The 246,530-nt window shown below is 40.6% G+C and overlaps 4 protein-coding genes across 7 annotated transcripts; 3 read left to right on the plus strand and 1 right to left on the minus strand.

Moving 5' to 3' along the window:
- Positions 1-18,841: 18,841 nt before the first annotated feature.
- On the plus strand, positions 18,842-135,338 carry daam2 (dishevelled associated activator of morphogenesis 2). 3 transcript variants are annotated; one of them, XM_073467186.1, is made up of 27 exons: positions 18,842-18,961; positions 19,042-19,111; positions 63,421-63,705; positions 75,624-75,713; positions 85,664-85,738; positions 93,284-93,378; positions 105,089-105,422; positions 106,013-106,123; positions 106,772-106,875; positions 107,213-107,279; positions 107,416-107,533; positions 107,981-108,119; positions 110,584-110,642; positions 110,864-111,048; positions 112,232-112,537; positions 112,919-113,026; positions 114,604-114,633; positions 119,275-119,381; positions 121,799-121,883; positions 122,293-122,399; positions 123,346-123,434; positions 125,571-125,739; positions 126,114-126,221; positions 126,533-126,593; positions 127,044-127,175; positions 133,093-133,263; positions 133,642-135,338. In XM_073467186.1, exons 3-27 carry the CDS (start codon positions 63,538-63,540, stop codon positions 133,852-133,854), a joined length of 3,231 nt encoding a protein of 1,076 aa, XP_073323287.1. In that variant the 5' UTR covers positions 18,842-18,961; positions 19,042-19,111; positions 63,421-63,537; the 3' UTR covers positions 133,855-135,338. The 3 variants fall into 3 exon arrangements, with proteins under 3 accessions (XP_073323287.1, XP_073323286.1, XP_073323288.1); XM_073467185.1 differs by lacking the exon at positions 19,042-19,111; XM_073467187.1 differs by lacking the exon at positions 19,042-19,111 and having other exon boundaries at positions 112,235-112,537.
- Positions 135,339-142,912: 7,574 nt separating this feature from the next.
- LOC140996714 (NLR family CARD domain-containing protein 3-like) lies at positions 142,913-165,166 on the plus strand. The gene is made up of 4 exons (XM_073467191.1): positions 142,913-143,043; positions 145,003-145,122; positions 146,954-147,180; positions 163,311-165,166. The coding sequence occupies exons 1-4, from the start codon at positions 142,913-142,915 to the stop codon at positions 165,164-165,166; spliced, it is 2,334 nt and encodes a 777-aa protein (XP_073323292.1).
- A 3,418-nt stretch (positions 165,167-168,584) lies between these two features.
- On the plus strand, positions 168,585-187,440 carry LOC140995675 (NACHT, LRR and PYD domains-containing protein 12-like). Its single transcript, XM_073465753.1, has 7 exons — positions 168,585-168,671; positions 172,404-172,523; positions 175,622-175,708; positions 179,841-179,926; positions 180,028-180,201; positions 180,945-181,118; positions 187,431-187,440. Exons 1-7 carry the CDS (start codon positions 168,585-168,587, stop codon positions 187,438-187,440), a joined length of 738 nt encoding a protein of 245 aa, XP_073321854.1.
- A 10,649-nt stretch (positions 187,441-198,089) lies between these two features.
- Positions 198,090-213,521, minus strand: mocs1 (molybdenum cofactor synthesis 1). Of its 2 annotated transcripts, none has more exons than XM_073465628.1 (11): positions 213,262-213,517; positions 212,239-212,350; positions 210,858-211,025; positions 207,857-208,021; positions 206,951-207,012; positions 206,045-206,156; positions 203,247-203,359; positions 202,826-202,936; positions 202,588-202,708; positions 201,507-201,554; positions 198,090-201,212 (listed from the first exon to the last, which is right to left on the minus strand). In XM_073465628.1, exons 1-11 carry the CDS (start codon positions 213,463-213,465, stop codon positions 200,092-200,094), a joined length of 2,337 nt encoding a protein of 778 aa, XP_073321729.1. In that variant the 5' UTR covers positions 213,466-213,517; the 3' UTR covers positions 198,090-200,091. The 2 variants fall into 2 exon arrangements, with proteins under 2 accessions (XP_073321729.1, XP_073321730.1); XM_073465629.1 differs by having other exon boundaries at positions 201,122-201,212; positions 201,492-201,554; positions 213,262-213,521.
- Positions 213,522-246,530: the final 33,009 nt, after the last annotated feature.

Genomic DNA, 246,530 nt, shown 5'->3' on the forward strand with positions numbered 1-246,530 from the left:
AAACTGTTTACCATTAAGGCCATGGCAACAAATAGCAGAAATTTTAAACAAATATGTAGATTATATCACATGATATCATGATAGAGCCTTTGCATACAAAATGCAACCTTTTCAAAATGTGCCATGAGTTCCGAGAAGGAAGCAGCCACGTCCACTTTCTACAAAACAATTATACAGTGCAGTTAAATCTGTTTCCTTGACAGAAAAGTGCATGCAGTAAACACCAACCGAGGGCTGGACTGGGCTTGTTAGGGAGCTGTGAACTCTTTTTTTTTAATATCCTGTTTTGGTCCGTGAGTTGTCTTTAGCTTTAGCTGACATAGCTGTGGTTTCACCCCAGAAGAGGCGACCAACTGTACTGCATGAGTCCGACACACGGAAACAGACTTCAAATCTTCTTGCAACACATTCTTTCACACAAAATAAGTCACAAAAACACTCTGTATTTAATCTTCAAAAGCTTTGCCTGCATGCATGCAAACCAATAGAATTCTCTCCTTTGGCAAAGTGATGTCATTTACTATTATTTCCCAGGTTTATATCAATGAGTTCCCATAATCATTTTTCACTGTTTCATTTTTCCTCCTGTGTTGGGTTCACAGGGAAATCAGGTGACAATTAAAAGTATGTAAGTGTCACAATGAAATTGTCACCATGGATGATAATCACACATACTGACAAGTGCAGGCATGCGTGTACGCAGTCACATTCACACAAGTACATGCTTCATCAACTCTGAAATGACTGAGGTACAGTAAAGACTGTTTTGATACATAGAAAGATTGAGGCTACTTGCTTCAACTGAGTTCATTTCAAAACTTGTGTAACCTTAAAGGCAAAAACAACTTGTGCTGCAGCAGCAAAGAAAAACCAGTTTTTTCAGTCATCTTTGCCAGCATTCAACACCTTTGTCTCCAAGCACTGACCTGGCAGTTAATCAAAAAGGTGTGCTCAGTGTCAGAGAATTTTAGCCTTGCTGGGAGTGTGTGTAACACTGTCCTGACAGACTTTTTGGTTTGGTTTGTGGTTGCAATTCTGTTTGGATGTTTGCAAGATGACTTTGTACCAACTTCAATGCATTTACAATTCCAACAGGATCAAATGTGTGTCATGCAGTGAGGATAAAATCAAAAATCACCCAAAACAGAGGAGCAGACAGTTGTTCCTGTAAATATACACATGATCTTGAACTATCATGTTGCCATCACATCACCCTTGAATAACATCAGACTTCTCATTTGAAAAGCCTTGGACTACATTAAAAACAGATTATAAGAATATTTCCTCTTTTTCAGGGGAAGAGTTGTCTCTATAGTTTCAGTCCTTGTTAGAAAATCCAGCCCCATTAGATAAATGCACACAAGAAGATCACACGTCTACAGTACTTGCCACTGCTTGCTTACAGCGCAAGAGTAGTCTGACAACCAAACACAAGCAGCACACAAGCAATCTGTGGGAGTATTTTCTCTGTGTCTCTGCGAGTGATTATTTACATGCATGCATGGGTATGTACTGTAAATGTGAACATTATTTGTGAGTGCACACACCCAGTCCACCAAGCTGTAAACACTGTACCCTCCACAGCTCCTGGCTAATCAATCCCTTACGAAGGCATCTTGGCTTTCCTTTCCAAAAGAGTGTTTTAGATTTGGCCAGGCCATTATTACAGACTAGGGGGGAAGATGATGCTTCAGTTAAGTAGTTGCCTCTCAGTGGCTTAATGGTTGAGGTTAGATAGATTCCATAGGATGATGTGTTGCTCCGTGACTGTGTGTGTTTGTGTATGTGTGTGTGTTTTCCCAGTTCTGTCTAAGGGTGTCCACAGAGGCTTAGTGGTAGAATGCCAAGATCTCCTTTAACCACAGGCACAATTAGAGACAAGCTTCTGCTACTATGGTACCTTGCTTATACTGTATGCCACTCAGTGTCACCACACATATGTTAAATATGAATACACACGTATACATATGCAGTGGTGTACAGAAAATCATGTTCTGAACACTGAGTACATGGTGACCATGTTTACTGCCAAAACACGATCAAATACAGACGTACCACCAAAAAGATTTAGCATAACCACGCCTTCAGCCATACTGAGTACCTTAGCTATTTGGGAGATCCTTAGAAGTTACATGTGCATCCACCACATTTACACAGCTATATTGAGTCAGCCTGGGAAAAGGTTAGTGCATTTGTAAAGTGGTTGGGTGCTCAAGCCAGAGAAGGAATGATGCTCAGAGAGTTAAATTCAGAGTGAATAACTGTTCTGGTAGCTGTGGTGACAAGAGGTCAGCCCATGCACCGACCTTTACATGTAAGTTCTCGTGTAGGGTTCATATATCCTATTTTTACCATGTCACCACTGCTCTTAAAATGTTTAACATAGAGGAAGCAATAACTTCTTCAGTTCCAGTGCCCACACTTACCAATATTGTGTCTGTATGGACTGCAAGTGTGTGGAGCATTTTCAGATCTCACCAATAACAGTCACGTGCCTGAATAGATCTTTCCAACATTTCATTTTTTACATAAAGAGCAAATTACTGGTGAACTGTGAGTAGAATTTAATTCACTTTTCAGTTTAATAATGGTATTTAATTCTTCTTTAATTCTTTATTTTACTGATTGGGTCGGTAATGTTTTCAGAAATAAAAAGGTTCAGATTTTTAAATGCTTACGACTTCTGATCAGTGAGTAGAACTCTTTTCTGCTGCAATAATACATTTTGTGGGGGCTCTTTGCAGTTCAACAGTTCAGTTCAAGAAAATATGTTGTCTATTTACAACATGATATATAAGAAGCAACTTGTATTTATTCACTCTCCTTTGAGCCCTGTTTTGGTCTCCACCTTATGTGGGAAATATTTGTCTTTTTAACAGCTAGCAGCTCCACTACGTTCACCAGCTAGTGTGTCTGCCTGCCGTTTGGTGTTAGGCAGGTGTATCTGAACCTTTCACTGCCTGATGAGAGATGTAAGCTCTTGCTGAAAGACATTAATTGAATTGTAGAGCTGAGGGGAACTGCACAGAGTTGATGAAAATTCTTTGTTGCTTTATCACTACAAGGGTTTCTGTTGACATTATACAAAAATTTACATATTACATAAATACATATATTTAAGTAGCCTATATCTTTTAGTGTAATTTCAATTATGGCCAGGAGCAGCCCTAACCAAAGTGCTGAGCGTCTCAGGTGGTCACAAGCACTCCAGTCCATGCTTTTTAAATGTGGGGTTGCAGCAGCTCTCCTGCCTTCCCCTCCAGTGCGCAGTTTTCTGGTCAGTAGCTGTGTCCAAGGGAATTCTTTAGGGCTTTGGCTATGTGTTGTTCTCTGAGGCTTCTGCCCTCTGTTATGCTTGCTAGGCCAAGGCATATCAGACTTCAGTCTGCATTCTTGAAATACTGTATATGGATCTCCGAGACCAGCAATATTGCCGGACGGATTTAGGGATGAGCAAGAAGTCATGGACGGAGTGACATTTAGCATATTTCGATCTGTGGGAAAAAAGTCAAGGAAATATGAAACTGAGTAGTATATGCTTTTGGATTATTTGTTTAGGAATGTGTGCTTTGTTTTTGCTCTGCATTCTAAATGAGTTTTGTTTCATTGCAGACAGAATATGATGCAATCTCCGCATGAGGCAATCTGAATGTAAAATACAATCCAGAGTAGGTTTATTTGTTGTTTGACAAAATTCCTTAACATGAAAGTGCCTTTGCTTACAAAAATGCAAAAAATGCTTAAAGTAACAGTTCAAATGAAAATCCAGTCATTATCTCCTAGCCTCATGTCAATGAAAAGTCGGTGAAGTTTCGTAGGTCACAAAACATTTCTGGAGCTTCACAGCAAAACAGTGTTGTAGCATTCTGAAGTAGCTGAGGCCTTGTTTTAAAACCTAAAAAAACAACAACTGGGAAATAAAAGAAATAATTAAAAAGACTTTATACAGCTCATCCGGTGTACTCCAAGTGACTAGAAAGCCCCAAGATTTCAAGTTGATTTTGAGACACTATATATACCCTGGACACACGGTCATGTTCGTGCACCCATTTCATTCAGGGTGAATGTGGATTTGTTTTCAAATGTAAAAAAGAAAGAAAAAAAAAGAAAGAAAGAAGCTATAAAATGGCTTCATACACTTCATCTGACGTAATCAAAGTTTCTGGAAGCAATGAGATCCCAAACTGAGTTGAAAAGACGTTATTTACACACTCAACAAGCGGTCAAGTGCCCATTTTAGACAGGGTACTTGCTTACTTGTTTTTAGCTTAGCAGCTACAGTGAATATTTTGGCTTTAAAAAGTGTAAATAACATATTTTCCAATCAATTTGGGATCTTGGGGCTTCCAGAGACTTGGATTATGCTGAACGAGCAAGTCCATATCTACTTCAATTGTTGAGGAGAGTGCTGCAAAGCTGGTTTGCTGTGAAGCTCCAGAAATGTCTTGTGTACTGGGAAACTTCACCCGACTTTCTATCATCATGGGGCAGAGTAAATCATGACGGAAATTTCATTTTTGGGTCAAGAATTCCTTTAAACTTATTCTTATTTAAATGTCACAATATTACCAAAATTCAATAAGAAAAGAGTACAATTCCACACAGCATTTCATTCAGTATCTTTGCTTTGCACTATGCAGTGACTAATGCAGCATGTTCCTTGTTCTTGAGGATTATCTTGAGTTATATTTTCCTGCTGTCAGAAAATATAATTTTTCTCATAACTCTCTTTGTAGGCCTCCTCATAACAGCTTGATAAATACTCATCAAAGTGCTTTAAGAATTATTGCCGGCATATGTAACTGATCTATTTGCCTGGAAAATATGATGCATACCTTCTCCTTTTATAGCAACTCTCATGCTTGGCATTTTTAGCCAGGGGGAATTTTAAGGCCATTGTTGCATAATGGACATGTCCAACATTTTGCTGATTGCAGCCCAGTAAATCTCTCTTGTGTCTTACGTTAGACTGTTGGAATTCCTCTTGAGAAATCTGTGTAAATAACCTCTAAACGTTTTTTAAATAATTATTTTCTTCATTCTCAACTCAACTCATTGACATTTGTGTACAAGATTTTTGTGAAGTTATGTTCATGTAAAGGCTGTAATTCACTTACAAGTATGAATACAACACAACATTTTGGCTGTCCTATAGCTTTTCATACACCTTATGTATATGCTTGTCATGTGACTCTCACTCCCCCCTGTCCATTCCTTCCAGCCGCACCATCTCTTCACCCCAGCTGCATGTGGTCAGGAGTTTGGACATTGGGCAGCGTCATGGCTAGGCAGTCCTGCTGGCCTGGCGGTGCTTGACGGTGGGGAGAGTGGGTGGATTAGACCCCTCCCTCCACGGGTCTGAAAGGCCTGGAGCTCAGAACGCAGAGCTAACCACTCTCACTGCACAGTATAAATAGAAGTAACTTGGGTTTGAGCAAGCCCACATCTTCGCTTCTTAACTGTCAAAGCAAACAGGAGAGGCAAGAGCACAAAGGACAGAAAACAACAAACAAAATGTGTGTGATGAAAACATATAATGTTATTGAGAAGTGGAATTTCCTTGTGAACTTTTGAAGTAAGCAGGAAAAGAAGGATAGGGAGTACAGGGATGGAGAGAAAATTAATGCATATGAAATGAGAGACAGGGCTGAAAGAGCACTGGAGGATTATTTGCAGCTGGAATGACAAATTCACTCGCTAAAGGAACTGTAATATATTGGAAATACTGGCAGAATCTCCACAGTAAATCCACTTTTTTCCACCTTTTCCAAGCGATGACCAAGCAGAGCCAGCAACCTTCTGTCCAAATCCACTTCCTAACACAAGCCAAGTCCAGGTGATGGTTCAGCACACACACAGTGTTATGTAAGAATAGCGGGAATGCTTTCTGGCTAATGAGCTGAGGGGGAATTTGACATGAGAGCCCCTGCAGGTCCGCAGAATTCCTGCTGCTGTGGAGGATTCTAGCGTCCAAATTCCTCTCCTCCACAATGTGGTAGAGTTACAATGAAATGCCTAGTGGTGCTGAACTCTTCTGCTTTGAAGTCCTATTCAGGACTGTGTGCGTTGGGCCACTGTTGTTGCATGCTATTCCTCATTCAATAAACTGTGTTATGTCACTGTTACCGCTGGCAAACCCCGTGCTGTGTCACACCAGAGGTGGCTGATCCGTGCCCACAGCGATTAGCCAAAAGATTTCTGTTGTTTAAAAAAGTGCAGGAAAAACCATTAAGTGGTCTTAATTGCTTTACAATGCATAAATCCCTTACGAAAAAGGGTGAGGGCTAAGTCAAGTAAACTTAAGTACAGTTAATATCAATGTACGAGTCGTGTACTTGTGTACTACTTCAGTATTGCTTGGGACTAAATTGGCCCAATTTTCGGTATAAGAAAGTACACTTCTGAGTATACTTTAAGTGTAAAATTAGCTAACTTTGAGAACATAACTAGTTTACATCAAAGTTTTATTTTGTAATGCAACTATAGTGTGAACTATACTGTAAGTGAACTTTTAAAATTTTAGGTTATGTTTGGGGGGCTTTTAGCCTTTATTGTGATAGTGCAGCCAGGAGAGTCAGACAGGAAAGGACAGAGAGACAGAGGAGGACATTTTGCAAAGTGTCACAGTTTACACAAAAGGACACAAATGCATACACACAGGCAGGCAGGTTAAAAAAACCAAAACTGAGCTTTAATGAGCTGATGCCCAAACTCCAAAGTGCGACTAAAACTGGCAACAAAAAGGCAGGCAAAGGAAGATACCAAAGAAATACAAAAACTACGAGGAACAAATAAGGAACACAGGGAACATATGAGGACTGGGGAGCAGGCACAGGAGCACAGGAGATGAAAACAGATGAACCAATTAAAGCTGCAAGCAGCGATGAACGGGCCCTCGCAGGCCACGCGGGTCGGGGCGTGCTGCTGTCGAGGCGTGCTCCTTACCCGGACCCATTGCCCCGTTATTGTGCGTGCATGTCTTAACTGATAGCCAAAAACGGTATAGTGTTGATAATAGCGCCACCTGCTGGTGATTTTTGGTGTGTGAGTTACAGATGCCAGTCTATACCACCCCAATCAGTTTCATATCCATAAGTGTTATGGTGTGGGCACAGTGCCAATTATAAAATGAAATTGCCACCAGAGCGCCACCTATTGTCAGATCGGTAACACCTTCGTCAGCTGTCCTCAGGAAGCCATTGGCAATCAGTGTACCAAGTTTTGTGTTAATCCGACCAACCAATGTCGAGATATAAAATACTTCAATTTAAATAGCGCCACCTAGTGGTCATGGGCCAAGATTTTGCACAGAGCCTTAGGGGCTCATGGGGAAGTACTATCCTGAGTTTCACGTCATTTGGACACACCAATGTGGAGATATGCAACACTTCCTGTTTTGACCCGAATCCACAGGAAGTTGTTATTTAATAACTTGAGTATTCTTTGGCATATCAAAATTCTTTTAATAACTTTTTGTCAGAAGGGTCCACAGATGCTGTGTGCAAAGTTTTGTGCAAATTGGTGAAATTGCCTGGGAGGAGTTCGAAAAAGTAGGTTTGCGACATTTGGCGAATTTGCCAATAGAGTTCTGGCGAGAAAGTGGGCGTGGCCTACATCACACAGTCCAGCTGAATTCAGGGAACACGTAGATATAAGGTTTAATAATGTGCACCATATTATGTGGGAGTTATTAGGCAAAAACGGTTTGTGTTGATGATAGCGCCCCCTGTTGGTCATTTTTGGTGTGTGAGTTACAGGGGCCGGTCTATACCACCCCTGTCAATTTCATATCCATAAGTGTTATGGTGTGGGCACAGTGCCAAATATAAAAAGAAACTGCCACCAATGCGCCACCTAGTGTCAGATCGGTAACCCCTTTGTCAGCTATCCTCAGGAGGCCATTGGCAATGAGTGTACCAAGTTTTGTATTAATCCGACCAACCGATGTTGAGATATAAAATAGTTCAATTTAAAGAGCGCCACCTAGTGGTCATCAACCAAAATTTAGCACAGAGCCTTAGGGCCTCATGAGGAAGTAGGATCCTGAGGTTGACGTCATTTGGACAAACCAATGTGGAGATATGCAACACTTCCTGTTTGGAACGAAATCTGCAGGAACTTGTTATTTAATAACTTGAGTATTTCTTGGAATATCAAAATTCTTTTAATAACTTTTTGTCAGGAGGGTCCACAGATGCTGTGTGCAAAGTTTGGTGTAAATTGGTGAAATTGCCTGGGAGGAGTTCGAAAAAGTAGGTTTGCGACATTTCGCGAGCTAGTGAAAAAAAACGCCAGGCAGAAATGGGCGTGGCCTATATCAGGAGATTCAGCACAATTCACTGAACGCGTGGATATAAGGTTTTTGAAGGTGCGACAAAGTATGTGGGAGTTATTAGCCAAAACGTACTTTCCTTGATAATAGCGCCACCTACTGGTGCACGTTCACAACAACAACAGATTATAAAATTTTTCGCCAAGCCTAATGACTTTGCCAAATAAAATCGACTTTTCATTCACATTCAGGCAGTGAAAAATGCGATCATTTTGGACGAAGGAATAAAATAATAATAATAATAATAATAATAATAATAATAATAATAATAATAATAATAATCATTCGAAAAACAATAGGGACCTCGCAGGTTCCCTGCTCGGGCCCTAATAAAGAGTGAAGGAACGTGTCCACATGATGTGTAGTTTTCACGACTCCCATTAATTGCCTATGTAGAGAGCTGTGTGATGAATTCTGGTAGCAGCACATTGTGTTTCGATAGATGGGTGTCGCGATGCCTGCTCTTAATATGCATAAAGTTGAATTCTAGCTATTCTATGCAAATCAGTGGTGTCCAGTCGACGTGATGTCTTTGGAAAATCCTGAAAAACTATTTTTAAAAAACCCAATGCTCATGCTTAATTCTCGCCTAAAAAGTCTTCAGAAATACCTTTTGCCGATTTTCTAAGAAAAAGTTTCTAAACGAGCCACCATGTTGGTCCAGTTTGAAATCCTGGAGCAGCAGCCCAAAAGTGGTATTAGTCCAATTGGGTGTAGCCGGTGAGTGTTTGCACAGTTGTCAGTGGTGTAGCTTGTTTTGGTCGCCCTTGTGGACACCTACCATGAGAGAGCAGCACAGACTTAAATACATAGAGAGTGATTAACTAATGAGGCACAAAAAAGGGCTAGAAAACAGAGAAAAAGAGGAAGTGGATTGTAAAACATGATCATCATCAGCATAAAGCAGGAAATCACAAAACCAAACCATGACACAGAGGACCACAGGCTGGAATCAAACCTAGGCTGCTGCTAAGGAATCTGCTTCCATACATGGAGCACATGCTCTACCATATGAGCTATCATGGTGCCCCATACATCATACATAGACTTCTATTTATATATTATCTTTTTGAATACTGGAAATATACCTTTAACTTTACCTGAAGTAGACTTGAAGTAACAGTAACTGTTGTATACAGTGCCAGTGGACTACTAATATTAAAATTCACATGACAGGATGAAGAACATATTCCAATCCAAAATATAAGAAAATAACAACGATAACTTGAATCGACCTCCCAGTTCAAAACAAAAAAACAACAGACACACCGTATGAATAGAGACATAGGGTTAGAAACTTTTTGTTAAAAGCAAGAATACTATAATTACACCTAAAATTATACTTTTCTTAAGTATATCTCGATCAAGTACAAGTATAAGCCAAATATACTTTGTATTCTGTATACCTGTCAGTATAAAGTATATGTAAGAATAACTTTGTTAAGTATATTTCTGATAAGTACATAAGAAGTAAACTGAAAGCATTCTATCTTATTTTTAGTTTAAGAGGTATACTTATAGCACACTTGAATGAGCGTATCTTTTGTAAGGGAATGTGTTCTGTTAAAAAATTATGCATTAACCATTATGCATTAAATTATGCATCAACCATGCATTATTTACCACTTTATAGCATAATGCTAGAAATACAAACAGTGTGACTACAGCAGACTTGAATGTACAGTATTTGTCTAGAAGCTGGCACAAACAGGAATAGGAACAGTTTATTGAGGATATTTCGACAGCAGCAATGGGTTTGTGTATTGATTTGTAGCTTTGTGTCACTTTCAATTAGGCCATACTGAAGAGATGAGAGCATGTGTGTGTGTGTGTGAGGGCACTGCTTTATATTGTTTTGTTTTTTTCTACTAGCCAGAGGCCGATGCAAATTCCATTGCTTCTCTAGTTGTGTTTGAAAAATTGATATTTCTGCCAACATCAGTGACCATAGTGGCTTTCCAATGAAATGCTTTTAAACTCACACACACAAGCAAATACACACGAGAGATAGAGAGAAAGAGAAATGTAGGGAGACTTTGATGACAGCCAGGATATGAAAGGAGATGTATCACACAAGGCAGAAATAGGACAGAGAGGCATCTTATTGATTCTCTAATTTTATATTATAATCATCAAAGCCCATGTAGGGAAGGGAGGAAAAAGGAGAATGATGGAGGCAGGAAGGGCCAGAGTGGGAGGGGAAACACATATAGATGACTTTGCATTGTTCTCGGGTGAAAGCTCATGTAGAAGTTTTGTTGGACGTGTAATTGAACTTCACTCTCTCTTTCTGTCTTTTACACAGAGTGGATGAGAAAATAGATTCTATATGAATGCGCACGTGTGTGTGTGTGTATGTATGTGCGTGTGTCAAAGGAAAGTAGACAAAAAGCAGCAGAGCATGCAGTTTGATGGACAATAGAGAGTTTCTGTGTTGTGATAGAGAGCCAACCAGGTCAGCTGTTCAGAGCATGTCAATGGAGGAGAAACAGGAAGCTTGCACACTACTGTGTGATAGTGGTTTTCAGGTATTCACTTTTTTCAAATTGTAGCCATGTGTCTTCTGTAGGATCACAAAAACACTACCTTCCAAATGAAAAACATATACAGTGTTGTTTGTCATTTTGAATCATTTTGTGTTATAAGACCATTCTGTTCGTGTGCATGTTTATAGCATGTATTCATTAATCTCTGCTGTTTTGCTAAGCCCAGTTGCCAGAATAAATGTTGGCATTTTAAATTTCTGCAAACCACAGATATGTTGGATTTGTACATTTAATTTGTATCATCTTAATATTTTAACATTACATGTCATATTGCACTCACAATGCATGTACAATACTGACAATCACGTCAAGATCAGATGTAATTTTTCAACATATCCATGGTTTGCAGAAATGTACATTGTTAACATTCATTCTGGTGATTGGGTTGGTTTTACCATGCTGATGGCTAACTGTTGTTAGCTGTTTTGTCATAGCTTACATTGAAATTATGGGGGATGCAAAATAATGTGCACCTGTCATATGCCTCTCAGTGGTTTGGTCCACTATACCAAACCCACACCCACACACGTCAGTGCAAGTGTCTGTGGAGCAGTCTCGGGGAGTGTGTCGGTGGTGGTGGTTGACCTCCAGTAAGTAGCTACTTTGAAAAAGTTAACTCAAAATGAAAGATGTGTCTGATATTTTCATTTACATCTACCACTCACAGGTTTGCCTTTTGTTTGGTCCTGTACCTCATGGTTGAACCTTGTGTGTCAACATGGCCATAATATTGGTACTAATCAAGTCTTTTGCCATGCTGGTATTTATCTTTCAATTATTCAGTGCAGTGTAATCGTGGTCATCAGCATTTCCTCTATATACATTTTATATAACAGCTCTTTTGGTACCCTTGTACACAAGCTATCCTTTCAGCTGGACATAAGGAGAACTACTAGAACTACATCTGGCTACAGCATTCAGAAATGACTAATACCAGAATACATATTTTCGCAAAATAAAGTTGCGACAGGTTTTAATATTTGTTGGCCACCCACACACTATAACATGTGGCATTTTAACACATTTCAATCTTTATTCTGGAATGATCAACTCCGCATGTCTATCTTTGTGATTGTATATTTTTACTTCAATCCTGAGGTCAAACCTCTGAAGATAACTGGCTTGAACTCTACTGTGAATAAATATGGCCGGGAATATTCTAATTTAGCTGTAAATTTCTACTTGGAATATGTGCAGTCATTTCCCACACAGTGATGCCCTTTGGTTTCCATCAGCACTCACAAAGCTGAGTGGACACACTTACTGGGGTAATTTTCACCACTTGCATTGAAAGTTTCAGCCATTTATTCAGTTGGCTTGTTACTCAGGCAATTTGGGGTAAGTGCCCCTGGTCAAGGGCACCAAGTCATTTACACTGAACAAAAATATAAACACAACACTTTTGTTTTTGCTCCCATTTTTCATGAGCTGAACTCAAAGATCTAAAACATTTTCTATATACACAAAAGACCATTTCTGTCAAATATTGTTCACAAATCTGTCTAAATCTGTGTTAGTGAGCACTTCTCCTTTGCCGAGATAATCCATCCCACCTCACAGGTGTGGCATATCAAGATGCTGATTAGACAGCATGAATATTGCACAGGTGTGCCTTAGGCTGGCCACAATAAAAGACCACTCTAAAATGTGCAGTTTTGCTTTATTGGGGGTATCTGGGGGGGGGGGGGGGGTCAGAAAACCAGTCAGTATCTGGTGTGACCACCATTTGCCTCACGCAGTGCAACACATCTCCTTCGCATAGAGTTGATAAGGTTGTTGATTGTGGCCTGTGGAATGTTGGTCCACTCCTCTTCAATGGCTGTGCGAAGTTGCTGGATATTGGCAGGAACTGGAACACGCTGTTGTATACGCCGATCCAGAGCATCCCAAACATGCTCAATGGGTGACATGTCCGGTGAGTATGCTGGCCATGCAAGAACTGGGATGTTTTCAGCTTCCAGGAATTGTGTACAGATCCTTGCAACATGGGGCCATGCATTATCATGCTGCAACATGAGGTGATGGTCGTGGATGAATGGCAAAACAATGGGCCTCAGGATCTCGTCACGGTATCTCTGTCCATTCAAAATGCCATCAATAAAATGCACCTGTGTTCGTTGTCCATAACATACGCCTGCCCATACCATGACCCCACCGCCACCATGGGCCACTCGATCCACAACGTTGACATCAGCAAACCGCTCACCCACACACGCTGTCTGCCATCTGCCCTGAACAGTGAAAACCGGGATTCATCCGTGAAGAGAACACCTCTCCAACGTGCCGACGGCATCGAATGTGAGCATTTGCCCACTCAAGTCGGTTACGATGACGAACTGCAGTCAGATCGAGACCCCGGTGAGGACAACGAGCATGCAGATGAGCTTCCCTAAGACGGTTTCTGACAGATTGTGCAGAAATTCTTTGGTTATGCAAACCGATTTTTGCAGCAGCTGTCCGGGTGGCTGGTCTCAGACGATCTTGGAGGTGAACATGCTGGATGTGGAGGTCCTGGGCTGGTGTGTGGTTACACCTGGTCTGCGGTTGTGAGGCCGGTTGGATGTACTGCCAAATTGTCTGAAACGCCTTTGGAGACGGCTTATGGTAGAGAAATGAACATTCAATTCACGGGCAACAGCTCTGGTGGACATTCCTGCAGTCAGCATGCCAATTGCATGCTCCCTCAAAACTTGCGACATCTGTATCATTGTGCTGTGTGATAAAACTGAACATTTCAGAGTGGCCTTTTATTGTGGCCAGCCTAAGGCACACCTGTGCAATATTCATGCTGTCTAATCAGCATCTTGATATGCCACACCTGTGAGGTGGGATGGATTATCTCGGCAAAGGAGAAGTGCTCACTAACACAGATTCAGACAGATTTGTGAACAATATTTGACAGAAATGGTCTTTTGTGTATATAGAAAATGTTTTAGATCTTTGAGTTCAGCTCATGAAAAATGGGAGCAAAAACAAAAGTGTTGTGTTTATATTTTTGTTCAGTGTAATTCCAGGAGGTAGACCTGATAAGCAACGCCATAGCTAGAGACCCACAAAGTTATGCAGTTGCACCCCATAGTGTGAATGGAAATTCATCGTGAAGGTGCTGTTAGGCTTGCGCACCATGGCAACGGTGTTTATTTTTTACCTTGATTCAGATACCTATTGACTTAAGGACCTATTGACTAACCTGAATACTTTAAACATGATGAAATTATTTTGTGATACCACTCTTAAAAGTGGACGCACTGAACAATAACCCTTAAACAGGCAGGACAAACAACATTATTACTCATTTGCACCTAAGTTAAACATTTCCACACATATTTTTTTATATTTTGGATATTTTGGATGTTATGAGTCATATCTCACAGAATATATTGTCCTATAAAAGTGTGAACATTAGATGAAGAGAATGGATACATAATACAGCCGTTACTACGTTTACTACTGCTACTACTACAGTTATTACTACATTACTAGCCTTTACTGTACCTCTATTATAGCCATTACTGCTAATACTACTACTACCACTACTTGAAAATAACTAAATAGATAACTACTTAACACCTAGTAAGCAGTACATTACTGCGATGATTTCTGATCAGGCTGAATAAATGATTACAGATAACCTGGTCTCATTGAAAACCTTCAATCATGTTCCTGATACAGTTTGTACCTCCAGGTTCACGTTGCATGTTAAGTTGTGGAACTCAGTTACAGATTTAAAGGAAAGAATGCAGTGGTCAAAAAGAAAGCAGCAGAAGCTGAAACAGCCTGACTTAAAGTCCCTTGAATCAGTCCAATTCCAAAAACACTGGATCCTACACTTTCTATAACGCTCAATAGTATTGTTCATTTGGCCTTCCATGCCTGGTAAAAACCTACGTCCCCTACCTCTAAGATTGTAACATTGGTTTTCTGTTTGAAAAAGTCTCTTTTTATCCCAAATTTGAGACACCCTCGATGACATCACTGTGACATCATTAGGGTTATTTTCTCAAACTTTGGAAAACACCCTTCAGTGCCACAGAGGACATTGTACTTTTAGACAACCAAACTGACATTCATGTATAAAATTAGTGGGGTTGTCCTGGATGTTTTTACGTTTTAAATAACATACCCATAATTGCTATTCCTGAATATTCTTTATCCACTTTTGAGGGGTCATATTATATAGATAGTTTGATATTTTAGCAATATTTTGTGAATGTATATGTGTGAATACAATACAGTACATACAGTACAGCACTATTTCTGTTCTGCCAGACACCCCTGAGACCCAGAGGTGTGGAGTGGACCTTTTCACATCTGCAGCCCCATCAAATCAAGAATGTCGACAAACAACCTGGCTCCTGTCTGATAGACGCTCAGAGAATCCTCCTGTAACTGCATCTGTTAGTCTTGGCTTTCTGTGTCGGACGTGACCAGGGATATAAAAGCTATATGATTGCACATTATTTGAATGGTTCGAGGTGTGCTTGATTTTTGCTGGACACTCCAGCAGTCTTAGAAGTGGGCCTTTCTCTTTGTGAGATTCTGAAGTCCAGCAGTCCTCTTGTCTTCCAAACTTTTAATGAATTCCAAATAGAGTTTGCCTCAGCCTGTTCCCCACTAGTGTCTCTGAGGTCGGTGTAAAACCTGGAATAACTATCTCTGAGCCTTGGACAGATATGCACTGTGTTCACTGGAAAAATACTTAATTTGTGCTGGCATCACTAAAGACACTGTTCACTACAGGTTTATTATATACGTAATATCATACGTCATATATTTGTGTTACAAACAATAGAATGGTTAGCATAAGTCTGAGCTGACTGCTGGCATCAACTTAAGTAAATCTTGTCCCACATTGTGTGTGCGGGTGTCTGTGTGTGTCCATATGTCGCCAAGGCTAATTTACTGACTCAGTTTTGGAGGTCTGGCTAAAAGGCTGAGGTTAAAGTTACTGACAGAGTGTCATTATCTGACATGAATCTAACTCTTAAAAACCCCTGGTTTTCTCCCAGGGGCTGACTTGCTCGATGCCACTGGATAATGTCATCTGGCTTTGACAGGCCTGGCCGCTGAGCTCCTGGACAGTTCTTTTTAGTCCTGAAAGTGAAGACACATACTCATCATCTGACAAACATGGTACTTACAGTCAGTGACACAATAATTTCTGACCAGAAGGTGACCAGAAACGTGGTGGCTTGGGTATGATATAAACAGCCTGCCAGCCCCATCCCAAACCCCCTGGCTCAGGTCTTTTTAAATTTAATTTAATTTCTCTTAAATTTTTATGTTTTGACAAGGTTTCTGGAGAGTTGCCTGTACTAGAGATAATTCGAGGAAAATCCCAGGTTGACCCACCTTTCGGCCAAATGACTACAAAATAATCCTCATCTGTTCTGTGGATGGCTCAGTGCTGCTGCAGATTTGAAAGCCTGGTCTGCACCTGGACTGGCCTCTTGTGAGACATAGCCTCATCTGTTTTCCAAACTTATGGAGGTTGTTGGCTGGATCTTGGCCAGAAGATTTTTGCAACCTAGGAAGCTATCTTTACATAATAAAGTTTTTCAGGATTTTTTATTTGAATGAAAGTATAATGACCACAAATTACCAACCTTAACTGCTACACTATTCTGTATGTGCTAAGAGCTTTGGAAACTGTTTTGTACTAATAGCATGAAGGAATTTAAGGAATCCCAAACAATGCAGGTAGCAGCTGTGTTTCTGCTTTCATTTTGACACCATATAAAATTGCTTGCTAGAAACCCTTTACTTCTTTCAACTGCTCTTCAAATGACATGAAAAGCAAAGCATGACAAACATCATTCCTCTCTCACCTTGGAGATGGTTTTAACTGTCTGACCATTCTGCCAATTTGCTATGTGTGGCAGTAAACTAAAATAGCATATCTGTCATTAACCTGCTGAACATTAAGAACTTCCCTTGTACCATGTGTTAGCTTCTTTGATCCAATTGCCTATTTACAGGGTTACTCCAGTGATTAGGTATTGCACTTCCATAAAGTTGGTGTACTCACAAGAGACTGATTTTAAGGACAGTCAAAATCGAAGCAGCAGAGATTAAGATATGCTGACTTTTCCTCTAATATTGGTCAAACTCTAAAAACACTCTATCCTACATTTCCCATAAGGCAACTGAGTACAACATCATCAGGGTTACAGCAGTTTGTCTAAACTTTAGAAAGCTTCCTCTGGGGCCACTGAGGACATTATACAACTGTTTTCCCAGGTTAAAGTAATAGTCCTTAAGACGAGTAAGTTGATGATGTGTAAAACTGGTGGAGTGCTCCTTTAGCTTTTTCTGCGTTGCCAACTTAGGTTGTTGTTGCTTGCTATTGAAGTAAATTATGAAGTGATACTCTTTATGTGTTGACAGAAAACATGACTCAACAACTTTTATCAGCAGCGTCAGTCAGAATTCCGTGGCACTGAGTTGCTGAGTCCCCATTACATTCATTAAGTTTGATTGTGAAGAGTTCAGTTCAGGCCACAAAACTCACTTCTGTGACACTCTGACAGTCTTGTTTACGGACCTTCAGCAAACCAATTTCTTGCAGAGGAATGATCTCACACACTGTGCCCTACAACCTCACAACAGGGCTCATTTCAGTCTCAAACACATGAAATTAGTGTTGATGTCCATGTTTGAGCCCAGGTCAAAGTGGATGCCCAGAATTTGCAATTAATGGAGGATTATAGGCTGTGAGGAGATCAAAACACAACCAGTCATACTGTTTCTTCATATTTCAGAGGATTAAATGCTTGGCAGCTGCAGCAGCAGGACCTTTATTTTTGGGAAACTTTATTGTACCTTACTTCATTTGAAAACATGAAATCTGCAGTACATTTTATCCTGTTCAAAACTAACTTCAGTTTGTTTGGATCAATTATATTCACTATCGATTATCTGCCAATTATTTTCACAATTAAAGGATAAAGTTCACACAAAAATTTTAATTAAGTAATTAGTTCCTCTCCTGTGTATTTACACACTCAACAAGCGGTCGAGTGCCCACATCAGACAGGGTACTTCCAGCTACACCGAAGATTTCACCATTGCATGTTTTTTGAGGGGGTTGTTTATTAATGTTCTAAAACAGGTTCCCATCTACTTCAGTTGTTAAGGAGAATACTGCAACACCGTTTTGCTGTTAAGCTCCAGAAATGTTTTGTTGACTGAAAATCTTTCCAGGAATGGGGTTGAGTGGATAATAAATACATTTTCATTTTCGGGTGAACTTTTCCTTTAATTGATTAATTGTTTAGCCTAGACATAAACTGTCAAAAAATTGTGAAAAATGCTTGTCACTATTTCCCAGAGCCCAAAATGACATCTTCAGATTACTTCTTTTGTCCAACCTACAGTCCAAAACTCAAAGACTTATCATTTACTATCATAAATGACAAAGAAAAGCAGCAAATCATCACATTTAAGAAGCAGGAACCAGCAAATATTTGACATTTTTGCACAAAAAATTACTGTTAAAACAGTTAATTTTCTTTTGATTGACTACTAGATTAATCAACAAATCATTGCGGCTCTAGTTTGTAGTCACACAAATTACAGTTGCTATATTCATTTATGGCTGTAGTAGGATTTGTGGTTATTATTTCACGTACTGGCATTCTGCTATGGGCCTATCACTTTTACAAAAACTGTAACATTTCTATAGCTGTTTTCCTTCGGGAGCATTTAAATGCAGTGCAGTAACATGTTATTGGCTGCTTGGTTATTTATTGGTATCAATGACACCATGACCAAGATAATTCACTATTAATGAAATGTAATGGGCTTCAAATCCTCATTTCCAATACACACACACACACACACACACACACACAGAGTGCGGTAGCTTTAAGAGGGGAGGCGTGGTGCTGCTGTTTTGACCGACTTGTCAATCCCTTCACTCGCCACTATCATTCATGAACAGCCCCTCCAGCCAGCACAGGACATCGGCTCTCTATTTATTCAACCCGCCGAAGGACTCGATTTGGTCATATTTGCTTGGTGACAGCGACAAGGGATTATTATTTTTCGGACAGTGACTGTTTCTTCGTAACGAAGCTGGAAGGTAAGTTTACGATTTTACTGTAAATCGAGCTGAATTGACGGTACCTTGTGATGGTGCTCACTCCCTGGTTCCCCCTTCAGCAACCGTGGAAGCAAAGGGAGCCATCGGCTGCAAATTCTTACACTTCTTATGGGAAACGACATGATGGAGGTACTGTTATATATTGTTAGCTGCGTTGGTTGATTTTGCATATTTAGTGAAGATAGAAGGTGTAAAATGGAAACGTGTTTTGACTGGCTGCTGTTTTTCCGTTTATCATGCCAATTAAGATCCAGCACCTGATTTGAAGCCTTCCAGTTCGCTGGTTACATTAATATTAAAGGGGAAAATGATAAATGGCTTAATATCACCCGTTTCCAATTCCAATGTAACACTTTACTGACTGCACATAGATGCATATTGGTTAATTTATATGCAATTCTACGCATGACTGCCTGCTTCTATTGGTTATTTTTCAGTGGATATGACGTATGGTGACAATATGATCATTTTCGGTTATTAATAGAGTTATGTGATATAATGATGGACTGCATTCAGCCTTTGCATGATGCGCAATGCATTTGACCCCGATATTAGGCGGCTGTATGTTCACTGGGCTAAACGGACAGACATGTAGTTTCTGTGAGCATCCAAAGAGGGCGCTGCTCTGTCACCACATTGCCCACCTCAATCATACTGTAAAAAATGTCTGTTCATAACAAGGCATCATCTGAAGTGATTAGTCTTACTATTAGATTTTGCTTAAATCAACTAAAAGATTTCATCATTTCTGATTGAGCTCCTCCCTACTTTTCCATTTTTATGTTTGTTTTTTCTCCAAAGAAATTTAAATGTCAATATCTTGATAAAAGGCAGTAAGATTCTTACGAACTTGACATTGTATTCATGAAAATTATTAAATCAAATTAACCAGGATGAGGGGAATTATATCACCTCTTTGGATGGTATTTTCTTGTTAGCAGAAAACTGTGACTTTCAGACTGAATGTCAGATTAAATTCCTTGTCATGATTGACTCTTCTTGCAGTGGGCAGCTGTTCCTATTCTCTTGAGCTAAATTTGGCTGCACCAACTTTTCAGGTTGTGTTTTCCAACCAGACATCAGAATGTCAAAATATTTGTTCCTGTAACATAAAACAGGTGGCTCTAAATTTTAGAAGTGAATCGAGACAGTGCTGATCATCTCTCACATCGGTTTCTGAATAGTTGCTTTGTACCAAATTAACAGGAAAACAAAGGCAAATACTTTTCACACTTTGGAGCATACGGAAACTCACACTGCTAGTCAGTCTATGGGATTGATAGGCACCAAGAGCTATTTTATCTTGCTGAACATCTGGCAGAGATGCAGCATCGGATCCTCTTGGTCAGTTGTTGAGGCTTTACAAGCACAGCGCCATGCTAAGCACAAAATATCCCCTCCTCCTCAGCCACCAAACTTTTCCTAAGGAGTACTTAGTATCTGCTACATTCCTCTTAGTGGATTAAAATTGCACTGCTTACGAGTGTCAAGTAAACCACAGTTATCCCTAACTGTTTTTGGCCAGTTCAGAGAAATAGAAAAAAGAGGGGAAAAAATAAAAATGATGATTATGGGTGAAAAGATTGAAATGGATTAAGACATTTAAAATTACATTTTAATCATGCTTACCCATTGGGAGTTAATGGCTTGCGGGATTTGTCCATGTAAGGCAGCTGAAGGAATTCTCAACAATGTGTAATGTACATACTTTGCAGACATCAATAGGTTACCCACTGATGCCCACAGACTTGTTTTAATGGATGTCAGCACTGGATGGATTTATTGAAAAGCCCTGCACTATAGCAGGGCTGCAATCCATTGAGCTTTTAATACACTTTAAGCTTTTTCACAGGTTCAGCACCAAATTATGTCAGATCACACATATAAAACAGGAATATTTGGCTGTTTACTCTCTAGTCAGACTAGAGCAGCTGTTCCAGCAATTTGGCTGGAGTATTTTTAGGTCCACTGTTTGGATTATTGTGCATATCCTTGTCCAACTACCTGTGTGTTTTCAGGAGGGAGGCAGGGAAGAAAAATAGTTCTGACATCCAAGAGTAACAAGGCCACTGGGCTGAGGTGTTCTGCTTCTGGCTGTGCCCATGCTGACAGAGCTTTTGGTTGTGTTTCTGTGGCGGAAGGATGACTGAAAGCCTTGCTCAGCTCAGGGTGGCTGTGTCTGTGATACCAGGTATTGGCCACACGGGGCTGTGGTGTGCGTATCTGCCCAGTCTAAACTATGGAAAAAAAGGCGGCTATGCAGCAGGGGAAATACAGGGCCATTGTTCCCAACCAGCCGCTGAGGCTGAGGCGTACGCACTTCCACCAGGGCCAGATGTTTTGGTTGGCAATTGACTGTGCCAACTGGAGCTGTAAGGTGAGAGTCTGGTGTGGTGGGCAGGATATGGCAGAAGCTGAGGCAAGGCAGACTTTTTCTTCTGTATCCCTAACTATGGGTGTCAAGAATCCACGATCGATTCGACTTTTGACTTTAAGGTCATGATTCGATTTGATTTTTGATTGAACTATTTTGTTTCAGCATTGACAGCTATTCATTTCTCATTTACATTTTCAGATTCTTCTTTTAGAAGATAAGTGTATGTTATATCAACAGCTTAGCTTTACTTGAGTGACTTCTACCCTTAACTCACATTTACAGTATAAGATATTGTGCCAGTTTCTACTCCTGCCCACTCTTCTGTTAGCGTGGTGGTCAGGGAGCTTACTGTACCTGTGAAGAGCTTCTGGCACAGAGCAAAAGAGTCTGGGAGTAATTAGCTGTGAGGGTATAATCCTATACCAGACACAACGTCTGTTAAAAGTGTGCCCCCCCCTTCTCTTCCCAAACAAGTGGTTATGACCCCAACAAAGTCCCACCTCTCCTACTTTACTACTACCTCCATTTATGAGTACATGTGAAAATAGTGAAACTGGTATGGTTAGCAGATTTGTTTTTGCAGCAGGAGGGCGACCATACTCTCACACCATGAGTCATACTCACATAGGCCTGCACAAGGAGTGTCAAATCTCTGAAGAGAAGGGTTTAAAATTGACTGCTTTTTTATTTTTGTTGCAAGCTGTCAGGGACAAATTGTATACATGCACAGAAGCAGCCTAAAAACTGCGCAAAAATGGTTAAAGACACATCTAACAAAGAAGCTGCTCTGTTGTCTGGTGGTACGGCAGCGGTTGCTTCTGTATCACTTGCCAGACAGCAGCAGGGTGAACAAACTGTTGCTGGGGTGGGTGTTGTCTTTTAGTATCCTTTGAGCTCTGTGCAGACATCTCACTTCACCGATATTACTGATACTCAGTAGATTGGTACCAATGATGTTCAGGGGCGTTTTAATCATCTGCTGTAGCTCCTTGTGCACAAACCATTGCAGTTTGTGATGTTTCCCGTCAGAATGCTTTATATTGCTCCTCTGTTTTATTGGGAATGCTAGATTATTTACAGATGTTGACACATTTATTTGAAGTCAAAATATTTTTTAAAGAGAAATAGTAAAAGATTCTTCAGCTTTTCTTTTACCTCAAGGAATAGCCTGATCTCAACTTTTGTAGAGTGGGTCCAATGGGACTGTGTATGCAGGGTTTGCTGATGGGTGGTTGCAACAGGGTGTGGTCTATTTCTCCCATACAGCAGTGAGGCTGTCTTCTGTTGTGAAGAGTCTGATTCAGAGAAGAATTGTAGCATGGCAAGACAGCCCCGGAATGTAAGACAACCTTGCTATCAGATTGGGGTTACCCAACTGTGGAGTAGTGCTATGATATGATCTTAATATACATTTACTGGCACCTCACCTCAACAATCTGTATATTTCCATCCTTCTTGCATCTCAGTCTGGTTATTGTGGTGTATATGTGAAGCTATTGACTCAGAATCTAATTACCCTAATTGCTTGGAAAAAACAACATCCATGGGTCATGTGTCATACCTCTTGGTTGAAGGAGGAAACCTCTTGTTCAATGGGAACTATTAAACAAAACAGTGCAGGACACTTTGTGTTCTTCTGCCACCCCTCCTTCTCCTTTTTCCTCCTCCTCAATCTGTTCCTGTAGTCTAATTTCCTGTCGGTATCATCACACACACCCACACACTCTCCAAATGTAAAATAAATGGGTTACACAATGATATGGTTAATTAAAATATCATAACCCCAGATATTTTATTATAGGAAAGACACCTCAAGTTCTGTTTTCGCAGTTCTACACAATGCGTCATTGTTAGCCAGGCTTTTATGCACTCTCACCACAGTAGTGTTTTTGGAAACAGTAGCTTGCTGCCTTGACTACCTGATTAGACTTGCCTGTTTCCACCACTGGTATAAATTAGAGGCAATTAAAGTCTTTGTTTCACCATGCATTTTTCTGATTCTACGGAGGGGAGCTTGAGGCCACAGTAAAGATGGACTTTCACATTAAGTGTGCCTGATGGCAGGATGATTGGTTCTTCAATCATATCAGAACTAAACACACAGGGAGCAGGTGCTCATGTAAGATTGTCTCTTTAATGTCTTGAAGAATTATTTCTCCATCACTGGGAATTATTTAGCACTGGGGTAATGGAGGTTGAGAATACCCTAATATGTCTTTACTTCCTGACAGCTCCCTGCCCCCTACCTCTCCATCCTTTGTCCCAGCCTCGGTCCCCTTCACCCTCTACCCCCCTTCACCCCCTAGACAACTAACTCAATGTAATGGTTGTTTCGGTCCCCTGTCTTAATGTAGTCACAGGCAATTAGCTCCCATCAAAATACGCTGCTGGATGGAGGGTTGAGACTCAGGCATCCAAACTCCCTTGCTCCTGCCCCTTACCCTTGGCTAATATTACCCCGAGCTACTGAGAAAGGGCCAGATAGGTTTAGTCAGTAGATGGAAGGGATAAAAAGCAGGAGGGGTCCACTTGGGACCTGTGCATGTGCTACCTCGCTGAGCACAAAGCAGCTCTTTCACTTGGGATCTTGAGCACATATGGAAACGTTTACTAAACCTCCAGTGCGTCAGTCCCCTGTATTCTTTCGGCTGCAGGTTTCTTCTCACCTCCGCAGCTCAGATTCACTTTGCTTCTGAAATTAGCTTGAAACGCTGCACCTGGAGATGATCCTACATTCGCCCTTTCTCCTTGGTACTCCTCAAAACCTGAATCTAACAGTACCACACTACTTTGAGGTCTACTCATTTAAAGTTCCTTTAAACCAAATTTTCTTTCAGTTTCTTAGATGTTCTGTTTTGACCTTTTGGTCTGTATCCAGTAGACATAACTGACCACTGTGATTTTGTTTTTTGATCCACTAAAGACCACTAACATTCATCGACTTAAGACCATGCCTGTATTCACATGTGCACAGTTAATATTACACTTAATTCATTGGTACTTTCACCATGGGACATGGCATTCATTTCTGGCTTTGTTGAATTATTTCAGTTAAGGTTGACCCATGTGAATTCAAGGTCCACATTTAGTAGTGTTTGCTTGCCTTTTCTTAAATGAACTACTATCCACACAAAATTATAGAAACGCTATTTTAACAGTAACACAATGCCAGCGTGACATCATCTCCAAAGATCGGCCTCTAAACTACACAGCTGGGTGTAGATAATGGAGCCGCTTGGATGTTTATTTTTTCCCCTTCTGCATTCCAGCTTCTTATTTATAATGGCTATGATATCCCGCTCATGGGGTTACTTCTATAAAAGGAAGTTGGAAGACTTTTGCCGACCCACTCAAATAGGAGGCTTGCATGCCACATTTTCTCAAGATGTAACCATTAGATTTTCAGGAGAAAGACATCAATCACACGGCAAAGAATGGTGAGTTTGGCTTGGGTCAAATACAGTGGGAGACATGACTGAAAACTTGACTGAGAGCACTGAAAGAGTCAAAACACAAAGCTATCATCTCCCTCAGTCGGCTATCAGAGGTATCAGAGGTCAAACCTATGTTTTTGTTGAGAATATACTCCACACATGGTTAACTGTGGTGAAAGGTGACCTATGACACATGACATGGTCCAACTGCCAAGCTGGCCCTCAAGGAAATGGATTGTGTTTACAAAGAGCTTGTCATTATGTGCTTTAGATGAAATTATCTTGACATGTTGGGTTGGGTAGCTAATGGCATTCAGTATCTATTTGGGATCATGTGGCTTTGTTTTCCCTAAAACCAAGTTCAGCCAGCTCCTCTTTAATCTGAGAATTTCCTCTACTTGCAAATTAAGTAGATTGGGTCACCATTAGCAAACTGACAACAAATCATTTGGCCTGGATTGTCTGCCCTTGAGTTCTTTTTAACATGCACTGTTGTTTTCCCAGGATCAATTCAGCCCTAAATTAGCCTAAACTCCTCAACACTAACAATCCAGATGTCCTCAGTGGCCTGACACTCGTCATTTAATGCCTAGCAGATGGTATTTGTAGCAATGGATTGTGCTGAAAACAGATTACCTTAATGAGGTCATTTTCCAATGAACTGTGTGGGTTTGGCCAAATTATCTGGTAGAGGCCCAAACCAGGCCTCTAAGGTTCCAAGATTTACTTAAGGTTACTTACAGGTTAAACAGGCCTGGAAGAATGTAGAGTCCTTGCTTGGACCACTGAATATCCTTCACAGTACAGTGTTTGTCAATCGAGTGTATTCACTGTGAGGGGCCTCTGTACAAGAGATACGACATAGGATGTACTTCTTTGGGCTGTGTTATTGTAACTATCAGATCTTCCTCCTCTTTCCCTCCCTCCCTCCATCTCCTTTCTTGACAAGGGTCCTTTTCGCTGCCCTGTGCAGCTCTGTTTGTGTGTTTGATTGTGGGAAAGTTTCTTGACTGTCCGTGAGAGTCCCCCGCTCTCTGGACTGGCTTTTCCCTTGGGGTCCTTCAGGCTCGGAGAGGCTGAGCCCCACCATTGCTCTGAGGCCCCTCTCCTCCCAGCAACCCCTTGTGGTAGCAATGGTAGTAAAATTCCCTTGCCTGGTCTTCTTAGTCCCAAACACTTGTCTGAGCTGTTTGTGTGTCCCTTATAGCCAAGCTCGACAACACAGTTTATCTTTTCAGAATGGGGAGAGCTTTCAGGCTTTTCAGCACAGTGATAAAAAAGCCTGGCAAAAAGCACTCTCTACCAATAACTCATTTCAGACGGGGGGCTGAGATCAAGACATGGATATGTGACACAGAGTTATGAGAATAGGCCAGGTTCTGGTGGGTTTACTTTGGCTACCCTTGAGGAATATGTCTCCAAAGCTGGATATTGAATATGAGAGAGGTCAAATTTATAGCTTTGTGTTTACAGTTCTGTTAATGAGACTAGTTCTGGTTCATGCACAGTATGTGTCATTTGACAGAGGGGATTACCTTGTTTGTGGCTTTGGATATATAGATTCTGAGTTCCAGTTTTCCTTTTCATTCTCAAGTTGTACAGTAAGGTACCCCTCGTTTTTGAGTGCCCCCGTTGCCCCTCAGACCAGGGTTGTTGTTAAAAAGATAAAGGTAGTGGTTGAAATTAGACAACCCTTCAAGATGCTCAAACGTTGTCAGTTGTCATCGATTTAATTTATATAAACAGATGCGACTGGACTTGTCCAATATGCCGTCTTCAGCTTTGGTGATTTTTCTTGCTTTACCATGGTAATTGTGGTATTCACAATGCCATTTGTTATTTGTCTGATTGAGATAAAAAAGAATGGACGCTACCAATTCGTTCACAACTTCACGTTATCAATCAAGTTATTGAATAAAAAAGAACACAACAACGTTGCATAGCCACTAGCGGTGCCTTATAGACTAACATTAGCAACCCGGGCTCCTACTCTGCCAGTGTGCATTGATATTAGAGGAGCGGTACCAAGTGCAGCAACTTCACTGTTGGACTGGACTATCCATTCACACTGGTTCGGTTCGCCAATACTGCGCCTCTGATACTACCTCGGGAGGCGCACCAGAGGCGCAGCGAAATTTCACCCCCCGCCGCATCTGAGACTTTCACACAGAGGCGGATGCGGAGAATTGGCGCAGGATCCCCGCATGCAAACGCCAGTGTGAATGGGGCTACTGAGACATCGGCAAACTAAGTAGTGATACGCTTGTAAAGAAAAGGGCCATAATACATTGAAACAACAGAGAGTTCTCAAAACCCTCGGTTTGAAGTGTACCCTTTAACAAACCTCCATTTAGAGGGCCACGTAGCCCTAATAATACCCCTCTATTCCAACAAAAATCAGGACACCCTACTCCTGAGATGTGAAGGCACAAAACACAGGGGTAGGGCGTTGTGACGTTGCAAGTTTTTTAAACTCCACTATGACTTGCTTGTATCTGACCTTCATACTGACCAACAAAATAGCCTGTAATTCTTTCCTAAAGATAAAACAGGCTGCTGGATAAGCAAGCCTCCCACCTCCATTCTCAATTTAATTTACACAGCTATAATTCACTTTACTGGTGTGACAAATGTGTTTTATCAAAGTGGTCTCTCTTTTCTCATCTAATATATTGTAGTATTCTTATTCTGTCCTCACCTGCAGGGTTAGAAATCTATACAACCATAAATAGTTTGATCTGAAGAATACAAAAAATGGTCTGAACAATACATTATCAGAAAAATCCTGCCTGGTGATCTCACTTTATTTAAAACCAAAGCCCATTACTAGACAGTAAAACATTTTATAAGCTCAACACCCTCATAATTCTTGCTAAGACCACTGGATTGCTAAATTTGGCCTCTATATCTTCCCATGCATTTTTCTCCCATCTTGTAATGACTTTATGGAGCAGTTCAAACTAGCTCGTGAGTAGAATAGAAAGCTGTGACAGGCACTTTTACTGTGTTCTTCAGGCCCTCTCCCAGCTTGTAATGCATCATCTGAGCTAACTGCCATCTTATTGCGTTTGAGTTTTGAGATGGATGGGCGAATGCAGCTAAGGATCCAGGAATGATAACAGATGGTTCTGTCTTTTTGCTATCGTGTAACTCAAACAGACAAACACCAGTGAACAGTGGACCTGAGCCATAGATCCTTCATCCCTGGTAAGTTCTTTTCAAAAAGTCTTTTTTGCCAAGTGACAAACCGCGTGGTTGGCAACAACTAAAGCATTCAGAGACCGTATGAATAGGGGTCTGTCTCAGGAGAGGCTTGTTGAAATGGGGCCTTTGGCTTTTATCCCTCTGGAGAGGCAGACTGATCTCGCACAGGTTTTGCGCTGGCAGTGCACTTCAAATGGACTGTTGAAAGGCAAGGCGTTTATTTGTGCTGAATTGTAAACTGTGTCCTTTTCCCAGATTTAGCATCTGTGGGTGTTCCCCCCTAGCACTACCAGACCATTCTTTCTACTCTTTACTGCTGCAATTCTTACATTCGCCTGTAATGATACCCCTGACTCTCCCTCTTGACCTTCGGTTGATGCTTTCCCTGTGTACCTTTAATTATCAAGAAGTTCTTCTTCTCATTAGAGCATGGTTACCTGACCGAAACCCAGGACCCATTGGGACCTGTCAGGACCCTAGAGAGAGAGGGGATGACATGCAGCAAAGGGCCTCGATCCCTGGGTCGCTGCAGCAAGGACACAGCCTCTGCACATGGGGCGCACACTCTACCAACTGAGCTACTACCAACTGCCCTCTTTACTCTGATCACATCTCTGTATTCAGGGTAGACAGGCAAGCTGCAACCATGGTAATAACTGCATGACAGGGTAACACAAAGCCTCAGTTCTGCAGATGGAGTGGAGATGAGGAGGGAAGCCTGTTAGAACTGTTGTCTTCCTCCTCTGATATACACATATCATCATCAGACCCTGGTGGTAAATATCCCATGTGGACATCACGTGACCCCCTCAGAGCTATTCTCGTGATACTGGGATACTGGCCCCCCTCGTATCCTACTCCTATTCCTCCTGCATCGTGCAGCAGCCTCTCAGAGCAGTGTGCTGTTTTTTTCCCCCCTCATTTGTACAAACTAGGAGACTATCTGCCATCAGCATTCAGGAAGTGTGGGGGTAAACAAACGACAGGAGCCAGCGGGGGAAACTCAAATGACCCAGCCATGTCCTAGCAACCGTGAAGAGCAGGTTATTTTTGGTGTTTTCTGTATCCATGTGCATTGTGATTATAAGGTGTTGTTTATATTTGTTTGTGTCGTTTGTGCGCTTCTGATTACAAGGGTTGATAAAATGAAGCAGCTTCCTTTCATTTTAAACATCATCACTGGCTGTGCCATATAGTCTGTGATTCAAGGTATTTCCAGTCCTGCCATTGACTAGTAATTTCGAGTGTATTCACTCCCATGCATGCATTTCTTTGTGACTGTGGTTGTGTAGCTCTCTTCACACTCCCTTCAAATATTGCTGTTGGCAGTGGCTGATGTGACCAGTTTTCCAGTTACTAGTGTGTAGTCAAAGGATAAGGGTTTGTGTTTCAAACAGAAGTGTCAAGAGAGAGACAAAGGCCGTGCTGCATATGTGTATTTGTGCATATGTGTGTTGAAAGGTCCATCTTGTCAGCAATGGAGTGATGGAGAGATTACCCGTAAGACATTACTGTGTGTGCAAAACCCTCTGACTGTTTTCCACACAGAAATTAGCCGGCATTAAAGCTACTGGAGGCTGATACAATACATTGTCTCTGTCTGTCTCTTTGGATTTCTACCTCTCTCAATTCAATTCAGTTACAATTCAATGAGCTTTATTGGCATTAAAAGGCTGTGTTTATGTTGTACTGTCACGCAGTTCAACCTTACCTCCATCTCTTTACCCCCCTACCTTCACATTGTCCAGCAGCTGCAGGGATTAGCTGTGCCATGTAGCGTGAGGACCCTGAAAGATATTGTGATCATCAAAGAGGGAGAGAAAGAGGTGAATTGGGTGGGGGGTCAGCAAAGTTGGCAGTGATGCTACTGGACTGTAACCATGTCCTTGACCACATCTACTGTGATTGATGCTAGCAGTGGGGATTGGATTAGAGGTATTAGGCAGACAGACTAGACCCTTGGTGCAGACCTTAATGCCGCTGTATCAACCCATACACATGTCCCTGTCAACCCCACCCCCACCCCATCATGCTGCACTGAAAAACGAAATCCCTTTAATGCACGCTTAACTCTGGCTATTTCAACAGTACAGAGATCAGCTTTAATATGGCAGGAATATGGATCTGATTTATTTATTTATTTATTAAACGACTAAAATACTGCTGGAATAATGACTTAGAACTAATTAGTCGGTGGGAATTATATTACATTTTCTGTAACTTTATCATAAGGTGACATTAATTAACATTGTTAATGCAGTAATACATTAATGAACAGTTAATTAACAGTTAACTAATGTGTCCAGTAATTATTTACTAATGGTGGTCATGTTAAGTAACATATACATTTATATATAATATTTACATACATCCATACATATTTAATAGTGTATAAACTTTCTATTTTCATTAGTTAATACAGTGATAAGCATTAAGTAAAACATGTCTATTATTAACATTTACCAATATTAATTAATGCATATTAATTAAGGTATTAACTAGAATGTGGTTGATAAAGATGGTAATGTAGTTACTTATAAGTTAACAACTAAGTAATTTTATTAAGAGAAAGCCGTTTTTTAAATGTTTATTTAAGGGTAATGATTGTCCACTTACATTTCCATCCTAATGATTTATCTCATTAATTTAATGTAAACATTCCTCAACTTGAGGCCTCACCAGTAAATCATTGTGTATGTTATATTGTATAAGAAGTATTTAACTGTACTTAATAAATTCATAAGGATACTGAATAACCATTATTTAAACATATCATAATATGTATTTGAACCTTTAATTTAACCCTAAATAAATATTACTTTATCCTTATTTTTGTATTGATTAATTGTTAGTAATTGTTTATCACTGTATTAACTATTGTTAATTAATGTACCCTTATAGTAAAGTATTTCCAGATTTTCTAGCAGTGTACTTGCCTAAACAACAATATGGTATTACCATTATCGTAAGTATGTTTAACTATTAAATAATGGTTAAATCAATCAATCAATCAATCAAACTTTATTTGTAGAGCGCTTTTCATACATGCTAATGTAGCTCAAAGTGCTTTACAGAAATTAAAAACAGCAGCAGCAACAATTAAAAAAAAAAAACAGCCCCCCCCCACACACACACACGCGCGCACACACACACACACACACACACACACACACACACACACACACACACACACACACACACACACACAAACACACACATACACAGCCACACCCAGCTACTTAAAACCCAACAGGAAAAAATAAAAAGGGAGTAATAATAAATAACTAAATAGTGATAAATATGATAAAATGTGATAAAAATGAATACCTTAGTTAACATGAACACATTTGTAAATGTAATACTAGACACTTTAATTAACTGTAAGTTAATGCTTATTACTGCATTACGTAATATTAATTAATGTACCCTTATTGTAAATAGCCCAGATTTGTTTTAGCAAAACGCTTGCCTAAACAACAATATGGTATTGCCATTATTGTAAATGGTGTGTTATACAGTGACAACATGATGTACTGATTGTTATAGCTTAAAGTTCAAAGATTAAAGCAGGATGATATTTAATATCTTCTTTCTTATCTGGATCAGTTTTCTTAAATGTTTTTTTCAAGAACTCCTCAAAATCTGTTTCTAAAATCACCTTGCCTCCTTCCCTCTCTCACTTTTTCCCTTCCTGTATCTAAACAACTGGTGCTGGGCCCTCATTCGCTGCCAGGTTACCTTGACCACAGGTTACAGTATATAAACGAGGTGATGCTTGGGGAAAGCAGCGCAGCAAGGCAGGAAATCTTGTGCATTCTTATCTCTTGGCCCGTGGATGGTGCTCCTGTGGTCCTTGGTAGGGAGCAGGAGCCACATAAGCCATATTTTTAGATCTGGCCCATTTTTCACCTTTTAAGCTGGAAAAATGAAATCTTTGTAGTCCTGACAATGCCACTTTCTTTGGAAGTATTGGCAAGGAAATGAAAAGGAAGCAAAGGATTAATGGTTTGTAGAAAACACAAAAAGGAGCAGTGATGATACGGATACACTGAAATGTGATACATTTCTAAGAATTTTCCATTCATCACCTGCAAAAATCAAAGGTCTGGTAATGTTGTCCTGCACTCTCAATATATATGCATGCATATTGTACATTCTTGTAGAGCACACATGAATGAATGTACTCTCACACACCCTAAACATCATTACCTTGCCCTTCCTGACATTTTATTCAAGAGCTTGCGGAAGAGGAATCGGATCTGCTGATCAGAGGCCTGCCGTTTTGGCTGGTGAAACAGAATGAAGGGAAGAAGCCCTGCTGTGATTCATTTGTGCTTGCATACATTTGAACTCACACACATAGACACAAGCTTGCTTAGAGCACAGCTGATACGGTATTAAAACAGATGCTGATCACTAATCTGTCTCGGGCTTTTGGCTACTGGTCAGTGGTGTGCAGTTCATTTCCCAGATGTCTTCCTTTTTTTATTAGAATCCACTTCTTCTTAAAAACTTCAAATGTAATGGTATGTCATTTGTCATTACTTTTACTGTAGTGTATTTTTAGCTGTGTTATTCAGGTTTGGATGGACAGTTGCAGACACCTCTCCAGCTTGGCTTGGATCTTTTTTTCACTGTCGCTCCAGTAAAACTAAAACACTAGGCCAAAGCTGAGTAAGCCATTTTGGCTCCCCTAAGGAACAGTGCTACTCAAATAGGAGGCTGTTGACAGTGGGAGAGCATGATGGTGCTGAAGGAACCCTTTTCCCCATTTATTGATCAGTTTCCTTCTTCCATTCATCTCAGTCTCAAAAATCAATGCTCATGATTATTGAAATGTCCGCTTTGCGAAGTTGTGAAGTTATGAAGCTAGGTCACTGAGTTCTATTGGATATCACGCCCTCCGTCTAAGAGGGCAGCCATGTTAACAGTCTGTGTGCACCACAGCACAGACTGTAGTGGTCATAATAATGACCGCAATAATGCCAGTTCTCACTACAGTCCTAGGTGAATGAAATGGCAGACTCATTGTTCTACAAAGGAAACCAAGATGCAGGGAGAGGAAAAGCTGCGGGGGAAAAAAATGCTGACACACATTTTTTTTTTTCAGCGTGCAATGGGACAACAGTTTGAGGCCCAACCAAACCATTTAACTTAGATAGCATCTAATGGGAACAATATGTGTTGATCGTAAACTGCAGAGCAGATGTGATTAACTCAGAATTGTACTACAGGGGTCAAGGCTTTTGTTCGGAGCAGGTTTTCATCCTGTAGGGGCCAGCGAATGGACAAATGCTCATTGTGTGACAACTTTTCTACACTTTACAACCTACAGAAGCATTTCTGCAATGTGGTGCATTTTTGAAGCATGGCTAAGGAAACATCTGCACTAAATTTAAATTAATACACTATATAGTGATTAAATGATACCTATAGTTTTGGCTATAATCTTGTTCACTGGATGCTATACATGCCCCAGTCATAATGACCCTGACGATACAATGAAAGGTCATATTCTTGAGTACTGACTGGTAGTGACTCAAGTCATTTGGTTTCAAATCAGTGGATTAAGTCAAGTCCTCAATTAAGGCAAGTGCAGTCCCCATTCGAGTGACCCCTTGCAGTCTTACCTGCAATATCTGGCCATTATAAAGATGAAAGACAAGGTATGAGTACCTGTCTTGGCCAGTTTATCCTAACTGTTCATAAAGTCTGATAAGAAATTGAATTTGTATTATGAATAATGATATCCAGTGAAATAAATGTAATCAAACAAAAAACAAACAACTTTATAAATGCTAATTTATTTCTGTTGACCTCATGTTCTCAATCAAAAAATATTCCCTCCCATCACTTTCAAACAGTGAAACACTGAAAGCCAGATCCCCAAACCCCCCCCAAACTAAAAATCTAAAATGAAAACATAAAATGAACACAATTAAATCATTACAGTCAGTGTGTCTCAAATCAAGTCAAGTCACAAGTCTTTAAATTCCATGTCCAAGTCAAGTCTCAAGTAATTAAGTTGCAAGTAGTAAACTACTCACACTCAAGTCGACTTTGTTACAATGATATCACTGTTGGTAACCAGGTATTTGTGTCTGTGTGTGAATGTTTGATTGAATTATAGTTTTGAGGACGGACCAAACAAGAATCAAACAAGAACGAGGAATTATTTTGTGACCTTCGAGAGCTTAAACTGAGTACATTTTGGTACTCCTTAAACCAGTAGTAACAGAATTTTTGGCCACTTGGGTTGAGCGGAAATATGCTGGCATCGCAGCCAGCGCATGCTCGAAATGAAGTAGTTTGTACGACCTGCTGTTTGACCACATCTGAAGTTTTTATAGCTGTTCTGAATGGTCACACTCAAAAGTAAGGCGAAAAACCTGCTGTCACAGGGAGGGGTAAGATGCAGCGAGGGGATGGTGCATAATTTTTGAATTGTCCCAACCTCAGAGGCCTTCATGGTATTCCTCTCAGTTGTTTTTATGTGAAAAGTGGAAGAGAAATTCAAATCTGCCCTGACCACCTGACCATTCACTGCATGAACCGGGCATGTTTGTTTGATTGTTCAAAACTGCCAAGAGTGAAAAGAACAGGGGTAAGGGGGTTTCTAGACACCGCTTGACAATCCAACAAGCACTTATGTGTAGACATCATGAACCCATTAGTTTTTCAAAGGGCAGCTAGGATCAGCTTCAGACAAGAATGTAATCAACTGAATGTCCTCATCAGTGAAGGAATACAAACTGGTGTATATGTTTGTCAGAGCAAAGTGGTCAGATTCCAGCTGCATTGCAGTCACATGCATTATGGGTGTGTTTGTGTACACTTTTAGCAGCAGAAAAAGAACAAGCATGCAGGGCTTACCTGTCAGTGTGTGCCATTGAGAGGCCAGATGGATTTCAGCACGTGGTGCTTGGCGTGTGTCTGCCACTCCAGGAGGCTGCCCTGGGCTCAGCTGGCTTTAATCAACAGCATCATTTACCCTTCTTGCGGGTAATCGGTGCACAATGGGCCCCCTCAGTAGTGCTCCCCTCCACCTCTGCTCCCCCTACGCCCCTACTCACAGCATGGTGCTCTATGTATTTACATTGTCTCTCTTGCACACACAACTGACACTGTATGTGTTCTCCCCCACTTTGTTCAGTCCAACTAGAGGAACATGTTGCTCTGACACATATTGGCACAATGGATCTGGTATCCTGACTCTGGCTAAATCTACTAATGTAGATACTCAATCCAGAACCTAGATGAGTAAATAGTATGAATTAGTATAATATTGATATACACTACTCAAAATTAGTTAGGGATACTGGGATATGGGTGCATATATGCAGGTGCATGGATATGCAATCAATGTCAAATCAAATGCATTGCATTATTTTTGGGGACCAAAAATGTTCACAAAACACAAAATAAAAATTTGGATATGTCACAGAATAAGAAATAAACATCTAATTTTAAGAAGTGTTTTATTAATAATAATGCTAGTATATTGATCATAATTTCATATGGCAGTATACTATATAGTATACTGCTAATTCCAGCTTGACACTACAGTAGTTAAGCACTACACAGCCAACATTTAAAGTTCTTGTAGGTTTTTTTCCTACATTTAAACCTTGGGCAAGAAAATGGCCTACAATGTTGCTGAGTCTCTAATTTCCAAACGCTATTCACTAACTTGTCAATAATTATAACTACTCATGCATAGCAGAGTTTAACATTTTGAAAATGTATTGTTGCACCTGAACCTTTTTTAATGTCCAGCATTATCCAGGCTGTGATGGGTCAGTTCACGAAAAGTGACATTGACAAGCTCAAGCTCAGGATGTTTCGATAAAAGGCACCTGATATAGCCAGTCAGCCAAACCAAAACCAAAAACGCTTATCATAGCCTTCTGTCTTACTGCTTCAGCTGCAAACCCTTGATCAACAGTTGAATTGGTATTGCTTTGCTAAAAGGGCTACTTTCAACTATCCATTCTCTTTTGGACCATCCATTCAGGGTTGCATCCAGTGACTCGTTGTTTACTACTGCTTGCTTAAAGTAACGTTAATGATACCAATATTCAGCTGTTCTTGTCCTAATGGCATTATCAGGGGGAGAGTGCTTCATGGCTGTGCTTCATTGACCCGCGACCAGGCCAAGAAAGATTTTTTGGCTTTTACTTCTCCTTGCTCAATGTCACGAAGGCAGTAGTTAGCTACGTTAATGACTGTTTGGCTTGCTAGCTAAGGTTGCAAGGCAACATTCGTGATAGTTGAAAGTGTTGAATGTCACTCTTCACACAATGAGTGTATAGTGCATTTACATTACCCAACAGATGTCTCTGGTGAGCTTTCCAACCATTGAAGCTATGTCTTTAAACTGAGCTGCCCCACTGTACAGTAGTTAAAAAAAGTTCTTTAAAATAGGCTACATTTAAAAAAATCCCCTGATGCATGGACCCATTTGAGGATCAATGCTCATTTGAGGGCTGAGTGCTACTTATCAGCCAAAGCAGATGTTTGGTCCCTGAAACTATTTGTTTTAAGGACCCTTAACCACAGTTTGTTCCTCTCAAAAACTGAAAGAATGTGTTGACCCAACGGACAACGGCATCATCCATGTGACGTACCAAATAAAGTCACTGAAGAAACTGCCTAGCAACTTTTAGGAAGCCCCTTCTCAACTGGGGGACAGGATGTGGCAAAGGGCCCCTTAACTAATGGGGATAGTAAATCAGTGTAATAACATGTCTGACCCTTCCCAGAATATAAAAGGCAGCTGGACAGACAAACTCTCTGTATGGTTGGATGGAACATGAGGCACGTGTGCTCGATGTTGAGGGGGTCAAAGGTCAACTGTTCTTTGGCCTGGCTAGATAACTACAGAGATGCAGTATATTGCATGGTTGTAGAGGAAATCCTTTAAGATTTGGTGCATTTTTGGGTGGACAGTGTTTTCTAAATCTCATGGATCTATTAGTCTTATTATTCCTTTTTTCCCCTTCTCAGTTAAAAATGGTACGTGTTTCCTTCAACATTAAGAGTTGATAACCATTTGATTTGTGTTGGAATGGATACTGACACAGAAGAGACAGCCATGACCTGCTGTATAAAGATAAACAGGAAGTGTTTGTTATTATTCTGTAATCTCTGGAGAGCTCATAAGACGGATTCAGAGCAATACAGTGCAGTGCAACACCCAGCTAGGTCATCATTCATAGCGTTACATCTACTAACAGAAAGAGAAAGAGGGGGATTAAGAAGAAATGAGCAAAAAATGGCACCCTGTCATTTATTTTCAGCACTGTTGCTAAGAGTAAACTGTGGGTTCAGCTGGGTTGCTTGGCCCCATTATGGTCAAGCCAGACCAAAGGGTTTGTGAATAAAATTGGTGGGCTATTTTTATGAAATCCACTTCCTCTGGTTTGTGATAAAATCTTTTGAGAGAGGTTTTTTTTGTCACAGTGGCCTTAAAGGTTTGGTCAGTTCTTGCTTTTGCTGTCTCAGCATTATGCTAATTCGTAATAACAAGTGTGTCTGGTTTACTTTGCCCATTTCTGTGCATTATGACACTAGCTAATCATCATAGCTAGTTGGCTCAGCCTGTCATTAGCTAACTAAAATTTGCTTTACATGTTTTTTGTTTGTTTGATGCTGTAATCTGCAATTTCAGCTGAGGTGAGCAACAAAAATATGCCCCAATCACTGGTGCCCCCACCCTAAGGTAACATGACCTTGGATGTTGAGACAGCACCGTCTGCATCCAATGGTGCCACAGTGTTTAAAGTGTTTGCCACCCATGACAAGTGGTCAAAGGTCAAGACAAAGGGCATAAGTTCATGGACGCACCTGTTCACAGGGGGCCTTCTTTAGCAGAACAGATGACTCCCAGATGTTCTTATTTAGATACAATGACAGCCATGACCATGTGTGTGTGGTTTGACATTAGGACAGAGTGGGGATACCCACTTAGTGCAAATGCACTGTTTAGAATTGGACTAAACTTCCCATCACACTTTCCAGACATGCTCCACCATACATGGACATAGGGAATGGTTTTGGGGGACATAAAAGCCTTGATTTACATTATTTTGAATGGATTTTAAGAAGGGACATTCTTACACCTGGAAAAGCTCAGATGGAGGACTTAGTCTTGGGTTCAGTCCGTGGTCAGCAAAGAAGGAGGTCATTCTGAAAAGTCTCTCCTGAAATGATCGGTACTTTTGAACATTTTCTTTTGACTGGCAGGATAAGAAGCAGCAATAAATTGTAATGTCAGCCATACAGCTGAAGTTGCAGTCTGTGGAGGGAAGCCCCATGTTGCCAATATAATAGCGACTGGAATATATAAACCTTGCTTTTGAATGGAAGCATCTGGAAAAGGAGCAAGGCCCTTTCCTTTCGGTTTTGCCATCAGTCTTTTTTCCCATCAGTATTCTCTGTCTCCAGTCTCCCTTTTACAGTTCACACACCTGGATTCATTGTGGTAAGAAAAAAGAGCTACGAGAAGTGATGTTTTAGAGTATGGTTTTCATGTGGGCCCTTTGTACTTTGCATCACATATTTCTGAAACCTGAAGGTTATCATGGAAAATGATACATTGGTGCGTTTGAGAATGGCTGCACTCTGAGATTAAATTATTCTGACATTATTCAAAGTCTAATAATGATGGCCTTCATGCCCAAAGATCAAGGCATTACATCATTGGTTAACATGATGAAGCTGTCATGAGTCAGTCAGCGGAAAGCAGGACCATTGTCCAAACATGACAGCATTTAGCTGGCACATATCCAGGCAGACAGCAGAGGTACTGTGGGAGCAGGCAGTTGGGTGACCTCTGACCCTGCCCAGTCTGCCTCCAGGACAAAAGAGCCATTCAGATGCCCAGTACTTTTTGCAAAACACCCAAAAAGCAGTCAGCTCACAGTACAAATGACTGGTAATCGTGTTGAAATACCTGTTTTCTCTGTTATAATTGGTAAAAGCGATGGAAGAAGACCACATTTGTGTTTGCAGAGAAGAAAATGTAAAAGGTACACTTCACCCCAAAATCCAAAATACATATTTTTCCTTTTACCTATAATGTTATTTATCCATCTAGATATTGGCAATAGAGATGCCCACTAATGGAGCTAGATGGCACTCAGCTTGTTGTGCTCAAAGTGCCAAAAAAATACATTTGAAAAACATTAATGGCATCAACCTCTGTTGAACTGTAACATAAGCTAGCTTAGTTAGCGGGCCTCTCGTCCATGAGTAGATGCATGCTTCCTACCTTCCTCCTACATGAAACTGCTCACATCAAGGTCTGTGGATTATCTTGAGCAACTGGGTCATGATTTGCTTTGTTTGTTTTTCAAATGTATTTTTTGGCTCTTTGAGCACCACAAGCCGAGTGCCATCTAGTTCCATTATATTATTATAGAGAATGCAGACATGTCTATGGCTGATATCTCATCCTAGCAGTAGATAGTTAGCATTTATACAGGAGGGGTGTAAATAATACCGACAGGAAAGAATGTAACCATAAGAATGCAGTAACTACAATTAGATTTATGGTTTATGGCTTTACTGTCTTAAGGCTACTTTTCTGTGGAGGCTTTTGAAAGATGGATAGTATAGTGTTCCCCGACTATCATGATTTATAGCTAACATACAATTAGACCATGTATAAAAATGTGCCCTCATGTTTACGCAGTCAAGAGTTCAGCCTTTGTGCAGTGGCGGTATTTTTCTCACTGGCAATTTATAACCGTGCAGGCATGAAAGAAATGGTTGTGTGCAAAGTGCTGTCACAAGGAATTCCTCGCTTAAACAAAACAAACTTAAATGAGAGCTGCCTGGCCAAAAGAAACCCTAAATAATACATTAAGGAACAACATGTCGTAAAACATGACTGTTTGCCATGTTTGCTCTGGCAGCTGCCTGTTTGGAGGACTCTTGCTACTTCTCTACAGTGACAACCCTGGAAATACTGCTTCAGATGCCAATATCTGCACTTTTAAATGCTTCTTAACGCCTCTCCTCTAGCTGTTTCTTCGCCTGTTATCAAGTTTGACTGCTCCTGGATATGAGAGGTCTGAAGGAGACCTCACCTTTTGTCCAATTCTCCACCAAGTGCCAAGTTCCTTTTTACTGCCCCCCTTACTACATTTAGCTCTTGTTTTAGCCAGCCAGACAGTGACTATTCCTGCGCAGTTGTAATTTTGTTTGTGAAATTCACTGCCTGTAATGCTCAGTGAAGTATTTCATCTGCTTCCTCAGTGGGGTCAGGAGGGTTTATATCGCAGCTCAGCAAGCTTCACCCAGCAGATTGACAAGTGACTGGCAGGTTGTCTGGAGCTACGTATCATTTCACCACACACAGCTCTGCAAAGAGAAAGAGAAAGCACCCTACCTGAAGTGTCAGTCTCGCTAGACATACTCCGCAGCTAGTTTATCAGTCATGACATTTGCCGTCCAGTGTGATTTACTGTGGGTAAACACCAGCCTCACTTGTGTTTAAAGGAATATACCCACAGGGGCAGTGCAAGATCACTGAAGACAAATTTGAAGATGCCACAATCTGCTGTCATCTCCCTGCTACAGTGACAATATGGAGCTGCAGATGAAAGTGTGTAACCATAGGTGTAGTGCTGCTGGAGTGAACCAAAGCGCCGCTCCACCACTTTTTTGCTGTGAGGAAATAAAAAGTTCACAGTTTGCATCATCCGATTGAATGTTAAAATATTGAAGGGATGAATTGCTAAAACTACTTAGTTGTACGGCCTGTTTTGAACTAAGGTTGGCATCTTCTCATCAGCAAAGCTGAACAGCTCTTCATGCCCAACTTGTTACATTATGTGACATTATGTATATGTAACAAATATATGAATTTAATGTCATTCATTCTTTGTGCGAGGGCCGAGGGACTGCGTTTCACTCGACCTACACACTCAAAACAAATAACTAGGAGTTACAGCACCAGCAACTGTGTTTAGGACCTGAGCCAAACTATTAACCTATATTCATTTAAAACGTGACATGGCATGACTTATCCAGGCTTTGCGCACATAGCCAATTACAAGCTTCTGCTTTGGCATTTTCAATGGCAAAAATATTAAAAGTGGGACAATCATTATGACAAATGTTACATTGCACAGCAGCAGCTTTGAATAAACATTCAGCCTACCTGCTGCAGTTACCCTGTCTGGTGTCACCCACTCCAGAAGTGTCCTGTGCCAGGTTTTGTAGCAGCGCATATTTGTTTCTATCTGCTTGCAGCATAAGGGCTGTATGTACATATGAGGTGTGAAGAGCCAATTTTTTAAACTCATCTTGAAATTCAAACATGCAGGGGCAAAATCAGCCTTGGAGGGGACAATTACATGACATTTCCTCAAGAGCAATTCCTGAAGGGGACACCAAATGTAGAGCTGAAAGAGAAATGTGTCACCCTGCCAGCTAAGAATAACTACATTACTTTACACTGATATACTGGGGGTGGGGGGGTGGGGGTGTGTGTGTGTGTGTGTGTGTGTGTGTGTGTGTGGGGGGGGGGGATAACTTACATTTTTGGCGATCTTGTATGAATCCTGTCTAAACAATCATTAATATCTCTGAGGGAATCTGTCAACTGTCTTCGATAGCTGTCACGTCACGGTGCCCCTTGTGGGGTAGGCCTCCAGGATGAAGAAAACGGTTCATGTGGAATACCTCCTGTCTTTTATCAACACTGATCAAACAAATGTTGTTTATTTCACAAATTAGTGTCAACTTGAGTTTTCCCAACATATGATTGCGTTTGCTGTAATGCTACTGTGCGACACTTAAGAAGTTGTGGGACAGTTTTTTTTCCCTCCTGCGAGAATGATTATTAATGATTATCTTGAATCCGTGTTTAACACTGCTTGCTTCAGTGTGTGTGCACCTGATGCTTGTTGTTTTAATCGTTGAGCTGACATATTATGGTAAGAGCAAAGTTCCTCGTTTGTATGCTTTATTAATTAATTAATTGCACTTTTAAAAAAAAAATCTGTTCTAAATGAACCTTAAATGGATATTTTTCAAGTTTTAACTACTCTTATCAACATGGGAGTGGACAAATATGCTTGCTATATGCAAATGTATGTTTATTATTATTGCAACAATCCAAAACATATAAATAAATAGTGATATAGATATATGAAGGCTATGTTTTCATCAAGTTTGCAATTTTCTATAGCACATTACGTCCCTTGTCACATTCACAAATTGATGGCAGAGGCTGCCATGCAAGGTGCCTACTGCTCATCAGGAGCAATTTGGGGTTCAGTATCTTGCTCAAGGACACTTTGACATGCAGCTGGGGGAGCCGGGGATTTGTACCAGTGATCTTCCGATTACTAGACGACCCGCTCTACCTCCTGAGCTACAGCCTCCCCGCATCTTAGGTGCGCTCTCATACTTAAACAAATAGTGCTACACCCTTTGTGTAACGTGTTATTTTCTTTCTCTCTACAAAATGCATGCTACCCTAGACAAGTGAAAACAAACATAACCCACAAAAAAGAAAAGGAGAATAAATGGACATATGGGGGTGTTGGATTCCAGAGGGGACATGATGTTTATCACAAGCATGCCGAGCCCACTCCATTTGCATCAGTTAGCCGATGTAATTTACCAGACTGTGATGGATGATACAGGGGTATCAAAAGTGCACTTTACTGGACTTGAGCATGAGCTTGGCCTATTCCTTGTGGTATTCTCAGGGTTTCGTCCCTTGTCTTGGGGATAGAGATATTACCTGAGAGAGAGAGTTGATGTGATGCAAACCTCACTGTGATGCTGCATAGGAAAAGAAAGAAAGAGGTAGTAGGGAAGTGGACATCATGGAGATAAGATGGCTCTAAGAGATGGGCTTAATGGATGTGTCCTCAGGACACAGGAATGCACCCAGGCATTACTGCCAGCAGCTTGGTGTCATCTGTCTTCTGTCCCCCAAAATGAGAAATATTAATGTTATTTTGACTCACCTTTCTTCATTCTTTTGCATACCAGTGGCTCCAGTTTGCACAGTAAGTGCAGCAAGAACAGGTGGTGATTATTGTATGCATTTGGGCCCTGCTGTACAAGCTAGGCAAGTGTTTCTCAAAATTTTTCACATCAAGGACCCCAAAACTACCACAAACTAGACCACAGACCCCAATTTGGTAGGATTTTGTCTGAGGGTCCTCCATCTGATAAGAATTTTGCTTGATGTTTTATTACCTTCGTCAAGGAGGCTATGTTTTCTCCTGTGTTGGTTTGTTGGTTGGTTGGGTTTGTCAGCTGGATTACATGGATGGGACTTGATCTGATGAGCTTGAATTATGGTTTATGGGTGATTTCAAATTTGGAGTGATAAAGGCCTACAAGTTTGTTATTGGATTAGGATTGATTGAATTAAAGGGGACTGTATGTGCTCTACTGAGTACCATTCTAGTTACAGTAAGTGTTTGAAACCCATGACCAAGATAGTCATACATTCTGTCATTAAGTAATTAAGGATGGAATTATAATCTTTCATTAAAATTAAATCATTCCCTTTTTGATGGGGACCCACTGGACATGGACCCCACTGTGTGAACCACTTGGCTAGGCAACAAAGATTTTTCTTTTTTATTGAAGCAGAGAATTGATATACATAGCTGTTGTGTAAAATGCAGTTGTACTTTCTTTGCATCTAGTAATTGTCCAAAACATATTCAGTGTTGCGTCATATAGGCTAAATGCATCTTGCCCAAGTTGAACAATCAAAAAAAGATGTGAAAACTCCTACAATAACTGTCTTCTGATACCCGAGGAGTTTTATTATTACCCTTTAGGTTACAATCCTTTACCAAAATCTGGTCAGTAACCCTTTAGCTATATGCACATGGTGTAAGCAAGGCTTGATTCAATAGTCAAGCATTGATCAGATGAGCCGTCACCTTGCCCAACCTATGTAGCAGACGAGGAGTCTCGAGGAAGATAAGATCACTCAGTATGCAATCAATTCCCCTTTGACCCTTGTCTGCAAAGCAGTGGGCAGTAAAGGTAAACATGTGTGGCATCTAGAAATGTCAGAGGATTGGTATTGATCAGTCAGTCTTCTGTCAGTGATGTCTTGCTGATTGATGTGTAGACATTTTTCCAGATAAACTGACTGAGGACATAGTGTTTGGAATTCAAAACTAGTTAATGCTCAAATACTTAGTTGTTAATATGGTACTTGAAATATTGGACTTTCATTTATTTATTTATTTATTTTTTACTTTGCTGAATATCTCAGCTGATAATAGCTGTGTGGAGTCAGGGGCGCTGTCCATGACCTGTGACATTTTTCACGAAAATGTTTGTACTTGATGACCCCTCATATTATCACAGTTACATGCTTGAACTTTCATTTCACAGAACTGTCTGTGGTGTGGCCCTCCACCTGATCCAACACATTGCTTTTGGCTGCGCTAATGGTGTGAACTTGACAAGCTTAACAAGAATCAGGCATGCCGTCATACCTTCTTCTCAATGAACACTGATTGGACCTCAGGGAAAGCCTTTTCCTGTGTCTGTAACAGGGCTAATTCCTATCGGAGAATCCCATATTTGGTATCCTCTTTGTGTGTGCATGTGCTCATGTGGGCGTGTGTGTGCTTTTATGCATGTGTTGGCAATGACAAGACGCTACAGGAAAAGGGGTTTCCTTTGGGCGTTGTGCGAGATATCCCCCCATCCACAGCCTTGTTATTTGTCTTCTCAGTGAGTGAATGCATTAGGTGGAGTTGGGATTGTGGGCAGGAAGCATAGGCTGCCATCGGTCATTTCCTTTAATCTTGCCATCTCTCTTGCATAAAAAAATGCATTTATATTTAAAGAAAATCCATCACCTTCTCGCTGACATCCATATAGATGCTGTCATAAACTGAAGCTTAAATCCAGTGGGGGAGAGGAAGGGGGTGCGAGTGATCTAAAGACAGAGTGAGAGAGGGAGAGAGAGCAAGAGAGGGAGGGGGAGAAAGAGCGGGGACAATGTCAACAGCTCAGCTCCCAGCACAGTCAGCTGAAATTCAGAAGCTCGCAGAGAGCAGACAAAACGCAGCAGCTTCGACTGGGAAACATTGTCACACACAGCAAAGACATGGAATTTGTCCACAAAATGCAACTTCCAAATGGCAAAAAGGGGGATCTAAAGCCATAGGCTACAGGAATGCTTAAAAATGTTCTACACATTACTTAGTTGGAAGGCACTTTAATTTCCATTCCAAGTGATGCAACACAGGGACAATCCATCTGTAAGGGCACCCTTTCTGAAGTGGGTAAGTAGCAGATACTTGATCTTGACACTGATACCCGTAACCTTTCCCGGTCATTGTGAGTAATAGCTGCACCATAGTGCTGTTCACCCAGTTGGAGATTGCATATAAGACAGGCTACAGATGTTAAAGTGTAAACCTAGTTTGTCCATGCAGTGTGTCCTGCTGCTCAATCCAGCCAGAAAACAGACTACTGCAGCCAATAAAATAAACATGTCAGTAGGCTCAGCAGAAAGCTGAACAAGAAGAAAGCATGTGGGCAACAAGGGCTACTAATCCCACTAAGATGATAAAGTTTACAGTACTTTTTTCTTTTACTACTGTGGCTTTATAGGTCATAAACAGCAGCAAAAGCTGGGTTGTGAAATGTGCATCGTCTTGATATTTGGGCTCTTTCTACAGTGGTGTTGACAGCACCCCTTGCTTTACCCCCGTGCATGCTGGTGCATTACATGAGCAAGGCTTTTGGCATATTTTGGTAACCTTCAATTCAGGTTTTAGCTGAAACTGTTTGGAGTTTCATTTTCTTTGGAAAATGTTGCATGATTTCAAGGACAGATGGGGGTTTAGCATTATTGAGTGCTGGACGAGTAAGTCAAAAGAGATCTGATGTTTAGAACTGAACATAAATTCCAAGGAAATGTTTGGCATGTGAGGAATTAAGGGAGGATGGGACAGTGTCATATATAATGGGTACAGGCCTATTTTGGGATCCTAGACGTGGGCTGACCAACAACACAGTCATCAACAACACAGTCAACCCTTTGGTGTAAGTAGTTGCCTGGCCTCTCAACATTCCATATATGCTGCACATCTCCTCCCTTCCAACGTTTGAAACCAGCCTTCTTTTGCTTGGGATGTTGCTTTTTTATAGACAGTCCTTGTACTATTCCCTCAAGGGAAGCCAATACTCCATAGCAGCTCATAACAACATAAAACCAGTGCGGTTTTCACTTATTTGTTGCCTGTATACAGTCAGCGTGAGGTGACACAATAGTTGGCCTTCGGTGTGTCTGGGCCCTTAGCTGTGTCAAAAGAACAGTGATGAAGGTTCATGCAAGGTTCCAGCGTTCCAAATTTATACCTGTGAAATTGGTTTAGGATGCCTACGTTGGGTTTGTCCAAGGTCCGATGGCTTGTGGATGGACAACATTCCATACAGATACCTCAGCATTTGTGAACATTTAACTAGAGGTTGGGCTTTCAAATAGCTGACACAGGAGAAATATGAGCAATATGAAAAGCATAAGACAAACATTATTTGTGCAGCATTCAAAGTAATTTGTTCATTTACGTGGCTTGGGTTTGAAGGTTGATGAATCGGAGGTCATAGGGCCATGTGTGTTTTCTTTGATGTCTTTTTGCATTGTGAACAAGATAGTATCCATTTCCACCACATTAAAGGCTTACGCTCCAGTCTGCTGGAAATCCTCCCAGACTCATGTGCATGGGGGGCAAGCAGAGTGACATCACTAAAAGATTCAGTGTGTTGGGAGGGCTTTAACAAAAGTTGAGGACTCACATGAAGCATACACACACCCTCTGCTGCCATCAGCACTCTCAGGGCTTTTCATATTTTATCGACCATTACGGATGCATGAAGTGCTCTCTCAGGATTAGAGGGAGTACGAGGGAGAGTTAGTGAGTGACGGTCGGCCTTTTATCGCTTCAGCCCTGCTGCTGACTGGCAGCTCAACAGGCCTTAGAATAAGGACACAGAGAAAAAGATGAGTTCTGTAAAGCTGCTTAAATTCAACTATCTGATCTTTCTGATAGGATTATTATCATGTTGTATTTACAGTAGCACGGTTACGGACAAAACTCAGGGAGAATTTAGGAAGAAGGCTGCTGTTCATCTCCTTAGCTGGAAGTCCCCACACTGACTATGTGTCAGATGACACAATTGCATTTGTGCCAGTGACACACTTTCTGGGGCTTATGATGTGTAAGCATATCTCCTCTTTACAGTCCCTCAATTCAGTGGAGTGTTACTGCAGGCTATTTAAAAAAAATGCTAGTCACTTCATAGGGCTGTTCCTATCTGCGTTGCTATAACTGTCCCAGAGGAGCATTCCAGACATTATCCAGAAGTCCTCTGTCCTCTATACTGCAGCTGTTGACCTCTCACCCAGGCAAGATTAATAGCTTAACAATGAACTATATGGAGCGCCTAGGTCCACCCACTGACGTTGATTGACATGTTCAAACTTTGGCGAAAATGATGAGAAGCCAAATGACGGCAAGCTGTCTGTTAGAACTGCTTAGCTAACCAGTTAACCAGTTAACCAGCTAACCAATTCTTGCATGTATTGTTAGCATGTATGGAAACAAACTGGTGGATAGGGGTGATTTTGTTTTTTCTCTTACTGTCCAGAAGAGCAGGATCTTCTCAAGCCTCTGTATAATTAAAAGTGCACTGTACTGATGGCCTAGGCTAATTCCCTCAAAGAGACACGATTCTGGGGTGAGAACACAGGGTCTCTGGAAAGTCCAGCTTCTTTTCCCTCTTGATAGTCATGGTAACCAGCTCTGAGGTTGCACTTGTGCCAGTTTTTTTTTTTTTTAAATATACAATAACACATCTTTAGTTAGACCAAGAGCTTGTGACTCTGGCGTTCCTCCCACATGAAATAAGAAAATGATTTGACCCGGCAGGGTAGTGCTTTGGGGTTTGGGGGAAAGGGATGCCAAGTATTGGATTTCATTCCAAGCCCTGTTAATATGTGGGAATGTTGGGCCTGTGGAATGTGCCATGGCCGACTTTCTTCTCATTCCCAGTATTAATAGCGTAGTTATCCCAGTGATCCGGTCTATTTGGTGAGCGGATATGTGACTCGCAGAGATGTGCCCATTGGCCAGTAGAGAAATGGGTCAACAGTGGGTCTGTGATCTGGGTCTGTTAGTCTCCCTCCTATGATACAACCTTCTTCCTGAGCCAACATTAACATCTGTATTGTTACAGTCAACTGGTGGACTTCTCTTTTGCAACATGTGGATGACCTTCTGAGTACTATGCAAGCTGAATCCTTGAGAGAAAAGATGTCACTTGAGGTCAAACAAAAATGCAAAAATTAGAAAAAAGAAATTGAAAAGGTATCTCACAAAAAGGTTTCCTGTCTGGCCAAATGTGTGATTGATTTGTCAATAACTTCATCCAAATTGTTTGCTTGTGTTCAGGTTCTTATTTAAACTTTTGTTCATGCAACTTGTGTCTGTGGTTTGTGGGTACTATGAAGGGGTTTAACATGTTTATAATAATTTGCTTCAAACTGCAACTGTGTATGGCTGGGTGTGCCTCAGCTGCTGTATGGAGCTGCTACATTTCTTCTGGTCTAAGCAAAAAATCAATTAAAAAGCACAGTTGTAACAACCCCCTGGTACTTCATGTGGTCTGCACCATTATGAATGTTCCCCACATAGGAAATTATTTTTTTAATGAATCAAGCTAAATGGAACTGGTATTAATGACATCCCTAGAGGATTGGAAATATCTTCTCTCCCCTCCCATTTTTCCAGTGGTTTAGTTGAGGCATTTCCTCTTTATGGGTGAGGTGGGTTACTGTGCCTCATGGCCCCGTTAAAACCAACAGTGCTTATACGTTTGTTATGAATGAAGCTAAAAGCCATTAAGACCTCAGAGAATTCTCAAACATTTGCTGTGAAAGAGTTTGTGATGTGATATTGAAAGACTGCCACGTATAGGTGGTGTAGATCTGGCTTTTCAATGCTATTTAAACAAAGTGGATTGATTGGTAAGAATGAAACATATGGACAGTTTGAACAGCTTGTCCAGAATTGCACAGTTGTAGCAGTTGATTCCTCAGTGATTAAAAAGCATTCAACAACCATTGCAATTACTCTTAGTGGGATGATCTAGGCTTCATATTCAGATCAGTAACCACTGTGTAAACCTGGGGCGACTACATGTAATTACTTGTCCTCCAATTGACTGTCTGAAAAAAGTTTTCATTTGACTTGGAGACAGTCTGGAAATATTTAAGCAACAGTATTAACCACAAGCTATTAAAGTAATTAATAATAATTGTGGTCAATTTAAATGTAGAGACTTTTTTTCCTCATGTTATGCACAGTACTATCTCTATATTGTATGGCAGCCCCATGGAACCGACTCAGCCACACCTCCCTTAACTTTGTTCTGCTGCTATTGTTAAAGATGTTACTGTATATACAGTGACTAGAAATGTGAGGCGCTTCTCATGTGCCTGAAGTCCATTGTCATTTTGCTTTAGAAATATCACTATGAGGTTTTCCAGTGCATGTTTTGCCACTGACTCATACAGTCTTGCCCCAGACTTTGTCCTGGCGACACTGTCTGAAGGCATGGCTCCAGATCCAACAGCTGAATAGATTTTCAGCTGTCTCATCCTTGCAGTTTCCCCTATCTGATTGCAGGGCAGAAAGGAAGCGATTGAGAGAAAACGTAAGCAAAGAATGAGGGAGGTTAGGAGGAATGGTAGAGAAGAATGGGAGGGTAAAGAAAAGGGTGGGTTTCTGATCTTCTGATTCTGGGTTCTTTTCCTGGCAGATGCACGTAGGCATAAGAGCACAGACAGCCCTTATCAGTAGCTGCCTTAAATGCCTGACAAACATGAAACCTGATATAAACTTGAAATATATGGTAAGTTGGCACTCTTGAGGCTGGCAGTGTGATTGGAGTGGTGAAAAGGAGGGCAGTTTTAGTCATCAGGGCCATCAGGTGGAATCCATTTTCATTGACATTTCATTGATAGGCCCACAATGTCTCCAGAGAGCTCAACGGTGATACTTGGCATCCCAGGTACGCCCCCCTCAGGTTCATACCCTCCTGTCTTCATCTTGTTGACCAGTTGTTGTCTTTCTCTTTGATCCAAAGCCAATTGCTGCTTTTTTTGCTGTATGTCACAATGATTTTATTGCTTTATGAAGAGAGCGACCCCTCACCCCCATTTTCTTCAACAGACTGGTTGTGGGTGTAGCAATGAAACTCCTGCATCCTACTTGTACTGGGAAAATCTTGGTGTTCCAGCAATTCAGGTCAGGTTCAAATGCCAGTTCCGCATACTTGGTCTGTTTTCGCTCATAGGCTTCTCCAATCCCATCTACCCATGGTACTGTCAACTTGACAAAGTATGCGAGCTTCGCTGTTGCCAAACGCGGGGCTGCTGCTTGAATGACAGTATCTTGCGATTCGGTGAGGGTCATGACCAGCCTTGCTTTGGTGCATTTGAATTCTTCCACCAGGCTTGTGATTGGTAACTCCAGTTTGCCATTTCCTTACTGGAAAGGAACTTAAGCATTGTGGAATTCCAAGTGATTCTTTCACATGTGTACTGATCACCCTTTCCAACTTTTCCACTTTGTTGATGGGAATTTCATACACAGCTTAAAGTGTAACTCTCGCCAAAATGCGACCTAGGCTTTTTTTGTGAATGTACCCCAGTCAGACTTTTGTGTAAAAGCATAATTATGACGAAAAAGCCACTTTTAAGATGTACCGTATTTTAGTTTTCGGATCAAAATCATTTTCAATTGCATGCTAGGGGCAGCTGTATGGTAGCATCAAAATTTTTTAATTTTATTTTTAAAACACTAAGAAGACTCGACACAACATGAAACTTTGCTCGTAGCATCACCAGGGTCTCTACACATAAACACGAGCATTGAGAACATTGTTTGTGTACACAGAGTTTACTAAAAAGAAGGTTTTTGAACACTCACGTTAGCTTTAACTTGCTCTGCTCGTCGCCGTCCTGCCAGTCGAGATGCGTTGATCCCCGATCCCCTGCGTAACATGGAGCTTTCTCCTCAATGTTACGCCGCACTCGGGGATCGGCGCATCTCGACTGGCAGGACGGCTACTGCTGCTGCTAACGTGAGTTGTTCAAAAACCTTCTTGTAAAACCTTCGTGTAAAAGATTATGCTTTTACACGAAGGTTTGACTGGGGTACATTCACAAAAAAAGCCTAGGTTGCATTTTGGCAAGCGTTACACTTTAAGGCCACATGAGTCTTGGGAGTATTCGAAACTGAAAGCACCAGAGCTTGAGTTTTCCTGGTAACAAGGTCTTGTTGATGCAAGCTATATACAAGATGGTATCCTTTTTTAGCTGTTAAAACTGCTCGGTGTCTTTGAGCTTTGCATCAGCCCAAGCTCTTCACTGGCATTTCTGACACAGTTGGGACAGGTGTTCCACCAATATAATATCTTTGCTCTGTGATTTGGCCTTCGACAATGGAGATGCTTCTACACTTGCTGGGCTTAATCTTCAGTCGCGCACGTGAGATTTTTTGATAAAGCTTTTCTAGAAGTCTCTTGGTTCAGGGAACAGTTGTTGTCAGTGTTGTTATATTGTCTATATAGGCTCGTATAGGAGGTAGCTGCTGACCACACTGTGGCTATTTTCAACCCATTTTTAGGCTGTAATAATGACCTCCATTGCCATAGTGAAGGCCAATGGGGAGACGCCATGATGCCTACTTCGAATGGTTGCCAAGCTGTGGTGAAGTCTGTAGTTGTGAGACAGAATTGCAGATCCTGGAAATAGTGTTTTACCAGATTCGTTATCCTTGTAGGCACTCGGAAGAGTTCAAAAGCAGTCCACAGTAGAGAATGAGGAACTGATCCACAGGCGTTGGCCAGGTTGATGTACAGGACATGCAGATCTTTTCCTTCTTTTTTTTCAGACTGGATCTGATGCCATATGATGCTGTTATGTTCAAGGCATCCCAAGAAGCCTGCTATGCCAGCAAGCCTTTTGGATTGATGTGTCAGTGAAGTGGTTTGTATCATACTTTGTAAGTCATTGCGCCAACACGTTGAAGAAGACTTTGCCTTCTATTCAGGTTATATGACGAAAATGTTTGATGGTGAATGAGCTTTTTTATTTAGGGAGAAGCACCCGCTCTTCGCCAGGCTGTGGGGATAACTTGCTTGTGCCCATGCAATCCTCATGTTTTTCCAAACAAATGTAATTATATATATATACAGTGTGTATTTCTTTGGAAAAACATATATACACACACACACACACACACACACACACACACACACACACACACACACACAAGTAGAATTCAATACTGCAATACTGTTGATAATCAAATTACATGGTATGATAATCAGCTATTTTCATAACACATATCTGCAGCTGTTAAGCAAACCTTTACCTGGTAGAACATGTCTGAAACAATGTTTAAAAGAATCCTTTCTTTTTAAAAAAAACATTGTCTACTGCCCCTTTAATTAGTTTGCCATTGCCAATCAACAAGCCTCAGAATGCTTTGGAGACAAACTATGCTGTCATAGCTAAAAATAACTGTCCCCTTGAGGATCAGATGCGCATGGATTCCAAAGCTAGTGGAGGAACTTTTGACGTTGCACATGCCAAGAGAACTATCCCTGCCTGTAATAGCCTACCCTGCCAGGCCCCAACAGAATTGTCCAAACCAAATCCTCTGGCCCATTGTCTAGGTCCACATAAGAAAGCCACTCGGTGAACAGAAACTCATGAAAGCGCTGGCCTTGTGTGTGCTTTCAGAATGAGCGCAAGAATGCATCTCATGCAAATGTGCCGTGAAATAATGGCAGTTCCTCTGCTGTCAGCTCCGGTCATTTGTCAGCTGAGACTTGATATCACACATCAGGAATGCAAGTCTCAATGTGTATGGTGGACTCAGTGCTACATGTTGCTAATGCACAGTTTATTTGTTGATGTTTACATCATTTTGATCATGGATGGATCTTGGGCCAGCTGTTTTAGACTATTCACACATCACCATTTCTTAGCATAAATCTTGTGAACTCACCACCCATGGTGCTAAACCCATGTAATTAAGGAAGTGATGCATGAATTAAATCTATTTAATTGGTGTGAGACAGAACAAACTAAAATGTGCACTAATGTAACTGATTAGCACTACACTGTGGCCTCTAACCCTTAAAGGGTATGATGTATGATGTGTACATGGCTTAACCAAGGCATGCAGCAATTACTATGGGTGGTCCTCAGATCCAATAGGGTCCATGAGAGGGTGAGTTTTTAGTGTCCCAGGTGATTTGGCTTGGAGCCAGTGGCTTTGGAAGGGGAGAAAAGAATTGAGGGGTAGGTCCATTAGTCAAGGGACAGACAAGCAGACAGAAGAGAGGGAGGGTAGGGCTGTCGTAGAGGGCATGTCTGGGGCAACAGCGTCCAAAGGGTGGCATGGCTCCAATGTTTCTAATGGCTAGGTTGAATAGCTATTTCATGTCAAATTAATGAGTGTGAGTGATTCACTTCCATGTCAAAGGACACATGCAATGTTTACATATCAGTACACAACCAGGACTACCTACAAATATGGGGACATGCAGACATGTGCAAAGACAGCACCATTAAGACCTTTTATTGTGTGTTCACATTGTTGTCCCTCCATGTTGGTATACTGCATGAAACATTTATGGTTCCAAAGACAGTTAGGATAGATAATGATTTGTCATCTGCTGCAAGTGCCTGCCCCAATTTGAAGAAAGGTATGAATGTACAAAATCTAAATCAGAAATGATGGGATGGTCAAAGGATGGATTATTCAATCAACAAAAATAATCAGAGATGAAAAGAATACTTGAATGATATACTCAAGGAAGCACTGTTACTTTAAGAAAAACTCAATGGGAGAACTCACTTAGACAAAAGTAAAAAGTAAATTAGAATGTACTCTGAATAAACCTTACTGCATTACATTTTCAATTGGCCAGAAACACATATGTTAAACCACACAGACCTACACATTTTTTACACACCGCGTAATGCACACGCCTATGTTGCTAGGCAATGCAGCTGTTGTTGATATCTGTCCCTGTAGTTGTTCTACCCACCTGACTCTTTGTTCATCTTCTTACCATTTTCAGTAGATATTATAAGCCCACTTAGCATCTCTGTTCCACTGCAAAGAGAACATTTTTGAGCTGGAAGAGTCTCTGCAGTCCCAATTGTGATGGAAATTGTCAATGACAACAGAAAGGGCTTACTAAGCAATACAGGAAATGTGGATTTCACCGCTAGAGGATCCAACGTGAGCATTTTAGCATTTTGCCAAATCTAGCATGTACCTGTTGGTTGCGCAACATCTGGGTTGTGTTTGATGTGGGTCTCCTTGCTCGCTCATCAGATGGTGCATTAAATCAGTGTTGATTAAGGTAGATTCATCATCATTCTTTATTTTAGTGCATTATTGTGCATTGTTATACTGGACTGGAATAATTGTTCAAGAAAGTTTCCACAATGTAATAGCAATAGATAGACATCATCAGCGTTTAGATTGGTTCCCTATAAACAGTGTTTTTTTTGTTTTCCACCAGGCACGAAATCTCCTGGAAGAATCACTGGTGATCCAGTCAGGCTGGCATTCTGGCATCATTTGTACCTGTTTTCATGTATCCATTTTTGACTAGATTAATGAATAAACTTATGTTTTGTCGCGTGTTGTTGGTAGATGTGACTCTGAGGAAAATGAACTGATCAAGTCTTTGCCATGGTGACGCCAACAGTAATACGACTTGTAAACACAAGGGGCAGCTGAAGTAAAATTACTGATTTAAAACAATACTCCAAAAAGTGTAACTACACACAAATAACAGCTTTTGTAAAGTAAAGAGAACAGATGCAATTGTTACTTCCACCCCTGGTTATCAGGTAATCCTTCCAATTTTCCTCAGATCAATACCTATTGTTGATTCTGTTGATACTGTTTGGCTGAAATTTCTTCAGGAACAGCCATTCATTGGATTAACATTTTGAAATTCCCTTAATGAATGAGTTTTTATTGCTGTAGCTGGAATCTGCCTTTCCTGTGCAGGATTCCAATTGTGTACTGAGGCACAAGGGAACACACATTTGATCATGAGCTCCATAATGCCATGTTGGACGACTGTCTGCCTTATTATAATAATGGGAAAAAATGATAAATAAATAATGGGAATAAATCCTCTAAGCATCAGTTTGAGGTTGAACACTGTGAACATATCAACAAGTCACTCTTTCTGATAGAAGCTGCTTTTAAGCCATGTTTGCTACCCCACATTAGTTAATACATGACGTGCCATTTTGAATGGAACTCTGGGATCTATATGATTAAAATGCACTCACTGTTCCGGAAACAGTGGTGGGTGTCACCAAATCAACCAAGACTGAAATCTTAGGGATCACAGTTTCCTGGTGCTCTTTGACTTGCAACACTGGTGTTGACTCCTCTCACCAGCTGCATGCCAGCAGTTTGCCAAACAATGCCAATCCTTTAATCTTCATGGCATTTGCCATCTTGTTCCAGCCTGTGCCGGCATGGCACTGCTCCCCCATCTCTGGTGCTTATGTAAGCCTGACTGTACCCTCCTCCGCAGCCCAGCACCCCGGAGGAATGGTCCTCATTTGTGGAACCCAGAAACAATGTGTGTGCAAAAACAAAAAAAAATAAAATACAGACTGCTGCAGGCTTGCATCTGATCTTTTATTCAGTGCCTCTTTAAAATAATCTTGCTCTTTCTTCTGTGCCTCTGCCTTTTCTACTTGTTATTTATTTCAACCAGTTTCTTTTTTTTCCCCTGCTTCTTGTTTTTCAACCTACATTGCTCTTGCCTGACTTTCTTTGCCTTTCCATCTCTGGCTGGCATTATTTGGGTGGAAAAGCTATATTAGAAGTCATTAATCCATGCATGTATTACAATAAAGAAGACAAGGGCATCTTTTTAGAGTGAAAGTAAGAACCAGGTACAGATACAGGTGTGTGGAGGAGGGAGGAAAAGGGAGGAGAGTGAGAGAGGATGGAGGTGAAAGTGAGAGGCATTTTAATGTCTGAGCACACTGCAGTAGCTGTAGTTAGAGGAGAAAGAAGGAGGGGAATGTGCAGAGTAAAATTTAGAGACAATGGGTGAATGATGCAGCTTTTTTTGATTTGGTCCAAGCGTGTCTATTCACGAGGGACTGAAAAAAACCCCAGAAGCAATCCGATTTTGTATTTGCTACTAAAAGCATTGAGTTGTGTAACAGATGTTGGGGAGAGAATTGAAATTATGCAGGCACAGATGTTTGAGAGACTGATCTCTGCATAGATATACACCTCATCTTTTGACTCTCGTCAGCACACACACACAATCCTCACTGCCGCCCCCTCCTCCTCCTCTTCCTCCTCCTCCACTGACCTACTTCCCGGTGCTTGGGATGAGGCGATGAGATAGTGGGCTGAATGAGAAGTGGCAGCAGCATCTCCCTTTATCCCTGCCTCCCTCCCTCCCTCCTTCATCTCTCTCTCCCTTTCTGCTCGGCTGCTCTCGAGACTCTCCAAACACAGAGCAGCCAGCAGGCTCCTCTCTCTGCTTCAGGGCTCTGGGTGTGTGAGTATGCAAATGCTGCATGTGTGTATGCCCTTACATCTGAATCTTGAGTGGGTGTGTCTGAATTTTGAACATGTGACTGTACGGCTGTGCACACACGATGCAGGTTGTTTGCTGCAGTAGCATGGAGGCAGGGAATTTGTTGTAATGTGTGTTTACATGGTTCCTACTGGTGTATGTGTGTGCAGAAATTTTTGTCTGTAATGACAAGCAGTTAGTAGTGACAAATCTCTATGCACCTCTTTCTCTATGTCCCATTTTGACACACAGATGGTTTTAATTAGCACTAGCCTATAGAGATCCACATGCTTTTACTCTTTCAGTGATAGCTTCCTTTTCCTATAACGCAACCATACATACATCTGTTTCCCAGTCATGAGCTTAGAAGAGCGGGGAAGTCTAGGTGTGTGTCTTGGTGTGCGTGTGTGTGTGTGTGCAGTTTTCCATGTCATGAGCATTGGATGTGTGACAACTCACTGACACGAAAAAGACCACAGAGAGAATAAAGCAAGTTTGAAAATAGAGAGCACAGCAAAAGTGGCACACAAAGAAAGATAAGAATAAATATGAGTTCAATAAAAAGTTTAACATTTTAGGGAGATTTTTCGATTAGCTTTATTCTGTGAGTGACCTACAGTTAGAAGATTGATAGTCTATAGTCTGGAGTTGGACCGAATAAAATCTGGTTGCTGACAGCTACAAGTGTATCCAGCTGCAGCCACAGCATGAATGTGCAGAAAACACATGATGATTTGGCTACAGAAGAGACCAAAGACTTTTGATGATCATAAATATTGTAGCTGAGCTAAAAGATACAAATGAAAATGATAAACTGTAGGCATAGTTTTATTTCGCTTTTTTTCATGTCATCTGTAGTACATACACACAGACTTCCGTTTTTCTACACCTTCACAAAAAAAGCCCTAGACAAACCAGTATACACTACATAACTGCTTATTGGAGGAACTTAAACTCACTCAGACCATTTTAATAACTCAATAAAAAAGCTTACGATATCAACATTTATCTTTAAATATACTTTCAGCAGTTAGGCTAACACAATTCATAGTTTGTCCTTATTGTTTCTGCTAAATTGTAATATTTATATTTATTTTTTAAAAAAAATTCCCCTGTACAGTTTCAGGATCGGGGAATGGTAGTTGTAGAGACCGAACTATTTTTGTACCAGGCTGTAAACATGCTTATGTCTGCTGTAAAGTTTGCATTTTGATATGGGGTCTTTCATAAAGTCAACTAAAGAACTTCCACATTGGCTTTATTTTTCAGCCTTGGAGGTTGCTGCTTGGTTGTAGCCTTTGCTTGAACAACAACAGTTGTGGTATACAGATGCACTGAGCACTCAGTGCATCTGTATACCACTTTCAGCTAGTGTTTATTGCCAGATGTGGTCGATGTGAACAGATTTTGATGTTGTTTTCTGTACGTGCAAAATTGCACTAAACCAGGCACTAGGTGACAACAAGACTTCAGGAAGCTGCACAGTCACTGTACATGTCAGTTATTAGCCAGGAAATTGCTATAGCACATAGCCAAAGTTATCACTTTTACACTTCTACAATCTACACTATACTCTTGCTTTTAAGGAAAGCCTGAGTGTAGAGGGAAGAGTAGAGTAGTAAAAAGGCAATGAAGCTGTTAGGAGTAGATGTGATAAGTGGCAAGAAAAATGACAGATGTTACTGTCAGAGGGGGGTTGGTGGAGGGAAATGTCAATCTAATCACCCTGAAAGAGAGGAATAATGGGAGATGACAGCGAGTCAGAGAGGGAGGAAGGTGGGAGGGAGGGAGAGGGATTAAATGAAAAGGTGGGAGATAAGAGGGCCTCTTAGGGACACATATGGCAGCGGACATGGTGAATTTGGATTGTGTTTGTGGGGTGATTCCACTATAAAGAGAATGACAAATGTTACACAAGCACACTCACACAAGTGTTGATGCTTCCCTATATTTCCCTATATATTTCCTTATATTCCTGTGTGTATATACTGTATAGTGTGTATTTGGATTCCTTGGCCTACTTTCCCCGGGCATGGGCTGGAGGGCGACCAGCAGAACTGGTGTTGAGTGAGGACTGGCCGCACGTGGGGCTCTGTGGGAGAGTGAAGATAGAGACAGTCACTCACACAAACACAGACACTGGACAGGAGGTTTAGGTTGTGTTTTATGCTGAATGGCTTTAAAACCCTGTAGAGTGGCCTCTTTTCCATTAGGCTCCGCCAGCTGTCCACAGCAACAGTAACTAACTCGCCACCATTAAGATTTGGCTCCGGCTCATACTTTATCTTATGGTAATAAAAACGATGAAAAGCTGTCACTGTTAATAGTTCGAGGCAAAGCCTTTTTCAAGTGTTAATGTATGGAAAATTCTCCATGATTTACCTCCCTGAAGTGGGCTTTTCTTACAGTCATCTCACTGCTTTAAAGTGCTGTACTGTTTCTTTTTGCCACTGACTCAGAAAAAAAAAAAAATACTCATCTGTGCCAATACAGTACTTCCATACAAAATTCAAACCTGGTTTGGTACTAGTTAATTAGTTTTAAATTAAATTAGTTAATTTTAAAATTATATAATATTAGTTTCTCTGCAAATTGTTGCGCACTGCAAGAGTGGGCTTGTGGATATATTTATAGAGAACATGATAAAGTACCCTCTAGTTGCCCTTCCACTAGATAAAATGTGATTCTGTGTCATATGGGCTTTTATTACAGAGGTGTAGTGGTTGTACTTTAAATCTGACTCACATAATTAAAAGTAGGCTATATGAGACATGAAACAATTTAGTCATTTGGAAATACCATATTCTAAACAACAATCAACCAAAGAAAATTGTAGGACCTTTAGACACCATTAGGGAACAGTTTACTGTGGAAAGAAATCAAGTGAGAAATAGGGTTATTTTCTCATAAGCTTACATACGACCTGACTTCTTCTTGCAACCAGTGGAGTCAACTCCTGCTGGCCATTAGAAAGCATACACATCGGCTTCACTTTTCACATCCGACAGTGTCGTCCATGAATTATATCACAAAAAGCAAGACAATTACAAGCAAGTTCAAACTTCTTTTGTAAGATACTAAAGAACAATATTAGCTGAAATTCATAAGAACCTCAAAGGATAAGTTCACATTTGTCAGGTCTGTCTGAAAACAGCACTCACATGCACATATGTATATTGAAACAGTATTTGGTCACTGTATTTGTCCCTATTGGCCTTCCTACTGTTACATGTTTTCCAATGTAAGCAAAAGGGAAATTCGCACTTCTTGTCCTGAGCAAAAATACACTAAGCTGGCCCAATCAATCGTGATTTTCAAAGTTATTGTTATTCTAGTGCAAATGTATTTATTTATTTTTTTATTTATTTTGTTTTTGAATATTTTATTTTCAAATTTTTCAGGTTTTATGTAAACAAAGCACAATGACAGAGAAGAAAAAAAACACAGAACAACAGAGCTGCCAGACAAAATTAAAAGTCTGTTTTGGATGAATGTAATATTGCTGTTATCTACATGGCCAGGTGTTACAGAAATACAAGTTGCAGTACAGTCAAGAGCACATCTCTGCAGAGATGCAGAAAAGGATTACATGTCTTTAAGATAGTCAATGAATGGGACCCCAAATGCTCAGAAAGCGGTTTTGTGTTTTAGAGTTGTGGAAGCGTATCCTTTCCATCTGGATAATCCCAGTCATTTCGTTGAGCCATTTTCGAAAGCAAGGGGGAGTGGAGGATTTCTAGTCCAGGAGAATCATTTTCTTTGCAGCAACCATGCCTAGCATTAATGCTTGTTGTATCTCAGGCGTGTACCTGAGAACATTCTCTGAGCACCCAAAGAGCGCCAGCTCTGGGTCAGGGGCAATGTCCAAGTTATAGACCAGACTAAGCCACTGAAATACATCACACCAGAACTTATGCAGTTGAGGACACAACCAAAAAAGATGTGATAACGAACCCTCTGCACCTCCGCATTGGTCACACAGTGGAGAAAGTGATGGATAGATTCTATGCGGTTTAAGCTTAGAATAGTACAATCGATGAACGACTTTAAATTGAATCAATTTGTATCTTACATTGATAGAACAAGTATGAATTCTAGCTTCGTTCCAGGTATCGTCAGACACCTCAAGCTCCAGCTCATTAGACCAGGCTTCTCTAAGGTGATGAGTGGATGCGGAGGTGGAGAACAAGGACACAAAGCGAGATATTAGATGCCTGGAGTCAGGAGGAAGCAGCATGAGATCATAGAATGGGCAACTTGTTGGCATGGTTTCAAAGTTTGGAAATACACCTTTAACATAGTGCCTGACTTGGAGATATCGAAAGTGATGAGAATTTGGCAAATTAAACTTTGTTGTCAGCTGACCAAATGAAGCAAAATGTTTGTGTACATATAGGTCTTCGAGCGCCACAAGTCCACTCTCTCTCCAGTCTGTAAACACCCTATTCGCCTGGGATGGTAAAAATGAATGGTTATGGCATATAGGAGGGTGTACAGAAGTATTCGGCAGCTTGCAAACGCTTCTTATCTGATTCAAGATCAAATTTATTTTATTTAGGTGCATAATTCACTGTCCAGGAAAATCAAACATGGAATTTATTAATGAAGATCCTAAATGTTGGATGATATTGTTTTGATTTGTATTACTCAGACTGCTCAAGGCTGACGTTAACTTCTGCAACAATTTCTGCAACAAAAACTGTTTTAGTTTACATTTAGGCACATGAGTTTAATTAAAAAGACAATCTTTTGCCTAGCCCTGCCTAGTAAAGCGTTCCACTGTCAAAGTGCATTTTCAATGCCTTTATCATATCACTTGATACTGTGCCTGTTTACTTTTCATTAAATGCACACAGTGACTGACACAGCATTCTGGGGCTCTGCGTTGAATTGTGTAATCTGCAATGTCTATTGTACCCAAAGCGTCCCTTTAGTATAGGCAACAGGATACATACTCTTCACTATGCACAGAGAACAGACAGGCAGTAGAAGCCCACAGGTCATTTCTGCCCTGGAGCTCAAAAGCAGGTTAATCCCCCCCCCTCATGGGGTGTTTAGGGATTGTCACCTCGGCTGTCGTAACACACTCGCTGGTGCAGTATCGAATGTACCTCACACACAGGCACACATATACAAGATGCCACATGCTATAATTGACATTGAGCACACTGATGCAATGTCTTTGAAACAGTCGCCATATTTGAAAGTGATTATACTGTACAGAACAATTGAAGACTTGTCAGAAAATTTGCCAACTGATTGTTGCACAGGCATCTCAATGTTCAACAAGAAACCAAAGAAAACTATGGTTGCTTTTCATTTTAAACAGCCTCCAGTTCCTTTGCCGCTGTGTACAGCTCTGCTTCTTCTGCCTTGAGAGGGATAGCAGATTCAAGGAGGCGAAAAAAGTTAATGAGCAAAATGCAAAAAGGCAAAATGGAAATGTGGTGTTTTTCTCTTTTCATTTTCTTCCCCTTTAAGCTCCTGCCGAGGGCCCAGCACATTCATAAAGAATGTACCATCCAGCTATTTTTAGACGGCACAGTGATAACTCCTAGGCTGAACAGATGTGTGAGAGAGTGATGCTGGAGAGTCATGCTCAGTCAAGATGTAGTAGACTATAGCTTTTTGTGGAAACTCAAGTCATAAACTTTCACTGCCCTATTAAACGCTATAGCCACTACTTAACTCTCGTTTAGTTTTGTACACAATCACAATAAAAGCTTCAAATTTTGGAAGTGAAATTGTAGTATTTGCTGTTTAAAATCTACTCCTGTTAGTGTTGGTCATGTTTTCTTGTTTGCAACTTAATGGATTTTCCTACAAATGGCATCAAAATTGATTTCTTGGTCAAATACTTCTGTGGGATTTGCATGTCCGTGGTATTTGCATAACAGGCTTGAGCTCCATTCATTCACAAATGCAGTAAATTGTTGCATAAAGTAGAGCTTTGGCAACTGTGTGAGCTGCTGTGGGTGTAAGCTCACATTGTGTAAGTTAAGTATGTGGTTGATAGGACATAATATGGTGTAAAGAGTGTATTATTCATACTGTCAAGACCACCCCTATCCTTTTTCGTTGCATTGAGGAAATCCTTCAGGGTGTCTTGGCCTATTCAGTCCTCTGCTCCTGTTGTAGTTATTGTCATTCACAACTGTATAAACACACATACATATACACAGTGTACGCCCCGTTGAAGGAGTGAGGGCACTGCTGGGGCAGCTCTTGGTGCAAACCTAGACAAACAACACACACAGACCTACACACTGCGCAGCCAGCATTGTACCTTACGGACAAGAGGTTTCTTTGTCGTGGTATAAGAGTAGCCGATGTCAAGACGAGGATATGATGGTGGCCCCTCCTGTGAAGGGAATAAAGATGATGTGGAAAGAGAATAGATGAATTAACAGTCTTGGACTGCCTCTAAATAGTCTGTATTCCCAGCACCGTGTTGTCTTTTTCCTTTAAAATTTCCCATGATGGAGTTAAAACGTTTCTTTTGGTAACATTCTTCCATTGTTTAGCTGTAGTGCTGCTGCTGCTTGTTTATCTTCCTGTATTTATTTTACACTAAATGGAGCAGCTGGAAACATAAATCCTTTTATTTCATGTACACTAGAAATCATTTCTTTGCTAGCAAACATTGACCGGATTATTATTACATTATAACATCAACATGCTTGTCTAAATGTATTGAATGTCATAGAAAGTCATTCTAAAGTCCATGTCAACCCTTTTCTTCTCTCTTCCAGATCATGCCCCCTAGATAACAGCCTCATCCTCCTCTCCACTCCCCCTCCCTGCCCCTGGCCCTTCCTCTACCTTCCTGGTCCAGCACCATCACTGCCATCTGTGTCACCACAGCCAACATGCCCCCCAGGAAGAGGACGCGGCCGGGCCTGGGCTTCCTGTGCTGCTTTGGCAGTAGCGAGCCCCCAGAAATCAACCTCAAGGACAGTGTGCCCCTCCAGCTGCTGGAGTTCAGTGCCCCCATGCCCCCCGCTGAGGAGCTGCATGCACGTTTCTCCGAACTGGTGGTGAGTAAGAAAGAGAAATCTTAAAGGTCCCATGTACTTTTATTTTGGGTGTCTACTAGAAAGTGTTTGCATTCTAATTGTCAAAAATGTTTTTCTCATACTACCATTGCTGCTGTACCTCTATTCACCCTCTCTCTGAATGCTCCATTTTAGTGCCTGTCTCTTTAAGATCTCCCTTCCACGAAGTCCAGGCTTTTCTGGTGGATCAGTTTTCACAGGCATGAACCGGCACCGCTTACCATGTTTACATCAGTTCTTCCAGTGTTCTTGCAACCACTGAGGGCTGTGACTGTAAAGGTGTGACATCACAACCTTACAGTAGACCTGACAGCTGGTTTAAAGGCACAGTTTCTGTATACGGGATGTGTGCATATCTCCTTGGACTGAGTTATTTGATACTTTCAGTGTTTGTACAGCACCTAGACCTGCTTAATAGTGGAAAAAGAAAGAAAATCCCTCTTTCTAAAATATGATAGTTGTAGCAAGTAGTAGTAAGTAGTTGAGCAAGCTAGTCTGATGATTTCTTAGAATATCATCCAAATCAAATGTATCTCCCTGCTGAATTTAACCAGTTAAGCCTAGATTTGGGCCTCAGTTTTAACATAGACGCTTTGGATTTGTGGTAGGGGAGTGTATCACAAATTTGAAGTTTAGATTCCTCACCATTCAGTGGTTTCACTAGTGGAGCAAAATCCCACTAATACCCCTTTCACACTGTACAAAAAAACCTGCAAACACCACCTAATATCTGGCTTTTGTCTTGTCTAATGTGAATGGGTACAATACACTCTGCAGTAGTCAAGGGTGTTTAACAGCTCCAGATCTAATTTGCTGTGATGGACACACAACTCCCAGGTGAACACGCTAATTTTCACGATGGTATGATGTACGTTGAAGCTAAGGATGCTGGCTTGTTATTACTTCCCATCCAAACTTTGCTCAAGCAGCACGCAGACATCGTTAGTTGGCACTGAGTTTGAAAGAGAGACTGAAGTAAAAATAACCAACGCTGTCTTGCTGGCTTGGCTTTCGTGTCACTACACAAGCCTTGCCAGCTGCCTGATAGATAATACACATGTGCAACTCTCAACAGAGATGAGAATGAGAGGATGTCTCACTCCTTAGCTACTTCCTCCATCAGCTCCGGAATAAACGGTGTGTCTAATTCGCAATATTATTGATAAGACTTTAAAAAACTTCTCTCACCCCTTCTGGATGTTGTGTTCTGAGATATATGACCTGCTGCTTTACACTGTTCCCTATTTTACTTACATATTAGTGATGACGAGTGTGACACTCAAGAAAAACAAAACAGAAAGGCAAACTTGCCTCTTGGCAATGGGAAAGGAGTTAATTGATTTTTTTTAGCGGTTTACATGTGTTTAATAAACCTACATATACAAGCTTATTTAGGTGTAAAAGTGGGAGAAGTGATTAACTGGGCATTTTGTTCACTGAATGCTTCTGAATTAAGGTGGTTGCATTACTCAGGCTAACAGTATGTATAACATGTTACTGCCTGCTTGAAGTTGCTGTCGATTTATTTTGACAGTTTTACGAAGGAAATAGATTGATTTAATCGCATCAGAGCTTTTTTTATAGAAAGGTAGCTGGATAATTATGATATTTATCTGTTGCCGTCCACTGATTTTGTTTAATGATCCTTGTAAACTTCAGTGTAATGCAATTCTGTGCTGTTATAGATGCTGCACTAAGGACTGTTTTTTTCATACAGAAATGCTGGCCCTATGTCAAAACACAAGTAAATAAATAAAGCTGTACTGGAATTTCCTTTTTCCTAATTCTGAGCAGTCCAACTATTTTCCTTTTCCCTTCTTTGCATCTAGTTTGTTATCCTGACCAAACAGGATTAGGGACAGAAATTGGAAGGGCTTGGATCTTGTGGAGGGGTTCTTGATGGTCGGATTAGACCACACCCCAACCCAAACACCAACCCCCCACCCCATAAATTAAGAGGCTCATCCTTTCCACTACACGCAGCCCACCCTTTCGTGACAGTTCTATCACGTGCAAAGATCCTACTTGTTGGAAGAGGTTGTTAGACTCAATTGGTGCCAGACTGGCATGGCTGAGTTGGCACATTCCCATGGTGTGGAGAGGGATCGAGCACAGCTGTCAGAATTGAAAAGTCTGCTTTGGGTTTCAGCTGCCATGCAAGCCGGTTCTGGCTTTGCCGGAAGAACAGGGCTTTGCTGTTTCTGTCTACTTGTCTGCTCAGTTCCTGTCTCTTGGTGTGTTTAGGTCCCGTCTGTCTCCATCTCAGCACTTTTGTTATTCTCCCTCAACCTCAGATTTCCTTCTTTCTCTGTCTCTGTCTCCCTGTCTCTACAATCTGCTACGTAGTGTGGCTTCAGGACTCTCTCTGGCGCTGTCAAGTTTTAGTCGTGGGGAATGCTAAACTTCACCGCCTGCATTATATATCACTCCTCCAACTGTCAAAATCAATTCAGGAAATAAAGTGAAATTCCATTTGTGATAGGAAATTATTCACTGTTATCAAGGCATCCGTTTTCCCAATGGTAATCCTTTCCCTGTTTCTCCAACTAATTGACCTGACGTGACTCTAGGCTCTTAATCACAGGTAATGTACAAGCCATTAAACCGCCATAACCGCAGATTTTTTTTATGAGCTTGATTAGTGAAAATTAAAACTTAGAATTGTAGCAGTCAAGACACGGATTGCCTCAATCAGTATCCTTAGACTTTAATGGTCTAATGTCCTTTGAGATGTGTAGTAAGTAAAGTTTTGTTCCAAAGGACCAAAAGTTTGTTTTGTCAGGTTTTTACATGGAGACAAGTTTTGTAAAAAGAGAACCGAGACATGCAATGCTGGGCTAGAATGAAACATGTCTGTCATATGGGAGCACTTAGCCAAATTACAGCAGTCCTTGGGATTGAGAGGACTGAAAGACCCACAATTTACTGTGGGGTAAACATCTGAGCATGCGATGAACCTGACACAGATGTATCAGCTGAAGAAGAAGCAGAGCAGACAGATCCCCAATTTTCAAACTCTCTTGACTTGCAGCTTTTTGACCCAGGAGAGCAAGAGGATTTGGTGTTTCTCATTTAATCTGGGCCCCTCCGCATGTTGTAAATAGATTATTGTTATGACAGTTGTTGGATGGCTATGTCTGATGGTGTCGCTCACAAGCTTAGATGTTTGGTCTTTGGGGCAATGTCTGTTAGGGTCTGGCTCATCTTGTCTGTACTGCAGAATCCCATTACTGAATGTAGCACTCAGCGTTTTTTTGTCCGCTACATCATACATGTGTGCCCTGTCGATCACTTGTAGTCTCTTTTTCTCTACGGTGGCAGAACACCTGCACTCTGGAAGATTGCAGGCTGTCAATCAAACACAGACAGGGACACACCCATCTAGATCAGCATTTCTGATATTTCCCCAAATACTTTTTTCATCCTTTTTTTTAATAAACACCATAAAAAGATTAAAGATTAAATGTGATTTCAATTGTGACTTCACTTTAAATGCTATTATGTTTGAAAAGGAAAAAGGATGATCCAGTTAGATGATAACTCAACCTGTGAGAGTTTGATTCATGTCTGCTTTGTTTGGATGACCAATGCACAAACAGCTTCTGGTGATCTGGCTAGGATATTGGCCCCTCACATCTGTTTTACTGATGCTGCAGCCGACATACCGACAAATTTGACTGGCCATCCAAAAATCTGTACAACCAGACATCAAGCAGCCCCTCAGTGTGGACACAATGCTTGTAATGCTCACATAGAGCGCCAATATCGGGAGGGGAGGAGCTGTGCTCCAGAGGAGGAAATAAAGAAAAATAGAGAATAACATAACATAGTGTGTTTCCATGACAACAGGAGATGGGGATTATTGTTATGAAAGCCTTCCCTGAGGAGGAGAATGAGACTCAGTGGAGCCTCTGGAGTGGGAACGACAGATCTGGGCCAAACAGAGGAGTAAACCACCTCCACGTGTCCTCACATCCATAATGGGGTCTTCCACTGTGTCTAGAGACTGCACAGTGCACACTCATCTTACTAATGGAAAAAAAGACTTGTCTCAGAAATATTATATGAAAAATTGTTGGCCAGAAATTCTGTAGTTTTAACTTGTCTATTGTGCCATGGTGGTTACTCTGAACATTAAATGGAATACGTATTATTATGCGTCTGTCCCTTGTACCTGTTTGTAATATCACCTGACTCGGGTAGTAGAGGTAGAATAGAATAAACAGACATACGGTGATGAACAACGTACCTCTCATCACATGTATTTCAGCCATTGTCACCACCCAAAGAAATACAAGCATGTTCTGTTATTCAGACCACACTTTCCACTGCTGCTTTGCTATTGATCCTAAATATTGGAAATGTATAACCTGTAATCAACCTCCTCTAACTTCTATGCTATTAGGAACATAGCAAAAGAGATGACATATTGACTTTGCGGTGAAGCTTACAAAATTAATACTGCAGAATAAGCATGTGTGGGAGCCATGCATGTGCAGACTCTACTCTGCCAAATGTGCAACAACTTATCGCAGAGAAAGTCTGAAGAATAGACCTGCTTCTATGTCTGCCACGAACCCATATGAAAACCTCCTGTGCCAACAAGGACTTTGACAAACCCATGCAAATGAACCTGGAAGCAATTGCCACTGATTTGAAAACAATGAACAAAGACCACATCAGAGGGGCTAATGGATAGCATCAATTAAACTACATATTTGCAACTGGCTGCATAATTTCCTGATAGCAAATGTGCCACTCTGGGTTCTGTATTTTGGATCTGTGTGCATTTTAAACAGTTGCTTGGAAACACTGGTGGAAAGTTTGCACGCATAGCTGATATATGTGCCATGTGTGAAGTTCGATAGACCTTTCTAGAACAATGACGGCTTTATTTGTGTTTATTAAGGCAATTCTCTGATAATAGCGTTGTATCATCAAATGTAAAATTGCTCTCATGTTTAGGTAATTGAGAATGGGCCTTGCTCAGTGATGCACTGGGGGTGTGTTCTGCATTTGGTAGTGCAATTTTCAATTCTTCCAAAAAAAAAACAAAGTGTGAGGTTGGTTGGAGACAACTATGGGGCTTTTCTGTACACATGTACTGGCTCAGTTTGACTCAGCACCTCAGCCTAGTGCGACGCTACCTGCTTGTCTTTTACTAATGATGCACTTGTCTTGTGTAGTGGTCAAGCGAGTGGCTGTGAGTGGTCAAATCAATTAATTTTTTATTTATATAATGCCAATTTACAACAAAATCTCATGACACTTTCCAGTTGGAGCAGGTCTTGACCATACTTAATTTAAACTGGTCTTGAAGTAAAATCCAGAGTCTTCTTTGTTTAAGACCGAGACAAGTCAAAGTAAAAATATAGTCAATTTCTAGATGAGACCTAGACCTTCAAAAAGTTGTCTTGAAGCTGATTTGAGTTTTACAACCTTTTTGAAGGGAAGAAGGGGGTCATCATTAGGTCATTGCAACTTGCATGGAGGCAGTCTGAGCTTGTTTTATCCACACTCCAGAGCTCCATCTCAGGCACGGCTTGGCATAACTTAATACGGTAAAACTGGTAATGGAAATGCAAACCGTGGTTTTTCTCGGCACGGCCAAAAGTGCCAGTGGAAAATCCCCACTAGACTGCCATTTACAAGTTGCAGCTGAACACATTGGGTCTCATTCATGAAACGTGAGCAGAACGAATTTGTGTGTAAACTGTTCGCAGACGGAAATTTACGTGCATCTCGCATTCATCAATATTTTAGTAGCTCCGATCTTTTCGTAGCTACTAACAAAATCTACACATGCTGCTGACCACGCGTAGTGCTTGTGTAAATTTAAGAATGCACATAAATAATGCTTGTCACTATTGGAAATTACAATTTAAATTCATATTGCGCTCTGTTATGTACACAATACGCAGATGCCTTTGAAACACGTGATATAGCCTAAACATATGATAAAAATATAACACATTTAGTTAAAGTAGTTGGCAATTGGCAGGTTTAAGATCCAGATTAGGTTCATGATTGTGAATTATCTATGTAAATCGACTCAATAGATTACACGTTCTTTCTACATGTTGAATGATGATAATAAAAATATAGGCTCCAGTGGAGGCATGTCGCTGTCTCCGCCAGGTATAATTCCCGACAGAGAGGTCTCCCCAGTTATCCCCGTGATGCGCTCGTCTGCGACTGTGAGCCTCCTCCTCCTGTGGCTGATATATTTCTTTTGTGTGAGATTATGCGTTTCTTTGCCTCCAGTTTCATGTCAAACCATTTACGCTTCACCTCGGACATGGTTCTTTGGACTACAGAGACAATATTGACGGCATCTGTCACCTCCCTCCAGGCCTTCGCTTTGCCTGTCCCTGTCACACCACTGCTAACAGATGAAAATACTTTTTTTTTTTTTTTTTTTTCTTAATTCCACTTCACCCAAAAGTATTTCTATCTCCGCTTCCGCAAAGTTCTTTTTTCTTTCTCTCCCTTTCTTCGTTTGCGCCATGACTGACAGGTCGACTGGATGCATCTACACCTCCTTATATGGTGGTCATTGGCAATTCATGGGCGGGGATTTATGCTAATAGCTGATTACCGGGAGCGCGCTGTCACTTTACGATGGATTGGCATTCACGATCATACACGCGTGTTTACGATCAGATCTGAGTTTCCCGCGGTGTTCATGAATCCGGAGTAGGTTTTTAGTAGCGTAGGCTTTTATGTGCACATCTACGCACAAATTTACTAACGTTTGGGGCGCTGTTTAGCTCAGTTGGTAGAGCAGGCGTCCCATGTACAGAGGCTTTGCCCTCGCTGCAGCAGCCCTGGGTTCGAGTCCCGGCCTGGGGCTCTTTGCTGCATGTCACTCCCCCTCTCTCTCTCATCCTGATTCCTGTCTATCTTCAGCTGTTCTGTCAATAAAGCCATGAAAAGGCCAAAAAAATAATTAAAAAAAAAAAAAAAAAAATTTACTAACGTTTCATGAATGAGACCCATTGTGTTTACTGTCGAAAGGTCAGCATATTGTCACAATGTGTCGACACATTTGCAAGGGTTTGAGCCCAACTACACAATGCCACTAACCATTACGAACTTAAATGTTTCAAAAAGAGAAAAATAAACAACGAAGAAGACAAAATGCGACCAGTTTAGAGGCACTCGAGTCAAAGAATCTACTGTGGAATAGAATTGATTCCACAGGCCCACTTTAGATTGTACTTGTGAAGTAAAAAAGATGCCAAGTCTGACTCAGCATATGACATTATTTCTTTTGCATTCAGGTTGAACTTTAATGTACTCCCCTTCTTAGAAGTGAGACTGGTTGTCTAATTATTAAAAAGGGAGACCCTGTCTCTCACCCATCTGCAATGAATTGTGTGTTGAGATGAGAGAGGATATAATGTACAGTAGATCTAGCCATATTGGCGCAACTGAATCAGGTCTACTAGGCCAACATCTGGCAAGTACAGTACTGGCAGACATCAGATTAGTATGTGTCCTCTCTGCCTTTCTCTCTGCCCTCTTTTTCTATCTGCTTTGTCTGTCTCTTTCCCAAAGTGGGAACCCTCTTTCTTTCTCTGTCTCGTTATTTAGGACAGTTTTAATCCAACCACTCTCGGCACTCATTCAGCTGTCCAGTGTCAGACACACAGCATCTGTATGCCACAACCTTTAATAGCATCCCATCACTGTTTTTAGAACCACGTAAATTTTGTTCAAAGCAGCGATGGTAGAATAAGCCTTTCCCATTTGAAACCTCAACTAGTTTTTCCAGAAGAACTGGAGAAACTCTTTAAAACATAAATCCACTCCTAATGCTCCCCCCAGTGTGACTTTCGAGCCGGACATGAATCAAAAATGCGTTGCATAACAAGAGGGAATGGAAATGTTCTCCACCCTCTGCGCCAGTGGGAGTTTCCTCCACAGTGTACGCACTGGGATGCACCATCTTTCCTTTCTGTTTCCCTCTCTTCTTTCCCTGCATTTGTCTAACGAGCTTCCCATTTCTAAAGCTCTCTTCCTACCTCTGTTGTAAAGCCAGCTCTTACTGTCCTGAGCCAACCTTATCATGGAAGTGGTCAAGCCTTGTTTGGCCAAGGGGAGAGGCAGAAGGCCAGCAATGGCTACTGAGTGACTCATCAAAGAGAGGATACTACCACGCCTCTGAATGTTGCAAAGCGGTGTGAGCCCAGTGTGTGTGTGTGATGTGATGATTTGTTACATGAAGTAAAGTGGTCAATTCCATTCTTACCATATCTTAAGAATAAGAGGTTGGTCCTTGAATTTTTCTTGGTTGTGATAACCAAGCACACCCACACACCCACACGCGTGCACGCACACACACGCACGCACGCACGCACACACACACACACACACACACACACACTCATTGCATGTCGTTTGGGTCAATAATGGCAGCTACAGCTTCCTGTGGGTCCTCTGGAGACTTCATATGACTTCCTGCCATCTTGCCTGTCTTTCCTCTTCCTTCCTGGCTCACCCAGAGAATGCTGCAGGATATATATACTGTGTGTGTGTGTGTGTGTGTGTGTGTGTGTGTGTGTGTGTGTGTGTGTGTCTGTCTGTGTTCTCAGCCTGTACTGTTAGACTTCACATGAGGTAAAGACATTCATATCCACCCTGGAAATGCCACTTCATGGACAAACATATATATGAGAGGATGTAATTCTTGGGCCACACACATTTCCCAATTAGGCGGAGCCTCACACATTCTTAGTCAGTTGACTGAAACAGACCCACTTCCACTCTTTTGCCAGTCACTCAGACCTACTCACTCACTGACCCCGCTTTCTTCCTGTATATTTTGTTACTCTCAAATTTCTTCGGTAGGTTGCCTTGCTTCCATGTTTATCTCAGATGCATCCAACAAAGTGCAGTAACCACTTTCCTCACATTTTTTCACCACTCCACTCCACTTTGCCATTCTACCTCTACTCCTGTGGTTCATCTCTCATATTCACTCTCTTAACCTGGAGTGGACATATAGTCGAAACAGTAGCTGGTATATGTTTTCCCACAGTGCTCTGACTTTACCCATATTTAATTCCAACTTATCCCTCTCCCTTCCTTTACACTCTTTCCATATGGCATAGATAAATATTTTACATCTCCCACAGGCACGTTGCATCATCTGACGCCTGTTATGTCATGCAAATTAATCTTTGTAGGGCATGATTGGTGGCAAATATTAAGATATCTTAATCATCATAATCCCTAGAGGTTGTTAGAGTACAGAACTTCATGTTGTTAACTTTGTTCACTTTCATCTCAAAGATCAACAAGTGATTCTTACTCTGAGATGTTAGCATTCAACATTTTTCAGGCGAAGGACCACTTTGCTAATAGAGACATGGAGCAGGGACCCCCTACTACATATATCGTGTAAAATCTCTTTAATATTTAACTGGGCCTTCAATAATGCTGTGTAGGCCACCATATATAAACAAGGCAGCAGCAGCTGTAGCATGGCTAATGTTAGCTGTGTAAGCCTCACCCTCTGACGTACCCGCCACCTCAGATACCAACAAACTGCAGAGTCTTTTGTTTAAGAATGGGCCATACACTTCGGATAATAATACAGATGACTGGCCTGTATGTTTCAATAATACATGGTTGGCTGACTAATTTGTTGTTGCTAAAACTACGAAAATTGGGTTAAGAACTGTCCAATGCATTATTAAAAAAACCTGGATGGATAGTGGTGACCCATCATCTTCGAGGAAGAAATGTTTGTTTTTGAAATGATCGTGATCGGATATCACTAAAACCTTTGGTGAAATCAAATCATAAAAAATCAACAGTAGAACTCACGGCTATGTTTAATAGTGAAAGTAAGAGCATTGCCACACGCACAATGTAAAGAGAACTCAAGGGATTGGGACTAAACAGCTGTGTAGCCTTAAGAAAACTGTTTATCAGTGAGGCTAATCGGAAAAAAGGTCTTCAGTTTGCTAGGAAGCATAAATATTGGGCAATGGAAAAAGGTCATGTGGTCTGATGTGTCCAGATTTACCCTGTTCCAGAGTGATTGGCGCATCAGGCTCAAATTGTGAAAGAGTGGTTCAGGGAGCATGAGACATCATTTTCACACATGGATTGGTCACAACAGTGAGTCCAGACCTTAACCTCATTGAGAATCTTTGGGATGTGCTGGAGAAGACTTTATGCAGCGGCCTGACTCTCCCACTATCAATACAAGATCTTGGCAAAAAATGAATGCAACTGTTTTATAGAAATAAATGTTGTGACATTGCACAAGCTTATCAAAATGATGCCATGGTGAATGTGTGCTGTAATCAAAGCTAAAGGCGGTCCAACGAAATATTAGTGTGTGTGACTTTTTCATTGGCCGTGCAGTGTATAACTCCCCTAAAATTGAGAGGCCTGGGGAGTAACGGGAGGGAGAGAGAGAGAGAAGATGAAGTGTAGAGATCGTCTGCCATGCTCAGTTTCCATTTGGTTTAAATCCAGGAGTCTCATTCTCACTGATTTCCCCATCAAGTCCTCCAAACAGCAGCAGCTTGGACGGCAGGGCTTTGACCCAACGACCAGGCACCAGGCCAGTGACGAGCTGGCTTCTCTGCCACGGTCTCTAAGCCTGAGGATGTTGAGAGAGGATCGTGGTCCAACCCTAAGCAAATCTGTAAAGATAGAAGGACAGGGAGTCAGACGTTGGATGATAAGCCACCTCAAGATGGCTAGTTTTCTGCTTTAAACTCAAGTACATGAATAACAGCAGCATGCATTTATAGTAGCTGGTAATGCAGACCCTGGATGATCAGCTCTGTGTGTGTCACAATTAATCACTGAATTCATGCTGCTGGGATGAAAACACTGACCAAAGATTCTAAAGCTTCTTTGTAGTTTGTATTAGACCCCCTTGAAGTTCACACCCTTCAGATTTTCCTCTTTTTTTGCCAAAGCCACAATAATGCTGCTGCTGGTTATCCCATGAAAGGACTGGATGAGAGATGATGTCATTCTTCATAGTGTCGAATAGTTGTAATGTGGGCCACCTCAGCCCACCCCATCCAGCTGAATGGATGAAAACAAACCCTGTGAATCTACTGGCCCGGCTTTAAGGGGCCCCACCTCTGGCACCGGTAGCCATCTTCACTCTGGGGGGCCTAGGAGGCCCGGCACTTCTGGCTGACGTCATGGTAGCAGAATCATTATGATGAGATTAGTTTGAGCTTGGGCACAAAGCCCTAGCACTATAACATCTTATCTTCGCCTCTAGTTTTTTTTGTCTGTAGTCATTTACAAGACCACATAGCCCTTCGCTATTTCTTTCTTCTCCTTTTTCTATCAGTGCATCTCTTTCTCTGTCTTCTTCCTCCATCTCTCTTCTTTTCCCCTCATCCCTGATTTATCTGCCTCTCTTTTTCCAAGACTTTACTTTTCCTCCCTGGCACACAGAGACTCATTTCCTGGTCTCATATGCATTTCAAAAGGTGCAGGAGGCTCCTTGTACCAAGATGAAGAATTGAGCAGAACAGCAGGGTGAATATTAAAACACTCCTCTGTAGTTGGTGGAGACCAGCTCTCAGTCAGACAGTAAGAAGTTTGGCCAATCAGATGTCACTGTGTGAACTCCTCACCCAGTGACCTGCATGATTTGCTCTATCCCGTTATGAATGTAGGGATAACAAAACGAGATTTTCGGATTGTGTCCTGAGGGATGGGGTGATTATAGTAATTTTTCTCCCAGTTACTACTTAAAATGGTGCTTGACTGTTGTGTTTGTTTTTCAGGTTTTTTCATTATGAATATCTTTGTGATTCTTGGTGTGCTCATTTATTATCTAATATCAAATTCAACTGAATGGTTTGTGCAAAAGTTTAGAAATCAACACAATGTGTCTCTTCTTGTTGCAGGATGAACTGGACTTGACGGATAAAAACAGGGAGGCCATGTTTGCTCTGCCCGATGAGAAGAAATGGCAAATCTACTGCAGCAAGAAGAAGGTGAGTTGGTCCCTGCAAGTAGGCAATTTGTAAATTTTTAACAGCTAGAGAATTATATTGATCCAAGACTAAACTGACAGAATGGTGCTAACCCTTACTTCAACCCTAATCCCTAAGGTCCAGGGACTAACTTATGATTCAGTGCCAAATATTTTACTTCCTGTGCCCTCAATTTGGTTTTAAGTGGGTATATTAGCTCAAAACATGCTCTGTGCCATCTAGTAGTGGTGCATCGCATTGTGTCAGATTGTAGCCACAGTGTCAGAAATGAGTCATACTTAGAAAAGCCCATGGGATGAATAAACATGTAAGTCCATTCTTGATTAAAAGCTCTGTTTTTGCAGTCTATTTTTCTCAGACTGTTTGCGCTCGTCTTGTCTGTGTGTATATATGACTCACTCAAATCACCCAGCTTAACGTGATACACAGATTTGATTGGCTGAGTAGCGTCACAAGAGTGATTTTACAATGCATTCAACTGGTGTGTGAGTTTCCTGAGCCACTAGTGCCGTAAAGGCTAGAAAAGCTGCACCAGTTGTTAAAAATTGTGATAATTCATATTAATTTACCGCTTATAGATCTGGGTCCGGATAGGACGGCATGTGGGTCAGTACCTGAACTACAGTCTGCCTATCAGTGATCTCGTCCAGTGGTCCCTGCCTTCCTTTACTGTACATCAGGTTCAGTCTCTGGCTGGCTGCCTGAACCCACAGTTTAACACTGAACTGTCAGCAATGAATGTTATTGAAGGGTAGCTTTTTACCAGAACCAATTCTGAATCAGCCGTTACCGGAAACAAGTGCACATATTACGCCAGCTACATATTGCACAATATGTTTTGCAGGCAGAAGTACATGCAATAGTGTATGTACACATACAGCACACACAGAGTACACAAATACACCCCAGGCCCCTGTTCCAAGACCCTCAATCTCCAAATATCCCTCCCCACCTTGGAGCAAGCAATTTCCTTGCGCTGCTTAAGAATTGTCAACATACCATGGAATCACTAGAATATTCTGGTTAGACCTCTCTTTCACCCCTTTCCCCTCGCCAAAACATCTCTCGCTCTCTTCATACTCTTCGGCATGTCTCAAATATCCGCCAGGAAATGACATTGTGCTTGGAGAAAAAGGGGGAATTCAGCCCCCCTCTCTCACTCAATAGTAAATTGAATAAATGGTCATAAACCCTCCCCTGTGTCTCTTTGCTAATTTGTTTTTTGGCGAGGGGTTGTGTGCTGGAAGCATGACGAGGATCTGACCCCTCCTTTCTCTTTCCAATGCATGCAGGCTCAGCTTTGCTGATATGATGGGCTCTGACAGCCTTTTCAAAAAGGAGTAAACACACTCCACTGTATATGTGTGCACACACGTGTGTGTGCACCTGCATGTGTAAAAGTTTGTACTTGTATTAAGGCCAGTATTGAGTTACTAGGAAAAAGAAGAGCAGTGGAATTGTGGTGTATTTAGAGGGATGTCAAGGCGAGGATGGAAGCTGGAGCACCACACTAGTTTACAATGAAATGCAATACTGGTAAAAATAATACAAGAGGAGGCTGTAAACGTTTTTCTGTTACATTATGATAACCATAGAACGTACAGTGTGCTGTACCTTTTGAATACATTGCATTGTATTTAAGTGGGATTGAATTATTGCCAGAATGTGCATTTGCACATGTGAACCCACATAAAAGGTGCAAATTCAGTAATCCTCCAATATCAGTTATTAAATATCGTATTAAAACAACCACAGACGTTTATGAGAACCCTTTGTACTGTAGTAGAAGCTAGTGGAAACAAAACCTTGGCACAAGCCTGGGCATATTGAAATCAAAAGGGTTTGCAGTGCGCGCCTAAGCCGGGTTCAGAGGTAGGATATATTAGTTTGTCATTCCTCCCCCATTGCTCAGAGTCAGAAATTATTTCCTCTGTGAGGCTACGGTGAAAAAAGCAGCCATGTGTCCCGGCCAGGAAACAGAGTGCAAAACCGGGGTAACAGTGTGCAGCGGAAAGCTCAAGGAAAAAGCAAACAAACCCCTTATTCATGGATAGAGGCAGCGTAATGGAGACTGAGGGAAAAAATAACTGCCCTGCAATATCGGATAATAACCTGCATGTCTATGTGTGAAGGCATGAATACTGTCCCCACGTGCACAAACCCACATAGACACGAACAACCATATGCGCAGGAAAATAAGAAATCACAGGTTATTCTGACATAACCCACAGACACCACACAGTAGTGCCCTGTGTTTCTGAGAATTACAGCATGACAGTGATTTGAATGGAGAGCACAGGACAGCAGAATTTCCGTCACCCGTTCCTGTCAGTGACAAACACTGGTTCTATTGTTTCCTCCAGCCAAGCGACGGCTCCAGTTGTTGTGGTTGGATAACACTTGGAGTGAGCCATTGAGGGCATGACAAATTGACAAACTAACTTTGTTCACCTGAAAAACAAACTGGCCAACACATTACCCCAAACCACCCCTGTGTTGCCAGTTCCAATTCTTTGCTGTCCAGTAGAAACCACATAAAAAAATCTAATTATTTTTATGTTTTCACATAAACTAAAGAGCGTAATGTTTCTTTGTGGCCACTTCTTATACTAACTAAACCACTAAAAGCACTTTAATTCACAAAGGGTTGACATTTCAAATTAGAGTTTTCACTAGAACTGCATGTCTTCAGCTAGACTTACCCAAAATGGCTTCCCTGCATCGTGGTATAAACTAAGAAAGTGTTAAGGCAACATTATTCCATTAAGGGGACAGACAGAGTCGTTATGGCTAACAAGTGAGCTGACAATTGGCTGTTCACACAGACACAACATTTTCATCCAATTAGAGTTGGGTTTTTGGCCACATGATGATGTCCAATGTCCTTGTTTTAGCGGTGTTTTAGTTCTCTTCAAGTCCTGAGCAAAATATCTGGTTCTTTTGCTTGCTAGTTGTAGCCTTTCTTCTTCTTCTAGTTAATATTTTTGTCCATCTACTGTTTGTTGCTTAACAGTTAGCATACACTGTTTTTTTTATCAAAACATGGCTGCCTGTTGCTGCTGGAAACAGGGCTGATGTACAGTGAGACAAAATCATACATTAAATGTTTCTGCTGTGCCAAAACAATTCTCTAAAAGAGGCTTAAAAGCTCAATAGAGCTGCCAACTGCTGAGTTAGCTCAAATTCCTGGTTAATAGTCATAATAAAAGTTCCTTTTTATATTACAGAATGAAAGAAAATGCGGCTGTATGTTTCCACGCACCAGTTAAGTTGCTGTTCCTGAGCTATGCCGTTAAATATTGGCCAGATCATTTTATGCAGAACATTATGACATCATAGTGAAGTTGACCTTTGACCTTTTGGATATAAAATGTCATAACTTCATAATTTTATCCTATTCCTACATATCCTATGTGTCTGACATTTTGTCAAAATCATCATATAAGTTATTAAGTAATGGGCAAAAATATTATTCATGAGGTCACGGTGACCTTTGACCGCCAAACTGTAATCAGTTCATCCTTGGATGTTTGTGTGAAATTTGAAGATATCCCCTCCAGGCATTCTTGAAATATGCAGTTCACGAGAATGGAGCATCATGAGGTCACATTAACCTTGACCTTTGACCTCTGAACACCAAAATCTCCTTAGTTCATCCTTGAGTCTAAGTGGACAAGTGTGCATGATATATTGCATTCTCAAGACAGACTATTGCTGGCATGAAGACATAAAGTTTGATTAATGCAACTTTGACATTGTTCATACAGAACATACAAGTTAAATGTTTAATAGCCCGAATACATTAAATGAACAGAAATCATGATGCATGATTCACACCCCAGCATCAGAATTCAAATTCAGTAGTTTTGTTTAAAATTACAAGTTTTGGTTTGTTTATCTGACACTGATCGTCTTACACTCCTCTTACACTTACATAAGCCAACTGTATCTGCACCTCTGATCTCAGCCACCCAGTCAGCCTCAGCCAGGGGTGTTGGGTGTCTCTCTGTGTGTGTGTGTGTGTGTGTGTGAGAGAAACAGTGGACTTCATTCTTGGCAAGCTTAAGAAAGAAGGGATGACTTGTATTCATATTTATTGAAACAGATGGCATGAGTAAATCTCTGTAGAGTGTGCCTGTGAGTAAGGGTGGCTGCGTGTGTTTGTGTGTGTGTGTGTGTGTGTGTGTGTACACTTGTTTTTGCAAGCAAGACTGCGCCCTGCAGCCCCCAGGTAGAGAACACAATGTAACATCTAATAGCTCCTGATAATTGTTCAGCGCTGGGAGCCAAACACAGTCTCCTGATTCCCATTAGTAGTGCTGTACTGACACGCACACGCACACGCACACGCACACGCACACGCACACACACACACATACAGGCACCATGCTTTTATCCCATCACCACTCAATATGACCCTTTATCAGTGTCAAAACACTAATTACAAAACTTGCATTGATCATTTATCTGCTTCCTAAAAAAAAGAGGATTTTTATGTGATATTAGTTTTGCTGTCCAAATGGATCTAAATACATTTCATCTCAGATGCTGTGAGTCGATTTTTAAAATGCGCTGCCTGATGGTACCATATGGACCCACACACTAGCCTCTTTTAACATGACAACAGCTTAAATATAAAATTATTCGCCATGTGTGCTTTATCCCCATCACTTAAACGAATGTGACCTCAGGCAAAAACGTCTGCTGGAGCATGTGCTAAAATATGTGTAATGTTAGCTACCTGTAACAGGCGGCAACGTTACATAATCTTCAAGAATTCAATATCCTGTCCATTTCCTGCTGCCCTAGGTGAGACTTTATATACCAGCTTCCATAGATAAATATTACCCACGGAGAGATCGGCTCTTTGGAATTTCCGACAATCCCCTTGTTGCGCAGATGGGAACATATTGTGTTGACAGCTGCAGCAGAGAGTGGTGTACAGAAGAAATACTGACTTATGTATACTTTAATGACAGCTAGTGCATTCCAATGTTTTGCTAACAAAGTGCTAATTGTAATCACTGAATAGCTACTTTCTTTACTACTGCACTATACAGGGATAACAATGTAAAGAATTGTGTCCATGTTTCGTTTCTGGGCAAATTACACATCAAACTCAATTATTTTTGCGTAATGGTAAATTCATAGTTAATTAAACTTTAGTTAATAGTTATTTCACTGTGAATAAACCAATTATTAAGCAATGTAGAGGTTTATAAACATCAGTTGCAAGTTTACAATAAATAATTGCTTAACTTATAGAGCACATATCTCTGCCAAGGCAAAACAGTCCCAATACAGTTAAGCCGGATCCAATATCAATATCATACCCACTATATCTGGATTTTGATTTTGATTTGCAATTTCTCTCCTTTGTGTATGAAGTTGCCTTATACAGTGTTTCATTCAGTACTGTGCTGCTTGCCAGTGCTTTCATGGTTTTGGACGGCTCATGAGAGCCCCCACATTACAGACAGGGTCCCCCCCGGGCCTCTCTGAGCACATGGGAACTGAGTGTGAGCCGCCTGACAAGCGCTCCAATTGCCAGAGAAACTGGAGACCTCATGGAAACATGTTAGCATGTCTCTGAGAGCCAGTGTATAGACTACACTTGAATGAGCGACTGGGCCAAGTTGGCTGCCAAAGCTTGGACAACATGGAAGTGAAAACATGGCTCCAGACTAACTTTTTACACTGGTTGCGCTGTTGCGCCTTACCTTTTCATTTAGGTGCACCAGCACATAATTTAGGTACCCACATTAACACATTTAATTCAATTTCTGTAAGAATTATGTAAATGATTGTAAAGAGGACTAAGGGTGCAGATAAATGTTTGTCTTCATTAGAACTAGAGCACATACAACAAGAATTTGTGACCTTAATTGTTGAAAAATAAAAAACACAAAGTTCTTCTGTATAGAGTACTTGACGTAGTCAAATAGGCCTAAATAAATCAACCTAAATTATTATTGGGGTATTAAATTTTTTTTTATTAACATTTAAGTTTAGTGTTAAAAATACATACTATAGAGCTTGCTGAGTATTAATTTAATGGCCTAATGTTTAGGTAGTGCATGGCCAGTCTCACATGAGCACTCACAGACATGCACATGTACAAGACATACATGAATCCCGGACAGAATAATCTATAGAAAATATGTTTATAGGCTAATATTAGTTAGCTCCCAGTTGGTTTAAGTTAAAAATATTTTCATGGTTACAAGTTTTTAATCTGACCTGCTATATTTAACTCGCACAGGTGCGACCAATGAAAATGTTATGTTGCACTGATTTTGGGTGCATGTGCAACCAAAATAGTCATACCCTGGTGCCCTGGAAAATATGCCGATGTCCAATCTTTTTTGTGGCGAGCAGTCTAATATGAGTGTTCAACAGAGTCAAGAACTAAGCTCATGTTGAATCACCTGGTATTATTTGTCTCCCATCATCTTGTGCTCTTGCTTGTTATATAAAAATTCATTTAAAATTGACTTTAAAGTGCTCTGGCTTTAAATGTGGCTAATTTGAACTTTCTACCCCAGACTTGAAATGTATACGTGTAAAAGGTCCTAAAAATCTGTGAGCTCGATTACTATTGTCAGTGAAACCTTTTGGGAGGTTTGAAATCTTTAAGAGGGCTTGTAGCATAACATCAGGGGAGCTGAAATATGTAATTCCATCTACTCTTTCAACAGGTGCCTCTTCTGCCAAACAGACAGGGAAATATTCTTGAAGTCTGGTTTTATTCAGGTATTTGGGTCTTGAGAGAAACAATATATCCCTCAACAGATGGTTGTAACAAGAGGAACACCTTACAGAAATATACCTGATACACTGCAGGGGATTTCTGTTGTCCTTTGCTGCAATCGGACTGTAAATCAAATGTAATGTTACCAGACATGAGGAATGTACAGGTTAGTGTAAGTGTGTAATTGCTGTAATAGAATGAAGGGGTAGACCTTAAACTGTAGCAGCAGAGCACATGAGTGGAATGTTTTCACCCAGAAGAGGACCATAAGCAGAAGAACATTCAGAATATACATATGAAGTCTTCAGTGCTATCATACAAATGTGTACACATACAGACAAACACAAACTCTCTTTCTATTCTCTCAAAAGTCGATTGTTTGCACTATTCATTCATAACTAGCTCCATTCATTGGAGTCTGGTTTCTTATCAAGATATTGTAATACAGGTCATCAACTGTGATTTCCTCCCAAAATGGTTTGATCAAGAAATCAGCACACATGAACAGACTTACCATCACTTGATCCTTTCAGAAATGTAATTAAATGGGCAAATTTTCTGGAATTGTATGATATGACTAGGACCCTCAAAACAAACCTCATGTTGTGATCATTTCATTTGTCCCAAAACGGGACAAAAATTACTGTACTTTACTCCGGCTCGTGAAATTGCCAGAGTAAATGTTGTATTGGACTCAACATGCTTCTGAGGGTGTGGTGGCAGTTCACAGCTGAAGGGTAGGAGAGAGGCAGTTAATTTGTTAATCTCAGCGTCAGAATCTGTCTGGCATTGCATCCCAAGCTTTTCAGCAGTATAGTGGATCAGGCAGCCAGCTTGAAAACACAAACTGGGTAGTACAGTGAGTTCTATTGTTTTTGTTTTAGTTTAGCTCTTTAGTTTGAGCTCAAGAGCTGGCACTCAGTTCTGTAGATCAGTCATTACAAGGACTGAAATCCACACTGGCCAATTGCTGTTTCTGCAGCTCAGTCGTTTTTATGTCCAGGCTTGAAGTTCATTGGGTTACCAAAGATGATAAGGTGATTTTATGTTGGGGACAGTCAATTCAGTGTGGTGCCAGAAGAGAGTTTGTCTGGCTAAATCAACAGAAAAGGTCATTTGCAGATAGAGTGTGTGTGTGTGTGTGTGTGTGTGTGTGTGTGTGTGTGTGTGTGTGTGTGTGTGTGTGTGAGAGAGAGAGACATTTTTGGACAGTGAGGACAGTTCAGCAAGGTCCTCACAACTTCAAAGGGCTGTTTGAAGGTTAAGACCTTAACCCCTTACCTAAACCTGTTCCTTTAACACCAATAAATTAATGTCAAAGGAACAGTTCACCCATAAATGAAAATGTAGTCACTATATACTCCCTCCCATGTTGATGGAAATTCAGATGAAGTCACTTAGTACCCCAGACATTTCTGGAGCTTCACAGCAAATCAGTGTTGCAACATTCTGTCCAAATTATGCTGTTTTGACTCTAACTCTGATTCTGCCCATTTTTGGGTGAACCGTTCTTTTAACACAAATTTAATTCCAATCTCAGAAATAATCTGCGGGTAGGGCACTATCATAATAACTTCTACAATATACTTAAAATTCTTAGCAGATGTACTGCCATGGAATGTTTGTTTCTTTTATTTCTGTCGAACATAGATTCATTTCAGTTGATGGCCTTGCCTTTCCACCAAATTTATAGAATATTAAGAGGCCATTTTTTGAATGTCCTCTTAATTTTTGAATCTGAAGTTAAATTGCTAACATATGTTTAGATTGAAAGAATTCCATTAAATCGTATCCTTCAAAAACGATCCAATTTTGCCTTAATGTGGCATACTGTAACTTTCCAACTTTCACTGACGTGCACACAGTAAGAAGAACAACAACTCTCCACCAGCACTCTAAGCTCAGGCTAAACAAAACCAGATGTGAACGGGGAACATGGTCTCTGTTTTCTCATGTGCCTTAGTTGCTCGTGGCATCACGCTTCCTCTGATTGGCCCGGACAAATTGATCTCAGACAGAGCTATTTGAAAACTATTGTGGAGTGCATTACGTTCCTCAAGGCAGTTCTTTCTCTGTTTTTTCTCCTTCTCCTTGTGATAAAAGCTGGGCCAAGTGAATACTCTGAGATGTTGTGACCCAGTTACTGTGGATAGAACTGCCTGCTCCATTAGGTCTTCATGTGGATGTTGAAGTGTGCAGCTGAGGTGGAAAGTGGAGGGGTGAAACTAGTTGAGTGAAATAGTATTAAAATAATATATAGATTACAGAGTGAGTAGAGTAACAGTCAAAGCCCCGATTGCAGCCCTGCTTTGTTTATCACTCCACATTTTAGAAAAAAATAAAGCACTGATGTTTTCACTTTTCACGCTTAGTACTTTACAAGTAGTGGGATGAAGATGTTGGGTGAAAAAGGGTTAGTCATCTGTAGAGCATGGATGATTTCTGTAAATTCCACAGCTGTCCACCTCAATAGATGTGGAAATTTTTAACTGATGGTTTCTCTAGTGGAAAGGTCAACGAGACAGCATAAACATTAGGATTCATCTTCTGAGGAGCATAGGTAGTCCTGGTAGACTTCATGAAATACACCCATTTATTTTTAGATACCTTGTCATGATGTCACTAATGACAACAGACATGTAACGTATGTATGTACCCTTCATGTCAGCGACACATTGAGGAGAATAAAAGTTCTGTGTCAAGTTTGAGCCCTTTTGCAGTTCAAAGCTCACATACACTAACATGCGTGTCCAGCCCGCCTTTACTCCACAAAACAGACAGTGGGTTTTTAATATGCACTGTTTACTTGCACTTAAAGCAACAAATATATAACTTTTTTACTGTAAAATAACAGCTTCAAAATCATTGTGATGGTACAGTGTCTTGTTATAGGGTGAGTGATGTCTCTGTCACAGCCACTCTGCCCCGCCATCACTTGTTTCTGCATGTAACTTCACTGAAAGGGTAGCAGTGTTGTTATGGCATAATGAGTTTTGTTTGTAGTCAGCACCTACATTACATCTGATACATTTTTACAAACCTAGAATTTGTATTTATTACGGTGGTGTTGCACTCAAAATTGTGAGGGGGCATCGCAAAATCGCACAAAATGCCAATTTCTACATAATGTTGCTTTAAACCAGCTGTAGATTAAAGTCAATTTTAAAGTGACTCAATCTGTCTTTGTGTCCATGCACAGGAGCAAGAGGACCCCAACAAGCTGGCCACCAGCTGGCCCGACTACTACATTGACCGCATCAACTCCATGGCTGCTGTAAGTCAAACACATGTCACACAAACACAATGTCTATTTCCCCTCTGCTGAAATCCCCAAATCAATTAAACTTCCTTGCCAATTTTAATTTTACTGTAACAATGTAATTCACTTACCTGAGGTCACTGTTTTCTCAGTCATACTTTCTCAGACTCTCTTGGCTTGCTTTTATCACCTCCTTGCTGACTGCTTGTTATATTCGCATGAACACATTCTTTCGCCGTGACCCCAGCATTCACACATGCTGTGATGACAAACAGACCATTTAGACACTCAGCAGTTCAGTCAGTTGGAATGACTGTCAAAGACACAAAGCAAAGCCAGGGTGACAGTATTCATTATTTCTAGCCAGTATGGCTGCCAATAAAAACAGCATGATACCGTCACAAAAACTGTCTTCTACCATGATCTCAGTATCATTTTAAACATCACTGCTCTTGTGTGAGTTGTATTATTTAATTGTACATTCGGTTGCTGACCAGTTTGTGCTGATGACCTCTGACCCTGATTCCATATGTGGATAACAAGTTGGCTCCCACATGTTTTGAGATCATAAAACATGACATTTTAAGACCGGCTGTTTAAGGATGACATATAAGCCTGAAATTTAGAGACTAGCAAGTCATTGGTGGAGACAGTCTTCCAGCAAGAGCCTCTCATATCAGTAATGGACTTTTCAGCATTCCACTAAAACCTTTTTTGTTGTTGTTGTTGTAGTTTTTTTTCCAACACTTTACATTTTCTATCTTTCAAGTCTTTCCATGCCATGGACCAGATAAACTGTTCAGCAATAACTTACACAGACCACTGTAAACATAGTGCCAAAATATAATGGCATTTAATATGTTTATTTCCGTTTTGTTTGTTTCTCTGGCATACACGCCTGTAGCAACAACCCATGTTGAAGGTTGCTATTTTTACAGCTGTGATTGTTTATTGGCTCCACTCAGGAGACAAGAATGAGCAACTTCTGAATGGTGCACCAGTACCTGAGCTTAGGGTTGAAGTCTGGAGAAACAATTTTACTGACTTTGTCTTTAAGGCTCAAACAGCATGCAACAGCAACAGATGTACACTGTATTTGTGTCCACAACACTAGTATGTAATATGATTAAGTAATGCTACTTAGTGTTTGTCTGTATTAAAGAAAAAATAAAGAAAATATGTAACATTTCCAAATTAAAATGTCTAAAAACATCTAGACCACTGTTATATATTTTGTTGAGTTATGTACTTAAATGATCCCAAATGTTTTGAACAATGATTCCACACTACTCCACAACATTACACATCTTTTGTTTCCATTGTTCTGATGGAGAGACCCCTAAATTGACATGCTGTGCCTTTATTAACAGATAATGTTAATTATTAATATAAACATATAACAGTATAATATAGTAAAAAGATAATTATATTATATACGATAAGAATGATTCTATATTACCATAGAAGATAGAAGATAAAGTATAACATAATATATAGTATAGTTTACATGCACTTGTTAAGAACATGTATATGATGGCAGTCTTGAGTTCCAATGATTTCTGCAACTCTTGTCCGTGATGGAATGAGTGGAACACATTCTACTTTCTCACAAAAAACATGCAGGAAGTTTTCAATAATGAATGACCAAATCTGCTCGGTCAAAAATATTCATACAGCAACTTGATCGGTCAATTTTGGTAAGTATAGAAAGTTATGTGAATCAAATTTTCTTTGTAGCATGGCCTCTTAACTTCTTCTGAGTGATTATGATTGATAACAGCTGATGATGTTTCTAGGTCCATATAAATAGGGCTTGTTTGATACACCCACTAGACTCAGCCACAAACACTACAATGGGGAAGTGTAAGGAGCTCAGCATTGATCTGAAAAAGCACATTATTGATTTGAACAAGTCAGGAAAGTCACTTGAAGCCATTTCAAAGCAGGTACAGGTCCCAAGATCAATTGTGCAAAGAATTGTTTGTAAGTATAAAGTGCATGGCACTGTTGTATCACTGCAACGATCATAAAGAAAACCCAAACTGTCACCTCCTGTTGAGAGAAATTTGGTCAGGCATGGTTGTAATAGTATTATGCTGTGGGGCTGTTTGGCTGCCAGTGGATCTGGTGCTTTAAAGAAAATAAATGGAATAATGAAGGAGGAGGATTATCTCCAAATTCTTAGGGAAAATCTAAAATCATCAGCCAGAAGATTAGGTTTTGGGTGTGGTTAGGTGTTCCAACAGGACAATGATCTTAAACACACATCAGAAGTGGTAAAGGAATGGCTAAATCAGGCTAGAATTTAGAATTTAGAATGGCCTTCCTAAAGTCCTGACTTGAACCCCATTGAGAACATGTGGACTGTGCTGGAGAAACAAGTCCGTGCCAGGAAGTCAACAAATTTAGTTGAACTTCATTGATTCTGTGTAGAGAAGTGGTTAAAAATTCAACTAGAGGACTACCAGAAGCTTGTGGATGGCTGTCAAAAGCACCTAATTGAGGTGAAAATGGCCAAGGGGCATTTCACCAAATATTAGAATTACTGTATGTATACTTTCGACCTAGCAGATTTGGTCACATTTTCAGAAGACCCATAATAAATTTGTTATTGAGCCAAACTTCATCAATGTTTTTTGTGACAAAGTAGTATGTGTTCCACTCATTCCATCACAGGAAAATGAGAGTTGTTAAGAACATGTATATCATGGTAGTCTTGAGTTCCAATGATTTCTGCAAGTGTATGTAAACATTTGACCACAACTGTATGTGTTTAAGGTTTATCTGATGTTGCCATGTTGGTGTTGTTCCTAGAACATAATTCAGTTTTGCTCCAAGAACCTGAATTCAACTCAACAAAAAGTCTACACCAGGAGCAAGCTGTTGGTGGCTCAATAGGTGAAGTACAGGACTCTCAACCAGAAGACTGGGATTCATTTCCTGTTTGGAATTTATTCACTTATTATTTCCAGCTTTTTAACTTTTCAGTTGTTGCTGTTTGGTTAGATTTAGGCAACAAAAATACTTGGTTAGGTTCAGGAAAAGATGGTTTGGGTTAACGTATCCTTTCACAATGTTAACCACGTTACATAGGACATCTTTCATGTGTGTTTTTTTCTGGTCCTTTTTACTGAGTCACTAAGCTATGACAGTGCAGTGATGGTTCTGGAGCATCATTCATATGTTCCAAAAACAGCACCAACACAATTATATCAGGTTGTGTGTTTATATAACAGAGACGATAAATACAAACATTTTTACATTTAAACCAAATTCTACTGATGCAATGACTTCACGCCGTAGCTAATTTGCAGGCCGTGTCCCTGGTTAGGCTTTAAGGCTTATAGGCTTTTAACATGATAAAACACTGTAATACAAGCCTAAAGCACTGGCACTGCACTGGCTATAGAGTGGTAGAAGATCTGCAGGAGGCTCTGCATACACTGTAAGATCTTGGTCTCTTCAGGGAGAAGTGTCTGTTCTGTCCCTTCCTGAAGAGGGAGTAAGTGTTGTGTGTTCAGTTTTTTTATAGATTTGGACCCCATGGTACTTATTAAGTCATCTACACTTCCTCTCCCTAAACGATAACTGGGGCAGGTGGCCTTATGTTGCTCTTGTAGTCCACCACAGCTCTTTGGTCTTGTTCCTTTATGTCATTACATTTGCATCGGTCTTCTGTACTACTCCTTATTATGTTTGTTGATGTATCCTACAGTGGAGCAAAAACAACCTGAGTCTGTAAATCATTTCTACATAGTCTACAATATATAGAGTCTTCAAAGTCTTTTTTTCTTCTCTTCATAATACAAGTTAAAACGTGTCAGTGTTATTAGATATTTTCACTTTCTTTATTTTTCCTAGATAGTGTTATGTATTATTGGGGGAAAAACGTAATTCAATGAAACAAGTGAAAACAAATGTATTCGCATTGCAAGCAATTTCAATTAAATTAGATCAGTGGCAGAATTATCTTGGCATGCATAAGGAAGATTAAAAATGTATGACTCTATAATAGATTAAATTAATAAATGAGAAATATATTTTTGCTGTCTCCATTTTTGCACAAGCAGCCTCTTGTTCAAGCTCCACTACGGCAGAGTCTCTCTGATTCACCATAACTCCACCAGTTTCCTCCCCTTTCTGAATCATTTTTCACTCCCACTTTCAGTCTTCCATTTTCTCCACCAGCGTGCCCCAGACAGCCTCTTGACAAGAGCACATTTTAAAACTTGTACATGACTTCATGTCTTGGCTCCTAAGCAGGCTCACCAGGGGCAGCCCTTCCACAGTAGCTGAGTTATTGGATGAGCTCATTTTCACTTTGCTGCCCAGATAGATTACTGTACAACCAGCATCTTGATGTTCATTCATAAAACCATGTCAGAGCCCTGAGGTTGTTCTTTGGGTTCACAGTGATAATTCAGACATCCTTGTGACTCTGACAAGAGTTTCTACAGCCTTACTGGGTCCAAGCTAGCGTGTTGAGCTTCATAGCTTCCTCATGGATAAGGTCTTCTATAGATAGATAGAGATGGCAATCAAACACTGAGGCAAGCAAAAGGGCTTTTGAAATGCTAGGGAGGTAAAGAAACATGCAGAACTAATCGATTTAATTTTTTCCAATTCTCAACTACAAAAAAGTTTTACAACACAACATTTTGTAAAAGATGAACATAGTGGAGCATGTAGCAGCTAAACAGCCAGACATTTCCCTCAAAAGTTGGTACGGAACAAAAAACGAGCTAAAAGGAGAGTGAATATTTGTCTTAGATTTGCGACGTGGCCACAAACCTGAATCTAAATGAATAATAATGTTGCTCAGTAACTGTTGGATGTGTAAATAAGCAATTGTTTGCTAACAGTGTGTTTCAGCAGTGGAGTAAGCTAGTCACAACTAACTCTGAGTTAATTTATATATTATTAATTTATTTATAGCCTATGTATATCTATATCACAAGTTTTCTAACTTAAAACATGACAATAAAGTGTTTTGTTTATAAACACTAGCTGCCCCAAAATGCCTAAAAATTAGTTAATGCAGCTTTAAACTTTCTCTTATTAGTTTTTCTTCTTAAGATTTGTGTGCTTTTGTTTAACTTTAGTAAAGTAAAAGTTTCTGTACTTGATGTTATTTCCAGTTCAAAAACTGCTTTGAACTGGAAAACACGTTGGAAAACACACTCGAAACACATTGTTGTGAACATTTGAAAATTTTAAAAGTTCCTATAAAACTTGACAAAAGGCTATTGTTTTCGGAGGTAGATACTCACATTGTAATGTGTTTCATTAGTGGAAGGTAGCATTTCAGTGAGTTATATGAAGTCATAACAATTCGAGTGATTTGCACACATAATGAAATGCATTAAATGCGAAAAGGTTGTTGTAATATAACAAAATTGTATGACAGAATTGTATCACAATGAAATGCCAATAAATTGGTTTGAAAGTTGTGTATTCCAATTACCGGATTCCACTCAATTCAGTTTTAGTTTTTAGTCACGTAGGAACAATTGGATAATAGCTAGGTTTCAGCAAACATTTTGTTAGCTAAATTAGGTTCTGTGCCTCTCAAATAATGTTGGTAGCCTTCATTTATGTTGACCAAATACCTTTTCACTTGGTGCATCAGTGACCCATGTGGTCCAAATTAAGGTTTTGATGAGCTGCATTCATCTCTCACTCAGTTAACGACACACTGACGACTAGCTTAGAGGCATAGTTCTGGCTCTGGGGGGCACTTCCCATAATAAGGATTTAGGGAAGGACCTTCTGCTGGTTTACCAACTGGCTATAATAGTATCCTTATGTGAATGTTGGCTACAGGTTCGAAGGAGCTTACAAATAGCAGATGTAGGAAGGAGTCTTTTGGCTAGAATCATTGACACGGTGAACTGGCTCGCAGCACGTCCAAATCATTCACTCTCCCCAACACTTGTTGTGTCCAACTTCCCATTGACTATGAACATATTCGTTTTGGGAAACAGGAGCCAGAGCCTTTTCTTTCTGGCACACAGTCCATGAACCATCTGGACTTGAGGCTAAGTCTTCATGATGGATGTTTTGACTGCACTGTTTCTAGATTAAACACACTCACACACCATACAGAACAGAGCTGTTGTTAGGTACTCAAACATGGGGTCCGACCTCAGCTAGCTGTGTAAGTGCTGTTGGTCCGAAAAATGTTCTTGCCAGGAATATTTGCATCTAACTTTGACCTCTATGTCTTTTCTAAAGGTTTACAGATTAGAAAAGAGGATCACATTCAAGCTAACATAGAGATACACATGATCTGCTTGAACGGTGGTGTCTGAAACATTAGCCTGTTAATGTGGCCTTTATTATCTGTGATGCAAACTGAAACAAACAAGGGAAGGAAATATGCAGTGTTGGGGAAGCTACTTTGCAAGCGTAGCTTGTAAAACTACATGTAGTTCAGCCTGGCAGTAGTTTGAACAAACTACATTTCCACCCCTGGAGAAATGTAGTTTGTAAAACTACTGCTAAAAAAGTAGCTTTAGCAACTACTTATACCCATTATACTCATTTAACTCAGCGTTAAATAAATCAATATATGGTGTATATGAAACAAAATATAATAGCCTACAAAAAATTCACATGCCAGCAGAAATATGCCTCTCAACTCAAGTTTTATTTTTTAAAGAACAAAAGCTGACATTTTTGGTCAACATCGCAGGAACTTCAGAGGCACTAACACTTAGGCACTAGAACTAGATGCCAGGGCAGAATTGCTTGTTGACACGACACATGAGCAGTCTCTCAAAGTTTTTATCCGACAGCCGGTTCCGTTTGGCACTAAAAACATCTTTACCAACACTAAATAGCCATCTATATCCAACATGTACATGCTCAAATATGGCCATGGTTGGGCTGGTGCGTTCGGGGGCGCATCGGGGGTAGCGGGAGGGGTGTCCATGACGTGCTTGTGTCATATGAGCACTGCCTTCCTTGGCATAAAGACCCACCCACTCTGTGAAGCACTTGAGTGCTGCCAGGGCAAGCCAATCAGAGGCAGCGTTGGCTTAGCATGTCATGACGTGTTTCATGCCTTTTTTCAAAGAAAAATAAAATAAAATTTATATTATATAGGTCTTTTTTTAATAAAAAAATATTTCATGTTATTGGCCAAAATTGTAGTTTGTAAATTGAGTAGTTAAACTACAAAAAATGACCCAAAAAGTAGTTGAAATACTTGATGCAGCACAAAATATGAAAGTAGTTTAACTACCAGCAAGTTACAGCAAATTGTAGTTAAGCTATGTAGTTCAACTACAGTACATGTAGTTTAAGTCTCCCCAACACTGGAAATATGTACTGTTGCTGTTTAAATTTTTAAATTTATTGCTGCCAAATTAAGATGAACATTCTTATGTTAAACCAGTAGAAACAATGAAAATCTCTTAATAAAAAGTTAAACATGCAGAATTGTTTGCCAGCAGGTAGTTTGCCTAATGGCATGGTATGAAGCCAAAATTCAGTCATTTTAATCAGTTGTGTCTCCACTAAACTCCATTTTCATTTAATTTCTCACCATTCATACAGATGCAGACCCTATTTGCCTTTGATGAGGAGGAAATGGAAATGAGGAACAAGGTGGTGGAAGATCTGAAGACAGCACTTCGGACTCAGCCAATGAGGTAAGCCAATCTCTCCGTCCAACTAAACTGTGACCTTTTCCTCTGCTGCAGACAGTACAGAGCACCGCATTGCTCGACTCTTCTTTAAAATGTGCTTTTCTGCTATCTGATTTATTGACATTTAATACAGTCCATGTAACATGCTACACAAAATATTTACTTTCCATTTCTGTCTGTTATCAGGACAGGATTGCAGTATAAAAAAGGAAGCCTGTTTGTACTTCCAATTGAAATAGGCCCAAGTTTTGTTATTTAAAGATCTAGACTCCTATTTCTCCCCCCACATGGTCATCAGCAGCTGTTAGGCCTCACTCATCACCACAAAGTAACATTCAAAGGCGCTAGACAGCCGACTATTACAAACTGCCTCCCTCTCCCCATCAGCAGCTCCTTTAAAGCTTTCATTTAGCCTATGCCAGTTGTATGACACAGTGGTTTGGATCAGAGAGAATGTGTTGAGTTTTCTCAAGGGGAGCTATGAAGTGACAGACATAATGTGCAGAGTGACAAAAACCCAGAGCAACGTCACTGTCTGGGTCACGTCTGGGTTGTGAGTGTGTTTGTAGGCCAAGTGTGTATGTGTGTGCATGGTTGTGTTTATATCTGGGCATCCAAGTATGCACTTTCACTCACTTAGCCATCTAATTTTGACATTTTCAAAGTAAACCATAAATTTGATATAACATTATAATGACAATGTTCCCAGGTCACTTTTTTTTTAATCAATAGCTTAAGCATTACAGATGAATAAATTAAGAATTAAAGATTGTGTTACCCCCTTCTGTTGCACTTAAATGATGGAGAAAATTACTAATACCCTCATTAAATGGGATTTATCACATAAATCTGCTCTGATGCTATTCTAGGTGTATCATGATTCTCAAAGTCCACAATTTGATTTGACGGCTATGCTTCCTTTGGTGGCACGTGACCACCCTAATTCTCATCCATTCCAGATTGGGGCTACAAATGTAGTGGGTGAGCCCAGTGTGGTACACTATGAAAAAATTATGATTTCAGCCTGTACAGTGTCTGAGACATGGTTGGGAGAGAAAATTCTAATTAGTTGGATAAGGTCTTGTAACTATATCACAACACATTGCCACAATATTCCTTTATTAACCCTGTTGAGTGCTGAAACATCAGTAAGAATCTACACAGAATAACTACATAGTACAGGAGCAGTTTGAGTGTGGGATTACTTTTTTTACTTGAGGTGACAGGGTTCAGCACATTGCGTATTTTTTTTTGCGAATCTCATAAATGTTGTGTGTCAAGATAATTATGCACCATCAAAAAATAAATGAAGGACCTTTTCTAGGACTTAAATGAGGCAGTGTTACAAATACTTCCTTATATAATAGCAATGTAGCAATGCCTTGTACCCCAGCACAGTATCAGATACTTCAGGTCAATGCTAATATGCCTTTTTCTGTTTTTTTGCCACTCTGTTTCTCTCACACTCATTAAATCCATTAATTATATTCAAGTACACTTGATTTGCGTCATCAAAAGTGGCTGTAATGCACCTGCAGCCATGCTGTTCTCAGAGTGAGCTATTGCTCATTAGCACACAGATGTGTTTAAGTGCTAGAGTGGTGATGTGGGTAGCAGGTGTGTCCCACAGAATATGGGTGTTCAGGGAAGGCCTGGGCAGTATGTTAATGTCCCACCAAGTCTCGCCTTTGTGATAAAATGGGTGACTAAGACAAAAACGACGACTTTGTGCTCGACAGTTTAGATGTCTGTGGGAACTGTGTGGTTTAATGTGGCCATAAGTAAATAACATCCCCTTTATTTGTCACCTCTGTGTCTTTGTTTGTGTTAGTATGCTGTATCCCTTAATGGCAACATTATATGAGACATGGTGATGTCTGTCTGTATTCTTCTTTGATTCATGCCTCTCTCTGGGTGACAGCCTGAAATAGCCCCCCTTCTTCCTTTCCATTGGTATTTCATAGAGGCAGCTGGGCCTGGTTGTGAAGAGGTGCCCTTGTGCTCTGAGCTGCCTGCTCTGCCGGGCCACAGGACCCAAACACATGGTGGGCATGCAGGGTGCCAAGCAGAGCGCACAAAAGCAGCACTTTGTCAGCAAGCCACCCACTGTTGACACTTACAGGCTGATTATGAGCCACTGAAATGTCAAGATGACATCCTCAAGGCATATATTCTGCTGCTTGTAACTGTAAATGGGATGTGACACTGAGACAGGCAAAAAATGAATTTAAAGGTGTTTTTTCTTGCTTCTGCTACCAGTTACATTCATTAAGTTGTGATGGTAATCAGACTCAGTTCTTAGTGCCACAGCCCTGCCTGGCCTCATGTTAACCTTCATAAAATGACCCTAACCTGTTCTACAAAGTTAGGTTAAGATGCCATATTTGGTGAGAGGGATATCAGAATCTGCATGGGGAGATAAATGGGGACTGATGCATCCCTAGGTAAAATAATTCAGTGTTTCTCAAGAAAATAACTGAAATTAAAAGCTGCTTTTTGTTTAGCTGTCGTGTCACAACTTTGCCGTTTTGATTCATCCCCACCTCTCTCGAAGCATCTTTTATGGCCGCAGCAGGCATCTGTTTTCAGCGGAAAAGCATTCTAAACCCCCTCACCTGATTAGAAGAGAAATTCATCTGAAAACAATGAGTCAGAATAAGTTTTTGGCATGTACATTTGTGTACTCCTTGTGTCACATTTTCAGTGTAGCAGTGTAGGAGACAACTTTGCATTTTCCACTAGTACAACTTTAGTGGTTAACATCAGATTTTAGTGATGTTTTCACAGAGGCTCAATTGCTGTATCATTTGATACAATAGACCAGAGTGTAGTATGGATAATGGATTTTTTAGCTGACCATAGTCTCCAATATTATTGTCCTCGGCAGATAAATATAGTAATACATACAACACAAGACAACTATTCCACTAAGAATGCTTGCATTTTGAGACATTCTGTACTTCTAATTTCTTAGGGTGGAGAAACCACCTGTCAATGCATTTGTCAATTCTGAGATTTGGGGCTCTTCAGTAACATGTGTTCAGACTAGTGGAAAGAAAAAAGAAGAAAAAAAATCTCATATTCGGAGCCATAAATCTCCACTTCAGTGTACTTTAATGGACCAAACTTTACAGTTTTATTCCTTTCTATGTATATTCTTCAGGATTTTACAGGTTTGCTCACAGATCATTGATAGCTTGATTTGTGTAAGTGTTTTCCAAAAAATAAATGAAAATAGATTTTTATGATATTCTCTGATTTATGAATAATAATGATAAATGAGAGATAGTAAAAATTCCATAAAATGTCAAAAGGCATTGTGGGTAATATAGGAAATGTTACATGTCACATCTCAAACGTTACCTCCAACAATGAGAGGAGACAGCAGGCAGGTAGATTTCTTGCTGTGAGGGGTGCACTTCATTAGCTGTTTACCAGAAATTGTTTTAATAGCCAATTTAATGGCCCAGATGTCTTATTACAAATATAAATTTGATCAATTATAAACAGCCGTAAAAGTGAGACATTTGGAAAATTGGCTGAACAGCTCATCTAATTTTCTGTGCCGGTAAATATGGCTTTGTTTACCAGTAAGTCAAATGGAGCTTGGCCATCACACGGGAGTGTTTACTCACATAAAGCTGAATCTCAATTGAGTTAATATGCAAACATGACCTGCTACAGCCAGCTGTGTAGTCAAATTCAATCTACTCAGTCTGGATTACATTTTAATTTAGCTTCCAAATATAAAAATATTTATATTCTCCTGTGGTATTTTAGCTACATTGTTAAGTGTACTTATATTAGCACTGTTGACCTATTGACTCCTCTTCACATCTGAACTGATGTTTATGTCTGTGCTGATGAGCATACTGTGTGTGCATTCTTGTATCTAAGATATGACGGTTTTCGATCACTGTCATTTCCGTGATCAGCATGACTGCAGGAGGACAGGATATGAAGCTTTCCTGGAAGTCGCTGAGGCCATGCTGGCCCAGAATGCACTGAAGTCCCAGACTCATGTCAGTAGAGCATTGCAATGCTTCCCAAGACAGCTCTCTGGACTTTGTATCTGCAAATCTCTTCCAGCAAGAATATTGACTCGAGTCGGCTGCTCCTGTGTCAATAGGCCTTTGGACGATTTGCTACCACCACATGCAAATATTATCCTTCAAAACATTTTGCTGCCAGATCTCTCAAAGGTTCCGCTTAACAGAGAGTGAACTTTATATCTGTTTTCATATATTACCAGATACATTAGTGGGAGAGTGGAGTATCACACCTTAACAGAGTCTTGGATGGAGCAATGTTTTTGCTTCTCTCAGAGTGCAGATTTCTCACCACTTTGCATTTGAGGGTCTTAAATCAGGGACAGATAGGTACACTAGACACAAGCCAGTTTAGAAGTAAAGAGACTAAGCCTGCTTGTGAGGGAGGTTTGTGTTGGAATGGCAATAAACATATGGAGAGCAGAACAAAGGTGGCAAAAGTGGGGATATATTCAGCCCTTACTTTGATCCCTGATACATTTGGCTCTCCATGTAATTATATACTATACATCCTGCTTAAAACCACATACTTACATACTTAAGTTACACAGGTACAGGAAGGTGAAATGTTTGAATATATGAATGTAAAATGTTTATATTTAAATGTTTAAATATGATTTGTACTTATATAAAGATAAAAAAAGATAGTCTACTGTGGCCTAGGAACAATAATGACCACCTTCACCATAACCCATCATGATGCCATCCTCAATTTTATGGAGTTGTGACAGCACCCCTCACACAACCCCTGGCACTGGGCCAGTAAAGGTAGACATTTAGAACATGTATGTTCAGCTGAGTGACTCCTCTCTGGACATAGAGGTCTCTGGAGCTTACTCTTACTCTTATGATTCTCACACAGTTTGTTAAGACTTTCCTGTGAATTTTGTTCTAACTCTGTAACTGATACAACTTCAAATGTAGCAAAGTACAACACTTGAGATACATTTTTTCTTATTCTCTGAGCCAACTTTAACCGTGGCCTGAGGGATTATGTTTTCTTGTGAACACAATATTTCAGGAATGCCTTGAGGGAATTTCTTCAAAATTGACACAAATTCCCACTTGAACGCGACAATGAACTGAATACATTTTGATGATTAAGGTAGACCTTTGATTACAGGTCACTGTGACCTCACAAAATACATTTCTGGCCATAACTCAAGAATTCATATGTTAATTCTAACAAATTTTCACACGGTCAAATACGAAGCAGAATTAGGTTTATTGACCAAGCATATGAGCACATACAAGGAATTTGTATTTTACACACTAATAGACATATAGCTGATATTGGGCTTAAGGTGATTACCGTTGCACCATGTGACAAAGCTCTCTATTGGTCCTCTGTAAAAACAGTCTAAGTGAAAACATACATGTCAGTAAATTGCAACTTGACTGTCGTGTTGGGCCTAAAACAGTGAGGCGGTTTAATACTCAAAAAAAAAAAGTACAGGTACACAAAAACGCCTTTGTTGCAGTAACATGAGTAAATGTAATCCATTACATCCAGCCTGTGGCTTAGTAAACATGTTAAGGGGCCATTGTGGAAGCATTGCCCACTCTTGTCCAAGTCACACAAACTGATGTAGACTTCTCCCTGTATAGTTAACTATAAACCTAGTCCATAAGAGTCATTTGCTTCATGCCATGATATACTATACACATCACAGTTGTGCACCTTGGCCAGCAGTTTTATTGTGATCTGTATATGTGTGTGTATGTGTGTCAGTTTTATGTGTGCTGCCCTTTGTTCAGCTCTTATTTTACCACGCTAGGCCTCACATCAAGTGAAATGTATTTGAGTGAGAGCAGATACTTCTGTCAACTAGTTTAAAGCAGCACCTCTGAATAACCTCCTGGGCCTTTGTCCACACTCAAGTCCTTTCATAGTAGAAGAAGATGTGTGTGTGTTTGTGTGTCGCCTGAACGTAGGTGAGGGGATGTTTGGAAGAGATCTTAAGTGTGTGGCAAACGTGTTGATGAGATTAAGGGTGGAAGAGAGGCAGAGAGCACATGGCTGCTTGAGTGCCCTTAGTGTACGTGTGGAAATGTTGCACATTGATGAGTTTGTATGGTTAGGCTTTGAGGCAAGAATGAACTCTCGACCGACTGCCTGCCACACATGGGTTATCCACAGTTCAAAAAGGCAGAATGTTTTGTCTGTGCAACTAAAACCTCGAAAAGTCCAGTTGGTTTGAATGAATTTCTGAATATTAGCATCTGGATTAGTTTTCTGCACCGTCCTGTTCATTTAGAATACTGTCTGCCTCTGGTTGAGGGGTTGAACGCAATGGAAATTGCATGACTCTAAATGGTTTTGTTTGAATTTTGATCAGCAGCAAACCAAATGTTGCATTTGACCATGCTTGACACACACACTGCACTAATTTTTTGCCTATACTGTCACTTTTGTTTAGACTCATCCAATTCCAAGTTATGTTCCTCATTTCTTTCTTTTGTCTGTCTGAAGAACTTAATGTTTGTGTGTGCGTGGTTGGCTAAGCCTCGGTATTGTTCAGCTCTGCCTGAGCTCATATAGTATGCAGTGGTTGTCTCTGTCTTGAACGCAACCCCAGCGGCTTTTCAAGTATGCAGTGGTTGTTCCAAAAAAGGAAGAAAAAAAAGAAAAAGGCCTGCACGCCACTCGGCTGAGCGTGAATGTCAGCGGATAGGAGAAGAGGGGACTCCAAAGTCAGAGGAGATGGGATCAATTGATTCAAGTGCTCGCTGGAGAGAAAATGAGAGTGGATAGATGTCAGCTCTCTATAAGGTTTTATTAACAGTACAGTAGATTAGTCACTGTCAAAGTCATGCATATGGGTTAGTGTATGCATGCATCTATCTTCCTACTTTCCCCTGTGCAAGCACATGCACTTGCATTTGTTTATGGTGTATAGGATGTGTGCCTGTGTCTCTGGTGAGCTGTCGGCAAACCAGCAGAGTGAAGTGAAGCAGGCAGCAAGCAAAGCCTTGAATCCCGTCCACCTTTTTGAACCCACACTCCAGAAACAACGTGTCTCGCCCTCTGCTTTCCATACACTCATCACAAAGATGTTCAGCTTAATTTCTCCTGCAGCATAAAACAACTGAGGTGGCCTCGTAGTCCACAGACAGGCATAAGGGTATTGCTGTCTTCTGTGCTGGCCAAAGACTTGTCACTGATGTAAGATGTGCAACTTTAACAGTTGAATCAGTTCTGCCTTGCTCCAGTTCCAGTGTCTGTGTTGCATCTGAATCAAGTCATATCTAATATAATGGATTCATTTTTTGCCACCTCAGTGTTGAGTAGAGGCCGAGACTGTGGCGTCTGTCCTGAAACAAGAAGCACATGTCTGCTGAAAGGATGTGTGTGTTCTCTATGATTTCACTGCATTTCTAAGGAAGTCTGACTGTCTGCATGCATGCATGCATGCATGTAGCATGGCCTTCTTGATCTCATCCGGCACTGCTGAAGATCATAGGATTATATGTCTTTGAGAGATTTACTGGTCATGCCAGGTAAAGTGTGTGTGCGTGTATGTGTGTTCTGGAGCTCCATAGCAAAGCAGTGTTGCAGCATTCTCCTAAACAACTGAAGAAACATAAAAGAAAAAAAAACAACATAAAACACCCTCACGTTCAAGCTTCACTTGACAGGCTGCATGCTAATGTTTTTAGCTTAGCAACCACAGTGAGGATGTCATCTTAAAAAAGGGCACATAAAAACTCTTTTCAAATCAGTTTGGGGTCTCAGGGCTTCCAGAGACTTGAGTTATGCCGGATGAGCTGTATGGAGCCATTTTATGTGTTTTGTCTTTGGTTGTTTTTTAAATTTCAAAACAAGTCCTCTTCAAGGCCTACTTAAGTTCCTTAAGAGTAGGCTATTTCTGTTCCAGAAATGTTTTACCGGCTATGACGCCACTGAATTTTCATGTGTTTATTTATTATTAAGTGTTTATTTGTGATGGCTAAGGTTAGGGTAACGGTCTAGGGAATACATTATGACAATGAGAGTCTTCATAATATGGAAGTCTAAGCATGTGTGCATGTGTGTGCTTATGTCTGAATCTTATGGAAATCTGGGACTGATTGTGTGTGAGTGGGGGAAGAGCTGTGGCCTCAGTGTATGGGATAATAACTGGATGATTTACATTTTTTTGTGCAGTATTTTTTCCACGCCTGCCCAAGCCAAGACAGCAGTGGGAGGGGATGGAACTTCTGACATCAAAACAATGTATCTGTTACAATGAGTAGCAGTAAATCTCAACTCTCAGACTTTCTCCCTCTTTCCTCACTGTCCCTTCCACTTTCTGACTCCATCCTTCTTTCCTTTTCCTTTGTTCTCACTCGTCTTCTCTCTCCTCTCCCTCTGCCGCTTTCACCCCTTATAAAAGCCCTGATTTGTTTGAAATAATTTATGAGGCCTATCAGGAATCTTAGTGAGTGGGAAGGTAATTTACAATACAGCCCTCAGATGGTTCGCAAGACGTGACATCTCTCAATATTTACGTGTCCTGCCTGTCATTCGGTTCATTGGGAGTACCTGTTCAGGATGGGAAAACAGTGGCTCTGGAGGAGCTTTAAATTGTGTGCCTCATGATGTTATCAGGGCTATCTTTGCTTATGCAAATTACATTTACATTTACATGTATGGCATTTAGCAGACACTTTTGTCCAAAGCGACTTACAATAAGTACATTTGTCACAAGAAAGAAACCACGACATATCACCGTCGATAAAGTAGAAAAGAAAAGAGAAACAATTTTCAAGCCCTCATCTGAGCAAAGTAGCTGCTATTTTTATCGAGGATACCATAAGTACAAAATTGCTATGATGAAAGTGCTAAGGGTAAGAACTTACAAGTGCATATAATTTCTTTTTTTTTTGGGGGGGGGGGGGGGGGGGGGGCGGTTCCACCACTGGGGCGCCAGAACCAGAGAAGAGTCGCGACTTCGCTGAGCGGCCTTTGTTTGCTCTCAGCGATGGTGGTACCAGTCGGCCAGCTGATGTAGTAGAGCGAAGTGCTCACATTGGGGCGTGTGGTCTGACCAGTGTTTGGAGGTAGATGGGTGCAGTTCCGTTGACAGCCTTGAAGGCCAGCACCATGGTCTTGAGGAGGGGGGTCACATGGGAGAATTTGGGTAGATTGAAAACAAGGCGTGCTACAGCATTCTGGATACGTTGCAAAGGTTTAGTCGCAGAGGCTGGGAGTCCAGCCAAGAGAGAGTTGCATAATCCAGGCGGGAAATGACCAGCGATTGGACCAGGAGTTGCGTTGCGTCCTTTGTGAGGAAAGACCGGATCCTGCAGATGTTGTAGAGGGCAAATCTGCAGGATCGGGCCACCGCGGTGATGTTGGAAGTGCAGGATAGTCCGTCGTCAAGGATCACACCCAGGTTTCTCGCAGTCGATGAAGGCGATACCGTGACGTTCTCGACAGTGACTGCCAGGTCCATGTGAGGGCAGTCTTTCCCCGGGATGAAGAGGAGTTCAGTTTTACTGAGGTTGAGCTTGAGATGATGCGCAGTTGTCCAAGCGGAGATGTCTGCCAGACATTCCGAGATGCGCGTGGCAATGTGAGTATTGGAGGATGGGGGAAAGGAGAGGAACAGTTGGGTGTCGTCAGCATAAAAGTGGTAAGAGAATCCATATGATGTGATTGCAGTGCCCAGTGATCTAGTGTATAATGAAAACAGAAGCGGTCCGAGTACTGAGCCTTGAGGGACGCCAGTTTCCAGGGAGCAGGGTTTGGACAAGGAGCCATTCCACGTGACCTGAAAGGTGCGATTTGTCAGGTGTGATGCGAACCAGGTTAGAGCAGAGTCAGCAATGCCAAGTTCAGCCAGATTGGAGAGGAGGATTTGGTGGTTGACTGTGTCAAACGCAGAGGATAAGTCGAGGAGGATGAGGACTGACGAGTGGGACGAGGCTTTGGCGGCACGGAGCAACTCAGTCACTGTGAGAGGGCCGTCTCAGTGGAGTGAGCAGTCCTGAAGCCTGACTGATTAGGGTCTAGGAGGTTGTTCTGAGAAAGGTAGGAGGACAGTTGGTTGTAGACAGCACGTTCCAGAGTTTTAGAGAGGAACGAGAGAAGAGATACAGGTCTGTAGGTTCGGATGTCAGCCGAGTCAAGGGTGGGTTTCTTTAGGAGTGGCTTTACTGTAGCTGTCTTGAAAGGAGCTGGAATACGGCCTGAAGTGAGGGAGGAGTTGATCAAATAGATGAGCTTTTAACAGTAAGCCTGCTTTAAAAACTAAAGTTGTGAAGTTTGAAAGATGTGGGAGGCAGAAAGGGTCTAATGAAAAGATTCTATTGATTGCTATTGGGCTGGATCTAACGATTATTTTGTTTGGCAATGAATCTTTTGATTATCTTCTTGATTGATAGAGTAAATGGTGATATTTATTTACTGTCATAGAGGAGTAAATAAACCGGAATATGTTCACATGCTGGAATCAAGCTGGAATCAGAGAATTTTTTTTTTTTTTTTTTTTCTTAAAAAATTAATCAAGTCAATTAATTGATTATCAAACTTTTTCCCAATTAATTTAATAGTTAACAACTAACCAATTATCGATCATGATATCAACAATGAAATGATATCGATTATCAACAATGAATTATCGATTCATTGTTTCAGCTCTATTGGTTCCATCATGGGAAATGTAGAGAATAAAAGTCAGGATATCAACTTCATTCATTCTTTAATGTGTCTTGTGAGTACCCGCACTTTATGGAAGTGCAACACTAAATGACTGGGGTACCTCTAACCAATTCGTTAATTAAGTTAAAAATTCTCGAGTCTTTTTCAAGCCAAACCTTTGCTTTTTCTTATCCTTCAAAAGACTTACTGCCTTTATCAGTCTTTGGATTATTTTAAACTTTTGTTTTTTTACTGTTGGTCAGACAAAACAAGTGAATTGTGGGATTTTGTGATTTTGTGGACAAAATGATAAATCTACATGATAAAATGAACAAAATATCTGATTATCTGATGTGTTGCAGCCTTTAAATAGATGATAATTTAATTTGAATTGATTGCTGAAATTAATCATTCTCATGCTTAAGCAGCATTTGTTTTATTATTAATATTGTAGAGCATTTTGTGCCTTTACTCTGAGAGATATGGTGAATGGTCCTCAGTTGGACTTGAACTAGGAACAAAGTCATTCATTGTTGGCAACCTGGACATTGTGGCATATCTTTAAATACTTGCCATAAAGCCATTGTGTTGTTAAAAAAAAAACAGAATCTAAAGATGCTTTAAGGTGTTACTGGCATTTGCTCATTTTAAAGACATAATATGTAACATTTCTGCATTAATATGTGTAAAAACGACTAGGCCTTTTGTTATATGTTTTGAATTGTGTACTCGACTGTTGCTGTAACTTCAAGGAAACCATCAGATGATAAGTCAGAGAGTGAGGAAGGAAGTCATTGAACATGATGTGAATAAAGCTTAAACACATTATCACGTCCATCAGCATTTCTGCCCAGATCATGTCAGATAGATCCTACACTACTTCACTTCATCAAATTATGTCTTTTGTTTTTTAATTGGTTTTGTTGACCTCAAAAGGCCAAAGTTACATATGTGTGCATTATGTATATTATGTCATTCACCCTGCTCATGTTTTACTTAACTCCGAATCTGTACTAATTTTCCTTCCCAATTCCTCCAGGTTTGTCACACGCTTCATTGAGCTAGATGGCCTCACCTGCCTCCTCAACTTCCTGCGCAGCATGGACTACGAGACATCAGAAAGCCGCATCCACACCTCCGTCATCGGCTGCATCAAGGCCCTGATGAACAACTCCCAGGGACGCTCGCACGTCCTGGCCCACCCACAGAGCATCAACACCATCTCACAGAGCCTGCGGACGGAGAACATCAAGACCAAAGTGGCAGTGCTGGAAATTCTGGGGGCGGTGTGCCTGGTGCCCGATGGACACAAGAAGGTGCTGCAGGCCATGGCACACTACCAGAAATATGCTGCTGAGCGGACTCGCTTTCAGGTGAGGGAAAGTGTTAAATGTGCTGTTTTGTTGCTTGAATTGTGGTCAGGTCTCATGAGACAGACATCCTTATGGACCCTACTGGAGACCTGGGGCAGGCAGAGATTATGGGAAAGGGCAGAGAAAATATTTCTGATTAATGTCCATATAAATCAAGTTGCAGTCATTATGCTGCAGCACCCCAGACTTCTTGCCTCAGGTTAAGTCAACACTCTGGTCATATTAAAGGCAGGTGAGGACATCCAGAGTTATAGAGGTCAGGGTATGTGTAGCGCTGCAGTGACTAGCAGGACTGAGTCAACAAGCCACATTTCACCCATCCCCCTGGGGTTAGTGGTAAATCATGCCCCCTCAGTCTGTATAAGAGGGAACGAAGGGTGTGAGAAGTGAAAACAGTGTCCCTGTGTTGCCAGTTTCTCTTCAATGTTGTGTTAACAAATCAATTTTGATAAACTAAGATTTCCATGTCAGTTCAGAGAGAAGTTCATTTAATTTCTGACTTAGTTGCTATCTGATGATTTCAGTGTTGAAATATACTTAAGATCAAACACACTTGCTGACTAACCTTCCCATATGTCTGTACCATGTAGACGCTGCTGAATGAGCTGGACAAGAGTACAGGCCGCTACAGAGACGAGGTCAATTTAAAGACTGCCATCATGTCCTTCATCAATGCTGTGCTCAACGCAGGAGCTGGGGAGGTCAGGATGTACACCCATGCCATTTAGAGTATAATCAAATACCTGTAATTAATGTACCTAAACCTCCTGCAGTGTTTTAACTCCATCTTGTAGTATCGGATCAGTGTGCTAGGTACCTGACAACGCGGCAGAATATAGATAGATAGATAGATAGATGGATGGATGGATGGATGGATGGATAGATAGATGTGTGTGTGTGTATATGTATAATGTGTGTGTATATAGAGCAACATAAGAAAATGTGAAAAAAGTGAAGGGGTCTGAATGCACTGTATATATATGTATGTACTGTATGTATATGTGTGTATATAATTTACATTTAAAAAAGAGTAAAATTATTTTCCCAAATCTTTCTTTTAAGTTTCAGTTTAAAGGTATTTTACATTTAAACTTAAAGGTTCAACATACCTACCTTAAGTTTTGTTCATCCAGACAGACACCTTGTACCTGTATGCGCTCAGATGGGAAAGCCTTTTAAAGATAACAGTCACATGATTTTTCTGTGGAACATCTTTGTTGATCACAAACATCCTCCTTTCACAGGTGCTAAAATGTGAATGGGTATTATGAGTACAGATACCCAGATACAAACTAGACATTTAATAGATATTTCATCATCATCTGTTATTGTTCCTCTTTTAATTCAAGGACAACCTTGAGTTCCGCCTCCACCTAAGGTACGAGTTCCTAATGTTAGGCATCCAGCCGGTCATCGACAAGCTCAGAGAGCACGAGAACGCCACTCTGGACAGGTGAGAATAAGACTAAGGAGCAATCAACCAATAAATGATCATCCTCCTCAGTAACCATTGTGCACAGCAGACCTGCTTCACCTTTGTGTCATGTTGAGATTTACTTTACTTCCATATTGTATGTATTATATATGATGTGCCAAAAATCATTCACAGATGAACGAATGCAAACTATAAAGAAAAAAGCATTATATTCTGGGCTTTATAAGCTGGCAGGGGTCCTGAATTGTCAAACAGAGCCTGTGGTCTCCAGGACCCCTAACACAACAGTAGTTGTTTAGTTTAGTTGAGGTACAGTAAACATGTTAATTTCAGACTGTTATTTCTTTCTGTCAAGGCATTTGGACTTCTTTGAAATGGTGCGGAATGAGGACGACTCTGAGCTGGCCAAAAGATTTGATTTGGTGAGTAACCTCTTATTTTCTTGTCAAACTAATATTGGTTCCCGTACTTCCTTGGATGTATTGCTTAAATGATCCAAATTCAAGCAGAGCAATGGTCAGACATAAAAGTAATTCAAGTCTGGATCTTTTTGAATAGACCCATGTAGATACTAAGAGTGCTGGTGCCATGTTTGAGATGATCAAGAAGAAGCTGAGCCACACAGATGCCTACCCCAACCTCATCTCCATCCTCCAACACTGCCTGCAGATGCCCTGTGAGTAGATAAATAACAAGAAATGTGTCTTTGGTTGTTGATACTAATGGCAATATATTGATATTTACTGGAGTAGTGAACCTTGTTTCCATTGCATAAGAGCCTTATGGGATCGTAATGATTGTTCTTGGGATTAGTCAAACCCTTGGGTGTTGCCAGGGAAAGAGAATTATTGCTTGTGAAAAACCTTAAATATTGATTGCAAAACACATTAAAATATAAATTTTTCTTTGGCAGGTGACCATGGTATAAGCTGGATAATGCCCTTCGAAGTAATCATAATCAGGAATTAATGGCCTCTGCATCGTCCATTTATTACTGAAAATGGACATCTCTTTGGGCATTATCCCTTAAATAAATCATATATGAAGTGTACCTTTCATCATAGGCCAAGTTTTAATTTTGAATTGATTACCTGACCATTTCTGTCTGTGACTCCACACCCAGATAAACGTGGCGGTGGCAGCCTGCAGCACTGGCAGCTCTTAGACAGGATCATTCAGCAGATAGTCCTCCAGGACGACAAGGGAGAGGACCCTGACATCGCACCTCTGGACAACTTCAGTGTTAAGAACATCATTCGCATGTAAGTGGAATCTTGCTATCCTTGGTCAAAGCAGTCTTTTGTCAGTCCTTTGGCAGCCTATACCCATTGATACTTTTACTGTCATACAGTATGTTTCCTGTTCATATGCATTCACATGAATGCCAAAAGATGTCAGATGTCATACTCTCATTTCTGAACATATCTTGTGGGTATTGCATCCAGTCAGCATCACTTCTAACTAAGATTAAAGACCGCCCTGATATCAGCACATTGTAAGAAAATAAATAAAATTGAGTGTTTGGGGCATGGCTACAAGGCAGAGAAGCACTGGAATTTATAACTAGAGTTATGCATCAGAGCTTTAGCGTAAGGCAACATTTACAGCAACCCAGTATTCACTTGTGTAAAAAGACCTTTTTCAACGCTCTTGGCCTGGCTTTCATTTTTTTTTTACTTTTAATGGGAGTGGAAAATGTGAGGTGAAGTGAAGGTGGCAGCAGGGGGCCGTGGGTAGAATCGGAGGAAGAGGGTGAATTGGCATGAAAGTGGAAAACAGAGATCAAAAGGAAATTACTCTAATCGCATTAAGCAGGTAGGCTGGCCAAGTCAGCCATGTTTAGGTGTGGCGAAGCAGTCACTACACTACATGTAGAAGACAACATGGAGAAATAATAGGAAAATGCAGCCATTATGACTTGGAATTAGATGTTTTCTGTATGTCATCAAGGGCACAGTCAACACTGTCACCTACAGAGATTTGGATTCCAAATGATCATTAACATTTGTTGGTTCTTGTGGTCTGGGTTTCACTGACTTTTAAAACGTATCTGCACTTGTGTTCAGGAGGGAATGACCCCAGTGTGTGCTGAGTGTAGGTAGTGTTTAAAGATGGCATTCTGGGCTTTGTCCATACAATACATTTGGTGCGTAGTTCTCCCACCAAGTTAACTTTATTTTCACTTTCTGATGTGCTGTCATTCTTTTCTGTCACCATCTTTTTTCTCTTCCACTTTCTTGTGATTTTTAAGTCAAGCTTCAGGTCAGTGATGAATGTGTTTAGTCTCAGCGATGAAAGCAATGTATAAATCTAGCGTGGTAAACTTTGGACCCTGCTAGCTCCTACTGTGTTCACTAATTCAGTCACTTCTGTTTGTGCAATCAACTCACTTGAGGGTAATTCTTTCAAGTAGCGTACAGAAAGTGAACTTGGATGATGCTTCTAAGCCCGGATGTCCATTACTGCCCATTGCAGATCCATCACAGCAGTCAAAACCTATCCCTCACTTTAAATTTTTGCCAAAGTCTTGTTGTGTTTCCATTAATAAACATTACTCTCCTGGAGTAAATTATGCCTGGAAAGAGGGTGCATACACTGAGCTTTCCTCATGCTTTGGCCGCATGCCGGAGGCCCTGACTGTGAGCGGGTGAAAATGTTTTGTCTGGTGTAGCAGCGGCTCAGAGGGGGACGTTAAAACAACTGTTAAAACAACTGGGAGACAAAGTCATTCATCATCTGCGGTCACCATGACGACGGCTCTGACTACTAACTCTTGACACAAAATTAACACTCTTGTACAAAATCACATTTTTCCACAGCTTTGTAAAGGTATTTTTTTTGACTGGTCAACAAAATGAGTTGGATCCATGGAGTGTTGCCCGAGCTGTAATTAAAGTAGCACTGACTGTAATCAAGTTCAGACTGTCCTATTCACTAACATAAGCATTAGGAAGACCTGATTAATGCTTTGAATTGCCTTGTGGATTTCCTAGTGTGAATTAATTACAAGTGTTTAAGTGTGAATCATTACCACAGTGATGTTATTTTATCCTTATTGGCAGTCATTACTCAGCACTCTTCCTTTTTTAGTACTGCCTTCTCTCATGCTCTCTCTGTTTCATTGTGTCTCTTATACTCTGTGCTTAGTGACACTGAAACATGTCTGTTCTCTCAACTCTAGTCATGGCTTCCACCGGTGCTCAAGGTTTCACTTTCTAGTCTTTCTCCATCTGAATTAATTTCTCAAGACTCTCCAGTTGATAATCTTTTAACTTCTCCTTCATTCAGTTTTTTTACATATTGCATTCTATATTCTATTATACCAATGTGCAGCTTCCCTGATTGCTTCATTATCAGGAACGCTCATTTCTCACATTAATATCAGAACATCATTGTAACCCTCTTTGACTTCAAGCTGAACATAACTGAACACAGTATTGCAGGGTTTATTTAAGCACTAATGTGTCACACAGCTTTAAAGAGCACTCTGCATCAACCCAGTCAATGTTGGTAATGAATCTGAACTCCTCTCGCTAAAAGTAAGTGAAGAACTGTTGTCAGTGATCAACAGATTTCCAATCAAATTATTGAACTTCCTCAAAATGTTCTGACTTGGCTTGGTTGGACTGCAGTTGACCCCCATGTGCAAGCATTTTGTGCAAGGCTATTCTCAGTTTGTCTGTCTATTTTTGTGTCTGTGCTCATTTTTGTCTGCCTGCTTCACAGGTTGGTCAATGAGAATGAGGTGAAACAATGGCGAGAGCAGGCAGAGAAGTTCAGGAAAGGTAAAACTTGTTTTACACACTGCACTCTGCAGGTTGAAAGAGAAAATGCATCATCAAATGTATCATGCATTCTTATCTCCATCCATCTGTTTTCATATACTCTATGTATATATTTGCCAACAAATCACTATCTGCTTCTCTGTATGTATCTATTCTTGTTGCATTTTATTATCTGAATTTTCATCCCATTAACAAATTTCTGCCCCATTGTTTTCTTTGAGATCATGGAGAGCTGTTAGCTAAACTAGAGAGGAAGGAGCGTGAGTGTGAAACCAAGACCCAGGAGAAGGACGATATGATGAAGACTTTGAACAAGATGAAGGACAAACTCCAGCGCGAGGGAGTGGAGTTGCGCTCTGCCAGGGAGCAAGTCATGGACCTGTCCTCACGCATCAATGACATAGCTGTGAGCAGTGCTGCTTTTAATATTACATTACAATATGACACATACAACATGCTCCATGATTCTGTGATGTGCTTTTAAGTAATGGCATAGCCTATTGCTAAGTGATTTATTCATCTTAATAATGGATTTTTCTAAATTAGTTTTTTTCCCACTTTTTTACAGTTTCCCTTAAGAAAAATTACCCAATTAAGTTTTTAAAAAATGCTTCAAAATTTAGTGATATTATTTGTTTGCTTTCTCACTCATAAGACAATTCGGTATCATTGTTACCTCACTGCATTCACTACAGAGATTGGTTCAAGGTATGTTTAGCCTAGCATAGCTCAAACACTAGTGGAAGAAAGAAACATTTAAAGCTGCCTTCCAACAACTTCAAATCTGTCATATGTACCCATTGCACATTTACGTATGTGTGTTAGACACAGGTAGAAAGAGAAAAGGAGACACTGTAGCTTCATGAGCTTAACTTACGTTAGCTTATCTGTGGAGCTAATTATGAGGCCTAATCAATTTTAAAAAGCTCAAACAATAGTGGAAGGAGGAACTTATCAAAATATTTACTCTTTGCAAATGGACTGTAGAGGTAAAGGTTATTGAGCGTTATACGTTATCGTATTGGAGCTAATAATCACTCAACGACAGCTGGGCCCAGTAACTGAATGCAGCATCTCAGAAGTCCTGTTGTCATTCTAAAGTTGCTATGTCTGCATTTTTGTAAAACTTTGAACAAACTCCAGCTGAATTTTGGATGTAGTTTTAGCTTTTTTTCTAGCTAGAGATACGTCATCTAAGTAAGACTATATTTGGAGTTTTTGGAAGGTCTGTTTCTCCTCTTTTTTCTAAAGCTAGCTATTTTGTTAAGATAGTTATCTATTTTATTGGGGTCAGATACATATAGTTTGTCTTCTTGTCTAATGCCCAATATGGCAGTAAACAAGCATATTTCCCAAAATGTCATTATTGGTATTTGTCTCCGTTTCAGGCATGACATTATAATTTTTAAAAAGCACTTGCAGGGTAGCTCTCTGACATATGCTTAGCTGTTTATTTGGAAGGGTGACACTCATTTTATGACATTTAACTATTACATTTAAATACACCTGTCAAGTAGAATAAAAGTCTACGGAATTAAAGTAATATGTCATTCAAAACATAATAACTTTATTTTCAATCTCCCCTCCAGCAGGGCAGCAATGTCTCTTTCCCACCTCCTCCTCCCCCTCCTGGTGGCCCCGTGGCTCCACCTCCACCACCTATGATGGGTGGCTTTCCTCCACCTCCTCCTCCACTACCATTCAGCTGCCCGCCTCCACCACCACCTCCTCCTCCACCAGGAGGACCTCCTCCTCCGCCAGGAGCCCCTCCCATTTTTGGAGCACCGCCTCCTCCTATTCCTTCATCATTCAACTCAGCAAGCACGATGCGCTCCAAGTCCATCCCTCAGCCTTCTCATCCCCTGAAGTCCTTCAACTGGGCCAAACTAGGAGAGGTGAGAATACAGTGAGAACATCTAGTGTGCCAAACTGTTCTCCTGTTGTGTGAAAACATTTAAACTTAAATTCAGTTGAAAGAGAGAAGCTAATTTTGCACTATATTAATAACATCCACAGTTGTCCAATTATATCATTATACTAAAATCAAGATCCTTGATTCTTACATCAAAGCATTATGGCCCTGCAGATCTTATGATGATATAATGAGCATGATAAGCTGATATCATTTCAAATTCAAAGCATCTGTTCTTTGCTCCTTGATTTGAATATTAGTTAGTATTGAGTAAGTAACGTAGAACAACATTTAGAAGTAGTATATATTCAATGTTAACCAGTATTTAATTGTTAATCCCTTGTGTTCCTTTCCCCATTTTCAGAATATGATCAATGGCACCATCTGGAATGACATCGATGACCTGAGAGCTTTCAAGATTCTTGATCTCAAAGACATAGAGAAGATGTTTTCAGCCTATCAGAGACAACAGGTTTGCACAGTGGGATGTAGTATTCTGGAATGCAGTTTTCTAAATTGTGGTGCAGTGGGTGTGTTTGTTTTGGCGAGCATCAACATATAGACACAGAAATCTGTTATATACCTGATGTTTTGATCACTGTTAGTGTATTGCATTTGAAGTTTGAATTTTCCTTGATTCTCTAGTGTGTGTGTGTGTGTGTGTGTGTGTGTGAGAGTGAGTGAGTGAGTGAGTGAGTGAGTGAGTGAGTGAGTGAGTGAGTGAGTGAGTGAGTGAGTGAGTGAGTGCGATAGGATGAGGAGTGGGATGTTGTAGGAGGACTCTTGAGCGTGCCAAGCTCCAGGCTAACATGAGCAGCTGTTCACTGCTGAATGCCTTATTGTAGAGATGCCACAGAGCTCAGGCTTTGCCCTGGTATCTGCAACGCATTTGTGTGAGAATTAGGACACTGACTGGGTCTTCAGGGGCTCATGGATAAAGGCAACACAAAGGAAACAGTCATTACCAATACTGCTACAGATACCACTGAAGTCATGAGGAGTCACGATAAAGGAAACTCTTTACTAAAGCAAACACTCTAAAATAAAGAAGCAATTGACTAAACCATGTTGAACCAGGGACTAACTAATAGGATGATTGCAGTATGCACGCTTTTGGGGCGATACCATACAGTACATAGCAATTACTTCCTTGCTACAAACTAATTACACACCACTTGTCATGTGATAATATTATGTGCAATTGCATAAAATGATTTACTGCCTCAAATGGTTTTAAGTGGAATGTTAATATGCTCTAATGAGTTTCTAGCAATCACAGTTTAAAGTGAGGTCTCTAAGGCTCAATGAGGAGCATTTCTTAAGCTTATTATAACTGTTTGATTCCTTTGAAATACATTTTACTGCCATGTTTTAAAACTTTCTGACAGTAAAAAGCACAACTTCTCTGTTCAGGCTTCTATAAAAGAGTAATGGGTCATGTGAAGTTGTTACTGACACTGGTTTACTCTGGGTATTTCTTTATTTAGAGCAGTTTTTAATGGGCTCAGGCTAACGGTAAAATGCAGATCTTTATGAATATAGCCACATAAAAACCCAATACTCCCTGGCTTTGACAGCTCGGTTCCATGTTTTTATACATGGGATAATTGGTTTTTACAGCTTGTCACTGGTCTTCCTTTCAATATGGACCTTGGTTTACACTCACCCTCTGTAGGATTAGTTAACTGCGTGCATTTTTCATATTCTTGTTTTTTATGTCAAGTAGATGCAATCATAAGAATACATTATAACAATCTTGACCTCTTTAATAATACAGGAACTGACACAGAGTAGAGTTTAAAAGCTTTTTGGTTCAACTATGCAGCTCAGATATTTTAGATTTTCACTAAAGATTTCATGAGCCCCTGATGACTTGGACAGTAGATTCATATTGTTTTTTCCCACAGAGGGCTTTCCAGCTTCAGCTTGTAGTGTGCATAGTTGTAGTTCTTTGCTCTAGCCACCACTTTTTTCTGCTTGAAGTGCTAATCTTTGCATGTGTTTTCAATTTGTTTTGTGTCTCTCTGCACTCTCCGACTGCCTGGGCAGGAGCTGCTCACTAATCAATCCTTCAAACAGGTGAGTTAAAGATCTTCTAGCATCTTCATTTCATTGTTACCTACCTTTACTGCTCTATCACCTTCTCTTCTGCAATGCTGAAGCCACCCAGAGAAGCCAGTTGTATTTAATGTGTTATTATGTGACTGGTTGTGGGATGTGGACACAGTGTTTGCTGTTGTTCTTCTTTAAAATGTCTTAGGATGTGTGAACCTTTATCTCGCAGACCTTACTATTAATGCTGCTAGTCCATATATTTTTTTTATATAATATATTTATTGCTTTTTTTCATGTTAACACCGAACACAGAACCAGAACAGCTCAGACTTGACATTGCAAGATTAAAAGATGAAAGTAAAAAGACATGGTAAAATAAAAATAACTGGTCCTTCCCCAACTTCCCTGCCAGGTTTGGAACTGACATAAACGATCCCAGCAGCATAGCCTCAGACTTTGCAAAATTAATGTTAGACCCCGAAAAAGTGCCAAAAGACTAAATAGCTTTGGTTAGGCAGACGATGTCCGCTTCTAGTCAAGATAAAAAATATCAAAACATCATCCACGTAAAGAGTAATTTTGTGCTTTCAATTTCCAGCAAGGATACCAGATATTAAAGCATTTTTCCTTATTGCTTGAGCTAGTGGCTCGATAGCAATATCAAAGAGCAGTGGACTAAGACGGTCACCTGTCTATTTCCTCAGCAAAGAGAGAAATTGCTGGATAGGAGCCTATTTGTCAGAACTGCTACTGTTAGAGTATTATACAGAACCCTGACCCATTTGATAAAGTTATTGCCCAGGCCAGATTTCTCCAGCGTATAAAACAAATAAGACCACTCGATCCGGTCAAGTGCCTTCTCGGCATCAAGAGAAAGCACAAGAGCAGTTCCCTTAAAGGCTTGAGGTAGCTGAATTATATTAAGGATCCTTTCTCATGTTATCTCCGGCCAGATCCTTGAAGTAGGATCCCATGTTCTAAAGAATGGTTAAACATAGCCAACAAGGGGTCGAAGAGAATATCCACATCCAAACCAATCTGGCCCTGGGGCCTTCCCTGATGGCATTGCTTTCAAAGCAAGCAATGCTTCCTCTCTTGTAATTGGGGTATTTTACTGTAGTTCTTGAGCATCTGTCACCTGCAGGAGTCACAGGTCTGAGAAAAATTAACACATAAGGTCTAGGGTGTTATCAGGCTGTTCAGATATGTATAAATGCAAGTAAAGTAGTGCAAATTCTTTATTAATAGTTTTTGTATCAAATGATCTGACATCCTTGGAGTCCCTAATTGAAACAGTAGTTTGGGAATTGGCCCTCTTTCTAATGAGATTAGCAAGATATCTACCGGTTTTGTCCCCAAACTAATAGAGCTTCTTTCTCGGAAATTTAAGAGAGTACTCGGAGTCCTGAATCAACAAAGTGTTCAGTGCAATACGTGCAGCCATCAGGTCCTTGAGTGGGTTTGGGTTTGGGCTAGATATGTAACATTTTCCAAATTTGCTACTCTAGATTCACTGTTTGTTCTTTTGACGCCTCCTGAATTCTACAAAAGACATTATCAAGGACCCCAGGAATAGGCTTTACATGTCCCCTAAAGGATAGAGGGATTGTCAGTAGATGATGAAGTGATCGAATAGAACATTTTGAATTCTAGGGTAAAATAGGAGGTGAATTTATCATCTTTGAGGAGAGATGATTAAAGTCACATGGTAGATTTTCATCTGCAATGGTGATTGTTTAGCAATGAATACAACAACTCCCATGATCCAAATGTCTTTTGTTTTGTTTTGATTGAGAGACCCATCAAGGCAGAAATTGCATACTGTGCATTTAACTAGGGATAGACCGATTATCGGCCGGGCCGATTATCGGCGCCGATATTCGGCATTTTGAAGCATATCGGCATCGGTCTTTTTTTTAATCCGACAGCCGATAAGAAATCAATTTAAAACTGGGTTATTTTGGCTCTGATGCAGCCGCGCCTCTCTGTCTGCTGTCACTACTCTGTCTCCAGCATTGTCCCACCCACAGCACCATCTGATTGGTTACACACTCTGGTTACACGCAGAGCCACGGCACAGGTAACAGCCAATCAGCAGTGAAAGCTGTGCATGCACAGTGCTCACGTGAGTTGTAGAGTTTCGCTACAGTCTGCTGAGCGTGTAGAGCCAAGCGGACCGGTGGGCTAACGTTACGCTAATGCTAATCAGCCTTCACCTCAACGTGCTTCCCTGCAATAAAACTGGACTGAATTCAGTTCATTAGGTTTTTACTCTCTCACTCACACACACACAGACTTCTACTATCACGGACTATTTCCATATCGATATTATCAGCAACCTTGTTTCGAGTGATTAACACGCACGTCTGGAGGGACTGCGAGCGAGCAGAGCTGCCGCTTTTGTTTATATAACGTTAATGGGCTCACAGTAATGTTACTAGTAGTGGTTGAGTGTAGAGGACTGGGATGTTTATTACAATTTCGGGAGAGTCTGCTGCCTTAACTTACCTTCGAAACCAAGCCCCCAGGAACAGCGCCGGTTCCGTTCGGCAAAACTTTTTCTCCTCTCCGCTCGCAGTCCCTCCAGACGTGCTTGTTAATCACTTGAAACAAGGTTGCTGATAATATCGATATGGAAATAGTCCGTGATAGTAACGTAGCCCGCCGGTAGCCCCACCGGTCCGCTTTCTCCTTCTGGCTCTGAACTCTACAACTCACGACTACTGACGTTACTGTGAGGCCCAACACGTTAGCAGCAGCTGTCTGTTCCTATGATAAACACTGATTATAGAAGTGAAGATGCTGCAGGCTATTTAGTGTTTTTAACGGTTTAATCACTTGAAACAAGGTTGCTGATAATATTGATAGGGAAATAGTCAGTCATCAAAGTAAGAAGTGTGTGTGTGTGAGTAAAATTCAGTTAGTTTTATTGCAGGGAAGCACGTTGAGGGGATTGCTAGAGAATAGTGTGTGTGTGTGTGTGTGTGTGTGTGTGTGTGTGTGTGTGTAAGCCACATGAGAAGCTGCAGAAACTGACAGCAAAGCACCGTCTGTCTGAGAGAAAACTGTAGGGCAATAATGGCTGTTTAACTACCAAGTTATTTTACTTTACCTTTTTTTGTGTTGATTGAGAGATCCAAAGCAGCAGAAAATGACATATTGTTAGATGAAGTGTGTCCTGAAGCTGTCTTTGACAGTTTCTTGTAGAGAGGAGCAGGATATTGCTGTTCAAGACTTAAGACATAATGTAACTGCATCAAGGCCAATATTTTCCCTTTTTACTGCAAATGAATATCGGCTCCAAATATCGGTTATCGGCCTCCTTGACTACTAATAATTGGTATTGGTATCGGCCCTGAAAAAACCATATCAGTCTATCTCTACATTTAACTTTATTTTTTTGTCACTCTCATCATTCTCATAGTGTTGTTCTAAAACCCCCCTATACACTACCTGCTCCACACCAAACAGCAGACAGACAAAGTTGGGAACTAGCTGCTGAACACAGTGGAGCATTTAACAGCTTAAGAGTCATATTACAATATATTTTCTCAAGAGATGTAGGATTTGCGTTTGTTGTGTCACCAAAAACACAACTCCAAATGAATACTAATATTGCTCTGTGTCTGCTGGATGCCTAAACACCTTGACTATATCATCTTTATAAGGCAATAATATGTCAGTGCTTAAAAAAAACAAGTAATTCAGGTTTAAAGACCCTCATGTAAATGCAGCATACATCTTCATCATCATTGCCATATTTTTAATTATCAGTTACACCGGGTTGAGTGCACATGCTATACACAAGTAAGCAAAATAAACTTTAGCGCATGGGCAGAGGGGGCTTTTGCATACCCAGGAAATGGGAATTGTGGATTTAAACCAGTACCAACCTCATTCTGCTGCCAGGCAGCTCAGGTCAAAGCAGGCATGGAAAAATGACACGTTTTTTACAAGCCGCATCTGTTTTACATACATCATAGTCAGCAACCTCACAAAGGATTTTCTGGCAAGCAGGAAACCAGTTAGGACCTTAAATAGAATGTGTTTAACATATAGCTACATGTATTCTTTGTTGTGCAGATTTTTAATACTACATTTGTGAGAAGCTTACAAAAATATCTGACTGGCTTGAACTGAAGTTTTGAGTAGTGTTTCCTGTTTCTCTGAGAGGTTTATAGGCCTGCCTGCATTGTGTTTGTAGTGGTAACTCACCAAATAAAATCTACCCTCGTAAGGTCCTGCTTTAGATTTTTTGTTGGCACTGGCATGAATTTGTGAACTTTGCAAAGCCCAGGGTTTAAACCTTTTAAATCAGTCATGCATCATGGCCTCAGTGACTGCAGAAGCAGGCAAGGGAACCTGACCTGAAGCCAACTGAAGTATTTGGCGGGAGTGCTACCTTTTAGTCTGCGCTTCATAGTGGCTGTGATCAAACAACAACTGGCCTTGGTTCTTTTGAGTTTTTAAGTTTTTTTCAAATATCTAAGTAATGCATCGTTTAATGCTGACAGGGGTCATGTCATCTCTCAACAAGATGTTGATGTCAAACAGATGTGAGGAGGCGACATTTCATTTTGCAGGCTTTGCACTTTATATGAGCACTCTTATAATCAAAACTATGTTGCAAAGTTAATCTGGTTCTTTGCTTTTATCTATCTGCAGAAAGAGACGGGCTCTATGGATGACATATACGTCAGCACGCGGAAGGTCAAGGAGCTGTCAGTCATCGACGGGAGACGTGCGCAGAATTGTATCATCCTGCTTTCAAAGTACGGGTCCCAGTCAAAATGATTATTATAAACACTGCTCAAAAAAACTAAGGAAACACTTTAGAACTTGAATTATTCAAGTTGAAAATCTTTCATCATCATCATTGAGGGCTGGATCCAAAATCACACCAAAAATAAAAATAAAAAATTTAAATCACAGGCCGATCCAGCCAGTCAATCAGTGAGATCCTGGACAGTCTGTGACGGTACTTGGTGGCGTCGGATGCACAGATACATAATGTCCCATAGGTGCTCAATGGGATTTAGGTCAGGGGAACTGCCTAGACACTCTGGCCATGAGGCCGGGCCTTGTCCTGCACCAGGAGCGACCCAGAGCCCACTACACCAGCATAAGGTATGACAATCGCTCTGAGGATTTCATCCTGGAACCTAACAGCAGTCAGGGTACCATTGGCTATGACATGGAGGTCTGTGCTACCCTCCAAGGATATGCCTCCTCAGGCCAGGCCATCACTGACCCACCACCAAACTGGTCATGCTGGATGATGTTACAGGCAGCATAACGTTCACCACGGCGTCTCCAGACTCTTTCACTCCTGTCACATATGCTCAGTGTGAACCTGCTCTCATCTGTGAAGAGAACTGGGCGGCAATGGCAGACCTGCCAATTCTAGTGTTCTTGCCTAACACCAATTGAGCTGCACCGTGCTGGGCAGTGAGCACAGGTCCCACTAGAGGATGACAGGCCCCTAATGCCAGCCTCATGGAGTCTGTTTCTGATAGTCTGGTCGGAAACATGCACACCAGTAGCCTGCCGGAGACATTTTATAGGGTTCTGGCTGTGCTCCTCCTATTTCTCCTAGCACAAAAGAGCAGATAACAGTCCTGCTGCTTGGTTGATGCCCTTCTATGGCCCTGTCCAGCTCTCTTTGTCTATCGGCTGGTCTCCTGGTATCTCCTCTATGCTCTTGAGACTGTGCTGGGAGACACAGCATACCTTCTTGTGGCTGCACATATGGATGTGCCATCCTGGAGGAGCTGGACTACCTGTGCAACCTGATTGGGCTGCAGGTACACCTCATGCTACCAGTAGTGACAAGGATGTCAGGAAGGATGAGGAGAGAGAACTTGTCTGTGGCCATCACATGCAAAACCATTCCCTTTTTGGAGGTTGTCTTGCTTTTGCCTCTCCATTCCTAAATTCCTAAATGGATATGGATTGATATCCCTGAAGTTTAACTAACTTGATATTGATACTGATACTGATACTGTGACGATTAAGTGTCCCCTTGATGTTTTTGAGCAGCGTATATTCTACCATCAATGAACAAGTAATTATTATCTGTTAATAAGACTATAATCTTTTGTGAAATACACGACCCTACAGCTTTTGCGTCAGTGTATAGAGCTGTAATTCAGCGTGAAGTTGCTTGAGGCAGGTGCTGCTTATGTCTGGTACAGGAAATGTGTTTTTAATGGACACACAAGGACATCTGTCAGTGTAAGTGAATTACCATCCAAACACTTTTTTGAAAGAAAGAGCAAACAAGGTCATATGATGGATGGAAAGAATTGTCTAGGTGAGGATGCATCTCTGGAGTAGTGTTCAGATTTCAAAAGATATCACCATGAAACTTCCACAGTTGATTACTTACATTAAGGCAATTACTTTTTTGAAATTACTTCTGAAATTGTATGTTTAAATATGCAATGAGGCATTATCTAATCAAATAATTGAATTGCTTTAATTTGCATACATTTCCAAAACAGAAATCTGAACATTGGATCATGTCAGGTTTAAATTTCTTGTTTCATTATGTTGACTTAGGCTGTTTGATTAAAGATGCACTCATTTGCTTAAATGTCCACAACAGAAATCTGAACTAAAATAATCCCCTTAATGTGTATTTTGCGCATTAAATAAATAATAAATAATAATAAATTAAGACACAGAAAATTGACCCCTCTATCCCAAGGGGTTATTAGTCCCACTATAACTGAACCGGAATCATTTGTCATCATTTAAGATCCACCCAACAATATGGTTACCATTTGTATGTCTCCTAACAGCAACGATCCAAAGCCCTTTAGAGAATTTGAATCCTAACCCTTCTTCACAGATCAATAAACAGACTTCCTGAGACCTCTCTCTGTCAGACAAAACTGCAACATGGTCCCTGAGCTCACTCACGTGTCAATAGTAGATGGCCTAAGGGCACAAACTAGACCCAAACGGGGTCAGCAGTTGGTCAATAAGGCTTTGATGCAGCAACTAACAATGCTGTTATTGATCACAACCCAGCACACTTAACACTGATGAGATGCACTGAAAACAGCTGGCAGTGCTCCCGGGGTTGGTGCTGGTCCAGACCAGTATTCAGTGTGTTAGAATCACAGTTTTCTGTGTTGTGTTTGTATATGGCAATGTAATGATAAATGTAATTCTTGCTATGCAGGTTAAAAATGAGCAACGAAGAGATCAAGAGGGCAATCTTAGAGATGGATGAGAGAGAAGAGCTAGCCAAAGATATGCTGGAGCAGGTAAGGTTCAGTTCTTGATAAATGACCATGTGTACAGTGTGTAGCATGGTAGTAGCATCATGCATAATGATTGTTTGGGGAGGTAAAAATAGATTTGATTGATTGGGATAAAAAAAAAACTGCTGTTCTATTATTCAATTAAGGCTTCAAAGAGGTTTGATGTACCTTGCCAAACCAGCACTTTCCTCAGACAGTGATATATATTTTTAATGTTTAATGTTAAAAGGAAGTGGATCTCATCAAATTATTTGTAGTTTACAAATATTACAGCAAAAGTAATAATGATAATCAACATTAAATTAAAACTATTGCTGGATTTTCAGCAAGAAAAGTTCAGTACTATACACTTCAGTTTACTCTGCAGAACTGCATTAGCATTTGGATTAATGCTCTTCTTGTACCATTGCAGCTGCTGAAGTTTGTCCCTGAGAAAAGTGATATTGATCTCTTGGAGGAGCACAAACATGAGCTGGAGCGGATGGCCAGGGCTGATCGCTTCCTCTTTGAAATGAGCAGGTACACAGGACAACATTTTTGTGTAACTCTGCTTCAGGTGACAACATTTATGCCATAGTTCTGGTTTCTGTATCTACTATATTTTTAATGATGCCAAACCATCTGCAAAGCATGGAACCACACAGATCTGCTAATTGCAGGGCTGGTTGATTTATTTTCTTATTTTTTATGTAGGGCAGTTTGTAAGAAAGTGAGATATGGTGAGGAATACACAATATATCAGTGTATGTAGTGTGTAGTGTGTTGTGTATGTTTATATGTAGTGTAGTCTATGGCATGCATTTAAAATGGAAGATTTAGGAAGTGAACAACCTTGCAGATATTTTGCAGAATCAAGACATCAGCCACAAATAGATCCTAAGACATTGAAAAGCACAATGTCTGTTCATGAAGAATGAGCTTTAAAGCAGCATGGGAAGGTCGGGATCAAGATCAAGCCTGAAACTTCAGGGTGATTCATCATTTAGCTGAGAAAATAAGTCATGGCTTCCTTTGAGGATTTGCATCAAATCAGAGATTTGGGACGTTTTAAGTCATTTCCTTTTTTTCTGCATTCCATCCTTTCTCAAAATCTGCTCTGTTTGTACAAGATAATTAAGCCTTTTCATTTCCTTCAGGGAAATATTATCCTGTCCACTTTCTTTCTTTTGACTGCATTTCCTTTGGTCTGAGGAATACATCTGGGATTTATTTCTTTTTTTGTGCCTTTTTATATTCCCACTCCCTTCCTCAGTGAGCATCTTGGCAAGTTTACTATACCCATTTGTCAACTCTCTAACTTGATGAGAGCTTATTACAGTAGATGATAAAAGGCCTGTGAAAACTGACAGAGTTTTTTTTAAAATTGGGTGAAGCTTTGAAATTATACTCCCCTGGAGACAAATGTTACTCACTCTTTTATTTGTTCTCCTTTCTCCTCCCTTTACCTATGTCTTCCCGTCATCAGAATTGACCACTACCAGCAGAGACTGCAAGCTCTATTCTTTAAGAAGAAGTTTGCAGAGCGTCTAGGTGAAACCAAGCCAAAGGTTGAAGGTAAGGACGATGACCTTGGAGGATACTATAAGGCAGAGAACTTAACGCTCAGTGATTTTAAGGATTTAAGGATTGGGCAGGTAAATACCTATATTTTTCTTAGTATATGATAGTGTCAACATATTCCATCTAAAAGACTTAAAACAGTGTTTTATACATCTCGTGACTGATACATCTTCTTCCCCTGTGCCATGGAGCCACAACATATAATGTCAAAAAAAAAAATTTTCTCCAGCTTTGGCTAATTGGCTAATGTAGGCCTCTATTTACTGCCAAACTTCGCCTGAGGAAATGTAAACATAGGCCCTTCCAGTCTGCGTGCTGTAAATCATTGTGTTCAACTCATTGAAAGCCATTAACCATAACTGCACAGACATAGACAATCTTCTTTCTGATGATCTTATTTGCTTATTTAGGTCATATAGAGGCCTCAGTATTAAATTGAACTGTTTCAGAACCAGTTAAAAACTCCTTGTAGTATCTGTAATAGTACAGCTGCCAACGATGTGTTGTGATTCTCTTGAATCACTCCTATGTGCCAAAAAACTCTGTCTGTATGATTGGTTGTTGCATGAGGCCTGCTGTTGATTTTGGACTTTTTATAGAATTTGTTGACGATAAGAAAAATACAAAATGACAACGGTTTTATTCTTTAAACCGCAGAAATATTAGGCTCCTTTCTTATTTAAAACTGTCCTAAAACAGTACACGTTTGAAAGTTTGAATTCTGTTACACACAAATGGAGCAGAAGATTACATTTTGAAGAACATGCTTTTACAGCATACCACATTCAAATGATTGTACACGCTTACATGCCTAGAAGTGAAAAAAGGCACCACATTTGAAGAATATGACCAATACTTTTCACAACAACTTGTGAAAATCCTTCTTTAAGTTAAGTGTGCAAGTGTGTACATGCTGAGAGCGGGGGGGGGGGCTGACTGTATATTTGCCCACTGTAGTTTTCCCTTCAAGCCAGCTTCCAAGTTACCAAGGAGGCTGTTTTGGAAAGCTGGCCCATGTTGAGAGGGGAGAGCCTTTCTCGTAAACACTGCAGCTCACTTCAAAGACTCGGGGAAAAGGCTTCCAATGAGGTCCATAGACGTGTGCGTGCACGTGTGTACACATTGGTGTATCATGACTGAGCGACTTGAAAACAACTTTTCTGCTGGCTGACATGACTTTCTCAGTTTTCATGAGCACATTACAATAGTTTTGCTAACTGTGTTTTATTTGCAGCAATTGCTGACTGACAGTTTAGCCCTGTGTTTTCTGTAGCCTTTTTGACACACTATCTGTTCTCATCTGAGATGGAATAAAATATATCTTCTGACATACATTCCTGGCTGCAAGGAATGGAAAGAAAGTATGAGCGGATGAATACTGATTCAAGCCTCCAGAATCTTTGTTGTTGGATCCAGAGGTTCCCAGACCACACTGTTCATCAATGCCCATAATGAAGTTCTCATCCCCTTTTATTATTCATGTTACTTGTCATATACTCTAGATGAGACTATATTATCCTGGACCACCCAGCATGTTCAATAGAAACATTTTAAAAGACAATGCTGTGGGCTGCCAGGACTATCTGCATCCAGCAGAACCCTGTCAGCAGAGCCAGAAGAATGGTTCCCATGCTGTATCACAGCAGACAGAACTCTAACAATAACAATATGGATTTTGTTAATGATTTTCACATTCATGCTGAGGTTTCCTCTGTGGAGAGGGGGAACCACCTGCACTTTGCCAGATAAGTCTGTTCTCTGGGGGGGAAAGAAACGGACAGCATGGGGTTGTGTTTGGAATATTCCCTTCCCCCTGCTGTTTTATGGATGGTTGGAAGGACTTGATGGGTTTCCCCACTGAGCTGCCCAGTTGTTTTGGGGAATATTGATCAATCATCATGAAGGATGTTAAAAACAGAGGAAAGAATGAGAACCTCTGGGCCACGTACAGTTTAGACTTCGTTTTCATGTGTATTTGTGGGGGCTGAGTAGAGAAACAGAATGTAGGAGAATGGAAAAAGGCCAGTTCATTATGCAATATAAAAACTGATGCACTCAGCAAAGTGCACATGTATCAATCACCAACTATATGATTTCTCCAGCAGCTTCTCTTTCTCCATTTTCCTTTAGCCATCCTGAACGCATCCAGGGAGGTGGTCCGGAGCAAGAGGATGACTCAGATCCTGGAGGTGGTGCTGGCCTTTGGCAACTTCATGAACAAGGGCCAGAGAGGCAACGCCTACGGCTTCAAGGTCTCCAGTCTCAACAAGATCGCTGACACCAAGTCCAGCATAGACAGGTGGGCCAGGAGAGACTGTGGATATGACATAAACCTATAGCACCCAAAAATTAAAAAATCAGTCATTACCTACTCACCCTCAACTGATGGAAATTTGGGGTAAGTTTTGTAGTCCACAAAACATTTCTGGAACTCCACTGCAAAACAGTGTTGCAGCATTCTCCTAAACAACTGAAGTAGATGGGGACTTGTTTTTTGAGTGAACTTATTCTTTAAATCGAAGTATTCTGTATAAAAAATAGTTCCACTGGCACTCCTAGCAGCTAATGCAGCATGCTTTTCCATGGCTTAATATAGTCAAAATGCAAATGGGGTAAAAGCCTAGTATTCACGGTGGTACTTAAAAAAGTGTTTCTTCACTTGTGATTCAACAGGAACATCACCATGTTGCACTACCTGATCATGATCTTTGAGAAGAACTACCCTGACACACTGAACATCCAGCAGGACCTCAGTAGTGTGCCAGAGGCTGCCAAAGTCAAGTGAGTGCACAACATCTCACAATACCCACAGTATGTATCTTTATTACAGCAGAGTGGAGTACACTCGTCCTCCTAACTGCATGTGGTTTAAAGTATTAAAGTGAAACAGTTGGTATATGGTTAAAAAATACATGATTTTGATTATGATTTAGTTCTTTTCTATCACAGATTTGGAATCTTTTACTTGGAAAAAGTAACTGAAAATAGAAATCAGGACACATAATTTACCCCCACAGGTGTAGCGAAGTGCAGCACAAGAAAATAGATGGAGATGGCTTCCATAACAGTTTTTTGTTTCTTTCTTTCACTAGTTTGGCAGAGTTGGAAAAAGAGGTGTACAGTATCAAAAGCGGACTAAAGGCTCTTGAGGCGGTGAGTTATTTTGCGTTTGTGTCACGTTCCTTCCCATTGGTTCTTCTCCTGTCTGTAATTATGTCTTTCGAGCATGGCAGAGATGGACAGCAGGGTGAGGTGTTTAAATGCTGGCAATGCTGACATGGAACGACAAATGTCACATTTGCAGCCACACACGGAAACAAGGGCTTATGTGCACGCACACATGAAGGCACATATAAATACTACACACCACAGAGATCTTCGTTTTTTGTTGGGTTTGTTTGTATTATTTTTTCCTAACTGAGGAACTTCAAAACATTTTAAAATCATCCCCATCCATCAGATTCTCTTCCCTTGGCTTCAAGGAAAGGTCACTGTCTCTCTCTTTCTCCCTCCTCTCTCAGTGTATGAAGCACACAATAATCTCATAACTTAACCTATTATCTTTTTTAAAATCCCACATCTCTCTGCCTTGCCCCCCTTCAGGAGCTGCTCTACCAGCAGAGCAGGACAAGGGAACGTGGGGATAAGTTTGTGGCTGTGATCGGTGACTTCATCACCGTGGCTGGCTTCAGCTTCTCTGAACTGGAGGACCAACTGAGTGAAGCCAAGGACAAGGTAACAAACTGCTGAACCCCTCAGTTCTACAGTGAACATTAAATGTGAATGTAAAAGAAGATCATAGGCCCTGATCAGATCTGGTATTAACATTCATCCTGAGTGATCCATTCACAGGTAGACAGCTTTAAGCCTGTCACTTCACACCTGGCATTAACATGTGTTTCGAGTGGATCTCACTTTCCCGCTCTATATGCAAATAAACAAGTACATCACTGGGACAAACAGACACTGTTTTTAACACAAAGAAATAAATAACTTGTGTATAACATTCGCCGAATTTACAAGAAGGCCCAAATAGTTAAGAATTTGTTGTAGATAGCACTTAACAAAGTTTCTCCTAATGCAACAACTCACAAAATTGAGAGATTTTCAAAGGAGTTTGGTGGACTTTCTCCACAGGCAACAAATAAGTAGTCCAAATTGGTCACTGATTCCTGTATTTCTAAAATTTGACATGTTTTCTGTCTTTAGTGTATAAGGTGAAATCAGTTGAAATAGTGTGTTCAAACAGCTGTGACGGAGGCACCTCAGACAAGGAAGCAGACAGTCTGGTTCAGCAATGCAGTGACAAACTGACACTTTAACAAGGAAATAAACAACTTATTGTATTGCCTTTAATGCGTAATTTACAAAAAGGCACAAAAGATTTCGAATTTGCCTCAGCTGTTTTGCAAAGTTTCTGAAGTTTCTCCTCACTCACCAAATCTTAAAGTCACACAATTTGTCAAGGGAGTCTATTGGAGGATATTGCGATTTCATGTCCAGGTCTGGACAGGACCATACTGTAAGTTCAAATGTCCATGCAGGTGGCTTTAATGCCTCCTTGGCTGGTTGACAGACAGAAGAGGAAGGAGGAAGAGAGAGGCAGAATACTTAAGGGAGAAACCATGAAACCCCTGTGCTTTCCTCTTAGTGCAGTGTGATGACTTCTTGAAAGATTACTGTGGATTCCCCCCTCATCCTCCCTTTGTGTTTGTCTCTATGAGTTAGTGTTTGAAACTACACCCTCCTTCTTTGTAGAACTGGGACAAATGTCCTTTTGAACCCTGCTGGCTGATGTATTGATGTATGGCAGGAAGTATGTAAGCTGAAGACATCAGTGGGACTGTGGGAATCCCAAAGTAAGAGTGTTGAAAAGATTTATGTGAACATTTTATTTAATTTGCAGGCCTTGGTACTCTGTTGCACATTTAGCAGCCTGATGCTGACACATTGGAAGCTTTAAACTTTGCAGACTACATTCAGTAGTTACATTAGTACAAGTATTACATCCTACTTTATCATTTTCCAAAATAATTGACACAGTGATGCTAAATACCCACCCAAATTGCTTAAATTCTCCAAAGAATCATCTGATTGTGAAAGAGAGATGGAGCGAAAGAAAGGAGGAAAATCTCTTGGGTTTCATTCAGAGCCTCCCCTCTACTTAATTATTTGTTCAAGGAGGAGGTCGGTAAGAAATCGGAGGGAAAACTGGCCAGTTGGTACGTCATGGGAAAAGAACGAGAGGAGCAGGGCACCAGTTACTGCTGTAAAACAAAAGAACCTGTGTTCACCGGCCCAGACTCTAAACACACATTTTTCCTAACACGACCGTGTGTCTGTGTGTGTATATACTGTGTGTGTGTGTGTGTGTGTGTGTGTGTGTGTGTGTGTGTGTGTGGTTAGTAAATGGGGAGTCTGACTCTAACTTTAACTCAGTGCTTGTCAAGGCTATCTGATGCTCCATTAGGTTTCCAGTGGAATACAAATATGGATGTTGGTGTGCGCTCTGTGCCTCAAGAAGGTAGAGGAGGATGACTCAACAGTGCAGGCAGTTCAGTGAGGCTCATAAAGCTCCATGGCAACAATATGTGTGAGTGTGTATGTCTACAAGAGAGTGGGAACGACACACACAGCCTCAGCAGACACCACTACATACATTACAAAGGATTACAGTTGTCCAAGGTCATGTGGGTTATTGGGACAGAGGTTTCCAGAGAAGGGATTTTCCTGTTATCCAGAGAGATTGGTTGGGTTTATTCTTAGCAACCAAAAAACCCACACATTGACATGTTCATAGACAATATAAGATTCAGCTCAGTTTCAAACAGAGAAAAGCAGACCAGGGCATGCTTCAGGATATTAAATTGCCTCATGTGCTGTTGGAAGGGTAAATATGAAAATAAAAGACGAAATTGATTACAGTTGTAAACAGTGGCTTCAAAAAAATCCTTGTTCAGGCACCAATGTGAATTTGGCAGGGTTGGAACCATAAAAACAGCACTTGCATATCAACCTGTCTTCATCAGAGTTTTTCAAGTCGCACTTTCATTATCAATGTAACCGAACCAGTGTCTTTGAACATTTGAGTCCATTTGCTTAAAGTCATTGTTTTATGTTTTCTGACTGTTGTGTTGTCTGTCTTGAGTGATCTTATAAATGTGTTTTCTCACTTTACAGGCAGCCATTATAGTTTTAGTACAGTATGAGAATTAACCTGTAGAGACGTGAAACTTACCTGGTGTAGCTAATTTATCACAGCACGTGAAAGGTCTTTTATTATTATCCAAGTTCTGTTATCATTGCAGGATCACACAAGTGTAATTGCAAACTGTGGACTGATTTGCCACACAGCAGTGATGTAATTTTGACAAAAATAACACATAATGATGGTTCACCTCGCACAAGCAAGTTGATCTTTCAGTTGGATGCTAACGTGGTCACAACAGCAATGCTAACATGCAGATATCTAATAATAATGTTTACAATGTTCACCATTTGCTAATAAGCACTTAACACAAAGTAAAGCTGAGAATGATGGGAATGTCATCAGTTTTGCAGGTATTTATTTATAAAACAAAGTATTGGACAAATCATAAATTCGATCTGATGATAAAAATTAGGGCATTGGCTAGCTTTTTAATATACATCGAGAGGGGGGACATGACAGCGGTACAAAATTACATGGCAGTCCAAAAGTTGTTGAAATATTTCACTCTGAACCAAAAAATTAAACCTGCTTTGACACAAGAGGACAAGTCAGAGGATTACTAAAGTCATTAGAGTGTATCCGCTGGGAACCATGACTGTCTGTACAAAATTACTATATCTATAGCAATATATCTAATGGTATTAACCCTAACCCAAGTCTGAATTTTTCTCTAATAGAGCATAATTTGGGTTTTAACCATGTGACCAACAAATGGAATCTTTGTCTCCATGCTTTGTGCAGTTGAAATTGCTGACCCCTTTATACAGGTGCATCTCTAACCAAAGCTCTGCAGAAACTGAAATACTGCATTTTCTCTGCAACATTTTTTTCCCTGTGTTCATTTCTACTTATTTTCCACTTGCCCACTTTGAATGTACCACCTCACAGCTGCTAATTCATAATGCTTCAACTATTAGACCATCTCTTAACTTCTTCATTGCAGCATTAAATAAGCTGGCACAGCGTAGCTGCCAGACTGATATGGTGGAGGACACTGTATTAGTGTCCACAGAGGCTGAGGGATCAATGGGACCTTATTGATTGTTTGAGGACGTCCCTCTCTCCCTGTACAAAGGTCTTCGTGCTGAATAAAAACAATTTTGTGCTTAATGTTGTTTGTAAAAATACAGTATGTAGTTTAGTTAATAAGGTATCCCATGAATGTATTTTCATAGCAAGTTCCGACATGCAGAGCAGTCACAATACCTCTGAATAATTGGCAGGATTTAAGCAGTGGTTGTGGAGTCCAAATCCATGATGTGTTAACCAGAGCTAATTTGAAACAGCCAGTAAAATTCAGTGGATTTTCAAAACCAAAGGCTTGACAATGTCTCCAATCAACATCTATGACGAACAAATACAAATTTGAGCACAAAGGGCAGGGACATATAAAAAACTCCTTTATTTAGCCTTTCACAGAGTGCAGCACTGTGTACTATGTCTGTGTGAGGTGAGCTAAATCTGTGTGACTTCACATTCTCCATTTCTGTTCGTGTGTATGCATGTGTGTGTGTTTACTCATTTAACACAGACCCAAGGGGACGAGAGGAAACAGATTTGACCAGACACATAATTACAGGAGGGAGAGGGATGATGGTGGGGGTTGCCATGGTGACCAGCCCATAATGATAGGAGGATTTTGTATCCTCAGAAAAGAGCGAGCCCCAACTCCTTCATATCACAACACTACAACCACATGCAGTATATTTGTCTTCTATAAAATAAAATGATATGTTTTATGTACATTTACTCCAACATAGGACAACAATAGAACAGAGTATAGTGTAGTAGAGACTGGTGCTTGAAGATGATTTTGGCCTGCAGGGTCATCCAGCACAGTTACTTACTTGTGAATGCATATTATGTATATATATCACAATTAATAACTTGATGATGTGCTTCCTATGATTTTAAATCCACTGAAAGTTCCACAGTGCAATCTAAATGTTTCACTCTGCAAATGTGACAAAACAAAAGTTAAGATGGACAAACAAGCATTTGTGGAAAAGATAAACACAAGTACTAAAAAATCCAGTAGCCGTCATATTTTTCATTCCAAAACCTCTGATAGCGGCCATCTACGCTATTAGTACTTTTACTTTTAATATGTTAAGCTGCACTAACCAATATTTCTATATAAAAAAAAATACAACAAATTACTACATAAAATGTGAAAGGGGTTACCACAGTGATGAACCCACAGAGAAGGAACACCCAACTCTGCAGTTCCTCTCAGTTGTATTGACTTTGAAGTTAAAAAACCTCTAGTTGAGCTCTACACTGGAACATTTAGGAGCTAAAGAGCTAGATCCTGTATTTCTTGGAGATGGTGGAAACCAAAACAGTGATGAAAAGAGAGTCAGATCAGAATCCAAATGAACGCTAATGTTGCTGCTTGTCTGATGGATGTGTAAATAGGCAACATGTCCACAAGTTGTTTATGAACATGTCTGCCATAACAACTTTATACAGTGACTATTTGTCGACACCGGGTTTTCAGCATGTTCCGCTGCCCCCCGGTGGCCAAAATATATAATAATTAATGCAGCTTTAAATACATTTAGCTGATAACTTCTGTTCTTCCTCTTAAAATCATACTATGCAGCATTTGTTGCTTTTGTGAACACATCATTCAAAGGTGTAGTTAGCGATTATGCAGAAGGAAAGATTATTCTCAAGTATTATACCCAGGTCTCCAAATGCTGATGCTTTGGGTTGATGGCTCTCCAACACAAAGCCTCAATATTTTACGATGTGGAAATGGGACTGATTATGCCCTGAAATGTTCCGAACAAAACAAAAAATAGACCACCATGCACTTTGAGTGGGTCATAAGTGATTATTGAGAGACACTACTATTGTCTGAGTCCATCCATTGTGTTTTGTTGTTGTTTTTTTTTTTTGCTTTTTAGGGAAATACTGCATAGTATACCTTTTTCAAGGATATGGAAACAACTGACTCTGACCTCTGTGTATCAATGAAATTGTACATATTAAGTATTAGATTATGTTTACGGATATTGGGCCTTGATCTGTTTTTTACTGTATATAGAAAGCTGTGTGGAGGAATGTAGAGTAGATTTGGCTGCAAGCATTGTCCTGGCACAGACCACTGGACAGCTTGGCCTGAACAGGGTGGACATACGGTGGTCAAATCATGCAATCGTTCTCCCACCTTGTGTGTGTGTGTGTGTGTGTGTGTGTGTGTGTGTGTGTGTGTGTGTGTGTGTGTATGTGTACGTGTGCACATGCAGGCTCGCATGTGCCTATCACTAGAAGAAGAAATTATGAGAGATCTTGGTCATGGCAGATAATACACTACATTCGGTTTTGGTGTATGTTTCAGCTATGTCCATGTTAATCTCCCAAAAGCTGTTCACAGGCAAGCTTTTTGGTCACTTGATATAAAAAAAAAATTATGTATGTGTTATCTCTGTGCAGTTTACCAATTCTCTGAAGCACTTTGGGGAGGAAGAAGGAAGGATGCAGCCTGATGAGTTCTTCGGGATCTTTGACACCTTCTTGCAGTCGTTCGGCGAAGCACGGCAAGACCTGGAGAACATGCAGCGACGTAAAGATGAGGAGGAGAGGAGAGCACGAATGGAGGCCATGGTGAGTAACACATTTAGAGTATAAACCTGAGACTGCAGGCAAGTCTGATATTTTTTTTTTTTTTTTATTATTGTGTCCAGACATCACTAACCTATCTGCATGGGTTGCTGTGGTAACATCGTAGATGTCAGTAACTACTCTGCCTTCCAACACAGAAAAGGACATCCATCATCTCGCCCTCCAAATAATCACGCTGTCAGTCTGAACTTAGCCTTAATTTGTTTTTATTGTGTTATTAAAGGAAGAATCAATTATTTTCTGTCACCAACAAATAACTCCTGGTTTAAAATTTCATTACGAGTGTTTGAAACACTTAAAGGTGTTTTACTCTCTGCTCCTGTTTGTCTCTGTCTTAAACTTCCTGTCTCCATTTTACAGCTCAAGGAGCAGAGGGAACGAGAACGGCGGGCCAAGAAGAGCGGCGCCTCAGAAGAGGTTGGCGGGGAATTTGACGATCTGGTGTCAGCACTGCGTTCCGGTGAGGTCTTCGACAAGGACCTGAACAAATTTAAGCGGAACCGCAAACGCTCAGTCAACCAGCTGGTGGAGGGTGGTGGCCGCGAACGAGCTGTCACCAAGGTCAACTACTAGGTCGAGATAAGGAAGGAAAAAGAAAAGACTAGACGCCTAAATTCTGCCGTGGTGTAGATCGCTGATCACCTTTAGTCCAGGTACTCAAACGGTGACCATTGACATTGGAGAGGATGTAAGTAACTGCTGAACTAGACATGTAGTTACATGTATGGACAGCCACACCATTTTGAAGGATGCCACACTCTCCTCTGACTGGTCTTGTAAAGCTATTTCCAACCTGTTTGTCCTGATGTGGAAGAAGAGCAGTTGGGATTGATGGATGGACGGACAGACCACTGTGATACATTATCCCATATCTTTTGACCATATCCTTTTAACACTGTGCTCAAGCTTCCAACTCTCTATCATCCACTGTTTTTCACTGCTCGTTTTTCCTCGAAAAACACTTTGCTGTTCCCCAGTAAGTTCCTTGGTGCTGGAGCAGCCCTGTCTTTTTGCTAACTGGCTCTAAAACACACAGGACATTGGGATCAGCCAGTCACACTGTATATAGACACAAGGTGGAGAGAAATGATTGAAAAAAGAACAGAAAAAGAAGGTGGGATGGGGGAACTAAGCCATAACCTCCACAATAATGGTTGCTCCAAGTGTCCCCCAGAAAAGAGACTCTTGAGCCACAGAAAAGGTAGATAGTCATGAACTTCCTTTCTTATCGCTTCAAAACAGAGGACTCATCCCAATGTCCTCCTCCAGCACACAGCATTCCCAGAGAGGACATCCCAAGCTGCGTTCCAACTCTTCTCAAGGAAGAAATATTCTCAGCTTGATCCGCCTGACAAAACGATGACTGTGCCACGAGGGTCAAGCCTCACCTACACTACCCAATGGTTTAAGCATTGTTCTGGCATGAATCAGTGCCAAAGCAAAGAGAAAACAAATGTAAATGTATTAATACAAAACATGCTGCAATTAGGCATTGATATATATTTATATTTAGATGCAGACAAGCTAATTGCAAAGATGTAGAGGTTTTTTTACGTTTTCATGGCATTTGGGGGTTTTGTACACGCAATGCATTATTTGTTGGTGTTGCAAGTTCACATTGCTGTTGAAGTGAATTTCTTATACATTTTTGCGCTATGTAAAAAAAGATAATTGCTTATCCTTCTCTCACACATCTTGTTTGCACTGTAGCTTTTCTGAAAAAAAAATTAACACTCCTAGGGTTCCACAAAGTCCTCTGTACTGAAATTACCTTTATCTATAACAAAGATAATGAAGGAATGCCATATATGAATTTCAACTTCAGGGCACAATCTGCAGTTTGTAGTGCTCTCCCTGCTCATCTGTCTGTGTGAATGGTTCCCATCTGAATCAGTGCAACTAAAATGTAGACCATGTTAGCAGTTCTCATTAGGCCTCTTATTACTCATTGATAGTGTCTGTAGGATCTGTTCCACTGGTGCTAAAACATGTGGTCTCTGGACAGAGCTGTTAAAGAGCTGTTAAATTAAACTAGGGTTTGTTTACTCTTTTACCAAGATTCAGGCTCATGCAGTATTTCTGTGCATTTTTCATATTTTAGTTGACATTGTAATGAGGGACCACACCATGTGATAAGTCTGTATTTGCAAAGTCAGGGTTCAACAAAGCACTTAAAGGGTGCAGAAATTCTTATTGTGGCTTGGTCAGTTTAAGGGCACTAACAAGAAGAGGGTAGCCTCAGAAAGCATTGTAGAAAACAATCATTACTTCCATCTTTCCTTCCAGCTTCTCTCACACATTTGTTTACATATGGCTAGACACTATGGTATTGCTATGGGCAACCTATTGCCAAACAATAGTCAGACCGACATACTGTTGCCAACCCACGTCACATTTTCAAAATATTCACTGTAGTTTGTTTTATGTATATTTGTATTTCTAAAACCTTAGCAGTAGCTATGACAAAGGCTGCAATGTAATGTACAGGCTTGCTTCATTACAACACCCTGTACATCTTCTTGAAGATGGACATACAGTAGCTTGCTACAGGAAGTGTACCCACAGAGAAGGCTTTAAGCCTGGATTGAAAGTTCCACTGCTCCAGGTTCCACTCCACTCCACTCTTGGTCAGTTCTGATGGAGATGAGGAAGCCGGTTTCACACAACATTTTGGGACATCAAATGAAAGGAATGATCTGTTAAAAACATGAATCATAAGCCACATTTGAACAATATGTCAGGTAGGTAGAGGGCAATACGCACATGAAGTTCAAGGACTCCAGTGGGAATATTTCAGTGCTAATTGACAAAATTGGCTCATCCTGTGTTTAATCTCCTCTGTCAACCCATTCATGCACATTTATTTAATAATCCAGAATTAAAATAGGGACACCAGTTAAGGCTTCTTCTTCATAGCTTCATGTTTTTGAATATATCCATTACTTACAGTACAAATTGGTTGGTTGAGATTGATAGGCCAAAGGATTTGCACAACAGCTCCTGGTTCAGTTTGCAGGTGGTTGTTCTCATAGTAACACTGCGGTCAACACCAAGGACTCATATTGCAGTTCCTTTCTCCATTCCGCATATTAAATTAAATTGACTCAATAAGCACTTGTTGTGTGTTACAAAATGATGAGTTGCTGAACATCAGTTTTTATTTAATGTACAATGTTTCTAAACAAACTGATAGACTTATCACTGAACATCCACTATGTATGTCATGATGATCTCTGCAGTAGTAATGGCTATCCAAGTTTGTCTTTGTTCCTTTACTGCCAGCCGTTCTGTTCTGAAACATATTTAAGTGCCTCTGACCCTGTTATCACACATGTACCATTGTTATTATGTTTTAGAGCTTGTGGCTTTCTCATGTACAATGAATTGCAGCTGACAGTTAGAATTAGATTCAATGGCGCCATCTTGTGGCTTCAGATGGAGCACTTTGTGTCACACCTGATGTCACAAGCAGTTAAAATCATGTCTCCAAAATGTGATGAGGCACTTGACCCAAGGCACAATAAGTCACCAAAGTCTCCTAAAGGTCCAAGAAGTTTGACCTATTACCTGTATCTCTCCCTCTTTTAAACCAGTCATTTTTCCTCAAATTGAAGCAGAGAGAAACAAGTGCAGAAAGGGCCTTTGAGGTCCCATGTCCAACACTTTAGAGATTAACTGGTACACCAAAAAGATTCAGAGGGGTTCCTTTTATATAAAGGGGAAAATGACATATGATTGCCTATTCTTTAACCAGCATCTCATGTATATTTGAGCTATTCTGTTTCCTAACCTCTGCTCCTTTGTCTTTCCAGTTAATCAGAGTTAGTATATCACACTTTGGCAGACCCTTTAAACTCTTAATCCAGAGCTTTAACCTGTATTGTAGTGCATACTATTAACTGAGGGGTATTGCAACATTGTCAGTATTATTACATGTTTATGTTGTTACATATTTGGATGTTTATATGGCCATTGACTGGCTGATTTTGGGGTGTACAGATGGAAATCAGAGGACTGAAATTAGTAGCTTGTTCAATGCACTTTTATTATGGGACATTCCCATTTGTGGCACCATTTTGAAGGCTTAGATCCCTCAAGAAATGAGAAGGGTGCAACAAAAGAGTGGTGCAAAAAGAAAAAAACATGGTGTGAAGAAGAAGGAGAGAAAAAGGGCAAGTGAGATTCGGGACTCCGGCTGGGCCGCTGGAAACACATTTATAGTCAGTCTAATGGATGACAGAGATGTGTGGGGACACAAAGAGGTAACACTCATACATATCTGGAGTGTATTGAGTTTAAATCATCACCTGCCTGTGTCACCTGCTTTGGTGTGTAAAGGAAAAAAAAGTTGAATGTTTTCTAAATCACCACATTTGTGTCAAATCATGCACTTGGCGATGACCTGCATGCCTAAAGAAGGGTGCACAAAGTGTGATGTGTTGACTTTAACCTTTAATAGAAAATTGCTTGCAATATGGAACACACCTGTTAGACGACAATTTGTACTACCTGAGAAAAGTTGCACCTAGTTTTAGAGGTTGTATAATTGTGAGGAGTCAGTATTTTTATGGTTGGAAACAAAAAGTATTCTCCACCGATGTACAGTTGGAAAAAAGCATTTTGTACACCATTCTTGATGTTTGAGATAAGATTAAAAAAAAAAAAAATCACAACATTGAGGAATGTTCCATTTTCCTGTAAATTGTACCTCTATTTATTTGCCTTATTTAGTTTGCTATATTTTGTATGTACACACACACACACGCATTATTACAAAATGTTATATAAAAAATATGAATATGAATAATTAAACTGTGGTCCGAGTATGATGGATAGTTTTGAGACATGTATAAGAATAAGAATCTTTTTTTTTTTCATTTCTATAATTTTATTTTTTTTTTGTCTTTTGTAGGGTTACAATAAACTTTTGTCCCTTCCAACTGAGTGTTTATTCTTTCCTTCACAATCATTTATTGAGATGAGTGTTTGGTGATGATGCATGTGAATGATGCGGGCTGATGCAGAATGTAGTATTTCTATAGGCTTATATTGTTGTGGTAGAAATTGTGAGAAATTGCAATAGCTCAGTCCATAGGGACTTGGCTTGGGGACTGAAAGGTGGTCGGTTCAAGTCCCACTTGGACCAAAAAAAGTGTGATGTGGATTAGTAATGGAGAATGTTAGTTCACATCCTGGGCATTGCCGAGGTGCCCTTGAGCAAGGCACCGACCCCTAACACTGCTCGTTGGGCGCCGTGCATGTGGCAGCCCCTTCACTCATCTCCTCTATACACTGTGTGTGTGTAATGTGAGTGGAAAAGAGAATTTCCCCATTGTGGGATTAAAAATAGTATAATAAATAATATTTAAGGAAAAGATTGATAGATTAATTACTAAAAATACTTTTGCATATGATCTAGAAAAAAAAAATAAAGAAAAGAAAATATGGATACAGGCATCATCTCTGCAATACTTCAAGCATTTGAAGGAAATAAACTGAACAAATACTGCACCCACCCCATAATAAAAAACACCAAACCATGAAACAATTGCACAATCCCTTCAGCCTCAAGCAGTTTTATGAAGGGTCACTACGAAACGTCACCTAACTTCCATCGGCATGTGCGTAGATGATGACTGAATCTTAAATTTTGGGCAAACAGAGAGCGTATCATTGTAATACAACCAGTGAAGACTTTCTGTCACGGTGCTACTGTGGCAGTCTGGTTGTTTTTCTGTTTTTCTGTGTTCTGTTCTCCCTATCTGCTTTCCCCCCTCCTTTTCTCCCTCACCTGCTCCTTCTCCTGAGTGTGTGTCTGTGGGTGTGGCAGCAGCAGCAGCAGCAGCAGCAGCAGCAGAGTGGCACACCTGTATCTGATCAACTCATCACCCTCTGGCTTTATCTACCTGGTCTCTCCACCACTTTGGCGCTAGATTATCCCATATGGTGACTTCAAAGTGCCGCCATTTAGTGTTTCGTGTTTTGTGTTTTTGCCTTTGCGCTGATGCCCTTGTCTTTGGCTCCTGCAGAAATCTCCAGCACCGTTCTGTTCGGCTTCCTGCTTGCCTGCTCTTCTGTGTTCCTCCATGCCAGTGCCAGTCAACCCTGCCTGCCTGCCTGCCTGCAAGTCTGGTCTCCTCCTCCTGGAAATCAGTTTGTAAAATAAATCCTTTACTCACTGACTTCCTGTCTCCATTCTCTGCATTTGGGTCCTAAACCTCACCGTAACACTTTCAATATAAAAGAAAACTGGCAGTGGATATTCTGTCCACCACATACTTGAATAGAGGTGGATATAATGTTGGTATTGTGCCCACTGAAGAATGTGGAGGTGCAGTAGCTCACATTGTATTAGAATGCATTCTATGGTACAGTAGCAGTTTGATAACAAATGTATCATGAATAATATTGACATTAGTAGTACAATGTTTATTCACAATTACAGATGATACAGTAGTGATAAAAATAATGATAAACATTAAAAGTAATATCTTACTTCTTTTGAATTATATTGTGATGTAGTTCATCACTGTCACCACCAGGGAGCAGTAAACACTCATCACAATCTTCTGTCAATTCTCGTTACTGTTAAGAGCTTATGAAATTAATCAAATAAACGACACTGATGTTTCTTATTTTGTCCTTGTTTGATAATTACATGTTTATTATGAATACAGAAACGCAACAAAAAAATGAAGAATTTTATTTGGAAACTCAAAAGTATTAATTACAAGATCATAAAAATATCAGTTAAGCAAACATCTTGCATTAGATTTGCACAAAGTACTGAAATGTGACGTTTAATTACCCAGCTTTTCATAGAAATAATTCAAAAGATCTAGCATAACAGTTTTATATCAAAATAATTCCTGTATTAAAAAGTATAAAGAGGCATGCTTAAATGTGCTAATAAGATATAAAATGTTTTTCTTCAAATATGCATTTGTCAGAGTAAATGACCACTTCATATATATAGCTACCATTTACTCACTTCCTTTAGCTCAGGAGGAGAGCGGGTTGTCTGATAATCGGAAGGTTGCCACTTCAATTCTCCGGATCCCCTGGCTGCACATCAAAATATCCTTGAGCAAGATACTGAACCCCAAATTAGTCCTGATGAGCAGGTCAGCACCTTGCATGGCATCAGTGTATGAATGAGTGAATGTTACAAGTGTTGTAAAGCGCTTTTAGCAGTCAGAAGAGTGGAGAAAGAGCTATAGAAAGTCCATTTACCATTTCAAATTTCACACTGGGGTGTTCAAACCTAGGGCACTTTGTAAACACCCTCTGTGATCCTCAGCAAGCATGTTGAGGAAAGTGTTGAATTCTCTAGGTTGTCATAAGTGAGGCCCATTGCTGCTGGGATTCCTAATATTGGAATGAATCTAAACTCTTCCTCTGCTGCCATTAAGGCAGCTGTGCTTGCACATTGAAAAAGCAACATCATGATAAGATCTCTGGGTATTTCTTTAGCAGCCAGTGGTGACACAGTGGCATCCATCACTTCCTCAAAAGGCACCTGTGCAGTATCAGAGCCTCTGCAGTGATGGACCGAACCACACTACATATTGCGTGACAGCAACAACCAGCAAAATAAAATAGTTTTAAAATTATTAATATTAAATATCCTGCCCGATTCTGTCTGCCATATCAGCGAATCCACCAGAGACTAATTTAGTTCACCTTGCTCTGATCCTGCCGAGTCTTATCATTCAAATCCACAAACGACTATTCCTGGTTTCCTGTGTGCTGCATTTGGGTCCTATATCTGCACATTACATAAATCAGTATGTCCTACCAACTTTATTGTAAGTAACATTCTTGGTACGTGGAATAGTTTTTAAAAGCATTTTCCACCACCAGCAGATACTTTTTATGCATCGATTGTTAATAATCCCAATTTATATTCCTTTGTGTTCCCGCCATTTTAAAGAGTGGAAGACAAAACTGTAATCCATATGATGATGATAATAAATGATCTCTATAAAGGCAATACTATGAAATCATCTAACCGATGTAAGGAAGAATACGGGCTACCTAAAATAAATTTTTTTAGAATTGTACAAATTCGTTTTTAGCCTTGAATGGTTTTTTCTTTGTCTGGAGGCCTGTTCTAGATTTCATTGGAGATGGCTATGCTGAAATCATTAAGATGTTGCAACTTTGGGATCAAAGTAATCTCCAAAGAGTAAAGTCCGAATGTTAATAATTATTTCATTGTTATTGCAGTTATGATATGAAGCATGATGTGTAATGTTTGTGTTGTCTTGTTTTTCATCTGCTAGTCTGATTGTACGGTTAGCCATTGTCTGGTGTGGGTTTAGTGGCAGATCAAGTGGTTATATGTCTGCTTGGAACCCATGATGCCAACCAACTGTGCCATGGCCAAGGTGTCACCCTTCACCCAGCTGGTCATCCCAAAGGCAGCTGGGCATAAGATGATGATGGCACCAGCTATGGCAATATGATGTGTGGGCACTTTCCCCAACATTCACCAATGTGGCTCAGCCCTGGTCATCTGTATTCGTTAGTATGTCTAATGACTTTGGCAAAGATGACCGACTTTGACAAGTTGTGTCCATTGGAAAAAGAGAGCATTAGTCAAGAAAGCTGTTTCACAAAGACAACATTCATATTTAGATAAAGATTCATTATTCACAATTCAGATAAAACTTGTTTTACGACTAATTGTTAGTAGTGCAAACACACTGCACAACACATAAATGCATCTAGAAGCGGCATAAGTTATTATGATAGTGTTGTGAATCTAGAAAAATATATGGTTGTCCAGCCCATGATGACCATAACTTCAACAATGTGGATCATAGGCCTGTTCTTCATCTGGGAGATAATGAACATGCCTGAAGACACAAACAGTAAGACTTTGCAATCGGATAGAACTTTGAACTAACCATGTGATTCTACTCTACAAATGATGTGCTGTAAACGTGCACACACCCAACCTGCGTGTTGTTTCTTCCCAAACAAACACACCTGAGAGGACAGGCAGGAAGAATCATAGAATCATCTGACCAAAGAAAGGGTGAGATTATTTATGCTGTGTAATTCTATCAGTGCACTCACACAGAGGGAGGGAGAGAAGGAGAGGGACATGTGATCCAGGCTCTTGATACTGGAGGGGGCACACTGAAAGTGAAACTGTTCACTTGGTCAGTTCAGACTCCATTTTAAGTCGACAGAGCAGAGAAGGCAGGGTGAGTATTAAGACAACATTATTATTTAAAGACTGAGTCAGTTTTGAGGACTGTAGAGGAGAGAAAAGTTGGAATGAACTAAATTTTAATTGAGACTGCTCTCCCCATTCCAATGTCTGTTTGTGGCTGTCTAATATCGACAATATAAAATCCATTCTGTCAGCATACAAACTCAAATACTCCACAATACAGGAAACGAATGTGGGTATTTTCCTCATAGTACCTTTTTGATTCTGTCCCTCCAGATGTAGTATAGATGCTGACAACGGAGTAATATCTCCACCTTGGAAGGAGTTTTCTGAAAGGTCCATTTCCAGCAATCTAAAAAGCTGCTGAGGTGTTTACAAAAGGCCATGGCTGTGTACTGAGCTCACGGTCAGTGTAACTGTCTTCTCAGACTGACTTCAAACCAGAAGATGAGTGATTGTCTGGAGGAAGGGGAGACCACAGCAGAGCCTCCAGTATGCAGCTTGGTGTCTGTGAAGAGTGACTGGTCCATAGAACTACCTCCATTCGTCAGTAATGAACCTGGACCCTCAGACATGAAGTAAAATAGCTGATATTTCTAAGAAAATACACAATGCTAACTGTAGTTTGTGAAATAAATCATTCGTCACATCTTCCTCTTAGTATCTGTGACAGCTGTCAGTCACCTAGAAATGCTGTAATAAAATCTAAAAGGACTGCTACAAACATTCAAACCCCCTAATTATCAACAGTAGCTTGTTTATTTAGAGCTTCTTAAATGACTTTCAGAGAATTGCGACAGATTCACATGATATGAATAAAAACAACTTGGTGTTTGCAGACTTGAGTACAGCAGAGAGTATCCAGTATCGAGCTGTCTGTCTATGAAGAGTGACTGGTCCATAGAGCCACCTCCGTTCTTCAGTAATGAACCTGGACCCTCAGACACAAAGTAAGAGAACTGATACTAGCTTATTTATATGACACATTTTCAGTTACCTCTGACAATGCCACAACTTGTTAATCTTGTTTTGTATATTAACAATTCTTCTGCAATATATTTGCTAACTAAAGTTTGTGAAACAAATTGTTCCCATCCCATCTTCCTGTCAGTATCTGTGACAGCTGTCAGTCACCTAGAAAAATTGTTCTTATCTAAGAGCAGCAATGGAATGTAACTAGTACATAACATACGTAACTAAGCCATTTCACAAAGACAACAAACATTCATATTTAGATGAAGATGCATTATTCACAATTCAGATAAAATTTAGTAATTGTTAGCAGTGCAAACACACTGCACAACACATAAATGCATCTTGAAGCTGCATAAGTTATTATGATAGTGTTGTGAATCTAGAAAAATATATGGTTGTCCGGCCCATGATGACCATAACTTCAACAATGTGGATCACAGGCCTGTTATTCATCTGGAAGATAATGAACATGCCTGAAGACACATACAGTAAGACTTTACAATCGGATAGAACTTTGAACTAACCATGTGATTCTACTCTACAAATGATGTGCTGTAAACGTGCACACACCCTACCTGCGTGTTGTACTGCTACAAACATTCAAACCCCCTACTTATCAGCAGTAGCTTGTTTTATTTAGAGCTTCTTAAATGACTTTCAGAGAATTGCGACAGATTCACATGATATGAATAAAAACAACTTGGTGTTTGCAGACTTGAGTACAGCAGAGAGTATCCAGTATCGAGCTGTCTGTCTATGAAGAGTGACTGGTCCATAGAGCCACCTCCGTTCTTCAGTAATGAACCTGGACCCTCAGACACAAAGTAAGAGAACTGATACTAGCTTATTTATATGACACATTTTCAGTTACCTCTGACAATGCCACAACTTGTTAATCTTGTTTTGTATATTAACAATTCTTCTGCAATATATTTGCTAACTAAAGTTTGTGAAACAAATTGTTCCCATCCCATCTTCCTGTCAGTATCTGTGACAGCTGTCAGTCACCTAGAAAAATTGTTCTTATCTAAGAGCAGCAATGGAATGTAACTAGTACATAACATACGTAACTAAGCCATTTCACAAAGACAACAAACATTCATATTTAGATGAAGATGCATTATTCACAATTCAGATAAAATTTAGTAATTGTTAGCAGTGCAAACACACTGCACAACACATAAATGCATCTAGAAGCGGCATAAGTTATTATGATAGTGTTGTGAATCTAGAAAAATATATGGTTGTCCAGCCCATGATGACCATAACTTCAAAAATGTGGATCACAGGCCTGTTCTTCATCTGGAAGATAATGAACATGCCTGAAGACACAAACAGTAAGACTTTACAATCGAATAGAACTTTGAACTAACCATGTGATTCTACTCTACAAATGATGTGCTGTAAACGTGCACACACCCTACCTGCGTGTTGTACTGCTACAAACATTCAAACCCCCTACTTATCAGCAGTAGCTTGTTTTATTTAGAGCTTCTTAAATGACTTTCAGAGAATTTTGACAGATTCACATGATATGAATAAAAACAACTTGGTGTTTGCAGACTTGAGTACAACAAGCAGAGAGCAGAGTCTCCAGTATCGAGCTGTCTGTCTATGAAGAGTGACTGGTCCATAGAGCCACCTCCGTTCTTCAGTAATGAACCTGGACCCTCAGACACAAAGTAAGAGAACTGATACTAGCTTATGACACATTTTCAGTTACCTCTGAGAATGCCACAATTTGTTAATCTTGTTTTGTATATTAAAATTTCTTCTCCAATAAATTTGCTAACTAAGTTTGTGAAACAAATTGTTCCCATCTATCTATTTAACCAACTAAATGACTGACTGAAACCTTGTTTAAAAACTTGACAGGTCTGAAGAGCAAAGACTTAGTAGTAGTAGAGGATGAGGGGGAAGTATGGGAAGTCAAGTGACTAGCTTTGTGTTAAGATTGGCCCATTTATCACTCACCATAGCTATCAGATGCTAAGTTAATAAAGAAAAACTGTCATAATGCATCACATTAACCAAACGTGTATATTATATTCAACATGATGAAAGGGTTGCAATGAATACATGATGCAGTCCTGGTGTGACTAGAAAAGTAACAAGTTTCAAAAAGTTTCATCTATTCAAATGTGTTTACTAACTCAGAGATATCGTGCTGTGCTCCTCTTATATATTGTTCAACTACAAATATATTCCATATGAAATACAGCATCAAATTGACATCAGTGGCATTTGTGATACTACAGTGCTATATTGGCTTATATATTACTCTTGTGTAAAATTATAGTATTCCTGTTGCTTACCATTAAGAAATGATCAAGTCACTATTACCTTTATAAATGTTAATTAAAAGTTACTTCATACATGAATAGATATGCAACCAAATTAGCTGAATTCCTCTTCCATAAAAGTTTATTTCAGGACCAGGCATTCACCATAGCTTCATATTTCTATGTGAATAGACCCAGTGGTATTTTTTGACACATTTACAAAATAATGGGTGCAACATGAGTTGTTTTTTTTAATTGTATTTGTGTTGTTGTAGAAAGCAGTGTAGTGTAGCACGGTAGAGAGGGATGCACTAAACCAAAATCGTCTAGCAGGCCAGGTACCAATTTACAAATTAGAGAATGATCAGACAGACAACTGAGTTGGGTCTATTCTCGTAGAAATATGAAGCTATTTTTATTTATTTTTTTATCAGAGAGGCTGACCAAATACCTGGTCCTGAAATAAACTTTTATGGAAGAGAAATCCAGCTAATTTGGTCGCATACCAATTAATGTATGAAGTAACTGTGAATTAACATTCATAACTGATGATCTATTAAGTGTGAACTAACCACATAAAGTCATAGTGACTTAGCAACAGGAATTCATGATACATTCTGCATTAATTCATGCATTATTACACGGCTCTATTGAATGCTTCGTGTCGGGGTTCCATACAACCTGTCGGGGTTTATTTCTCCATAACAACCTCCGAACTATATATTATCCCTTACTTAAATCATCATGAGCAAGCATTACTTAAGTACATGATTTGTACCCTTATTATAAAGTGTAACTGTATTGAGACAACTCGGCCATGCAGAACTCTCTGCATTGTGTTCATATTCGGTTGTGTGAAAGTCCAGGGCTGCTGTATGTCCCACTCTGTTCCAGAACAGTAGAGTGACAGAAAACATAATGACACACAAAAAGGAAAACTGTTTTTTTAAATGCAACAGTGGTGTTACAAACAATTCAAAGCTCAGTGCAGACCTAACTTATTCCAGCTAAAGAAATACTGCGAAAGTTATGGACACAATCAGCTTTCTTTATGGTGGACTTTTACTGTGTAGCTGTAGAAAGTGTTGAGTTGGCAATTAATTTCATTGCAGTCTAAAGGCTGAATTTTAAAAAGAAAATTAACAACACTTTTACTGTTCTCTGATACCATCAGAGCTTGTAGACCATGTTGGCCAAATCTTGATATTTTCCGCTGTATTCACAGAGAGAGGAAGAGGTGTCATATTTCTGTGGAGGAGCAGCCCTCCTGCTGTGTTTTATGTCAGGACATCTTGAAGGATCCAGTCTCTACCAGCTGTGGACACTGGTTCTGCAAACAGTCCCTCAACTCGTACTGCGACCAGTCTGGTTCATCAGGAGACTCCATCTGTCCCAAGTGTGGAGAATCCAGAACAAGAGCTGGACTGCAGACAGCTAGTCAGACCAGCACTGTACTAAGTAAGTCTCTACATCTGTCTGCTGATGTCATCCGAAAACACTGCTTGTTGTTGTCACACAGGATGGCCATTTAAGATTTTTCAGTTCAAAACCTTAAAAAACTAATCAGAATCAGAAACAGATTTATTGCCAAGAGGGATTTTACACCGACGAGGAATTTTTCTTGGTGAATAAGGTGCATGCATTGAAGACAATAAACAATAAACAAACAAACAGTGACTATAATATATACAATATAAACACACAGAGGCAAAAAGTGTGGGATGGCTGGTAAATAAAGACGGAATATAAAATTTAGAAGATATTAAAAATACAGGATGTACAAATTCTGAATTAATGTAATGCAAAGATTCAAGGGCAGAGGTAGGTTTGAGTGCCAGAGTGCAAGAGTGCAAGAGACAGTGTCAGTGTCAGTGGGGGTGGGGGACCCAGGACTTGTTAAGGATCGCAACTGCAGAGGGGAAAAAACTGTTCATGTGGCGGGCGGTTTTGGTCCTGATGGACCGCAGCCTCCTGCCAGAGGGGAGAGTGTCAAAAAGTCTGTGACCGGGATGGGAGGGGTCGGCCACAATCCTACCTGCATGCCTCAGGGCCCTGGGGCTGTGCAGGTCCTGAAGGGATGGAAGGTTGCAGCCAATCACCTTCTCAGCAGAGTGTATGATACGCTGCAGTCTGCTCTTGTCCTTAACATTGGCAGCAGCATACCAGACGGTGATGGAGGAGGTGAGGATGGACTTGATGATGGCAGTGTAGAAGTGCACCATCATCGTCTTTGGCAGGTTGAACTTCTTCAGCTGCCACAGGAAGAACATCCTCTGTTGGGCTTTTTTGGTGAGGGATCTGATGTTCAGCTCCCATTTTAGGTCCTGGGTGATGATGGTGCCCAGGAAACGGCAGGACTCCAGAGTTGACTGGGGAGCCACACAGGTTGATGGAGGCGGGTGGGGCTGGGTTCTTCCTGAAGTCCACTACTATCTCAACTGTCTTTAGAGCATTAAGCTCCAGGTTGTTCTGGCTGCACCAGGTCACCAAATGGTCAATCTCCCACCTGTAGGAGGACTCATCCCCGCCAGAGATGAGCCCAATGAGCGTGGTGTTGTCCGCGAACTTCAGGAGCTTGACTGACTGGTGACTGGAGGTGCAACCGTTGGTGTACAGGGAGAAGAGCAGGGGAGAAAGAACGCAGCCTTGGGGGGGATCCGGTGCTGATGGTCTGGGATTCAGAGACATGTTTCCCCAGTTTCACGCGCTGCTTCCTGTCAGACAGGAAGTCTGTGATCCACCTGCAGGTGGAGTCAGGCACGTGGAGCTGGGAGAGCTTGTTCTGTAGCAGAGCCGGGAGGATAGTGTTAAAGGCAGAGCTGAAGTCCACAAACAGGATCCTGGCATATGTTCCTGGGGAGTCCAGATGCTGGAGGGTGTGGTGCAGGGCTGGCTCTGTAGGCGAACTGCAGTGGGTCCAGGAGAGGGTTGGTTAAGGATTTGAGGTGGGACAGCACAAGGCACTCAAACGACTTCATGACCACAGAGGTCAGGGCGACAGGTCTGTAGTCATTCAGTCCTGTGGTCCTTGGCTTTTTGGGGATGGGGATGATGGTGGAGACTTTGAAGCAGGCTGGCACGTGACATATTTCCAGTGAGGTGTTGAAGATGTCTGTGAACACTAGAGACAGCTGGTCAGCGCAGTGCTTCAGGGTGGATGGAGAGACAGAGTCTGGTCCGGCTGCTTGAAAACTGACATTAAACTGACATTATCAACAGAGTGTGAAGAAACAACAGTGTTGACGTTATGTCATAGATGTCTATGTAGGCTGCTGTGTTACAGAGATGTCTAATGAAGTTAGCATGCTCACCAGCTAGCCCCAGTCAATCCTGTCCCTTAATACCACTTGTACCTCAAGAGGAAATAGTCTGATAGCCCCTGTAGTTTTAGCTGGGAGATGTATGCCAGGCGAGTTCTCTACATTTCACAAGCTGTCTTATCTTTAGTGTAATAAATGAACAAAATAAACTTACAAAATGTTTTTCACTCGCAGGGAGATGTTTTTAGTGGCTTGTTAGCTAATGAACGTACCTACCCAGGCACAACAGTTACTCCACAGGAGTGTGCTTTGTGCTAACTGGGTTAGGAGGCTGTTGCAGTTGCTGTGGCTCACTGGCTGTGAGCTAAGTGCTAATGTTGGGTCACAAGCAGTGTTGGGCATGTTGCTTTTAAAAAGTAATTAGTTATAATTACTAGTTACTTCTCCCAAAAAGTAACTGAGTTAGTAACTGAATTACTCCACTATAAAAATAACTAGTTACCAGGGAAAATAACTATTGCGTTACTTTTACTTTTTTTTTTTTAAGTTTAAATATGTCTAAGAATTTGGATTTTTTTCTAAGTGGGTTTCACAAGCCAGTTGCATAGAGTAGAACTGCATAGACAGGTACCTACACATAACCTTTAATATTTATTGCACCTCAACAGACCACAACTGGTAGACATACTGTACTTCAAGTATTTTCTTCATCACAAAAATACAGTGTAACAATATGAAGTGCTTTTAACTCTGTACATACCGTACTGTTCAAGTATTTTCTTAAAAGTAAACAGTTTAACTATGAAGTGCTTTAACTCTCTGTAGTGTAAATTAAATAAATCAAACCTTCACACAACTGGTAGACATACTGTACTTCAAGTATTTTCTTAAAAACAAAAATTGTTTAACAATATGAAGTACTTTTAAAATAGTACTGAAAAAGTATATGAATTACTTGGACAACTCCAACTTTAGCTCCTAAACATTAATTCATTCATCTATCCATCCATATGCTCCTTCCTAACACTCATCCATCCATGCATCCATGCATGCATGCATTCATTCATCCACCCAGCCAACCCAGTCATCTACTGTGACCATCTTAGCCCTTAAACCAGTGATTGTATCTAAAAAGGAGAAGCTTTTCAAACTTCTGGTCAGAGAGCCCGCTCCTCTTTGGAGTGAAGACGAGCTTCCCCAGGCTAAATAGTCTCTCTACGGGGGCACTGGATGGAGTGGCTGCATTGTATTTGAGTGAAATTTTCTTTACTAGTGGAAATCCATTAAGACTGTCCATCCCTTGTGCTCCTGATTTGAAATAATCCACGACTTGACTTTCGGCAGTAGCAGAGGTGTCATCCTCATCCTCAAAGGAAAAGAACTCATGCTCTATGGCTGAGTCAGTGCGTGTTGGTGTGCTGGTAGTACCTTTTTGCTGGTCTTCATCTCGAGCACTTTTCTGGCACTCTGCCAGCAGACTTGCCTTGTCCTTCCTGTCCTGTGTCTGCAGGCAACATAGTTTAAACCTGGGCAGAGTCACAGCAGCCAAGATGGCATTCTCGCTTTCCAGCACCTCTGCAAATCTTGTTTTGATTGCCTGCAATGATATATAATGCAAAGGACATATTATACTGACTATCTACACACACACAGAGCATTACACACTATGAGTATGTTTAAAAATATATTTCATTTTACATTATATTTTTTTCATTATGTATGGATGTATTTAATGTATTTAAAGATAAATACTAGTTCTTACCGTAACAATTACCTCTGGAAGGTCAACAAGGATTTGCAGACCACTCTTCAGGTCCAGGGTCTTGAACATCAATGTCTCCAGCGTGGGTAGGAGTGTGCCATGGAAACTGTTGTCTTCTCCCTGAAGAATGTCTAAGGCTACTGTTAGTGGCTTCATTACCATACAGTTCTCCCTGAGGAACTGATGCTCCCGTTCTGTGATGGCTTTCAACCCGAACTTGGAGGAGATGGTGTTCAGTTCGACTATAGGGATCTCACAGATGCGAGCAAGGGCATCATAAAACGAGTTCCACCTCGTAGTGCAAGGGACTAGCAGCTTCCTTGTGATGACATCATCGACAGTCTCTGCAGCCACAGTTGAACGGCTAGCCTTGTTCCATAAGGCTGTGCATTTGGTCGTAGCACTTCTGTATATTGCTTTTGTTTCTGGTCTTGACAGTATCCACTTGTCAACATCAGTACATGAAACAAGGTTTAAGGTGTGTGATGCACATCTCTGATGTGGCGGCAAAGTAATCACAACATCATCATCACCAACAATGTTTTGCAAGACATCATTAATGTTCATAAAAGTCACCTCATCCTCATCATCCCCAGACTCATCCTCCTCGACTAGCTGGGATTTTTTGAAGGCCTTGACGAAATTAGAGCCATTATCCATGACAGTTGATGTTATTTTGTGGGATATGCCATAGGTGAGTGAATGTTGTCAAGCTCAGTTGCAATACTGTCATGAATATGACGGCCTTTAAACCGTCTGCATGCCAGGTCTGCTTTCCTTCGTTCCATGCTATGTGGATGTATCCAATGGGCAGTTACGCCAAGATAGCTTCTATTATGTGCAGTCCAAATGTCTGCAGTAGTAGAGACATATTCTAATTCTTCAATTCCCCTTTTGAGCTCGGCATTCATTTTAGCGTACTCGGCATCTATGTATTTAGAAAATGTCTTTCTGCATGGCGGACCGGCACCTGCTCTCCCCGGTAATTTGCCAATGAGGGCTCTGAAGGAGTCTGAGTCAACTGTTGATAATGGGAGCATGTTCTCAACAACATACCTGCCTATCATTGCATTCAGTTCAGTCTGTGTCACAAGTTTTTGTGAAGCTGGAGCAGAAAAATCCAGCTTTAGCTGCTTGGACGGCGTGGCTCCGTGTCCTTTGTTAGCGGAGCTCACGTTAGCCACACCTGGCCTGCTATCATCGTCAGCAGTGTCAACAACGGTGTTTCTGTAGAAGCGTGTGCCGTTGAGAGATGCTTCATTAGATTAGAGTTGCTTACAACGGACGTGGACAAACACTTCGCTCTGGGACATAATGTACACTTCACATGTACGTTCTTGCCTTTTACCTTAAGGAGATTAAAGTAGTGTCTGTACTTCCACTTTGAAAATGCCAACTTTCCCTCCGGACTCGCCATTACTGCAGCTTACCTCTGCTAGTTTGTGTGTGTGAGGCTGCTGTGTGCGTGTGTGGTTTGTGTGTAAACTGAACACTGCCTCTGATTGGCTTACGAACTCTTAGCCAATCATCATCACTTATGCGGTTGGCTCTCAGCCACAGGAGCTGCAAAGCTGTTTTTTTTTTCCTTTGGTGAGGGAGTATATATATATATATATATATATATATATATATGTATATATATGTGTGTGTGTATATGTGTGTATATATGTATATATATATGTATATATGTATGTATGTATATATGTATATATATGTATATGTATATATGTGTGTATATGTATGTGTGTATATGTATATGTATATATATGTGTGTATATGTATATATGTATATATAATTAATATATATGTATATGTGTGTGTGTATATGTTTATGTGTATGTATATGTGAAGGCAAGGCAAGGCAAGGCAATGCAAGTTTATTTGTATAGCACAATTCAGACACAAGGCAACTCAAAGTGCTTTACAGGCGCATAAAAATTACAGTAAAAGCATTTAAAATACATTAAAACAAAACATTAAAACAAGTTAAGAAATAGGAAAGTAGGCTAAAAAAGAATATAGAATAGGTTTCTTACACCAGCTTCCTGGTTTTTGTTGGATTTACCTCCCATTGTTGTACTTGTCACTCGTCCCAGTGCACTTTATATTTATCCTTAAGACCCGGTCGTCACCGTGAATTCAGTTTGTTTACGCTACAAATTCTGAAAAAGCAGCCAACCAGCGGTGATAACCTTAAGAGACCCCTTGTCTCCACTTGGTTCCACTCTGCCCTGAGTTGGCCCCCAATCCAGCGGTAAAACAGCTTAATAGGAAAAAACACCTTTTCTTCCTATTAGCTCCGGCGTTCCCAGAACCCGGTATTACTCTGCCCTGAATTGGTCCGAGTCACCCAACTATCACAATGATCAACAGAAATCCAGGAAAAATTACTATTCAACAGAGAAAATAAAAGTTACAGTGCAGTTCAAAGCCTTAAAAGCAATTAAAATACATTAAAACAAAACGTTAAAACAAGTTAAGAAATAGGAAAGTAGGCTAAAATAGAATATTGTACATGTATGTATGCATGTATATGTATGTGTATATATGTGTGTGTATATGTGTATGTATGTTTGTATGTATATGTGTATGTATGTATATATGTATATATGTATGTGTGTATGTACATATGTGTATATATGTATATGTATATGTGTATGTACATATGTGTATATATGTATATGTATATGTGTATATATATATGTGTAATATACATATTTTCATCTCCTCTCCATGACGAGCTTGATTTTACATCCCTGCCTCTCTCTTAGTAACCTTGTTGGAAAGGGCAATTATTATTGGTCCTGTCAGCCTAATAAGAGCACATATCCCTGCCCAATTAGCTGGCAGCACTGCCTTTACACGTCTATCGTTTTCACACAGCCAAAATATATCTGCCAAAGGTTTAGTTCCCTTGGTAAGATTGTGAATCCATATCCTCTTCGCGTGTGTAAGGTTCTGTCCCATCACATAAGCACTTTAACCCCTCACTACACTCCTACACTGTTGGATGAGAGGTGAAAGGTCTTCAAGAAACTGAAACACATCCAGTTGCCTACGATACAGCTCTTGGAATTACCATGACCTGGATGACTGAGAACGTTCATCAACACTCCTACACTGTATTTTCGCCTCTTGGGTGGTGTTGCACACTTTGGTGGACCGTGTACTGTGAGATCGGGCATATGTGTAATTTTCTCGTCTGCATTGGATCAGGTTTCCGGCCTCAAGGATGTTATTGATACTTGGGTCTCGCCTCACAAACTCCCCAGTATCTTCCCTCTTGCCACACAGAATGGAAATACTGTCCCTTTTGTCATATGAACAGCAGGTGGTACTTGGTACTCTTCTTTAGCAGTTAGATCAGCAAAATGAGCCTGGAAGGGTGTGTTGATTTAAGTGTGGCTCGGCCATCCTGCTGCCATCCTCATAACACACTGTGCAAAACAATCAGTCTGGGTCTCACACTCGTCTACACCTGGAAGGGGCCTTACATGTGGCAGACCTTTCCATCTATGACATGCTATAGAAGAATCATTCCTTATGTTGGACTTCCATGTTGTAGTTTTCACCAGCGCAACCTTATATTATTCCTTCACATGCTGTTGTGCTTTGGACTCGGTGCTATCCACGTCCAAGCTATTTTAGCAGTCATGGTCTTCTGGATGTTTATCTCTGTGCACCATTTGCTTGTACAAATTATTCCTACTGTCACCATCCCCTTGTGTTTGCAACATGTGCCTGCGGAAAAGCCATGCAGTTTTTGATGTGGTGTTGAGTGTTACCGAACAAAGGAGCTAGGATACTGACTAGTCCAGTCTGTGTTTAGCACCAAACTGGACCTTTGTCAAAACCTCTCAAAGATCCAGAGCAGACAGAGAGGAGGAGACGGGAAAACATGACAACATCGTCATTCCTTATGTCGCACACAGGAATATCTGAGAATCTCAGGAGGATCGTCAATAAACATCATATACTGGTTCACTTCAAACCTACCAACACGCTGAGGCAGAAACGTGTCCATCCTAAGGACAAAACACCCAGGCATAAGCAGAGTAATGTAGTTTATGCTGTTCAATGCAGCCAGGACTGCACAGATTTGTACATTGGGGAGACAAAACAACCTCTGCATAAACAAATGACACAGACAAACTGGAATGACCGTCTTTCAACAGAGGAGATGGCATATGACATTACTTATCACCCACCTGCAATTCAGTACTGAGTTCCCTCTCCAGACAGCTTAACAACCATTCACACCTGGGCTCGTCTAGCTCTAGCAACCCACACCAAAGGCAGGTTGGGTCAACAAACCACAAGTGGCCCTAACGACTCTGAAACTCAGAGCTCACACATGTCCTAAACAACTCCGAAGGACACTCCCACACAGAGTTTAAAAGCCTGCAACTCACCTCCAGTTACTTAGAATTGAAGAAGTCTCTTGGATGAGAGGTGAAATGGCTGTGATTGGCTGATTATGCAGATCAGATCTCAATACCATCCTGGTAGCAGGATTTACAGTGTTGCAACATTGAATGGTGAGCTCAGGAGCAGACAATATTACTTCATAGCCTGTCTTCCTGGCTTGTGTCGAAACAAAACGTGGGCTATTGAGTAGCACATGTTACAGTGTACAAAGTCACTGGTTGTCCCATTGTTGATGATGAAGCTTTTTTATATGCAAAGGTTGCTGCAGCGAGTCTGTGGTAGCAGGGTGGCAATCCAGATTCGAGGTTATAAAAATTTTGTGCTATAATAGGCCAATGGCTGCTTGCCAGTTGGTGAGTCTAGCTTCAATACTCTGCACGCATAGCCCGATCGTTCTGCACCATAAATATGGAATGGTTTGGCATAATCTGGATTTCCTAGTGCTGGAGCAGACTGCAGATCTCCTTTGAATGCGCTAAAGTTCCTTTCTGCTTCTTCTGTCCACGTCAGTTGTGCTGCATTGTTAGTCTGTCCTGCTGCCCTTATCAGAGCTGTTAGTGGTGCAGTCTTGATTGCATAGTCACATATCCATGGCCGGCTGTATCCCATCATTCCCAAGAAATGGAGCATTTGCCCTATTGTCTGTGGTTGTGGAGCTTTGGTTACTGCTTCCACTTGCGAGGGAGCAATTTTTCTCTTATCCTCACACAATTGTCTGCTACACACTGCAGTGTGTCCTCCTGTTGCCGATGCAGTCAGTACTGTGATGGAGTCTTTCTCACATTGTTCTTTTAATAGGCTGCACACAAGCAAGTCGTCCGCATACTGTAATACAGTGCTTGGGACGTCAAGGTGATGCAGGTCTTGCGTCAACAAGATGCCCTGTGGCAATTGGGTATACATGTACTGTTCAACTTGGTCGGTAAATGCAAACAAATCCTGTGAATCTGGATGCAGTGGCACACTGAAAAAAGCGGAACATAGATCTATTACTGTGTACCACCTTGCATCAGGAGGAATGTTTCAGAGCAGTGTGTGTGGATCAGGGACAACAGGCATTCAGCTTCTACAATGGAGTTAATTTCTCTTGGATAATGTACCAATCGATAATCACTATAGTGTGGCTTTTTGATAGGAAAAATAGGGATGTTACAAGGGCTCTTGTAACCTCAATGGTGTGTTGCTTGAGAGGGTATTGTTTCTGATGTGGAGGCCTGGACCCTGGTTTAACTTTAATGTGGGCTGGTGGTGCTGATTTAACATACACTATATTGCCAAAAGTATTGGCTCACCTGCCTTGAATCGCATATGAACTTAAGTGACATCCCATTCTCAATCCATAGGGTTTAATATGACGTTGGTCCACCCTTTGCAGCTTCAACAGCTTCAACTCTTCTGGGAAGGCTTTCCACAAGGTTTAGGAGTGTGTTTATGGGAATTTTTGACCATTCTTCCAGAAGCGCATTTGTGAGGTCACACACTGATGTTGGACGAGAAGGCCTGGCTCTCAGTCTCTGCTCTAATTCATCCCAAAGGTGTTCTATTGGGTTGAGGTCAGGACTCTGTGTAGGCCAGTCAAGTTCATCCACACCTAACTCTCTCATCCATGTCTTTATGGACCTTGCTTTGTGCACTGGTGCACAGTCATGTTGGAACAGGAAGGGGCCATCCCCAAACTGTTCCCACACAGTTAGGAGCATGGAATTGTCCAAAATCTCTTGGTATGCTGAAGCATTCAGAGTTCCTTTCACTGGAACTAAGGGGCCAAGCCCAGCTCCTGAAAAACAACCCCAGACCATAATCCCCCCTCCACCAAACTTTACACTTGGCACAATGCAGTCAGACAAGTACCATTTTCCTGGCAACTGCCAAGCCCAGTCTCGTCCATCAGATCACTAGATGGTGAAGCGCGATTCGTCACTCCAGAGAACGCGTCTCCACTGCTCTAGAGTCGTGGCAGCATGCTTTACACCACTGCATCCAACGCTTTGCATTGCACTTGGTGATGTATGGCTTGGATGCAGCTGCTCGGCCATGGAAACCCATTCCATGAAGCTCTCTATGCACTGTTCTTGAGCTAATCTGAAGGCCACATGAAGTTTGGAGGTCTGTAGCAATTGACTCTGCAGAAAGTTGGCGACCTCTGCGCACTATGCGCCTCAGCATCCGCTGACCCCGCTCCGTCATTTTACGTGGCCTACCACTGTGGCTGAGTTGCTGTCGTTCCCAATCGCTTCCACTTTGTTATAATACCACTGACAGTTGACTGTGGAATATTTAGGAGCGAGGAAACTTCACGACTGGACTTGTTGCACAGGTGGCATCCTATCACAGTACCACGCTGGAATTCACTGAGCTCCTGAGAGCGACCCATTCTTTCACAAATGTTTGTAGAAACAGTCTGCATGCCTTGGTGCTTGATTTTATACACCTATGGCCATGGAAGTGCTTGGAACACCTGATTTCAATTATTTGGATGGGTGAATGAATACTTTTGGCAATATAGTGTATCCTACATCTGTCTTGTGAGCTGACCATAGCCGTCGCGGGACTTTGTCTAGCAGCTGCTGCTCATTCTCTGTTACCAACATGTGTGCGTGGGGGGGTTTCCTTCCAAAAAAATCTTTTCTGTCATTACCTCATCACAGTATTTCATTGCGGTACTGTCTGTAAGCAGAGATGTGCACAAATTTGTTTTCAGTGGGTTTCGACTCTTGTACATGGGTGGCAGCCTTCATCATTGGACCCAGTTCATGAGATTCACGTACCTCTGCTATCAGCAGGGAGATGTGTAGTATTAAGTTTCAGACCTGCAACCATTCCTGCAATTTTGCTCCCTCAGTCCCAAGTATATATCTTCACTTGTGATGAGAAATGTTTTTTGTTTATTAGGTCATCCCAACATGATTCGTAGTCTGTGTGATTCTGATCGTCATCATACATGAGTGACTGTACTTGGTCAGTGGTTTTCTGCTGTTTCATTGCTAGCATCATTCCTGTTGGTGGATCATCAGGAAAGTCTAGGTGGAGGCCATCTTGCGTACGTATGATTTTAGCCTTCAGTGGACACAGTTTTTCTCTTAACAGGTTGACGGGTGTGGGCCTACTAGAGCAAAGGTGCAAATATAGTTTTGCCTGCAATCAGCATTGGGACTGGCTGGGAAATCACAGGTGATGCCCCTTGGACAGAGAAGCCTATCATCTTTACAGATGAATTTGAGAGGGGGAGTTGAGAGCCTTCTTTCCCAATGCATAAATATGCGGCACCTGTATCCACCATAAAGGAATGTTCTTGTTCTTGTATCAGAACTTGTATGGCTGGTTCATCATATGGTTGTGATGAAATGACTAGTGACATTACCTCCCCCTCTAGCTTCTCTTGCAAGTTTGCGGTCGTGCCCATCCAAGGTTTAGTTGGGGAGTGTCTCTGGTGATGGCCTGGCTGCTCGCAGACCCAGCACAAGTTATCTTCAGGTAGTGCTTTGTTCAGCTGTGGATTTGAAATGAGAGTTCCTGACTTGTGTGGGTGGACCTCTCCTTCATCATACATGCTGTGTTGACTTGCTCCTTGGCATTGTTTTTTCTCTTCCCTGTGAAGGGCGGTAGTTGCTTCCTCCCTGATTGACATGTGCATGGATTGGTGGCAATAGTGCAGTGGAGTGATTGGGTGGGGCTGGCTGTCCATATCCTTGAGGGTTCTCAGTCTTTACTCAAACATGGGTGCAATTTGAGCTGAAGGAGCCATTTGAGTGGCAGCCACTGCTGGGGCTTGGATTTTGGCTTCATCCTTTTCCTTCTTCTGCTTGGATAGTTCCCCCAGCTATAACTTTGTCAGCTTATTTTCCCTGTTGTTTTTTCATCTCCTCCTCTTGACTTTTTCCTTTTCTGTAATTCTCCACATGATGGACAATGTGTTCAGAGAATAGGGGCCAGTCTATTTTCATTAATCCCATGACATTGTCTAACCATTTTTGCACTCCGTCTGACATGGCCTTTTTTACTATTAGTAGTGTTATTGGAGTTCCAGCTGCTCTGCTCCCAGCTTTTAAGGATCCATCTTTTCAGGGTAATGCTTTCTGAGTTCAGCACACACGTGATTGCAATGTCGACCAAACCCCACACCATCACATGAATAGCCACTCACCCGAAATGTGCAGCTTGGAAGATGTCTTCAGTGGTGTGTTTATCGACCACGTACATGAGCAGGGCCTTAACATCCCCTTGTGCCAGTCTCACTCCTGCTGTGCTTTCTTCTGGTGCCATTATCCACTTGTTTGCCCCATCAGTGAGGGCTAGGCCTATCATGTCCATTAAGGACCAAGGTACATAGCGAGTCTGGACTGGTTAATCATCCAAGAATGGGTTGGAGTTGTGGTCTCCCCAATCATCTTCCCTTTTCTCAAGGTCATACGGGTCCCCCCTCTGCTCATGTGGCCTGGTCTCTCTGGGCTGTAGCTGGTCACCACTTCCTTGTAGCTTTCCAGTAGATCTTCCTCCCCTTCACTATCTTCAGGTGCCATTATACCTTCCAACTTTGATGGATGGACGTGGATGGAAATTGTCTCAGCTGCTCCTCCATCTTCTTGATGGTTCTCTCAGTTCTTCCACGATTTCTTTGATGTGCTTTTGTATCTTTGTTGTTGACCCATCATGTCTCTTGGAAAACTAGTCAAACCTGTCCTCTGATGCTGATCTGGATGTGCAAATTTTTTGATACACTTTATTAGACTTTGGCAGGTTTCTCTCATCTCCTTCTCTCTTGCAGATTCTCTTATGTCTTTTTCTGAATCCGTCTCCTGCATCTTCTTCCAATAGTCTCTTCTGTCTGCCATCTCCGTGGAGTTTGTTTGCTGGTGGCATTTGATGCTCTTTTCACTCGCTTGCCTTTTCCTTTTGACTTCATCCTCTGACGTCTCGCTTTCTGAGGTTGATCCATCTGTTTCCTCCTCTGAGCAGTTTGATTCGACTGGGCGCTGGCTAGTCTTGCTGCAGGATAGTGCATTCTTCTCTATGTTTTTTCTTACTCCTTTTTGCTTTCCTCTTCTGTCGCTGTTTTGCTTCTCTGCGTTGCATTCTGCGAGTTAGTGCAAACGTCCCCTCCAGCTGACCATCCACTTCCAGCATCTCGGTGTCCTTTCACCTTACCAATACGGGATACTGTCCCGTCTCAAGAGGAGCTTTGTCTTGTGGGTAAGGTGGTGGTTCTACTGGCCATGAGGGAGCTGTGGGGCCTGATCCCTGTTTCTCCGTCGGCCCTGTATCTTCCCACTGCATCATCTGGCTTCTCCTTCCCTCTTGTCTGAACCACCCCAGTACTTCCCTTTCTTTTGCTAGTTTGTTCTTCTTCTGTAGCTGACCTTTGTATCTGATCTCATGTGCCTGTTTTCAGTCTCCTTCTCATCACAACACGTCATATTGCAGGTGCCCACTTTGGGCCAACTTTTTTTGCGACCAGGATGTCGCTGCATTAACTCTATTGGTGCTGATCCTATGTCCTCTTTTCCCTGTCCAGCCCTTGTCTTGCACTGCTTGCTAGTGCTCTTTGGATTTCCGGCCGACTGTCTGAGTCTTTTGTTGGTATCAACACAATTATTTTATCAGCTGTGACAGCTGGTTTATATTATCTATCCAAGGATTATACTCTAATATTTCTGTCCCATCTTCCTCTGGGTCATTGGTATTTCCCACTCAACTTTCCTGGGAAAGATGGAAAGGCGCAGTCGCGGAGTTACGGCCTCCCCGTTTATTCCCATTATCTCTATAAATTGATCTTGTTTCAAATTAATAAACTTTGTGATTTGCCAAAGTTTTAAATGATCAGCTGTGCGTCTTGCCACTGCATGTTCTTTCCAGAAAAAAACGTGTTCTTATTCCCAGTGTCTCTATGTTTTCTTTTTTACTGTAATCTCTGGCGTAATTATTTGGTCTTCACTACTATTTCCCTCTTCCGTTTACCTTCATCATTACTTATGTCTTATACTACTCACGTTTTATTTGTTTTATTTACTTATTACTGCTTTTATCTTGTAGTGTTTAATGTACTACTTGCGTTGTATTTATTTTATGTACTTATTAGTATTATTTTATCTGGTGTTGTTTATGTAGCCACAGCAGTGCCAGCTCTAATTATTTACTTTATCTCAATGGACCTCTATTTTAATCCTTGTTTTCCTGTTTTTACCCAACTTTTACCTGATACACTTCCCCAACACTACACTTCCCCAACACTTTCTTAGATACACGTCGTCAACCATGAGAAAAGTAGAACAAGGACTTTCTCAGACATTATTTCTCAACACTGAGGGAAACAATTATTCCCTTAGGTACACTTTCTCAATATCAAGAAAACAGGACTGGAGTTTAGCCTTGCCACACCAAGTACAGTTACATAATTCTCATATCCATTTCCATACAAGTCAAAAATCCAACTTATAAACACAACTGATCATTCAATTATTATGCTTATTTCATAAGCAGACTTCCTTTAAAAAAATCACAGATGTACCACAAATGAGCTTTCTCTCTCTCAGCACCAATATTCCTCATTCCTCAAAACCATCAATCCAACAGCAATCATTAATCCAACAGCAACCACTAATCAAACAACTCTATTTTAAACTTCCTTATACTGGTCTGTGCTTCTCAACAATTTTATTTCTCAACTTACTTACACACTTTTCCTTACTCAACCTGTGCTTGGCTGTATTTTACCAAATACCTAATTAGTCCTCCCAAAACAACATGACATCCAACAACCCAAATTGTAAACAACAAATTTAGCAAACACTCATCCATTCCTTCCCCAAGATCTCGAGGAGTCCCACCTATTCCTTAACAACACTCCTACTGAGACCCATTTCTAATGGTGTAAAACATGGCCTGATTCGTCTACAGCTTCTTCCATTGGTTGACTCTGACCGCATTAGCTTCGGGCAGGGTCCATGTATGTTTGTATATGTAAGTGTGAAAAGTTAAAGTGTATGAAAGATGAAGCTATTGCCTAAGTTTTGCAGGTGTGCAGTAAACTAGACATATTGCAAGTGTATTATTAACCATAGGTGCACAGTCAAGGTATATAACAGATATATATTATTAACCATGCTCTCCCTTACAGTGATGGAGGAATGGAAAAACAAGTACCTTTTACCCAGTAACATAGTTTCTTCACACAAAGTATATGACTCAAGACATTTGATTACATTTAATCACACTGTATTAAAATAGTTTTTCACAACACCAAGGAGTTAGCTATCTGCAGAATGACAGGCTCAGGGCTTTTTGGTTTGTGATACTAGGATAGCTGCTGACCGGCAGGCTCAGAGGCTGTGTATTGTGAGCACTTTTAGCTTTAACTATACATCCGCCTAGCAAGACTTGACTGCTCAATGAGTGAATGGCCATGTGCGTGCAGCCAGGCAGGTAGATACAGTATAAAAAGACAGTCTTTTCATATGGGTCAAATGAAATGATTGGAAAGGTTTACTGGGTGCCTGTAACAGCCACATATACTAGAGCATTTGATTTATTGATTGCTGTTGGTATGTTCCTAGATTTTCTGTAAATATAACAGAATAACTTAAGAACCCTAGCTTTAAAGTCCAACTGAAATTTTTTTTTCTGCTCCAGCATGCATATCTGCTCTGTATCACTTGTTCATTTTTCCCCTTTAAGAAAAAATCTGAACTCAAAAGAAATACATTTATATTAAATATATATTTGTCTGTCTTTGGATCAACCAAAAACCTACTTGTTCTCTGTCTGAAGATGGAGAACTATTAAACTCAGTAGTAACATCACTGTTCTAGCTTTCCTGCATATTTCTCGTTTTTCTCTGTTACTTACTATAGAAACACACATTTGTCCTCAGACCCACACCAACTCAACAAATGACCAAACAAACATCCACTGAGGAAAAGTGCACTGCTAAAATCAGTTTTAAAGCTACAATAGAAAGCCAATTAGCTATCTAACTGTAAGCTACAGTTTTCAGCTATTTTTGTCATACTACAACATCACAACACTACTTGTAATGTAAGATTGACATGCTTTTATATTGATCATTTTTATACTGGTAATGAAAATAATCATCAAAGTTAAAAGATCTTATTCTTTAGTCTCACATTTTTCATCTCTTTTAGCAGAAACTGGTCTGCAGGAGATTTTAAATGAACATAAGAAAAGGCTCAGGAGAAGATGGGAATGTGTGACAGAAGGAACTGATGAAATGGGAAGTGGGACCCTCCTCAACAGTATCTATACTGAGCTCTACATCACAGAGGGACAGAGTGAAGAAGTTAATTCCCAAAATGAGGTTTGGCAGCTTGAGAGATCCTCCAAGATGGAAATGCTGCATGACACTCCAATCAAGTGCCATGACATCTTTAAAGCCTTACCTGATCAACAGAGACTCATCAGAGTCGTCCTGACGAATGGCATTGCGGGCATTGGAAAATCGTTCTCAGTGCAGAAGTTCACTCTCGATTGGGCAGAGGGCTTGGAAAACCAAGATGTCGATCTGCTGTTTCTGCTTTCGTTCAGGGAGCTGAATTTGATCAAAGATGAGCAGTGCAGTCTTCTTATGCTGCTCCATGTTTTCTATCCGACATTGAAGGTCACAGCAGAGAAGCTCGCTGTCTATAAACTTGTGTTCATCTTTGATGGCCTAGATGAAAGCAGACTTTCATTGGATTTCCACAACAAAGAGGTTGTGTGTGATGTCACACAGAAGTCATCGGTCAACATGCTGTTGACAAACCTCATCAAGGGGACTCTGCTTCCCTCAGCTTTCGTCTGGATAACTTCTCGACCTGCAGCAGCCAATAAGATTCCTCCTTCATGCATTAGCAGGGCAACAGAAGTACGTGGTTTCACTGAGCCGCAGAAGGAGTACTACTTCAGGAAGAGATTGAGCAATAAAGATCTGTCAAGCAGAATCATCTCACACGTCAAGACATCCAGGAGCCTCCACATCATGTGTCATATCCCAGTCTTCTGCTGGATCACTGCTACAGTTCTGGAGCACATGTTGACCACAGACCACAGAGGAGACCTGCCAAAGACTCTGACTGACATGTACTCATACTTCCTGCTGGTTCAGACAAAAAAGAAGCAGAAGTATGACAAGGGACATGAGACGAGTCCAGAGGAGCTGACGGAGAATGACAGGGAAGTTCTTCTGAATCTGGGGAAACTGGCGTTTGAACATCTGGAGGAAGGAAACATCATGTTCTACCAAGAAGACCTGGAGCAGTGTGGTCTCGATGTGACAGAGGCCACGGTGTACTCAGGAGTTTGTACAGAGATCTTCAAAACGGAGAGTGTGATCTTCCAGAAAACTGTCTACTGCTTTGTTCATCTGAGCGTTCAGGAGTTTCTGGCTGCAGTCTACATGCTCCACTGTTACATCAACAGGAATGCAGAGGTATTGGAGGCTTTCCTAAAAAAATACAAACAGAGGGACTCGAACCCAAAGTCTTTTCTCGAGAAGATTTATAAGCTTTTTGAAAAAGGTGATGATAGCCTTGGCCCATCCCTGGATGTCTTTCTCAGGAATGCCATAGAGAAATCCCTTGAAAGTAAAAATGGTCACCTGGACCTGTTTGTTCGCTTCCTTCATGGCCTCTCTCTGGAGTCCAACCAGATACTCTTAGGAGGCCTCTTGGGTCAGACAAATACCAGTTCTAGCAGCATCCAGAGAGCAATTAACAACCTGAAGAAGATGAACAGTGATGAGATCTCTCCTGACAGAAGCATCAACATCTTCCACTGTCTGATGGAGATGAATGACCACTCAGTACATCAGGAGATCCAAAAGTTCCTGAAGTCAGAGAAAAGATCTCAGGAGAAACTCTCTGAGATCCACTGCTCAGGTCTGGCCTACATGCTGCAGATGTCAGAGGTACTGGAAGAGTTGGACTTGAAGAAGTACAACACATCAAAGGGGGGCCGACTGAGACTGATTCCAGCTGTGAGGAACTGCAGAAAGGCTCTGTAAGTCCAGATGAAAATATAAATCAGTGTGGAGTATTACTTTTTCCTTTTTGTCAATAACAAATGCCCTGTCTGTTGTTCTCACTGGAGATCATTGAACTGATTCAGTAATGTGAGTTACACAACAATATCTAAAGTTTGTTATTGTTAACTAACATTAGCCATAGATATAGAAATGTAGGTACCCCATTGGCTGCTGGATCGTACGTCAATGTTTCTACTACATTGGACCAGACAAAACTGGCCTGTAAACCAATACAAGTAAACAGGGGGAGCTAAAAAAAAAACTAAAACATTTTACACCTTGTTGTACACCATACAACGTTTCTCAGCTAATTTAAATTTGTCATTTTTATATTCAAGGGTTTTTGATCTATGTAGATTAGGAAAAAAGTTTGCTATTGTCTAGCAGTGATTATAGCCAAACCTGAGAGATTTTAAGTAACTGGAAAGAAAACTTTTGTCAAAGTCAACAAATATTCCCACAAATGGGAGTGAGCCTTTAAGCAGCAGTTGGCTAGCAAAGAGAGACTCTCCTTCCCAACTATCAAGGTCCACTGAGTTGTAAATATGGTTTTCTTCTATCAAGAAAAACATTTTCACAGTGAAATGAGATCTGCTCTTTCATAGTCGTCGTCTCATCGTCGTCTCCTCTTTCATAATAACATATTTGTTACAAATGTGTCATGTAGACTTGCTGACTGTGAAATCTCATCGAATCACTGTGAAGTTGTGGCCTCAGCTCTGAAGTCCAACCCCTCCCATCTGAGAGAGCTGGACCTCAGTGAAAACGTCTACCTCATGGATCCAGGAGTGAAGTGGCTGTCTGCTGGACTGAAGAGTCCAAACTGTAGACTTGAGGCTCTGAGGTCAGTTCACTGATGAGCTCATGTAGTTTCTTTATGCATATTTAATTCTGAACTTTGTTTGGTATCAAATTTTTGGTTTAAAGATTTTCAGATTTTGCCTCACACTGTGGTCCATCAGTCAGTGAAAATGATGTCAGATGAGGCCGTAGAGATGTGTATGAATGAGATATTTGAAGATCTGATGAAAGCAGATAAAACCATTCTGCAGAGTGTTGGAGCTTCTGTGTAAAAACAGAGAGGCAGACAGGTAAGATTAAAAAAAGAGCAACTTCGATGCAAAGCTGAATAGAGGTGAATTTAGGAAATGTGATGGTCTTCATGATATCAGAAATTGATATTGAGACAACCCAAACAACTACTGTGGTGTTGTGTGCATTAAAGACTTTAGGTTACTTGTGTAACCCCGGTCCTCTGAGTAGCATGAGTGTCTCACATTGGGAACGCCTTCAGCGTGACCTCACCAGAAGCTCCTATTGTATTCTGCCAGCCAGGATTGGCTGGAGCAAGGCATTTCAGTCACATGGAGGGTGGAGACCCTATAAAAAGGGCTTGACACTGCGCTGCCAGTCATTCAAAAACGTTCACCTCTTCCTTGCTACAAAAGAGCAAGGAGGGTGGTCTGGTCAGACATGCTACTCAGAGAACCGGTTATGCAGGTAACCTTCAGCTCTTTTTGTAGCATTCGTTTTGGGTCTCACAAAAATACTGACTCCTGGATTGTTGGGGCAGATGTTACCTGGTGGCCAACTGTCCTGAGAGTTAGACATACTAAGGTGTAGCCACACTAAGCACCGAATGGGCTAATGGAGGGGCTGTAACATCAAGCTTGTAGAACCTAGTAAAGGTGTGTGGGAAGGCCCAACTTGCTGCAGCACAAATCTCCTGAATGGAGACCCCCCCCGGAAAAGGGCCCACAAGGTGGCGAGGCCCCTGGTAGAGTGTGCACACAGTCCCTCTGGAGGCTGCAAGTCCTTAGAGCTATAGCCTAAAGCAATAGCCCCCAGAATCCAGTGAGAGAGCCGCTACTTTGAGACAGGTTTCCCCATGAAGTTCTTTGCCCAAGACACAAAAAGTTGGTCACCTTTCCTACAGCACTTAGCCTTGTCCATGTAGATGTGTAATCTTGACACAACATATGTAACTGCTGATGCTCCTCTAAGGAGAACGGTGGGGGATAAAAGGACACCAGTTCAATTGAGGAACATGATCCCAACACCTAAGGCATAAAGGCAGGGTTCCAACAGATACGTGTCCGCTGCGTTACCGCTCCACCACAGCAGCGGAGCTGATCGGTTTCACTCTAGTCTATGTGATAACTTCCACCAGGCCCGCTGCGCTGTGTGTCTGCTGCGTCCCAGCTTTGGCAGTCCGCAGCCCTCCGGAGCAGATACGCAGGGCTTCTATATCTGGCGGATGCCGGAGCACGATGCAGCAATTCAGCCAAATTCAGCACAGAGCAGACACAAAACAACAACATGACATCCGGTTAATTTTCAAAATAAAACACTCCGTGTTGATGCCAGCACAAAAACCTCAAAAAAGAGACAAATACAAGCTCTTCTTCTAATCCTTCGGTCAGGAACACTTCATGTTGTTCATACCTACAACTGCGGTCGCGGGTGATTCTGTAATTATCGCGGGAACTCCTCGGTCTCGTAACTCCAGCTGTTTGGCGGAGCTGCGCTGTGGTGGACTCAAAACGCAGCTGGTGGGGGTTGCCGGACGATGGAGCAAAACCGTACTGGAGCCATAATGCAGCGGACATGCATCCAGTGGATTCTTAGCATTAGGCTGTACATTTACTCTTGCATTCTCAGAAGAGAACTTTGTGCATGCTTGGTGTAGTGAAAGAGCATGAATCTCACCAACTCGTTTAGCTGAAGCAAGAGACAGCAACAAGGCTGTCTTTAAAGTCACCATTTTCAGCCATTTTTCTCAAAAGGTGGGGCCAAAGGGGCATCCAAAAAAGTGGGTAGGCCCCAGGATGGAGCCAAAGGTTTAGAGACATGGAGCCAATGGTGTGCGCTCCTAATGAAGCGGCAAACCAAGGGATGCTGCCCTGCGGCTTTCCCCTCGAAACCAATGTGGCAGGCAGAGATAGCTGCCAAGTAGACCTGAGCACTTTCTGCCATGAAGGGACCTTGACGAGGGGGCCCTAGCATTCTGGATGGTCTCAATCACGCCAGGAGGGAGACCCCTTGTCCTCAGGTGGAACCACTCACAGGCCAGGCCAACAGAGCTAGTCTTACTGGATGGGGATGAAATGTTTTTCTGCACGCCTGGGACAGCAGGCCATGGCTCTCTGCAAAGGAGCTGGGTTATCTCTGCCAGCCAGTGTTTTGACAGCCAGTGAGGAGTGATCAGAATAATCAACAGGCCCTCCTCCCTCACCCTGGCTAGGGTTGGGGAAATCAGAGCTATTGGAGCGAACGCATATAAGAGAACACAAGGCCATTGATGGGCCAGTGCGTCCACCCCAAGAGGCGCAGTCTGTGACGAGGAAGAATGCGCAGTGTCCTGTTTTTCTCCCTTCACAACCAAAGAGGTCTACAGATGGCCACCCGTACCATTCCCAAACCAGACTCACCACATCTGGATGAAGTCTCCATTCTGCATAAAGGGGTTCCCCCTGGACAGAAGGTCTGCTCCACGGTTCAGTATCCCTGGCACATGTGTGGCTTTCAGGGAAAGAAATGTTTGCTGCTCCAGACAATCAGTCTGTGTGCCAGTGTGTGTAACTGACTGGATCGCAGCCCCCCCGTCTGTTGATGTAAGCCACAACAGTGGTGTTGTCTGTCTGGACCAACACATGATTTCCTTTCAGAACAACTCCAGGTAATTTATATGAGATGAGTGCATGTGAGGACCCCAGGTCCCGTTTACAACTCTCCCCTTGAACAGGCCACCCAGCCCAAGAGGGAGGCATCCGTTGTGACTACACTACTGTCCTGCATGGAACAACACCCATAGGCACTCCCTGAGTCAAGAACCCTGCGCCTTTCCATGGGATTTAATTTAATTTAATTTAGTTTATTTGATAGGGACAATGCAGGTTAACATAGTACCACTTCCACTCGTTACAAACAAGTCAATGTGACTGATGTTCTGCATACAGAGATTATAGCTAATGCTAGTTTCCAACTCCCGTCCCTAGTTAGGCTTTTAGTAAAAGAAAGAAGGTAATAAAAAAGACATCAAAATTACATACCAATACAATAAAATGTACAATACATCTAAAATCATACCAAGTCATGACCCATTAAAAATGCATACAGCTCTGATTTTGTTTCAGCCAGACTTTAACATTTTTATTAAAAATCCTAATGTCTCGGGTTAGTTTTATTTCGGTCGGTAGTGAGTTCCACATCTGGGAACCCTTTATAGAGAAGGCTGATTGCCCAAAGGAGGTCTTACGGCACAAGATTTTACAGTTACCACTTGCTGTACCCCTGGTGATCCTATCACTATTTTGTCTGCTAAAAAGACTGCACAAAACATCTGGTGCCAAGCTCTGCAAACACTTAAAAAACAGTTTAACAGAGGAAAATTTTAGGAAATTATCAGAACTAAGCAAATTATACTGCTTCAAAATGTGACAGTGATGCCACCTTATTGGTTTCTTGGCCATTATTTTTAAGGTTTGATTATACAGAGATGCAATTAACTTAATTGTAGTCGGAGAGGCCTGACTCCACACTGTAACACAATACGACATATGAGAAAAAATCATGGCATGCATATAAAGCTGTGCCGCTTTGATTGGTATATGATGTCTAATTAGTTTGAAGCAATTTAAATTGTTTTTTATTGTTTTTGATATCTTTTTGACATGTTTGTCAAATTTGAGTCTGGAATACAGAACTACACCCAAATATTTAAAATCCTTTACCATCTCAATTTCCTCCCCCTGCAATGTTATGCAGAATTTTTCTGATTGTGGTATGTTTTTGAAGCACATGGAAACTGTCTTTTTCTTATTTAGGGTGAGCTTGTTATCATAAAGTCAATGACATACCCTGCTCAAAAATGAAGATAATATCTCAGCTGCCTCACTTGATGTCTTAGCTGATGCGTATATGACTGTGTCGTCTGCATAAAGCTGACAACCAGCCCCCGGACAGCTTTCAGGCAGGTCGTTAATGTAAAGACTAAAGAGCAACGGCCCCAAGATTGAGCCTTGAGGAATGCCAATCTTATTTTGTTGAGGAGCAGACTTTTTTGGGTCAATTCTCACACATTGCTTTCTTGAATGTAAATAGGAAGCAAACCAACTAAGACCTTGTTTGGAAACATTTCATTTTGACAACTTTGATAGCAGGATGTCGTGGTTGACAGTGTCAAATGCCTTCTTTAGGTCGAGAAACACTGCACCCACAACATTACCCCATCCATAAAACACTTCAGATTTTCGACAAAAGAGCAAATTGCTGTTTCTGTGGAGTGTTTATGTCTAAACCCAAACTGCTCAGGATATAAAAGTTGGTTTGACTCTAAATAATTAACTAGTTGTTCTGTCACAACTTTTTCCAAACTCTTTGACATTGCAGGGAGTATAGAGATTGGACGATAATTGCATAGCTGGTCTGTGTCCCCTGATTTAAAGATGGGAGAGACAACAGCTGTTTTCCATTGATCTGGAAACCTACCTGACGTTATAGAAAGATTTATTAGATGAGTTAATGGTTTTATGATAGAGGAACTATGCTGCTTAATAAAAGCCGTGTCCAAGTTAGACACATCTTGGGATTTTGAGCTAGTTAATTTGTCTAATATTTTGCTGATTTTTAGTTTCGTTGACCTCTCTGATGTAAAATGAATTGGGTAAATCTTCCCTTACAATGTTATTCAGTAATAGAGGATCAAAACTTTGAGCAAGTTCCTCAACTGACTGAATAAAAAAACGATTAAACTCGGCTGCAATAAGCATACTATCTGTTGTGGGTTGTCCACCGATCTTCAGCTCTCTTATCTTATTATGCTTGGGTTCTTTATTTGTTAGTTTGTTTAAATGCTTCCAAAGGGATGCAGGGTTGCCTTTGGCCTCCTCTATTAACTGAGAAAAATAGGAAGCTTTTGCCTTTCTTAAAACCATTGTCACTTTATATCTAAGTCCTTTGTAAGTAAGAGGATCAGTGGACAAGCCACTTGACAGAGCTGTTTTGAGAGCGAGATCTCTTATTTTCATAAGTAGGAAGATCTCACTGTTTAACCAGGGTAGGCGAGTCTTCCTCTGTGAAGGTTTATTTTCACAGTGTATTTCTCCACCACCCTGGTTAAGCTATCAGTCAATGAATTGCAACATATATCAACATCATCCATTTGCAGAGTATTGTCCCAGTTAATTTCTTTAATATCCTTCTCAATCTGTATGATTTTAGTCTTGGGGATTCCCATTTTTGTTTTTTCTGAAACTTTACAGGGATATATCTGAAGGTGTTTTTTTGATAGTTTCCTTACAGCCAAGGTCATGTTATGGTCAGATAATCCCATTATTAAATTATATATTTTTGTTATCCGTTCCTCTCTATTAGTGAAAATGAGATCAATCAAGGTTTTACTAATTCTAGTTATTCTTCTGGGTGAGTTGACCATTTGTTGAAAGTTGTATTTGGACATGATTGTTTTCAATTTTTGTTTACTTTTCTTGTCCAGCCAATTGATGTTATAGTCCCTATATATAATAGTCTCTGATTTGTAATCAAGCTTTTTCATAACATCTTGCAAATCTTTGTAAAAAGAAACATTGTGTGATGGGGGGTTATACAAAATCACAATACTGAAATTAGTCTGAGGTGATAAAACTACATTCAGAGCAAGACATTCAAGAGAGGTGTTTAGTTGTATTTCATTACAATTAAGGGTATCTCTGATATAAATCAAAACACCCCCTCCCTTGCCAAAAGATCTGTCCTTTCTGTAGCAAACAGAACCAGGGATATTTATCATGTTTGTAGGAATATTATTATGAAGCCAAGTTTCACTCAGACAGAGATAGTCCACATTTGACTCTGTGAGTAATGTATGAATCTGATCTCCTTTTGCAATGATGCTTCTTATGTTAAGATGTCCACCTAAAATCCCCTTCGGCTTGGATTGTGAATCCCATATCACTTTAGCATGGTTGACAGTCTGGAAGAAAAGATATTGTTTTTGTTTTCGCGCTGCTGGAGAGTCAGTGGGCTTAGCACCCACCTCTCCTTGTCGCAGCTTGGTTGGACTTCCATCCCCCGCGTGCATGTCCCTCATGCTGGGCTCAGGCAGCGCCTGCACGCCTTCTGACCCACCTGCCAGCCCGTAGTCCACGGGGAGCGTGGCGCAGTCCGTCCGGAGTCCACACCGTTCACCGTCCGCTTGTACCATCTTCCGGTTTAGCTCCACCTGCACTCGCAAGTGGCCCAGGCTCAAGACATACCCATCCAAGCAGAGCGCTGCACCATCCCACCCCGCATCGCCGCTGGGAGCCAAGCCCAGGGCCGAGACACCTCCATCCAGGTCAGGCACCGCACAACCTCACTCCGCGCCGCCGACCGGAGCCCCGGCCAACTCGGCAGCTGGTGTGTGTCTCGGCGTGGTGTAATCGCTGGTAGTTTGAAGGATTACAGGTGGCCCCAGATTCAGTTGTATATCACCGGCAAGTAGTAACAGTAAAAATATTGTCTTTGCTGCGTGCCATTTATCCTGTTGGTTGGAGGATTTGACAGCTTTAGATTGACTGCTGTGTTGGCCATTTCGTATACAGATTGAGTAGATGACGGTTTGTCCGTGTCCGAAAAGGTTCAGTTTAGTGCTTCCAGAATAAAGTCCTGTCACCCCGTTGTTTAGGGATTGGTTAAAACTTATTTCTGAATGAAAACAGGAGCTGATTGAGATAAGTAGTAGCCAGCTACACAGCAGCAGCATGCAAACTTTTCCTTTGTTTGCGTGACGGTTCTTCGCCAGAATTCCTTGTTTTGTTCCTTTTGTTTCTTTGCAGCGTTACTAAACGGCTGAAATGCACGATTGAAACCATTTTTAAACATACCCCATAGCAGCAGGATAGTTGTTAGTAACTGGATACGAGTGGAGCCTAACAAACCACCCCCATCCTCTGTCGCCATGTTCCCCGTCATATGCGATCCTGGTTTCTCCGGTCCCGACTGCTCGCAGAGAGGCTGCCCCGACGGCTGCCCCATCATACAGGGAATCAAAATAAAAAAATTAACACTGCTGTGCGAGCCACAGAAAGTCTTACCCTGTGAGAGCCGTGGTGGCGTGGGTCCAACCAGGAGACTGTATCCCCCTCATATGCAAGCGTACCACAGCCGCTGGCAAAATTTGAGAGACACAAACTTTCCTTTGAGAAAAAGGGCTAAACAAGCTCTGAGGGCTTGTAACCTTTCCCCTGTTAGCCACACTCTGGCCTGAGCTGAGTCTATGAATAGGCCTATAAAGGAGATGTTCTGAGAAGGGAGAAGAACACTCTTTTCTAGATTTATTTCTAAACTTAGATTTACTTAATACTTAAGTGTTCTGTGAGTAACTTTGTGTGATCTGCTGCCACCTGGCGGGAGGACGCTACAATAAGCCAGTCGTCGATGTACATGGCTACCCAAATGCCCCTCCTCCTCAGCAGCCCCACAGCCGCCTCAGTGCATTTCACAAACACTCTTGGGCTTAATGAGAGACCAAAAGGGAGGACCAGATACTCGTAACTTATCCCTTGGAAGGCAAATCTGAGATACTTCCTGTGTCGAGGATATATTGGGATGAGGAAATAAGCATCCTTGAGGTCGACTGAGGTGAACCAATCACCTTGGCGCAGAAAACGCAGTAGAGATATGTGTTAACATGCTGAATTTGTAGTTCCTGAGGTGCTTGTTTAGATCTCTGAGGTTTAATATTGCATACATTCCCTGCCCCCCTTTTTGGGAACCAGGAAATATCTTGAACAAAAAACACTTTGACTGTACTTGGGAGGAATAGCTCTTATCACTTTCTTGTCCATGACAGTGAATTTGAGCCTGTATTCCCTGCTTAATGTTCTCAATACCCACTGTGAGTTTGTGCATTCTGACCAGCTCACTGTTCTCATAGACAGCGGACTGACTGGCCATTCTGACATACATGGAGTAAGAGCTCCCTCCTGTGGCATAGGGACACAGCACAACTTGTTTGGTACTGCGCATGCCCAAGACGTAATGCTTGCAGCAGGTGTGTCTATGCCCGAATGAGGTCTCACTCCTACTGGGAATTGTTTTTCAACAATGCTATTTTTAACTGCAACCTCGGCACAACGCTTAATGGGACAGTCGGGGCAACTTTATGTCTGTGTAACAGTGAGAAGTGCTTGTTACACATGTTTTGGGGCCACTGTGGGTTTCCACCTGTTGCACATGGTCTCTGCTTCTTTTAATCGGGTGCAAGGCTGGGTTGAACATTCCGTCTTCCACACGCCAAACAGAACTGAACTCTGGGAACATGCCCGTGAATGGAGTTGCTGCAGCAAGTGGAGCCGGCCTGGGGGGCTGAGCTGTTCCGCTCACCACATCCTGGGGATATGCGCCTGGACCGCTAGTGCAGCCGGCTTGTATGCCTTGTCTGTCAGACTGGATTGGAAACGATCTGCCTTCGATGGTAGAGCGGACCCTGGTGACGACAGGGATATTTTTGGGTGGAGATGAGCCATCACCACGGGCCCCACCGGGGGCATGTTGCAGAGTCCATGTTTCTCTGTCTTCGCAGTCAAGCATGGAGCCGCAAGCCACAGGATGCCTCTCTCTGTACAGCAAATTCCTCCAGCAATTGTGGAAACATTTGTAGGAGTTGTTTGCCCATCCTCTTCACCTTAGGCAGCTTTTTCCCGTCATAACTAGACCTCGTAGCTTCAGCCTGAACCTCCGGCCATTGGATTTTGAGCTTGGCAGTGGCGCGTTTGCACACGTCCTGCAAGTCCAAGTCCAATATTGGAACAAATATAACGAGTCGGAACTGCCATTGAGGGATGAGGTTTTGCCACTTGGCCCGAAAGTGCAAGTGAAGAGTCGTTGTCGTCGTCATCCTGATATGAAATGAGGAGACCGTCAGAATCATTATCCATCATTACATCCAGACAATCTACCAAGCCCATTGCTAAGTCAGGACTGGCTAAGTCCTGAGGCAGTGGGTCGATGAGGTCAAGTTGATCCCCCAGCTAGGCAACATTGCTGTTCCAGCTTCGAGGGTCATCGGCTCAGCCAGCTACAGTGGAAGGGTTAGGGTTAGGTTTGCTGTGGAGCTAATGTTATGCTGTTATGTTATGTGCTTATGCTAACCTGGTGTGGTTAAGTAAACGCATCAACCAGCGTGTTGTGACTTTCAGGCGGATTAACGTTTATAGCGTAGAATTGCTACTTGGTACTGTGTTGGCTCCATCTAATTTCTGAAAAATGAAATTAAAGATTTCTATACAGTAACACTTTGACAAAGTTGCTCTTCTATTTTAAAAAGCTCATTGATTAGGACATAGTAATATTGATCTACACATTTAAAAGCTGAACACATCTGATTGGATAATAAATGTTTAAATAAATGTTTATACAATTGTTGATCTACATAATTTCTTCTTTATTCAGATTGGGTTGGTGCAATTTGACAACGACCAGCTGTGCTTCTCTCAGCTCAGCTCTGAAGGCCAACCCCTCCCATCTAAGAGAGCTGGAGCTGAGACTAAACATGCTTTTGGATTCAGGAGTGAAGTTTTTGTGTGATTTTCTGCAGAGTCCACACTGTAGACTGGAGACTCTGAGGTCAGTTCACAGAATCTCTGTTGGTATTGTAGATCCTATAAATGTAATTAAAAACTGAACCCAATTCATACATAACTTAATCATGAAGGTGTACATTTCCTTTTGTTCAAATTTAAAAAAATGTTAAACCAAATTTAGTCTGCAGTCACAAAAGACTAGAAAATGTCCACTGTTAGTTGTTTAAGTAAATTGAAGTTTAGCTTATAATTTCTAGTAATGGTCATATCTTTATAAAGGAAGATCCTCAGAGGTAAGGTTGGTTGAAACACAATGATATTGATCCTCTCCAGTGCATGTGCGTGCACACACACACACACACACACACACAGGGATGTTGTGAATGAAATATAGTTAATATTGTAACATGGCAAGAGTGGGAAGATGACATTCATATTTATTCATATTTAAGTTAATTGAGGATTTAAGAGACCAATGGCATGGTTGGTTCAACCAACGATTTATTGTCATTCAATTTTTAAAAGTTTTCAGACATCCAGCATTTGACATCCTTGAGACAGCCAAGGAGATTAGCTGAACTGCTGGGGTTAATGGACTGAAGAGAGATGTATAACTGAGTGTTATCAATATAACAATGGTAAGACAAGTGGGGTTTTGAATGATCTGGCTGGAAGGAAGCATGTATATTGAAAATAACAGACACAAAAATAGATCCTCAAGGAATGTCACAGCTACGATGAGCAACTGAAGAACAGGTAAGAACAGAGAAAGTTCTATTGAGGTAAGAACATAGGAATTGTAGAGCTAGCACTGTTTTTGAGACAGAGCAAGAGAAGAGAGTGATCAATTGTGTAGGAGGCAGCACTCAAATCTAAAAGCACGGGGACTGATCAGTCACCTCTATCTGCTGTTAAAGGTTGCTGACTGGAAGCCTTCTCAAGAGCTGTCTTAGATCGATCAATCAGTCAGTCAGTCTTTATTTGTAAAGAAGCCACAACAGTAATAACTGTTGATATAATTTAGATATTAATATCAAAAATACTGAAAGTATACTACTACAAAAAATAATAATCCAGGGAAGAAGCCAAGTCAGTAATGAATGTGTACAGACAGAGAAAGAGTCCTCTCTCTTGCTCAGTGCATATGGGAAATCCCCCGGCAGTTTAAACCTATGACAGCATAGCTTAGAGCCTGTGCAGGCCCTAACTATAAGGTTTATCAAAAAGGACATTTTTAAGCCTACTCTTAAACACAGAGAGGGTGTCTGCCTTCTGAACTGACACTGGAAGATGGTTCCACAGGAGAGGAGCTTGATAGCTAAAGGCTCTGCCTCCTATTCTACTTTTGGAAACTCTAGGAACCATAAGTAGCCTTGCATCCTGAGGTCCAGCATTAGAGTGGAGGTAATAGGGTGCTATGAGGTCTTCAAGATATGCTGGTGCCTGGCCATTAAGGGTTTTGTATGTGAGGGGAGAATTTAAGATTCTATTCTGGATTTTACAGGAAGCCAGTGCAGAAAGGCTAATAGGACTTCTTGTCAGTACACGCACAGCAGCATTCTGGATCAGCTGAAGGGTCTTAAAAGACTTACTGGGGCAGCCTGATAAAGGGGAATTGCAGTTCCACAAAAGTGTGGACTAGTTTCTCTGCATCCTTTAGTGACAGGATTTTTGTAATGTTCTGTAGGTGAAAGAAGGCAGCCCTTTATAATTTGTTTTATGTGGGAGTTAAAGGACAAATCCTGATCAAAGATAACTCCCAGATTCCTTACTGTGAGGCCAGAGTTATGCCAACCAGAGTAGCTATATCATTAGTTAATGTGTCTCTAAGATGTTTAGAGCCCAGCACAATAACTTCTGTTTTGTCTGAGTTCAGTAGCAGAAAATTGCAGGCCACCCAGGTTTTTATGTCCTTAATACCTGAATGCCTGAAGTTTAGCTTAACAGCTAAGTGTCATCTGACTTAATGGATAAGTATAATTGTGTGTCATCTGTATAACAATAAAAATATGGATAGATAATAGTGTTTTCTAATGACATCCATCATAAAGGAAGTAGTGGTCTGAGCACAGAACCTTGTGGAACACATTGACTAACTTTGGTATGTAATGAGGATTCATTGTATTTTTTTTTATTGCATTGTACTTGTACAAATTGAGATCAATCTGATAAACAGGACTTAAACCAGCTCAATGCAGTTCCTTTAATGCCAATTAAATGTTTCAGTCTGTGATGGTCAGTGGTGTCAAATGCAGAGACAAGAGCTTCATAAGATGCAATCAAGAGATCTTAAGCAATTTAGTTGGGATTGGGTCTAACAGACATGTTGATGGTTTAGATGAAGAAATTACTGAAGTAAGCTGGTGAAGGACAATGGTGGAAAAGCAGTCAATATATGTAGTATATCTGCTTTTACAGCTGTTTCTGAGGGTTCCATGTTAGAGGCTAAATTGGTACCATCTCTGATCAGTAGATGATGAATTTTGTCTCTAATAAGTAAATATGTATCATTAAAGAAGCCATTACTGCTAAATGTTATAGGGATACAAGGATCAATGGAGGTATGACTCTCTGTCAGCCTGGCTACAGTGCTGAAAAAAAAACCTGGGGTTGTTCTTATTTTCTTTTATCAATGCTGAATAATAGGCTGCTCTGGCATTATGGAGAACTTTCTTGTAAGTGTTTTAGCTTTCTAGCAAGACTAACTGAGCTTCTTCCAGTTTGGTGGAATGCCATTTCCTCTCAGATTTCAGTCATGTCTGCTTTAATATGCAAGTTTGTGGGTTGTACCATGAAGCTAATCTCTTATGCGTTATTGTTTTCTTTTTTAGAGGGGCAATAGAGTCAAGTGTCATTCGCAGAGTAAAAAGTTATTAGACATTAGTCTGATAAAAGAGAATTCTGTGGGAAAGCTATTAAATGTTCAGTTTCAATGCCATATGCCAGAACAAGGTCAAGGATGTGATTAAAACGGCGAGTTGGTCATGTACACACTGACTGGTAAAATGCAGTACCAAGGCTAACATTAACAATGTCCATGTGAATATTGAAATCACCAACGATAATTACTTTATCTGTTTTAAGGACTAACCCGACCAGGAGACACTAAGAATGAGGCTTTCGAATGAGTTCAAATTGATTAATTGGCTTAAGTCAAATATAGCTGCAACTACACCTCCTCGGCCAGTCTCAAGGAATGTGAGTATTAATATGACTCAGGGGATTTAATTCATTAAAGCTGACAATTCTTCATTACACATCCAGGTTTCAGTGAGACAGAATAAGTCAATATTATGATCAATATTAAATTATTTACTAAAACAGCTTTGATGGATAGAGATCTAATGTTTAAGAGTCCACATTTAATGTTCTTATTTTAATAGATGTAAATAATGTTGACTTATCAAGTTTTTATGTGAAATTCCTCTTTTTCCAATTGATTTAAGTGGTAGGGGGACAGACAGAGTCAATGGGGTTTTGGGGGGGTAACTGCTCTAAAAGAACTGTAGCTCTGCCTCCTGGTCCCAACTCTGGGTTGTCATGGTTTTGCACCACTTATAAACTCGGTCAGATTTCTAGATAAAAGAGCCCTCCTTTCAAAGTTGGATGAATTCCATCTCTCCTAATTAGACCAGGTTTTCCCCAGAAAGTCTTCTACATTATTTACATTTACAATGCTCACATCATGGATGTGGAGGATCCGGCGAAATTCTGCGACCGTCACGTTTAATGTGTCCACTGGCTGTTCCATTGAGAACAAAACTGGGTCTTAGAAAATACTTAAGGGCTGTGGTTAAGTTTGGAGATTTTGGCTGAGAAATATGCGTATTATGCTGATACGCTGATGATACTGATCCAAAATAGCAGAATTACTCTCTTCTAATACTAGGGAAAAGCTCATTGATTAGGACATAGTAATGTTGAACGACACATTTAAAACCTGAACACATCTGACTGGATTAGAAATTGATTTTATCTACATAATTTATACTTTATTCAGATTGAGTGGCTGCAATTTGTCAGAGATCAGCTGTGCTTCTCTGGCCTCAGCTCTTAAGTCCAACCCCTCCCATCTGAAAGAGCTGGAGCTGAATGGAAACAGCCTGCAGGATTCAGGGGTGAAGCTGCTGTGTGATTTCCTGGAGAGTCCACACTGTAGACTTAAAATTCTGAGGTCAGGCACCATTTTTTTTTTACTTACTTTTTTTGCTTTTATTTAATTATTTCAAGCAAGAATATTGTCTTCTAAAGTTACATCATGTATTCTTTATGCAGATTGAGTGGCTGCATTTTGTCAGAGATCAGCTGTGCATCTCTGGTCTCAACTCAGAAGTCAAATCCTTCCCATCTGAGAGAGCTGGAACTGGACTACAACAGGCTGCAGGATCCAGGAGTGAAGCTGCTGTGTGGTTTTTTGGACAGTCCACACTGTAGACTGGAGACTCTTAGGTCAAACACCATTTTTACTTCTGTGCTGAAATTGATATATTATAAGTTGTGGTGACATTACACTGCATTAGGAAGACTATTTTCAGTAGCATCCATGAAGACCATCTGTAATGTATTATAATGCATTATAAACATACTTATAATGTATTATATCGCACTCATAGCAATGTTGAATCATAGTTAAAAGCACTCATATTCATAATTTTCAATAGCATAAATAACCCTAACTCATTATGACACATATGTCTCTAATGCATTATCAAATACTTGTAATGCATTATAATGCACCTATGGCAATGTATAATCACAGTTAAAAGCAGTCATAGATAATCATAATGCTTTTTAACAGTAATCGTAACTCATAACGCATATGTCTCTAATGCATTACAAACATTCTTATAATGTATTGGAATGCACATAGTTATAATAACTCATACATATTAATTATGCGTTATAACAATAATCATAACATATTATAAATCATTTTATGATGACTTATTAGGTTAAGTATCGTAATACTTCATAATGGTTGGTCACTCACTGACATTTTTCTCTCAAGGATATTAGTTATACATTATGTCATATTATAATGCATTGTAATTTATAAGCTACTGTAACTGGTCATTGCGTTACATTCTTGCTAAAAATGCAAGATCACATCGTCAGCTCTGAACAGATTATTTAACATTGAATGACTTCAAGCTGAATCATTGTATTCTAAAGTTATGTCATTCTTTATCCAGATTGAATGGCTGCTATTTGTCAGAGATCAGCTGTGCATCTCTGGCTTCAGCTCTAAGATCCAACCCCTCCCACCTGAGAGAGCTGGAACTGAATGAGAACAACCTGCAGGATTTAGGAGTGAAGCTGCTGTGTGATCTTGTGGACAGTCCACACTGTAGACTGAAGACTCTGAGGTCAGTAGAGGGTTGGAGTCAGTCCATGTTGGTAGTACTATACATTTACAACACAGGTAGTATCAAAGCAAAGATCCAGAATTTCCTGTAAGCCACCAACATTTACTTGGTGAAGCTGTGAGAAGAGAATGGTGACAGGCTTAAGGATTGGACAGAAAAACAGAGGGAGAACAGGCAGCCAATCAGATGAGCCGGAAGCTTGTTGTCATCATGTTTTTGAATTGATGCAAAGACGGCTGTTATATAGTATAGTAACTATATAACATATAGTACATATAGTAACTATGTGGTCTTTACTCAGACCAGAACCTCTGTTAAAGTCCAATTATCACAGCTGAAGTTGCACTGTAGAGTCTGAACATGTAGGACTTTCAACATTATATATATATGTGTGTATATATATGTATGTGTGTATATATGTGTATATATATATATATATATATATATATGTGTGTGTGTGTGTGTGTGTTTATATGTGTATATATATGTGTGTGTATATGTGTGTATATATGTATGTATGTATATGTGTATGTGTATGTATATATGTATGTATATGTATATATGTATGTGTTTGTGTATATGTGTGTATGTATGTGTGTGTATATATATATATATGTATATATGTATGTATATACAGCTCTGGAAAAAATTAAGAGACCACTGCAAAATTATCAGTTTCTCTGATGTTACTATTTATAGGTATGTGTTTGAGTAAAATGAACAGTTTCGTTTTACTACTAACATCATTTCTCCAAAATTCCAAATACAAATATTGTCATTTAGAGCATTTATTTGCAGAAAATGACAAATAGTCAAAATAACAAAAACGATGCAGTGTTTCAGACCTCAAATGAAAAAAAGAAAACAAGTTCATATTTATTTATAAACAACACAGTACTAATGTTTTAACTTAGGGTTATTCCACCAAATATTGATTTCTGAACTCTTCCTGATTCCTGATTGCAGCTTTCATGCATCTTGGCATGCTCTCCACCAGTCGTTCACATTGCTGTTGAGTGACTTTAAGCCACTCCTGGCGCAAAAATTCAAGCAGCTCAGCTTTGTTTGATGGCTTGTGACCATCCACCTTCCTCTTGATCACATTCCAGAGGTTTTCAATGGGGTTCAGGTCTGGATTTTGGGCTGGCCATGATAGGGTTTTGATCTGGTGGTCCTTATCCACACCTTGATTGACTTAGCTGTGTGGCATGGAGCATTGTCCTGCTGAGAAAAACAATCCTCAGAGTTGGGGAACATTGTCAGAGAAGAAGGAAGCAAGTGTTCTTCTTTTCCAACTTCTTTACTCCATTGGAGAAGCTAACCAAGCAAATAGCCACATGCTCACACACCGCTCTGCCGCAGCCAGCGCTGCTCGGCTCCCACAACAGAAAACGCCGCACTCCTCCAACCAGTCCACAAATGTCCAAAGGAAAACGTCCCCGATGTTTGTCCCTTCCTTCATTATCCAACGCAGAATCCTGGCCTTCTCTCCCTGTCCCACAGTCCTCATTCCCCCGACTAAACACAGAGCCTGTCATGTCGAGGGGAAATGATGACGTCATCGGCGCAGGTGTTTCCACTACTCCTGATGCTCCTGTAATCACCCATCTATTCCTGTCGCCTTAACTAGCGGTCTATGATAACGGCTGCAAAAATCAACCTCCTGAAATTCTTATAATCGGTGACTCCATCATTAGAAATGTGCATCTCCCAGGTTCCATCACTTACTGCCTTTCTGGTGGTAAAACTACTGATTTTGTAGAGCTCATACCGTCTATTATCGATCTCCATCCCACTGCACAAACAGTTCTCCTACACGCAGGCACCAATGATGTCATGTCCAGACAATCCACTAAACTTCATTATGATCTGGAATCATTGGTCAACACTGTAGAAAGCCTTGGGAAGATTTGTGTTTTGTCTGGCCCAATACCCACCATGTTAAAAAAGCTCAGAACGCTTCAGCCGTCTCTTTAGCTTACATCTCTGGAGCTCCCCCTGCTGGACCTTCCTGTCAGCTACCCACTCAGCTGCTGGTTCCCCAATCAAAACTATTAAAACTATTGCACCAATTACAAGTATCTCACACCCTCCTCTGTTAACTAAAGAACCCTTAAATATTTCAACATTGATTAAACCCAGACTCTACAAACCAAAAAACTGGAGGTGGTGTGGGAGTGGTGGTGTGCATGTTGAAAACCTGCGTCGGCTGGATTGCACCCAACGATTGGCTGATGAAGAAGGCCAAAATCAAGATGGCTCTCCTAAACGCCCGGTCACTATCCAACAAAACTTTTGTCCTTCGTGACCTCTGTAACTCTCATGCCTTAGATTTAATGTTTATAACTGAGACGTGGTTGCGTGATGGGGAAGTTGCACCCCTGCTGGAACTTTTTCCTCCTGACTGTAGCTTTTTCAGCTCTCCTAGGCTGACTGGTAGAGGTGGGGGAATTGCCTCATTTTTTAATAATAGTTTTAAATGCAAATAATTTCATATTGCGATCATTTCACTAGTGTTGAATTGCAGCTTTTCACGATAAACATACCATCTGTTGTTCTAATTGCTGTGATTTACCGTCCACCGAAGTACAACGATCAGTTCATCCCGGAATTTACTGACTTTTTATCCAGATTTATTTTACATTACGAGAAAATACTGATCGTTGGTGACTTCAATATTCACATTTGTTGTAATGACAAGCCTCTGGTTAAAGACTTCTTAAATGTTATCGAGTCTTTTGATCTCATACAGTTTGTTTCTGGACCAACACATCAGCATGGACACACATTAGGTCTGGTTCTAGGCTATGGGTTGTCTGTGTCAATGAATGAATTTTCTGTCTTGCCAATTTTAGATCACTCGGTGTTACTTTTTGATATTACAATCCCTAATCTATTTTCCTCTAAAAAAACATCCCCAAATATGAGGTTGTCTCGTTATATAGGACCTGGGGCCCTGAATGATCTTAACCTTAGACTGCCGTCGACAGTTAACTCAGTCTTCACCCAATCCCTCTCAGTGGACAGTCTTACTGAAAACTTTAATAGTGCACTCCAGGGATTGTTGGATTTGGTGGCTCCAGCAAAGTCTCGGAAGTGCTCTCAGAAAAATCCCATGCCCTGGCTAAACGAGGACTTGTTAAGTCTCAGAAAAAGCTGCAGAAAACATTATCAAACATGGCAAGACAGCCTGACCACTTACCAGTCCAGAATGTCTGCCGCGAAGGCAGCCTACTACTCTAATCTGATTTTGAATAACAAGCACAACCCAAGGCTGTTATTTGACACTGTTTCTAAGTTGACGCAAGATCGACAGCTAGTTATCAGCACTGACCTCTCAGCAAAGGATTTTATGGAATATTTTAATAATAGAGTGGAGGACATCAGATCCAGAGTAACCCAGACTTTTGCTGGGGGATCAGACTCTGTTGTCAATATACGTAGCCCTGTAGAACAAGGTCTCTCCGTTTTTGAACCTACCTCCTTGGCCGCTCTAACTAAGATCGCTATGGCTGCAAGAAGCACGACCTGCTCTCTTGATCCTCTCCCGGCATGGGTTGTAAAGGAGCTTTGGCCAACGCTAGGTTTATATATTTTAGATATCCTTAATCTCTTGCTAGCCACTGGAGTGTTTCCGTCATGTTTTAAGACCACTGTGGTTAAACCCTTATTAAAGAAACCAAATCTGGATGCAAACTCCTTAGCTAATTATAGACCAGTCTCAAATCTAGCTTTTTTTATCCAAAGTCTTAGAGAAAGTGGTCTCACACCAACTTTTACAGTTCCTGTCTTCGAATGATCTATTTGAGCCACTACAGTCTGCCTTTCGTGCTAATCAGTCTACAGAAACAGCACTCACAAAAGTGGTAAACGATTTATTATTGGCCCTAGATTTGGAGACAACATCTGTCTTGCTGTTGTTAGACCTTAGCGCTGCGTTTGATACAGTGGATCATGATATACTTTTGGACAGGCTCGAAAACTATTTTGGCATCTCAGGCCAGGTGCTTAAATGGTTAAGATCTTACCAGTCAGATCGATCTCAATGTGTTCTATATAACAACAGGTTTTCTGAGTCTTGCCCTGTTAGGTACAGGGTTCCACAAGGCTCGGTCCTAGGTCCACTGCTGTTTTCATTATACTTGGCACCACTAGGTCTGATTATGCGTTCTTTTGGAATTGTTTTTCACTGTTATGCCGATGATTTGCAAATATATATGCCAGTTGTTGCAGAAAATGGGTCTTGCTCTGATAAACTTACAGCCTGTTTGGCTACTGTGAGGACTTGGCTATCAACAAACTTTCTGCTGCTTAATGCAGCTAAGACCGAAATGATAGCTATTGGACCGGCAAAGTTATGCCACCGGTTTGATCACTTTACTGTGTCTCTGGATGAATGTGTTATTCACTGCAAGGATAAGGTAAAAAATCTTGGAGTGCTCTTTGATCAGACCCTTTCATTTGAGTCATATGTAAAGGACGTGACAAAAGTAGCATTTTTTCACCTCAGAAAAATCGCTAAGATCAGATCTATCCTCTCATTAAAAGATGCAGAGACTCTTATTCATGCCTTTGTGACTTCAAGGTTGGACTATTGTAATGTGCTTTTATCGGGGCTGCCCAAAAAGAGCCTTCGTGGTCTGCAGTTGGTCCAAAATGCAGCAGCCTGTATGCTGACCAGATTGTCACGATATGAACATATTAGCCCTGTGTTGGCCTCTCTTCATTGGCTCCCTGTTCGGGTCAGAGCCAACTTCAAGGTGCTGTTGTTGACCTACAAAATTTTAAATGGTCTTGCTCCAATCTATTTGTCAGACCTTGTTAACACCTATGTACCTGTACGGCCTTTGCGCTCCCAGGCGAGCGGTTGTCTGAGTGTCCCAAAGGTAAATAAAAACACAGCCGGTGAGCGGGCTTTTTCCTTCCGCGCACCTACTCTGTGGAACAGTCTTCCTCTGGACATCAGGCAGTCATGTTCAGTTGAGGTCTTTAAAGCCAAGCTTAAGACCCACTTGTATACTGTCACATATGAGTCCTAGGTGTTTTGCCTTTTCTTTCATGTTTGAATTGTGTGTTTTATTGCTGTGTATGTTTCTATATGTTTTTAAATGTTTTGTAACTGTACAGCACTTTGATGGAAAGTGCTCTATAAATAAAATTATTATTATTATTATTATTATTATTATTATTATTATTATTATTATGACCACAGCAGTGGTTTTTATACTCTTCCTCGTTAATTAAGATTTGGGTACAGGTGATCACCTAATAAGTACCTCATTAAATAGAATGAGGTGTGCTGGACACTGGAATGGAATGGCTGTCATACATGTAGAGATGCTGATTTCAGAAAAATTTGCAGTGGTCTCTTAATTTTTTCCAGAGCTGTATATGTATATATATATATATGTATGTGTATATATGTGTATATATGTATGTGTATAAAACTTTACCATAATAGTAATTACCACTAATTAACATTTCTAGTAATAATTTACTAATGATACTGTTGTTAACAAAGGTACTAATTTATAGATTATTTTCAAAGTTTATAGATGCTATGAACATTAGTTAATACAGTAATGAACTAAAACAGTTTATAATACAATAAAAATGATTAAGTAGCTGTTAACAAGTATCTCTTTATTATTATTATTATTATTATTGGTAAGAGTTAATAGGTCGCTTAAAGTTGCTAAAGGTGTTAATGAACATGTAGGCTATGTAATGCAGATCACAGCTTATCCATTTTTATGAGGAGAAAACTTTATAAACAAAGGATTAACCTTGACCAAGTCATAAGCTGTAGGATGGACAAGTAAGTGGACAATCATTGCCTTTAAAAAAAACATTTACAGTTTTCCCTTAATCAAATCACTTTACAATGAAATTCATGACAAACATATAATTAACATCTTTATCAACCATGTACGCACCTTAATTAATTTGTAAACAATTAATACTATAAAAGCAGTCAGTAATTGTTAACAAATGTCTCTCGTTAACAATTATTAATGAACTATTGGTTAATGCTTATATTGTATTGACTAATAACAATTTGATAAACTTTTAAATAAAGTATAAATGAATACCGCAGTTAACATGAATGCCATGAGTAAATGATAACTAAGCACATTAGTTAACAGTTACGGTTTCTACATTAACTAATGATAATTAATGTACCCCTTGTAAAGTGTTACCAATATATAAAAAGTAGATGAAATACCAAAATGTGCATCACTGACTGACACCTGAATAGGTCTCTGTAAACATAGATTATGATTTCTGTTGTCTGTCTTTTTCTCTTATCAGATGGAAGTGATCCCTATCAAAGTGTGAGTAATCGGAGAGATGGTGATGGTGTTGAGAGAAGATCAGCTGTGTCTTGATGATCCAGAGAGGTTGATGCAGCTGAATCACCTTGTGTGTGGAGAGGTTCTGACTGGACCATGTTAAAGGGCATCACTTTTTGTTGAAAAGTAGGTGCTCAGATGATTTAAAAAAAAAAATGGTATTCAACATTGATTAGGCAAGGTAATGGGAGATACTTAAAGTCACTATCTTATGTACTGTACAATCTGACAAATAGATTAAATGATGTTAAATGTATTACATTCATTACATTTCTAGGTCCTGGCTATTTTCTCAGAACATGTTTAACATAATATGCTTGTATAAAGTCAAATTGGTTTGTTTCACAAAAGGGTTTGCAAGATTACATACTTCTGATCTTGCAAATCCAGCTGCTTCACAAGGTAATTTATAAAGTGATGAGGACAAAGTTGTCCATTTCAAACAGTAGTGGGGACATGACTCCAGCGTCTTCAGTGTGAATGCCGCCTATGACCATGTTATTGGGAGGCAGAATGGAGAGAGCTGCCAATTTCCAGCAACAACTGAATTTTCCCAAAAGTTTTAATTATAAATTTCAAATATAACCACTGTTGCCTCTTTTACTGTCAAAATATTTACATTTGAATGTAAATTAGAAGCTCATACAAAAACTAAATCTTTTGTGGCAAATGTAGCTATCCACACATAGCTCCCTCATACCACATAGATTGTGAATGTTTTCTGTTGGCTAACCAACTAATCAACTAATAATCACTACAAGTGTGTGTCTGCAAAAAAAGATACCACAGTGTGTTCTGAAAGCTCTGTCTTAATGACTTACAGGTGATCAGGATTCAATAATGAGCCAAAGGGAAGTAAACATTTCAACTGTGAAATTTTTATCATGTAATATAATGGTGCTAGCATCATCCTGATTTATATTTCATAAATCATCTTTGCCATTACATAAGACTATACTTACTTTTGTATTACTTTTTCATCTGTGTTACTTGATTTATTATTTTTTTATTTTATTATTTTTTTATTATTTTTTTATGAACACTATAAAAACAAAAACTATATTAAATATTCAATTGCATGATTTAAGACCTGCTGCACCAGAAATGAGCATTGTAGGCAGAATTCCAAATTTTCCATATTGTGTTTAATATTTTCAAGCAAATTATGAACAAGTTTCAAATAATTCATATTTAAATGTCTTTGAATGTCTAAATAATGTATGAAAATGACCTGTGTAATAACACTTTGTGGGAAGTGAGCATGCACCATTGGAGGGCATGCATTTGATCAAGTGCTGTGTAATAAAACTGCATTTTAGAGCGGCCTTTTATTGTGACCAGTCCAAGGCACACCTGTGCACGTGTTGTGCTGTTTAATCAGCATCTTGATCAAGAAGAGAAGTCTTCATCATTTATTACAACGCAAAAAGTAGGAGATAAATAAAGGTATGCATTTCTATTTTTGAACAGGGTTTGCTCGGATGGGATGTCATGTTTTACAATGCTTGTTTGGCAAGTACAGTCAATATTAATAATTAATAAATACATTTTTGACACAATGTCCTCAGGCCTCAAAAAAACACTTACTATGGTAGAAAAAGCATTCATATTGTTATGTTCACTCTTCGTAGGACTTTTTAACACCTTTATCAGCCCATGAACACCAGTGATCCAACAAGTGTGAGAGGTGAGAGGTATGTACAGTAATGTCGCCCAACAATGAGAATTAAGTCAGTTGGAAAACAACCACTGCAGTTTGGACCTCCCAAAGCCAGGTGGTTCTAATACTGACTCACCAATGTGGATAAACAACTGTCAACTTGTCTTGGATTGGTAGAAGAAATACATTTTTAAAGGGAAGCATTTCAACTGAAATAAAAAAATCCTATGACCTGAAAAAATATTTTGAATGTGCTTTGAGATAAACTCCTGTTTCCTTTAATTACAAAATAGCACACCATGGAACAAAGTGTGTTATAACTGACAGAAACCTGGTGAAACAGAAACATCACAGGAGAACAACTGTAGAATATTTGAATCTACATAAGGGAAATTAACTGCTACACAAGCCTCCAGCAACTTGTAGTTTGCATTTACTTCATTTACAAAAAATTTACTCGATGCTGAATGAATATAATGTATTTGATATGGTACAAAAACAGCAAATTTCACTTCTACAACAAGTGAGACAACAACTACTTCTCTACAATGCAGAGAGATCATACCGACAGTAATACTGACAAAAAATGAAAGTCACATCCATCAATTATCATTTCACCACACAGTAAGAATAACACATTTTCATACAATTCCACATTTTAAGTCGAAATCAAACCAACAAACACAATAAATCAAGTTCATTCCAGGGCTAAAGAGAGGGAGGAAAGGGAGGGACAAACAACTACAACAAAACTTAGTGTACTTTGTATTATAAACCATTATATTAATGGTGTATACTTCAGCAGAGCCAAAAAAAAGTCCCATTACTGTCATTTTCTACTGTAATGTGGTTTAAGTATAAATATCTAGTGTTTCCAGTATACTTGAAGGGAATGACTAAAAACTAGAGAAGGGAAGTCCTGAAGAACTTACGGTTGTGAATGCTGCTGTTGAGGAGCGGACGCCAAGTGCGCATTGCTGGCTGTGAAAACTTTGAATAATGTCAAGAATATATGAAATTTGTCGAACATTTTACGATTTTTTGAAGGGCTGAAGCCAAATGCGCATTGCTTGCTTTGAAAACTTTGAATAATGTCCAGAATATCTCAAAACTGTGAGATAATTTAGGGTTTGTTTAAAAGCTAAGGCCAAACTGCATTGGTGGCTTTAATTAATTTGGAGTGGCGTCTGAAGAGTAGGAAGTTTCCTAATAGTTGGGTAAGAATGAAGGATTCAAAATAGAATATAAGCTGTGAGCCAAACTGTAGGGAGCTGATGGAGTATGAAGAGATGTGACAGTGAGAATGAATCAAATACTCTGAATGGGACTGAAAAGTTAAATAAATCTGTATGTATCAATGATTGACAACATTTAAATATTTAAATGGAGTTTCTGGCATGAATGAATAAAAACACAATAGTTAAATAAAGTTAAAATGTTGGAAAATATACTGTGACTGTTTGTGTGAGCATGTGAGTGCTAAGGGGTGACTATTTGACTGCATTTGTGTGTGTGTGTTACTGTGTGTATTAAACTGACTCATTGTTAAATCTGTCTCTGTTGGCCCAAAAAACAGTAACTGCTATCACTCAAATAATGATATGGTAGAAACTATTAGAGTCTGATGAGCACTTTGTGAAACATTATGTGTGTATTGTCAAAATGTGGCTAGTGGAGCAGTTCAGAAAAGTGGATGCGTTTGCCTGCCTCCAGATATTTTTCCTCTCAGCTTAAAGCTGGGGTCTGCAAGTTGGAAAAACCGTCAAGACCAGGAAAGATTTTTAAAGTATCCAGCCAGTAAACTCTGCCCCCTGCACTCAGGCCTCTCTCCGAAGCCGCTCCCCCCAAACCATGAACGTGCAACGTCCGAAGACTGCCGAATACCGTCGACGGAGTCCGAGTCCTCACGAGCGGTGAGGAGGACAGTGTATCGGCACATCATTTTGTATCGCAATGTCCGACTACAAATAAGTTTACGATGTCTCATTGACCTGTAAGTAAACACCTAATATTATCTAATTGAACGTAAACAACCAACATAGCCATTACTAGCACTGATAGCACTGATAGCTGTCAAGCTAGACATGCCAGAGTGAAGCACATCATCCTGTCAGAGGACGACATGAGTGGAGGCAGAGGCCGTGGACATGTGAGGGCGACAGGTCAAGGAGCAGATGTTCATAGGTCGAGTAGAAGATCTTCAAGCTCAAAGGATTGCACATGAGCAGGTCAGCATCTAAAGTAGAACATTACTAGTGCTTTTTTCCTGATCAACACCACCTACAACTATTTGTGTTTGTACAGTATATTGACCAGGCATGTAACTTGCCCTAATCAGAATCACATTTTTTGCCAAGTGGTTTTTAACCTTTTGAATTTGTGTTTTGGTGCATAACAATAAACACAGTAAGTAGAAAAATGTAAAGATAAAGGGCTGGTACATTTTTGTTTTTTTAATTTAATATAAACGGGGACATCTGCACAGTTTTGTCCAGGAATGTATAAAGTATTCACAATTGAGAGTGTATATGTTCACAGTATGCTGATGACAGTCGAGCTCTGTTCCATAAAATTATCTAATCATGTTGCTCATCTGTTGCTTTACAGGCCAGAATTCAAGGACTACATTTAGTGCAATCACATCGAATGCTGGAACTCTGCCGGATACCTATTTATTTCTCGTTCTGTATTTACTCCTTGTTTTGCATTATCTCTAAATTGTTTGAATAAAGTCTTGAAAATGATAAATGCCTTTTCTTTACGCTTCCAGCATAAACAACCAACCTATTACAGTTCTTACACTTTACATGATGCACTAATAATAACAACTGAATTAGGCAAGACTCTTGTTTTATTCCATTTCTTGGAACACGTGTAAATAAATAACAACACAAATATAGTATTCCTTTTCTCGTTTAGACAATATACAGTACAATTAGCATAAACAACTATATACAGGAAGGACGGCCAGAGGTTTCTTGACTGGTTATGCCGTTGATGTCGGTGCTGTCTCAATCCCCTACTGTTTTGGCAGTGATTGTCCTGTAGAAAGAACAACACAATTACTTATCTGACAGTAAATACAGCTTTTTCAAGGACTTTGAAATTACATTCAATTTATTATAACACCACAACTTGAGTTGCATTTTATGCAGTGACAAATATTCCTGAAAACAACCAGAAATAGCCTCCATTACATCAGAATTGTGCCATTTTTACCTATAATCTCCAAAGTAGCGGAGAAGTGGGTTACCACAAAACTGACAGAACACTTAAATAATAGCCATGCCAATCTTCATCCAATGCAGTTTGGATTTAGGAAATTTCATTCAACAGAGACAGCTACCTGTTATTTCCTAGAAAACCTAAAGAGCTTGTTGGATCAGGGTGGCTTTGTAGCTGCTGTATTTCTTGATTTAAAGCGTGCTTTTGACACCATTAATCATGATGTGCTTATTGCTAAATTAACTCATTTCAGCTTCTCAAATAGTCAGACAGAAAACAGGCAGTTCAAATTGGTGATTCGCTGTCTTCATACCTCACTTGTTCTGCTGGAGTACCACAGGGGTCAATACTGGGTCCTGTCTTATTCAGCTTATGTGTCAATAACTTGCCAAATGTCTGTAGAAATATAAAAATGCAACTATATGCTGACGACACTGTATTATACTGTCATGCCAACTCAATTCAAGAAGCTGCTGCAATACTCTCAGGAGCCATGGTGCCAGTGTCCCATTGGCTCCAAAACTGTTGTTTACATTTGAATACAAAAAAAACAGTCTGTATGTTTTTCTCCCGACAGCCAACAGAGGGACAGCAACCATCAGTCATGGTGGGTGGAGAGAGACTTGATGTGGTTGAACACTTTAAGTACCTTGGGGTAATCTTTGATTCTAATCTTAATTTTAAGCAACATGTTAAAAAAGTCACAAATACAATTAAATTTAACTCAAATTTCAAACATATAAGACCTTTCCTGATTATGGCGTCAGGGAAGACCTATATACATGCAATGATACTTACTCACATTTCCTACTGTTATACAACATGGTCACATACATCAGAGAGTACTTTAAAACCAATCAAGTCTCTCTTCAAGAGAACACTTAAAACTTTTGACAAAAAACCTATACATTACCATTATTGTAAAATTATTGACAAGTACAAAATCTTGGACTTTAATAGCTATGAGTTGTTTTTGGATGTTTGTCTCATCTTTAAGGTTTTGAATGGACTAGCCCCTCCACCATTACAGGACTTCATAAAGAAAAAATCCTCCAGAGTAAACACCAGAGCACTGACTAGGGGAGTCTGTGATGTACAATGGCGCAGGACTAAATTTGGCCAAATGGTGGTGTCCATCAGAGGAACACAGTCTTGGAATACACTGCCAGCTTATGTTGGAAACTGTGACAATTACACCACCTTTACCTTAAAGACCCTTAAACAGCCAGACCTGCTCTCATGGGTAACCTCTTCGTCTTTTCTACTTTGTGTATGGACTTTTAACTTTGATGTGAAGCAAGACTTATTTTTTGTAAGATTTCTACATGTTTTACCTAATTGTGTAATGTCTGTATGTTTTTTCTATGATACCTGCCTTAGGACAACGGATGAAATTTAGCAACTGTGCTAACTCCGGCATATTTACAATGATGATTTTCGCTGATATGTTGATTAATGTGCATTGTCCTAATCAAATAAATAAATAAATAAATAAATAAAATTTACAGTCATTTCATATTTACCAATTCTACTTTTTGGGGGGTCAGCAAAATGTCACTTTCAGAGTAATTTACATAGTTTCACATTCTCATTATTTTTTCTATGCATTTTGACAGTAGTGTGTACAAGCTCTACTTGCTGGACTTTTTGTTGTACATCTTGGAGTACTTGGCCTAAGAGAAAGGAGTTCCATCATCTCTGCAAAAATTATAATAATTACAGAAAACTGGATAAGGATGGAGAACTAAATGTGTTTACAGGACATAAAGTTACATCTAAATGTGTTTATGGGGCATAAAAATGTTACTGATTCTGTCAAAGACAACACAGGACTGTTGCTATGTAAAAAAAATGAAGTCTGGGGTTAGGTGGGTGATGGGAAGCTTATGTGACAGGTGGCAAGCGATTATTTATAGGGATTGTCAGGTGCATTCTGTGTTTCCCACATTCTACTGTGGTCAGCTGACAGTCAGCTCATGAACTGAAATGCAAAGTCCATTTTCTTTTAAAAAATGTCTTACTAATATGCAATACTCTCAAGCAGTAGGCTAACATGTGACTGCTAGGACCAGTATTTGAAGCATTTTCCTGGTGCAGCTAAAGAAATGATGCCATTCCTTTTCGTATTGTATCCCTGCTAAGGAGCACATTCATGCACATAAAGCAAACCAACTTGATATGAAAGAAATACACATGTATATATGAAATGTCTCTATCAAAGACACATATTACATGAATAACAGTGGTCTGATTGATGTTGCTGTCAGCATCAAGTTACATTCACCTATCAGAGAGAGACTGCAGAAATAGTGGAAACATCAGGGCATGGTTCTGCTGTGAACTGACGCTTCAAGGGCTGGAAGTTGATGCGTCCTCTCATAACTATAGGACACAGAAATAGGCAACATCAGCACATTTGTGAAACATCCAGTTCAAAGGCTATATGAATGAACGTCATATAAAAACCATCTAACAACATCGGCTCACAAATACAATGCAAACTATATTCACAGATATATGTAATCTTCCCAGGACCTCTGAACAGTGGACTTGGCCTTTCAGACGTGTAGCACACAAGAATTAGTCCGCCCCTCACATACAGCTCGTCTGCCTGATGTCCATACAGCCCAGGGTAGCAGTGCATGTGTGAACACTGCTATAAGGATTAGATCCACGGTACATGTAAACGTTGGCCTGTGTGTAAACGGTGACATTACATGTAAATATGTTTCATACGGCAGCAATCTGTTATTTTAGCTAGCTAGCTAGTTAACGTCAGCTACAACCTGCTAACGTTAGTTACGTTGACTACATAATGCAGAGTAATAATACATTTCCCCAACAAAACAAACCAGCTCATTACCTGTCCAACAGAGACACAGCTACCATGGCGTCCGTCCTCAGGTCTTCGACTGTTTCAGTTGTCGCCATCGCTGAAAAGCCACTCTAATGTTGACTCTTGTTTTACTTCTTGCACTGTCTAACTTCTTTTTTGGTAGCCTTCTCGAGTTCAGTCTTTCTTTTCTTTCTTTGTTCAGCAGTGTAAGCTGCTGTAGGTACCGCTGATGATGAGAAGTGTGGCTGTAGTTTCTCTGCCATTCTTGTCGTCAACAGTCCGCCATAGCTCCAGTGTAGAAAGCCGGTCACGCGCAATAAGTGATGGGCGGAGTCAGCACAGGTGGGGAGGGTGGTCAGGTAAGGGCAGATTGATTGACAGGTAGTCTGTCCATACAAAATTGTTGGGCCGGTTAAATTGATTGGATGAAGTTTTTACAGCCCTGTGGCTGCCAGAGACAATGGATATCTTTCGGGTTTTTTTCAATTCATTTAATATATTTGATTGCTGTCAGGATGTTAAGAAATGTTATACAAATATGATAAAAAATGCTTTTGAACCAAATTACATACCCAAGCTTTAATGGGACTTCATGCAGCAGTTGGTGAGTGTTCCTGTTATATAAAAGGCCACTGAGCCAAAAGTTTTTGTCCGATTGCCCCCAAAGAACCACTGTTGCGACCAGTACACGTTTTCCTACAAGCTGATGTCATTTTTCTGCTGGAGTGAAGATTGTGGAAGCTCCTCCCCACTCTGTCATTTGGCTCCTCCACTCTGACTCATTCCACCCCTTACACACGAATACAAAAATCTGATAATTGCTGAAAAGTTATGAATGTTTGAATTGCAACTGTGCAAAAAGTATGAATGCTGTGAGAAAGTCCTAATCTCTGTGAACGTTTCACAGTTTGAATGGAGTTTCTATGAGAATGTATGGAGGAGGGAGAAGAGTTGGAAAATATTTTATTAGGGCCTGAGCGCTTGTCAGCACAAGGACCTATTGTATCTGTAAGGATTATTTTTTTCCTCCCAAACGATCGCATATTTGGCAGCCTGAACATACCTCAAAACTCACCAAACTCGGAACATACATCACATCTGGTGAAAAATTTGATAATTCAACATGATTGTGGGTGGGTGTGGTCAGGGGACTCCATAGCGCCACCTAACGTCGAAAAATTTGTGCGCAAATCATTTTTGATCGTCATGAAATTCACAGAACTCATAGGTCTCATCTATTTAGCCACAAATTGGTTTTATGGAATTTGGAATTTTTGCTGCAACAGGAAGTCAGTCATCTTGAATGGCGTGCGGCGAGTTTCATTTTTCCGACACTGTTTACAGGACTTTAGGATGTTCGCAGACTCACCAAATTTGGCACGTAGCTTCTAACCCATGAGTACGTTAATTCGATACCACAACTGCCCTCAGATGCGGCACAACAGTTCAGTAGCACCCCCTAATGCCTTTTCCCATTTGGTATGTACAGACAAACTCCTACAAACACCACCAACACCAAATTTGGCAGATCCATAACCCGTCACGAACATTGATATCTGATATGGGTCTGGGCCTTTTAAGTGCAAAGATGGCACCACAGCGCCCCCACGAGGATTAAAAAGGGCGCTTAAGCTTGAAGCCCCGCCTCCTACATTCACATACATGAACAAAATTTGGTATGCATATGTATCATGATCAGACGCACAAAACAAGAATCAACATCCATATCCTCAGTCCAACAGGAAGTCTGCCATTTTGATTCAAAATTGAGATTTCGCCGCCGTTTTTACCCATTTCCTGCCTCGTACTTTAATGAACTCGTCCTACAGATTTTACACCACAGACTTCACATTCACTCAGGATCATCTTCAGACCTTGAAGATGAAAAGTTATCGAAAGCTTTCGTCTCCGTTGTACCTGGTTGGCGTGGCAGTGCAGTCAATTTCGATCCTTCGCCATAAAGCAAGAAGTACTTATAACTGCAACATACAATTTCCCATCTACACCAAATTGGTCTCACATGTAGAGGGGTTCGGCCTGAATACGTCTATGCATCAATACTGTGTTAAGTGAAAAGATGGCTCTATAGCACCCCCTGGAATATTTCAAACTTGAAGCCCCGCCTCCTACATGCATATACATGAACGCACTTTGGTATACATACGTATCATGACCAGACGCACAAAATACCTCCAGGCACCGAAACCCTCAGTCCAACAGGAAGTCGGCCATTTTCATTCAAAGTTGATCCTTCGCCATAAAGCAGGAAGTCCTTATAACTTCAACATACAATTTCCCATCTACACCAAATTGCTCACACATGTAGAGGGGTTCACCCTGAATACGACTATGCATCAATACTGTGTCATATCCATAGCGCCACCCACTGGAAACAGGAAGTCACTGCAAATTTCACTGTTGTGTTTTGGGTGACATGTATCCTATTTAGGTAGGATGCGCGCACCCTCTGACGGCGCCACAGCCCGATGTACTTGGGTCGAGGGCCCGTTCATCACTGCTTGCAGTTTTAATTTTATTTATTTTAAATAATATTTTCAAAAGTTTTAATGGGATTTGAACGATTAATACAACCTTGAATGTAGATAAATTGTGGAATATTTCAAAGTTTGAATGGAGTTTCTATCTGGGAGCATGAATGACTAGATAAGCTTTGAAAATGCTTGAAAAAGTGTGAAAATGTGGGATTTTTTTGACATTCCATCATCTGCTTGAATGGGGAAAAATGACCTAAAAAAAACCCAGCTAATATCTCTGAGATTATTAATGATATCAATGATGGTGTTTGAATTGAGTGATTACGTTGAAAAATGTGGAAGGAGTTAGCAGTGAAATTTCAGACCAGAAGATACACTACCGGTCAAAAGTTTAGACACACCTTCTCATCCATGGTTTTTCTTTATTTTTATTATTTTCTACATTGTAGATCAATACTGAAGACATCCAAATTGAGAAAGAACACGTGGAATTATGTAGTAAACAAAAAAGTGTTAAACATAAGTGTATATTTTATATTCTTCAAAGTAGCCTCCTTTTGCTTTAATGACAGCTTTGCAGTTTGCACACTCTTGGCATTCCCTCAGTCAGATTCATGAGGTAGTCACCTGGAATGGTTTTCAATTAACAGGTGTGCCTTGTCAAGAGTTAATTTGTGGAATTTCTTGCCTTATTAATGTGATTGAGGCCATCAGTTGTGTTGTGCAGAGCTAGGGTTGGTACACAGTTCAATACAGTGAATAGCGCTATTTGACTACTGTTCTAATACATATTATGGCAAGAACCACTCAGCTTAGTAAAGAGAAACGACAGTCCATCATTACTTTAAGACATAAAAGGTCAGTCAATCCGAAAAATTTCAAAAACTTGATGACATGATGAAAACAGGCTCTCATGAGTATTACCCCAGGAAAGGAAGACCAAGAGTTACCTCTGCTGCAGAGGATAAGTTCATAAAAGCACCTCAGATTAGAGCCCACATAAATGCTTCACAGAGTTCAAGTAGCAGACACCTCCCCACATCAACTGTTCAGAGGAGACTGCGTGAATCAGGCCTTCATGGTCGAATTGCTGCAAAGAAGTCACTACCGAGGGAGAACAAGAAGATGATTAGTGTTTGGGCCAAAAAACACAAGGAATGGACATTAGACCAGTGGAAATCTGTACTTTGGTACAAATTTGAGATTTTTGGTTCCACCTGCCAGATGGTTTCTACATGTGTGGTTCCCACCGTGAAGCATGGAGGAGGAGGTGTGATGGTGTGGTGGTGCTTTGCTGATGACACTGTTGCTGATTTATTCAAAATTCAAGGCACGTTTAACCAGCATGGCTACCACAGCATTCTGCAGCAACATGCCATCCCATCTGGTTTGTGCTTAGTTTTGTTTACTGCATAATTCCATGTGTTCCTTCTTAGTTTGGATGTTTTCAGTATTGATCTACAATGTAGAAAACAATAAAAATAAAGAAAAAACATTGAATGAGAAGGTGTGTCCAAACTTTTAACTGGTAGTGTATAATAAAAAATAAAAAATAAAGAATTCTGTGCGTAGAAGAACGTGTGTTGTGAATGCCTCCAGCATTCACAACCAACTAAAATTAAATCCAGTAAATGCCCAACTTGAGAGCGAATTCACTGACAACATGATCAAAGTAACATCTCTGAGAAGTTGTATTTCATACAACTGAATTAACTCCAAAAAAACCCTCAACTGTAAGAAACATTCACAGCGCTGTTAATTACAGCAATTCAGAGCAGGTAATTTTTTTAAGTATTTTTAAGACACTCGAACAAGCACTCCTTTGCTCAGCTGTCAGGTGAGGCACCTGGCCTTCAGTTTAAATGGAATTATCTTCAATGTTATTGGCAGTTCATAAAAATAAACATATTCTTTGTCTTAAGTGTTGAGGCCATCCTCAGTTTGTTCTCTGCTGAAAAAATTCCAGGGAGGCTTGTGAACATAGCGCTTTAGTGCCCTGTAGAGACAAAATGAAACACTGCAGCTGTACATCTGTTGTTCACTCTGTTGTTCACTTCACTTGCATGTCAGATACTGTATGTATTACAGAAAAATCTCATGATTATCTGAAAAAAAAAAAAAAAAAAAAAATATATATATATATATATATATATATATATATATATATATATATATATATATATATATATATATATATATATATATATATATAATAAAACTATCTGAAAATAGGTTTAGATAACATGATTCATAATGTGTGGGATAAATGACATATAAGTCATTACAATATACATAACATATTATTATTCATATTATTCTGATGGCATACATTTCAGCTTGCATAAATGTGATAGTTCCGATGAAAATTGGCACAGTTATTATGTTGCTTATTAGTCATTCATTTTCAGTTTTCTTGGGTTGGATTCATTGATGGGGGAGGAGGTCCAGGATCACAATTAAAGTCTCTCTTTCCGCCAGTCTTTCTGAGCAGTTTTACATCCGTGATGATAATGTCATGGCTCACTGCCTTGCACATGTCATAGACAGTGAGCGCTGCCACTGAGACAGCTGTCAAAGCCTCCATCTCAACTCCTGTCCTGCCTGTAGTGTGACAAATTGCTGTGATGACTGCAGCATTGTGCAGCTCATCGAGGTCAAAGGTAACGGAGGCGTGGTCTAAGGGGAGCGGGTGGCAGAGCGGGATGAGGGCTGAGGTATGCTTGGAAGCCATGATGCCAGCCAACTGGGCCACGGCCAACGCATCACCCTTAGCCAGCTGGTTATCTCGAAGCAGTTGGAAGGCAGTGTGGCCCAAGATGACAGTGGCACGGGCTGTGGCTGTGCGACGCGTGGGAATTTTGCCACCAACATCCACCATTGTGGCTCGGCCCTGGGCATCTGTATGCGTTAGCTTGGCTTTGGTGGTTTCATCATGGTGTCTTTTGATGTCTGACTTGGTCTGATCCAGTTTGACACTGGGGTCTTTGCTGGAACTTTGACTGTGAAACAGTCTAACATTGTAGTGTTTAAGACTTGGTTTGGCATTCATTGGTAGTGTGCAAAAACTAGGAGTTCCTGGGGTCCTGAGTAAGTGGCTCGTCAAAGCAGTAGGACCCCTGGCTTGTGCGTACCTGAGACAGTCTTCATTATTGTAGCTCATGATATTTGTGTGTGTAGTCTTAGTGTGACAAATGCTGAAAGTGAGACCAAAGTCAGAGGAGTGAAGGGGTGCTACACTGTGGAAGCTGTCCATCACATGAGGTTTTTCTTTGTTGATATGCGTCTTAACATTTGTACCTCCTCTCATTAAGGTCTTAGAGCAGCAAATATGGGCTACCTGTGTAGTGCAGTCTGGAAGGCACAAAAAATCCTCTCTCTTTCGGACTCTCCTGCTGCCTGAATGGCAATTGAAGGGAGCTAGTGTTGGAGAGAGGAGTGTGTCATTTGTAAGCTGACAAACAACGGGGAAAGCTCTCTGGCTGTCTTGTGACTTTGGCAGAGACGATGGCCTTTGTGATGTAGCACCTGTTGGAAAAAGAGAACATTGGTCAAGAAAGCTGTTTCACAAAAACAACAACCATTCATATTTAGATCAAGATCATTATTCACAGTTCAAATAAAAGTGATGAATCATTAATAGTTCAAATGTAAATGCATCCTGAAGCTGCATAGTTTACTATGAATTGGCTGTGAATTAAAAATATTAAAAAAGGGTTGTCCAGCCCATGATGACCACAACTTCACAAAAAAACATCATGTCTGAGCAGTGACGGAACAAACTGAGTGTCAGAGATTTGTACGTACAGCCATGTCACCCACCAATGAGGATCATAGGTCTGTTCTTCATCTGGGAGATACTGAACATGCCTGAATACACAAACAGGAAGATGTTACAATCCAATAGAACTTCAAACTCCTAAATGATGAGCAGGGATGGGAAGTGTGAACTGGAACTGTTGAGAACAGGTTCTAAATTGTCCAATCAGAATAGTACACCTTAATGAATCAATTCCTTTTATCGGTGCCACCATGTTCTTCTGAACATGCAAAACAATAACGTCAAACTTGTACGTCTATGCTGCTGAAAACTTGCAAGGAGAAGGAGTCATGGTGGACAAGAGGAAATAGCCCAATGTCCCGAGGCGCACATGCAGCAGTCGGGGCTCCGGTGTGAAAGTCGCGCCAGCTGTGAGAGATCTGTGTTTGAAGTTGAGTCACTGCGTGGAGAAACCAGTGTGCCGGAGACATGTCACAAGACACCATTGCAGCTTATCACATCTACTACACCTGAACTTTGTGGAAGACCAGTTTGTTTAGTGATTGAGGATCCAATCACCAACTACTACAAAAAATGTACTAAAAGTCAATGACAGGGCATGGCGCTAACAAAGCCAAAAACCAGCGATGTGGAGGTCTCATCTAACAAGCTAGCAGACCTGGTGGCTTCCATCCAACGAAAACCAGTTCCACTAACTTATTTTCCTTCCGTCAGTTTATTTTCTTTCAGAAAACCTACATGAAAATGAATGCTGTACAAATTTTCTCTCATTTCATCCATTTCTGATAATGACAGGAGTAGAGGTGGGAATCAAAAACCAGTTCCAAATTAACAGCGGTAAAAAGGGGAACTTTTGCGCACCTGAGTCACATGCATGCTGTTTTTCTTCTCTTTTTCCACACTTTGTTCAGACTCAGCAATAATACAACAGTTGCATTAAAGATGAAAACCTGTGTAGGCCTACTTTTTTCCTCACAGAACATTTCTGAGTAATCAATAAGGGAATCGATAAAGAATCAGACCGAGAAGCAGAAGCAATTAAATATTATCGATTCTCATCCCTATACCTGAGGATACCATACAAATGATATGTTGTGTTTAAACTAAGTGCACACAGTCTACCTGCATGTTGTTTCTTCTTCCTGCCCACAGCAGCTCCAATGATTTGTAGAAGCTCTTCATCTGAAGCCCCAGAGCGCAACACATCTCTCAAGGACACTTCAGAGTTCCCAAACAAACACACCTGAGAAAGGACAGGAAGGAGTAAGACATTAAAAATAGATTCATGGATAATTAGATAATATGTAAATATTTAAGTGCACACACACACGCACACACACACACACAACTGTAGCTTTACCTTGAGGCTGCCATCTGCAGTGACGCGTAAGCGGTTGCAGGAGCCACAGAAATGGTCAGACATGGAGGTGATGAAGCCAAACTGACCTTTGAAGCCTGGCACTTTAAATGTCTGTTACAAGACAGAGAAGAGTGTTAAACAATTATCCCTTTTAATGCCTTTTTTAAAAAAAATTAAGCCAATGACAAAGTGCCTGATCTGGTTCTTACACCAGACATTTGATGTTTTTCTCAGATCTGGCTGGGGATCAGAGAAGATTGTAAATGTTAATTCAGTTTTCTGTTGACAAACCAATTAACCAATTAATTCCAGCACTACAGATTCATGCCCGTTAATAAGATGTCACACTGTGTTCTGACAGGAGGATTCAATAATGAGCAAAAGAATATTTGAGAAATATGGTGCAGTTGGAGACAGTGACCTTTGCAGTGTCTGAATGTCCAGGTTGAAGCTTTTCCAGGTTGGGCCACTGCTGCCTAACGCGGTCCAGCATCTCCTGGTAACTCACCATCTTCTTAAAATTCCACTTGTTGCCTGCAAAGAGGAGAAGAGGCAGTATGGGTCAGTTATGTTTATGTAGCATATTATAAGCTACACATTATTGCAAGCTGTCAAGCTAGCACAGTGGTGGGAGGATTCTCTAAATTAGGTAGTATGTCATCTCTGACTTGCCATAAGACAGGGTTTGCATACCAGCTCACCACTGTAGTCACAGCATTTCCCACTGTCGCTCTGACAGCAACCTTCGACTGTCTCACCTGCCGATAAAACTGTCTCCCATCACCAGTGACAGAAGCAGGCAGATCAACTCTCAAAAACCCCTGCCTAGCAAGCATCCAACATACAATATATCCTCATGCAGCGGGGAAAAGTGTCTTTCTCTCCGTAGTGCATGTCGGTAACTTGGCTGCATTCAGCCTCTGAAGCCAATTGGTGCAAGTAGTCTCACAATTGGTGAAATGGATATCAATTGAGCGCAGTCAATGTGTCTCAACTGATTGGACAAGGTTATTGAATAGAATAGAATAGAATAGAATAGAATAGAATAGAATCGGGCCCCCATGTGCTCCCCGGGCGCCATGTCAGGCGCCCGGGGAGCACATGGGGGTTTCGGTGCATTGCTCAAGGGCACCTCAGCAGTAACCCAGGAAGTGAACTGACACCTCTTCAGCTACCAGTCCACTTTGAAAATTGAAAAGTATAAGTCAGGGGATGGATACAAAAACATTTCCAAGTCACTGAACAAACCCCCGGAGTTCAGTTAAATCCATCATTGAGAAATGGAAGGAATATGGCATATGTGTAAATCTGCCTAGAGCAGGCCATCCTCACAATGTGAGTGACCGTGCAAGAAGGAGACTAGTTATGGAGGCCACCAAGACACCTATAACTACTCTGAAGGAGTTAAAAGCTTCAGCAGCTGAGCTGGTAGAGACTCTGCATACAATGGCTGTTGCCCGGGTTCTTCAGCAGTCAAAGCTTTATGGGAGAGTGGCAAAGAGAAAACCACTGTTGAAGAAAGCTCAAAATAAATCACAATTAGAGTTCATCCAAAGGCATTTGGGAAACTCCAAGGTCAACCTGAAGAAGGTTCTTTGGTCTGCTGAGACCAAAATGGAGCTTTTTGGCCATCAGACTACACGCTATATTTGGCGGACACCAAACACTGTGCATCAGCTCAAACACAGCATCCCCACCATGAAGCATGGTGGTGGCAGCATCATGCTGTGGGGATGCTTCTCACCAGCAGGCCCTGAAAGGTTTGAATCAGCTTGTCCTCCAGAATTTCCCTATATTTTGCTGCATTCATTTTACCCTCTACCTTTTCAGTCTGCAAGAGAACTGCAACTTGAGAGAAGATTTATTTTCCAGCAAGACAATGACCTATGTATACAGCGAAAGCTACACAGAAATGGTTTAAAATCAACAAAGTGAATGTTCTGGAGTGGCCGAGTCAAAGCCCAGACCTCAATCCAATAGAGAATTTGTGGCTGGAATTGAAAAGAGCTGTTCATGCCCGATACCCGGGCTTGAATAGAGCTCGAGCAGTTTTGCAAAGAAGAATGCCGTAAAATTGGTGTGTCCAGATGTGCAAGCATGATTTAGGCCTATCCACACAGACGTAGTGCTGTGCCAAAGGTGCATCTACTAAATACTAACCTGAAGGGGGTGAATACTTATGCAATCACTTATTTTACATTACATATTTGTAATTAATTGACATTACATTGTAGAAATCTGTCTTCACTTTGACATTAAAGAGATTTTTGATAGCAATAAAACAGGAATACAATTAAGGGGGAGAATACTTTTTATTGACACTGTAGCTCAGTTAGCCATGCAGTTAGAGGTTCAGACAAGTGGTCTGCACGGGCATGAAAATTAAGCCCGTGCCCTTAGACCAACAAAAAGCTTGTCTGAAGTCAAAGGCACAGTCTGTTTCCTGCTATTTAAAGGACATATTATTCAGACAATAAGATGCGCCTACACAGGCGGGTTCACTCCATGCATACACTCTAGTTTTATGATGTGACAGGCTGCTTTCAGTAATTTTTAACATTTCCATGCACGCAGTAATGTACTTTAACAAATATCGTGGCACATTTAATCAGCAAAACTAAAAGCTAAGGGAAAGCTCCAAAGGAAATGAGTCAGGAGTTTTAAATAATCAGTGAAGTTGATCAGCTGTTCCCCGTGTGCAAACGCGCATGTTAATGTAGAGATACCCATGTCGTTTCCCCTTCTGGAGGATCGATGACGGTAATGTCATAATATTTTCCTCATTAAGGACGTATTTCTCCCCTCTCATCCCACCCGTTATTGATCCGGATGATACTTTTTATGAAACCAGTTGAGTGTAAGTGTTTACACCCCTAGCACAGGAGCTTTCGACCGGGATGGACCGGGGCTAATTGCTTAGTATGCTAACTTTAGTAGATATCTCTGCAATACAATACACTGATATAATGCCAAAACTGTTATTTATCCACATTCAGTTGATTATTTGTAGTCACTTTTTGATTGTTTTTAACTAAAATTCTCACATATTGCTCCTATAATATGTTTAAACAATTTATAAACAAATTACAGTAATTCATATTTAAATGTCTTTGAATGTACGAACAATGCATAAAAATAACTTATGACAATATCCAAGTTGTATAATCTGATACCTTTCCAGACCTGTGTAGTAAGACGTTGTAAGAAGAGAGCACTCACCATCAAAGGGCATGTATTCAATGAAGCGCACCTCCAGAGGCTTCTTCTCTGTCAGTGTCACAAAATCTAGGAGCTCATCCTCGTTGAGGCCTCGCATTACCACACAGTTAACCTACAGAGGCCAGAACAGAACAATAGGCCACTGATTAGTACAATATATTAATATGAGACAAAGAAGTTGGTATAGCAATCTCCTCCCTGGTGTCTCTTTTAATTCCAATTATGCTTCAGTAGCCACAATACTTTGTTTTGTATTCAATATCCTACATATTAGATATCCATTTGTTTATATTGTACAAATTCAAGTTTAAAGTTCATATGCAAAATAAACAACAACATAAAATTCACAAAAAACAAACAAAAACACAATACAACACAAAAGCCTCGAAAAATGGAGTGACGCCGGTGAGCTAGTTCAGGCAGACAACTTGAGCTGCACTGATATACGCATGACATGCCCCACTCTCTACACTCACCTACCAAAAGCACCCTATCAATTTGGCGGTCTATTTAAACTTAAAAAATCTCCCATCTCTCCCTCTGCCTGCCAATGCCACCACTGCCCTGCGTCAGTATTGCTGCATGTTCTTTGAGCCCTACCACCACCCCAGCATCCACCTGTAGGCTCCAACTGGGGGGTTCAAGATGTTTTGCTCATCACTCCCCAATATCACTATGTAAACATATCTGTGGGGAGTGATGAAGTCGGAGCCTAGATGCCAAACTCTAACTACGTTTTGCTGCTCTAATAAACATTTAAAATGTGAGTTGTCTGACTAAAATAGAAATATTAAAAGATTTTTTTTTAAAATGAAAGTAATGAAAGAGGGATTAAACTGACAAATATGAACTACAATGTAGTGAACATTTCTACGTAAAGCAAGTTTAAAAAGATGAACGAAATACCTTGACAGGGTTGTAGCCCATTTCGATGGCCTTATCAATGCCCTCCATGACCTTGTGAAAGCCTGGGAAAAGAAAAACAGTCATTGAAGATGAAATGCCTAAACTAGGATGATCAACATTTTGTGATTAACATGTGTCTGAAAATGTCAAACAAATCACATATGACACAATGTATGCCTACTTCAGCTTTACAGGCCTTTCCAACATAGGTTTTCCTTTCTCTGTTCACTGCCTTTAACATCTGACTAAGCCCATGATTCACCAAAAAACTGATATGTAAACATCTCCAACTTATCCCTCAGCAGCAGCCAGAGGATATAAACAGCAAACTGCAAATGTCAGATTCATTGTTTGTTTTCATCTGCACAAAACCCACAAAGGGAGACTTACAGTACACTGCCTCCTAAGATTCTCTGGATGTGTTCAGGCTCATGTTTAGTCATCTAGAATTCTCATAATAACATTAAATGCAAGTGTTGAAAAAACGTTATAAGATACGATATATACAGATCTTATGTCTGCTAAATCTTTTACTGAAAAGAGAACAAAGCAGTAATGCCATTGCTCCTTTTTCTCTCCTACATTTCCTGATCCCACTCGGTCTGTGTCTACCTTTCATACACCTCCCTAGAGCTTTGGCCTGCTGTCACTTCTAGTCTACGTGTGTTTAGCGCTTACAGGCTCCTTCAGTAACCTGGAGGGGGGGACCCACAACAACAGGCACATAGTGCATACACAATATTGAGTAAGATTGAGTGTAGCAGGGCATCAATAACTCTGACACTTGTGTCCTTGTACAAATCTCTGTTTTTTATACCATTACACATCCTATTATATTTATAGCTTCAATTACTTAACCTGTCCTGTAGCTGATCATTGTGGATCAAATACAGTACATTGCCGTACCTTTCCGCCTGACAATGAACTCAAATTTTGCAGGGACGAGTGAATCCAAGCTTATGTTGATCAGGTCAAGGCCAGCATCTTTCAGCTTAGGCAGAAGCCTGGCCAAGTTCATGCCATTGGTTGTCACTGCAATGGTTTTCAGACCCTCCAACTTCCTCAGTTCTGCTGCAGAGGGACAGCAAACATAGTAAAGAAAGAACAGAGAGAGTGAGGCACATAAAGAAAACTGTGGTGCTAAACACTTGCAAGTAATACCGAGTGGTAATTATTGCACAGCTAACTGACAAGACTTAAGTTAGCTTATTAAAACATGACCCCTTTAGACTAAGGACTGAATGTATTAATATGAAAATCTGTATTGTGCAAGAAGTCATTCATTAATTTATTTTAGCAAACTCCAATTCTAAATTAACGTTAGCTACTGTTGCTCTATTATCCTGAATGGAGAGAAGTAATGAGATGAGGTGTGAGGCACTTGCAGACAGTAAGTTGGTAAATACATGTAAATTGCTACCTTGCCCTTATATTGTCCTTTTAAATTGATATTTCCCACTTTAAACTGCATGAATAATACCAACTCTGAAATACATTTCTCTATGTATGCATACACAGTAACACAGTAAGTAACACCTTCATTTACAAAAGATAAAAAAAGATCTTTAACATATTGCTAGGTCCGCTATAGCTGCTGGTTTTGGAAGTTATGTTAAGACATCTCTTTAGCTTCATGTGTACAACTCCATTTGGTAAATCACAAGTTTCAAACTAGCTAGTAGTAACTAGAAAACTTACTATAGACTTTATACACAAACATAGGAATTAATTTACGAATTGCTGGTGCCACCCAACTCAGGTGATGTGGTCAGTTGAGCACCACTGCATAAACATTCAGGCCATCTTCCAGTGATGGAATGTAACTAAGTATATATACTTGAGAATGTACTTAACTAAGGTACTTGACTATTTCCATGTTCTGCTACTTTATACTTCCACTCTACTACATTTTGGAGGCAGATATTATACTTCTTTCTCCACTACGAATGTTTGATAACAGTAACTTTGATACGTTACAAGTTACTCTGCAGACTGCATGCTGCATCAGAGTCAAGGCAGCGCATTTTTGTCAATTTTTTTTTTATCTGCAATCGGATAAAAAAAAAAAAAAACACCATTTCCAATAGGCTAATCGGAATAATGCTGATAATTAGATCCAGTAATTGGCATGCCCATAATTAGTCACAGAAAACTATGCAGTATATACAAACATGTCAATACAAGAATATTCAATATCAGATACGTTCAGACTTTGAATTTGAACATACTCTTACTCAATTATGACATTTTGGTACTTTAACAGCACTACTGTCTTAACTAGGGAGAGATTAACTGAATGTACATTTCTAGAGCTGAGCTCAAAATTGACATGTAAAATAGCTTTACATAACCAAAAGCACACAAAAAACCACATGATTAAATTTCAAAAAACCTTTTTTACCTATTTTCAGAAAACAACAATAAATACAGTACCTTGAAAGTCTTATTACTGTATCCGCTTAATGCTAATTATCCACTCCAGTAAACTTAAATGAAGCTCATGTGAGGTCACAGTGTTGGTTTGTCACATGACACTGATAATCTCTAATCTTTACAGGGCCGTTGGCAGCCTTTGGTCTTCTTTCAACAAAGACATTGCCAATCGGTCACACCACAATACTTGTTCACTCATGTCATGCTTTAATGTTGCTCCAACAAGCATCAGTCTCAGAACACAAGCCTCAGTAGCTGAGGCTGCATTGGCCAATCTACAAATTACGCTGTAAAATTGAAATGTTTTGATAATAGATCATCAGACTAAGCACATACTGTAGCTCCATTGTAACAAAAGATTTTCCCTTCCACATTTACGTATGTCTTTCTTTAAAGGCATGCATGGAAGATTAGTCCCGCTCCTCTCCTCTCTCTCTCCCCTTGTCGCTCAGAAACTCAACAGGGTTAGCACATGAATCATTAGCCCCGTTCACACTGCCCTTACAGTGTGGGAATCATGCGCCGATTCTCCGCATCATCGTCTGTGTGAAAGTTACAGATGCGGAGCCGCCGTCTGTGTGAATGGAAAAGTGGGAGGTGCGGATCAGGGGTGTGTCGATCTGATGGTGTTCACAGTGTGATAATTAAACAGATCCTTCACTCATCAAATAAAAGAGAAATGTGTCTTTGGCAACTTATATGAGGAAAGAAAATCTGTAGTTATACGTGGAAAAGTGTCGTCCTGTCTGTCCTACTGACACTTCGTCACATTTCTGCCTGAAAAACTATTGTTTTGTTGTAGTTACTGTCTTGAAAAAAATCACTGCGATGGTCAGCCCTACCGACCGAGACTTCAGTGAACTTTCCCCCAGAAAACAGCATCCCTCCCCGCGAGTGAGAGTCAGACAGAGTCTGCTGTTTACTGATGGCGATTATGTAATTATGTCATTTAGAGCAAAAAACTTAACTTTGACATGATGTATGGTGGGTAAATCACAACACATTATAACTGCATCCATATGATTGTAAACAGTCGGCGGATACATGTTGAAAAAACCACACGGATGTCAACGTCATGATGTGTACCGTCATGCGTCTTTTAGATTTGCGGCGCCGGAGTGCTGTATGAATTGACTTGGTTGGTTCAGTGTGAACAAACAAAGGCGGAGAAATGGCGAGCCTTCGCTGCGCCAATAATGCAGAGTCTGTGTGTGAAAAGGGCTAGTGATAGTCTTGGATACCAAACATTTGTTGGTCACATTTGTTGAAACAACACAAAACATCTTTCTACCTCCTGACTTTAGGAGTGTTAAAAAAATACTGCAATTAAAGGAGTAGTGGGCACACCTGTGTTTCTACATACTGTAAATGATGGTCAACTAATCTGACAGGCTGGTAGGACAACACACCCTTAATACACTATACACTGAAATAAGCAGCCTCTGTCTACTAAAGTTCTTAACTAGTTCCTTACAGATGATATCCAGCACATCAGGTCTGATGAGGGGCTCTCCTCCAGTAAGACGGATTTTCTCCACCCCCTCCTGGACGAAGAGGCGAGCCAGGGTCAGTACCTCTAAGGTGGACAGCAGCTGGCTCCGCGGTGTAAGCTTCACACCCTCCTCTGGCATGCAGTACTGACCTGAAAATGGGAAGCAGGTACAAAGGTAATAAGATACCAAAAATGTAATTTGCCACTCAACAGATCCTTTTATCTTACACTGTCAAGTTGAAACAAAGTCTGAGTTGTTTGGCCACAATGACCAGCAATATGTTTGGAAGCGAGAAGGCGAGGCCTTTAACCCAAAGAACACCTTACCTGCTGTCAAGCATGGTGATTGCAGTAATATTCTGTGGGGCTGTTTTACAGCCAGTGGATCTGGTGCTTTAAAGAAAGTAAATGGAATAATGAAGACGGAGGATTATCTCCAAATTCTTCAGGAAAATCTAAAATCATCAGCCAGAAGATTGGGTCTTGGATGCAGTTTGGTGTTCCAACAGGACAATGATCCTAAACATGCATTAAAAGTAGTAAAGTTAAAGTTAATAGTTAAATCAGGCTATAATTGACATTTTGGAATGGCCTTCTCAAAGTGCTGACTTAATCCCCATCGACAACATGTGGACTGTGGACAAGTCTGTGCCAGGAAGCAAACAAAATCAGTGAACATCAGTGATTCTGTCAAGAGGAATGGTTCAAAATTAAGCCAGAAGCTTGTGGATGGCTATCAAATGCACCTAATTGAGTGAAAATGGATAAGGGACAAATATTAGAATTACTGTAAAATTACTGTTGTTCTAGATATAAAACTATCTAGTGCCACTCGACCAGCTATATGGAGCAACTTATTGATAAACAACATACTAATTAAAATAGCCACTAGCCATACATGTGGTTTTAAAGCTGATTTGAGCTGGTTCCCAAAGATATTTTACACATTTAACCCAGGTGCAGAACTTTATAACATAGAAGCTGCACCCATGAAACATTTACTTTGTTAATTGTATGTACTCAAAATGTTACACTTCTGATTAGATATAAGCTGAAGATTGTCATGATGACCATCTTCTCAGCCTCCCCTACATCCCTGTGCCAGGCCTACGTAGACTGCACAGCACTTGATCATTTCAAAGAAAGTAGTACAAAGGTGTTTGGAATAACTGTTCTTTTATCATATGACAAATGTTTTGCATCCTTCTCAACAAACAGCCTGCTGATGAAGAATCTTCGGCTCAATTGACAGTGACCTCTGCAGGGGAGGGGAAACTGCATTCCCATGAGGACAATTTTGGATAAACAGCAGGAAATAAACCAAAGAGGCATTTAGTATAGCACAGTGGAAACATCTACTCACAGCGCAGGTTGCATTTCTCAGTCAGGGAGATGCGAAGGTAGCTGTGTCTCCGGCCAAAGTTGTCAGTCAAGAACGCTGAGAAGGGTAGTATGCTGTCATCTGTTAGCCTCTTCTGGGGATTCAGAAAAGAGGATAATGGCATTATGTGACAGCTGATAATCAGGGTACAGTGGCACTGCTATTACTCATTATGCATCAACCACAAGATGTCTTCTTCTCTATATACATTTATTATATCCTTTGTCATGTCTTGTCAAAGAATATTTCAATCTCCAGAAAACTGTTCATCCATTTATAGTTTATGCAAAATACAAAATACCAGTGGCAAAAACACAGGGACATGTGATAAACCTGTGTTGGCTTCATTTAAATAAAAGCATCAAGTCATCAAAAGGCTTCACTAAGTCAGTCAGACTGAGGGTGTTGCACATGTGTGTGTAAATGGCTCACGACCTTTGACTGTCAACAGTAGCCTCTGTTATCTCAGAAATGACTGGCAGGCACGGCACGTGACACAGTTGTTGATTAAACACACAGAATTTTACACAGGACCTTCCCAAATACCCCGTATCTATGTGTCCTTGTTTGTTTCTGTGTGGAAGACACAGTAACAGTAATCCCAGGCTAATATTTAAACTTCATTCGCTCTTTGGGTGAAAGTCCCTTCAACAACAGCTATCTTCAGTCTCAGAGAGACCCTTAAAAATGTTTTTCCCAGTTCATTCACCCCGTCAGTGATAGTGCAAGTATCTGCAATGCTGTTAAAGCCACTAACAAATAGTTGTTATATTGCAATTTGCTGATGCCCTCCTACAAAACCATTTTGCAACACTGTCGCAGTCATTAACTTAATAGGTCCTTAACTAGACAAAGGTTCTGGCTACATTAAAGTGACACAACTTGACACCTAACATGGCTTCAGTCATGAACTAACCTTAGCTAATAATTCCAGTAAATAGCCCTCTCACAGTGATGACCCCGCCCTGACTGCACTCTTAGGTAGTGTGTTGTTTTCAGTATTACCTCCTTTGACCTGGTTTTCAGAGGTGCGGTGAAGTTGGGAGCAGCTAAAGTCGAGTTCCCAAGTTCAAGCTCATTTTTCTTGTGCGTAGCACCCGAACACAGTCGCTGACTGCTCCCTTTCAGGCGTTGTAGCATTTTTCTAAAATGTGTTACACTGTTCCGTCTATCAAACAAGCGGCAGCACATGCGAGCGTGAGTAGCCATAGTTTATATATTCGGAAAGCTCCGAAGTCCTCCTCTACTGTTTTAGAGCACTGCAGTAAAACATGTCATCTAACCCGAAGACGAGGGAGTATCAGGGGCGGGGTTACGTCAGCCAATCGGGTCAGACGTACGGAAGTGCTCATGCACGCTGGGTAGTGTAGTCGGGACGGGATCTTGACACAGTCAAGTCTATTAATGTGTGATTCCCTCTTTCTTTTATTTCAGTGGTGCTTAAATTGTGTATATTTTATGTTCATTAGCATTTTAACCAGTTCACTCATGTCCTCGTAGTGTGGGGACAGGTTTGCTCTTTTGGTAACCCAGTCTTGCACAGAACTGGAATTTCTTGTGTGAGGTTGCATGGACTTTACACACACACAGTTGTGTGTGTACCAGCAGCATTCAAGACTGACAAGTGTATATTTTGCAGTGATATATGTTTAAAAGTTAAAAGTTTAAATATTTCCTCAGGCATATTGTCTCTTGCTCCAATTGGTTATCTGACTCCACAACCCCCATATACAATCATCTGTTACCATGTGACAGAAGTTCCTTAGGTCATGTGATCATACATTAGTCAGCTCTATTCGCTGACAAAGACTGTGTGTTGAAATATCCCAAAAAGCTAGTGGACCTTTGAGTTAAGATTACTGTGTCACACATACGCGCTGTTTTCAAGGTAAAGAATATACTTCATACCAGAATAAGTCAATTTTCAGACTCACTTTAGGTATATCCATTTCCTTTTTTTCCAGTGTGCAACTTTTACCATTTGCCAAGAGGCAAACGTGATGATGTGATCCCGATATCACATGGCTGAAATGTCATGCTTTCAAAGTTCATGTGATAACAATTTACCATCTCCATGACCACTGAGTAAATCACATTTACTGATGAAGTCTGAAAGGTCTGTGGGTGTGGGGAATTTCAAAGAAGTAGGCCTTGCATTGAAAATCCTTTGTCAAATTTTCCAAGCTTAATAATGAGGCTCAATGCTCAATGTGATGACATGTTTTAAATGTATATGAACACTACAGTATGTGCATACCAACTCAAAAATATGTTTACAGATTTTATTTGGGTTTCAACACTCCGTAACTGACAAGAAAGTCATAGTTTCACAATGCAGAAATAAGCACTTTCATTAGAATGGATGGGTTATGAGACAACGTACATGGGCTCATCCAATGTAATCCATGTCTAGAGCCCCTAGATCCTAAATTGATTTGAAAAGATGTTATATACAATCTTTTTAAAGTCAAAATCCTCGCTATAGCTGCCAGGCTAAAAGCGTTAGGGCATGCCTGTCTGAAATGGGTGCACGAGCTTGACCGTGCATCGGCGATGTAAATATCGTCTGTTTTGCTGTGAAGCTCCAGAATTTTTTTGTCGACTATGAAACGTCACCCAACTTTCCATCTGTATGAGGGTGAGTAGATAATGACTCAGTTTATATTTTTGGGTGAACTATTCCTTTAACCTTGATCAGTGTCTCAAACTTTGCGATGTTGAGTCCTTGAATTTGAGGGCATTGGGCCTGGAAAGTCCTTCATTAGTCCTTACATTTGATGTTCAAAAAGCTGTCAGAAATCATAATTTAAAATACAGAAGTTTTTCCTTTTTTGAAACTAATTCAAACTGAGGAAAAATATAGCAAAAAAAAAAATCTACTATAGCTTTAGTTTTTTATAGCCACTGTAAATCACTGTACTGTGCTATGCTCATCACCACTCTGTCCTATTACATACTGTAGGATACTGTTTGCAATGTGTACTGTGTCCACTAGATAGCAGTGCAATGTTGAATGTTTTTTGGTGCATACTCAGCACTTTAGTGTTTTAAAAGAAGAGGAGAAATATAAAAGCTGACTTACCAGATAATTCTAATGATAAATAGCATTTGATTACTGGAATAATCGTTTGGAAGAACTATCAGTATGATCATATCTCATATGCATAATATTATAATGATAAACTGCTATGTATAAGAAAAAAAACATTGAGTTAGTTTTTTAATATTTGGATGCTTCTAGACAATCCAGTCCACATTTGTGAAAAGCAACAGCTCTCTCCCAAAGCTAGAATACAGGACAATTGGATCGACAATTGAGTATTTCTGTTTCATGATGAGGTGTATTGTATTATAATCAACACACTTCATTTAGACTACAAAGCAGTTTGTCTGAAGTATATATTTTTGCAGTAGCCCTGCTGAGTTCAACCCTGCTGCTGGTAAATATCTCCATTTCTGCAATTTGTATCTTGTGTGAATCAGCCTTATTTACATCTGAACCTCCATTATGTGTGAAAATATGTGTGTGTTCTTCCTGGCTAATTAAACCCAGTTAAAGAGAGTGAATCATGCTGTAGCATGCTGCATGGATAATCTGCTAGATCAAAATCAAGTACCACAAACAGACGATCTGCTTTTATTTTAAATCATGTGCAGTTGAGATAAGATGTGCTCATGAGCAAAAACAAAAACTTGTTTCATCTAGTGGTTTGCTATTTTTTCTCCCTTTTTCCATTTCTCTCAACAGCGAGGTGACCCATATTCTAACTGATGTAATGTGTATTCAGTGACACTGAATACACAGAGGTGATCAGGGGGGATTTTTGTTGGAATCATGCAGAAGTTAGTCTTAGCAGCACACAGGTCAGAGAGGTCCAGAAGTGGGTGGCAGAAGACCCTCGCAGGTGACAGGGCTTCACCAGCACAATGAACCAACATGTTATTCCATCCATCATCACGTTGCTACCATATTTTACATGTAAAGTTAAATTGATTATTTGACACTGCAAGCAAACCCTCAGTTTTAATTTAAGGCTACATTTTATGTCATGTCATAGTCATGTCAATTTTTGGAGACTCATGCTCACAGACCAAGGGGTTGGATGTTAGAGACATGTCCATACCATTATTTTAGCAAACTAGTTCACCTTATCTTTGGAGTGAAGTAGTGTTAGATAATTTGGATGTGTCCTCATAGAGGCTGTGTCTCCAAGACAGTCAGTGCCGCTGTTGTTTCAGAATCATGGACAGTGCTGAGAGAGAGAAAAAGAGAGAAAACTGAAAACATTTTTTTCTGCGTGCCTCTCCCTACAGATTTTGACAGTCTTCATAAATTAAAAAAACATACTTAGCGCTCTGATAGTGCTACATTCTTACGTCAGTGCTCTGATTTTATAAATGTTTCTTTGATTTTGAGACAGTACTTCTGAGGGCTTGTGTCCATAATAGGGATTGTTTTTCTCAGGGACAACAGTGTTAACGATTATTAGTTATCAAGGAGACTAATAACCGATATTTGGAACAATATATACATTTGCAGTAAAAATAAAAATCCTAGTATCAAAATTTAGAATAACCAGTAATGGAATGTAACAAACTAAAATGTACTCAAGTACTGTACAATTTTGAGGTACTTGAGTATTTCCATTTTCTGCTACTATATATTTCTACTCAAATACATTTATTTGATAAATTTAGTTACTCGTTACTTTGCAGCTTCAAATTATTCAGTGTTGATGGGCTATTACCTATGAAGTGTAACCAATCATGTAGTGTTGTGGAGTGATATCACAAAGTGATTATTGCAGAGTATGAGGTTATGGAGTATTGCATTTTTAAATTAATAAATTTTAACGGCAATCGGACACAAAAAAACACAGACCCAATAATTGAAAAAATGCTGAATATTGGCGGCAATAACTTGCCAGGCCAATAATCGATCTATCCCTAATCCATACAGCCTTTTACTCTCTAATTGCACAAACACTTAATTCCAGCGCTATCAAGAGCTCAGTTACAGTAGTGTACTATAACAGAACACATTGAAAACAAAACGAAGGAGACTGACTTTGCAGCCCTGAGTTCCTCAGGCAGGTCATTCTGAAGTCTAGGAGCCCTGACTGCAGAGCTTGCACATCAAACCTACATTCTTGTTACAGATGGGTGACAAATGAAAGAAAAAAAAAAACAACATAACGTGTCTTGGTAAAGTATTGGACCACTGCTAGCTGCTAGAACAGTTTCAGTGAGCATTGGCATTGATTCTACAAGTCACTGTAACTTTACTGGTGGGATGAACACCATTCTTCTGCCTGGGCCCCAACTCTTGCCAAAAGCCCCTTTCACTGACCAACATATAAAGTAATCAGGTGAATATCAGTGACATTAACATCTTTACTGTATCCCAACTGCTGAGTAATATCAAGTTCGGCATGTTTGCCTAAACCTAATTAAGTACATTTTTTTAGTTACCTAAACCAAATCAAGTATTTTTGTTGCCTTTTTGTTGATCTTTTTTTTGACTTAACATAACAGAGTATTTTTGTTGTGTAAATCTTACCAAGTACTTTAGTTGCATAAACCTGACCAAATATTTTTGTTGCCTAAACCTTACCAAGAATTTCGGTGCCTCAACCTTAGCAAGTATTGTTGTTCCCTATACCTGACAGAACTGCAAGAGAAAACTGAATAAAGGGGAAAATAGTAAGTGACAGTGGTGTTAAAATGACAAGTAATCAGATAATCCATCACACTAAGAGTTTGGAAGTGCGGGGCTCTTTCACTCTGTCAGGTCAAACCACAAAGGATTAATGAAAACTTAAAACTGTTGGACCTGTTTAGAAAACATCTGACCAGAGGGGAGAATGTCAGATTCTTTAAGAAGAAGATATGCCCGGCAGCTGCCTTGTAGCTTCCCATGTGATTTGTAGGTTAAAATGTCGAACAGAGGGATGTTGCCTCATTTTACTCATGGTGAATATTGACATTGTTGCCTGGTTAATTTTTGTCTTGCACATTCAAATACCCACATGAATGAATCAGTGAGAGGGTTAAGACTACTTCAATAATGGATCTGTGACAAAACAACCCCGTCAAGTTGGTCAACATTAAAAACGTTCAGCAGAAAATATAGACTTTGTTGCCATTTTCCTGCACATTAACTCACTCATGTTGCTGAAATGCTTCGTATGACGGATTCTATGGACTATAGCATTAATGTGTCAATACATTCAAAGAAAATAGACCTGGATACTGACAGATTCAAATAGCTGAAATACAAATTAATGCAAAGGTAAAATGTGGTCTTCCACTCCCAGAGGGAAATGACTGTAGAGTGGAAAATCTTGACATTGTTTTCATACTTAACAATGCTTTGTGAAGAAGGGGGGAAAAATGCAATAACATTTTATGACCTTATGACCTATGTGTAGGTGGACACCTTATTGATCTGAGTTGACTGCAGTTATCGATCAACTTTTGTTTTCATGCTGCACCCAAACCCTTCTGATGATGATGATCTAATGATGGCTGATGCAAATTTCTGTTCCCTTTCACCACTCTCCTTTTAGCACCATCCAGTGCATCCAGCTCCACAGACCAGCTAAGCAGAAGAGCACAAAATTACAGCCAGATAGAAACTCTGTCCAAAATGCTGATATCTTAGGTCCATGTGAAGCTGACAATAATTAACCTTGCTTTCACTTTCTGTGGCATGTATTTCTTTTTTGCTCTTTCTCCATCAAACTGTCCACCCTGTAAGCTTCAACTAATGTCTTTTCGTCTCTTTTATGAAATGTCAGCCATGGGAAATCAGCACTCAGGACAGCTGATGTGCTAATGCAGAATGTCACCATGCCTTAGTGATCACATATAAAATGCAGGTTTTACACACTGCATTTAAAATGGTGCAGGGGTTTTTGACAGAGCCAAATGACAATCTGTGTATTTATTCAAGACAACATGTAACCCAATCACCAGAATAAATATTGGCAAAGTACATTTCTGCAAATCACAGATATGTTGAAACTTCACATTACTTTATGTTGCAACTTTATGTTTCCTTAAGTTAAAATCAACAAAAATACCTCGTTAGGGTTAGGAAAAAATCATGTTTTGGCTTAAACTACATGTTTTGATAGCCACAAAGATGCCTTACCACCATAAATATAGTTTTTTTCTTGCCACAAACATGGCTAGAAATTGTCCCGAGGTATCCTCAAAAATATCCAGGGACCCAGACACAGACACAGAGGCAGATTGAACACCAAAAGGCAAACTTTAATGATGAGCTGATATCAAGGTCCAAAATCCAAAATCCAAAAAGCAAACAGCAAAAGTCAGGCAAAGGCAGTCTGGATTTGAACATTGTTAAAACCAATGCAAGTCTGACACATGGATGGTGTTGCTGTGGTCTTAAAGGGTGTGAGGAGTACATTAGCACAAATGAACAAGTGCCAACCAAAGCTTGAGTCAAAGAGCTTTAAAGCAGCACACGGCTCCTTCTTTTAATGTTCATACCCATTTTTCTTTAAATGTCACGCTGTCTCTTGTTTGTTTTATTTTACCATCATTTTGCTGCCGACCAGCGACCACAATTCGCAGCAGAACCCTGCCAAAAGCCAAAAAGTGTTCGGTATTCTGCAGTCCTGTTGGTCCCCTTGAATAGTTGAAATGGCTGTGGTAATTATCATGTCATGACACAGCAATTACACAGAGGTATTTAAAGCCAGCGTCGCCTGTGAAAGAGATTCCTCAAATGATAGGCTCACTTCCCACTCTTGTCCAGCAGTATTCTCTCCTATTGTGTGTGAGTGTGATTTACTATTGAAAGAGAGAGAACATGAATTTGCATGTGGCTAACACTAAGTGCTGTCACATTGTAACAGGAGTTGTTGTCTCTGGAGTTGTTTCTCTCAGCTCTGCATAATGGAAGGATTAAATATGTTCAGCCTGTCATTCAATTTAATGGCAAACTGAAGGAGAAAGAAATCCTTTTAATTGAAATACATTATGCATTATTTACACATATCCTCTTTTATCAACAAGCCCACTTATTGAGTTGTAGATATCATATCCCATATGACAAGCATATTAAAATTAAGCCATTGTCCCCTGAACACATAATTGGGTCACTCAAGAATCCTTTTTAATAAATTAGCCAACCAAGTCATCTTCTCTTCTCTAAACGGAACGGGATTGTCACACCCAGGCTCCGTTGGATCATTCCTCTCCATGTTTCGCTATCTCCTTATAACTGTATTCCTGTAAATTTCCTCCTCATTCTGATCTCTCTATTTATTACTAATTATCCTGTGTGGCCTGCCCTCTTCCAGGTCCCCACAGTGGACAGGAGGTCGTGCGGCTCGGGCACCACCTCGCGATGCCTTGTCCTGCTCAGTCGTCTCCTGGATCCACATACTTTACATATATAATTTGTATCAGATTTTCTGTCAATGCAACCTGTAAACTGTGATTGCTGTTCTTTCTGTACATGCGACATCTATTGCATGACTGTCCATCCTGGAAGAGGGATCCCTCCTCTGTGGCTCTTCCTGAGGTTTCTTCCATCGTCTCCCCCCCCCCCCCCGTTAAAAGGGTCTTTTTTTTCCAACAAGATGGCAAGTTTTTCCTCATTGAATCGAGGGTCTAAGGACAGAGGATGTCGTTTACTGTACAGACTGTAAAGCCCATTGAGGCAATGTGATTGTGATTTTGGGCTATATAAATAGATTTGATTTGATTTGATTTGATAAACACTCCATTGATACATAATCACCTAATACAGTTAATATGGCAAATGTATTAGCAAACAATGGATATTTTTTAACCTTTATTTATGCAGGGTGGGTACACTCTCTTTACGTCACACCTGGAAGCTGCTCAGTACAACTACAGCCTGATCTGCTGGTCACTGAGGAACTCCACTGGAGCGGTCAACTTCTGTGTAATGTGTAGTGAGCAGGTCAGGCTGCAGTATGGGAAAGACAGCAGTGAGATCAAAAAGTGGCCAGTGGTAATGCCACTAGTGGTTCAAAAGCATGTCAGTCTGCTTGTGTTCCACTGGCTAATGCAGTAAACTAACAACAGGTGCAGCTTGAAAGTGGTAGGCTACTCACAGACTGTCGCACCAGTACCACCCCTTAATGCAAATTAAAATGTAATGCCAGTAGGCTGGTTTAAATGTTTTGTTTTTTTCTTTGTCTTATGATGATGTTCAGACCATTTGTAATGATGTTTTGGATGAAATCCAAGAGATATGTAATTTCCAAGGTGCAGTCACAACAAGAAGTGGATGAAACATTAACTTTAATGAGGAAAATATTAATTAGCCTACAATACCTGTGGTGACCCCCCAGCAGCAGAAACTCTGCGTCCTCCGCATGCTTCTAGTCTAAATAGTCTAATCCTATTTTGGATGCATTTGAAAACTGATTTTAAACAAGAGAGAGAAAAAAAAGAGAAGTGAGTGAGGTTGTACACGTCCCCTGAGCTATGCTGGCATGTTGTCTAATACAATTTGTATCAGGTTCCAAATCTGGCAAGAAAACCACCTCAGCACTGTATTAACTTCATCAAACTAGCCTCCATCTTCTCAGAGGCAGTGTTGGTCTGTCCTGGTCCGGCCTTGTTCACTGGGAGCTGCCAGTCTATTACGGCCGCAACTTGGTAGTAAGGGGTGGGGTTAACATATGTTGCTATTGGCTGCAGGAAACACGTAACTATGCTGAAGCAACAAGCATTATATTGGGTGTTTCATGGGGACTTTAAGAAGGCTGTTAGTTGCAGTGCTATTGCATGATCTCGGTCTAAGAAGGGCTTTTGTTGGGTAGACAGCATGCATTAGGATTTTACAGCTTTTTTACCTTGAACAACTGCCTAATGTGGCTGATAACAATGCAGAGTAAGCAATGAGAGTAAATCAAAACATTAAAGTTGCAGACTGTAAAACCAAAACAACAAGGTAAAAGGATACTTAAATACTACCATGTTTCAAGCACTCCCTTTACATTACGCACACTCTTTTCATTCATTGTTGGTATAAAATTATTGATTAAAGCTTTTACTTTTGCTTTTAATGTAGCCAGAGAGATCAGCAGGACCCTTCTGGAGTCAGAGGGGTGAAGAGACAAACTGAAATAAATCTCCTGAAAAAATGGAAGTAATGAGTCACTTTTTGTGGATCTGTTCTTTGAAAGGGCTGAAAATTATCCATTACATGCTTCTACTGATCAGGATGATTTCCGTTGAGTAGCAACAGGGTGCCAGTTAAAATTATTTCTGCCCTCAAGCGGGAACTCATTGTGACGCTGGCATCAGTGAGCCTCGCTCAGTAAGCAGGTGGTGCAGGTCTATGAGGCTATTTAGTCATTAGTCATCAGCATTTGTCATGCTATTTGGGATGCATTGAGCCCCCACATTTTTTGCTTATATGGTGGGGGAAGCTGAGCGTCCTCCTGTTCTCCCAATGATCAAAACATGGCAGCTTTGTTTTTTCATGCATTCATCACACTGATGGCGTCAATAATTATCGAGTGTTAGTGTTGGGGCAAAGCCAATTAACGGTCACCATTCACCAGTAACACCAGGTATAAAGAGTTATGCATCGTCATTTTCAGTACACTTACATTGCCCTAGTTTGTCTTGTATTACCATGTGCTGTATTTAAGAGACAGGGAGGATACAAGGATGTACCATTGTTCTGTGACCAATGGAGCAACCCCCTGTTCAGAACACGCCAAGGTCAATGGGACATCAACTGATAGGGACACATTTTCAATAGCCTAGCTACTGAAATATGCAAAGAGAGCCATTACAACTATAACCATGTGTGTAATTACATGATATGCATGCCTGTTGCGATGTATTGTCACAGAAGGTGACTTTCATGTTTATGCCTCTAAGCCACTTCACCAGTAATGTCTCAGGAACAATAGCAGCTCTGAGATAAAACACATTAATAGGATAGTTTCTGCACTGCTATAGATTGGATACCAGCCACATTCTACATTGTGCTTTTCAGATTTGGAAATACACATTCCGTATTTACAAACTATCTAGTGGGGGAAAAACTGTTCAAATTAGCCTCCATTAGAAGTCTAATTCTATGTCAGAAATATCAGGGTCCCATTTAGTAAAAAGATCAACAACTTGGTGGCTAATGGCTGCACAGCTGTCATTACCGGCAGCTACATTTGAAAAAAATCCAATATTGAATGTAACTTTTAACTCGTTATGACAACCGTCTTATATTAATACTGATGCCTCTATATGAAGTACATAAGCAAACCAGACCATCAGCCAGAGGATTGGCTATTTCTCTAAATTCTCTTATTCTTAATATCTGCTCCCGGGTTGGATTCCAAACAATATTAATGGTGGCATTCTGAGGTTGAAGTGAAAGCTGGTCTGTTGTCTGGTGGTATGGAAGCGGGTACTTATTTATTGTCAGACGGCAGCAGAACAACTGGCTTATAACATTTTATGTTGGCCTTGCTACTGAGCTAAATCTTGCTGATGGCTTATTATTATGAAGACATAACATTACAAGGGAGCGCTGATAACTTTAGCTTTAGCTCAACAATATTACTATTACCGAGCAACCAAATCTGTTAGCTGTAGGCTTACATGTAACCTATGTGTATAAACAGCACTGTTTACTTGTTAATGTATCTACGAATAGATGAATCATTCATCCTGCAAACAGATATATCTAAAAAAGAAAAATGTTATTTAATAAATCTTGCATCTTTCTTTCTCTCGCTTCCAAAACAAATTAATGCGCTAGCCAGATCAAGACCTTTGTGACACAGTGGCTGCCAGAATCAACAACAAATTAAAATTTCTTGTAGCTACTTCAACTCAAATTCAGATGATTCATCTACTTGAAAACTAGCTACTCTATAGACAGTTTGTTAGAACCTGGTTTCACTTTCTAACAAACCAACATTTAACAACACAGTCAATTTAGCTACTTTAGACTATTAATATGGTGTAACTACATGGCTAGCAAATGGAAATTACCATCTTGGAATAATGCTTGAATACAAGTCAGAATGATGGGGAATTCCCCATTCTGCCAACACTATATGAAAACAGCATTAAGGATATTCTATTTGCAATATATATAAATAAAAAATAACCAAACCACTGTAAATTGTATCTTCCATACAACTAACAAAAAGCACAAGGTAAATTTACAACAACCCTTATGTGTACTTAAATGGGCAAAGGTGGGTTTTATTTGCTGATTATTTGTAAGAGGAAAGTTATAGCCCCAAAATTTTAAGTTGTGTAGCCTATAGGCATTTCGCAATAACTCACATCTGTCTGGTAAGCCCAAACCACAAAGTTAAGCTGCAACAGAATCTGATGACTTCCAACTATCGACTGACCCTAAATATGAAGTGTTGAAATTCAAAAAGAAGTGACAATAGACTGAGTACTTAGGTCCAAATATATCTAGCTTTTAAATTATGCAAGCTGTTTGAGCTGCCAAGTGCAACTTTATGTGTTGCTGTTCTGTGTATACTGATAGTATGTCTTTGCAGCTGATGCTCTTGAACTTCATACTAGCCATCATGGCGTTGCAAAATGAATCTCTCTTTAGGATTAATAGCTTCATCACTACTCACAGGATTGTCACAGCTCTGAAACCACCAGTGATAAAACCTAACAGTAATCAATACCCTCCAGCGCTGTGGTTCTTTGACATCCAGCATTATTTGAGGACGAGGCATTGTCCTTTGTTGACTTTATGCTCTAGCAGAGGGACATAGGGACTCCCAGCACATGCGGTGCATCTCTGAAGTTAATCCTCAAGCTTTTATCAATCCTCTGCCAGAGTGGGTGTTAACCACATGAGACAGCTCAGAAAACACAGGGATAAAAAAGATGTTCAGAAATTGGAGGAAGGCAGCTGCAAAATAACTGAGAACATCAAATGATTAATGATCAATGGTTTAGGCAAAAGATTTTCCTAACGCTGTTGTGCTGTAAATGCACATTGATTCAAACCATTGATTCTATAATCATGCATCACAATATACGGTTTCTCAGACAGTGGAGAGGTTAATGTGATCATGCTAAGTAAGCATTGTGGTCGTTAAACTGTTAGATTATTTTGTTCCTAAAGTGGATACATTCCATCACCAAGACTTTTACATATGCATCAGTGAAATGCAGTCCCACAACATGAATTGCAAATAGCATTTCCTGAGATGCTTCAAAGGAAAACGTCCTTTAACCCATAAATTGATATTAAACATTTTTTTTAAACATCTTTATTTATAAAACAATTTTCAGGTGTTTGCAATAAACATTACACAAGAACAGTTTAAATAGTTAAATAAAATTAATATTACAAGGACCCAAAATTCAACACTAAATTCCTCATAAGAGCACACACTTGCAAATCAGGTGTGGTCTCAAGCACACCTGATGCAACCAATCAAGGGCTTCATTAGTTGCATCAGGTGTGCTTGAGATAGAACACCTCAAATACCTGGACTGTTGACAGTGACGTTTCATTGCATGTTAGAAATATGGCTAAGTCAAAAGAATTGTTCAAAACGTTCAGAGAAGAGATCATTGCCTTGCAAAAAACAAGGAAAAGGATACAAAAAGATAGCAAAGGCACTGAATGTTCATAGACGTACAGTTGGAAGCATAGTTCGCAAGTTTAAAGTTAAAGGAACAGTGGCTACACTACCTGGACGTGGCAGAAAGAGGAAGCTATCAACGGCTGCCACCAGAGTCCTGAGGAGGCAGGTGGTCAAAAACCCTTGACTGACTGCAAAAGCATACCTCAAAGTCCACAAAGACTTGGTTTCAGAAGAAGTCCTGGAAGATACTAGAGTGGCCATCACAGTCGCCTGACTTGAACCCCATTGAAAATCTCTGGTGGAATTTGAAAAAGGCGGTTGCAGCACGCAAACCCAAGAATATTAGTGAACTGAAGGCCTTTGCCCATGAGGAATGGGCTAAGATTCCTCAGGAACGCTGCCAGAAGCTGGTTTCTGGCTATGCTTCACGTTTGCAGCACGTCATAACAACATAAGGGTGCTCTACTAAGTACTAAAGATGCTTGTCATGAAGGGGTTGACTAATTATGAGACTGCAGTAGTCATTAAAAGTGGCATTTTGTGTTGAATTTGGAGAAACCACTTGTAATATTAGTTGAGCTATTTAAATTGTTCTTGTTTGATTTGTTTATTGCAAACAGCTGCTAGTTTGTACATTTAGCCAATAAACCTAATTTGAATAATTTTGATTGCAACTGTATATTTGTATATATATACATATACACATACACATAGACACACACCTTACAGTTATCTGTAAGATATATATATATGTATATATGTGTATATATATACATATATATATATATATATATATATATATATATATATATATATATATATATATATATATATATATATATATATATATATATATATATACACATACATATACATAGACACACACCTAGACTTACATTACCCTGAGCCTCAGCAGTTTAGACTCTACTCCATCCCTTCACTTCTTTAAAGGAGCTATTATTAACTCCTGCAGAGGTGAAGCACTTTCTAGTTCTCAGAGATTAATGAAAAGGTAGTCAGCATGTGAATAATTTAGGTTTGGCCTCTTCATTCATAGCTGAACTCAATTTGGACAGATACCTACTTAACCCTGCAGTTTCTTCTCCCTTCAGCTGAAATCTTTTCAGGAATTTGATTGTAATGGTGAGACTTTCAGGACATGATTGCCTGGTTTCCATAAACAGTCTGTGTGTTGCAATATTATGACGATATGAATAACTTATGAGTAAAAACAGAAATATATATGATAACGTGAGGAGAATGAAAATGCTGTGAAAGACGGGAATTTCAAATAGTCAAGCCTCAGCAGTTCAGCAGTTAATTTGACATTTGCCTACCAAATTCTTACTTCAAACCATAACTTAACAGCATATATAGAACTGCTTAGGATGCAATTATGGAAATATTAATAAGCAACTTCAGCTATTTCTTTATCCCTGAATATATATTTCACCGAAACCTGGTGCAGTGGGTTCATTGAAATGCTGCAGTGAAATGGAAATTATCTTAAGCATAGCTTGTCAGAAGGTTAACAGTGCAGTCACCAGCTCCCACAGGGGTTTCCCACTGCGACCTGTTACAGCAAATCTGCTTGAATCCTCCCAGTGGCACAGAGACTGGTATTAACTCTAACCACAGCAACTATGACAAAGTGCAATTTGTGTCATTTTGCAAGTATGTGCTAAAATCACATAAAGCCAAACCACCACAAAGCAATTTGAGCTATTACCTTCATCTAATTTTCAGTCTCTATGACAACATCGAGCACAAACTTACAGGTGTTTATACCAATACAGCTGCCTGGGAAGGCTGAGTAAAAGGAAAAGAGGAGAGTGTTGTTGTCTTTATTTTATGTGCTAGGTTTAAATTGCAAGTTTTCTTGGCAGTTTCAAAGATCAACAATGTTACCGTTTCTGTGAGATCTGCTTCCAGAGAGGGAGATTGTGAAAAAATCTGGTATCAATATGATTCTGTTTATATCATATGCTCTTCAGTTTGTGGTATCCTTAGTGTTTTCTTTAAAAACCTAAATCTTTTCACAGCTAACCTGCATGACAGTCTTAATGATAGTCCAGCTGAAGGTAACTCTCTATATGCAGTCATTTTCAGTTCTTTCTGGTTTTGACCTGGGATGAGAAATCGATCTTTCAAGAAGCAATAATCAATATTCTATGTACACAATGGATCAAATGAAAACATATATGCGATGAACCAACTATTGATCTCGGGCAAGATAATGAATCTATTTATAGCTATGTTCAATTACTAAATGTATGACAATGGTGAAACAAAGTAAACTTTTTTTACTAATGTTATGCAGCAAGGTTACATGTAAGCCTACAGCTAATACATTTGACTGCTAAGTAATAGTAATTTTCTTGAGAAAGCTAAAATTACATACCCGTCTTGTAGGAAGAGGGCCAATCCAGGATTGATTTTGAACCCTTCCAAATTCCGCCATTCTCTCCACCCCCTAAATGACAGACCAAGGTTGACTTGTGTTTACACTTGTGCTCTATCACTGTCCCCATTAGCTCTTTTTTTCGTTCTTCGGTTAATTCTTTTCTTTTTCTCTTTGCTGACCCTGCCCCAGTATCAGCTTAACTGGGAACCAGACAAATCTGTGAGCTCATGTTTACTTGCTCTGGCAAATACGTCTGGCCGTCCCCCTGTTCAGACATAAGGTCACAGTCACGCATATGTGAAATCAACATCTGCTCCATGTTCATTTCCATTCAATGCGTGGGCATATGAAGGGGCAAAGAAAACAAAACAACAACAACAAATGGATCTCATCTGAAGAAGAAATATCATTCTTTTGAGGACAACAATGTAAACATCTTGGCCAGAGAAGACAGATGGTTTGAAAGAGGAGTAAAAGAATCTCAAACTGGAACGACCGTCTTTGAACAGAGAAGGTGGCCTACGACATTACTTTTCACCCACCTACAATGCAGTACTGAGTTCCCTCCCCAGACAGCTTAACAACCATTCACACCTGTGCTCACCTAGTCCTACTAACCCAAATGAAAGCTGGTTGGGTCAACGAACCACAAGTGGCCCTAATGACTCTGAAACTCAGAGCTCACACGTGTCCTTAACGACTCTGTAAGGACACTCCCACACAGAGTTTAAAAGCCTGCAACTGCAACTGAAGCTTCTTGGATGAGAGGTGAAACATCTTCAAGAAACTGAAACATTACCATGACCTGGATGACTGAGAACCTTCATCAACTTAACAAGCCACTGTTTGCTAACCTGTTAAGATGCTAGTATGTTGCTTCTCCAGGCCTTTCCAGTAGTTCAGCTCAAGAGTGACATGACAGTGTGACATTGATCCTAGGAGCCTGAAACTGAAGCAGCTAAATGGAATTTAGCCATCACTGATCTTATTATTTACACCCGTGCTGTTTTCTACGAAAAGCAGGCCAGGTTTCAAATTAGATATCAAAGAAAATTATATGAAATATATACTGCTGTTTTTTATAATATTAAAATTACATAATAATAATAAATGAAAGAACACGTCTGAATGACAAATGACATGACTTCCAACTCTGCAAGTAGTATCTCTTGTTTCTTCCTTTTTTCAGAATATGCACAGTAATGTTGGAATTTGTTCATGTGAAAAGTGAATATATAGCCAGTGTATCTCAGTTGAAAAACACCAAAATCCTTTATCTGTCTTCAAGCAAAGAACAAGCTTCCTTCCTGATCAGTTTTACTTGCACTTGTTTGTCCCGAGGTACTCAGAGTGCTAGAACTGAAGCTATGTCCAAAAGTATACAGTGGACCATAAAATATTTCCCATCCTTCCCTCAAGGAAAGATTTTGCATCGCAGCAGCTCTGCAGCCGGTGACATTTTAAACAGCAATTTGCAAGAAAGTGATGTGAATAGGAAGCTAGCTCAACCATATGATTAAGTTTCCCTCATGTCTTCAATGACATTTAGAAAGGCGTACAGCTGATAACAGTTGAGGTACCAACACATTATCCTCAGCTGGGTTTTCTCAAGAATTACAAAGTTATGTGGCTGTTATGGCCGAGGGGCTGCTAATTTCTTGCGGGATAATAAACAGTCTTATTTGATTTGTTAAACGATGTTCAACAAAACGCATAAAGTGATGATGAATCCCCAGCTTCCAAACTGCTGTAGCGTACATCTGTCTGAAGATTAACACTCAAAGCAATGATCATGCAAACAGGGAGGGAAAACATTTATAATGTTGCATCTGGTGTAATGGAGGTATACAAATGATCAAGAACAGATTGTGCTGCACTATTAGGGCAGATAAGTATTCAGTTGTTAAGTTGTTGTTTTTTTTTTCATTCTTCTGGCAACTTGCATCATTTTCTTTCTTTCTCTCTTTCCTAAACCAAGTTACTGAGGGGCATCATGGTGGCCTAAGGTGTTTTCCATGCAATCACAACCCCATTGGTTCTAATCCATTCAGTCCTGCTGTCAGGGAAGACCAAAGGATAAAGTTGACCCTGGCCCAAGGCCCAGGGGCAGGACATACAAAGCCTGGTGGTTGACGGTTAAATTGGATCAAGTAAAAAAATGTACTGTCTGACCTATATCACTGACAATACTGTTTACACTGTGTGTGCTTTATGATAAATAAATGTATTGTTATCATTAAAACACATTTCAAATTGTCACAAAGGCCCTATTATTGGCATTGCAAAACTTACAGAATAGCAACCAACACATTATGTGCTGATCCTTATCATTGCATGATTTCAATATTGATATTTATTATAAAAAAAAAGGTTTAGAAAATATCATGGCTGATGCTCTATTAAGGACTGTGAATCAAACGTTTCTTTTAGGCGGGGAATGTTTAATTTTTGGGAGGGGAGGTGTTACGAACCTGGTCATATGTTTTGTTTTTTTGTTAATGATCCCACCCTCCTCCTCAGTGTGTGTGAGTTTTGGTGATGTACATGTGAGTGAATTGGAAATGAAACAGGAAGGCCTTCTGATTGGTCCATTTGAGGTGATTGCTCCTCCTGGATTGGACCAATGGATGTACAAGAGTTTTTTTAAACCCCAGCTGACAGCAATCCATTTCCCTTTCCTCTCCCACCTCCAAGAAATAAGCCAGCATGTAGGTCAGTGTATTGTCAAGAGTAAATCTGTGAGGAGAGTAGACCAGTCTTTTGATACATTTGTAAAGTTGTGCGCATAATTAGTGAACCTGTGACTACAGGAAATACGTTTATGAAGTTGTCCACGCATCTTGTAATTTTGATAGGCTGGTGTAGTTTTGAGTCCTTTTTATTGTACATTGCTATTTGTAAATACTATCCTGTAAATACAAGTACCCAGAGGCAGTTTGAATCAGAAGGTATACAGTTGTATTTTTCTATTTAGTAGAGAAGATTAGATTTGTTTACTTGTTAGACTATGTACTAAACCCGCCAATCACATATATCTCCCAGTTGAAACTAGGTACCGTATTATCGGACCATCGCCTCTTGAGATAAAGTGGTATTACAAGACATCTCTGCAACATAGTACATAGATAATAACATCAACACTGTTGTTTCTTCACATTCTATTTATAATGTTAGTTCATTATTTAAATGTTCTAAACAAAAATTCTGCCCATGTCTTAATGCCTCTTAAACACCAGCAGATTAGCATGTCTCTAGGATATTCACTGTTACTTCACTGTTAGCAGTAGCCAGTGGGAAGTGTTTTATTAAGATGCACCACAAATTTGATTTTATTAATTTGTTTCTCAAACTTTGAATCAATGCATTTTTATGCTTCTGTTTTTTCCACCCCCACAAGAAATCCTGAACACAAAGCATTACAGCAATCAATCTGGCACTCAATTACCCTTAAGGTCTAATCAGAGTCCTGCCACAAAGCTCATAGTCTAAAGTCTGATGCAACTTCTGTTATGTGTGCCATGTGTAAATGAGAACTTACCTATAGGTCAGTACATGTTCAGACAACACACCTTGCAGGGCAGTCCCTTCACCCCCCACTAGCCGTGGCCTTTGCAGGAAGAACATGCATTATTGACCAAGATGTGCTCTGCAAAACTAACAAAGTGAGACATAAAGAGTCTCCAGCATCGGCACTTGAAAACCCTTTCTCTAAAAGAGGCGAGCTGCCCTAAAAACTAGATGGAGTGACCAGCTGTGAACAAGTAGGGGCCGCGGAGGAGTGCAAAGCAATCATTGAGTGGGTAAGGCTGAGTGCTCACTCCACATAAGACCAGCAGACTGAAAAAAAAAAGGATGACCGAAAGGTCACCATCCTTTTGCTTTTATAGATTAGAATTCTAAAGATCAATAATTTAACTGTCAAGGACTGTCAAACCTTAAGTAAGGAAGTGTTTCACACCATGCATAAAGTTGAGACCTAAACTGAAGAATTTCTTCACTGGTCCACTGCACCTGTACAGAGACAGAGAGATATAGAGATAAAGACAGAAACAGAGAGATATAGAGATATAGATATGTGTCAGTTGGTACTGAGGCTAACTGCCCCCTCTCACACACAGTCTGCAGCCTCACAACAACACTGCTCTCCAAACACCAATCAGAGTAAAGCAAATTATAACACAATGTAAAGAAACCTATCTGGAACATTGGAAAGAAGAAACTAAAAGCTAAAGTAGATTAGGATGTTATCTAGCCCTAAAAAGAGAGGTTGAGACAGAGATGCACTTTCTCCTACAATGTAAAACATTCAACGAAACCAGGAACATTTATTTTAACAAGTTCAACTCTGTTATCTCAGATTTCAAAGAGCTAAACGACATATCAAAATTAAAAATACTCTTTGGAGAAGGAGACAGGGCATATCTTGCTGCCCAATATGTGTCAACATGCCACAACCTGAGGGACAGTGAATGAACGACACACACACACATGCACACACACACACACACACGCACATACATACAGGCACACACACACATATATAATAATATGTAAATCAATCTTGGTGTTGTGTTGGTGTTCATGTTGTTGTTTGATATAGAGACAAAGAGTGAGACAGAGAGATAGAGACAGAGACAGAGAGATATAGAGATAGAGATAGAGATAGAGATAGAGACAGAGACAGAGAGATAGAGACAGACACCTGCACACTACATCAAGTGAGACATTTCTGTGAAAAAATGCTTCATGCAATACAGGACAAAAAAAAAAAAGCCACAGAAATAGCATGGGCTGTCTGCGTTTGCCACAAAGAGACACAAAGAAACAGACCGAGGACGTTGAAAAACAATCATCTTTTATATACACCCTTCAGCTTAACATTTCCTCAAAACATTTACTTTTAATATTACTTGGAAACATTTGGTTTGTATGGCTTTGCCATGAATTTGTCTGCCTCAACTTAGAGGTAGCCTGTGGAATTTTGACCACTAGTAGCATTATAAAGCAATGCTTTGATGAGTGGGTCCCATATGTATGTTTCTATCTTGTGCACAGAATGCATATGCACAAACAGACCAGACATGAGCAAAGGAAGATCACAGGTGGTGCTCAAGTGACTTCCTTTTTGTCTTTGAGTAGATATATGCCCTTTAGGCAAGACTTTTTCTCTATTTTGTGTTTCTGAGTTTATATTTTAAGTGTGTTGTAATGTCCAACAACTGCATTTGACTTCTAATTTTGCCAGACTGCACAAATCCCTGCCCCTTAATCTTTGACTGGCTCCACAATTAATCGAAATATTATTGAAATTGCAATTTAGCCAAGTGCAAAATCTGTGGAAAAAAAACCCCAGCATTATAATGAAATAATAGTGCTACAGAGATATCCTGTCCCACAATATTTTTTCTCCAGATGTAAAAAAAAACAAACAAACATATTTGTATGTTACAGAACCCACCAAATGACAAATCATCATGGTTTAAATAGTTTTTTCAATTAAAATTTTGTAAAATTGTATCAGTATTCACACTACTAACAAATCATGTCAGAATTGTAAAAAAAAAAATTGTGACAGTAGTGTTTGCCCCAATCCATGGCACTGTTTGTCACTGTTGGGAAATTAAATCACTATTAAAGGAAGCTAGTCTGGTAGTCTGGAGTAAAACAGTACAATAACGAGTGAACTCTGGTAGGCTGCTTATAGTGTATGTGTACTGCACTGTTTGTGTAAATCATTATGCATGGTATTCACTCTGTGTATATTTTCAGATGGGTGTTTGTGTGTGCATATGTATGAGAGATAGTAGGAAAGAGAGCATAGCAGCTGTACTCAGGGTGGATTTGAGAAATAACAGCCTGAGGAGGTGTCCCGGGGAGAATGCTGGTGGGATGTGGGGAGAGAAGAGGAGAGGAGGGATTTTAAAAAGTCCCTTTATTAAACTACTTCAAGGAGCAAACAAAATCACTTGCTTAGGGTGACGACATACCACAACAACATCAACAACAATGCATTAAGTGTTTCAGAAATGTATATTCAGCTCCCCGTCCTCCCCTACAGAGCATAAAACCTCCCCAACAGCCCATATATATGTGAAGGCCTGCATATTGTCCATCATTCCATAATAAGCATGTTCCACCTGGCATTGACTGATCATTATAATGTCTGGCCCATAAAACTTTACTTTTAGCCCAATTCACCTGTGCAGATGATGCTTTTTCATATAGGGAAAGGGTGTCCTTCAAACTCTGAACATCCCCCTGGCTGGAAAAGAATATTTACATCATCTGCATAAGCAGAAAGAGCAGGAAGACCACGATCAGGCTTGAAGGACCCAGTCGGTGAGAGACCACTGAGTCAACCTCTCAACCTGCACAGCAAAAGTTCTATAGCTAAGCTATACAGCTGGCCTGAGATAGGACAACCCTGTCTTATCCCTCGCTTTACAGGGATCGGCCGACTCAGCACTGCCCCCATCTTCACCACACAGCATCCCTGTAAAATAGACCCACCCAAGCCAGAAAACCATCACCAATACCAAACGCCTTAAGTGCTTAAAACAAATAAGAGTGATCCACCCTGTCAAAAGCTTTTCTTTACACATGTCAATTACATCACAAATGTGGAAAATGTCGTCCATGATTTCCCAATAAGGAATACAATAAGTCTGATCAGGATGTACAATTATTTCCAGGATGTCCTTGAGTCTGTTTGATAAGGCTCTGGAAAGCACCTTATAGTCTGTACAAAGAAGGGCCACTGGCCTCCAGTTCTAAAGACCAGGTCTCCTTTCTTTGGCAGCAGGAAAAGCACCACATGCTGACGGGAAACAGGGAGAGATCCTGTTCTAAAACACTCTGCATATCAGGTCCTATAATATTCCAGAATTGTATAAAAAAGTCAGTGGAATGACCATCAATCCCTGGAGCCCATCCTGATGCCATCTGGTTGACAGCAACTGTCAGTTCCTCCAGAGTCAGCTCACAGTCCAGAGCAGTTTTCTCTCCCTGACTAAGCTGTGGGAGCCCCTCCAGGAGCTCCTCGCGGCACTTCCCCAAAGAAATTAGCATAGGAGTCCATTGCATGGCTCCTTATCTCCCCTGGACTGGTGGTCACTCTGCCTACTGGCAGCTCATCCATTTCCTCTATGCCACCAACCTCTCAAGGTTGAAAAAGAGAGAGGTTGGGGCATCCATGTCCTTTAGCTGAAGGAAGCGAGACCTTACAAGAGCTCCCATCACTCCCTCCGGCAGGAAGGAACTTAACGCCAACCTCTTTTCCTGCAGCAGATGGCCTTTAGTTGGATCTGAGTCACCCTGTAACCACTCTTCAATGCTCTTTATGCTATCTTCAAGTTCCTGAACTGTTGCCTTGATCTTAGCAGTTGAATGGGAGGTGTACTGCTGGCAAAAATCACAAATCTGTGCCTTACCCACATCCACCACAGCTTCAAAGAACTGAAATTTCCACCGTTGCCAGAAACACTTAAGGCACTGGCAAAATGTACTGTCTTGCAGGAGCTTATTTTTAAAAAACGAGTAAGACTTAACCCTTTCACCTAGTAAGATGTTCAAGTGTAAGCTAACAAAATGGTGGTCTGTGAAACCAACTGGGCTTATGTGACAGTGAATTAGTCTGGAGCTTAGGTTTAGGGAAATGTAGATCCTGTCTAGTTGTGCAGCACTGACCCTGTTGTTGCTGGCCCTCACCACTGTATATTGTCTGGACTGTGGATGTTTTACCCTCCATGTGTGCCGACAGATCCAGGTGTGTGTTATTAAGGCTCTGATCTGACTGAGGATGAGGTTCCTCACTTGTCCTGTCTACAGTGAAATCTATTGTACAGTTAAAATCTCCACCGATGAAGAGCTGATCCTGATGGTAATTTCTCAGCTAATTTTTCATTAGGGTGAAAAAACCTTCCCTTCCGGTTCCATGATTTGGAGCATATACCTTAACAACACATTACTATGTATTTCTGCCCTTACAATGAGCAGACGACCCTTCACCACCTCACTGGAGGATACAACAGTTGCATTTGCTGTTGTTTTGAACAGGACAGCTACTCCTGCACTAAAGTTAGTGGTATGACTAAGGATACATGAACCCCCCCCCCCACCACCACCACCACCATCAGCTCCAGTCTATTTCATCTGTTGCATTTGAACGTGTCTCCTGCAGAAACAACACATCTGTATTTTTTAGTGTGGAAATGTCCGATATCAGAGCCCTCTTTAGTCTGTCTCTCCCCCCATTAATGTTTACAGGCCCCATTTAAGCACCTATTTGCATTAAAAAGATCAGAAAAGAGAAACAGACAGGAAAAAGCAAGTGGGAACAGTGAAAAGAGAAAACCACCATGTGATGCATGATCATATTTCTTTCTGGTCCACAGTTTTGCCTTTTTTTACTTTAGCAGGGGATGATGAGTAGAAAGATTTGCAGGTGAGCCTCTCCGCTACTGCTGACACTGCTGCCACGCCCACAGGTACAGACACACAGGGAAACAGGAGCAGGTGAGGGAGAAGGGAGGGGGGAAGACAGACAGAAGGAAAAGCACAACATACACTACCGTTCAAAAGTTTGGGGTCACTTGCAAATGTCCTTATTTTTGAAAGAAAAGCACTGTTTTTTTTCAATGAAGATCACATTAAATGAATCAGAAATACAGTCTAGACATTGTTAATGTGGTAAATGACTATTCTAGCTGGAAACGGCTGATTTTTAATGGAATATCTACATAGGTGAACAGAGGCCCATTTCCAGCAACCATCACTCCTGTGATCTAATGGTACATTGTGTTAGCTAATCGTGTTAAAAGCCTAATTGATGATTAGAAAACCCTTGTGCAATTATGTTAGCACAGTTGAAAACTGTTGTGCTGATTAGAGAAGCTATAAAACTGGCCATCCTTTGAGCTAGTTGAGTGTCTGGAGCATCAGCATTTGTGGGTTCGATTATACTCTCAAAATGGCCAGGAAAAGAGAACTTTCTCCTGGAACTCGACAGTCTATTCTTGTTCTAAGAAATGAAGGCTAATCCATGCAAGAAATTGCCATGAAACTGAAGATGTCCTACAAAGGTGTGTACTACTCCCTTCATAGAACAGCACAAATAGGCTCTAACCAGAATAGAAAGAGAAGTAGGAGGCCCAGGTGCACAACTAGGCAAGAGGACAAGTACATAAGAGTCTCTAGTTTGAGAAATAGACACCCCGCAAGTCGTCAACTGGCAGCTTCATTAAATGGTACCCGCAAAACGCCAGTCTCAACGTCCACAGTGGAGAGGCGACTCTGGGATGCTGGCCTTCTAGGCAGTGTGGCAAAGAAAAAGCCATATCTGAGACTGCTTAATAAAAGGAAAAGGTTAAGATGGGCAAAAGAACACAGACATTGGACAGAGGAAGATTCAGGAAGAAAAGTGTTATGGACAGACACAACTAAGTCTGAGGTGTTTGGATCACACAGAAGAACATTTGTGAGACGCAGAACAAGTGAAAAGATGCTGGAGGAGTGCCTGACGCCATCTGTCAAGCATGGTGGAGGTAATGTGATGGTCTGGGGCTGCTTTGGTGCTGGTAAAGTGGGAGATTTGTACAAGGCAAAAGGGATTTTGAATAAGGAAGGCTATCACTCCATTTTGCAATGCCATGCCATACCCTGTGGACAGCGCTTGATTGGAGCCAATTTCCTCCTACAACAGGACAATGACCCAAAGCACACCTCCAAACTATGCAAGGACTATTTAGGGAAGAAGCAGTCAGCTGGTATTCTGTCTGTGATGGAGTGGCCAGCGCAGTCACCAGATCTCAACCCTATTGAGCTGTTGTGGGAGCAGCTTGACCGTATGGTACATAAGAAGTGCCCATCAAGCCAATCCAACTTGTGGGAGGTGCTTCAGGAAGCGTGGGGTGAAATTTCTTCTGATTACCTCAACAAATTGACAGCTAGAATGCCAAAGGTCTGCAAGGCTACAATTGCTGCAAATGGAGAATTCTTTGACGAAAGCAAAATTTGAAGGACAAAATTATTATTTCAAATGAAAATCATTATTTCTAACCTCGTCAATGTCTTGACTATGTTTTCTATTCATTTTGCAACTGGGAGTCATGCTATGGGAGGGTCGAGGTGAAGTCTGAACAAGTGAGTCTTGAGTCTTTTGCGGAAGATGGCAAGCGATTCTGCTGTCCTGAGATCAAAGAGCCATTCCACGTGACCTGAAAGGTACAATTTGTCAGGTATGATGTGAACCAGGTTAGAGCAGAGTCAGCAATGCCAAGTTCAACCAGAGTGGAGAAGAGGATTTGGTGGTTGACTATGTCAAATGCAGAGGATAAGTCGAGGAGGATGAGGACTGACGAGTGGGACGAGGCTCTGAAGGGACAGAGAGCATTTAAAGAGGAGGAGAGGGTGGATAACAGAGTGGAGGAGGCTTCCTCGGTGGACAGTAGAGAAAATTGTTCTGAGGATGGTAGCGAGGAGAGAACAGTTGATGAGAGAGTGGAGCGAGAGAGGGATTTCAGGTTGCGGCGGGTGGTGGGAAAGCGGTGAAAGGTCCAGCCCTCGTCTGATACCTTAAGTACATAAGTGCTATGATGTAAGTGCTACGGGTAAGAACATACAAGTGGATATGTTTTTTTTATTGGGGTGGGGGGGTGGGGAGGGAGTCATGCTATGCGGGGTCGAGGTGAATTCTGAACAAGTGAGTCTTGAGTCTTTTACGGAAGATGGCGAGTGACTCTGCTGTCCTGACATTGGTCATTGGAGTTCGTTCCACCACTGAGGCGCCAGAGCAGAGAAGAGTCGCAACTTCACAGAGCGGCCTTTGTTTGCTCTTAGCGATGGTGGTGCCAGCTGGCCAGCTGATGTAGTAGAGTGAAGTGCTCGTGCTGGGGCGTGTGGTCTGACCCGTGTTTGTCGGTAGATTGGTGCGGTTCTGTTGACAGCCTTGAGGGCCAGCACCATGGTCTTGAATCGGATGCGGGCCACAACAGGAAGCCAGTGGAGGTCACGGAGGAGGGGGGTCACTTGGGAGAATTTGGGTAGATTGAAAACGAGGCATGCATCAGCGTTCTGGATATGTTGCAATGGTTTAGTCACAGAGGCTGGGAGTCCAGGCGGGAGATGACCAGCGAGGATCGGGATCAGGCCACCGCGGTGATGTTGGGGGAGCAGGATAGTCCGTCATCGAGGATTATGCGCAGGTTCCTCGCAGTCGATGAAGGCAATACCGTGACGTCCTTGACAGTGACTGACAGGTCCATGTGAGGGCAGTCTTTCCCCGGGATGAAGAGGAGTTCAGTTTTACTAAGGTTGAGCTTGAGATGATGCGCAGTTGTCCAAGCAGATGTCTGCCAGACATTCCGAGATGCGCGTGGCAACGTGGGTATTGGAGGATGGGGGAAAGGAGAGGAACAGTTGGGTGTCGTCAGCATAACAGTGGTAAGAGAATCCATGTGATGTGATTGCAGTGCCCAGTGATCTAGTGTTTAGTGAAAACGGAAGCGGTCCTAGTACTGAGCCTTGAGGGACACCAGTTTCCAGAGAGCAGGGTTTGGACAAGGAGCCATTCCAGGTGACCTGAAAGGTGCGATTTGTCAGGTATGATTTGAACCAGGTTAGGGCAGAGTCAGCGATGCCAAGTTCGGCCAGATTGGAGAGGAGGATTTGGTGGTTGACTGTGTCAAACGCAGAGGATAAGTCGAGGAGAATGAGGACTGACGAGTGGGACGAGGCTCTGGCGGCACGGAGCAACTCAGTCACTGTGAGAGGGCTGTCTCAGTGGAGTGAGCAGTCCTAAAGCCTGACTGATTAGGGTCAAGGAGGTTGTTTTGTGAAAGGTAGGAGGACAGTTGGTTGTAGACACCACGTTCCAGGGTTTTAGAGAGGAATGAGAGAAGAGATACAGGTCTGTAGTTTTGGAGTCTAGGGTGGGTTTCTTTAGGAGTGGCTTTACTGTAGACGCCTTATAAGGAGCTGGAATACGGCCTGAAGTGAGGAAGGAGTTGATCAGGGTGGTGAGGAAAGGCAAGATGTCGTGTGAGATGTTTTCAGGAATCAGTCAAGGGAACAGGTGGTGGCACGGTTAGACGTCACTAGTGTGTGAACATCTTCAGAGGAGAGAGGGCTGAAGCAGGTAAGGCTGTCATAGGTGAGGGTTGGGGGAGGTGCTGGGGACAGAGAGCGTTTAAAGAGGACTGTTCTGTGGATGGTAGTGAGGAGAGAACAGTTGAGGAGAGAGTGGAGGGGGAGAGGGAATTTCAGGTTGCGGCGGGTGGTGACCATGCGAGGTGTAGGGACAAGGAAAGTGGTGGACTTCAAGGGGAGAGAGAAAGCGACAAAGTGGTGGTCGGACACAGTGAGCGGGGTAACAGAGAGTGCCGAGATACTAAGGGACCTTGGGACAAAGCCAAGTTGGTTCCCGGCCCGGTGGGTGGGTGGAGATGGGGAGAGTGTGAGGTCAAATGTGGAGAAGAAGCTGATGAATTCAGATCAGTACAGCTTCTCTGGGGGGATGTTGAAGTCACCCAGGACAACGAGCGGTGTGCCATCGTCAGGGGAGCAGCTTAGGAGGGCGTCCATCTCATCATAGAAGTCGCAGAGAGGACCGGGAGGGCAATAGATCACCACAAAGTTGAGCTTGAAAGAAAGGGTGACAGAGACAGCGTGGAATTCAAATGCAGATCTGGGTGGGTGGTCGAGGGTAAGGACCACGTGGGTGAGATGAGGAGTCCAGTTCCTCCTCCTCGACCTGTTTGTCTTGGGGAGTGTGAGAATGAGTAGGCAGTTGAGAGGGCACAGCAGATCTGGAGTGATCCAGGTCTCTGTGGGCCAGGAAGTGGAGAGTCTGCAGGGAGACTGGGATTGGGTGGGATTCATGGCTGCGATCTGTGGTGGACAGTGAGTTATTTGGACTTAGCTCCGCCCTGCAATCAAGCCTATTCAACACACCTGACTTGGCAGAAACTCACTGATAGCTACTTAGCTTCAATGGTTTCACAGCAATTGACACAAAAAGTATCTAGACAAGATTAAATATTTCAACTAACTTTCCTCACAGAATGCCTAAACAATGAATCTACAATTTCTCCTTACTCACCAGCAGTAGTTCACAGCTTCCTTCACCCGGACAAAATGTATCTGAACAAGAGACTGTGGCTGCCCCTTTTATGCAGACTTAGCTCCGCCCTGCAATCAAGCCTATTTAACACACCTGACTTGGCAGAAGCTCACTGAGAGCTACTTGGCTTCAATGGTTCTTCAATTTTTCCTTACTCACCAGCAGCAGTTCACAGCTTCCTTCACCTGGACAAAATGTATCTGCACAAAAAACAACAAAAACCCTGACTGCCACAGTCGGACCATGAGTTGTAATATGCTTGAGGGAAAAGTGTTTTGTTTTTTTTTATCCAAAAGGTCAAAACAAACAAATCTTTTCAGGACACCAACAGATTTGATGAACTTATCAGTCGAACTGAAATAGTCACTTACTCTCATAGACTATTTAAAAAACTTTCTTTTTTCTTCAATTATGATTTGTATTGTTTCCTTTACAGACGGCAGTAAGACAGTGTTATACAGCTCACAAATGGATAGTGATCTCACTGTTGTCTCTGTCTGCAACACTGTGGAGGCTCCTTCCTCAATATTTTCTACCTGTGCTTCAGCAGCTGCACACTGAGAGCTGCTCAGGTGTTCTGCAGCCAGAGAAGCCTGCCGCCTCTCAGGCTGGCTCTCTTCATCCCTGTCTAATCAATTATTCTCTGCCTGTGCTTTTGGGCCCACTGGGCCGGACCGCGGCATACACCATGTAAGAGCCATCACCGTGTTTCACTCTGAAGGACACCTCCAGTGGGCGAGTCCAGGAATATGAACACCTGCCACCTCAGAGAATGCACATGTTTCAGTTTGGGATCCTTATACCCCAAACTCACTGTTTTAAACCTGATGGCAAACTTACCGAACCTCCTGCACAAACAGATCTCTGAGAAACACTCCACTCTGTATCAGCTGATGAACAAGAGGCTCGTCTTTTGCGAACACAACCACTGCTTTATTCATTTGTGATGCAAAACAGAGTTTGTCCTACCTGCTCACCAGCAGCCAACAAAACTTCCTCCACTAATGTTACTATCCGGCGAGACTATCCTCACTCACTGCCAGATAGACAGAGGTGGCGTCTCGGCGGACACCATCCCTCCCAAAAACCACTGGAGAAAACCACTGATCACTCGACCAACACTCAGCAGGAACAACAAACCATTCAAAGCTCCACGGCACTCACACACCTACCACTAATGCTCACCAGAAACGGAGAGGAGAGGAGAGGTACTGGGAGGGACAGACTATAGGGGAGGAGAAGAAAATGAGGAGAGGAGAGGAGGCAGACTGTACTTTCTGGAGGATAAATATATATAGGATTTGTTGTTTTTGAATGGTTGTTTAATTTATTGACCAAAGGATGCTCAGTGTAACATTGTTTTTATTTGTTGTTGCCTGTTCTTGAGATAATGAAGTAGTAGTCTCAAGTCATGTTGTTTTAGACCTCGAAAATCGATTAAACACATTTTGCAGACCTTAAGGTGACATATTATACTCATTTTCAGATTGATGATTTTATTTTGGGTTACTACTAGAAAAGCTTTACATGCTTAAAGTAAAAAAACAAACAAAAACTCAGCAGTTTTCTCATACTGTCCTGTGCTGCAGCACTGTATTCCTCATGTCTGAAAACACTGTTTTAGCTCCTGTGTCTTTAAGCCTCTTACCTGATTACCCAGCCTGCCCCGATTTGTCAGCTTGCAAAAAAAAATGTATGTGCCAAACCAGCTGCTGCAATGGTGTGACTCCGTGACTTAGGCTGTGTCCAAATTCAGGGGCTGCAGCCTTCGAAGGGCGCATTTGAAGGCCAATTACGTCACAACGCTGCGCGAAGGCTGTCCAAATTCGAAGGCTCCTTCAAATGCAGCCCACAAATGCAGCCTTCATTTCCCCTTTTTGGAGGACGCACCGCTACTATCCTTCGCGGCCTCCCATATCCCAAGATCCTTGAACATCCTAGAACCTAGAACAAACAAACAAACAAGCTGACAAACTAGCATGTACGAAGTTTGGCAACTCAACAATAAAGTGTCTGGGTGTTTCAGGAGTGCATCAGACTCCAACACAACTGTCTTCTCTTACTCCCAAATGTCCAGTAGATCCATTTCAGTAACATTTAGTCCAACACACAGTATTCCATGATTAAATGGTGACAAAATCACAGAAAACTGCGATCCCTGATGTTTTTTCATTCTTTTATCTATAAAATGACAGCTCCCCTTCACAGCAGATGCCATTATCCCTCTACACTGAGTTCCTGAGTTGCCAGCTGTCTGATTGACAGTTCATTTGAGCAGATAGAAGATTTTATTCCGCCCAAGAGCCTGAAACAGTCAACAAGTGAGCCACTCTCTCCTTTTTCTCCTCTCTCCTGAGCCACTTACACACATCCGGATGATTGATGCATCATTTTGTCAATGATGTTTCAAATCCAGTAATTTTTATTTTACCCTTGTTACTCTCAGGTAGCGGTATTTTGAGGTCATAAAAAAAAAAGCACTTGGTTAATCCCTCAGAAAAACGTGTTAATTGTCATTTTCAGTGATATCGTTAATTTGAACTTGAATCGTGAAAGAGTATATGGCAGTGTACTTGTATCTATTTGATTAGCCACCTCAGCACCCTGCTGGATGACATTGCACTCAGGCAGATGAGCCTTGTTCAACTTTTATTACGTTTTTCACACAAGGCTTAAGTCAGTCTGAATGCATATAATATGTAACATTTACACATAAGGTCTAAAAAACAAATGGAACTGTTCTATATTTTGTTGAGCAAAAATAGGTTTTATATTACCTGCTGTAATCCATACGCAGTGCAAAGCTGATATTTGACCAAGTCGATGGAGTCTTATTACATGGGGACTCGATCAGATTTCAAGTAATACAACTCCTTCCGTATTTTCATGTCTAACTCAGCAACACCCCCAAAATATCACATTGGAAGTTCAGTGTAAAAAGCAAAAAGGCTGAGTTGAGGCAGAATAATGAGAGCCAGACTGTTATTTAAAGACTGGAACTATGACAACAGAAGACCACTGCTGGTGAGAGGAAATTGTGCTTTTTTGAGAAAGAAAGAAAAGCAGAGGGGAATATGTTACCATCATGTTCAGCATGACATCAAATAAAGGATATGAGGTGGTATGAAGTTCTTTGAGTGCAATGGGTTTGAGAGAGGTTTTACTTAGAGGGATCTGCTGCCTGCACTTTTTTGAAAATACACAAAAGGGGGTTCATGTTAATATCACTTATGACTTTGAATCTGATAGGTTGGAGTTTAAGTCACTCAAAGATGGAAGACACACTGCTTGCATATTCACATACTGGTGAGAAGGTCTGACATCTGGGATGTAAGAGTCCGCTGCCAAACAGTGCTGTGTTCATGTTCTTGGACACTCCAGAGACTGACAAGACATTTTAATATTTAAGTTCTTACAGACATTAGCTGCGATGGTTTCTCTAGCTAGTTACAAAAGTACATGAGCATTTAATACTATTAATTAGTTGCTACTGGCTAAAAAACGTGCAGTTCAGCCTGGCTGACTTTTCAAGTTCAGGGTTGGCCTGAGCCTTCCTGGAGCCCTGGCCATATATCAAAGTAACATTAAGTACTTAATGTTATTTTAACATTTGTACTAACTGAAAGTGGAAACAGAACATCCATCCCCTAGTGCACCCAACACATAGGACAAACCATGAGTTTCGTTACTCATTTAGTCTATAATGGAGAAATTTAAGCAGATATTAATGGTGCCCAGCAGCCAGCTTGACTAAATTGCCGGTCAGCTTCATTTTCCCCTGGAGGTTTCATGCTCAGTGGCAGACAAAATAGCATAGTGAAAGCTTATAAGTTCATATAAACAAATTTAGATGCCAATGGTGTCATAATCTATATCCATTACATTTAGCAAATAACACTTACTTCATAATGATACTTTTAAGTAAAAAAAAAAAAGCCAGTTTAAGGATGAAAAAGCATTGTAATCCTTAATGGAGGCAAAAGGTAATGTTAGAGTTGACAGGAAGTTAACATATAAGCAGTTCGTAAAACAGATATGCATCACACATTGTGCAAGTAGAGAATATGTTACAACTTTGTCTAAACAAGAATGAGGACCCAAATGCAGACAACACATGGGAGGCAGGATTGGGGGAAACATAAGGCAACCTTTAATTAAATAAAGCTGATAAAAAAAAACATAAAGGAACACAGATAAACCAAAATGAGTACTGTGGACAAAAAACAAAGTAGCAACAAAAATGTTGAAACAAAGTGCAACAGAAGGAAAATACAAATCAAAAGAGAAACAAGAAACCAAAACCAGAAACATACCAAACGGGAGACACGAGGAGACACTGGAGGAAACACTGAAGAAGAAAGCAGGGTGGCAACACGGGGGAAGGCAGACAGACCAAGACGGAGTCCCAAAGAATAACACGGAACAAACTGATAAAGACATGAGGGAGAACAAAGACTATATACAGACACACTAACGAGGGGATCAGGAACAGGTGGGGTGAGGAGGGAAGAGGAACAGGTTAGGGAACGAACAGAAAAACACTGGGAGGGAAAAACACACAGGAGGAACTGAAAAGCAAGAAGTGACACATGAGGGCATAATATCAAAATACAACAGGAAACACAAGAACAAGACACTGAATCATGACAGAATATTTGCTTAATGCCACGTTTGTTAATTTATGTCAGTGATCTACATTATTAAGTAAACCCTATGTTTACTGCTGGTGATCCATCTGTGATTGCCACTAATAGATTGTTGAAGCATCTTTGTTGGATCTTTGTGTTTAAATGTAGGCCTACACCCAGCACCACCTCTTTTTCAATTTAACTTAAGTCAGTAAAATGGAATACTTTCTTCCCCTGAGCATTCTGTTCCATAGAGACTGGAGAATATTCCTGGATTTTTCTTTTCCACTGTGATCACGTTGTTGTTGCTACTTGAAAAGTGTCACTTTCTTATGTGCTTGCTGCAGTGCTGCTGTGTCAGTGCTCATATCTAAAGAAACCCTGAAGAAAACAGATGTATAGTATGAAACTTCAGCTACCTAAACACTAACGTAACCACCCACCTACGCATTACTTCTGACCAGTGGGAGCTAATTAAAAATGACTTATGATCAGTATTAAACCATTCTTCAAAAGCTATTTAC

This window comes from Pagrus major, chromosome 5 (genome assembly GCF_040436345.1).
Source record: "Pagrus major chromosome 5, Pma_NU_1.0".
NCBI classification, from domain to species: domain Eukaryota; kingdom Metazoa; phylum Chordata; class Actinopteri; order Spariformes; family Sparidae; genus Pagrus; species Pagrus major.

Coding starts and splice junctions, on each gene's coding strand:
- daam2 (XM_073467186.1), top strand. CDS start 63,538: ATGCCCCCCAGGAAGAGGACGCGGCCGGGCCTGGGCTTCCTGTGCTGC. Junction 75,714..85,663: donor TCTACTGCAGCAAGAAGAAG/GTGAGTTGGTCC, acceptor GTCCATGCACAG/GAGCAAGAGGACCCCAACAA. Junction 85,739..93,283: donor GCATCAACTCCATGGCTGCT/GTAAGTCAAACA, acceptor CCATTCATACAG/ATGCAGACCCTATTTGCCTT.
- LOC140996714 (XM_073467191.1), top strand. CDS start 142,913: ATGAGTGATTGTCTGGAGGAAGGGGAGACCACAGCAGAGCCTCCAGTA. Junction 143,044..145,002: donor CCTGGACCCTCAGACATGAA/GTAAAATAGCTG, acceptor TGGTGTTTGCAG/ACTTGAGTACAACAAGCAGA. Junction 147,181..163,310: donor TCAGACCAGCACTGTACTAA/GTAAGTCTCTAC, acceptor CATCTCTTTTAG/CAGAAACTGGTCTGCAGGAG.
- LOC140995675 (XM_073465753.1), top strand. CDS start 168,585: ATGGCCACCCGTACCATTCCCAAACCAGACTCACCACATCTGGATGAA. Junction 172,524..175,621: donor GCCGAGACACCTCCATCCAG/GTCAGGCACCGC, acceptor TTCTTTATTCAG/ATTGGGTTGGTGCAATTTGA. Junction 179,927..180,027: donor TGTAGACTTAAAATTCTGAG/GTCAGGCACCAT, acceptor TTCTTTATGCAG/ATTGAGTGGCTGCATTTTGT.
- mocs1 (XM_073465628.1), bottom strand. CDS start 213,465: ATGGCTACTCACGCTCGCATGTGCTGCCGCTTGTTTGATAGACGGAAC. Junction 211,026..212,238: donor TGAGAAATGCAACCTGCGCT/GTGAGTAGATGT, acceptor TCCCATTTTCAG/GTCAGTACTGCATGCCAGAG. Junction 202,709..202,825: donor CTGCAGATGGCAGCCTCAAG/GTAAAGCTACAG, acceptor GTCCTTTCTCAG/GTGTGTTTGTTTGGGAACTC.